Source organism: Lontra canadensis, unplaced genomic scaffold (assembly GCF_010015895.1).
Source record: "Lontra canadensis isolate GAN:19392208 unplaced genomic scaffold, GSC_riverotter_1.0 scaffold277, whole genome shotgun sequence".
Taxonomy (NCBI): Eukaryota; Metazoa; Chordata; class Mammalia; order Carnivora; family Mustelidae; genus Lontra; species Lontra canadensis.
In genome coordinates this window covers 1-225144 of record NW_022631271.1, presented here as the reverse complement: position 1 = coordinate 225144, position 225144 = coordinate 1, and the positions used below count along the sequence as shown (strand labels likewise).

At 42.7% G+C, this 225144-nt stretch overlaps 1 protein-coding gene and 1 pseudogene across 1 annotated transcript; one reads left to right on the top strand and one right to left on the bottom strand.

The window, feature by feature from the left end:
* Positions 1–12040: 12040 nt before the first annotated feature.
* LOC116862616 (cytosolic carboxypeptidase 4-like) lies at positions 12041–181181 on the bottom strand (the record flags this gene model as incomplete). The annotated part of the gene is made up of 6 exons (XM_032849973.1): positions 181175–181181; positions 176759–176845; positions 133241–133421; positions 37418–37547; positions 20424–20555; positions 12041–12217 (listed from the first exon to the last, which is right to left on the bottom strand). Coding segments are annotated over exons 1-6 (714 nt in total), but the record flags the coding sequence as incomplete, so codon positions are not given.
* Positions 59468–59597, top strand: LOC116862618 (annotated as a pseudogene).
* Positions 181182–225144: the final 43963 nt, after the last annotated feature.

Genomic DNA, 225144 nt, shown 5'->3' with positions numbered 1-225144 from the left:
GGTCCCTTTCAGCACATAGCTGTTAAGAGACAGATAGGATCCCATTATGTCTCTCCTTCAGTTATACCGATGAACATCGGTTATCCTTGAAAATAAACTCCATCCTCCTTAGGATGGCTCAAAAGGCACTTTTTACCCGATGACTGCATATTTCTACCACAATTCTCACAAGTCAAGCCCTGTTGCTGACAGAACACATTCTTCTCTGTGCAATTCCACAGAAGCAAAATAACAGCCTTTTCTTTCTAACCAATTCTGATGATTTTAATGTGGCCCAATAGTATATGCACAATTGTAATGTACTTCATGTTTAATCATATTACATTATCAGTAAGTAAAACCTCTAAATCCTTGTTTTTTATAAACTTTCTTGTACTTGAGTGATTTCTTTTTGTTTTAACCAAAGGTAGGACTTCTCAATTAACCGTATGAAGTTCCTCTTTTGATACGTCGCGTAAGATTCCACTTTGCCAAGATCTTTTTGGACCCGAATTCTGCCACATAACACCAGAACTGCTTGCTTGCCCCAGCCTTGGGTCATCCCAACATTTCGTTAACATGAGGGGACATGCTGTAACTGAGGAACATGGGATTTCGTGGTTCCATTTTAATTAGAATGGTTTAAATTCTAACCCCATCACGGACAAGTTGTCAAGCAGTAAGTAATGCCCCTTAAGGGGCCCTGGCTGACTCACTTGGTGGAATGCGTGCTCTTGATCTTGGGGTTGTGAGTCTGAGTCCCCCGTTGGGTGGAGAGATTGAGGGAGATGACCGTTAGTGTGACGATGTGGGGAAGATGACGATTAGCTAAGCATTTTGTGTTGGATGCTGTCCTGAGCGCTTTACCCACAAACATGCTGAGGAGGGTACGTACAGTCAGGAGCCCCATCTCTCTGATGACCACGCTAAAGGTTAAAAAGAATAAATAACATGCCCTGTACACGGTCAACAAATGATGGTGCCAGTAGACAGAAATGCTGAAGCCCACATGAGCGCACATATCTTGTGCGCGCGTCACCCACCGTTCAGACAAACAACTGTTTCACTGATCCTCGGCTGATGGGAATTAAGGTCGTTTCTCATTTTTCCCCATTAACAAGCAATGGCATGCCTGTTCATGTATCTTTGCACCTTTCTGAAGTTAAATTTCTAGAAGTGGAAATTTTAGGATAGATGGTTATGACTATTTTTGTTGAACATTGTCATTTTTGTGCTCTAACTTTTATGACTAAAAACATAAATTTTGGGGGGTAATTGGCAAGGACTGATATTAGTCCCTGGGTGGCGTCAATTCTGGACCCCCTGTGGTGAGCTTTGCCTCCGGTGCTACCAATCCTGCTTGGGCCCTCACGCTCCACACCCTGGGGCTGACCAGCTGTATCCTCAGGAGGACTTCCTTCATTGCTGCTCTTCTAGAACCAGGTCAACCAGCCTCCCATCCCGAGCTGCTGGCCCCTCCCACCATTTCTGGACCTAGATGAGCAGCTGCAGTAGGGGCCCAGTGATGGAACATGTCAGCTTTCCTCTCTGGGGACACACTTAGACTAACCGGAAGCAGGAGCGAGTGTAGCAGGCAGGTAAGTCCTCTTCCTTCTCAACACCTCCTCCAGGAAACGGTTCTGCAGACCGCCTTAACCCGACGCATGCCACATAGCCAAGCCAACCCACATAGGACCATTTCGACATGCCCAGGAATGCAACACCCTGTACCACTTTCCAGGTCATCCCAGGCTCGCTGTCCTTACCTCTCACTCCCATTGCCACTCGCACTCCGCCCATGCTGGTTTTCTGGCTCACCCGAGATACTGAAGTTTATGCAAGTGTTTTATGAGTTATAAAGCACAAAGCAAAGGGTATTTTATTACTGTGTTTTCTGTTACGTTCAGGAATGCTTGGGGGCATTCAGACAGACATTCCTTCATTAAGATAATCAAGATTACTGTTATTTAAATGTCATCACTCAGTGCAGGTCTAAGAAGGATTTTGCCACATTTCTGATGTTTGCAGTTCTGTGTTTGCCTTCCGGGCGCGGTGGTGAACTGTAAGAAGGTACCCTAGGAACACTGACATGGAAGGGACACCTTCCACCTGTCCCTAAGGAGAGCGTGCGGGAGGAAGGAGTAGAACACCCTAGCACGCTCTTGTGCCTTCAGATGTGGCATGTGCACCCCCGGTGTGGAGTTCCAAGGTGAGATTGAGAAATATAAAATGAGCCAGAAGTAGCACGAAAGCGAAGGAGGGTGAACGAGAAAATCAAGAACTCCTTGACCCTACCCGCTTTCAGACAAGGACCTTTCAGTTTTGCCAGGGGAGTTCCCTTTTCCAATCTCACACACACACACACACACACACACACACACACACACACACACACACAACTTGTGGATAATTCATATTCAACTCACCCCACAGTTAGCAAAGCCCTAAATTATCTCCTTCTGTGTGCTGTTACAGCACCCAGTTGTTTCCAGATTACTCTCTGCTGTTATTACCGACTTAATTAACTGCTTTCTGGCTGGACTATAAACCTGAGAGAGGAGGAAGCTGTCAATTCCACTCTGTCATGTTCTTGGCACCTAACATATTGTCTGGATTTTTTTTTTTTAATGTTTACGGAATGATGAATGAAAGAAAAAATGAAGATGAACTGACCATGTGTCTGGCCTTCACTAAATATTCTTAGTTTTCTGTAACTATCCCCAGTCGCAACCTTCAGCTTAAAGCAAAGTCGATACCTAATAAATGTGTGTTGATGAATCAATAAAACAGGTATAAGTTTATATAAAACTAGCTAATGGCTCAAAGTATTCTAAAATGTTCTCTTCTCATTTACATTCAAGGAATATAGGCCAAAGAGAATGACTGCTTAGTGTTAAAAAACAGAAATCTTTGGGGCACCTGGGTGGCTCAGTGGGTTAAAGCCTCTGCCTTTGGCTCAGGTCACAGTCTCAGGATCCTGGGATTGAGCCCCGCAACCACAGAAACGTATCTCAGGTTTGGCTGGTCCTTTTCCCCTATGATACATGCTACATAAAACCCTGGATTAAAGTAATTCTTTCTTTGGTTTAAATCCTTTCCTTTAGGGTATTTTGTTGATTGCACTTACATTGATCACAGGGGGAAAGTGAGATTTACAGAGATAAACCATCTTTTCTTCCTCTTGGTCCTTTGAAGCCAAATTATTTTTAAAGGATCAGAGGTCATTTGAGGCTCATGGGACTATCCCAAGGGCCAGATTCTGTCCTTATTTTTTTGATACAGTGAACCATTTTCTTCAATGGGCATTTAAAATTTACAGCTCCCAGGGCCTTAGTAATCCCAGGAAAGGCCCCTGCTGGCAATCTTATTAGCATCTCTGCCTCTTGATTTTTACTTAATTCCTTTTAATATTCTACCATAATGCTGTCATACATTATGGAATTGAGGGCTACAGAATGAGACAATTATTTCACTACATCATTAAGCCTGCAGTGAGTTAATAAATGGCTCAGAACGTGCTTTGAGATCATATACAAAGAGGTTTAAAAAAACAGAACGCCAAGGCAACACTTGTTGAATCACAGTTAATTAGAGAGAAAAGGGTATTGAGGTGAATGTTTGAGATAGTGGCTCACACTAAAATGACGGATTAGGTCTGTGTTTCCTATTTGTATTTACAAAGGATTGAGTGGTATTCAATTCTTGAGTTATGCTCATGATTAGAGGGCCAAACAGGCTTTGGGGAAATTGTCCTTCTCTTTTCAAAGCCCTAGAGCAGAGGAGGTCAGAGCAGAGAGATGAGAGATGTAGGGGGAATGGTAGAGGGAAAAAACAGAACACTCATCTAGCATTCAAGTGTTGGCAAAGATAACAGAATGTCTCTTACTGAGGGTCACTTGTAATTTTTAAATCCCATTCACACACAGCATCTCATTCTAGCTCACAAAAACTCTGGAAACAATGTCCTTGCCCCAGTAAAAAAAGGTAGAACTCCCTAACTTCCCTTTCCGGAGCCCTAACCCTGCCTTACCTCCCTGTGGACAATGGGTGCTCTAACTCAGTGCTTCTCAGCCTTTCCTAGGGACACGGGTCACCTGAGGATCTTGTTAAAATGTAGATCTCGAGGCAGTCTGTGCAGCCCAGGATTCTGCATCTCTCACAAGGCCCAGCAGAAGCTGAGGCTACGGCCGCTCAGAACTGGCACCTGTGAGCAGCATCATCCTAGAGAGACTGGTGTCCCGTGTAATCACACAAAATTCAGAAGTGTGCATTCAAAATGCACACTTAATGAGATGCATCATTGCTCTTGTGCTCCTTGATAAGTAGGAGACGTACGTAGTCAGTGAGTGACAGACTCTGTCTGACTCTCACAAAGCCAAGCCAAGCACTTCTAGAGCTGAATCAAAAGCAGAGATCAGGAAGCTGTGAAGGGCCTCCTGGAGATCTTGGGTTCAGGACACTACGGCATGAGGTCTTAATCATTTTGGGGTCGTCCACCCTTTCAAGTATGTCTGAAAAACTATGAATTCTCTCCCCCAGAGAAATGTACACATAGGCCAACAGACAAGTTTGTATGTAATTGTATCTGTTCCTACACCCTTTTGTTCCATAAGCAATTTAAGAAATCTTGACCTGGGGACGTCCCAGGAGCTAGAAAAACAAACAAACGAAAACATTTTTAAACTCTTATTGGGATATAAACAGTTTTTAAATGCAACTCTTGTGGGAGGGCTAAGCCAACAACCGAAAAGCACAGATGAAACACACACACACAAGGCGGGGTGGGGGGAACCAGAGAATTTGAGACTTTATGACTTTATGACAAAAGCCATGGAAAATTATCAATAGCCCAAAGGAGATCAGGGGCAAGCAAACAAAATGAGAAATTGCAAAAATTAGCAACTGACCCCATTTCTCAGCGAATGGTCCCTGGGTCACCAGAATCTGAAACTTCAAGGTTGCTCAATAAAATGCGGACTTCTGGGCCATACCCCAGATCACATGGAGACATGGTTCAGAAATTGGCATCGTATAAGACCCCTAGGTAATTCCTATGCACCTTAAAGTTTGAGAAATACTACGCCTCAGATTACATTAATGAAATTAAGCGATCCCCTACCCCCACTCCCATTCAGAGCTCAGAAAGAGTCAGATGCTGTATGAGGCAGCCCTTAGAACAAAGAAATGGATTCCAAGAGAACAGTGATCCAAAATACATTCTTGAGTTATGCTCATGATTAGAACAGGCTTTTAAATTCAGCAACCTTTGGAGGAATTCAAATCTGTTTCCTGTCCTGAGCTCCACTCTTTGTTCCTGCCTTCCTCTCTTCCCCCATACTCAGGCTCATAAATCCCCTTCCCTTTTCTAGGGCCTCACATATGAATTGGCTATAATGCGGGATAGATTATGTAGGAAGTTTGTAGAATAAAGAGTAGGCAGTAGAGGAAATGTCAAGGTAATACATAAAGAAATGGCTTTGATATAACTAAATCTATAAATATTGGTATATGGATATGAGTCTCTATAAAAGCCAAAATCTATGGTTCTCAACCGTGGCTTCCTACTAAATTGAATAAAATCACAGAGACCTAATCTCCAACCTCAATGGTTCTAATCAAGAAGGTATGAATAAGACAATTATGGCTAAGGGTTGGGGTTCTAATCATCTGTGTTTAAAATAAAAAAAAAAATCACCATTAAATATTCTCACATACAATCAATAATAAGACCAACAATAAAAGGTATTGAGTGTTTAATATGAAAAAAGCACTAAATGTTTTATAAGCAGTAGCTTATACAGTCTTTCTAACATTTCCATAAGTAGGAACTGTGAGGAATACCACTTTTACAACCAAAGTCCCAGAAGACAGATAACTGTCTCAAGGTCACGACTGCTAAATGCAGAGCCCTCCTTGGAACTCTGACACAAGTGCCCACACTAAGCAGTAAGTTATGCCCCCGTGAAGCCATCATTCAGAACCACTGGTATATATGTATGACCACGTACGTATGTGTGATATACACACACATGTGTGTGGTGGAGAGAGAAAGAATGTATGTGTATACCCTGGGAAAGAGGCAATTCTGGGGCTTAGGACACTTGGCGCAGAGAGGTGTCCTCAAATAAAAGCTGTGCCAGCCCAAGGAGCGGTTGAGAGTGATCATTTGCTCGTGGGCCAAGGAGAGAAGTCACCACGGAGTGAAGTGAGCACAGAAAGTAACTAGGAGGTTGACTAATGTAAACTTAAGTTGACATTTTGCTGAAGACTAGCTCTACTTCCCCCATCTTCCCTGCTGAGGGAAACCACACTACATATCGCATCCTTCCAATTCCTCTTCATTTACTCTGCTAAGGTTAAAAAGAAAAAAATTAAAAAAGGAGAGAGAGAAGAGAAGAAAGAAAAGAAGAGAGAAAAGGAAAGAAAAGAAAACACATGATAGGATAAAGGTAGGTGGAGGGATGTAAAAGAACAAAGTCTTCTGACAATTAGCTAATTTGTGCTAAAAGCACAATACTTTCTCCCTAGAAAAATGTACCCAGAATGTGCCACAGAAGATTCTTTGGGGTTTCAGAATTAAGCCTGGTCACCTGGTCTACGGGATCTATAACTCCTCAGATACCCAGCAAAGGCAACCTTGCCCAAGCATGATTTCAGCAGAGCCCCTGCCCATTTCTTCGTTCTAATTACGTTTTTCGATTATAACTAAGAAACATGTTGCTGCAGGTCTACTTAGTGACAGCCTAAAGCAGAAGCCAGGTCTCCTGCTTCCAAAGCCCAGGGTTAGTTTCACCAGTGACATCCTACTATGCAGAAAGCATAGGGCTAAGAGCCAAGATTCTAGGACCAATCCTCCTGGGTTCAAATCTTGGTTCTAAAACATCCCATGTGACATGGAGCACAGCCTGGCAATGGGAAGACAGAAATAAAAACTTTTTGGGGGGGTGCCTGGGTGGTTCAGTTGGTTGAGCGCCTGACTCTTGGTTTCGGCTCAGGTCATGATCTCAGGACCCTGGAATTGAAGTCCGTGTTGAGCCCCTTATTGGGCTCTGTGCTCTGCACTCAGCAGTGTCTGCTTGAAGACTGTTTCTGTGTCCATCTGCCCCTACGCCTCCAATCTCTTTCTCTCAAATGATTAATCTTTAAAAGACACACACACACACACACACACACACACACACACACACACACACCTTCTTTTTGGTTCTTGGATCTGTATATTCTGTACCTCCCTGCCTGACCCAGTGTACTAGGTGGAATGGTGTCCTCCCCCCCGCCAAAAAAATCCATGCCCTTCTCAGAACCGCTGGATGTGACCTGATCTGGAAACAGGGATGTTGCGGGTGTCATTAGTTAAGATGAGGCCACAGTGGGGTATGGTGGGCCCTGCACCCATGATGTCTGGTGTCTTTATAAGAAGAGGAAAGACCAATAATGTCTAGTTATTGAATCACTATAGTCCATACCTGAGACTAATGTAACATTATGTGTCGACGATACTTCAATAAAAAATAAAAGAAAAACAGTAATAACCTTCTTAAGTGGGGGAAAGACGTCACAAAGACAGTGGGATACACAGTGGAGAAGGCCATGCAAGGATGAAGACAGAGAAAGAGGTGATACATCTATGAGCCAAGAAACACCAGAAGCTAAGAGAAAGGCCCAGGACGGTCTCCCCTGGAACCTTCAGAAAGAACACAGTGTAGTCAGCACCGATTTCAGGCTCTGGCCTCCAGCGCTGTGAAAGAATGCACTTATGTAGGTGTAAGTCACCAAATTTATGGCGATTTGGGATGGCAGCCGAGGAACACTAATACACGCAGCCTGCCTTCTGGAGGGAGCAGGAGGCCTGGCTTCCCTAGCCAGCTAAGGATACAGAGTGTAAATAAAAGGACACTGGGAGCCCTGAAAGCCACGTGAGATGACTCAGTTCCCTACGTGAACGTCATCCCCACCAACCCATCTTCCCTAGCTGAGCACTGAGTCCCTGTGTCTGTTTCCTAATCCCGGCCATTCTGGAATACAGGTGTGAGCTGCCCCATGGAAGGGTTCTGGGGGCACGCTCATCAGAACAGCACCTGTCAGTGGGGCAAAAAAGCAGAGGTGGGGCGAGGAGGAAGCGGAAGCCCAGTACAACTGTGACAGAGGCCCTGGCAGTCCTGCAGGGAGTTTCTGGAGCTGCAATGGCCCTGTGGACTGTTCTCAGACTGGGCTAGGAGGCCCAGCCCTCCTTAGAACTACCCTTAGATGCACGAGGCTCACCCAGAAGAGCCACAGCTTTGGTCAAGGCTACTTCTGTCGGCGACAAACAGATTCCGGTGATGTATCCAGCTGTAAGCAGCTGGGAGTGCGCAGCTGGGTCCTGGGTCTGGCAGGTGCATTGAAGCATTCCCCCCGCCTTGTACAAGTGGCCTTCCTTTTGTTGAACCATCATTTGTTATGAGAAGGCGGCCAAGTGAGAGTCTACCTGACTAGAATCTCCTTACTCTGGGGAAGAATCCATGCCAGGTATCGCGTCTGAGGGGCTCTCACATCATGCAGACAGCGATGATCGGAGAGGTCTCTGCCTTGCATTCTTACACACTTCCCTCTCTCGCTCACACCTCTTCCGTGACGACCCACCACAGTGACTAAGAATCTCTACTTGAGAGTGGCTTCTAATCACATTTGGACCATGGCAGTTCCTCCTTTTTCTAGTGATCTCTGGACAGAGAGGATATTCCTCTGACTCTGCATGGAAATCGCCACCCACCTGTCCATTCGTTCATTCATTCATTCGTCAATCATCACACAGATTCAACACATCTTCTACGCTAAATAAGGTATTGAGCATTCACATGATGAATGAGATTGTAAAAGGCCTTACCTGTCAAAACAAGGAGTTAGAATTTCTCTAGACACCCTGAAGGATTATGGGCAATACTGTGACTTGAACAGGTCTGGGTTACTGAAAAGCCCCTCTGTCGGTGATGGAGCAGATGGGTTGCTGGAGGGCTCACGGGAGGCAATGTGCAGGTGGGGGCTTTATATATTAGCTGAGACCTTCAGACCTCCCTGAGTCTCCCAGCTTCTGTCCTTCTTCTCAGACCCACTCTGCCCACAAGTCAGCCGCATTGCCAATGAGCACACAGAGAGCCTGCTTGGGTGGGAATACTCACACTGTCCTCCTAGGCCACAAGCAGCCCATGGGGCCCAGTCACATGCCTTCATATGTGCCCCCACACCATGGATGTGACCCCAGGTCACAAACACTCAGTGGGAAGCACACGGCTATCTATGTAGACTGGGCACCTCTAAAAAAAAATGAGCCCCAAGGGGATGGATGATTCCCTTTTGGCTTTTCCCCTCAACAGCCTCAATAGCTTTGGGCCCATCTCTCAGTGGGTGGGACTTCCACATTAAACACAAATTATGGATCTAAGTGTATAACCTGGTAGTAGAGACCATATTCCAAAGAAACAAAAGGGAGTTGTTGGGTTTTTTTGTGTTTTGTTTTGTTTTGTTTTTTTAAGATTAGCCAACTATGGACTGGAAAATAGAAGAGAAAATATCATATTAATAATAATTATTCAAAGGCAATAGCTTATGTTCTTTAATGCAGTTCCAACAAAAATGTCACTGTAAGAAATGATATTTCATTTCAATACTAACAAATCAGGTACTTAGTGTGCTGGGGGAGAAATGATTGGAACTACTTTAAAGCTGTGTTAACCAGAGAAACTGCAAAAATATTTATATTCTTATGAAGGAAGGAAGGAATGCCCCTCATGGGTGTATTTAAGTGTCCTCCATCTTTTGGATAAATGGTAATGCTGAACAAAAAATGGAAAGATGACCTTAGAATAATAACCTCAGGACTCAATTGGGACTAAGCTTCTCAATGTACAAAAATCATTTGCAATATGTTCAGGATGGAAATTTCTATGCTGCTTTATAGCTCATAGACTTCAGTATATACCTCAAACAAAATCACCAAAACACCCAACTCTGGGCCGCCTTCCTTCCCCTGGGGTGCCCCCCCCATATGTAAAATTATTTACCATCCTCTTACTCACTGTCTGCGACTCTGCTCAGTGACTCAACAATGTTTTTAAGGATCGAGAAACAAAGGGAAAGAGAAAAACAATCCACTCGGAGAGGTGTTTCATATAGAGAACGGGACTGTTAAAGCAAAACCAGGTCTGGCACCATTAGCGCCTTTCTCTCCCAATTCGTTCTCTATCCTTTCTTACAAAGACTCATGCAAAAGCCACGTGGACAATTTCCCAGGGCAAGCTGGGCTGACAGGTGAAAGCCATCCCACTGGGCAAGCTTCTTCCATTCTTTGTCATTTCTGGCAGCCCCTGTGTTTGTTACATGGCAGATTTGGGGGGGGGGGGGGTGGTAGGGGCCTGAACCCAAGAGTCATTTAGTTTACAAACAACAACTCCAGAGGACTTTGAGTTTCTAGTTGACTTATGGTGAATGGCATTGATGCTTATCTGACCGGAAGCTCTTAGTCTGAATGGGGGCTTGGAGAAACAAGGTCAATGAAAGTCACCAATCCAATAGATCTGTTAATGATGCACGCATTTGTCCTTTAAACAAGTGACTGGCCCTTATCCATTTAGAGGCACACAGCTAGAGGGAAACAAGTCTATATCCATAATGCCTTCGAGTCACAATACCCCAAGCTTATTTTTCCCAATCCTACAGGTTTTGAATGCCAAGAGACTGAACCTATTAGTGATGATATAACCTCCAAGTGCATTCCTATCTGAATTTTCTTTCGGCCTTTACAAAACTCTTGTGCAGCAGGGAGGAAAGGAATCCTTAAGATTATCAATATCTGATATGTGATACACAGGTTCATAGCGGTATGTGGCTTGTGGCATTGCTGATAAATGGAAAAGTGAGGTCTGTTGGTGCCTGACCCCCATGCCCCTCCGATGCTCTCTTCTTATTCTGCATCGACATTCATGTGGGTAAAGTGGACTAATTCAATCTAATAATTTATTAATTCAATAACACAACATTTATTTTTAGCAACTGCTTAAACAAACAGGTTATTTAACAGAATTAATAGGTCAAAGCTGGTGGTTCAGTAGTCCTGTGTAACAGAAAAAAAAAAAAAAAAAAACCTTGGCCAGGTGGGAAGTTAGGTAATATTCCTCAACTGTCACTCCCTATACTCCCTTTGATAGCTAACAAGATTTTCACAAGCACAGGACCATGTAGATGCCAAGTGCTTTCTGGCTGTTCTAGGAGAATATCAAAGCCAACACAATGAGCCTTAATGCTCATAAGGTCCAGGTATCCTTGGGGTCGAATGGAAGGCTGTCAGCTCGCCTAACAAATTTAAAAGAATCTATTACCATGGCACTGTCACAGTGTCCCTTATTTACGATCCTCTAGTGGGGGAGTGGGAAGAACAGCTAAAACTGCCCACTACAGCAGCTCTCCAGCTGCTCATGCAGTTAATAGAGCCGTAGAAAGAATGTGATTTATAAGAGCCTTTCCCTTGACACCAGAGCCTGAGTCCCAGATCCACTCATGTTGGGGAGACGCATGTCAGGTAGTCACTTCTGTGCACTCTGATGACAGCAGGGTAATAGCGAGCTGCTGATTTAGATAAGCACGGAGGCTAGAGGCATAAAATACCTGGATGGAAAGCTCACTCTCTAGGCACCAAACCACGGCCTTGGTGATGCAAGGGGAGCTTGGCTGACTGGTGCAGGGGGTAACAAGGGAGCCCTGTGCATCAAACAGGGCCAGGCAGAGGTTGCAGGGAATCTGGGGACACATGTCTGAGGGAGGATCCCTGCAACTTGCTGGCAAGGGCAGATGATTGAGAAAGCAAATCAGCAGGCACAGACAAATTACTGGCAGGATCAACACAGACAGGGCTACCAGGGAAGGCAATCGTTGAGCTAGTTCTGCAAGATCAGGTCGCTGGGCCAGACTACCTGGAGACTTCTTCCACTCCCAGGTGAGAAGGAAGAAATGAGTGGTCTTTGACAGCCTCTCCCCGCCCTTACGGTATATTGCTGCCGGAAAGCATACGGATGCCAGTCTCACATACCTGATAGGGTCCCTGGTTGCAACCACAGTAGCTGCTCTCCATGGTGTAGCTTTTGGACACCCCCATCTCTCTCCACACCACCACCCGGGCCGTGGAGGCTCGGGATTTCTCCACGAGGAAGCTGCAGCTACTCATCGTGAATGCTGGGGCGAGCTTATCAAGGATTTTGGGAAGAGTCTACGATAAAAAAATAAAGCCATGATGAGTTGGGGAAGAGCATCATAAAAATTAGCATCTCAACATTTATTATTCATCTCAGTCTATCAATCACTTAATATATGCAGTTGCAACTCTTACATCATCCCGAAGAAAGAGACGCCAAGGGTTTGTCGCTTTTTGCTCTTAAATGAGGAAATTGAGACTTAGAAAAGCAACAAAGAAATAGCATGAATCCAACTACAAAGAGGCTGGCATGGGAGCCAAATGCCACACGGGCCAACCCCAAAGACCACAGTCTTTCAGGTCCGTGTTTCGGCATCCCCGTGGACCGATGTCCCACGGACACTCAGTCTCATGCATCACTGCTCTGAACTCAATGGAAAGCCACAGATGCCACAGGGACTGAGATTCAGAGTGACTCCACCCAATCTCACGGTTTCCCAGCTCTAAGTCAGACTAGGGACTGTTCATTTATCCCAGGTGTACAAGTCACCAATAACCACTGGGGGTCGCATATAAAGTTTCCTGAAAGAGTATGACTGCCAAAATGAGCTTTCTAGTCCCACCTTGTTTGTTAAAGATTTTATTCATGACACACACACACACACACACACACACAGAGAACAAGCAGAGGGAGGGGCAGAGGCAGAGGGAGAAGCAGGATCCCCACTGAGCAGGGAGACCTATGAGGCTCGATCCCAGGACCCTGGGATCATCACACCAGCCAAAGGAAGATGCTTACCTAAGCCACCCAGGCATCCCTCCAGTCTCATCTTATGATCCATAAATCTGAGGCTGGGCCAGTTACAAAAGTCTAAAAAGTATGCCTTTTCTGGGGGCATCTGGACTGCTCAGTTGTTAAGCATCTGCCTTCGGCCTAGATCATGGTCCCACCGTCCTGGGATCAAGTCCCACATTGGGCTTCCTGCTCCGCAGGGAGCCTGCTTTTCCCTCTCCTGCCTCCCCTGCTTGTATTCCCTCTCTCACTGTGTCTCTCTCTCTGTCAAATAAATAAATAAAATCATTAAAAATGTATGCCCTCTCTGGGTTCTAATGTATGCCCTCTCTGGGTTCATATATACATATATATATGTATATATGTGTATATATGATTTTATTTATTTATTTAAGAAAGTGAGAGCACACACAACAGAAAGCAGGGCGAGGAGCAGAGGGAGAGGCAGAGGGAGAAGAATTATCAGTCTGCTGATAATTTTCAGCAGACTCTGTGCTGAGTGCAGAACCCGTGATCAGGGCCTGATCACGACCTGAGCTGAAACCGAGAGCTGGATGCTTAACTGACTGAGCCACCCAGGCACCCCTCTTCTCTGGGTTCTTCTAGCCCACCATTTCCCAGAGTCGAAAAGTTTTATGTGAGACCACTTAATCTATTTTAGAAAGCATCTGTAGATCCTTGCCACTCACTGATTGACAGAGAGGGGGCTCCTAGTCACCAGATCTCCCCCATCCAAGGATGATGACTCAAGATATGATAGCACATCAGGTCCCTGGGTTAGTGGAAATACTGGACCTAGATAGTCCCAAATTTCTGTGATATTAGCAAGAAGGTTTCTCTACTTCACTATTCACAGAATATCCACACACAAGCATATAATATAAAATTATGTACATTTTGTAACAGTGAAACTTCAGGCTTCTGGACAAATTGTGGGGAGAAGGCAGAGCAGCAGGATGAGAATATGAATTAAGAAATGATTTTTAAAGAGATGCAATTTTGTGGGATGCCTGGGTGGTCTCTACCTGCCACTGCCCCTGCTTGTGCTTTCTCTTTCTCCCCCTCTCTCTCTCACAAATAAATTTTTTAAATCTTAAAAAAAAAGAAATGCAATTCTGTGAATTTCTAGGACATCGAGCAGATCTCTTAATATCCCTGGGTTCTTCCTGTCCCCATGTTTAATATAACTTAATTACATTAATATAACAATTAATACAAGTATTAATTATATTATAAATTACCTATGATATATGTGTAATGTAACACAGTTATTCATATAATTTAGTATGATCTTTATGTTCCCACACAGCTTACAGACCTGCAGCATCATCTGAGCAAGGAAACTGAGCTGCTAATGTCCTCAGTTGAGTTTCCACAATTGCCCCCATAACTGGTTTCATCTATCCAACCTTGTCCCCCTCTCCCTGTGATTCCTTCTCCCCGCTTTTCTCCTTCAAAGTGTTCACCACAATTACAGTAAAATTGATGTTCATGTAATTAGCTGTTTATTTTCTATCTTCTCTGCAGTCCAGAAGTTCCATAGGGCAGGTCTGTGTCTCCTTCACAGGAAAATCTCTACACACAGATGTGCAACCCTTGAGGGCACTCCGTAATTAGCTGCTGAAATAAATAGAATCTGCTCACCCAGACCCTTAGGGGACTGCTTAGACATAAATACAACATATACATACATACATACATACATACATACATATATATATATATATGAAACACAAACAGTGTGTGTGTGTATATATATCTCAACTAAAGTAATTTAAAAAACTTGAAAATAGTTTTAACTTATCAATGTTTTACCTTGCTGTAAAAATTCTAATTGGACATTATTTAAATGATCTCTCCTTTCTTTCTTAAGCGACCCTGATTTTCTTAATTCATATATCCCCTGTGCAAATGACCACACGTTCAATTTAACGGCGTGTCTCTCGGAAAGCTCTACAAGCTGCAGTTTACAAGGTGCAGTTGGCATACCCCTCCTATACACCCACTGCAATCCTTTATCCATTCATTAAATAATGGATTCCAAAACTACTACAGCATGGATAGTCAACTCCTGATTCTATATCTCTTGATTTCATACAAATTGATCTATGGCAGAGCGAGAAAGGAAGATAATGACAGCTCTAACAGCTGGAGATTGTCTTGCTCTGTTTTGTAAATGAACGAGGCGTAGATGAACTCTGTGTATGAACTGACCCACTGAGGCCTTGTTTCAGTTCTCCCAGGGATTTCCCATCTTGGGTGGGAAAAGACTCGGATGCTCAACTCTTTCCCTCCTGCTTGCTCTGTGCCCTTAAACTTAATCTGGGTTTCCAAAGCTTGAAAATTATAATAGATACCTTTTCACTGAACACTTACTATGTATTTTACATGCATTAGCTCTTTTAATCATCACAAGTCTTCAGAGTAAGTTCTGTTATTATCTCATAATATAGAGACCCGTCAAGTCTATTTTCAATGGTCACAGAGATAGTAAGGACAAATCCAGAATATCAACCCAGATGTTCCGACATAGATCACATGAGCTTAGTCAAACACTGCCAAGAACTACTTCTTCAGTAAGTATTATAATCCCATAGACGTGTAAAGGGATATAAGGAATGAATGACAGAATGGACACACAGGGCGTGGCCCAGGAGGTGGCCTTCAGTGTGGTCTCAACACAGACCCAGCAGGGATCAAAAGACTAGATATGAAGCAGCGCTGAGAGTCAGCTGCATCCCCATAGACACTGACTCCCATCTTTCCAGGAGCATCTGGGTCAACAGCAGCCTCGGGGGGGGGGGGGGGGGGGGGGGGGGAGGATCCTGATTCATTAATTCCGGTTTTGAGGCATACCGTAGAAGCCCGAGTTGCATTTCAATTCATCTGCTTTCTGCGAACTCTTCCAAGCCCTGTCTGGTTTCCCAAATTCACAGAAAATATAACTCTCAAAGATGTGCTGACTATGAACTCCCCAGACAGCTCCCAGCTCAGGGCTCATTTCCAGGGAGAGGCCATCTCTGAGGCTCCAGTTCCCTGAGGTCAACCCTACAGAACTCAAATGTCTTCTCTCTCCTCTGAATTAAGCATGGGGCAAGGACCTGGCTGGGACTAGGGGTCAAAAGGATGAAATCTGGGTTCACGCTCCACGGTTTGAGTTGGAGCAGTCGTTTAACTCTGCTAACCCTCATTTTTGTCATCATCGAAGGGGGAGGGGTAGGACTAGACCCAACCTTGAGCGAGGGGGCAAAGCCATGGGCACCTTCAGTAAACGTGCAGTGTTTATTGTGCTCTTAAGAGCGGACTTTGCTGATGGGTGAAGGTTTAGAAGAGAGGGGAGTCGCTCTGCTCAAAATGTCAAACTTCCAAGATGGAAAAAACAGCTCTGAAAACCTCTCTTTGCTTTGTAGATTTCCCTTCTCCTCAGATAATCTCCTGTTTACTAAGCACCCAAGGAGGATTCCTTCCCGTTTTGACCCCCTCTTTCATCCTGAACTACAGAGCAGCAGACTCTCAGTTTAGCTTCTGTCTCACTGAGCACATGCTCTAGAAGACCACTGAGGTCAGCACGGGAGGCGAGACCTGGTGTTGAGTCACCTGGGTCCCCATCCCAGCTCTTGCTACCTGTGGGACTGTTAGACATTTCAGCTCATCTCTGTACCTCCCCTCCCTCACGTGTCAAATGCAGTGCTATTCAAAGTCCCTACTCACTCCATAAACACTGCTTAAGCATACCCTATTCGAGAATACACAGTAGTTGGGAAGATTAAAAGAGTGCACGCGGGGTGCCCCAGTGGTCTCCTTGCAGATGTTCCCAACTGGAAGCTTAGGAGAAAGATCAATGCTGGGAAAGATCACGAACAAGAGACGCTTCCCAGGCAGAGGTGCTGAACAACTCCCCTCAATCCACTCTGATCCGCAACTAGCGGTTAAAATTTTTTAAGGCTCAATTTTAATTATCAAAAAATTCACGTCACTCCATTTCTTCAGATTTCTCTTAAAATCAAACTTAGTTAAAAATCATTCACAATTTTTTTTTTTTCAGGGAACGTCCTAACACCGCTCCTATCTGCCCCTCAGACATCTGTCCATTGGGATCATCTACTCAACTCTGCACCAATAGAGAGTTAATCAGTCTTCTCTGTATTACCTCCTAATATTTCCATTCTTGAACGTATTTTTCTGTCCTTTTAAGTTTCTGATATTCCACCTCTTTCCCCAACTGTTATTTCTTAGAAATCCTTGCTCTGCTCAGCTTCATTACATAAATACCTAGCACAGTGCCGGGCACACGGTACATAATCAATGAATGTTTACTTTTAGGCACGTGAACAATGCAATGATTTTTAGGAAATGTATAGAGTTTTGCAGCCATTATCAATAATCCAGTTTTCGAACACTTTTGTCACCATAAAAACTTGTCTTTTATGCTCACTCCAGTCAATCCTGCCCAAAGCAACCCCTGATCTGCTTCTTTACTCTGTAATTTTTGACTTTTTTGGAAATGCCACGTAAATCGAACCCTACATTTTTTTGTCTGCCTCTGACTTATTTTTAAGTTTATGTTTTTGTATATACCAGTAGTTTATCTCTCTTTATTGGGGGAGAGGCAGAGGGAGAGGGAGAGAGAGACTCCCCACTGAGCCAGGAGCCCGACATGGGACTCGATCCCAGGGGATCATGACCTGAGCCGAAAGCAGACACTTAACTATCTGAGCCACCAAGGTGCCCTAGATCTTTCCACCTTTCTAATAGAAGCATTCAAAGCTACAACTTTTCTCTAAGCACTATTTTAACTATACACCATACATTTTGATATATTGTATTTTTACTTTTATTCATTTTAGGACATCTTCTAATTTCCATCTGATTTCTTCTTTGGCCCAGGAGTTATTTTTGAGTACGCTGTTTAATTTCCAAATATTCAGACATCTCCCAGAATCTTACAAAAGTTGATCTATAATTTAATTCTGTCATGGCAAATGAACATACTTGTATGGTCTAGTATAAGGTCTACCTAGGATAATTCTGATGTGGACTCAAAGACAATGTATATTCTTCTGTTTTGAGAATTGTTACATATATATCAATCATATGTATCAATCAGGTCATGTCTTCTCTAGTTACTAATTTTCTGTTTGGTTGTTCTATTGCTTACTGAGAGGAGTATTAAAATAACCAACTACTATTACTGAATTTTTAAATTTCTTCCTTCAATTCTGCCAATTTCCGCTTATATATTTTGGGGTTATAAACATTCACTTACATTCATTATACCTTTCTGATTAATTATTCTATTCTGTATTACACTGGATGCTATCCTAGGTCTCTAAGGCTGTTGACTTTTTTTCAACATTTGTTTCTCTATTATTTAAGATTAGTAATTTTGGATTGACCTTCAAGTTTAATGACTGATTCTCCTGCCATTGTAGATCTGCTCATGATCCTATCTAGGGAAACTTTCACTTTGGTTGTGGTACTTTTCAGTGCAAGAATTCCTTGCTTGCAGGAAAGCAATTCCTTGCTTCCTTCCTACATCCCTCTCTCCCTCTCTCTTCCCTTCCTGTCTTCCTCCCTCTTTCCATCCTTCCTTCCTTTACTTCCTTCGTTGGTTTCCTTCCTTTCTTCCTTCCTTCTTCTCTTTCAGATTCTAATTCTGTATCAAAATCCCCATGACTGTGGTTGGGGCTTAGAGTAAACAGGACATTGAAGATAACTTGTTGGTTCTGCTCTAATTACCTCGAGGGACCCTCTACTGATCACCAGGAGTCCCGTTTCTGGAGGACATGAAGGAGAGAGTGAAGAAAGACTGAGGGAGCAGGGGAGGTATTTCTAGGTGAAATAGCAGTTTGGTGGATATTTATCTCTTTTATACTCATTAACCCAGGGAATTAAGCTATTGTATACCCAGTAAATTCATATACCCAGAATAATAAAGAACTTGGAAGATGTAGGTACCATGATAATTGTGATATTGGGATTTATAGTAGGAAATATGTATTTGTCCTTCATCCCTAGTCCCTGACATGGGGCTCCTAAAACCCTTGTAAATTCCTAAGTGATAAGAGCATTTGGAGCATCTTTTGTTAAAATGAGGTGATTCTGGGAGGGCTCCTGGATCAGACTATCCCCACTGGGGATGGTAGTGGGAAGAGGAGCCGGGAACAAGTTAATAACTGACCACAGCTCCATGAAGAAGCCTCCATAAAATCCCAATAAATGGCATTTGGAAAGCTTCTAAGTTGGTGAGCACATCCACATGCCCGGAGGATGATACCAACCCCTGACCCCACAGGACAGAAGCTCTTGTACTGGGACCCTGCCAGTCCCTGCCCTTATGTTTCTTATCTGGCTGCTCACCTGCATCCTTTATCATACCCGTTAATAAACAGGAAACAGTCAGTAAGTGCTTCCCTGAGCTCTGTGAGCCACTCCAGCAAATTACTGAATCCACGGCAGGAGTGGAGGTCATGGGACCCTCCAACTGAGAGCTAAGTCAGACAGAAGTCATGGGGAACCTGGGACCTGACTACTGGTGACAGGCACCTGAAGGAGGAGGCAGTCTTGTGGGACTGAATCCTTAAGCTGTGGGATCTGCTACTGTCTCTAGGTGGATAGCGTCAGGATTGAGTTACATTGTAGGACACCCAGCTGGTGTCTCAGAAGTCCCTGGTGGGGTAAAACCCCCACAGATCTGGTGGCAAGTGTCGGAAGTTCTGTGTGAAAGTAAAGGAGAAAGACGCAGGAGAACTGGAGGGTTTTCCAACTCAGTAATTTTTCTTCATTTTCTATATACATTTGAAATAAAGGCCAGCTTTTATTTTGTGTTTGGACAATGTTGCCTCATCAACGTCTCTTCCCTTTATCCTAACAGTAAGAAGTCCCTCCTTCTTTACCCCTCCTTATCTTCCCCATTGGTTCAGTGGGGGAATCATGGAGCTCTAACCACTGGGACCCAGAAAAAACAGAATTAGCTTCAGTGGATCACTGCTCTGCTTTTCAGAGCATGCTCACACAGAGGGGTGCAGAGGGTCTGATTTTCTTTCAACCCTTCCTAGTTATTTAAGATCCTTTCATATACAGTATCATTTTGTTGCTCTCATAAACATGAAACAGAAGCAGTATTTGTGCTCTCCTCATTTCACAGGGGACGAATGGTGGTTCAGAGAGGTGGCATTAGTAATGACTCCTAGATGCACAGTTAATAATTGTAAATCCAGGCATTAAACAGAGGCTCCCTGTCTCCAATTTTTATGCCCTTTGCACTACATCATATCATCTAGAAAACAAAACACAGCAACCAGGTAGGAAAGCTATTATTCATCAAAAATAGAGAGAGGTTGTACACGCCTCCAACCTGTTTGTATTATAATCCTACAGTCGAAATAATGAAAATGGTTATTTAGGGGGAAAAAATGGGTGGGGCATGTGTCTCAAAGGCAAGAATATGGACATAAAGTGTCTTTTGTCATTGTCCCCAGGGCTTACCCTGTAGCCGATGTCTTCCAAGAGATTCGATGTGCCCACACTAGACTCTGCTTGCCACAAGGTCTCCTTGATGCTACAGCCATAAAGGAATACATTCTTCTTTTGAGAGTGGCCATGGAAATCACAGAAGACCTACAATGGCCAAACAAAGGAGAAAACAAACAAAACCCAGGTCAGGTCTATTGGCTGCTGCTGCTGCTGCTGCTGCTGCTGCTTCTGCTTCTTCTTCTTCTTCTTCTTCTTCTTCTTCTTCTTCTTCTTCCTCTTCTTCTTCTTCTTTTTTTAAAGATTTTATTTATTTATTTGAGAGAGAGAGAGAAAGAAAGGAAGAGAGAAAGAACATAGGCAGGGAGGAGGGGAAGAGGGCAAGGGAGAAACAGGCTCCCCGCTGAGCAGGAAGCCGGATGCCGTATTCAATCCCAGGACCCTCAGATCAAGACCTGAGCCAAAGGCAGAAAGTTAACCAAGGAGCCACCCAGGCGCCCCAAGTCTATTGGTTTCTTAATAGTTTGAAGTGTCAACTTTCTCAGACAAATACTGCTTACTTAGCAGAACCGGTTGCATGAGGATCACTGGTGATCTTGGTAAGAGTTGGTTGTATTGGTACAGCCAGCCACTAGACCTGTGAATGAATCCATCTGGCTCAGACCCAAAGAACCACCCAGCTTACCTGGATGATTCTAACATAGTCTCACTGGAAATAATGTGTAGTTTCTGCTTAAGCCACTGAGTTTGGGGGTTGTTTGATATCCAGCAAAAACTAACTGCTACAATAAGCTGTGTTCTTAATCTAAATATTTACTTCCCTTCCTTCCTCATGTAAAATACACTCATCTCTTCCCCCAAGGAAGCCTCCCTGAACACCCATCCTGTCACAGTATCAGACCCTCAGTCCAAACTCCCATGATGGTTTCCAGACCCCATATGTGCCTCCTCCTGATCCATGAACTGAAAAGGCAGTCACCTGCCTTCCAACCACCTACACACAATGGTGGAATGAAGAAACATTATTCCCAATAAACACTTATGTTTCAAAGAGGAGGAGGAGGATGGACACAGCAGTCACTTGTCCATAATGATTCTGAAATAATAGTGGGCAGGCACAGGGAGGTTCCTATATATGGAGTATAATTTAATTAAATATTATGTTTCCTCCCTGAAATCAGAAAAAGAGCTGGTGCTACAAATGGCATTTGGTGATACAATTGAGAAAAGAGAAAAAATAAATGCAAGAGAAAAAATAAAAGACATAAGATTTGAAAGGTGTAAATAGCAATGTCTTTATTTTCTTAAAGACTGTAAAACGTAGAATATCAAAAATCTGTATGTACATATGAAATCACAGGTTAGAATGTCAATATCTAAAAGTCAAGTCCACTTATATATCCTATCAATGTACAAATAAAAGCCTAAATTTAAAAATGGGATTTAAAATAGCTGGAAAGTGGGATGGCTGGGTGGCTCAGTCACTTAAGCATCTGCCTTTGGCTCAGGTCATGATCCTGGGGTCCTGGAAATAAGCCCCACATCAGGCTCCCTGCCACATGGGGAGTCGTCTCCCTCTGTCTGCCGCTCCCCCTGCATGTGCACTCACTCTCCCTCTCTCTGACAGATAAGTAAAATCTTTTTAAAAATAGCAGAAAGCATTGATCTCATAACTTTAAAGATGTGTAAGACACATTATTGAGAAAAATGAAAATTTGCAATTCTTAGCAAATTTACCTACCTGGGTTCAATGCAATTTCAGTCAAAACCCACAGACGGTGTTTTGTCGTTTTTTTACCTTCTGGAAACTTACAAGCTGATTTCAAACCAAACTGAAAATGCAAGGAACCAAGAAGACCGAGCCAGTCTTGACAAAGAATGAGAAAACTGGACAAATTATGTAGAGATATCAAAACTTGTTTTGAGGTTACAGTATTTCATACACAGTATTATTGATAAAACAATACATAAATCAATCAATGGAGGAAAACAGATATTCCAGAAAGGGACTCTCATATATAGTCACTTGATTTATGACAAATTTGATACTCCTGATACATCGGGGAAAAGGTGGTCTTAGGAGACTTACGGTCCCATGTAAAAAAGGTAGAAAATAAAAATAAATGTGCATCTCTACTTCACAATATATTAAAAAAAATAAATTCCACATAGATGGTAAATCCTAATAGGAGAGATAAAGTAAAACAGCTACTTGGGGCTACTCTGTATGACCCTGGAGTTGGAATACAGTTTTTGGAGGAAACAAACAAGAAATACATATAAATGAAAAATACTTAAAAATGAGATATAGTCAGGGGTGCCAGGGTGGCTCCATTGGCTAAGCATCTGACTCTTGGTTTTGCCTCAGCCCATGATCTCAGGGTTGTGAGAACGAGACCCATGTTGGTCTCCAAGTTCAGCATGGAGTCTACTTCAGAGTCTGTCTCTCCCTCTCCCCTCTGATACTCTCTCTCTCTCAAATAAATAAAGAAATCTTTTAAAAACATTAGATATAGTCCAGAGGCAGTTGCTTGACTGACTGAGCTAGCCAGGTATCCTGCTTTTCTACTATTTTAAATCCAATTTTTTAACTTAGATTTTCATTTGTACATTGATAGGGTATCCAGGTGGACTTGACATTTAGATATTGACATTCTAACCTGTGATTTTGTATGTTACAAAGACATTACAAAAAATGTAAAAAGGCAAACCAAAGAGTGAAAAGACCCATTTATACTATATATATATATCCCACAAATAAATATATATATTTCTATACATCAATAAGGAAAAGAAAGACAACCCATTTTTTTTTAAATGGGAAATATCTTCCATTGACACTTCACAAAAGAGAATGTCCAAAGGGCTATTAATCATCAATATCAAGAAACTCTAATTTGCGTACCACAATGAGATGCCACTGTCTCTCAGGGGTTATAAGGATGTTAACATCATGAAGACAGACAACACCAAGTGGTGACCATAAGACAGAAGAAAACAAACCCTTGAATCCAATTTGTGGACAATAAATTGATGACACTCCTTTAGAAAATAATTAGGGATTGTCTTCTAAAGCTGAATATGCAGATATTCTAGAAACTTCCCCGCAGAAATGCATACACTGAGCACCAGAAGATATCAAGAATGTACACAGCAGCACTATTTTTATTAGCTTAAAACTGTAACCACTATAATGGATTAATTAATCGTGGTAAAATCATTTGACAGAACACAGAGAGGAAAAAAAGCAAGCTAGACATAAAAGAGTATATCCAAGGATTTCTTTTTTTTCTTTTTAAGATTTTATTTATTTATTTGAGAGGGGGTGGAGAGGGAGAAGGAGCAGGGGGAGGGGCTGAGCAGGGAGCCTGATGCAAGGCTCAGTCCCAGACCCCTGGGATTATGATCAAGGATTTCTTTTATATGATGCTCAGAAAGAGGCAAAATTAATATGGTGGTAGAAATTAGGGTTGTGTTTATTTTGGGGAACAGGGTATTATTGTCTGATGTGTCTGGATTGCTGGTCAAGTTCTTTTTCTTGATTTGGTGGTGATTACATGGTGAGTACATTTTGAGACAGTTTATCAAGCTGTGCAGTTGTAATCTGTGTTCTTAAAATTAACAGATGATCCCTATGCATGTGTTTTCCAAAAGAGACAGAAATCCTAATATTTTTTTTTTTTTTAAGATTTTTATTTATTTATTTGACAGAGATCACAAGTAGGCAGAGAGGCAGGCAGAGAGAGGAGGAAGCAGGCTCCCTGCTGAGCAGAGAGCCCGATGCAGGGCTCGATCCCAGGACCCTGGGATCATGACCCAAGCCGAAGGCAGAGGCTTTAACCCACTGAGCCACCCAGGAGCCCCAGAAATCCTAATACTTTAAAGAGTTATTTCCTGACGTTGGTTCCTTAGTCTCTAGAAATCCAGCCTTTGCATATTAAGTCAAGGACACAGAGTAGGTATCTGAAGGTGTTTGTCAAATTTAATAATGATGCAGAACTGAGGATAAGTAATAGCAGAGTAAACAAGTAAGAGTGGAAATTGTTAAGTGGCAAAAAGAACAGGATTAGCAAAAATAGAAATACTTAAAGTGGAATAAATGTAATGTCCTACAATTAGATTCAAACAAGGGCCCAAGTGAAGGATAGACACGTTTAGCTAAGAAGTAGATTTTGAATGAGAGATCCAGAGGTTTTTGATAGCAATTCGTTCAGAATAAATCAGAGGCCGCAGATGTCAAAAATTAATCTAATCACAAATTGCCTCTGGAGAAGTAAAAAGGCCATATATTAAGAGAACAATCAGTCCAATGTACCTCCTACTGGCCAATTTATGTCTAATAGAGTGTTTCTCATGCCTGAGGATGGCATTTTAGAAAACACCAGGACAGGGGCGCCTGGGTGGCTCAGTGGGTTAAGCCGCTGCCTTCGGCTCGGGTCGGGATCTCGGAGTCCTGGGATCGAGCCCCGCATCGGGCTCTCTGCTCAGCAGGGAGCCTGCTTCCTCCTCTCTCTCTGCCTGCCTCTCTGCCTGCTTGTGATCTCTCTATCAAATGAATAAATAAAATCTTTAAAAAAAAAAAAAAAGAAAAAAAAAAGAAAACACCAGGACACCTCAAGAAGGAGGAACCAGAAAGCGAGGAGAAATGGGAATGTTTGTAAACAAAGGACAACTAAAGATATGGGAGATGTTTATCCCAGAAGTAAAAAAGGCTCAAAGGGGTCTTGATAGGAGACCCACAGATTTCCGAATTCTCCCAGTGGGAACATGAATAAATGTACTTGCTATCATTTCAGAAAGCAGGGGAAGGCAAAAGGAAGGATCATGTGCACCCAGATTCCAGCTCTATATTAAATTCAAAAGTTGTTGAGTATCTATTGCTGGCAAGAAATAACTCTCCATGGTTATAGCTGTCTTGATATGCTGTGTCCCACTTTTAAAAACTTCCGTTCTCTGGAAATGTTTCAGCAGAAGCCAGATGAATGGTTATCAGTGATGTTGTTGGTGGAGAAGTTAGACTGGATGATGATTTTTTGGTGTGTGATTAAAGTCCTGAAGTTCATTGCATGAACAGGAATTTGTCGACAGTGGGAGGGCAGCCCAGGATGCCCGGGGTGCATGAATAAAGCCATAAACACACACACACGTCAAAGAACACTAAAGGGCCAAGTGAGTTAATGGTCTGCCCAGCCACGGCCGAAGAGGAAGACCAACTCTCTGATGGCAGCTTAGAACTGAGAAGCCGTGTTGCTCTGCTGGTGGGCCATGGGAGTAGGGAAGCATCAGAGATATCAGGACTGATTTTCTGGAAACAAGTTTGTTGAAGAACAAGGGGGGCTGAGTTGCTTGGGAGCCAGAAGGTGGGTTTTTGGACAGACCAAGTATGTATGAGATGAGGGTTTTAAGAACTAATGGACTCTAAGGACTCCTGTCCTTCTCTTTCTCCTAACTGTCAATAACAGACAGCTACTACTGCATTGGGGGGATCGTTAACTTACATTTAAATTTCCTGTTAGCAGAAAAGTATTTAAGTATTTTTTTCTCTCCAACAAAACAAGAAAATAATTTTATCTTTCTTAAGTGGGATCTTTTATTCTTGGTTTAGGTTGAAGTCTGATAAGAAAATAAATGTCCCCAGCTTCTAGAGATCACTGAGCTCTGGGTGCCAGAGCCGAAATGATCAGCAGATTTGGGAGGAGGGAGTCAGTCCAATGACAAGTCACACACCACACACGGGACACAAAACAAAAGCACAGAAACAGTGAATGAGCAGAGAAAGTCGTTCCCTAAAAAGTGGGGTAATCAAGCAAAGGCACAGAGAAAAGCAGAACACAGAAAACATGGGGGTCAAAAGAGAAACATGAGAGATGGGAAGAACGGTCCGGGCTCCTGGTGCTTTCCATTGCTCTAAGAATATAGGACTTCTTTCCTTCAAAACTCTCTATCTTACTACTTGGGTTACTTTGAGCAAGACTCTGTTACTTCCAACCAATAGATCCCCTAGGCCAGTGTTTCTCCATCCTGTCTCTGCACTAAAGTCTCCTGAGATTATAAAAATACCGATGCCTGGAGCCCACCTCCAGAAAGTTTTAGTTAACTGGTCTGCAGTGACACCAGAACTGTGGGATTTTTTTAAGTTTTCCAAGTGATTCTAATGCGCAGCTGGCGTTGAAAACCACTCTGGTCCCATCAAGAGTTGAGATCAGTGGATCTCACGTGTCATGAGTGTTAGAATCGCCTGGAAGAGTTTCCAAAGTACAGTCTGTAAACCACTCCCCAGCAATTCTGCGATTCAAGTAAGTCTGGGGTGGGCCCCGGGAGTTTGCATTTCTAGCAAGTCCTTGGTGATGCTGAGACCTTGGACCTAAGCCCATGTTTTGGAAGTCTCTAGGCTAACGGAACCAACAGAACTGTTGGAGCTTTAATCCTCTGCCGTCACAAATTTGCCACCAACCTTTGCACCTCAGTGTCTCTATGTGAATTAAACACCCACCATTCTTATGAAAAGTGTGCAAAAAAAAAAAAAAAGTCGAAGCTGTGTCTTAGCAACAGATTTCTCAATAAAGCCAGAAGCTTTGCCTTCCTGGTGACAGGGTGCCCCTTAAATGCTCAAGTCACCTGAAGAAAAGAGTTTTCTTTTTTTTTTTTTTTTTTTTTTTCCGATCCTGACAGACTCTGGAAGCTGAGGTAAATGATGGAATAGAGACCTAGTCACCTGTGGGACTGAGTCCTGCTTAGCCCTGGGACTTCTAGTGGCCTCTGGAGACTCAAAATAGAGGAGACGCTGACATTGTCCTGCTTTTGCTCAAATGACATCTCTAAAAATAAATGCTTGTTAATTATAAGAAACATGTATGCCTCTATACTATAGGCAGTAATTATAAGACAAATTATCAAGTTATTTCTGTTGAGGGAGCTTTTTCTTTCCAATGGAAGATGTAGTGCTTATTCTTCCTTTCAGTAAAATTCTGTGCCAGGTGGGTAGGAAGTGTGCCCAGTGGTGGCACTCGAACATTCATGGGCTAACCTATGGTCTTTTTTTTTTTTTAAGATTTTATTTATTTATTTGACAGTGAGAGATCACAAGTAGAGAGGCAGGCAGAGAAAGAGGGGAAAGCAGGCTCCCCGCTGAGCAGAGAGAACCTGATGCGGGGCTCGATCCCAGGACCCCGAGACCACGACCTGAGGCGAAGGCAGAGGCTTTAACCCACTGAGCCACCCAGGTGCCCCCTAACCTATGGTCTTATCTTGTTTATTTATCAATTGATTCAGCAAATATTTACCGGATGCTTGCTTTGTGGCAGGAGAAATTAAAATGTTAATATAATATAGCGCTATTCTTAACAGAACAATAGTTACTTTATTGAAGACTTATGATGCTCAGATAATGAGCTAAAAACTTAATACACGTTATCTCATGATGAAGCAGGTGCTACCATTATCCCCATTTTGTAGCCGAGAAAACTGAATTCAGATCAAATAAGTAATTTATCTTTTCCAGGCACACCCAAGTCTGCACTTCTCTTAAGTATGTGAATAAATATTTGAACCCCAGTATGTTCTAACCCAGAATCCATGCTTCAAAACACTTTTTTTTTTAAAGATTTTATTTATTTATTTATTTGATGGAGAGATCACAAGTAGGCAGAGAGGCAGGCAGAGAGAGAGGAGGAAGCAGGCTCCCCGCCAAACAGAGAGCCCGATGCGGGGCTCAATTCCAGGACCCTGAGATCATGACCTGAGCCAAAGGCAGAGGTTTAACCCACTGAGCCACCCAGGTGCCCCAATGCTTCAAAACACTTTTAAAATTTCTGTATTGCCCTTTCCAGGAACTGTTGTGTTCGGACGATCTCATGAGTAAAGAGAAATCATATTGCCGTGAGAGGAAGATGGAAGTAGAGGTAGGAACAGGTCTATGGGAACCCAGATAAGGGGGTATGTGCACGAGTCCAGGGGCATCACTCACACTGTGCTCCATAATAATGGTACCCATAAGGGTGTACGATGTAGGGGTCCTAGGAATCTCGAGGCAGAGGGGAGGGTGTTCCTAATTTGAGTCCCCTGGGTGAGAGCCATCCAAGCCAAGGGAATGAGGAAGAAGGCATCATGGATCTGAGGAGTTTCACCCATTGAGAATAAGACTGCAGAGTGAAAGGAAAGGAGAATGGACCTCAGGGCCTACAAGTGGGCAGTGGGCAGATCAGTGATACCCTTGCACACCACTCTGGGATGTCTGGACATTTCTCCGAAGGTGGTGAAGGAGCCATTAAAGTGTTTGTACAGGAGGAGCAGTATGGTCAGGTCACCAGGACAGGAGTTCGAAGAGTAGACTAGAGGGATGGACACCAGGCCCCAAGAGTTGACAAAGGCCTAACTAATGCAGCAGAAGTATGGCACTTAAGGAAGCTTAAGCATGGAGAGAAAGGAAGTTGAGTGAGAGGGGAAGGAAGTAAAATCTACAGGAGTTGGAGACAAAATGGATCTAGGGGCCAAGTGAGGAAGAGGTTAAGGATACTCCCTAGATTTCTGGCTTAAGTGAACAGGCAACATGATTGTGCTTTTCCCCAAGGCAAAGAATATAGGCAGGGATGATGATCTGGAGGTTTCATTTCATTAAGTTGAGTTTTGCTTGAGCTGGAGTGGTTAGTTTTGAACTTGCGTGCCCTGGGCTAAACGGACTCCCCTGCGTCTGGCTTTCTCCATCAGCAAACTATATGGTGTTGATTGGATTACGATTTTGAAATCCGGCTCTTCTGCATCTCCCCGGTACCTTTGCCAATGAATTCTTGTCTGAGCTAAATTGCAAGGTTAATTTAATTCATGCAAACGTGAGTTCCATCATTTCTTGCTCAACAAAGAGATCGTTCGGGGCCACATTGCTATGCTCCTCACACGCCTTCCCCACCTTTTGCCTCCATTCCTTGGTCCCATTCCTGTTCCTCTGTAAGCTAATTGGGCCCCTTATGCAAGAGGTTAACCCCCATCTCAAATGCACCCCCCCACCCAGGCATTCTCCTGCTCCCCACAGTATACCTATCCCTGATTGTGTTTACTGCTCTGCCAGCTTTAAGTTGCTGTGTTTTCCATTCCTGACATCTGGGTCTTATTCCCGCTTCCCAGCAGTGAAACCTCTGCATTATTTATGCCACTGCCACAGGAAAATGAAGGTGAGGCTGAACTGTGAGAAGGCACATTCTGGTGTATGTGATGGAAACCCAGAACAGCAATGCTTCCAATTAAGCCAAGCAAGGCTCACAAAAGCCCTGGAGACTCCAACGTGTGCACAATACTTTGCGGGCGGCATTCAGCCCAAGCTCCTGAGTGGAACATCTCTATGAGGGAAATGATATTGGTGGCATAGCCAACGGTCTTCCAAGAGCCCCATCTGCAAGACCAAATTTTCCAGACTTTCTACGGACAGTCATGCTCTCTCTTTAGTATTTCATCTGAGTGAGAGCAACATCCAGTCATGGCTGAGGCGAAACACATGGGGCCTGGGCAGAATTTATTCCCAAAACTACCTGAGAGGAGATTTTAGGCTCCATTCCCTTTCCTAAAAGGGGAGACTTTTACTAAAATTGGGCCACTATGGGCTAAGGTTCCAACATGGCCTTAGAAAAAGCAGCCTTTGCTTACAGATCACTTGGGCCCCCTCCAATGGCAAGCGTGGGGCAATTATTTCACATTGAACTCAGCAGAAGCTTCAATAACTAACCAGCAATGAGACTGCCCAGAGTGGGACCCTTTATTCCATGTTATAAAATGCTGGAGGACGTTTTCTGACATCCCATGGCTATGTATTACATTGTCCTTCTTTCCAAGATAATTTAATTACACTGAACATGCCCATGAAAATTAACATGAAACATACAATCTAACACGTGGCTCTGTCTCGGACATAAGTCTCTGGTAACTAATGTTAAGTTTAATATCTGCTATTTACTAGACTTCCTGATAGGTATCAGTCACACTGGTAAGATTTTACACACTTCTACACTCAGTATCGACATCCTGCAAGGACAGTATCATCCAAATTTTCAGATGAGGTTCCCACTTCTGCTAAAGTTAAAAGAGGTTAACCGCTTGCCCATGGCCACTCATTACAAAGCAATGTTTCACCTCAGACTTTGATCAGTCTGGCTTTAAAGGTTTTCCACAATAAAATATTTTAAATCATTGGACGTGCCAGTGATGAAGAGAAGTATAACAAGATTGTCAATTACCAATATTCAGATGGAACTACCGGGCTTACTCTGAGCTCCTACCTTGGTTCATTTCCACTCCCTGTCTCTGGCTGGCTGGACCTCTGTGAGCAGTGAGGGGGATACCCTGAGAGGGCATTCAGAAGGTTCCTCAGGAATTAGAACTGTTCCTTTTCCCCACTTTTAGAGGTGGGAGGGAGAGAAGCACCAGCCCGGGTGTCATGTTTGGACGTAGTCCCAATGATCTATCAGCCTGAGTGAGGCCACTGCCTTCTGTTTCACTCAGTTATAGGTACTGAGGCTCTCAATGTAGAAGCATTGATCTACCCATTTTGTGCACCACTCCCAATCAGGGTAGATGGGTTATTGGGACCCCTGTCTTCCCCAAGATGTGGGGCCTAGACTAATCTTTTTGACCCATTGCAGATGTCCACGTTGTCTGGATAAACCCAGAGAGTGGGATACAATGCTGACCCACTACCATGCTTACTTACTTCCTCCATGTAAGAAGGCTTACCTCAGTTTCCTGATTTGCATTCCTATCTTCAAGGGCTGTCAGTAGTCTTGGCCCCTGAGGCTGGGTTGGGCTTTATGGTTGGCAACTCCCACTTTCTGGGACTAGAACTTTGAGGTCTATGTCCAGTGCCATTTGCCGTGATCAATGCTGCCTTGCTCCACTCACCAACCAGTCCTCCTCGAACATGTGTACTGAACAGATGTAGCACAAGTCCCCTGTTTCTTCATCTGATGTCTGTTTTTACCTATAGCCCTCCCTCATAGACAGCAGTCTTATGGCAAAATTAGCCCATCTGGTCCTGTCTCCACACATTTCTTGCCTCCTCCGATTCCACAAGCTCTAGGCAGAGGCACCATCACATTAATTCAGGCAACTACCCTCCTACTTCCCCCTCCATTCAACCTCCTAGCTTTGCTCTGCCTCACAAAAAAATGACAAAGAGGGAACTGGCTCAAAGTTCTTTGAAAAATCTGACTGGCCCTCCCTGTGGCACATAGAAAACCCCAGATTTCCACCCCTGTGATACACACAAAAGATACATTAGAGATACCAGCAAGGGAGAAAGAAGAAAACTTCTCTGCTTGTCAACATAAATTTATTCAAGAAACTTTAGCAATTCACTTAAATGTGGAAGTACTGGTGTCTATAAAAATACCTACAGAACATGGTTTCTGGTATTTAGAGAAGCACTGTTTAATCTGTATTCTGATACAGTGGGAACAATTTTAAATAAAAGAATATGGAATCAAATTTAATTTTTTCTCAGCCAGGACCTCCAAGAACATTCTGCACCCCCCCCAACCATATCCTTACACATGAAAAGAGGGGAATTCTAGATGTAGTACCTTAGCATGAATCAACAAAAATGAGCAAAAATAACACCTGTCCTTCTGCCACTTCTGAGGTATAAAGTGAAAATAAATAGTGTGTATAGTGTATCTTGAGGCCTTGGGGAACTCAGGTTTCAGGAAGAAACATGCCATACATTTCTGTAGTCTCCTTTTGTGTCTCTTAGAAGAAGGCTGATTAAAAACATATGCCAGAGGGACAGAATAAGACCAGGAAAATCATTTAAGTAGCTAAAAATTCTGTTCCACTGGGCCCCAGAGAAAGATAAAACCAAAATATGCCCACCCTGTCCCTTGGCAGAAGGCGGCCTAGTTTGTATAAGTTGTAAATGGAAATCAATGAGCTCTTCAAAGAGCACTGAAATCCCTTTACCAGCACGCACTCCTATAGTGAGAGCCAGGAGGAAAGAATCGATACTGCTCCTAATTCCAAAGCCCAGTTTCTTCATAGGGACACAGGGGCCAGGCCAGCTGCAACACAGAAGCCTAGAAGAGGCTGTTGGCCTGCCTTCTTGGGAGCCTGAGGGAGACTCACAGCTTTCTTCCATTCCCCTTAGCCATGTCCACACCTCCTGGCCCTCGCGGGGACCTCCCCAAACAGGAACAGATTCAGTGCCTCCTACTAGCTGATAGTGGTGGAGTCTGTTCTTTGGGCTTCTCTGCTGGCATGCCTTGTCTTTGGCTGGACCTTTCTGACTCATAAACAGATCTTTCTCCCACAGCCTTTCCACTCTGCTGTGTGCATGCCTGCCTATTGGTCTGTCTCATTTTGGGCAGGTCCCTTTGTCTCCTAGCTGTGCCTCAAATCCCTGTGACTACGCTTTGATTTGTTTGTCTTTAATTTTCTGTATTTATGTAAATATGTACCTACAGTGACATGCAGAGACCTCGAATGACTTTTCAGTCAATGAGTTTGGGTCTAAGTGACGCTTTAATTGAGATATAGAACATTTCTACTAACCTCAAAAGTCCCCCTGGACTCCATTATTGGATCCCTTGCTAGAGGCAACCAACGTTCTGATTCCTCCATCTTGCACTTTACATAAGTAGAAACAGAGGAGTGTATACCCCCTAGTGTCTATCCTATGTCACTCAACATGCTTCTGAAGTCCATCTGTTATTGCGCGTACCAGCAGCTCATCACTGCTAGGTTCTGTCTTGTTTATTTCTTACTGAATAGTACTCCAATGTATGAGTGTACCATTATTCGCTATGCTTCTGAGTTTTGGATCCAACACCTGGAACAGATTTTTTGACACTCTCTCATAAATTAGAGACAGAAAATTAGGGCTCAACAAAATGGGAAAGAGACTATAATGTCAGTGTCATATCAAACGAATCTATGCCAGAAGGTAATAAGAAGCTTTCCTTCCTTTGCCCCTTGCAATCACCCCAACTATAGAAAACCTTCCAGAACACAAGTTTCACAAGGAAGACCATCTAAGAGATCACAGGCAGTCCTGTTGACCCTCTGGGAAAAGACCATTATTTTTCTCTACTTTACTATAATAAAAACAAACAAACAAACAAACAAACAAACAAAAACTCTTCTCTGGTTTTTCCATAACCTTGAGGGAAGATGACTCAACCCCTTATTTGTGTTCCTACAACAACTCACATGGACTTCTGTTGCAGATTTTACCATTTTGTACTTCTTGTTTCTTTGCAGACCTGACTCCACTTTCTAACAAAGTAAACTATAGAAACCACCCCCCCCATGTGTGCAAAAAAAGGACCATCTTTTTCCTTTGTGGTGATTATACACACTTGCTGTAGAAGAATGGACACATGGATGACTGCCCAGATGGATGGGTGGATGGATGGGTGAATGGGTGTATGGATGAGTGGATGAACGAATGAATGGATGGGTGGATGGATGGGTGGATGAGTAGATCAATGGCTGGATGGGTGGATGGATGGGTGAATGGGTATATGGATGGATAGATGGATGAGTGGATGAGTAAGTGGATGGGTGGATAGATGGGTAGATGGGTGGACTGATGGATGGATGGATGATGACTGGATGAGTAAATGCATGAATAGATGGATGGATAGATGGATGGGTAGATGGGCGGATGGATGGATAGATGAAACAATATGTAAATATTGCCATACTGTCTACAAACTCAATGATCTGTCTGGTCTTCAGCAACCCCTGGCAGTATCAGGATACTTCTTTCTCTCACTATCTCACATTCTCATTGGTTCTGGGAGTTCAAATTATTCTACTCACCAACAGGCAAATGTCCGACTACCACCTACAGGTTATATCTCCTAGCCACCAGAAGTAGCGTCCTGATACTTTAATTCCTATGAGCTAGAGGTTGGACAGAGTCAGTTAATCTATAACCACGCAGTCCAAGAGCCAATCTGGACACCATGGTTAAGTTTCTGTGTCCAGGACAGGTCTGGCTCTAGTAAGAGTGGCACTGCTTCTGCTGTCAGCAGGCGGCTGGTTAAATACAGCCTCACAGGAACTAAAAGGTGATGCTGAGCCCATTAGAGAGTTTTGTAACACTGTGAATAGCATTTAGTACTCAGCTGTTTCTCACCCACCTCTCAGATGCTCCCAGCAGGAAACAAGTCTGTAGCTGTCATGTTTACAGTTAATTAATGTTTATTTATATTTTTTAAACAAGGCATTCACCTGTCGCGCTTTAAAATAAATGTTCTGCTCTTCAATTAGAGGTTGTCAGAGTGGAGAAGAATCCTGTTTGTTATGGGTTGAATGCGTGTATATTTAAATGTGTATCAGGTAAGGACCTCTTTCCCTGTAATCTCTCTTCTCACAGAGGCTAAGTTTTCTTTTCTCAGAGAACACATCCTTCCCAGGCCTTGATTGTAAGATTGGTGTTCTGCTATACAGGCCATGACCTTGCTTCTAGAGGGTAGACAACATAGATTATAGTGTCTCCTTAGATGGGGTGGCGAGGATTAGCATGAAAATACTACACACTGCACAGTGTAGACCAAGGATTTTAAAGGAGAAAGGACATTGTTACATTGTTTGTTCTCTTTGCAGTCAAGTATTGCCTCAAACCTTGCACATTGCCAAGAAAGGTCTGGCTCCTGAGAGATCACTCGAACACTCTTAGAATAGTCTTCTAGACAAGACTGTCTTTCTTTACCAGGACCTTGGGTCATGCCGATGGTTGATGCTGACAGTATAATCTATGGTGAAGGTCTCGGGCCATAATGTGTCAGTTTGACCTCTACAGGGGCTGGAGACTGAGTAACTAAGATCAGCCATGTGGGGTTATTACTTTAACTGTGCCCCAGTAAAAACCCTGGACGTCAAAGCTCAGACAAACTTCCCTGGTTGGCAATACTCTCCATGTCACCACACATCACTGCTGAATTAAGCTCTGTCCATACAGCTCCACGGGGAGCAGATGCCTAGAAACCTACCCTTGTCTCTCCTGGATTCTGTCCTATGTACTCTTTACCTTTGCTGATTTTAATCTGTATCCCTTCACCATAATAAACTATAATTATAAGTACAACAGCTATTCTGAGTTCTGTTTGTTCTAGGGAATCAGCGAACCAGAGGACAGTTTGGGGACCACAATACCCTCTCTCAGAGAGTATGTGATAAAGACAGACTGGGTCCCAGGGTGGAAAACAGGTCAGAACTAAATGCCAACTCTGCCATATACCTCCTGAAGACCTCAGGAAAATCACTTGACCCCTTAGTCTTTTTGATACTGTAGTAAGATTCTATACTAGATATTCACCTAATATTTCAATAGATATTCACTGAACGTGCCACCATTTTAATCACATAATATACGTTCAAACAGTGGTTAATGGGAGAGGTGATTTTTTGGCCCATCAGTGGGCTTCCCCACACTATTTTATGTTCCTTGGTTAGACAAGCACTCTAAGTCTGGACAGATGTCCCCTCGATACTTTTGCAGAGAATACGTTCACAGTTTGTAGTCAATAAATTATTGTTCTTAGTTAACTTGGCTGCCATTGCTTCCTTCCTTATCCTAAGCTTAGGCCTCTGGTTCCAAATACAGACCTTCATCAATTGATGATGAAATTACAACCTGTTAAGTCCATCATCAATTGAAAATATCATACACTGAAAATGTATTTAATACACCTAACCTACCAAACACAGCTTAGCCTCCCCTACCCTCATGTGCTCAGGACCCTTACATTAGCGCGCAGTTGAGTGAAATCATCTAACACAAGGCCTATTTTATAATAAAGTGCTGCTTATCTCATCTATTTATTGAACACTAAACTGAAACTGAACAACAGAATGGCTGTATGGGTACCGAACTGTGGTACTGGTAGAGGTTGCTCATCCTCCTGATTGTGTGGCTGGCTGGGAGTTCTGGCTTGCTGCCACTGCCCAGCAGTGCAAGGGAGGATCGAACCACGTGTCTCTTGCCTGGGAAAAGACCAAAGGTCAAAATATGAAATATGGTTCCTACCAAACGTAAATCAGCTTCACTCGATGGTAAAGTAAAAAAAAAAAAAAAAAAGAAAGAAAAAGAAAATCCTAAGTAGGAACCATCAGTAAGTCAGGGGGTGGACTATCCGTCATGTTTTCTCTCAATTGTACAGTTGCTAAACCCGGCACATAAAAGTACCTAGGACAGTGCCAGAATCATCTCTGGAATGGAGTAAGTACTACTTGAACATGAATATGAACATCGAGAGCATTTCTTCCAAACACTACTTATTAGATACATATTCTTTGTTGACCAATAACTTAAAACCCAGAAAAATAAAGACATAGAAAATGGGATAAAATGCAATTTTTGTACACCTCTTACCAACGGTTGTTGAACCAATGTTTTCCACTATTGTGGATTAAACTGTGTCTCCCCCCTCCAAAAAATAAAAAGCATGTTGAAGCTCTATTCTTAGTTCCTGTGAATGGGACCTTATTTAGAGACAAGTCTTTGAAGAGGAAATCGAGTTCAGATGAGGCCGTACTCATTGTGGTGGGCCCTAATGAAGTCACACCAATCCAGTGACTGCTGTCCTTACAAGAAGAGGGAAGTCTGTACACAGACACGCAGATACGCAGACACACACACACACACACACAGGATGGCAGAGGGTCGAGACTGGCTGCCACAAGCCAAGGGATACTCGGGACTCCCAGCAATCAGCTGAAGCCAGGAATAGGCGATGGAGGGTTTTTCCTAGAGCCTTTGGAGATATCATGGCTGGCTGATGTCTTGATCTTAGATGTCTAGCTTCCAGAAAAGTGAGAGAATGTGTTTCCATTCTGCTTCAAGGTACTCAGTCTGTGGTGCTTTATTATGGCAGCCCTAGGAAATGAATACATCCCCCATTAAAGCCTGTCACACATAGGTCTTTGGCTTGTATCCGGGTTTCTTTCTTTGACAGAAAGTAAGCTTCCTCGTGAAAGATGGAAGGAACCAGCCCAGAGTGTGGAGGCAGAAGGAAGTGACTCACCCTGGGACTTCGGCCAACACTGCTCAGGTAGTACAGGAGCCCTTTGGCGTGGTAGATCGTTGGCTGGAGACGAGCGCTGGGAGAGAGCCACTGTCTGTTCAAATCCTCCCCTTTCAGTGAGCATCTGTGGCTGCAGGAACAAACAAGGAGCAAATAAATACTCATCGAGAAGAAAATAACTCGAGAAAATAGAGCTCGACAAGACAAACAAACTAATGAATCCTGCGTTTCTCTGACTTCTGCCCGATTGGCATCCATTGCAGATGTCCAGAAAGCTGTGGATCTGTCATTCAAGCTCCCGAATTGTTGGGATTATTCCCAGGCCCCAAAAAGAAATGGAAACCATATTTGACTTGCTATTGGGTTATCTCCGTTTCAGGACAAAGTTTGGGAAATGATAGTTCCCCGTTATATGCATCTACACAGAATGAATTTGATAAATTTTTCTGGGCTCTGGGACCTTCAATTCTACAAATAATTAAGTTGAGCTCAAACTGTCATGCCGGGTGCCTTATATACACTCTTTCCAGCTGGCCCAATAACTCTGCCAGGTGGATAGTTCTGCATCCCAGTGAAGAGACTGGAGCTTCAAAATGACTACATAAATGGCCCAAGATCACATAACTAAGAGCTAGGCTTCACATCCAGGGCTGTTTGCCTCTGAGAAAGCCTATGGCTCCTTCTCCCATCTTATCCATACAGGTGACACAGCACACTTGACATTTACCCAGAGAGCCCAAGTATCTTTTGCAAAGACATCATGACACATGAGCGGAATCATCCATCCCCTCATTTGGGAAACGGAGACGTTCACACTGGAAAGCATCAAGTTACTTCACAAAGTTGATGCAGCTGGTTAGGAGAGCGCGGCCTGCGATTCAGGGGGAAGCCAAGACGCTGAGCTGTCAGGTCAGGTCATCCGAAAAAAAGAGATGCTCTGAGATGACCAAGTGCAGCCAGCCCAAGCTCGGGGGAGGCCTCCAGCAGGCCTGCTACGATGCTATTTACTCAGGAGAGCTAACAGGAGAGAGGCCACGAATGGAGGGGAGGCAGCCCAGCATCCCCCTCCTCTTTCCCCCATGCCAGGCCACATCTCCTGCAGCCCTAGTCCTTCCACACATCAGGTCCTTCAGACAGGTCACAGATCCCTCAGAGCAACCCTGTCCGCTGTCCCCTTGCCAGGCCACCCTGTTCTGGTCCTGTTAGTTACACGAGCTGCCAGAGTTCCGCTTAATCAGAGATTCTCATAAACCACTTTGGGCGGGGTTTTACTGTTATTTAGTTATTTTTACCTCTCTTTCCTTGGACTGGGAGCCTCCTGGGGGCCGGAACAGTGCTTTGTTACCATCAAAACCCTAATATAGTAACTACCAGAATCAGTATTCAGTAAATAATTTCGAAGGAATAAATGTACTAGCATTTAAGTATAGAACCAGATACGTTTTCTGTTTTTTTTTTTTTTAATCACTATTTTCAATAAATCTTGGAGGTGGAAGGAAAAAGGTTCAGCCTCCTTCTTTCACCACTTTCTCATCTTCGTGTTTCTGAAATTATCTTTAAATATTAGTTTCTTGGTGCTTGTCAGCCTCCCCTTACAGATCGCTAGAAACTAAAAATCTTTAGATTAATCATTTATCCCGATCTCACCATTAAAATATTTTGACTTGAGAAATAGTAGGTTTTTTCACCTTCTTCTGTGATTTTTTTGTCCTTTTCTTGCTATTTTTTTCTCCCTTCCTCTTTTTAATAGCAATGACATCGAGAAATAGGGTTTATCTGTTCTGCCTGGCGACCAGGGATGGAGGTAAAACATAAAGGAGATCTTGAACAGTGATAGCAGCAGAAAGAAGCAGGCGTCCCAGACTTGGTCCTGAGCATATTTGCTGTGTTTAAATGGATTTCTTTTCTCAAATCAAGGTACTCACAGGCACAACATCCCTGAGCCCCAGGACACGAACCGCTCTGTGATTCTCCTTGCCTTGACCTGGTTTCTCATCAACACTGGGGATTTGTGTTTTTTCTTGGTAACATCAAAAGTGATGAAATCAGTAAGACCCTTTAAAAGCACTTCCATCTGTATAAATGAAAATGCAGGCAATGTATATATCCAGTAGCCATCAATTCCATGTCAACTCTCTCTTTCCATGTGCTCCTTGGAGAACAAGTGTGGGGACAATGTCTACATGAGAAAATGCTCATAGCAAAAGTAGAAAAAAGTAAAGCTTGTGTTGCAGTCAGAATAAGCCCTGGGTTGGCCTTAAGAAGACGACTCCCAACTCACAGTCCTATCGCTGGATATGGGATTTGGGATTCTCTTTGAGAGTCAACAGCCCCATAGGCAAAAAATATAGAAATAAATGTAACTCGCTTCCCCGAATTATGCTGAAGATCAAATGAAATGATATCTCCATGGGGAAATATCTACAGAACTCTATCTCTACCCGTGTCTCTCTTTAGGTCATATCCATACCTATATTCATGTGCACATCCCCATCTCTATCTAAATTTACATCTTCATCCCCATCTAGAAGGCTCAGGGATGCACAGCAGCACGTGGACAACGTTCATTGGTTCCACACCTCACCCTAATTTTTTTTTCATTATGAAGAATAATGAAGGAGCTCTATGTAGGTTGATTGAAAAGGATCCTCTTGGCTAGGAAACCAAAACAAGAGGCTGTGGTCCAATGACCAGCTCACTTGAGCAGACTTAGAGGTGGAAGCTATGAGACTAAAAAGAAAAGAATTCATCTAAGAAAAAAAACTCTGAGGGAGTAACAATGTAAATTTTCAATTGGACTTCAGGCTGTTAAATAGCGCAGAGGGGGCCGGTGGATGGCATCTGAGATTATCTAATTATGTGGATTTGGAGAAATGACCCATGTAAGACAGAGGAAAGCCATTAGCTTTGGGTAAATTTTGTTGTGCAGGGTATGGAGAGAGTGATGCATTCATTCCCTTTGTACCCATAGGTTGTGTGGACTTGGAAGCCCATATGTCTGTATTTGTACTCAGGGCTCTCTGCGTGGCTATGATTGGGAGAGTATCTCTGGGTCTGCCTATTGCTACAGCAGTCCCTGTATCTACGCAAGTGCAGATTATCACAATATGTACTACACGTAACTTGAGTGCTTTTCCTTTTAAAGCAAATCCATTTGCTTCCAATCTCCAAATCCATTTGGCATTTTGTGTTAATAATATCCGAGATTCATGCAGTCAGAGAAACTGCCGCTGTTCTTCCTAGAGATTTGTTTTAAGCATTTGAAGATGAAACGTAACCAATCTTATTATCTACTGTAGCATTTCTGAAATGACAGCTGCTCCCACTATGTGGAGAGAATTAGCAGATGGGCAGCTATGACTGGCTGGCAATAAATTCCGTGCCTCTAATTTCTGAAAAGGGGTCATCCCTCAAATAGAGTTTAAAGTCCTGCTTTGCTTATAAGAATAAAAGAGTGAGCATTGCTACTTTTTTTCTCCATTGAAAACTGCAAATTTACAGAGGAAAAAGAAAAAAAAGAAGAAGAAGAAACACTTCTTTCTGGTTTTAATAGGTGAAGCTAATTGATCCAACAAGTCTTCCCTATTTTTAAAGCTTTAGTTTAGCTACAGTCTAGTTTAAGACAATGCTCATATGCACTGAACATGCTAGAGCTTGGGTGAAAAACCATCTGGTTTGTCCAGGAATGTGGCAGTTTTAGCCCTGAAAATGCTACCTCCCAGAGAACCCCTCGGTTCCCGGAAAACTGGAGCAGTTGGTCCCCTCAAAGCCAGATCTCAAATTCTGAAAGGTGTTTCCAAGGTAGGCTGTGGGCCAAAATTTGCCCTGTTTCACGCTGACTTTGAATGTTTTAGGTGAGACATGTACCTTCCCACCAGCCTGCCTGTTTCTACCACTGACTGCTTTTATATACATGTTGGGCACCTGCTCTTCTCAGGCATTAACATCCTGTGTCCAGGAAGTCTTAAACCTGTGGTGATTGGTAGGACATACTTCTTCCTATGGGGGAAAAAAAAAATACAAGAAAGGCCTCCGATCTCCTGAAAATACGGTCAAACACCAGCATCTCAGCTGAAGCTATTCAACAGGGAATCAGGGCGCCTGGGTGGCTCAGTGGGTTAAAGCCTCTGCCTTTGGCTCAGGTCATGATCCCAGGGTCTGGGATCGAGCCCCACATCGGGCTCTCTGCTTGGCAGGGAGCCTGCTTCCCCGTCTCTCTCTGCCTGCCTCTCTGCCTCCTTGTGATCTCTGTCTGTCAAATAAATAAATAAAAGCTTTAAAAAGATAACTAAAAAAAACAAAAAACAAAAAACAAAAAAACAGGGAATCAGTGGCAGCAGTCCTAAGAGGTCACTGATTGGGAGCATGGTACCCCAGATAAAGGATGGTTTCAAAAGTCAAACAACCGAAAGGCAAATGATGTCACTAGAATTCATTCTTTTAACATTAATTACATATTTTCCTATCTGCTAAGAATAGGGATCACCCTGGCCAGAGACGGGGAAACAAGCTATATTTAGCTAAGGGTCTAGACAAGCAGATCCTGAACAACCAGGACCCCTAATACAAAGAAAGGACCACAAGTCAGAGAGAGAAGGAGGAAAAGCAATTCTCTTCTTAAATGAGAATCTATCAAACTTCGGTAAGACATAAAATGATTCAAAAATCCCTCAACCATCCGTGACTGATAAATGGAGAGACGGGGCCCATCAGACTGAATGAATGATCATCTCCGTGGCCCCCAGCAGAGCCAGCTCCGAAGTCTGAAGAGAAGCCGCGTGTTTGAGACTTAGCAAACATCTTCACCATTCACTGCACATCCGAGTAACGGGAGGCAGCATGGGTGCAAGAGGAGAATATTTATAAATGTAAAGAGACGCATGGAAGCTTCAGGAATAAGGCAGAACAGCATGGGGCACTATCAGCCAGACACTGCACCCAGAGCTTTCTAAATAAACGCTGCTTGGCTAGAGAAAAAGGGAAAACCAACGGCAGCTTCATCTGAAGAACATGGTTGCTGTAAAGCTGTAGACAATCAGAGTTGCCAAGGACATGTTAGCATAGGGTATTTTTTTTTGTCATGCGAAATGCTCAGAGTCAACAATCCAGAGAGCAGGGGAACAGAAGAGACTAAACCCAGGTGTGCCTCAACACCTCTGACACCCAGCAGTGCATCCCAAAGGTCTGACCATCCCAGAGCCAAGGCACAGGAGAACTTGAAGTCTCTAAAAGATGGGCCAGATGAACTGACTTGGGTTCAAACATCAACTTCTTCAAGAAGAAAGTTATATACAGTCGACCCTTGAACCTACATCAGTCCGAATCCAAACCAGTTGGGTCTTTATGTCCTTGTTTCTCCAAGTATGGTCACCAACCTGGGAGCTTGTTAGAGATGCAGAAATTCGGGTCTCACCCCAGAATCTGCATTTTTAACAAGAACCCCCCCCCCCCGCCAAGGAATCTGTATGCATACTTAGTGTGAGAAGCAGTGTTTTCCACCATACCTTGAGGAAAGAAAGAAAATTAACACTCATGAGGAACTCAGGTATGTTATAAAGGTCTACAATGCCCACAATTTCAGGAACCTGGAACACATGCTAGCATCTCACCAGGAGCAGCCCCGGCCCCAAAAGTCTGGATGCACCTCCCCCCACCACTCCATTTTCCCCAGTATTGTATTACTCTCACATGATTTCATTTGCAAACCAATACAGAATTAAAATGAAAATGTGTTTTCTCTAGCTTATTTTGACAAGTCTGGTTTCATAATACCATTCAAACACCCAATGGAACAATTTAAAAGATAACAAGGACAAGTTCAGCTGAAATCAGACCAGGGTAGGGGCACCTGTGTGGCTCAGCTGGTTAAGCTTCCAACTCTTGATTTCAGCTCAGGTCGTAATCTCCGCACAAAGCAGAGTCTGCTTGAGATTCTCTCTCCCTCTCTCCTTCTGCGCCTCCCCCCACTTACTGCATATGCAGGCATGCTCTCTAAATACATAGATAGATAGATAGATAGATAGATAGATAGATAGATAGATAATCTTTTTTAAAAATTTTAAAAAATATGAAATCATACCAAATTAAGGGGTGGACCAAACTAGCAAACAGTGAGCCCCATAATATCATTTGTCTAAGTCAAGAATAGATAACCAGTTAATTCACTTATCTACACAATATTTGATCCCATATATAAGTGATTCCATAACAATACATATCACTCCCACTGAAACAGTTAATACCAAGGTTGAGGTTTCTAAAGCTGTGTCTTGATATCAAGTATCTGGGAACGATTTGTCAAACACATGCCCATCAACAGCAAACCTTAGCCTCTGCCAATAGTTCTGAGACCAGCAGACCAACAATTCCCGGAATTCACCTGTTACAACTGGCTTGCCTTTTGGACCCCATCACATTACTTAACAGATGTGAGTAAGAAGGATTTCTTTAATTTCTGAGATTTAAAATCCATTAACAGTCTTTGCCAAAAGCTGTCAGAGGGGGAAATTATAAAAGAAAAAATTTTAAAAACCAAGAACTAATGATTATCTCCCTCATGTTAAAAAAGAAAAAAAAATCCTTTGAAAAAAAAAATTTAACACTCATTTCCTGACAAAGATAATCAAGAAAATAAGGATTGGGGTGCCTGGGTGGCTCAGTTGTTAAGCATCTGCCTTTGGCTCAGGTCATGTTTCCAGGCTCCTGGGATCGAGCCCCTCACCGGGCTCCCTGCTCAGCAGGAAGCCTGCTTCTCCCTCTCCCACTCCCTCTGCTTGTGTTTCCTCTCTCGCTGTGTTTCTCTGTCAAATAGATAAATAACACCTTTAAAAAAAATAAATTTAAAAAAAAAGAAGGATTGATGGACACTGCCTACTTGACAAGTTAGGATAAGGTATAAAGTTATATTCAAAAGAGAAAAGTATTGTATCAAAACATATTCATTAATTCATCAAATATTTATTATCACAACATCTTCTACATGTCAGGTACTGCTCTTCTGAGGAATACGGCAGTGAACATGCCCTACTAAGAATGTAGTCTAGGGGGACGCCTGGGTGGCTCAGTTGGTTGGACGACTGCCTTCGGCTCAGGTCATGATCCCGGAGTCCCGGGATCGAGTCCCACATCGGGCTCCCAGCTCCATGGGGAGTCTGCTTTTCCCTCTGACCTTCTCCTCGCTCATGCTCTCTCTCACTGTCCCTCTCTCAAATAAATAAATAAAATCTTTAAAAAAAAAAAAAAAGAATGTAGTCTAGGGGTTATCATCGAGGGGCAGCCCAAGGCAGACATCGGGTACATCTTGTTCTGTTAATGTCTTAGCCCCAACTCATCATGCCGATCAGCATGTGGTAGGGAACTCGTCACCATCATCTAAGGAATAAATGAAACCGAACTCTCCATTTTACTGCTGTTAGAATCTTTCTTCTCTGGGCAGCCAATATCTAAATTAAAACTGTGACTTTTTTTTTTCACTGTCAATTCAACAGATTTAATTATGGGATATTGATTTTTCCTATCATCTCTGTCTTGGCAGGGGCCTCTGTACTGCTGCTGTCTGCTTTGGATTAAAAGTCACTGTACTTTCCTTGTTCGGGAGAAACCTTTGATGAGAAAATTCCATGTAAAGCTCAAAACCATTACCACTGAGAAAAATAATTTTTTTTTAAATAAAATGGCTGTGGGAGTTCTATTCTCTTTTCCTAAATGCAAGAGTTGATGAAGAAGTTTATAGCTGAGACCTCCCAAGGAAGCTCAGAAATTAGGGTTCTTTAGTAGGCCAGGAGATTAAATAACACCCCATGTTTCTCTTCCTGTGTGGAAAGAATTCATAGCTCTTTACTTTTTCTCTTATTCTACGCCTCAGAGACTTATTTCATTTTAAGGTCATTTTTCCTTATGGACCAGAAAACAGACCATGCATTTACATCTCCCTGATGAGTTCATCAAGCCAAAAGTTATCTCCAGGGAATAACAACTCCTCCCTTCCCTGCTAGCTAGGAGAAGTTGCCAGAAAGGTGATTCTCTGTTTTCTCCAGAGGATGTCAGTGTGTTTAACTCTGGTGTATAATAAAATCCAGATGAGTCTCTTGAGGCAAGGAAAACAGATGTAAAAAAATTCTTTCTGCTGATTGGTCTTTATGGGTTCCTGGACCTAATTCTGACCTGGAGAGATGGGAGTGTTTCCTCCAGACAAAACACCAAGCAATTCTCAGAAGACCAGAAGGTATCTGAGAATTCACCTCAATTCTGACACTACCTAGAGATAGCATCAGATTCCACAGTCCTACAAGATACCCCCCACCCCCATGCCCCAGGCTTCCCTGTACTTCTGACCTACCAGCCACAGACTGGAGGTTCCAATGACTTCCTCCTTAGGCTTGATTAATTTGCTACAGGGGCTCACAGAACTCAGAGAAACACTTGCGTTTACCAGTTTATTAAGGATATGATAAAGGATACAAATAAGACCCAGATGAAGAGATGTAGAGGGTAAAGTGTGGAGAAAGGGCACGGAGTTTCCTGGCCTTCTCCAAGGCACCGCCCTCTCTAGTCTCCATGGGCTCACTAACCTGGAGGGTCAGCTAACAGTTCTGAGGCCAGTCGGCCAACAATCCCCGGAAGTCTCTACGGAAGCTTCAAGGCAGGGTCATAATTAACTAAGTCTTTGCCCATTGCCTGATTCAACCTTCAGCCCCTTTTCTCTTCACTGAGGTCTGGAGATAAAACTCTAAGTTACAATCCTCCAATCACATGATTGGTTCTCCTGGCAACCAGTCTCTGCCACTGAGTGGGGTCCAAAAGTCACGTCCATTAACATAACAAGATACGCTATAACAAGATATAGCCCATATCACAGGAAATTATCAGGGCTGTCGGAGCCAGGAACTCTGGACAAAAACCAAATACATATGAGAAACATATTTTAATCAACTGAATGACCAAACATGTATTTCTTATAAATCATGACTTCTTATAAGTCAGTTTCAGTAGCTGGGAAACATTAACTTTATCTCCTAAAAGCAACAGGATCACCAAGACCATCCTGGGTTAAAAGAAATGCAAGAGAACTATCTGGGAACACTGGAGTTCCTTTTCCTTGAAGTCCTGGCAAGAGAAAGTGGAGAAAGGAATGATAACACTTACAGTGCTGAAGAGAAAGTCAGAAAACAAATTTTATTTTAGTCTTGGCTTTGACACTTGTTACCATGCGATCTTAGGCAAGTTTCTTAATTTTGCTTGGCTCAGTCATGTTAAAAGAAAAAAAAAAAAGATCAGGACACATGATCTCTATCCAAGGTGATTTTCTCCTTTAAAAAACCCCTAATTCTAGAAAAAAACTTTCAAAAGAAAAGAGAAAGAAAGAGGGAGATACACAAGGGGGGAGGAGAAGAGGGAGGTGGGCTATACAGTTTTATTTTTTGAAACACAGATTCATAAAAGAGAAATTGTCCAAGATTTATCACCTCATACCTGAATTGCAGCCATGGCCTCCCCACTGGCTTTCTCCTCTCCTATCTCTCATCATCTTTCTCTCCCAATTTGACATAATTCCAAAATGATATCCAAATTCTTTCAATGGCTTCCCATTACCTCAAAGAGGATGTGTAAACCACTTTGGCTGGCATTCAAGATCTACAAACTGGTCTCAGCTCACTAATCCAACTTAACCTCTTATTACCGCCCAACCGAAATCCACGGTGACAGGCAAGCCAGATTTCCTGGTTGTTCCCACAACACTTTGTGCTCGCCAACCCATTAAATCCTCTCAACTGCTCACGGAACCATGTCTGAAATCTGATTATTTTTTTTCTCTTTTTCTTAGTCTAACCCTCTTTCACAGAACTTCCCAAGCCCTGCCTCTTCCATGAGTCTTAATTTGACTACTTCAATCCATAGCACTTACTCTAACTTCTGAAATCCCTTAGGAAAACAAAATGGTGAAAAGTTTATGGGTCTAGTCCCGGAAGTCGGACTGTTCATTCAAGTCTTGTTCTTACCCCTTACCATGTGAAGTTGGCCAAATAACTTACTTCACTAAATGTAAGACTCCTCAACGTCAGGTAAGAAATGACCCTGACTCTCAATCTTTACCTGAGGATAAAATTAGTAGATAACTCACAGGGTTTTATTTCCTTTTTTCCTCAGAATTAAGTGATGTGACACATGGAAGACGCTTAGCACAAAATGGTTAGTACACAGTTCCTGATCAATAAATATTTGGATTTTTAAGAGCAACTCTTCATAGCATTCATATTTGCATCACCATCAAATACTATCCTAAGCTTTCACTTAAGTCAAGTACGTATTTACATTATAAATCGCTGGAGGAAAAACCAATTTGTATGTTTATTGAATGTGCTGCAGTCCTTAACATCACGCCCTACGTTTAATGACTCTCTATAACTACTTGTTATATAAAAGCTTAGAGACAAATTAGACCATCAATAGACGACATTTTTTTCTTTTTTGAGACTTTCAGTGTAGCATACAAGGAAAATTAAAATAAAAGAGGACAAAAAAGCTGTATTTATCACTTCATCCTCAAAAAGCTTCCGTTTCATACCTGAAGAGACAGTGTAGGCGTACATATCTATCCCATGTCACATTATTACCAGCAAGAACTTGACCCCTGGTCTTTCACCAAATTGAACATAGGTGGTTTAGAAGTCTGGAAATTTCTTTACCCAAAACACAATCTTCTAATATCTTCTTTTTGTCTCATTTGCTATCTTCATTCTCTGTTGACATACTCTGTACCATTTTCGTTTACTTTTTCTTTCTTTCTTTTTTTTTTTTTAAGATTTATTTATTTATTTATTTGCCAGAAAGAGAGTGCGGGAGAGAAAGAGAGCAAAAGTACAAGCAGGAGGGAGCAGCAGGCAGAGGGAAAAGCAGGCTCCCCGCTGAGCAAGGAGTCTGATGTGGGGCTGGATCCCAGAACCCTGGGATCATGACCTGAAGGCAGACACAGATGCCTAACCAACTGAGCCACCCAGGAGTCCCTCCAAACCACTTCTTGCAGGAAAGGTCTTGTGTTGGCTTTAATCTTATCCATTCCTTGAAGCCCATTTGGATTCTTCAGCTGAACTTCTCTCTCTCTCTCTCCCTCTCTTTCTCTCTCTCTCTCACACACACACACACAGACACACACACACAATTCCTGGAAAATTCCAGGCTAAAAAAGAAAAAAAGCAAAGGAACTGCTTACTAGATTTCATAACCAAAGAAGGAGTAGGACTACCTTCTCTCTGTTCTAGAAACAAGCTCCCCCGTTCCTTTGGTTGCTCTGACCAAAACCAAATATCTTCTAGTGACCTTCCATATTCAGTGCCTCCTTATTTCAGACCCTAATCCCATTTGCCAGCCAACCTCACATGCTCTGGCTTCAAAATAGATACAGAAACCAAGTACAGCTCACCACCTTCACTGTCACTGCCCTGCCACAATCGTCTCTTACCTATACCACTACAAAAGCCCAACTATTTCTGGTTTTGATCATGCCACCCCCCTTCCTCATCATCTAGTCTGCATACAACCGCCTGAGACCCTTGTGATTTCTTTTTTATTTTTTTAAGGATTTTGTTTATTTATCTGACACACAGAGAGAGAGATCACAAGTAGGCAGAGAGAGAGGCAGAAGCAGGCTCCCTGCTGAGCAGAGAGCCTGATGCAGGGCTCGATCCCACGACTCTGGGATCATGACCTGAGCCGAAGACAGAGGCTTAACCCACTGAGCCACCCAGGTGCCCCCCTTGTGATTTCTCTGCTCTAAACCCTCCAGTGGCTTCCAAACTCATTCTGAAGGGCACCTGCCCCAGAAGGCCTACTCTCATTTTTCACTGTGTTTTCCCCTCCTGGGGCTCAGGGGCTCCCTTCCCTCAACCCACACTAGCTTCTCTGTGCTCAGGGCACACTTCACCCTCAGGGTGTTTGCATTTACTGTTCCATCTACCTGATAGTCTCTTTTCCCAGATATGCATGGCTTTTTCTCTCAGATTTGTACACAAATATCATGCTATCAGAGATCATCTTTCTCCCCCACCCCCACAATGCCCCTCCACCCTCTGTTCTCATTTACTTCATTTTCATCACTGCATTTACCACTCTCTGCCATTCTAGTCTGTAGCCCCCTCTAGTTGAGTTTGTGTTCAATCTTCCCACTGGAGGATAGGTTCGGTGATGACATGGAACTTATAACTACTGTATCCTCAGCACTAAGAACAATTGCTGGAACATGGCAGGCACATAATTGATAGTGAATGAATAAAAGAATGAGTGAATGAATGAATTAATGAATTAATTAAAAAAAGGAATGAATTCTCCTATCTCTAGTTCCTGGGAAGCATATATGTATGGTCAGAGCACATTTAACTTTCAGAAAGGGTATGACTGAGTATGGATATAGTATGAATGGCTCCTCCCTGACATGGTCAGATCCCTATCTTTTTATTGATGAAGAAGTAAGCTCAATCCTTTCCAATGGCCTAGCTCCCTCAGAAATACTGGGTGCTTTAGCTTATCTTCACTAAGACCCAGAATAAAATCAGACAGATTTATCATTAGCAGCTTGGTTCCATTATTTTATTCAGGGAATCATCTCATCAATATGGGAAATCAAAACATCCTTCTAGCTAGGTCTTACAGACCAGAAAAAAAAAATTATCTTTGATCTCCTGTGTATTTTCAACTAAAATATACACTTCAATCTAAACATATTTAATATAACTTTTACCATCTCTCTATCAAAGAGAGTAATGTCGAAGTTATAATAGTTCACAGGAAAATTCTCCTCTATAAGATAATATCTGCTTTCCTCTTCCTTGCTCCTCCTTTAAAGTAAGAAAATCATTCCCCCCCAAAAAAAATTAGGTAATGAAATGTACACATTTATTCATTCAGTGCCAATCCCTTTATCCTAAAGCCAGAAGCAATCCTTTAGACACCATTGCCCCCTTCCTTCCCCAAGATATAGATTGGGTATCCACAATTACAGGAAGGTGTTGTTTTCTCCTTTCACTCTGTCATCTGTTCTAAACTTGCATTTCACTGGTCTCTGACAAGGATAGTGCAGCAGATGGCAAATGAAATCTAATTAGTGGTATCTTACAAGTTGTGTCAAGACTCTTCGATAAGGTTGTTTTGTTGAGAAGCCACTGCATGAGTGTAAGCTCTGTCCCCTGATTATAAGCAAAAGGAATCAGAAGCACTGGTCTTTATTATACCTAGTTCAGAGCTTGCCAAGTGGAAAGAGCCTTTTTCCCAGGAGCATTTGTCAAAAACAATCAGAGGCAATTGTTGAACATCACAGATACCTGAGGCAGTGGAGAGCAGTTGGCAAACAATGAACTAACCACAAAAAATGAAACTGAAAGTTGGGAAAGAAAAGTTTGTAAGGGGATGTGAAATGCTCTCACCTATTCCTCCTGGGAGTATAAATGCACTGGATTACACACACACCTGGCCTATGTGCATGCCCATGCTCAAGAAGGACCTGAGAAGGCCCTGGGCGCTCACCTGTTTTTAAACGTGAAGCTCTGCACAAGCAGGAAGTGAAGACTAAGGCAGAATATATATAAACTGCCTGACTGAGTGTCAAAGGCATGCCCCCTACAGGCTCACGTGCTCCCCAGCAGAGGCTATGGGACTCATCAGTTCCAGGCAACCAAGAAAATCTCCACCTAATAATTAAATCGATCATGAAGCTAGCCAAGTAGAAACTTCAGTGGCTACACATGACAAATAATATAGACTTTAGAGACTTGGTTCAACAAAGTTACTAAACAAACAGCAAACTGGTAGAGGGGAAGGACCTAATTTATAGAATTGTTAACACTATGCAATTTAAAATGTCTACTTTTCAGCCAAAAATTACTAGACATGCCAAGGGTGGGGGGGGAAAGAAAAGCAAAAAAAAAGACCCATACCTAGGAAATAAAGCAGCAAACAGAAACTCCCCATGTAATCTCGGATATTGGACTTACTGACAAAGATTTAAATCTGCTACTGTAAAAATGTTCAAGGAACAAAAGAAAACAAGGTCTGAAAAACTAAAGGAAATTATGAAAATGATGTTTCTGTGCATAGTTATTATTATGAGATAAAAATTACATGAAAGAACCATGTAGAAATTCTGGGGTTGAAAAGTACAGTAACTGAAATGACAAATTCACTAGAGGTATTCAGCAGAAGTCCTGAGCAGGCAAAAGAAATAGCCAATGAACATGAAGATAATTCAGTTGGGATTATCCAGTCTCAGGAACAGAAAGGAAAAAAAACAAAAAAACAAAAAAACATTAACAGTCTCAGATACCGTTAAGGACATCACCAAGTATACCAACATGCACCTAACAGGAGTCACAGAAAGAGATGAAAGAGAGCGACAAAGAAACAAAGAATAGTTGAAGAAATAATGACCAAAAACTACCTGTATTTGATGGAAGCATTAATCTACAGGTCTAAGAAAGTCATCAAACCCCAGGACAGATAACTCAGGGTGCAGTTAGACACATCATAATCAAAATGTTAAAAGACCAAAAAAAAAAAAAAGAAGAAGAAGAAAGAAAGAAAGAAAAAACCAATAGATGGAGGCCTGGGTAGCTCAGCCAGTTAAGCATCTGCCCTTGGCTCGGGTCATGATCCCAGAGTCCTTGGACAGAGCCCTGCATTGAGCTCCCTGCTTGGTGGGGAGCCTGTTTCTCCCTCTCCCTCTGCCTGCCACTCCCCCTGTTTGTGCTCTCTCTCTATATCCATCAAATAAATAAATAAAATCTTAAAAAAAAAAAGAAAATCTCAATAGAGAAGTGACTAATCTTATACAAGAAATCGACAGTGAGATTAAAACTAATTTCTCATTAGAAACATTGGAGGCCTAATGATGTACTATATGTTGACTAATTGAACATAATAATAAAAAATTTTAAAAAAAAGAAGAAAAAAAAAGAAAGAAAGAAACATTGGAGGCCAGAAGGTCATAAAATAACATATTGGAAGTATTGAAAGAATAAGACTGCCAACCGAGAATCATGTCTAGGAAAACAATCCTTTAAAAAAAATGAAGGAGAGGGGTGCCTGGGTGGCTCAGTGGGTTAAGCCGCTGTCTTCGGCTCAGGTCATGATCTCAGGGTCCTGGGATCGAGTCCCGTGTCAGGCTCTCTGCTCAGCGGGGAGCGTGCTTCCCTCTCTCTCTCTCTCTACCTGCCTCTCCATCTACTTGTGATCTCTCTCTATCAAATAAATAAATAAAATCTTAAAAAAAAATGAAGGTGAAGCCTGATGATCACAGATCTTTACCCCTGGTGCAAATAATACATTATATGTTAATAAAAATAGTTTTTAAAAATGAAGGAGAAATTAAGAAGATTCCAGATAAACAAAAATAGAAAGTTCATTACTAACTGCTCGGTCTTACAAAAAATTCTAAAGGAAGACTTTCAGGCTGAAATGAAAAAACAAAAAAGAAATATAGGAAACAAATAACAAAATGGCAGCTATAAATCTTCCCTGATCAATAATTACATTAAATATAAATTAATTAAACCATTCAATCTAAAGATAGAGATGTACAGAATGGATTTTTTAAATAATTTTTTAAAGATTTTATTTATTTGACAGAGAGAGACACAGCGAGAGAGGAAACACAAGCAGGAAGAGTGGGAGAGGGAGAGGCAGGCTTCCTGCCTAGCAGAGAGCCCAATGGGGGGCTCAATCCCAGGACCCTGGGATCATGACGTGAACCGAAGGCAGACTCTTAATGACTGAGCCACCCACGTGCCCCAAGAATGGATTTTTAAAAAATAAGTGTTACAGCTGTAAGCTGTCAACAAGTATATTTTGTATTCAAAGATACAACGGATTAAAAGTAAAAGGATGGAAAAATATATACCATACAAACAGCAATTATAAGAGATTGAGGGCTATACTAGTATCAGAGAAAATAGACTTTAAGCCAAAAAGTTTTGCAAGAGGCAAAAAAGGTTATTATAAAACAGTAAAGAGTCAGTTCATTAAGGAGTTATAACAACCATCAACATATGTACCGGCAATGACAGCCATAATATATGAAGTCGAAACTGACAGAAACAAAGTGAGAAATAGACAATTCAAGCATAATAGTTGCAGACTTCAATTCCTCACTTTTGGTAATTAAAGGACAACTATGTAGAAGATAAACAAGAAAAGATAAGACTTGCCTAGCACTGTAAACCATTTAGACTAACACAACTACTGAACACTTAGTCCAAAAACAGAAAAATGTACATTCTTCTCTAGTGCACACGGAGTATACTCCAAGAAAATAACCATATCTGAACAATGGCTAGACCCTCAAGGTCCTGAAAACTTCACTTTCAGATTCCTTAGAGACTTACATTATCCCTAACCCCCACTAACTGAAAGGATATAATCAGTCACTCCTTAAAATCCCAGTGCCCAATCCTGTCCCTGTGCTGTATAGAAAAAACACTTTTTGCACCAGAAAAAAAAAAGTCTAAATAAATGTAAAAGATTTAAAATCACACAAGGTAATTTCTGTGATCCAAAGCAAATGAAATCAGAAATCAATAACAAAGAGAACCTTAAGAAATTCACAAATATGTTGAAAATAAACAGTGTATCACTAAATAATCAATGGGCCAAAGCAGAAATCACAAGGGAAATTAGGAAACTTTTTGAGAGCATTGCAAAGAAAACACAATGTATCAAAAGTATGGGACACAGCAAAAGCAGTGCTTAGAGGAAAATATATAGTTACAAGTACCTGTATTACAAAAGACCTCAAAGCAACAACCCAGCTTCCACCTTAAGAAACTAGGGGGAAGGGCCACCTGGGTGGCTCAGTGGGTTAAGCCTCTGCCTTCAGCTCACATCATGATCTCGGGGTCCTGGGATCGAGCCCCGCATCGGGCTCTCTGCTCAGCGGGGAGCCTGCTTCCCCCTCTCTCTCTCTCTGCCTGCCTCTGCCTACTTGCGATCTCTGTCTGTCAAATAAATAAATAAAATATTTTTAAAAAAAGAAAAGAAAAGAAAATACCACAAACAATTGTACAAGAACAAATTAGAAAATCTAAAGAAGTCAGGGCCCCTGGGTGGCTCAGTCAGTTAAGTGTCAGCTCATGATTTTGGCTCAGGTCATGATCTTGGGGTGGTGAGATCAAGCCCTGTGTGGTGCTCTGCCTTCAGCGCAAAGGCACCTTGGGATTCCCTCTGTGCCTACCTCTGCTCACTCGTCCTCTCTCTCTCTCTCGCTCTCTCAAATAAATAAATAAAAATCTTTAAAAAAAGAAAAGCTAAAGGAAGTAGATTATATAAAAAAGGCACAAACTACTACATTAGATTCACAGAGAAACAGGGAATTGGAACATAACTATAATAAAGAAACTGAATTAATAGTAAAAAATGTGGGTTTTTTTTTTAATGTTTCCACAAAAGAGAGCACAGGAACGTAAGACTTCATTGGTAAATGCTACTCAACTTTTAAGAATTAAAATCGATTTTTCACAAACTCTTCCAAAATATAAAAGGAGAAAAACACTTTTCAACTCATTCTGTAAGTCTAGTACTAACATTGGTACCAAAACCAAAGATATCACAGAAAAGAAAACCAAAGATCAATATTCTCTAGAAATGTAGATCTTCATATCCTCCACAACATAACTGTCAAACCAAATTCAACAATGTATGAAAATGATTATACATGTTGTTCACAAGCAAGTGGGATTTGTTCTAGAATTGGAAAGTCTGTTCAATGTGAAAATCAATGCATGCTGAAAATCAATCAATGTAATATACTGTATTAATAGAATAAAGGACAAAAACACACATTATCATCTCAGTACATCCAGGAAACCCTTTTACAAAGGGCAATACACTTTCATGGTAGAAAACATGAAAAAATAAACTATGAATAGAAGAGAAATTCTTCAACCTAACAAAAGGATATCTATGAAAAACCCATAGTTGTCACTAGATTTAATGGTGAAAGGTTGAAAGTTTTCCCTAAGACCTAGAATGAACCAAGAGTGACTTCTCTCACCACATGTCCTCAACATCATACTGGGTATGTTAGTCAGAAAAATCGGGTATGAAATGAAATAAGAAGCATCCAGAGTAGAAAGTAAGAAATAATCTATCCTTACTGGCAGATGAATAATGCTATATATAGAAAATTCTCAAGAACCTATAAAAAAAAAAACTAGAGCTGATAAATATATTCAGAAATAATACAGGATACAAGATCAAAGTGCAAACATGAACTATATTTCTGTATATTAAGCAATAAACCTGAAAATAAAATTTAAAAATAATTCAACTTATGGGGCACCTGGGTGGTTCAGTGGGTTAAAGCCTCTGTCTTTGGCTCAGGTCATGATCCCAGGGTCCTGGGATCGAGCCCCGCATCGGGCTCTCTGCTCAACAGGGAGCCTGCTTCCACCTCTCTCTCTGCCTGCCTCTCTGCCTACTTGTGATCTCTGCCTGTCAAATAAATAAATAAAATCTTTAAAAAAAAATAAAAATAATTCAACTTATAATAGCATCAAAAAGAATAAAATACTTTGGAATCAATTTAATCTAGGAAATACAAGAATTGTACACTAAAAACTACAAAAAATTATTGAAATTAAAGGACACCTAAATAATGGGAATATCTCCTGTATATAAATGTGAAGACTTAATAGAGTTAAAATGGCAATTCTTCCCACATTGACCCCAAAATTCAACACAATCTCTATCAAAACTTTAGGCAACTTCCCCCCCACCCCAGAACTCGATGACCTGAACTTAAAATTCTTATGGCCATACATGGGACACAGACTAGACAAACAATCTTGAAAAAGAAGAACAAAGTTGAAGAATTCCTATTTCCAAATTTTAAAGTCTACTACAAAGATAGTTATTAAGATAGCACGGAACTGGTATAAGGATAGACATATAGCTCAAGGGATATGGAACTGAGCATCCAGAAATAACCATCACATTTTTTGGTCAGTTGATTTACTACAAAGGTGCCAAGACAATTCAAGGAGGAATGAATAGTCTTTTCAATAAATGGTGCTAGGAAAACTTAATATCCACATGTAAAGGAATGAATTTGGATCCTCACCTCAAATCGTACATAATAATTAAGTCTGAATGGATCCTCAGCCTAAATATTAAGAGTAAAATTATTAAATTCCTAGAAAGAAACACAGAATCACATCTTTGTGACCTTGGATTAAGCAATGGTTTCTCAGATATGGCACCAAGAGCAAAAGTGACAAAAGAAAAAAAAAGCAGATAATTGGATTCCATCAAAATTAAAAACTCTTGGGCATCAAAGGACACCATTAAGAAAGTGAAAGACATCCCACAGAATGGAAGAATATATTTACAAATCACATACCTGATAAGACAACCCAATTAAAAACTAGGCAAATTATTTGAATAGACATTTCTCCAAAAAAGACATACAGATGAGCAATAAGCACATGAAAATATGGTCAACATCGTTAGGTAAACACAAATCAAAACCATAATAAGATACCACTTCACACCCACTAGAATGGCTAACACAAAACAGAAAATAATAAAGAATGTGGATAAATTGAAAATCTTGTACATTCTAGTGGAATACAAAATGTTCGGCTATTTTGGAGTAGTTTTGCAGTCCCTTAAAATGTCAAGGATAGAGTACCCCTATGACCCAGGAGCCTCTCCTAGAGACCCAAGAAAAGTGAAAAACATATGTTCGCATAAAGTCTTATACATGGATGTTCATGGCAGCATTACTCATAGCAACCAAAAAAGTAGGAACAAGCCAAATGACTATCAACTGATGAATAAACAAAAGTGGTATGCCCATTCAATGAATATTATTAAATCATTATTAAGTCAAACATGCAACTTGGATGAACTTTGAAAACACCACGCTAAGTGAAAGATTCCAGATATAAAGAACAATATATTATATACACTATTTTTATGAAATGTCCAGAACAGGCAAATTCATCAAGACAAAATACATTAGTGATTTCCAGGGACTGTGAGGATGGGAGAATTGAGAATGGCTACTAATAGGCATAGCACTTCCACTGCCGTAATGAAAATGTACTGAAATAAGATAGTGGTGATGATTTTATCACTTTGTGAATATATATATTTTTAAAATATTTTATTTATTTATTTATTTTATTTGAGAGACAGAGGAAGCGGAAGCACGGGGAGACGCAGAGGGAGAAGGAGAAGCAGGCTCCCTCCTGAGCCCAGAGCCTGACACAGGGCTCAATCCCAGGACCTGGAAGTGATGACCTGAGCTGTTGTCAGATGCTCAATGGACTGAGGCACCCACACTTGGTGAATATATTAAAAACCACTTAGTTACACACTTGAAATGGCTGAACTGCATAGTATGTGAATTATACCCCAATTTTTAAATGAATCCCTAAAACTTGTGGAAAAAAAAACGCATTACATATTACAGAGACTCCATCAATTAGCCCTCTAACTACTGAGGTTTTACTCTATCAGCATATATACTGATATATGATATATATATGTATATATATGTATATATGATATACATATATCAGTTTTACATACTGAAATGTGGAATAACCTGTCTTCAATTTTTTTTAAACCTCAACTTTCCTATTTATTAATCATCTATCTGGAAATGAAGTGTAGAACAGCCTTACAAATAATGTTAGAAATTCTGAAGCTACACAGCTTGCTTTCCAAAATCTTTCACATATACCAAATCACAGCAATGATACATTAACATACATCTAACCTACTAAATATACTAATGTTAGGAACTACATTAATTTTGTATATCTTGATATCACTTGTTTATTAAGGGTCTTGCTTAAATTTTATCAGGTGTTTTGACTTGCCCTCAACTTTTTTTTTAAGATTTTATTTATTTATTTGAGGGAGAGAGAGAAAGAGAAACAGAGACAGACCATGAGCATGGGGGAGGAGGCAGAAATAGAGGGACAAGCACACTTCTCTGGAGCAGGGAGGTTGGCACGGGGCTCGATTCCAGGACCCTGAGATCATGACCTGAGCCAAAGGCACGGCTTAACCCACTGAGCCACCTCGCACCCGTGTCCTCAACTTTCTTGCCCACAGCATGAATCTCCAGCTTTCATTTTGAGGTCAAGCATAAGATGTCAGTAAATTCTCTGCAAGGTAATGGACATCAGCAAGCCCCGAGACAGAGACAAAACCTCCTTCCACAAATGTGGCATGAAAGGCACTTCCATCAGCTGGCACCATAAAGCTCTGAAGTCCTACCTATAGGATGGATATTTGTCTGTTCTTCAAGAGAAGAAAACAGTAGTACTAGCTGTCCATTGTGTCTGACCAGTCAGCAATGGCTTCCCACGCTGCGGTTACTTGGCTTTCTCTCATAAAAATAGCTCAGAGTGAAAACTGACAAGCTCTTTAGATAACCAAGGGAGTCACACCTGAAAAGCTGCTAGGTATTAGCAGAGGACATCCTTGATGCTATAATACAATGTTAATTAATTTGATCTTTCTGAAGGGAAAGGAGTATTCCCCACCATTTACATAACAATTCAATGTTTCAGATGCAGACTTGAAACTTGGGTCTCCTGGCTGCTAACCAGGTCACTACTTTCACTGAACACCTTGTGGACAGTTTAAGATGGTAGAATGATTTATTTACCACTTTAGCTTCCTTTAATGCATTTAAAAAATGCACAACTACGTATGAGCTAAACCGAAGCTCGAAACCTCATTCCATGGGGTGCCTGGCTGGCTCAGTAGGTAGAGCATGGAACTCTTGATCTTGGGGTCATGAGTTCGAGCCCCACGTTGGCCACAGAGCTTACTTTAAAACACACACACACTTCATTCTATAAACCTAGTTGAGAACTAAACTGTTTAAGTACCAATTAGTGGAAGTTGGAGGTTGCATCCTTTGTTTATTCCACAATAAATAAACCTATTCAATGTGCATTCCTTCTTTTTAGTCTGAATTAGCACCCTTTAAAGCTCTTACGGGCAGACTTGCTCTGGGATCTTTCCCTGGATTTTGAAATATCCCTTTGTAGCCTTGCACAGTGGCAGTATCGTAGCCAATGAGGTTTATCCAAGGTGCAATTACTGCTAATTGAAAATACCCCTTTGTGTAATCAGAGCTTCATGCTTCTATTTCACTTGGTTCCAAGTGTCCAGTCACAGACTCTCACCTTTGCCAAACCCATACCACTCCTCTTTCCTGCCACAATCCCCAGGCCTCCTGGTTCTTTCAGGATAGAACAGACAATATTCAGAATTAACAATGGCGACTCTTTCTACTCTAGGCAGAAGTAGTCATTAATCCTTTTGCCGACTTTTGTTGTTAGTCAGCTGTTGTGTGGGTAAGAATATCTGGGTAGTTAAAATTGTGTCTAGCCATTTGTACTAAATAGAAACTTAATTTGTACATATAAAAAGAATAAACAGAGGTCTCTTTACCCTTTGCTTCTCCTAGTCTTACAGAAAATCACATTAAAGACAAAATACTCTTTTATTTTCCCAAATTGATGATAATTATCCCTACCAGTATCTTGTATTCTTTGAAAGAATACACAAAACCAAAATAAAATACACCCTGTAATTCTCTGATATTGAAGGGATATAGGAGGTTAAAAAAAATACGAGTACAGAAACATCTTAAGACAATAAAAGAATTATACAAACATAAAGTAATATTGTTAATGTAGCATTACTTGAGGTTTTTATCTCCTCATAATGCCAGTTGCCAAACCCAATGATCAATCAAATCATGTGGCAAGTCTGGGAGAAAAATCTGGGAACACAGTGAACATCTGGTTGAAATTTCTCGCCAATGGGTGAGAAACACTCTTGTCATAGCTGGAAGTTTCTGTGCTCATTCTGATTCTAAATTATTCAATTTTATTGAAGAAGCATTTACGAAGCATCCTCTGCACCAAGCGCTATGATCAAGACCGAAGATAGTCAAGTGTAGAAGTGCCTTGAACATAATCTCAACTAGTTCACACTCTAGTTATCGAGGCCTGCCAACCAGAAACTGTAAATATGTGAAAGAGATATAACAGGGATATGGAAGCAATTAATTCTGAATCGGGGGTCAATTATAAAGAGGGAAGCATAACAGCCATTTATAATTATAAGTTAATGTGCTATGTCTCCCTGGGATATTTCTAATTATGAAATGAAGGACTCTATCTTCTGTTAATAGAATTTCCAATGTCTGTAAAATCTTAATGGAAGGGATTTTTATTTAAATACTGAAGACTGAATATATGCACTCATCCATTATATCTCCAGGAACCCCCCTCCAAAATTACTGTAAAGGATTTTAATAATATTCATAAATCTCCAAACACACAGAAAATAGAAGTCATGACAACAGACAAGAAATATCTAAATATTGAGAGACTGAAAGCAGATGGTCTAGTGCTATGTGAATTAGCAGATCAGAGATCCCTCAAATTTATACACCAAAAGGAAGCAAGCCAATTTACAAGAGAAAGAGATCAGAAAATGGTGCAAATGATGTCTCTGACATGAAGAAATACAGAAAACTTCCAAACACAGTATTGGTTGAAAGTCTGTATAAAAGGCATTCAGACCCTCAGATCCCATCCCCCATGTTATATGACTAAGAAAACTTTCTTTCCCTTCCATGTCAGAATACTGAAGACTTATTCTCATAACCATACAGAACCCACACATGGGGTCATCAAGCACAGATGGGAGAAGGGTGAAATGCCACACTGAAAACAGGAGGACACACTACAGTGAAAACTGAAAGAAACGTTCTTAAAAGCTGTCAAACAGAAAAGACAAATTTCTTTCAAATACATGTCAATTAATTTGCATGTAGATTTAACATTATTAATGATAAACACCTGAAAACAACAGAGAAAAAACAATTCGAAGTGTTGACTTTCCAGTTTGACAATTCTTAATTGTCAGGATGAAAATTCATTCAAGTGAGATGAAATAAGATATTTTCAGACATGAAATGAGCTTAGAGTTTCCTTCCCATAAATCAGTACTGAAAGAACTACTAAAGGATGTACTTTAGGAAGAAGCAAAAACAGCACACAGAGAGGAAGTGAGAGGCAAGTGGGTAAACTTATGTAACTGCAGAATTTAAAATAATTTACTTTCTTTGCTTCAGGTAAGTGGAATTAAAGTAAAAACAACATTAAAGAAGGTGAGAAACAGTGTTTAATGACTAGTTAGGTTTGCTCAAGTCCTCATCTCAGGTGGGAAAGTACAGAGATACTGCATAACTTTAGCTAATTTATGGAACTTAATTAACTTTATTTCTTTTTCAATTCTCATGTAGTTTTGGCTCTTGGGGCAATGTCATCACTTCAATATGGAAAAAAAGCTAGCTCAACACAAAATAGAAATTTGAAGTATAGGATGAGACAAAATCAAGGGCGGGGAAAGGAAGGGAATAGCAAAAGGAAGGGATGAGATATTGCCAAAAGACGAAGGATCTCCTTGTTCCCTCTCTGAAGGAATGACTCAAATATTTAGGTGGCAGTACACAGCTTTCCATATATATACAGCAGGACTGGGTTTTGTTAAGAAAAGGTGGGGATGGGACATTCCAGGGGTTTTGGGACCAAGGCCAGTCTCTCTTCTCTCTCTTGGCCCCCTTCTCTGACCAGGAGAGAAGGAAGGAATCCAACATGTGAAGGAGGTAAAGTAGGAAGGGGACGGGTCCTACTTGACAGTGTGTGGCAGACCCCTTGCCTAGCAAGTGGCTCCACTGGGAGCCCTGCAGGCAGTCAGAGCCGTGTACCTCCTTCTGTACCACATTCAGGACCAAGTCAATCACCTTGACAGCTCTACAGAGCAGTCCTTGGCCTGCCCCAGACTTACCAAAAACCAGGTTGTCTGGTCTCCCTATCTGGCTAAAAGGACCTGAACGAACAGAGTCCATCACGCTGGGTTCTAGATCCACCAAGGCAGCAAGAGGACTGTATCTGTGGCTTCATCATGACATGACACACAGAGATGTGGTCCAGCTGCAGGTCATTACAGGCAGATTCCAGTGGGGTCAATCCCAGGCTCATCAGTGATCACCTCCCAGAAGTCTGCACTGATCTCCTTGCCCCACTGACCAGCCTGGAAGAACAAGATTTCTCTCACGGTTAAAATTTATTTTAATCTCTCTGTTCACCTCAAGGTGTATATAGGGCAAGAAAATGGTATGTGATTCTTTTTTTCTATGCTGCCAGCTGCAGGCTAGAAGGATGGGACATGTCCTAGAGGCTGAAGGTTTCAACAGAGGAGCAGGAAGTTTCTGAGAGTGGAATTTAATTAACTTTAAAGGTTTATTTTTAAAGTGCATTAATGCTTTGTGCTCCTGAAATATTAACAATGTTTTATTGCTTTTTTTAAGAGATTTATTTATTTATTTATTGCCGGGGGAGGGCAGAGGGAGAGAGAGAATATCAAGCATACTCCACTCTGAGGTCACAAACTCACCAGGGGCTTCACCTGGAGGACCCTGAGAACATGACCTGAGTTGAAATCAAGAGTCCAAAGCTTGGGGCATTTGGGTGGCTCAGTGGGTTGAGCCTTTGCCTTCAGCTCAGGTCACAATCGCAGGGTCCTGGGATCGAGCCCCGCATCGGGCTGTCTGCTCAGTGGGGAGCTTGCATCTCCCTTCTCTCTGCCTGCTGCTCTGCCTACTTGTGATCCCTCTCTCTCTCTCTCTCTCTGTCAAATAAATAAATAAATTAAATCTTTAAAAAAAAAAAAATACAGTCCAAAGCTTAATCGACTGAGCCACCCAGGAACCCCAACAACGTTTTATTTCTTGTATGTGAGTTACGTGGAAGCTCAATTAGTGTTAAATTCACTTTCGTTGTGTGCAATTTTCTGTACGTATATTATACTTCAATATTTATTTAGTTAAGGAAAAATTTTTAAAAATAATTTAAAAAATGAGTAACTTCCAATCTGGCAGAGGGGAGAAACAATGGAATTTTTAGAAATCTGTAAGCCAACTGAGGTAGAAATGGTAGGCATAAAAAAAGTAAGCAAAGAAAAAAATTGTTAAGTAAATAGCATAAAATACGATGAAAGAAATAAATCCAAATAGATCAGTGCTTCCAGTAAACATAAAATTAAGTAATCTTTTAAAAGATGCTACTATTCATTGGATTTTCTAAAAACAAACAAACATCTGGGCTACATAAAATTTAGAAGAACAATACTTAAATTACCAGAGAAAGGTCGAAAACACTGGATCCTGATCCCATGCCCAACTTGTTGATTGGGATCCGGTCGTGAGATTGTCTAGAGTTACTGTAGTGCCATAACCACCTGAGGGCAGACATCAACACTGCATGTTTGCTACCACAGTACCTCACTGTCCTCGTACATATGGAAAGAAGGGTGGTTCTAAATAAAAGTATTAACACACAGACATAATCTTTTATACACAATGTAGTTTTTATATATAAAATATGTAGTTCATAAAAGTATATATACACATATATAGTCTTTTACTTGGGAGCATCGATCTTTGAAAAATAAATTTCAATAATTCCCATTTCATAACAGGTATACCAGGGGCCATTATTATTCCTGTGTTTGTTTTGTTTATAAAATAATTTGCACATACTGTAATGCAGAGAATAATGTGAAGAATACACTTAAAACTAATGCTAATATGTGACAAATGGTGATGCTTTTACATATTTGCTTCAGGTTTATTTTTAAACAGAAAATATTGAAGATAAGGGCTGAAGCCTCCTTGTATCCATTCAATATCCAATTTCCATCCTTTCCTCTCCAAGATTACAAATATACTGAGCTGGTGTTAGTCATTCATATCTCTCCATCTATCCATCTCTCTGCTTCTGATTTTGAATGTTCTCTTTGCTTTTTTTGGTCAAATTTTCTATGCCTGTATATGACTAACTTACAATGTCTTTGTAGAAAATGTTAATTTAAGGGGCACCTAGGTGGCTCAGTTGTTAGGCGTCTGCCTTTGGCTTGGATCATGATCACAGGATGCTGGGATCCAGCCCCGAGTCAGGCTCCCTGCTCCACAGGGAGCTGCTTCCCCCTCTCCCACTCCCCCTGCTTGTGTTCCCTCTCTCACTGTGTCTCTCTCTGTGTCAGATAAATAAATACTATCTTAAAAAAAAAGAAAATGTTAGTTTAAGTTCTCCATTAATTAAAAGTAAACACACATACATACCACCACCATCACCACCCAGAAAAATACCCTAAAATTAACAACAACAAAAAATCCTCAAATGTAACTTTTGCCACGTTGATCTACCAGCTTTTGTGAGATATTTGTCCAAAAAAAAAGAAAGAAAGAAAGAAAAGAAAAGAAACAAAAAACTCCCACTATGATTATGATCTTGTCGATTTCTGCTTGTAATTATTTTTGCTTCTGTGTTATGAAGTGATGTTGCTAGGGATATACATATTCATGGTTTTTGAGAGTTTCTTAGTGCATTGTTCCTTTGGGGGTTATATTTTTCTCCCTTTGTTCTGATTAATAATTTTGCTTGAATATTTTTTCCATGTAATAGTAATTGTCAGAGGTTTGTTACTCCATTTTCTCTCTTATTTTGTGTTTGCTGATCATCTCTCTTTTCCTATTTTATTCTTTTTTTATTCTGTGTGTGTGTGTGTGTGTGTGTGTGTGTATTCCATTCACCTTCTTTCTTTGGATTTACTCCATTTTTTTTTCCTTTTTGATCCTTGATTTGAAGAAATTCATTTTATAATATTTATCACTTATAATATAAATTTGATAAGTATTATTTTCTTATATTGTTACCTAGTTTGTAATTTTCAACATTATTTCTTTAAATCTATGGATTGATTAAATTCTGTCTTAGGTATCTGATGGTGGTAGAGGTGGCTATTAATGTTAAAATAAGTGTTCTTATAAACTTTGAGGTAATGCTTGATTTCTAATTCAGCCCCATTGTGATCAGGGAACCTGGACTAAATGGGAATAGTTCTTCGATATGTATTGAATCTCCTTTATGACATATATAGTATCTAACAAATTTTTATGAATGCTTAATACATGGTATAAATATGGACATATTCTCTGTTGGGAGCAGAATTATTTAAGATCAAGCTTCGATTATAGTACTTACATTTTTATCTTACTTTTTCTTTTTTTTTTTTTTTAAGATTTTTATTTATTTATTTATTTGACAGAGATCACAAGCAGGCAGAGAGGCAGGCAGAGAGAGAGAAGGAGGAGGAGGCAGGCTCCCTGCTTGAGCAGAGAGCCTGATGCGGGGCTTGATCCCAGGACCCTGAGATCATGACCTGAGCCGAAGGCAGAGGCTTTAACCCACTGAGCCACACAGGCGCCCCTCTTTTCTTTTTTTTTTATTTATCAGTTTCTAAAGAAAGTTTATTTAAAAATCCCAGTATTATTTGTCCTTAGAACTATTTTATCTTGTCTCATGTTTTTGTCCTAAATTTAATTTCTCCCCAATACTAGTATAGCTAAGTCAGATAGAAAAATATCTAGTGAATCTTTTTTTCCCCCAAAGATGCATTTTTGACCTTTCTCTGGTAATTTAAGTATTCTTCTTCTAAATTCTATGTAGCCGAGATGTTTGTTTTTAGAAAATCCAATACACAGTATCATCTTTTAAAAGATTACTTAATTTTATGTTTACCTGAAGCACTGACCTATTTGGATTAATTATTTTCATCGTATTTTGTGCTAAGCAGGGTGAGCAGGGTGTGAGGACTGGACCCCACACTACCAGGACTGTTCCCGTTCATCAGGACAGGAAGCATAAACCCAGCGTGTATTGGATGAGTCAGTCCTCTTCATGCTCAATCCCAATGCTTCAGGAGAGGCTCGTTTCATATTCAGTTCCAGGGCTGAACACATGACCCAGATCTGGCCAATCAGAGTGCCACATTCCTTCACATCCACTCCATGGTTCTTGGATGTGCGGATAACGAACGTGTGCTGATAGAAGAAGCCTCCGCTAGGACTGCTGCTAAACTTGTCAAGGAAGAGGAACCCTATCTAGAAACCACGAGTGTTGAAAGGGTGTGAGTGGTTGAAACTTCTGGTATCATCTTTGCTATCATCTGGGGGGCCTAACCAGGAAAGAGAGAGGGGATGGGTTTAGAGGGAGGAATGAGGAAAGGAAAGGAAGCCCATTGTCCCCTTGATTTTTCTGATAAATGAGCACTGATTCTCTTTTTGACCTAAGCTAGTTTTCATGAGTTTTTGTCACAAGTAAAAGGGTCCTGGTCCATTTATCCTAGGCATAAAAGCCAGGCAAAAACCCTAGTGCTTGCTAAAGAAAGAGTTTCATAGCCAATGAATGTGTGGATGTAAGAGTAGGCTGACAGTCCCATGGTGGTGATCGATTTTTCCAGGTCATTCATACGCATTTAACTTTGTGATCAATGGCATAGACCTCTGAGGCAGCTAGCAGAATGAAGGTGCAGCCTGTAGCAATGGAACTGGGATTTTTTAATTGTGTGACTGCCTAGCCTGATGATTAGACGCACAGTCTCATCCTCTCCAGGGCAGCCCACCAGGACAAACTGAGGTCCTCTGCCCAAACCTGAGACAGGATCCTAAAGAACCTATCAAATCAACATGGAAACAGCCATTGAAAAGGGAAGATAATACACAACAATCACCTTTCTTTAAATATGAACCTTAGGAAAAGGACAGGATGACCCACAAAACTAGCGCTTCTAAGAAGCATCTCCAAAAAGGAGTAAAACCAGAGAGTAAACTTGATGTCCAGGAGACAAGTACTAACCCTGAACCTGAACTCCATCCTAAAGGAAAACCTTAATAAACAGAATAAAAGGTGATGCTTCCCCGATTCCTTCTGTCTCCAGGTCACAAGAGCCAGAATGCCAATGAAGACCAAATGTTCAGAGAACAAGGAGCAACCACTCTGCCTGAGAGTGGGGAGGTTTGGGAAGTGGTTTGTGGCTCCAGAGAAAGAGAGAAGAGGAGGAGAGAACAACAGAGTGTGAACAAAGGAGTGAAGAGGGGAGTCAAGTGTTCCTAGGAGGCCAAATGCAGGAGGGCACAAAGGCCAAGGGGGTTTTTGAGCACAGGCTTGTAAAGGAAATAATTTGGAAAGCTTTCTTTCCTGGTACCCATGGTGATCACCATCTGTCCACAAGACCTTGGATGGAGTCTGCAATGTTCAGGAAGGTTTCTCTGAGTGATCTGTAGCAACAAGTGAAGTGGACAGTTTCGCATGTGCATAAATATTGTGTAGAAACCCACAGCATTACAGAAGAAAGTGTATAGACTCAGGAGATCATGAGAACTTAAGCCTCATGAAATCTTGGAAATATCAGAAGGCTTTAAAACTTCCTCAAGTAAGGAAGGTGGGCTCAAGGGACTCTTTTCTGTTTCTCAAGGGGCCACAAGACTCCCCCTGATGAGAGATCACCGGGCTCTATAATTGATGCCATCGTCCTTTGGGCTTTTCAAGTCACCCCAGGTTTCTCACTCTCCCTCACCTCTCACACTCTGCCAGTCCAGCTTCTTCCATGCGTCCTCTAAACACCTCTCAGTGTCCTACCCCCAATCTCTTTCCTCCCCAAATACTCCTCTTCTTAGCTCGATGACACTAATCCAACCACATTTAGGCATCCTGTCTCAGAGGATGTTTCCCTGGGCACTCAGAGTGAGCAAACTATTCTTCTCCTATATCCCTATACAACCCAGATCATATTCCATCGGATTGAATCAAGTCATAATGAAACCATCTTTCTGTGTATCTGACTCCTCTGCACAGTGTAAGCTCTGAAGGAGGAAAAAAATTATATTTTTGTATAACCACAGTGCTAGACAAAGCGCCTAGAAAAAGTATATGCTCAAGAGAATTCTGTCAAAATGAAGAGAATGGAGTTGAGTTCAGTGAGGGTGGTGATCTTGTGATCATCCAGATCTCACAGAAGAGGAAACTGAGGCTCAGAGCAATTACAGGGCAAATCAGGCACAGTCCTGGAGCTTGTCGAGTCATGGAGATGTGGCTTGACCTGGGTTCTGATAAGATCCTCTTATCCCAAAGACTATGCTATTTTTAGCACAGCCGATGACTCCCTGAAACAAGGTATTTCAATATTCTTTTTACTTGCAGGATTTCAGTCTAATCTTGAAGTCACTTAGCTAGTTTGCAGTTCGTTTTTAATCTATAACCCACTGGTAAAACCAGTAAGGCTAAGTGACAGTCACCAAGATAAAGAGACAGGCTGCAAATCCTGGAATTCGACGTGTTCTAGGGATGCTGGTGTGGTCGTGCAGATAAATAAAAAGCATGAGCCTGTGGAAAGACCCACCCCAACTTGTCAAAGCCTCAAAGTCACCCGGATGTGACAATCTCCCCACAGCTAACCAGATATCTCTTGGTGTCTCCTGACTCCCTGTCTCTGAGAAAGGCAACATCTCTCAGAGGCTGCAAGAAAAAATAAATAAATAAAAGAAGAGGAAGCTGCTGGCATAACTGAGCAGAGGGTTACAAATGGATTCATCAGGGCGCCTGGGTGGCTCAGTGGGTTAAGCCGCTGCCTTCGGCTCAGGTCATGATCTCAGGGTCCTGGGATCGAGTCCCGCATCGGGCTCTCTGCTCAGCAGGGAGCCTGCTTCTCTCTCTCTCTCTGCCTGCCTCTCTGCCTACTTGTGATCTCTGTCTGTCAAATAAATAAATAAAATCTTTAAAAAAAAAAAAAAAAAAAACAAATGGATTCATCAGAGGAAATCGCTAAAATGCCTACAGGTGTGTGAGGTCCCATATGTTCACTCAACTCAGGAATCCTTTGGGGAAAAAAATTAAGTTCTCCGAGCGAAGGCAGTCTGCACCCACTCCGGGGATGATCAAAGGCCCCTGACCTAATTACTACATCTGGAGCGACTTCTCAAGTGCGAAGATAACAGCAAGTACGAGAGAAGGAGCAAGGCTACAGAATGTCACAGAGGCCCTGTGGAACCGAGGGCCCTCGGGACTGCCTCCCGCTGAGACTTTTGCGATCTCCCAACAAACTGGAGTAGAAAGCCCTGGGTGCTCTAGAGTACCTTCCCCCACGTGTCGATGGAAGGGGTTGTTATCCTGTTCTTTTTAAATTTATCTTACCCAGGCTTACTCCCTAGACTTTCTCTTTAAATGTATTCTGTACGTCATTGGTCAGAAAATGCCTATCAGGGCACCTGGGTGGCTCAGTTGGTTTAGCATTTGCTTTTGGCTCAGGTCATGATCTCAGGATCCTGGGATCCAGTCCAGCCTCAGGCTCCCTGCTCAGCGGGGAGCCTGCTTCTCCCTCTGCCCCTCCCTCCACCACTCATGCTTGAGTTCATGCATGAACTCAAGAGAGAGAGTGCATACTCTCTCTCTCTCATGAATGAATGAATGAATGAATGAATAAAATTTTTCTTAAAAAAGGAAAAGAAAACACACCCAACAATCAAGAAGTGCTCTAAACGCAGATAGGACTTCCCTACCTTCTTTGACATCCCAACACATGACACGTGCACCTGCTGTTAGCAAAATCTAGATCAGAGGTCAACACATCTTCTCTTTCAAGGACCAAGCAGTCAGTATCTTAGGCCTTGTGGGCCTGACCATCACTTACAACTATTCAACTCAGCCACTGTAGGGAGAAAACAGCCACAGACATTACGGAATGAAGGAGCATGGCTGGGTTCTGATAAAACTTTATTTATAAAAATGACCTGAGGGCCAGATTTGGCTCACAGGCTATTGATTTACTGACTCTGATCTAAGCCACAACAGGCCAGGTACGTGACAGACCTGTATTATAAATGCCACTGTTCCTCCCTGGTTCAATTCTCTGCTTCCGAGTACTTGCTTATTTTTATGCTTTCTGGCTCATTCATGAGAGAGTAGGAAAAAAAAAAGTGACAACTCACTAATAGTCACATCAAGTAAGATGATATATGTGGAAACACTTTGGAAAATCTTACAAATGTACGGCTATTATTATAAGCACAAACAGATCCAAACAGATTTGACTGGAGTTCATTCATTCACTCACTGTTCATTGGTAGCATCACTTTTAAGTGTATGTCAGATGTCAGGATCTGGGCTTAACCCTGAAAAAAGGCCCCTTACATTAAGGATTTTTGTTCTAGCACAAAAGAGTAAAAAACCAGGGCAGCGTAGTACTATAGGCCCAATGAAATGACCAGATAATGTTTTCCACTCTTGGTCTCCTTTGTCACACATTCTCCTTCCCTTGCCCTGCCAGTCCTTCTGCTATTAAGACTAGTTAGTCCAACAGGCTGAAGATCAGTACTCCGGGGAGGGAGAGAACAAAGAAAGTGCTCAGCTTTTTAAATCCACCGTGACATGACAATCTTGCAAGCCAAATTTCAAGCAGAAGAAAACGAACTACAAAAGTTTGGTTGTATCTTTCCCTCATAGATCAAGAACAAATGCTTGGAAGATTAACTGTATAAAGACAGAAGGATGAATATTCGATGTCAGGGAAATTCCTGCTACAGAAGAAGAAGAAGAAGACAAAGACGAAGACGAAGAAGAAGAAGAAGACGACGACGACGATGAAGAAGAAGAAGAAGAAGAAGAAGAAGACGACGAAGAAGAAGAAGAAGATGAAGAAGAAGAAGAAGAGAGCCCTCTCAACGCTTGGGAGAGACATTCAAGTAAGACGAATATCCGCCCGGGGTTGGAACAGGCCCAGCAGAGAAGGATGATGAGTTGTCTGGTTGGAAGGAGGGCATGCATCTAGAGATAAGAGAAACAGGGGGAAAGGGCATGCATCTAGAGATAAGAGAAACAGGGGGAAAGAGAAGAGAGAAAGGAGGGGAGGGAGGAGGAGGGTGGGAAGGTTGGAGAGAAGAAGAGGCCCTGCTCTGCATCTTGTGGAAGGTGTTGCAGGCGGTGCTGGATTGGGGGGCTGCCTTTGTGACCCCCACACATCTCACCTGAGGCCCGCCTCGGAGTCTCATTTCTGACATTACCTTATCATCATGTCCTCCTCCAGCTCCAGCTGATCCGTCTCCTTGGCTCAATCTTTGGCTGGATTTACAAGTCTGGAGCTGGGTCAGCTCCTTAGTAAGAAGTGAACATCATTTGCAGGCTGGAAATGGACTTTGCGTTTTGGCAGCGATCTTGGGGGTGGGGGAAAGGGAAGTGCTTTTCGGTCGGGGTGGAGCACATGATTGCTGGATTACAACACAGAATATATATCTTCTGGTGACTTCCCAGCTGCAGAATCCTGGCTGCAATTAGAAACCTATATGTCTAGTCATTTTATCATTTTTATACATTTAGGAGCTCAAGTGTTTGCTCTAGCAGGCTGCAGCTGGCTGGCTGTCAACCCCCAGCTGTTGTTTAGCTGAAAGACCACAACTAAACTTGTGGGCCAATATGACCGGAAACCAGATTGGGGAGTGAACAAAAAAACTCAGGATTAGTTAAAGATGTTTCGCGTTCTCATCCTTTGCTTCAACCAGGTGAAACCCACACTCGTGTGCAAGAAGGCAAAGGAGGGGACTGGAAACCTATCCAGACACTTTCTCGAGAACTCTTTCTGTGAAAGAGCCACGCCCCGCAGGCCACTGTTCTCTCAAGGACTACTCAGGTCCAACACACGCCATGCCATCAGGCTGGCTTCTGGCTTTCTCCACTTCCCAAGGGTCGCCAGGTCAGGGACTCGATTCCAAATAAGTAAGTTGGGCTGTTTAGAGAAGGAATGAACACAACATCCAGTGTCGGGGGCAGTGCTGCTGGATGAGTCCTTGGACAACTGCAGGAACAATATTAATCCTGCGGTTGGGACCTTTTAGCTGAGGTCGAGGGGCTGCCCAAACGTGTTAGCCTTGCTTAGCAGGTACGGTGTCTCCTTGCCAAATGAGCCTTCAGCTCCCCTTGGGTTGGTACAGTTTTAAAAACACCAGGGGCCTTTTCTTTACCAAGTTTGAGTTCATTTCGTCACTAAAGACACCTGGGTTTCTAAGAAGTGTCTTTAGGAGATGCAGATCCTGCACTGACCCAGCATGGTACAAAATGTTTGTGATGCGCCCAGAATGCCACATCACTGTTAATTACGATGTCCGCCGCCAGGCTGTTCCCTGGTACTGGAGTCAACCGCACTGTCAGCACCCAGGGCTGGGCATCACTTCAGCTGTCACAGGGCTGACAGGAGAACCTGCCTTTCGAGGAAGAAAACTTCTTTCTCACGCAAAGAGATGCAATAGGGAGGAAGAAGATTTCAGGCAGACTGAACTTGCGTCTGGAAAAATGTTGTACTGGGTAGCCAACCCCTAGTGATGGGACCTCTCCACTCTCTCGTTTCTGATTACAGAATGCCTTCTGGTGCCTGTTCTAGAAGGTCAGGGAAGACTGCAGATCAGAGCAAGGCAGAGCTAGCAGGCGCAAGGGCTAGCAGAGTGGTTGAAACCACAGAGCACTGACTACTGATCCCGGCCAATTCCATGAAAGAGGTGAGCAGTACCATTGGAGTCCTATGGCTTAACATGACATGAAGATAAACTTCTAGCAGGATACGCAAAGACAAGAATATGGAAAACTGTGCAGGGTGGACTGTGATTTAAGACTCTAGCTGGGAACTAGGCCACTAGGTAAAGATATTGCCAAAGATCACCAGGAACCAGCGTGCAGAGATCCGAGGTGAATAAAAGCATTGGCAGGACTAGGGGAAACAGAGACAGGTGTAGCTGGGATCCAGGTCTCTACAAGCAGGGGGGCACGAGGAGGGAGAAGGATACATGGATATTCACTGCACTGACCGATGTCTTACCGACAGGAATAACACTGAGAAAACACAGTTATGATAAAAGGCTCTCGATCACGTTAACGGTGTTCTCACAGCTCTTCTCAGGCTCCGCGCTCGTACCAAGTATACCTGCTACATACATCTCATTCATTCACACGCAAACAGCTGTCTTGTGACTTCCGTGCGAAATGGACCGTGCTGGGTGCTCGGGCTCTGGGCTGCACAGCCAGAGTCCGTGTCTGCAATATCTTGTCACCCTGCCAACGAGGCCAACTTACACAGGAGCATAATAAAATATGACAAGGATGACGACGTGATTAACAAAGCGTCAAGCAGGGAAGGATGACTCTCACCTCAGTGGGAGATGGAAGAAGTGGGGTGAGTTCGGGAAGATTTTACAAAAGGACTGACTTGAAGACATAGGAAGCGGGTCAGATTTAGCCCGAGGGCCACCATTTGCCAACTCTTGATACATATTAAACTGTATTTAATTTTCATTCCAGGTACAGATTTATCCCTTCAAAATTAATTCTTCTTCTGCATTTATAGTAGAGAACTCAATAACCACCCAAGGTAGTTTTACAAGAGCACCAAAGACGTGGGCAGAGGATTGCAGAGAGATGCCTTTACCCAGCATGCACGGATCAGTAAACCTCTCCCAAAAAAAGCCTGCATAGCTCAAAGCTGAGTTTTCCTCTGAGAATGACTTCTTTCAGCCCCCAAATCTGCCCTAGCCTTGGTCACATCCTTTCCTTGGGGATACCCTACAAGATCTTCTATGTGGGAACAGAAAGGTTTGGCCCCCTAGCCTCAGGGCTTTGAAGAGTGTCTCAGCTGCAGAACAATCTATGGATCTATGGAAACAAAAGAGGCCTCTGTTGCTACTGCCTTGCAGCCCATTCTGCCCTCTGCCCATTCCTTGGGTGTTGATCTTGAACACACTCGCCAGTAAACTTCCTGCCCACAGATATCTCTCTCTCTCTCTCTCTCTCTCTCTCTCTCTCTCTCAGAGGCTGCTACATACACCAGAGAACTCAACTTAAGGCACTTGTTTCTTGAGAGCCACTCTTGTCTTCTTGAGTCCTTCAAACATACCACATTCTCTTCCCACCACAGGACCTTTGAACATGCAGTTCTATTAGACTGGACTGCACCTGCACCATCACTGTCTCTATGTCATCAGTTTATGTGTCTCCTCCTGGGAGAGAAGTTTTTTCCAACAGAAATCATTACTCAGAAAACTTACTGTAGTTTGCATGGAAACTACATCTATCTTGCTCCCATTATATTCTTGATCCAAGTCCCTGGCATTCAGTAAACTTTTGCTGGATAACCAGACCTAACACCTCCCCTAACCACCAGATGAAAATCAATGTATTATGAAATGCTAAGCTGCAATGTCAGTTTTCTAGATCAACATTAGGCTCTTGCACTTGTCCTGAGCACGCTGTTGGCAGGTCCAGTCAAAAGTGTGACTGAATCATCAATGTGTCAGCCAACACCTTGCTCAGGATGCTTTGATCATAACTCTTGGCACAGTCCACTTTGCCCACTGCCTTGTACTTGGTCCCCCACGTGCTCTGTTCTTCTCTTTGCGAGGGGGTTGCAGAGATCACTGAGGTTCAAAGTTAGTTGCTTTACTGCCGCACAAGCCAATAGCAGGTGGAAACTCACAAAGACACACATCCTAAGTGAGGTGGGGGTCGTAGAGAAGGTCAGGCCAACTGGAAAAATCTAGGAGACTTTTCAGACTTTTTCCATCACCTTCAGTGTTCCTTACCTAGCTCCAGCCATAGCTTTGAAAATGTTCTCAGAGAAGCTTTAGAGCAACTACCCTGGGTGAGGAGCAGAGTCGTAGAAAGGAAACAGACCCCAAGAGAGGGGAGAACTTGGGAATTTCTTGAGAAGACACAGAATGAATGGCTAATAGACCGTCCTCTTGAAATGAATCATCTGCGCGCGGGCAGTAGCATTTCAGTGTGCCCAGGGGAGCGAGCCTGCATGGAAAGATTGAAGCGACAAACCAGTTTCTATCTTCGCCAGCCACGTGCCTCTGTAAGGATAAATCTGGGCTCAGGGCAGACTTAGTCACAGAATCAGAGCAACACCTCCCAGATGCATAAACGATCCCTTACATTTTCGGTTTGAGAAAACAGCAAGTTTTCTTGCTTGTGCTCTTTTTTTTGTTTTCTGTCTTGTTTCTTCCTTGTGTGTTTATTTGTTACTTTCGTTTAATTAAAAAGCGGCACTGGTGTCATCGGACACGTGTTACAAGAACCTCTCTTGCAGAAGCACAGATGAAATGGAATCGCTGTGTGATTCTTACACCCTTCAAAGTCCCACAAAGCCTACCTCCCCCTCCCCCATCCCGCTTCCTCGTCTCCTGTCTCAGCTTCTCCTGGTTTCTGCCTAGTCTGTGCATTCTTGCAATTACAGGTTCTCAATTACACACACTTGCTACTAGCTGGAGGGGACAGAAAGTGTGCTTCCTCTCTTAGCAGCTGCTCAGGCCAGATGTGACCACTGGCTGGCTGGGATTGGCTGGCAGAGAAAAGAGAACGGCTCTTCACGGACAGACAAGTGGAGGGTTGTAAACAAACCATTTCAGCCTGAATCAGCAGGTCCTCATTAACCTGATTGGAAATGTCCTTCAAACTTCACTGGAAAACAGGGAGGACATTGTCACAAGATCATTCAGCTGAATACCAGCGGCTCCCTCTCTGGCTAAAATAGCAAAAAGCTTCATTTGGAGACATCAACGCCGCATTCAGGATGAGCCGGGCTTCATTTGGGCTGCATCTGCACTGGCAAGCAATAATTGTAGAGATGTAGAAATTTGTTTATTTTAACAGCTAAATGTTTGTATCTCAAAAACCAATGAAACTTTTCTGTAATCACTTTTGAGATGTACTTGAACCATTCCATCTGCCCAAATCTTTCCATTGTGTTTCTCATCCGATGACAAAAGACCATGATTGGGGACAGAGTTAAACAACCACCAACTCCCCCCCTTGCCTCCTTGGGACAAGCGTGGAACAGAGGGAGCATGCTTTGGCGTGGCTCTTGAAGCTTCTGTTGGAATAGTTAAGAACACTTAAAACACAGTCATTGACAAAAATCCTGGTAGAGGTTGACTGTAGATAGACCTGGGATAGATGTTCTGGGTGGCAAGAACCAGCCAGTATCACACAAAGTAGGCAAAAGCCACAGATGAAGCAAAACCACTTCCCCGCTTGGTGGTCTTCTGATACTACATAAATTTGCGAATCTGTGAAGTTTCTTTGCAGGGCTAGCCAGTGTGAAACAGGAAGGGTCTGGGCAGGGATTTTTGTTGTTGTTTTTTTTTAAAGGTTTTACTTATTTATTTGACAGACAAGAGATCACAAGTAGACAGAGAGGCAGGCAGAGAGAGGAGGAAGCAGGCTCCCTGCTGAGCAGAGAGCCCGATGTGGGGCTCCATCCCAGGACCCCTGGATCACGACCTGAGCCGAAGGCAGAGGCATGAACCCACTGAGCCACCCAGGCGCCCCTGGGCAGGGTTTTAGAGGACTGCATTTTCATTAGAGATGCCCAGAATCACCAGATGGAACAGGAGGGGAACGGAACTGTTTATTCAGAATAGATTATGGGAAATTGTTACTTTTTTTTTTTAAACCAAAGTAGAGTTAATCCTTCTAAGGGATTAGGCATTTAAGGGCACTGGACTGGCACCTGGAGCTACACTCGTGGGGATAAAGAAGTGGCAGAGACCATCCATCCCCATGACTCTGAGCAGGAGTCGACAATAATAATAATTAATAGCTGTTTGTGTTCTCCAGGTCCCGTCAACCAGGATCTCAGAATATTTTACTAACACAAATTCATTAAGCCTCAAACCACACCTGGGCATTCAGCAAATGCTTGAAGGTTACCTCTGTTATTATTTTATATTTATATTGCATCTTTCCTCCAAGGACCTCAAAGGGATTATAAATATATTACCAAAGTAGGTTCACTCATCACAGTTATGGGTCAGGAATACATTTCTTTTCTCTCCTTAGCACAAGAGTGCCTAAGCTGTGAAAGATGGATAAGGCTGAAAACAACACAGCAGGCTCTTGGACTTACTTCTAGCACTATCTATACATCATGTTTTCTATTCAATGGTTAACCTCTCTAGAAGCAAACACGACTTGTTCTCTTTCATTCCACTCCTCGACTATATGAAGTAAGTCCTTCCAGTGTAATACAGTAAGGATTTGAAGCAGAAATTACCCATCTTAGCTGTGAATGAGGACTCGAGTACAGCAGATGCTGAACAAGATGACCACTGAAGTTCCCTCTAGTCTGGCAGAAACTCCAGAAAATAACGTGCCAGGCAGGTAGCTCTACTGGGCATTCATTGCATTTGTCAACCCAAGCCCACTATGCCCCCGGGCTCAGATGTGTGAGTTAATAACAAAAACAAAAAGTCCTGCTCATGAAACCTGTATGTCCAGTGTAGGACAATGTGGAAACATAATGGAAGCATTCTTGAAGCAACTGATATTAAGTTTTATTTCCTATAATTTACAAACTGTATGATCTTGAACAAGGTACACGAACTGACTAGTCTTTGGCTTCCTTATCCATAAAATGTAGTTTAACACCCGAATTGTTATGGATGTTCAGTAAAAGGTTAAAAAACCATCTAGCACATAATAGTTACTCAATGCATGGTGGTTATCATTATCGCCACAAAACCATCAAGAAGTCCTGTATGTTAGGGAGTCCTGGGTGACTCAGTCAGTTAAGCAACTACCTTCGGCTCAGGGCATGGTCTTGGGGTCCTGGGATGGAGCCTTGGGTCGGGCTCCCTGCTCAGCGGGGGGGTCTGCTTCTCCCTCTCCCTCGACACCTTCCCCCTCTTGTGCTTGTGCTCTCTCTCTCTCTCAAATAAAATCAGAAGAAAGGAGGAGGAGCAGGAGAAGGAGGAGAAGAAAGGAGAAGAAAGAAGGAGAAGCAGTCGTCCTGTCTTTCAAAAGACCAAGACAGGAGAATGACTTTTTCTCTGCTCTTTCTCTGTCCTTCATCTGTTATGTTTAATTTCCATTTCACTGAAAATATTTCACTCTTTTTTTTTCCCTTCCTCTCCTTGTATAATACTGCCTCCCTTTGGACTGATGAATCCTACCCATTGGAAATAGTCACCAGCATTTAATGGCAGAAACAAAAGAAAACACCACCAAAAGCACCCAAATAGTACTTTGCCATTAGAATAGGGTTCAAAATTCTTAGCACTTTGCTCAAAGCCTTTCACATTCTTTCTAGGTTTTAACTCGACTGCTCACCATTACGTAACTCTCTCTAGCCTTAGTACTTACTGTTCCTTATGGCCTTCAGGACAGACATTCTGAACATGGGCACTCACACACTTCAAGGAAAGGTTGCAAGTCAGGACAACCCTCCAAAGGCAATTTGGTACAACTTTTTAAAAGCAATAAAAATGTTAAGAGACTCAATCCTGCATTTCCATTATGGGAATTAATTCTGAGCTTATAATCATTGGTGTGGGCAAAGACTGACAACAACAGTGTTCACAGAAGTAACTAAAAGTCTAATGACAGCACAGCAGCAGATAAATTCTTTTCCATTCCTGTGACAAAATACTTATAATATGGGCATTAAAAATGGCATCTCAAGAGAGTTTTGATACGAGGAGAAAAATGGATTAATACAAAGTGGGTTACACGATCTTTTCTTTGAAATAAAAAAGGACGGGGCACCTGGGTGGCTCAGTGGGTTAAAGCCTCTGCCTTTGGCTCAGGTCATGATCCTGGGATTGAGCCCCACATCAGGCTCTTGGCTCGGTGGGGATCTGCTTCCCCCCTCTCTCTCTCTGCCTGCCTCTCTGCCTACTTGTGATCTCTGTCTGTCCAATAAATAAATTTTTTAAAAATCTTAAATAAAAAAGGAAAAAAATGGCAAGCAAAACTATACATATGCAAAATGATGAAAATGTATACAACAAAACATTAACCATGGTTATCTCACAGAAATTAAACTACAAGCAATTTTGGGTTTTGTGCTTTTCTTTAATTTTTTGAAAAATTATTTGATTTGAAAAATCAAAGCAGATGATGAAGAGACAGACAGAGACAGAGTGGAGGGTGAGGAGAGAAAGAAATCCTCCTAAGCACACTTGGAATGGTCTTGTGAACTGGACCTCACTGTCATCATCACAACCAATTTTTCCTTGATACCTCTTAAGCTGGGTCAGACACCCCTTCTTTGGGCTCCTAGAGCAAATGCCCAGAGCACAAATGAGTATTTGTGTACATAAGACATTTGGATGAAATCTAAATGCTATTCAATCAGAGAAGAGTTTTCTCTGCAAAGGACTTTGTAAAGCCACTGGAATGATATTTTAAAGTAGCATTTCACCTTACGGGGAGATACTTAACGTCATGTTAAAGTAGGACGGACTATTCAGAAGTACATAAAAGTACAGCAGTATATAAAATAAGAGGAAGGTGGTCTGCCTGGGTGGCTCCGTCAGTTAAGTGTCTGCCTTCCGCTCAGGTCATGATCCCAGAGTCCTGGGATCCAGCCCCATGTCAGACCCCCTGCTCAGTGGGGAGTCTGCTTCTCCCTCTGCCCCTCCCCCCACCTGTGCGTGCATGCTCCCTCTCCCTCTTTCTCTCACTCTCTGAAATAAATAAAATCTTTAAAGAGAATGGGTGGAAGGAAATCTGTCAAAATGTTTACTGTGATTAATCCCTTGGGGTTAGAATAATGGTCTATGTTCACTTTATTTTTGTCTGCCTGTATTTTCTAAGCGTTCTCCAATTAGTGTTTTCTCGACTAGAATATTTACAATCAGATATAAGAAAATTTAACAAACACTATGATAGCTGGTCTCTTTTCACTAGATGTAAAATTGTTTAATGTTACGAGACGCATCTACCTCCCACAATGTCTAGCACAGAAGCACAGAAATCATTATGTATTTACTGAATAAATTACTGGGTTCATGGTGAATTAATGAATGGACCGATGAGAGGACCAACCAAGCAGATATCAGAGAGAATATTTTTGCCTAAGGCTGTGTAAGCTATATACTGTGAGAAACTACACCTCAACTAAGGTTTTTATTCACCAAAATCCATGAACTTTGCCGCTTTGCCACCCTAAATATACACTAGTTAACTCTAGTTATCTGTATTCACTTCTGGAGCCACCAGAAAAAATCACCCCAAACCTGGTGACTTAAAACAATGGAAATTTATTCAGTCCCAGTTGTCGATGCCGCAAGTCCATGATCAAGGTATGGGCAGAGCGGTGTGCTCGAGGGGCGGCTCTCGGGGAGACTCCTTGCCTCTTCCTGCTTCTGGTGACTCCAGACATCGGCATGTGGCTCCTTCTTGCAATCTCTGCCCCCATTTCCTGCGGCCTTCATTTCTGTGTATCTTCTCTTATTGTCTCTTATAAAGACACCTTTTTACGGGGGGGGGGGTGACTCTTCATTATATCACCCTTGAAATGGTCCCCGATTTCCTCCATACTCCGCTCTTAGGCTCATTGCCCTTTGAAAATGGAAGTGAGGGGAGGCCTTGAAGAGGAAACCATCTGCAAGGAGAAGCCACCGCCACCGGAACCTTCTGTCCTCACCAATTACTGAAAACATGATCATAAAGTATCAATCACAACCTCCTCTGCCTTCTCCACTTCATTTAAGCCAAATGAGATTCACCGAGTGGAGATGGAAGAAAGTCTGTTCCCACTGAGTTTCAAGATTATCTGAAATAATAATCTCCTAAGTCCTCCATTCTCCTCCAATGCCCACGACGCACAACAGTCTTAACGCCATGATCACCTGCGTCATAGCTAAGGAGGTCACAAACCTTGCTCATTGTCCCTCGGTGAGGAAGGGAAGTGCCATAAACATGAACGCTGCAATTCGGAGGAAACAAGGAGAGAAATCTTACAAGCGACAGATTCAGTGCAACTAAGATCCCAACAGAACAGACGCTCTGCTCCTAACGGGCCAGCAAGAGCTGATGAGAAGATTGCTTGACTCTTGACCAGATGCACGAAATGATTCTCTCCCCAGAAGAGTAAGGACATGTAAGCCTATAGCGGAGCCCATCACGGAGGATTGCAAGCCCCTCTGTGGGGAACGTGGCCTGCCCCTAGAATTCACTGGAACCAAGGCACAACAGCCAAGTGTCTGAGGTGCAGATACTGGGAGGGGCGTCTGAGAAACTCCATGCTCAGCTGCTTAGCCTCTGGACACACCGAGTCATCTGAGCATAAGTGCACCACAACCTCGCAAAGAACGGAGCTGCCCTAGTTCCATTCTGAACACCAGACCTTGCAAAATGTATGCCAAGGTCTACTCGAAGACCAGTTAGAAAAGGGCCCTGAAGGCCTTATCTAGTGCTTTCTTCTGATCTAACCAGTGAGGAAACTCACAGGCAGTTTCCAGTCAAGGCTTCAGTGTGAATCACCCAAGTGTATGTAGGTAGCGAGCTCCCCGCCCGGCTCTGTACGTTCATGATATGCTCGTGTACCTGGCAGTGGGAGTACAAGGTTTCAGTCGCATCCCTTCCCTCTAGAATGTATAGCCTAGGGGACAGAGAAATGCTACCAGAAGAAATAAAGGAGCGTCTGTAAAGGGGGTATAAATAGTGGGAATGAGGCAACAGGGACACAAGTCATGGAATCTCCCTGTAGGAGTCAGAAAAGATCTTAAAAACAAGTAAAGGGGCTGAAAGCTGGAGGTTTGGCAGTGTCCATAAGAACATCACTATACTGATGGCTTACCAGACCGCACATGGATGCACTCCACTCAGCACATGACTCTCTCAGTCAATCCTCACAACACCCCAAGAGAACAGGCACAGAACGGTCATATACTTTAAAATGGTAGAATCTGAATCCAGATCTGTCTGACCCCTTAAGTGTATATTCCCAACGCCTACATGACTGGGCCTTGAAACAGAGGCTGGTGGGGTGCTTGGAGGGCTCAATTAAGCATCTGACTCTTGCCTTTGTCTCGGGTCATGATCTCAGAGTCATGAGATCAAGCCGTGCATTGGGTCCCATGCTCAGCACGGAGTCTGCTTAAGATTCCCACTCTCTCTCTCCCTCTGCCCTTTCCCTTACTCATGGTTGATAGATAGGAAGGAAGGAAGGAAGGAGGGAGGGAGGAAGGAAGGAGAAAAGAGGGAAGGGAGAAAGGAGGCAAGGAAGGAAGGAAGGAGAAAGGAAAGAAGGAGGGAGGGAGGGAGGGAGGAAGGAAGAAAGGAAGGAAATGAATCTTGGAATAAAATGAAATAGATGCTGGTAATTAGGGTGACCATTATTTATGGCTCAACGCATGGAGCAACTCAAAGTTCATGAGCAACTACCCAAAGGAAACCAATACCAGACAGCAAAGCTTTGTACGAACCCAGCAGGGTAGGAAGGATGATATGGAAGGATCTCAAGCAATGGACGCTCCCAGAGTCTGACTGCGGGGACAACTCCCAACCTGAGTGTAGGAGAAATCAGCCAATACAGTGAATGATCCACCTAAAAGTGTAGCCATGGGAATTCCAGCCATAAAGAATGATGAACGTTCCTGCAAAGGGAAAGAGAAAGAAAAAACAGGGCACTAAAGAGTAAAAGGCGGCTCTGGAAAGAACTACTGACAAATGCAGGCACAATTGGGGCATTTGTTTTATACATGTTATATAATTTTATATGTTTTCTATATACATGTACACACATATATACGTGAATGGTTATGGGATGTAAATATTAAGTTAGAAAATTGTGGCACTTATACATATTTTTAAAATAGTGTTTTCAACATTTATATATTGGTGTGATACTCCTGTGAAATCTTAAATAAAAAAATCTGTGAGGATTAATGAGATCTTTAAAAAATCTACATGGTATGTGCGCGCTCCAGGGAGATAAGCGCTATGTAAATACCAGATATTTTCACATGTTCTTCTCAGATAGGGGTTGGGGGAAAATAGTGGCTAGGCATAAAAGGGGTTCGCTGGAATTTCTTCTCTCCTCAAAAAGAGAGTTTGGGTAGCAATATGGTACCTTGGCCAAGCCCTTCAAAGATGGCTCAGTGGTTTCTATGGTTGAAGCTAAATTTGTTACAAATCTAGTTTTACTTCCCGATGGACAAGTTCAGTGGTTGAAGTACGTCCTAAAGCAGTGGGTCTAAGCCAGAGGGCACCTTAGAGGCACCTACGGCCTTTGATGACTGTGACACCCATGCCACACCCCACATCAGAATCATGGTGGGAACAGAACATGGGGAAAGATCCCCAGGAGAGCCCGTTCAAGGTTGAGGTCCATCAACCTAAAATATGCTTGCCTGGCATATTTATCTAGAACCAAACTAATGAGAGAAAAGGATCATTTCATTCTTTAACCTCTCGGGCTGGAAAAGGTTTAGGCACTAATCTGTCAGCTCTCACATGTGGGTCAAAATGACAAAAATAAACTCAGGGTTAACAGCAAAAATAGGAAGTGACTGTGACCCAAGAGGGAGGGTGGTGGAGACAGGCAAAAGCTCAAGAATATTCTGGGGGCCCCGCGAAAGCAGTGCTGAGCTGAAATGTCATTACAACTAGCATTAAAGGCTCAGGAAACCCAAAAGAAGTTCCAAGGAAAAGTTGCAGGAGAATTTCAATGAATTCTGCCAGACTACGTCTTCCTTCCCTTGGCAGAGTATCTCAAAATTCTCTGAGAGAGAGGGGAACCCTCCTACATTGTTGGTGGGAATGCAAGCTGGTGCAACCACTCTGGAAAACAGCATGGAGGTTCCTCAAAATGTTGAAAATAGAACTACCCTATGACCCAGCAATTGCACTGCTGGGTATTTACCCTAAAGATACAAACGTAGTGATCCGAAGGGGCACGTGCACCCGAATGTTTATAGCAGCAATGTCTACAATAGCCAAACTATGGAAAGAACCTAGATGTCCATCACCAGACGAATGGATAAAGAAGATGTGGTATATATATACAATGGAATACTATGCAGCCATCAAAAGAAATGAAATCTTGCCATTTGCGACAACATGGATGGAACTAGAGGGTATCATGCTTAGCGAAATAAGTCAATCGGAGAAAGACAACTATCATATGATCTCTCTGATATGAGGGAGAGGAGATGCAACATGGGGGGTTAATGTGGTAGGAGAAGAGTAAATGAAACAAGTTGGGATTGGGAGGGAGACAAACCATAAGTGACTCTTAATCTCACAAAACAAACTGAGGGTTGCTGGGCAGAGGGGGGTTGGGGGGGGTTATGGACATTGGGTAGGGTATGTGCTATGGTGAGTGCTGCGAAGTTTGTAAACGTGGAGATTCACAGACCTGTACCCCTGGGGGAAAATATATATATATATATATGTTTATAAAAAATAAAATTATTAAAAAAAAAATTCTCTGAGAATAAGATCTCCTAGGGTATTTGTTAAACAGGCTAAAAATGATATCCCAGACCCTCTAAATCCCAGTCTTCATGGGGATGACCCTGGGAAGCTCTACATTCAATAAACACCCATTTACAATTTTTAATATACGATTGGCCTCTTCATGTCTATGCAGCTGCAGTTAAGACCCAAGACCGGGAGACCAACTTGAACTGAGTGTCCAGAAAATACTCCTCTCTATCTGAGTCTCTCCAGCCTTGATTCAAAACTGGTCCAACTTTTGAGCTCTTTTCTCTACCTTCCCCAGGAGCAGTAAGCTTTTGTCATCAAACTATGCTCAAAGCTTGACTCAAAATTGTTTCCTCATTTTGAAATGCTCTAGGGTTTCACAGGTAGCAAGTCAATAGGCATTACAGCTATGCAAGCTGATTCTAATATAAGGGTTGTTTCCTAAGGAAGCAAGTAACATTATATAAAAGATTTAAGGCTTAAATTGGGCAAAATTTCATAGAATCTCAAATTTATATCCCCACATCCTTCTTCTTCCCTTAACTAGGTATGACAATGAGAACTGAAAATTTGTTTTTATTGTTTTATATAAAAATAGGGAATGAAGATTTCATTGCTACATATTTTTAGGCAAGCTAGACTATGGAGAATAGCTCTTGGGGACAAATGAACGTCTGCACTGACCTTACCTTCTATCTCCCTCGTGTATTTGAGTATGCGCTCCATGGTCAAAGTGAAATGAGCCCAGAGAACTCTCGGGAGACCAGGAGTAATGCGATTCTTACTCATCTTTCCAAACTGGCAGAAAGCTCAAAAATGTGAACCTTCTGTGAAAGTAACAATACATCTGTTCTCCTTGAGAATACGTCCTTGAGGTGGACACAGTTAGAGGGTGCCTATTATATAGAGAGGGTCCCATGATTATTGTACATTCAGAGGCTAAGAAGGCAAAAGCTATGTGCCAAAAGAAATGAATGCAATAGTTCCTGCCCTTATCCGCAGGGAATACATTCCAAGACCCCCACTGGATGCCTGAAACTATAGATAGTACCAAACCCTATTATACTATGTTTTCCCCTAGACATGCAGACCTATGATACGTAACTAGTAGGCAGGTAGTATACACAGTGCGGATATGTTGGACAAAGGGATGATTCACGTCCCAGGCAGGACAGGGGAGGACAGCCCAAGATTTCATCACACTACTCAGAATGGCACCAAACTTAAAACTTATGAACTGTTTATTTCTGGAACTTTCCATTTAATATTTTTGGAATGCAGTTGGCCATGGGTAATGGAAACCACGGGAAGCAAAACTGCAGATGGGCAGGGAGTGGGGGTGGTAGACTGCTGTACAAGCCAGAGAGAGAAGCAGAAAATCCCAATTTTCTCAGGTCAAATGATAATTTGTGAGCAACCATATTGAGGAGGAATAGTTCACTTGAAGATATCTGTGAAATTTTACTACGCTTTTAAGGCAAAAAAGGTGAGAAGAGTTATAAGTTCATGATTAACTAATTCTGTAAAATATAATTAATTCATAAAGCCCTCGTCTGAGCAGCACTCAGTGGGACCTTGCTATGTCTATTTGACTCTAGTACAAATCAGCTGCCATTTCCCATCTGTTTTCTTCCCAACTTCACCTTCCTCATAATACTGAACTGCAAGTGACAGCTTATGACAAATGTAAAAAATTCTCTAAACAACCCACAATCTAAGATAATCAAGCCACACCAGCCGTAGTGGTGGTGTACCCTTGGGTGAGAATGTAACCTCTCTCCGCCTCAACGTTCTCATCTCATAATTAGGACGATAAGACTATCGCTCACACACAATTATTGGGAGAAGCAGGAATTAGGAAACTGGTGCAAATGGAGAGTTCAGTGCCTGGCACATACATGCAAATCATTATAATACAGCATAGTATAAATTATGCTATATGGACTATATTAATTATAATATTATGTTTCATTGAATGACATTAATTATGATTATGATTTTGATTTTATAGTCCACTTCTCAAAGTCATCATTTTTTTAAAAGAAATCCATTCTCTGACTGTTGGGGAAAACTGGGTTGACTTTCACATTTCTTCAGATTGCTAACTAATCATGTTAGTTGGCCTCATCACATGTGGTCTTCTGAGCCTTGTTATTGGGTTTACGTCATTTATAAAAGCAGCAATACAAGGGGATAGTCCATTTGCCTTCCAACAAGGAAAGGAGGATGATCTTTTCTCCTCTTGCCACCATTTTTTTAAAAGATTTATTTATTTGAGAGTGTGTGTGTGTGTGAGAGAGAGAACACAAGCAGGGGGAGGAAAAGGGGGAGACAGAGAACCCTCAAGCAGAACTCCCTGCTGAGCACAGAGTCTGACTTGGGCTTGATCCCTCGACCATGAGATCATGACCCGAGTCAAAAATCCAGAGCTGACCACTCAACTGGCTAAACCACCCAGGTGCCCCTCATTCTTGCCACTTTTATTCAACAACAATTATAACAACACACTATAATAAAAGTAATGTGAATGGAGTCGCGCTCTCTCTCTCTCTCTCCCCCAAATATCTTACTGTTCTGTAATCGCCCTTCTTCTCGCGAGGACTGAGATGGTAAAATGCCTACGTGAAGAGATGGAGTGAGGTGAATGAAGTAGCTAAGGGATGGAGCATCAGGTTTCTACTGACGCTCTGAGGAGAGGTCAGGAGGATGATCTGCTTCCGGGCCACGGGTGGCTGCAGGTCACTGATACTGGAAGTAAAATCACAAATAAGAGAAGACTACTGTGATCCTGTGACTGAAAGCACTGATAGAGCAAAGAGGCAGAACCCCTCACTTGGAAGAATCTAGGGTCCTCCATCATCTCAGGCACAGAGAAATCTCAGAGGAATGAGGAGAACTGATGGCTGTAATATGGGTTTCTAACATCCTTTCTGCTACTGGCAGAAAGTAAACCTTTATTTTGAATTTTTCAAAAGTGGGTAATTTATATAATCCCCTGATGCTCTTTAAGCCAACAAACCTGTATAATCCTGCATAATATAACTATTAGGCAGACATATCCTACAAGTGTTCCCTGGAATGCTGCTAATCTTGTTTGGCTTCCAGATGGGTCTTAAATCTTCCTACAAGATATGAAGTTTGAAGCATATTAGGGATACCTGTCCTTGGACGTAAGATACTCTAATCATACTTTCCTAGATCTAGAATCCTCCTGAATGAGTTAAGATAAAATTTTATGATGACCCCCTTTGTGTTAAGTATTCCTTGGGTCTCTTGCCCCCTTCAGAAAGCAGAGGTTTCAGATGTTAGAATTGTCCCCAGTGGGATCATAAGAAAGCTGCCACAAACCTGTTGAGTAACCCTCCCCTTCATTTGATAGGGTCAAAAATTGTAATGTGTCACTGAAAGCCCAATTACAAATAAAAAACCCTCTGTGCATGCCCACAAAAGACCAAAGTACGTTGCATACCTAGCAGATCAAGTCATCATCCTAGTGTTCAGCCTTTAAGGACAGAGATACTTTCGTAAAGGAAAAAAATAATAATATTTAGTTATTTAGGTAAAAATAAATGTAAAAATAACAACAGAGCTAGGGAAAGAGTCATTTTATTCTGCTTCTTTGCACAGTTTTCCACGGGGAGAAAATGTAACTTTGGCTAGGCTCCATGATGAAAGGAATTTTTTTTTCCCATTTAGTTTACTATCTAGACAAAACATAGTGTATGCTCTCCCCCTCTCTGTATATATGTATTTTTAAGTGAATAGCTTAGAAATATATCCATCTGCAGAGTTCAGGCAGTCCTTTCTTGAGATGTTCAAATGTTGGCCATTCTTCCTCAATCGACACAACAGCAGAGGTAACAGAGACTGAACATGAAGGCATTAATAGAAATGCTGTTTTATAAAACCAATCAGGTAACACCGACATGCATAAAAAATGCAACTATTCTTTTCTTAGGCTGAAGCCCAAACTGTCATGAACTGGATTAAACTTTATCTCCTCTGGAGACATGCTTAATCCTGGATTCCTCACTAAAACATCCTAATCGAGCTGTGGCTTTGACCAGACCCCCTCCAAAAACTTATTCTCCTCTGGGATTCTTACCCCAAGTACGAGAGCCCACCTTCAGACATGGATGCCTATCTGAAGAATAAACTACTTGGGCCCTTTGAGGTCTACTTCTCTGAGGTCAGAGGTTCTTCTCATTTTCTCCGGAAAGCACCATCACCTGCTGTGCCCAGCACTGTATGGTCCTCAGGAAGAATGTTAATTAGCTGCTGTGCACAAACCCTTTAACCATTCAGCTGAAGAATCAAAATGTGGTCATTCCAGGATGGATCTGGCCAATACACAGATTTTCAATAGAAGGAGAAAAAAATCACCGTGGATGGAATAGGCAGCATTGCTTTCTGCAGGAATTAGCTCTTTGTGTTTCTTCCACTTAAGAAGGCATTGTCCAGATAAATGTGACATGAATTACTAATGTTAAATTTACCCTACCTGGGTTGGCAATAATAAAAGTCAAGCTGGGCCATCATTTTATTTGTTTGTTCATTCGTTTTTGTTGTTGTTGATCTAACCTAGAACAGCAGTTTCCATTCTGAATAGGAAAAAGGTCGAAATTTCAACAGACACACATAAACCTGCAAAACTTTCAGCCTGCTAATCTATACAGTCAACCGGCATGAGTGGCAATAATGTGACAGTATCACTGAATGAACATTGTTTGTCAGATGTGTAGAAAGGGAAAATCCTGAGAACTGTTACTCTAAAAATGGATGGATAGAGGGATGAATGGATGGGGGACAGGTGGATAGACTGAAGGATGGATGGGTAGATGGACAGATGGATAGACAGTTGGATGGATGGATGGATGGATGGATGGACAGACAGACTAATGGATGGATGGATGGATGGATGGATGGATGGGTAGACGGATGGATGGATGGATGGATAGATGGATGGATGGATGGAAGGACTGATGACAGATGGGTGGATGAATGGATGGACAGACAGACGGATGGATGGATGGATGGCCGAGTATACACTAATAATCATGACGTATCTGAACATAGACTATCTGGATTCAAATTCTGGCTCAGCCACTTATTGCTTCTCTGGCTGGAAAAACCTACGTGAACTGTGGTTTTCTCCCCTATAAAATAATGACGATGATGACACTTCATAGGAACTGAGTGGTTCCATCTGCTATACAGCCCTTGAAACCGTGTGTGCTATATTGTAAGCACTCCACAAACGTTAGTTAGCTCGTGACAGATTAAAAAGAAAGCCAAATTCTACATCTAACCATACTACTTATTTCTTGCATTTTAACAAAACTTTAGAGTTTACAAGGATTGTTCACATACTTTCAATTGTTTGACCATCAACACAGGAATATGACTTAGATATAATAACAATTTTACACAAAAACAATTTGGAAGTAGCATACCTTGTATTAAATCAAATTTTAATTTAATGGAAAACCAGATGCTAGAGGCCTGGCCTTGCATCTGGCTTTGCCAACTATTAGCTCAGAGATTTTAGAAAAGTTACTTAACCTCTCTGACCTCAGTTTCCTTATATAAAATGATAAAATGATGAGACACTTACAACACTGTTAGGAGGTCTGTCCTGTCATTCACTAAGTACTTATGGTGGGTCTGTTATGCACCAGGCACTACGCTAAGCACTTGATGCAATGAAGAGAAGCCCTACAAATGAGAGGCATTTCAAGCAATCCCTAACACCCATCATTTTCACTGCCTTTATCATTAGTTACTATTCCTGAGATCCCACAGGGAGAGGTCAGCAGAACCAGATCTGGAATTCAGAGCCTGCTTCTTTCTAGTAATTTAATGAAGTGTTCTAAGACTCTCCTGATGGGTAAATGGCCATCAGAGTTTTGAAGAGGCAGGAGTACCTTTTTGGACAAAGGGCTTGGCCGATGAAGAACTTGGATGAATTCTTCAACTTTAACCTACATTTATTTTGTTTTCATTTTGTTTGTTTTTATTTTAAACTAAGGCTGTTGGGAAGCCTGGGTGGCTCGGTCGTTAAGCGTCTGCCTTTGGCTCAAGTCATGATCCCGGGTCCTGGGATTGAGCCACCCCCATGGGGCTCCCTGCTCCATGGGAAGCCTGCTTCTCCCTCTCCCACTCCTCCTGTTTGTGTTCCCTCTCTCCCTCTGTCTCTCTCTCTCTGTCAAATAAATAAATAAAATCTTTTAAAAAATAAAAATAAATAATGTTTTGAGGATGGATGTACATACATGCGCTGATACGCAGCCATCTGTCGGGTAGGGTTGGGTGAGTTTTCCCAAGTGTATACATCCATGCAGTCACCACCACAATCAGATAGAGAGCACTTTCAATGCCTTAAAAAGTTTCCTCTTCTCTTTCCTATTCAATAGCCAGCCCCCTCCCCGCCGCCCCTGCCCCCAGGCAACCATCAGTCTACTTTCTATCACTTTCAATTAGCTTTGCCTTGTCAATAATTTCACAACATAGAATCACAGAGTAGCCCAGTGTGCCTGGCTTCCCTCACTTTTATTTTTTTATTTTTTTATTTTTATTTTTTTAGAGGGGCTCAGCCATGTACGTATCAACACGTTGTCCCCGAATACTAATTCACTGCCCACCTGTGCCTCAGTTGGTTATCCATTCATCTGCAGACAGACATCTGAGTTGTTTCTAGTTTGGGGTGATTATGAGTACAGTTGCTATCAATAATCACATGGACATGTGTTTTTATTTCTCCTGGGTAAATACCTAGAAGTGGAGATCACTGAATTATATAATAAGTGTATTTTTTAATTTAAAGAAACATCAAAATTGTCTCCCAAGCGGGCTGTACCTTGTTAAAACTCCCACCAGCAGCACTGGAGGGTTTCAATTGCTCTCCATTCTTGCCAGCGCTCGTGTGGCTAATTTAACGGGTAGAACTGTCAGTGACAAGGCTGAAACAATTCTCATGCAGACGACAAAGAACTCTCAGAAGCTTTAAGGATCTTCTAAATGAACCTGTAAGGGAACTTTCTAAGATGTTTCCCTCATAGACTTACAATCCCAACAAGCCTTTAGCACTGAGTAAAGAAAGCCAGCAAAACAAAATTTTAAAAAACACATAGATGGGTGAGAGAAACTGAGGAAAATAACAAAGAGTAAAACATAGACTATCCTAAAAAAGACAAGTCACATCCATCAGCTACCAACACAGAGCAGAGGGTAGAAAGATAAGCTCCACAAAAAGTATAGAATTATTTTAATTAACTGTTTCACCATTAATTTAACAATGTAAATAATTTTGTTTCATGAAACCAGTATGATGTTTTTAAAGATACTAGACAAAAATTCTTTTTCCAGGTTTCAGTTTCTGGTATTAGGTTTTGCTCAGATACCGAGAGCTGACAAGACCTTCATTAGCTTGCCACTAAGAATATAAACACTGAAATCAGTTATTTTAGGGTCAGGCACTGGAAAAGGCTCTAATAAAATAAATTGACCACCTTCCTATGGATGAGAAAACTCTAAAACTTGATGGCTTTCTGCTGGTAACTGCAGTAGTAAATTCAGGCAATCCTGGATAAATATTAGGACGGTTTCTGGGATAAAATGCCTCTATCGAACTACCAAAATATTATTAAGAAGGGTATGGGATTGTTGTAGGGAGAAGTGCTCAGGCCTTCTCCTCTCCATTCCCAATCTCCTTCACCCAGTGATGCCAGACATGCTGGCATTTTGTATGATTAATACCACTGTGCCTGTATTGGACTTGAAGATTCAGGAACATGCATCTATATTTAATGTAGGCGTCTATGGAAAGGGAGGTATGGACGGCTGAGGGCGGGGGTGGGGGGAACAGAACACCCAACACAGTCACTTTGTGTGCTATGCGTACTCTTACATCTCCCATTCCTTTAACATGTACTCATTCACTGAACAGAGAGTACCTGAGTATCTAGGCACCGTGCTGGGCACCATTCTAGAAGCTGGAGATGGGTCAGCAGACCAGACAATGTCCTTATCCTCATGGAACCCCCTGCCACAGAGAGAGGGAGAACCCACTGTACATACAGCAAGGAACGTCTGTGATGTTGGATGGTGCTGGGCACTGTGGGAACAATGAAGCAGAGAGAGTGTACTGTGTGGGGCAGTGCTGTGTGATATGAGGTGATTGGGAACACCTCGCTACGAAGGTGACATCTGAGCAGAGCAAGCCACGTAGATATCGGCGGGAAGAGTGTTCTGACGAGAGGGAACAGCCAGTGCAAAGGGGATGAGTCTGGGCCATACTTGATGAGTCCCCAAAAGAGAGCGAAGAGGCCAGCGGAGCGGAAGCAGAAAGGAAGTTCAGAGAAAGTTTGAGGAGATGAGGCCAGAAATGTATGAGGGGTCACCTCGTAGAGAATGTTCCTCTTTGGTCAGAGTAGTTACCCACAAATAGTCCAGGAAGGAGACAGAAGCACGTTTTAGTAAACAAGGCTGGCTGGGGGGGTTCTCGGGAGTCAGCGAAGAGAACCAAGTTCAAGTACAGCTTTGATCTCACTGGCTCACAGAGACCTCTTCTTCCTCTGACACCCTTGTACTTAGGGATTGTACATCTCTCTTGACACCTTTGTGTTGTCTTAAATCATTAGCTCTTTTTATTTTTTTTTATTTTTTTTTTATTTTTTTTTTAAAGATTTTATTTATTTGTCAGAGAGAGAGAGGGAGAGAGAGCGAGCACAGGCAGACAGAATGGCAGGCAGAGGCAGAGGGAGAAGCAGGCCCCCTGATGAGCAAGGAGCCCGATGTGGGACTCGATCCCAGGACGCTGGGATCATGACCTGAGCCGAAGGCAGCTGCTCAACCAACTGAGCCACCCAGGCGTCCCAATCATTAGCTCTTTTTAAAGGCACAGGTCCCTCTCTTCCCTCAGTCAACTCCTCGAAGATAAGAATTAGGGTTCACTGGGGTGCCTGGGTGGCTCAGTGGGTTAAGCTTCTACCTTCGGCTCAGGTCATGATCTCGGGGTCTTGGGATCGAGTCCCGAATCGGGCCATCTGCTTGGCAGGGAGCCTGCTTCCTCCTCTCTCTCTGCCTGCCTCCCTGCCTACTTGTGATCTCTGTCAAATAAATAAATAAAATCTTAAAAAAAAAAAAGAATTGGGGTTCACAATTCCTGATAAACCACACTATTCCTTAAACAGTGCTGGGCCCCAGCACGTACTCAATGGGTATTCCTAGAGTCAATTATGTAGTTGATGCTAATTTTGGATTCTCTACCTTTTAGAAGGAAAGTCAGAGCAGAGTCTCCTACCTTTGGCAATTTGTGTCAGGTAGAACTCTTTTGATTGTGAGTGATTGAAAACCCAACTCGTACTGGCTTAAACATTTTGGCTGATGCTACCGAAACATCTAGACATAGATTTCAGGCCAGATAAACCTGACCTAAGCCTCATTGGATTCATTAAGTTTCCTTCTCCCTCTCTCCACTGTGCTTCCCACAGTGGCAGCTTCCTCCTCGGGCTGCACACAGTGGCCCCCAGGAGCACAAGGTTTTCCCCGGCTACACCAAATTCCAAGACTTTCCCCATTGCAATTCCAAGGCTCACGTCTTCATCTGTCACCTTTAGAGGAGAGGAGTCTTTGGTAACAGCTCCAGGACTTGGGACTCAATCTTTCACACTGGCCTGAGCCAGGGTGGGTCTAGCTCACAATGCAACCATGCAGTGGAGAAACGGGCAGGCTAAAGACACAGAGGGAAATCTGGGTCCTCGTAGCAGGAGAAGGGAAACAATTGATGTTCAGGACACAACAAATACCTTCACTCTACTGATCATCAGAATCAACTGGATAAACCCTCCCACATCCCGATTTATGGGCTTCTCTCAAAAGTTCCAAATCAGAGTCTTGTTCCGCAGTCTGGGATCTGCATTTTGGAGAGAGTCCCCGGGTGATCCCAGATGAGGGCATCAAAGTGTCTTGCTACCTACTGCCTGTGCCTTTCTTGACATCTATAACACAGGAAAGTAATTCAGACATATATTAAAAAGATATAAAGTGATACTTAGAAAGAAATATGAGCCCCAAGGAAAGTGACTCTGTAAATATGAAAGTGTAATTATTTTCAATAAGATTCCTGCTTCTCATCTGAAATAAAAGCACAGAAGCTCCAGGGATGTCTGGTTCTCATCTACTGGACTCACTAATACAGATTTATTCTCTCCGATAACATGATGAGTGTTTGCATCTTCGAAGGGAGAAAGGAATCCATTTATCTTCCCAGGTGCCCCAGCCTCATCATGGAAAAGTTACATAAATAATTCCACAAAGGAAAAATCTAAAACAAATGCAAGTTTCCTCGGAGGCCACCCCAGTACCAGAAATTCTGCACCCAGCTAGGGAAGACAGTTAGAAAGGGAAAAGGCTAAGACATCCACAATGCAAGGTCCCTCCCAGCACAAAGCCCGCTGGGAACCCGGGCTTCAGAGCGTCACTCGGACGATTCTAATCTAGCTTGTCGCGCCCTTGAAGCTGAAGAATGCTTGACTGTCTGGCCCTGGAGAGATCCGGAGCAGCTCCAGAGTCGTGCGTCTGGAGAAGGAATGGACCAGTACAACGCTGCCGCCAGGCCCGAGCCCTCACTTGCTGGCGTGACCGTTTCATACAGTCAACCCTCGACCAGTTAAATTTTTTAATAAAGAGAAAGAGAGAGATGCAAGGATCAGGGAGAGTGGTGGTTCGCTGGAGGGACTTGCTCGGGCTAACTTGTCTTCTGCCATCACTTGGGCTCTCCAAGGGTCAGCAGGTTTTTCTCTCAGCTGTCTTGTCTCGCTTTCTCTTAATTTGCAACCCCCCCATCACTTCTTTCTGTCTCACTCCCTTCGTTCCAAGTTCCGAAGAAGGAGGCATGATGGATAACAGATGTTCTTTGACATACTGTGTCATTTATCACACGACAGCCCCAATCCTGCTAACAGGCCCTTCCCCATATGTCACTGTCGGCTTTTCCGCAGCCCCAATGCAACAAGAAGAAATGGTTTAATACAATGTGCTGTAATTCCTGAGTCACAGCTCAATGGAGGGCTTGGGGATGCTGAGTTCTCTTTCCTTTCCACCTTCTTGATTTGTTTCAGCGGACTCCTCCTCCCGAGAAGTGGATGCGCGAGCTTGCTGGAGCCAGCGCGGAGGGGAAGACGGAGCACAGAGCCGTGCTCCGGCACGGAAGAGAACAGAAAGCTGGGTCTACAAAGGGCTCGATAAACGCAGACTGCAATATATCACCACACTGGCCCCTGCTCGTTTCCCATGGAGTCCGGCATCCGCCGCACTTGAGGACAAGGAGAGCTCAATGGTGGAGATCTACAGATCCAAACTGATCTGGGAGTGCCCTGCTGTGTCCCCAAAGGAGGGAGTTCACCGCATCTGCCAGAAAGGAGGTTCCCCCGACCACCGAGCCTTCCCCAGCAGCTGCTCCTGCTTTGGCTAAAGCAGAAGGGTTCTAAGGTATTTCCTGTTACAACCCATTTGTCCCAGAACTATCACCATAGCAACAAGTCACATCTCTATAAACACCAAAGGCTATCACAAGTGCACACGCTCTGTGCTTCCTTTCTCTCCAGATCCCCGTGGAGAACTCGGCGACTGCTCTCAGCTTGCCAGGAGGTCCCATCTCCCCGGAGGGAGGGGCTTCGAGTCAGGCAGAGTAGCAGTTGTTCTGGACCTCCCAGGGCTTTGACTCACTGCACACTCACTCCGTGGGAAGCAGACAGGATGATACCCACAGCAGTAACGCCACCCAGGGAGCAGAGCCACCAGTGTGCTCCACTCCAGCTCAGACATGCGAAGGCCGTGTGGCTTCTTTCTTTTCTCCCAAGAAGACACCATTCCAGCCCACCACATAAGGAAAATCTTGTATTTGCAAATTGGGATATCTCAGTTATCTTCTGATTTAAATTGTCTTTTTAGGTTTAAAACTACTCTGCTGAGGGGTGGAGAGACAGCCAGTTCAGAATTTAATTCTCTATTAGAGCTCTCTCCATCTCCTTCCGTTTTTCCAAGATGTCTTGTTAGACCATGAAAGCACAGGGAGCAGGAGCCCTCTGGCCTTGATCTAGTCCTTGGACTAGAGAGGACTGGACTGACCCACAGATGTGGGCTGATGGCATCTATAAAGCATGGGGCACTGGTGCTGGCCTAGACACCCTTCTCTTTCCTAATGCTCGGCATGCCAGGTGGTCCTCCTGCCCTCTTTTTGCTGCAGACAATGTTCCCAAAGATCCTAATTGCCACTTTGGTTCTCAGTGCCTGGAGCTCCTATGCAGGCGCTGAGCCACATGGCCTGTCCCCAGGTAGACTTTTGCCCTAAGCTCACTGTATCCTTATTGTAATGAACTCTTCTGGCAAACTCCCCAGCTAGATATCCAAGAACTTTCCATTCCCTGAGAGTCATGTGGTAATTTCCAGATCTTTTCCCACCCTACCACACAGAAGCTCAGCAAGATCAGGGAAGGTTAATCCCAGTTCTCTCTCTCTCTCTCTCTCACTAACCACTGCTTATCTTTGCTAAGGTTTTCCAAAAAGCAGAGCCTGAAGCAAGGATTCTCAGCCAGCTAATTTATTGGGGTGGGGAATTCTCTGGAGAACAGGGGAGAGAGGGAAGCCTCAGAGAGCAAAATAAAGAACCAGCTAAAATGTGGTCTCATCGGGAGATTCAGACACACGTGACCACACAGCAGGGCTGGAGTCCACAGACCGTACCTGTGATGGTCATGAATCCCAGTTGGGGGCCTGCACACTCGTCCAGCCAGTCGTTAGCCAAGGGCCACAGAGGAAGAATGGAGAGAGGGAACTACTAAGCCTCCCTGGCTTGGTGACCTGCCTGCCCGACGCAACTTTCAGGAGAAAGAAACAACAGTTTCTTGGGGCGCCTGGGTGGCTCAGTGGGTTAAAGCCTCTGCTTTCGGCTCAGGTCATGATCCCAGGGTCTTGGGATCGAGCCCCACATTGGGGCTCCCTGCTCAGCAGGGAGCCTGCTTCCCCCTCTCTTTCTGCCTGCCTCTCTGCCTACTTGTGATCTCTCTCTGTCAAATAAATAAATAAATAAATCTTAAAAAAAAAAAAGAAACAACAGTTTCTTGTTAAAGCCAACACAGCATCTGGGGAGCAGTGCACAGTCTAGTCAAGGGGGTATCTGGAGAGGATGGCAATACACCCCTATACTAGCCCACCACTTTTATTTTGCTGCAGCCATCTTGCCCTGCTGGGGGACCCTCCTATCTCACCTTTCTGCTCTGTCTTCCAGATTGCTGAGCAGAGAAATCAATCTCTCCTGCTCCCTCTTTACTACTCTCTAACACCCCCCCACCGCCAAAATCATTAGCCCTGTGTGTGGAAGCCAGGATGCATATGACTAACCACCTGCCTCCTTGCCCCCTTTCTTTTCCTCCCCATAACCCACCAGAGCTATAAGAAATGGGCTCCTTACTTTGCTTCTTTTCTATCATTGGTTCGCTCCCTGTTATACCTTTTTCTTTCCCAAAGTGACATTCAGCAGGGCCCATTTTCTACTGTCATTAACAGTGAAGGAAAGAAGAGAAAGTGGTTTACCAACAAGGAAAGACCTAAAATGATCCTCTTCTCATTATTATTATTATTATTATTATTATTATTAATTGCAATATTAAAAACATACTTTCGGTCAGGGTCTGAGCTTGAAATACTCAATGAATTTTTTAGAAACCACCATGAAGTCAATAGGATTCTATTCCTTTTGCAAATGAGGAAGTGGGGGCTAGTCAGGCTACTAAGTTGATACAGGTGGCGAGAAATAAAACCAGCATATCGCAGCAGCTCTGTCTGATTCTGAAATTCAAGCTCATTCCATGACACTATACCCCAACAGCTCTTTACAGGACAATGTGGCCCTAGGTATACTTCAGGGTAGGGGGAAATATCATCTATTCTACTCTCACTTTGCTCCTACAGATTCAAAGAGACCGTGTGTTTTTTATGACCTGGCTATGCGCTTTTGAAATCCAGCTGGGCACTGCACACCACATGGCAGGCCCCCAGTGAAAACCTGGCACAGCCTTCTGGATCCATGCAAATGCATCTTAAATCAGGCTTTGCTCCTACCAGGTATTGTTTCCTTCTCAGTTCCTGAGGCTCCTGGGCTCCTGATATCCCAAACTTCATCGGTAGTCTCACCATATGATCTGCCCTGCTCCTATGGACTCTTCTCCTTTGGATGCCTTTTGATGTTCAAAGCTCTTCAGAGCATGACCTGAACCTTCTCCAAGAACTGATCCCACCCCAGTCCCTGAGTACTCAACTGGACACTGCGCTACTGGGCTGGTGTCCTGCCAGGCTCATCTCACCACGGGTTCATGCGGTCACCACAGGTGGAAGAGGCTGGCTTAGCTCCAGGTACCAATTCCACTGTGATTACATTCAACCCAGTGAACTGACCCTTTGGTTAGACAATTGCCACAGTTAGATCCTGGGGAAGGGAAGCTGCCTAACTTCTTCCAATGACACAGACACAAGGTCCCTGTAATATAAGGGTGAACACTGTCATTCAGTCATTTAGTCCCTTTATGGGTTATGGTGATATGACATGGGCCTGTTGGCACAGATACCTGGACAGTCTCCTAGAAACATAACTATAGTCCAGCCACACCCACTGTCATATCATCTTCTACAGTTCTCAAAGTCATGAATTAAACAGAACTGGCCATTAGAAGGGCACCTGGGTGGCTCAGGCGATGGCTCAGTTGGTATCTGCCTTCAGCTCAGGTCATGATCCCAGGGCAGAGCCCAGGTTGGGCTCCCTGCTCAGTGGAGAACCTTCTTCTCCCTCTCCCTTTGCCCTGGTACCTATTCTCGTGCACTCTCTCTCTCAAATAAATAAAATCTTTTAAATAAAGGAATTAGCCATTAGAAGCAATCCACTCTATGTGCTCATCTCTCCGCAAAGGCCATAAACCTTGTTTGAGCAGGAATCAGAGAGAGCTGCTGGATTTTTCTTTTCCTTTCCATAGCAGGAGATGAAGGTTTGAGCTCCAAAGCAAAATAATGGGTCAATATGAAATTTAAAAAGTCAGATTTAGACTTTACTAGTTTAAAGGATTCTTCTGTGATCAACGGCAATCCTATCCACCAATCCAATTTGCTGTATGAGCAGCCATCAGTCCTTGAACTATTTCATGCAGTCACATAGCACAATGACGACACAGATAGCCCTTTACAAAGCAGGTCTGTTCCAGTAAGCCTTCATCTGCTCCATCTAAGCAGAGTCCTTGTGGCCCGGTGGTTTCTGGCCTTGTTCATCAACTACATCTCTAACTGTGTACGTTAGGGCTCCACTCCATCCATTTCTGACCCCCACGCTGATGTGAAACTCTGTACCGCCCATGCTCACCACCACGTTTGGTCATGATGCTTCCCGACGTCGCTTCCCACACCTGACGCTGACTCTGACGCCTGTTCCACTTAACTCTTGGCATCTCTTGTCTTCAGGAAAGGTCCTTTACTTTGACTGTGCCCCTTGGTTCCACTCGTTTACAAGACTGTTCTACAGTGTGATTGCTGCTCCCTGGCTCTATTCCCATTGTGTCACATTCCCAGGTGGTCACACTACATGCACGGTCATGCATGCTTCATCTTGGGTGAGAGTGTCAGTGATGTCATTCATAGCTATGTGTGTCAGGGCAAAATACTGGCCCTGCTTCCTCATCCAGTAAGAAAACTGAACTTAGAAGTTGGTTGTCAGGAATAAGTGAGATACTTATTTATAAAATACTGTACGCAGTGACTGAAATAAAATAAGTGGTTAATTTTCATTCACTAGTAAGAGTCCTATTATTGTTAATATTATCTTCTCCAGTGTACAGCAGGGTGAAGCAATCACACATGTCAATATAGCACATGATGACAGATTCCCTTCTTTTAAGATTTATTTATTTGTGAGAGAGAGAGAGAGAGAGGAGGAGGAGGGGCAGAGGAAGGGGGGAGTAGGCTCCCTGCTGAATGTAGAGCCTGACATGGGGCTCCATCCCACAACCCTGAGGTCATGACCTGAGCTGAAATAACGAGCTGGACACTTAACTGAGCCACTCACGTGTCCCCCATGATGACAGATTCTTGATCAAACTTTCAACCTCTCCTTTCTTGGAGAACTAGAAGACTTTTACAAAGATGTCTACATTTGACTATAACCAAATAATAGATGAACCAATCATGAGTGGATTATGGGCTTTTTAGCATTTCCCCGGTTGGACAATTTCCCTTATGATTTTTTTGTAAATTACTCTATGCATACCCCATGAAAATGACATTAAATTTTCTCACCCAAAATGCCTCAGATCCCAGTGAATGATTTTCAAAGTATCTTTCGCTTTTTTATTTTCATTATTATGCAGCCTACGAACACAGTGTTTCCATTTCATAAAAATATAATATGGCTGCACAGGAATCACAGACAAATTATGGTGGAAAATTAGTCAATAAACTTTTATTATACCAGTCCTTAATGCTTCTATTAATATTGAGGAACTTAAAATTAATTTCTTTCCAGAGCAAGATTTACTGCTGAACTTCCACAGAGAAAGCTAGCTAGGACACCTGTTAGAGGGCCCTTCGGTGCCTCAGTAGTATTCTCACCTGGACTGTGTGCACTGACATTAGATCCTCCCCAAGTAAATTGGGCATGCTTCTGTTTATGTAACCTCTCTGCCATGGGCTGCTTGAGTGAATGAGGCCTGTGGAGTGCAGCTGTTGTAGAGAGGAGGCATTCACTCATTTCACAATGTCTGAAGAGAATGTAGATGACACAGGGCCACATCAGAATGGAATCAAGTTGTCCCTGCCCAGTTATAGTTTACAAGTAGATTTCTGTGCTTTGTTCAACATTGCCCTTTTCTTACTTTTATTCTTGGCTCTGTTGATCATCTTAGTTGAACCAGCTAAGCTAGAATTTATTTATTCATGTATGTATGTATGTATGTATGTATTCATTCATTCATTCATTCATTCATTCATCTTTTCAACCAGTAATGCATTAAACAGGAAGCCCTAGGGAATCAGAGATGAAGAGTGTTCCCCCTAGCTCGAAGTTGATAGTCTTCTTGGAAAACATCAAGATCTACCATCCAGGGCCATAAGAACTGGGCCATCAGAATGGAGCCACTCATGGAGGTCACCTGAAAGAGACAGCATCTCTAGTATGAGCTATCACAGAAAGTCTGCATGGGAAGAAAGAAATGTACCCAGCCAGAGTTTTGGCACTGGTGACCCATGAATACCTTTTTAAAGACTTCACTAGTTCTAACGTTTGAATGGTGGCAGACGGCACATTTATTTTTTTAAGTTTCCAAATACACTTGAAAATGAGCACTGTGAGTCCCACATCCATTCACACATAGAAACAACCAGCTGGAGGTGAGATGCTTCTGTGCTGTGTGCATTTCTGGGTTACAACAGCCTCCACAGCCTCCTTTTGAACCCTCTGCATCCCCTCCCTGGCCACTACAGACATAGGATTCTGCCACTCCCAAACAAGGCTTTTTGTAACACACAGGGTTTGGTAGGCAAAAGGGATAGAGGGAGGAAGTTGCCAGATAAAATACAGAGTCTCCTTCAAACTTGAATTTTAAATTTGGTAACTACGTAAAATTCGAGAAGAAGCATATCCCATAAATACTGCATTGGACATACTGATCCTAAAGAAACACTATCTATTGTTTATTTAAAATTCAACTTTAGGGTACCTGGGTGGGTAGCTCAGTCAGTTAAGTGTTGGACTCTTGATTTTGGCTCAGGTCATGATCAAGGGGTCATGAGATAGAGCCCCACATCAGGCTCCACACTCAGCAAAGGGTCTGCCTAAGATTCTTTCTCCCTCTCTTTCTGCACCTCCCCAACATGTGCGTGCTCACTCTCGTTCTCTCTCAAATAAATAAATAAAATAAATCTTTAAAAAATTAAAGTTAAAATTAAAAACTCAGATTTAGGGGTGCCTGGGTGGCTCAGTGGGTTAAAGCCTCTGCCTTCAGCTCAGGTCATGATCTCAGGGTCCTGGGATCGAGTCCCACATCGGGCTCTCTGCTCAGCAGGGAGCCTGCTTCCTCCTCTCTCTGCCTTCCTCTCTGCCTACTTCTGATCTGTCTCTGTCAAAGAAATAAATAAAATCTTAAAAAAAAAAAAACAAACCTCAGATTTAACTGGGTGCCCTGTATTTTTACTAGCTAAATCTGGTCACCCTGGATGATATGGGGAAAAAAGAGATAATGAGGAGGTCATTCTTAACAAAGTGAGTGGTACTGAAAAAGGAGAGAGAAAGACAAAGCAACTTCCTGGTTAGTGGGTATCAGGAGATAATGAGATAATTAAAAATAAGAACTTAGCCATTGCGATCACTTTGTTGAGACCCAGCTGGATCATGTCCAGTGAGACCTGTTGGTCATTGGAAGGCTGGATTTGACCTCCAATGGCTCAAGCTCATGCTCTTACCCTATACTCAGCATAGCTGCCCCTAACAAGAATGGGAAGAAAGGAAGAAGAGGAAGAAGTTGGGAGTTCTTAAGAGTAAAATTTGCCCTCTTTTCAACTTTCTCTCACCTGACCCCCAAATCTCCACCCAGAAGTGTTCAATCAGTATTAAATGGATTTGTAGATGATCTAGTAAGATGGGCAGTCCCATTAGTCACCTGCCAGGATTAGGATCATGGGAGGTGGTATGAGACAGGCAACAGGACCCAGCTGAGTTGGGACAGTACCATGAACGGTGGGAGGGAAAGAATTTGAAAGGACAAGATAACACGGTTCTAGGAAGGCAATGGACTGTGGAGAAAGGACGGCATCTCACTGTGTTTCTTGAAATTATGGTGCTCAATAAATATCTCATCATGATAACACAACGAAGGCCCAGAGCAGGAGCCAGCCTGGCTCTCTCTGATTTACAGCCCGCGCTCCAGTCTGCACTGGGGGAAAGGCGGGAGCACATTACTGTCCTGGTGCTCCACAAAAAGCCAACATTATTTTTATCAATATCAGGCCTCAAAGAGGAGAGTTTAGGTCAAAGCCTCAAGATCCTTAGAATTCTTTACTCGATAGCAGTATTTATTATGAATGTTTCTCATTGAACCTTTCTGAAAGAACATTAATACACAGTCTCAGTGTCCACCAATTGAGTTAATATATAAAATCATAAAAACAAGAATGTGTTGAGGGGCAATGTCTCTGGTGATAGTAACTAGGGGCAAGGCTGTCTTAAGATGGTTTCAGTGGAAAAACTGAGAAGTTCACACCCATGGGATGGATGCAAACATGTGAGAACCTTGCTCAGACCACATGCTAGATGCTATTTCCAGATTCTTCCAGGCAGATTTGTGTCACTCCGGTGGAGTCTTGAAAACATGAGCAGTGCTAACTTCGGTGCTTACTTATTCTTTATTCCCCGACACTTACATTCCAGAACCGTAAACAGGTCCTCGGGCTCTCTCTCTGAACACTGTTCATACATTCCTTCCTCAATCTTTCCTTAACTGAGTCTTTAAAAGCCATCAACTTTGGGTACCGACTCATTAACAGCTGCTGCCCTGTTCTGTTTACAAAATAGTAATTCTGAGATCGTGGTTGTCAACCAATATTATTACTAATACAATGCTTCCCATGCACCTCGTGTATCTGCCATTACAGCAAAGGCCGTGCCTCTGGGATCTGTTACTCTTAAACAATGCTTAGCATGGTGCTGGTCAGTCAGCAGGAACATGTCAACTCTCCACTGAATGGAGAGAAACTAGCTAGAGTTTTCTGGCCTCCGAACTCTCCTTGAACATGAAGCCCATCCTAGAAAAGGGCATCCTTCTCAACAACAAACTTGCTCCCACACACCCAACGGACACACTTGTCCCACTTAAGGTCTATTTTGTTTCTTCACTTAACGTTACTCCTCTCTATAGTCAGCCATTTTTAGCTACTTCGTTTGACTCTCCTCGGTTTATCGCCTGATGCAGACCTTGCCTTTCTCCTCCATCCCATCTGCCTCCAGTGATGCACAGCTCATAGCAGGATATGGACCTTCCACGACCTCAGTCTCAGTGGGATGCTACTAGACACCCCCCCATCACACACTTTTCCTACCACCACACGGACGGGTAAGTCAGCAAGTGTCTATATGCATGCAAGGCTCAGAATTAGGGAGTTCAGTAAGAGATGAAAAAGGAGAGAAGAAAAGCCCATAAGGATGCCTGGGTGGCTCAGTGGGTTAAGCCTCTGCCTTTGGCTCAGGTCATGATCTCAGGGTCCTGGGATTGAGCCCCATATCGGGCTCCCTGCTCAGCAGGGAGCCTGCTTCCCCCCTTTCTCTGCCTGCCTGTCTGCTTCTGATCTCTCTCTGTCAAATGAATAAATACAATCTTAAAAAAGAAGAAGAAGAAGAAGAAGGAGAAGAAAGGAGGAAGGAGGAAGGAGGAAGGAGGAGAAAAGCCCATAAGAAAAAGCTAAGAGGTCTTCACTGTAGTCAACCCAAGGAGGCCCTGAAAGAGGCCCTGAAAGTACTGAAGGGGAAGAAACTGAATTCAAATGTCTCTTGAGGGGCACCTGGGTGCCTCAGCCGGACCTCCTTTCATACAGCCAGGCCTCCCCAGCCCAGGCCTCCCCCAGCAACAAGAGGCCTCCCCACCACATTTAGTGCAAAACCTTCTCGCCCACAGTTTATTTTCCTCCTGCCTGGTCTCAGACTTCCCCGATTACCTTCAGCATATCCAGCACAACCTCAACTCAGAGCTGAAATGGGGCAGGGGGAGGGGGAGGGCGCGGAGGAGAAAACTCAAGACCAGGAGAAGGGATAAAAAATTTAATACGGACAAGTCTGTAATGCGGGACTCCTCTGTATTTATGGAGAGAATTATTTGGGTAGGTAAATGACTGCAAAATGCGTTTCCTGTCTTGTCTCTTCCCCTCCTCCTGGAAATTACGACAAGAACTGTCTGAGGTGGCCAGTCGGGTTTTCTCCCTGTCCTGCTTCCGTTTCAACTGAATGGATTTACAGTAGCTCAAGGATCTATCAGCATATATATTCAATCAAGAAAACTTACTATTGGCTGCACATCCTAATTTATAAGCTTCAGTAATTGCTGTGGCTGTGAGCAAAATGAATCCAAAACAATAGGACATAGAAGCCCCGAATGTTATGTGTTCGCTTGCTCTGGATCAATTACGGCCAGACTATAAGCCGCTCTGGGAAGGCGGTGGCGGCCGTTCAATGGAGCTGTGCCCACTACCTTGTAGGAGCCCAGAAACACAGCGGGTACCTGATGTCACCAGAGTAACAACACAGCTCCCCTGACCAATTCCTTCACTCTCTGGGGCCAGATCTTTTTGGGAGCAGGTAGGAAAGTGGTGGGGGACCAACTCCTGGATTCTATTTAAGGACATTTGATGAAAATGGTGACTGGCCCATGACCGATTTTATTCTTAGCGCTTAAATGTTAGTTAGTTAGTCAATTTGAATGTTAATTAGCCATAATAACAAGGAGTGTCTCTTTTTATGATCCTCTTAAAATGTGCCCAGGGGCTAATAAGCAATGGGCGCATCCCATAAATATAATAAGTAAATAAATTAGCATCAGTTAATTTAAATGTAAGCAAACTGCACAGTGAGGCCTTTCCATGGCTCCTGCTCACTCTGGTTATTTCCCTCCCAGCATCCCTTCTCCTCGCCTCATCAGTTTCACGATGTAAACAGTATATGCTACAGTCGAGGAGCAAGGTCAGGTATCACTGAGTTCAGTGTAAAGCAAGTGGGCCCTTTTCACTTTTTAGGCCCGTGTGGTCCGGTAATGGGCCAGGGAGAGTAAAGGTCAAAGAAAGTGAGACTCATAAAATCCTGCCTATGGGAACAACTGTTACACGGTGGTGATTACCCCAGGTGGTCGGAGCAGCCATCAGAAAGGTGGATTTGGTGGAGTAACTACCTGGATTCTGTTTTGTTGAAAAGCGGACGTGGCTGGGCAAGCGTGATCAAGTATTTCAGCCGGATTGGCGGGGTGCGTGAATGTCTGTCTCAAGAGGCCTAGCAATACCCCCGCGGTCCGGCTCAGCCAGAGCTCCTTGCACCTGCCCCACTCTGGATGGGAACACAGGCGGGAAAACCTTACAAACTGGGGCCCATAGTGAATGCTTTGGTAAACCATGGCTCCAAGGGGAAAAGGGCCGTAGGGATAAATTCTAGATGGCAGAGGAAGAAGGAAGAGAGCGGCTGAGAAAGATACCGTGTCTATCCCTACCTTCTTGACTCAACATTGATTTCTGGATTGTCCTAGTGCACACATTAAGGAATTCATTCTACAACAGAGAAAGGCTGATGTTTGGAGTCTGGGTGGGTGTTGTCACTGGCAGGTTCGGGCAAGGGGCGCCCTCCGGGGGGCTGCCAGTGAGCGCAGCCTAAGCCAGAGTTCTCCAGGACATGACCCCACCCAGCCACAGACGCAGATGCTCCAACAGTGCAACTTCTCTCCCCAGTCGCACTCAGAGCTGCTGATCTGTGTGTCAAGGGGAGGGTTTTGGAGGGAATGGTCTCGTTGGCTGGCTGCAGTCCACTTAATGTCTCTGAGACTCCCTCTCACTGTATACACGGACTAATTTCTATGGCACAGCCCTAAACAGGAGCTGTCAGCTTCCCCTTCCACAAGGAGTGAAGCAAGCCTGCTTAGAATGATGCCGTCCATCCCGACCTTGTTACAGGTCCTGCACCCGTCCATTATATATGTGGCCACTGGCCAAAAACAAAGTGAAAGGAGATTCATCTCTTACAAGGAATTCACTCACAATCCTCATCTCTCCAAGGCCAGCTGGATCACTCCTCCCCATCCCTACTAGGCTGCTGACCATCAGCTTCAGCTGGTGCCTGCAGCACTGCCCTCCAGCACGGTCCCCAGCAGCCCTCCGGTATGCAGCCTGTCCCCCATCCCAGCACCCAGGAGTACAGAGACAGAGATCACTGCCATCAGGGTGGCCTGTCCCTGGGCCGACACACCAGCTTACAATCACCTGCCTGGGGTCAGCTCCTCATTATTCTCAAAGAAAAACTCTGTCCATTTTTACTGCCCCTGGACCCAGAAAAAAATTAAACTGAAAACAGAATAGCCTCGGGCTTTTGATCTCCCAACACCTTCAGGCTTTCATCTAAAGCTCCTCTTTATCTCTGCCATCCTTTGTGGTTCCTGATGGTATTTAAGTGAAAAAGGCTGGTCAAAAAGAGTACAGTATAGAAATGGTAAGGACGGGAAGGGTGGGGTGGGGGCAGTAACCCTATAGTGAAGACATGTGACAAATCCAGCTCAGCCGGGTCCATGGCAAGAGTGACAGATCATGTTGATAGCATGTGCCTTTAGTACAGTGCGACAGAAATGGCCCTGGACCCTGTGGCCTTCTTCTCTAAAACCCATAACCCCAGTCTAATCACAAGAGAAACATCAGGCAAATCCCAACAAAAAGGCATTCTAAGAAAGAGACCAGTACTCGGCACAACCGTCAAGGTCACCCGAAACAAAGAAAGCCCAAGAAACTGAGAGCCCAGTGGAGCCTAGGGAGGCACGATAATGAAATATCATGTGGTATCAGGGATGGGATCCTAGGACCAAAAAAAAAAAAAGAAAAGAAAAGAAAAAAAAGCACTCGGTAAAAGCTAAGGGCATCTGAATAAAGTGTGGACTTCAGCTCATCATGTATGAACATCAGTTTACATTAACTGCGATCTGGCAAGTACACAGTCTTTTGTTGGGAGGTTGAATGCCTGGGAAAGCCCCTGAGTTGGGTCCTAGACAAATGAAATCCTGAGCCACGAAGTTAAAAAGCCCTGTTCTGGAAGCTGCAGGGGTCGGGGGGGTGGGGTGGGCAAGAAGCACTGAGGACCCCAACTTAGGAGAAGGAGGGGAGGATAAGAGGGGAGTCCCTGAGTCCCACACTGGCTGGCTGGAAAGGAGATTCAGGACTTTCACGGATCGGCCCTGGCACGTTCAGATCTGCTGGAGGGATGGGAAGCATTTTGAGGTTATTTAAAAATGTCTGGAGTCGGGGGCGCCTGGGTGACTCAGTCAGTTTAGCATCCGGCTCTTGATTTCGGCTCAGGTCACGATCTCAGGGATGTAAGATCAAGTTGGCATAGGGCTCTGCGCTAGGCAGGGACTCTGCTTGAAATTCTTCCCCTCCGCCCCCCACCACTTGCTCACTCTCTAAAATAAGTAACAAAAACAACAACAAAAAATACAACTGCCTGTCCCAAGTCAAGGCAACCAGGAGTCTCAGCTGAGGGGGGGTGTCATGGAAGGCAGATCCTAGGAAGACAAAGAGGGAGGTCACACTTGCCAGCCCCTGAGTAGGGCTCTAATATAATTACCCCTGTTCAGCCCCCACACCGATACAGTCTATTAGGTGAGCATTAACATTTTAAAATGCATGCAGAACCCTACGGCTTGGCAGACACTGCATAAACACCCAGAATTAGTAATAAAGTGATAGAGAATCATATTAACTAAGGCTAATTAGGATGAAGGTCAGTCTGGTTATGGAGAGGTCCCACATGCCGTTCTTCCCCTCTCTAGTACTGAGTGAGACCAGAGCGGACTCTGAGGACGGCTTTCCTGACAAGGTGGAAATCATGTGAGCTGCTGGAGTACAAATTACCTAGAAATTTATACGGTAACCACTGCCTCCCTGAGTCGCTCACTAGGTGCCAGGCACCATGCAAAGCCACCCAGTGAGCGTCCTTTCCTTTAACTTTCCTGAAGACTCTATCCTTACATTCATTTTACAGATGAGGAAACAGAGCCATCTGACTTTGCCAAGCTCGCTCTAGCAGTGAAAAGCCACTTTTCCAAGATTGCTCTAGTAAGGAAACAGTCACAGAAATGGAGAGTCCCATGTTCCGAGTTAGGCACTACGCTCCACTCGTGGAGCCTCAGTTCTGGAAAGCGGGTTCCTAGGGGCGGGTTCAAATACAGTGAGCTAATTAATAAGACCACTGTTTATAAGCAAAAAGGTGCTGTTCAAATACTGGTAATATAAGCGTGGTGAGTGAAAAATCCCATCACAGCAGAGCGGTCATTATGCGCTGGACTCTGCGGTCAAACAGACCAGGTTCAATTCCCAGCTCCACCATTCAAAAGCAGTGTGACCTTGAGTAAGTTACTTAACCTCTCTGAGTGTCCCTTTCCTCACCTGCACAAAGGGATTTCAATATTACCTCCCCATAGAACTGTCATGAGAATTAAATAGGCTCTTGTAATATTAAGTGCCTGACACTGTTCCTGTCACATTGTAAACACACGCACTAAGATTCTTTTTTTAGAAGATACGTAACACAGAGCTAAACTATAACCCAATCTCACTTCCTCATAAATCCTATAAAGTCCGTTTTCTTTGAAAGTCCAGCTTAAAACCCTAATTACCACCTATAAACAGGGGTACTTCTGGTGTGCCTCTGAAGCAAAATTAATTCTCTGTGTGCCTCTTTGCTTCCACAACTTGACTGACGCATCCATTAAAACATGTGGTGATTCCTCTTCTGGGTCTGCCTCTCCAGCTTGACTGTGTGCTTTTTAGGACAACATTATGTCTCTGCTTCCCTGAGACATAGAACAGTGTCTAGCACTTGGAAAACACACACACACGCACAAACACACACATCTCCAATCACTGAATTCTGCCTCTTGGGGTGCTAAGCAAACCCTATATCAAAAACATCCTATATATCCCAGCTAAAACCTATATACTGAAATAATGTCTTGCATTTTGTAAGTACTCTCCCAATATACAATAATAATACTATGCTTTAGTTTGCAGTGTCTTGGAAGCTCGAAGACTGGATAAGTCAAAGCTGACACACTATTTCCAAGTACAAAATGCTGGAATTGAAATAAGCTGGATTTCATTGCGAGGATCTCCCAGAAGAGCAACCCCAACCCTGACTATTGAAAGCTAAAGAGCTAACCAAACCACACGCCAGTATGTGGACAAGAGCAAAGATTCATCACAGTCAATATATTATTGCTGTTGGTTGCAACATGGGTTTTTCTTTCATTCCTTTTTATTTATGTCTCTGGCTATCTTGGCATTATAAGCAGCAAAGCTCAGAGGCCAGGATAAGAAGGATGCCTGATTGCACAAACAACATGTCCAGTGAGGAATTCATTTGCCTGAAATAAAATGAAAAATGTCGACACAGTTCAAGGTTGTAGTCACCCACATGGTGAGAACAGAGCCTGAAATTATAGGGCCATGAGTATCCAGGAGAGGAGACCTTTCATGCTGATTCCTCGGAGATGAATTGAAGTTATGATCCCAGTCAGCGTTTGTGCAACACTTGGCTGTTGCCCTATCTGTCAAATTTCCATCGTGAGTCTGCCGTGCCCACTATAATTTTAAGTTTGATAGTGTGGCTGATAGTCTGTTATGCTCAATGCATTTTTTTTTAAACTTTAACTTTCAAAGAAAAAGCCTTCTTCTTCTTTTCTATTCATCATATCTGTGTTGCAAACGTGGAGTTTTAGAGTTTGTTTGTTTGTTTGTTTTTTTCCCAATTTCAGTGGGGTAGAATGGACCCACACCATATAGCTTGGCCACAAGGCTGGCCCAGGAGGAAGGCATAGGTGAAGCTGCTACATTTGACATGTTTTAAGCTGCTCCTTGGAGATGGACCTGCCTGTCTGTTTTCCCAGGAAGACAGAAACTTCCCAACAGAGAGACCACACTGCTTTCTATTCCAGACCCAAGGTTCTCATGATCTAGTCACCCAGGGAATGGGTACTCTTTACAATGGTTTTGTGAAGCAGAAGAACACTGTTTCCAGAACCTTCTCTGAAGTCAGCAACCATACCTGCTCTCCTAGGTCCACTCTGTTTCTCGCTTCACCTCATTGCTCCCAAAAAGACTACCTCCTCTGGAACACATGGAACAATCAGGAACTCCTAGAAGATGAGCCTTCTCTTTTAAATAAAGATTTTTATTTATTTCTTTGACTGGGAGAGAGAGCGCACAAGCGGGGGGGGTGGCAGGCAGAGGGAGAAGCAGGATTCCCACTCAGCAAGGAGCCTGATGCAGGGCTCGATCCCAGGACTCTGGGATCATGACCTGAGCCGAAGGCAGATGCTTAACTGACTGAGCCACCCAGGCGCCCTAAAGATGAGCCTTTCAATGCGTTTTTTCCTTTCAGTAATAGCTGAGAGCATAAGCCCCCAAAAGGGCAGAGTTATTTAGTCACGAGGCAAGAAAGGGTTTCAGATAGCCCCCTGCCTCTATTGTGTATTACTTCTGTCTATAAGGTCAAGAATAAGAAAGGAAAATGGAGGAGGTCTACGTCTATATGCTTGGCCAACTAGTACTGTTATGTTCACCAGGTTTGAGTCCCAGGAAAAGTTCTGGAGCCGCAGTTTCAATTCTTGGAGAAGACACAGCTTCTCGAAGAGTAAATCCAACCAAGCAAAGAAACTGCGAATGCCACAGTTACATTCTCATAAGTTGGTGTCTCTGGTACTGCCTTTTAATATGGTCACATGACCTATCATCCACACTTTTGAGAATAAAAGGATATATACTGAACGATCACACTGGGAAACCAGATATAAACTGCTCCGTGAAAACTGGCATAAATTATCCAAACCATATGAAATGGTCACTCTCGCTAACTATGTATCAAATTGCACAGCTTTATGATAAATTATAGGTCTAAATGCTTACAATAGACTGAAAGAAAAAAATAAAACAACATAAAAGACACAGAATGGCAGCATAAAGTTAGAAATGTCATTTAGGACTCTGGAGATGTCCTAGTTTCAAACTCCTAGAAATATTGCCTAATTAATGGCATCCAGTATGTACTAAAATATCTTATGAAAGACACTAATATTCATCCCTATGCAATTTCTGTTTCTTGGTTATGGATGTTACAAAAAGGTCTAGCACATTTGTCATCTCCCTTACAAGATGAAGCTTTTATAATTTCATTCCATGAAATGTTCCTCTTCTTCCTTTTCCCCATGAAAAATATTTCTATGCAGTGTCTATCCCCATACTCGGTCAAAAACAAAGTAATGCGGTGACAAAGAAAACATGAATTAATTTCTTTCTTTAAATGATCACCGTTGGACCCAAACAAAATAAAATAAAGACAAAGTATACAACAAAACAGAGAACATAAAGACCTGCGAAGCCCCACGTGGGCCCTTAGTACAGGCTTCAGGGAGGATTTCAACTGGTATGTGCTTTTCTATTGCATTGTGTTCTCAAGAGCGGAGCCCCCCCTCCTTTGGGTGCATTCAGCAGACACAGAGCTCCTTTCCACTGGCCACTTTGCCCACCATCTTGGAGCCCTCAGTCGTCAGCTGGTTCTAGCTGGCTCAGGTGGGGAGCCCCTGAAGGAACCCTCTTAATCAGGACCAAAGCACTGTAGGCAATGCTGTGCGTATGTGAATGAACCCACATTGTGGGACCATGTGCAACTCACTTTTGAGTTCACCTCAGCAAATGGCTGATGCACAGGAGATATTTTACAGGACAACCATTTGCTTAAGTAGACACTTACAAACAATGATACAATTCTCCAGTTAGGATGAACTGCCATCCTGCTTTACAAAAGAACAGGTGAAAGCTGGCAGAGGAGATCTTCTTTGTCCTGGATCTGTTAGAACGCCTTCTTTGGTGAAACTGAAGTTGGTTCTAGGCGGTCCACTCACCTTTCTTGTACCTGATGCTGATTTGCCTGGCCTCTGCCTGGGGCAAAACAGATAGGCCCTCATATAAGGGCTCTGACATCAATCTCAGAGAATTCTGGGTCCTTCTATTTACAAAGCTTTAATGTTCAAGCTCTGAGTACAGAGTCTTTGCTGGTTTTATTTCTTTTTTGGTTCCTATTTTCTATCACATGTGTTCTGCTACAATGTTCTACGGCAGAACAGAGATGTGGTGGAACTCTCTATGGGATGCTTTAAAAAGGCATTTACTGCCTCTCCTCTGAAGGAGGCTCCTTCCAGTTTCTCTTGGTGAGTTCTCTTTGTGTGTACTTTTTTGTGTGTTTTTTCTCTCTCTCCCTCACAAGCATGTGCGTGCACACACACACTCCCCTGGCAGCAGCCTTTCTCCATAATCATCGGACAGCATCACAGTCAGAAAGATTCTACAGACAAGTAGCATACAACTGGCCTATTTTCAGAATTACCTAGTGTATTAAAAATATAAACTTGTGGGGCACCAGGGTGGCTCAGTTGGTTCAGCAACTGCCTTCAGCTCAGGTCATGATCCCAGAGTCCTAGGATCAAGTCCCACATCAGGCTCCCAGCTCCAGGGGGAGTCTGCTTTCTCTCTGACCTCCCCTCATATGCCCTCTCACTCTCTCTCTCTTTCTCTCTCAAATAAATAAATAAAATCTTAAAAACAAAAACAAAAACAAAAAACTTGTAGGCCCCCTATCTCCCTCCTGAATCAGAAATTCCACAGAGGTGACCCTGGATTCTAGCTTTTACCAAGCTCCTTGGGGCATTCTGATGATCAACTGTATTTGAAAATCAGCTATAAAATACCAGAATTTTCATTGAAGAAGTTAACACTTTTGTAGAAAAAGTCTCTCACACTATGCAGGAATCACTGACTTAAAGTCACTTCCCAAGTTACATTAATGGGAATTTTGCTATCTACTCTATCAAGCCTACCACATGTGGAAAACATTTTCGCATTAAAAAGTGCCTAAAATACACTGGACATATTTTTCGTAATGTGTCATACTATCAAAAAAAGAATCAGACAATCTTTATAATCTATGATCTAATCATATCCAGGAGGGAACTCTGTTGGTACAAAAGAGCATGAAGTCAACAGAAGTAAAATAAAGAAGTTTCTAGATTAAAACACCTGAAGCCACAATGATTCTGACCCATGAGTATCACATCAGTTCCGTGAGGTAAGGTCAACAGCACTGCAGTTCTCACGCCTCCAGACTAAATCATCCTGACAAGCATGACGAACGGTCTGTTCTGGGACAGGGAAGATGAAGAACTGTAAGCTCCCGAGTGGGAGAGGTGCCCCCAGGAAGCCTGAGTCACCCAAAATCAGGAGCTCAGGTCTCCTCCTCCCTTTGCTAAGACTCTGGCTGAGCCACCGTTAGCCTGAGGCAAGATCAGTGATCTACTGACAACTCCGAATAATCGGATTGGAGAATTTTTTGGCAGATACCCCTCCATTTTTGAAAACGAGAAAAGGCAAAGAAATCGTGAGCTTGACTCTGATCTGTAGTAAAATTCTTGTACATAGTGGGGTGGGGGGGTAGTTTGGGGTTGCCTTGAAAAGGAAGCGGAAATCATAGAAAGCAGCCCTGATCACCAAGAAGAACTTTGTGAATCCTTCCAGCTGTGCCAGCCCAGCCTCATTTCACACTTTGATAGGTTATTAGATAAGGAGACAGAGTTTAACACACCTTCAGCAGGAATTTGCAAGAATCTCCCAAAATATCCTTGCATGTTACATAAAGAAATATAGGTTCAATGGCAGTAGTAAAATAGATTGGAAAATGGTTGAATGATCATAACTAAATGCATCTATGTCTTTGATTATATGTACTCTAGGATATGGTCCTTGGTTCACTCAAGTTCAACAAATGTATCAATGACATGGTAAAAAGACTACAAAAATTCTTGTCAGCACTGAAGGCTGCATTACATAAGGAGGTAGCCAAGTGAGATGAATGGCAGAGTCAAGATCCAAAGTGGTCTCATAAGAATGAAATCCAACTGGATGAAATTGGGTAAGTGTAGTTCAAGCAGTTGGTCCTACTGGATCAGCCACGCAGCAAATCAGCAGGAAACATTCATTCTGATGGCAATTAGTATGAAAAGGAACTTGGGGACTTTGCTGGACACCAAATGGAAAATGAGTTAGCAATGTGATTAGGCCATCAAAAGAGCTTCATGCTTCATGCTACAAGCTTCATGAATAGCATTTGGGTTTTCAGAATGATAATGGCGGTCATCCGGGAATCCCATCTTCAAAGGGATGTGGATGCTAGTTTCTTCTATAGAAAGCTCTCATACTGCTTACCTCTACCAACTCACATATGCTTTGCTCCTGGCTAACTCTTCCTTCAGCTCTCAATGCAGATGGCACAGGAAGTTGTTCCTGACCCCAGGGTTAAGTGAGGCACCCTTTCTCTGGGCATCTGTGGAGTTAACAGCCATCAAATCACTTCTGACACTATCTTGTTCTGTTTTTAAACTATTTCTGCCTCTACTCTGTGAACAGCTTGCAGTGTTCATCATTATATCCACAGGTTCACAAACGTCTCTTACCAGATGTTCCATAAACTTTTATTGAATGAATGAGTAAGATACTTCAGAGAGTAATCAGGGCAGTAGAAGAACCCAAAAACATATCACAAACGAAGTGGAAGAAACTAGATGCTTACCTGGGAGAAAGGAAGACACATGGGAGGAACATGGAGACAGTCTTCAATTATGCATAGGTCCAAATGGGAGTGCCTCAACTTATTCTTTATGGCATCAAGGGTGGAAGTTCCACGGAGAGCTATTTTACCATAGTTCAGGAAAGGACTTCCCAATGGGACTACTATTAATGGTGTAAGTCCCCAAGACAGAAAACAAGTTCACAAGCTATTGGCACACGGTGGCACAGACTGTCTGGATACATGGCAGAAATGCCATAAAGGGATTCAAGCACAGGATGGGAGTTGGAACTAAATGCTAAGATTCCCTAGGATCCCATGGTTCTATGATCAAGTCACAGAAATACATTCATCAATAACTCAGACTGTCTTCTTCTGTGGAATCATCCATTAGGGGTAAAAAGTCCATCCAAAAGAAATTGCATTCTTGGAAATATCAGTAAATTGGAAATTCAATTGTCTTTTGCCTTGATGTCATCTATGCTAGGAAACTGGGTAAACTTTTATAAGGAACATCAAAACTCCAAGCCTATTTCTTTCTCTGTGCAATAAAATACTAGGCTGAATCAAATGATTCTGAATACTATTCTAGATATATAATGTATTTTATACCGTGCAATACCTTTAATGACCTACCCTAGGAGAAGAAGCTGTTTTTCAGAGGATATCCATTGCACTACATGCATTATAAACTAACTCTCTCAGTGGCCAAATCCACTGCATTAGAACATTCGGTAATTCTGTGTCAAGATGACTAGATTAATAGCTAGATGTTGAATTAGATTAAAAAAAAAATTCTTCCCCACATTAGATCAGATGGACTTCTATGGCCTTGATTACCGTTGAAGGGAGTCCTGCTGTCTAAATTTCTAGAATTACTACTACAAATGATGGGCATTAACGTCCTGCAGTCTCCTTCTGGAGAGAGGCCCAGCCCAATCAGGACTCATAAACACTGGAATTCTTTGCCTTGACATTGGAAAGTACAGACCAGGCTTTGGATGTTTTCACTTAACACTGCACTTAGGAAAAAGATCTCAGCTCATCTCTAGCGTCAAATCTTCTGACTTCAATTGTAGGAGGGGCCATCTCGTCCATGGACACAGTTCCTTTCAGATCAGGGCAACATCACAATCAACTTTGTCAGCACTGATCAATATTTAGCAATCTCTACTCAATTCACATCTTGGCCTGGATTGAATTTTTTTTTTTTTTAACCAAACATATGGGGTGTCTGAGGAAGTGCCTTCTGATGGCCTGGTCTGCTCTCATCAGATAATTACAATATTAGGGAGAGAACACAGCAGAAGACACAGTAGAGGCCTCTCCATCACAGCCTATGGAAGCTATGAAAGGGCCCACTGGTGTGAGTCTGTGGTTGCATACAGGCACTAAAATAGTTTTTAACTCACTGCAAGTAAAAAATGTATTATCTTTGTTCTTCCAGTTTTCACTGGCTCAACTATAATCGCGAACTCCAGGGTAAACAGTTCGCATCTATCTTAGGTATTTATCTGATTTTTGATCTTTTTGGAACACATATGGCATGAGTAAGTATCAGGCACATTGGGTAAGAACTCATTTCATTCACAATGACCTTATTAAGATACTATTGCCGTTCCCATTTCACAGACGAGGAAAGGAAAGCAAAGTGGATGCTGCGCTGTGTCCCTCCGAGCACCCCTTTAGGACCAAATAACTCATTCCGCAGATGCTAAGGCTCACAGCTGAGTACCTCCCTGAAGAACTGTCCTCAGGGGCGCCTGGCTAGCTCAGTTGGTTAACTGTCTGCCTTTGACTCAGGTGACAAGCCCCGGGTCCTGAGATGGAGCCCCACTTTGGGCTCCCCGTGCAACAGGGGGTCTGTCTCCCACTCCCTCAGCTCCTTCCTCCCTCCTTGTGCTCATTCTCTCTCTCTCTCTCTCTCAAACAAATAAATAAAATCTTAAAAAGAAAAAGAGTTGTCCTCAGGACTTTCTTGTGTAAGTCGGTGCCCCTTCTCTAGAGGCAGTACACATTCAGTGACTGTGCAACTGGTGGGACGTACAGAAGACAGACTGAGTCTACTTGACTTAATCCAGGACACTGAAAGGCCTTCCCAGCTGCAGAGTTCCTCACTGGCCAGCTGCGACCTCTGTGATAACTGTGTCACATTCAACTCTACCCTGTGCCTGATTCAGCTTCCCCCATCCCCAAGGACATGCTACAGTAAACATCCTACAGCAAACTCTCATTTCAGAGATAACGCAACCCATGCCAGGTGCTTGTCCAAGGTCACGCAGCTAATCAGTGGTAAACCCAGGCAATCGGGCTTCAGAATCCATGTCCTTAGCCACAAAGCTAATGCACTTCTTTATAAGGAGGCTTCATTTAATGTCTGCATCTCACTTAACAGCCTGGAGCAGTACTTCCCAAGTTGAAGGATCACTAATAATCCTCCAGCTATTCTAGATATGCATCAACAAATGTGACCCTGTTCAAGTAAATTCAGTAAATGTCACAAATTCCATCCCCGATGAGATAGTCTCCAGGCATGTTAATATTTCAACACAACTTGTAAGTTATGCAATAAAGAAATCTATTTATATGAAATTTGAAATGTGGTTTCCAACCCAAGCACTTTTTTTTTTCTTTTTTGTGAAACATCTATTAGTATCAATCTGCTAGTGTCCCTCAAAACCGGTTTGGGAAATGCTAGCCTGGAGAAACCTTCACCGTGCTTCCAAGGCCTTCTCCCTCCCCTTTTAAAACTCTTTGATGTCTGACTGCTTCTGAGAAGCCATCTCAGACAGACTGGACTGAAGTGTTTCTAACAACTTTATCCTTTTCTGTGCAGAACTTCCCATTCTGTCTTAAGAAAGCCCTTTACTTTACATGCATAAGATTATGAGTAACATCTGCACAGTTTGCAAATATGTTATCCTTCTACTCAGTGGCCATTCAGTGGGAGAGGGCTGGCTTCTCAATTCAGCTCTAACACTGTGAGAATTTAAAAACCTAACTGAAGCTTACTGGGCATCTTTTTGGTCTCTTCTCTGGAGAGGGGACAGGTCTAGATTTCTGAAATGCAGGAGCCCTTCCAATGTTAATTTTATAGGATTCCACTACCTTCTGATTTCCTGCATACTGTAGTGGTTAAGTCAGTGGGTTCTAAAATCATACACACACACATACACACACACACACACACACACACACAGATTCATTACCCTCCTCACCTGATCTCTGTCTGTGTTCTATATGCCCTTATGATGTGGGAAACAAAGGCAGAAGAGAAATTATTACATTTCCTTACTACCTACAGCCTATTAACAAGTCTTTGAAATAGGCAGAATGACATACCTCTAGGGACTCAACTGCCTCAATGTTGACACTTTGCTAAGGGCAAAAGGCAATCCTAGTCCTAGCTTGACAGCCCCACCCTCCCCACCCCAGGATCCTGTAAACCTACTCTAACATAAAAAAATTCCTTTGGAAATTTCCTTTATCTCTAAACCCTCAAGATAAGTATTGTCCATCATCCCCCAAGCATATGGCCCACTGATATACATCTGAAGGGTCTCATGACTAAGATTTTATTAGATGGTAATAAAAGACCTTTTCCCCAACAATAGCTAGTCCCCTCCATGTCCCTTGTTTCCAAAATTCCTTAGAGACTTAGGACCTCCCTAACTGCTCCCAACTTGAAAGTATATAATGGGCCACTCCTCATGACCCCAGTGCAGCTCTTTCTGTCCAGGGGTCCCATCCCTGTGCTTTAGTAAAACCACATTTTTGCACCAAAGACATCTTAAGAATTCTTTCTTGGCCATTGGCTTTGAACGCTAATGTCTTTCCTACATCACTGAGACATTTATTTGGCCCTGAAAATATTAGTTTCCTCCTGAGTGAAGTCACATTAGTACGTACCACAAAGTTGTCGTGAGGACTAACAGAGGCGGTGGGTGTGAAATGTTACACATTTTCAAGCACATGTTACACACTCAGCAATACCGGCCATTTTCTTGTCATTGATCCTGATTGTGATCATGGACATGGGACATGGTGGTGATGGTGATGGTCAGGAGAGGAGGTGGCATGACATAAAAAAATACATAAGAATAAGTACACTGTGCATTTGTCCCAGATTTCAGGTGTGTGGATGACTAAGACCAATCAGCCAAAGTAAGCGAGGAGAGCACAGCTGCCCATAATGCATTAGTAAGTGTGCCTGGGCTTGGGAGGATGCTGACATGTTGCCCAGAAGCCTGGCTAGGCTGTCCTACCCCTGCCCAGTCTGCCTTCCACACTCAAGCCTGACTTGAAAACCACACAGGGACAATTACATTATTGTTAAAAAAATGCCACGTGTTGAGATTAACTGCGAACCATACATGCTTCAGGTTAAAGAGGAGAAGTGAAACTCAAATAAGGAGCTTTTCAAAAGGACTCAGAAAGATGGCTCTCATAAATAGAATGATAGTCAGACTTAATGAAGAAAAATAACCGTTCCCATTTCTACTGCAGACCATGCAAGAACAAATGGACAGAAATCACTTGCAGATAAAATTAGATGGACTACACGGAGAAGCATTTGAGCTCTAAGAACTGGTCAGCACCAGCCTGTTTGACAAAGGGATTCACAGCGACCTCTACTCGGATTCACAAATGTCAGGGGGGATACCCATCTGTTTGGATGGTTAAGGGGAAGATTATCTACAGTCACGGGGAAGCAAGCCAAGCAATTCTTTGCAATCCCAAGCTTTGATGATAATACAACCATAACATGCTAAATGGTGCTGTTCCCAGCATGGGGCTGCTGACAAGGGAATTTCTCAAGGGATTCCTCGGGCCAGAATTTGCCTTTAAAGGCCCAAGTATAAGTCAACCAGGGGTGGGTATGTATTCAAAGAGCAATAACAACCCTCTCTAATTAGACACAATCTCCTAAGGGAGTCATCCACAGAGCAGTGAGACTGGCACTAGTAAATTAAATTTTTAAAATCCTGTCGCAATCACTCCCCTGACATGCCCCTTCCTTAGGCCTCACTCTCAGTTATTTTTTATTTATTGTAATTACTTTAGTAATAAGATTTGTTTTCTTGTTATTATATATATTACCGTGCAGAGTAAGAAAAAAAAACAATAGCCAAAAAGAGTTATGTTTCTTATTTATCTCCTTGGCCGTTATTGGGCCAGGGGGAGGGGTGGGGAGCAGGGAGAAGCTGTAAATAGAAAAGAAAGTGTTTCCTACGGAGTGAAGATGTATAGGAGCATATTTGCAAGAAGGAAGCAGGGCAATGAAGGAAGAAGGCTAATAATTCAGAAGGGCTAGGTGGCTCAGAGAGATAAATAACTGAGGAAAAGACACCATGGAAGTCGGGCCAGGGAGGGTGGTTCCACATTGCCAAGGCTAATGCGATGCCTTCGACTTTCCTGTTTATAAACAAGAGCCTGCAGGCAGAGGACCCAGAACCAGAGAGCCTGTGGCCCCCAGACAGTTCCCCAGGGCAGCCTGACAGGTGCAATTCCTTCTGGTTCCTGATGGGGCACACTTTCCTAGGAACCAGGGCTCCCAGGGATAGATGGGGGCGGGGGGGCCATAAGGCTGTGATGCCCAGGCTGGGTACACCCGGGAGACTGTCTGCAGGCTGAGAAGACCGGTTCCACCAACCAAAAACACTGCTCGTGACACATACCCTGAAACACTATGTGAGATGTCCTGAAGCTGACTGTAGACTGGCTTCGAAAAGGCAAGAAGCCAGGCTTTCATCCATTCCAAGCGGACAACTAGATCTGTTTAAAGGGCAAGCATGAGGAGGGGTGCCTGGGTGGCTCAGCAGCTTAGGCAGCCTACTCTTGGTTTCAGATCAGGTCATGATCTCATGGGTAGTGAGTCTGAGCCCCCCACCGAGGCACACAGGATTCTGAGATCATCTGGGGAGTCTGTTTGAGGATTCACCCCCTCTGCCCTTCCCCTGACTCATACCCACTCTTTCTCTCTCTGGAATAAATATATAAATCTTAAAAAAAGAGTAAGCATGAGGAGGGAAAAAAGGCACTGGCTGAATTCTTCCAATTCCAAGCTTTCTCTACCTCTATATATTTTATAAAATTTATTCAGTCCTACACCTTCTCCATAATTTTAAAATCACAATCACAAGGACAAGCAAAGCTTTAGTAAAATATTATATATTTAAAATATATATATTATATTAAGATAAATATTATATATACTACATAGTTCAATAAATTATATATATTATGTATAAAATAAAGAAGTCTTTTTCAACTTTTTCATCTTTGACCTTGTCCCTCCCTCTGCAGAATTTCTATCCCACTGCCATACCTTATCTTGGATCTTTTTGAGAAACTGAGAAATGGAAGTAGGAAATCATTAAATCTGTTTGTCTTGACTACTGAGAAGAGCTTTGCATGGCTCACACTGAAATTCAAGCATCAGAATACAACCGGAGGGACTTTTACTTTTGTACTTTCAGACAGTTTCAAGTACTATGTATTTGATCATGACACTAATCAAGGGAGGTGCCATGGTTAGGGCTTACTAACCTCTTAGTAAGTTGAAGAAATAAGAGTGCAGAGGTTAAGTGATTTTTCGAAAGCCACATGGGTGGAAAGAAGCTAACCCTGACCAAAGCCTGGGCCTTCCGATTGCCCAGGAGGAATTCCTTATACTGAATCATGATCACAATCATCCCAGATGAAGCAAAATAAAAGAAAGAGTCAGCAAAACCAGGAAAAACACAAATTGTTTCCTTTGAGAAAGGCAGGGAGATCTTATTATGACTCTGATAACAAGGGGACTGGATCTCCTCTTGCTTCCCCAAAGGAGAGCACCCCAAGAGTAAATGGCAGAAGGAACAGTACCCACAGTATTAGAGGCGGGGGGTGGGGTAGGGCTGGTCAGAGCTGTGCCTCCTATTCTCCAGATAGAGACTCTCATGTGTTCAGGGAGCATGGAACATACATCACTAAGTACACAGTAGATGTGATGGGAATTGAGAAATAATACATCTGTATTATACCCAAAGGATTGCTTTATAAATAAGACTTCTAAGTGTATGTTGAAAGAAAGTGTTAGGCAAGGGACACTGGGAAGAGAGAAGTCTGAAGGGGAAATCGAGAAGGAAGAATGGATGTTTGTCTACCTCCCTCCCTGCCTGCATCCTGGTCCCATTTCTTCCTCCGGGGAAGGAATACAGAAACACCAGAGGGCAGACAGAGATCCGAAGCTGCCCAGCCAATGAGGGAGCACAGCATTTAACAAACAAGCACATTCCCCCAAGAGCCTCAGCCCCAACTTGATCAATGATTCTGCAACATTGAATCATTTTTAATTTAATGCTTCTGGGAAGTGAGGGGGGTGGAAACCCATCAACTACAGGCACAGTTGGCAAGGGCTGGGTATTAGCATTTGGTAACATTTATTATTGCTGTTTATGATGGCATAAATTAGGTTTATGCTGATATAATTAATAACCCTAAGTTTAGGAATAATAAATAGTAATATTTGTTCAGAACCGCAGTGTCTGAGAAAGGCAAATGGAGCACTCAAGCTCCTGACTCCCCTCTGTATGTAGGAATGGGTATGGGCAAGGAAGCCCTTGGGAAAGCTCTCCCACAACGCCCTGGCCCTAGGGCCATGCATCATTGAACACTATGCAAATGACTTAGCAGCAGGACCTTAAGCGTTCCCAGAGCAAATAATTTTCCTGTTGATCTCTATGAACAAGTTCATCTGCAAGATTTTGGATGCCACATTTCCCTCTAGAGCCAGGACCCTCAGCGATCTCTAGGCCCGCACTGCTCTGTGCTGTATGTCCAGAGCTCTGGACAACTGTGCCAAATGCCATGCTCTTCGTGGATCCCTCTACCCCCTTCCACATCCTAGAAGGAAAATCTTGGATGTCGCACAAAATCCCAGTAGACCATGATTTCAGAATTACTGACAGATTTGCAAAGGAAGAATTCAAGGCAAAAAGTCACTTCTGCAACTTCAAAACAAAAAACAAAAAAAACTTAAATGTGTAACTTCATTTTATAAAGTTGTAAAAAATATTGGTGAGATTAAAATAGTCCTATAAATGTTCCTTCCTTTCTGTATCTAGGAGAATATCTTTTTTTATTTTTTTAACGATTTTATTTATTTATTTGACAGAGATAGTGAGAAAGGGAACGTAAGCCGGGGGAGTGAGAGAGGGAGAAGCAGGCTTCCTGCTGAGCAGGGAGCCCGATGCAGGGCTAGATCCCAGGACCCCGGGTGTCATGATCTGAGCTGAAGAGAGTTAATCACTGAACCACCCAGGTGCCCCTCCAGGAGAATATCTTAGCATCCAAAATGGACTGAGACCTCCCTGTTTCTAGTGAAGTCAGGAAGTAAACGGAAAAAATTATAGTTCCTCAGACCAAATAATCCCCTCCAGATCAAAATAACATTTTCCCCTGTTTTCAAATATAAGGAAAGTAAAGCAAAGAGAAAGAGATTAAATGCCCTTTGCCCATCTCTCCCCAGAGATCCTTTACACAGAGACACACAAACCTGCTAGAACCAGACCCACACTGATATTTCCATCCCAACTGCCAACCGTGTCCAGAACATTTTAATTTTCCTAAACACAAATAGAGCCAAAATAGCCAACCACTGATAATTCTGCTCTGTTACAAGCAGCACAAACTGGCAAAACGGTCTAAATTTGAAAAGTACACGACTGCAAGTTTTCGTTCCTCTGTCAGCTCCCAGGAAGGGCCGTGGGGCTCCACAGTAAGACAGTAGATGACTAGCAAAGGCTAAGTAAGCTTTACTTGCTCAGAAATATGATCTCTGGCTAGCAAACATTCCACAGGGAGATTCCACGGCAGAAACTTCACATTCCCCTGGCCTAGCTGGAGGGAGAATTTGGAGCTGAAACTCTGGAATCAGAGTTTTAAGGAGAGTAATACGCTCACATCCCCTTCTGGCATGTCATCATGACCACCAGCATCATTTGGACAGACCACGGGACTCCGTCACTCAGCTTCCCAGACGCCACACAGCATGGAGAACTTTGTCCTGACACCCTCTTTAGCTTGTGGCCATGCAAGCCCTCAGAGAAGGGGACACACTGCCGTGCTGAGGAAGAGAGACAGTCAGACCTACTGGGAGGGTGCCCATGGGACAGCTAGTGTCCGTCTGCCTTTACTGGTCCCCCCTGCTTTTCTCCACCCTTACTTTTCTCCTGGACCAAGGATCCCTGCTCTACTGCCCTCGCTTTGCAGGAAACATTGCAGAACTCAGCCACAGGCACATGGAAAAATCAATGTTTTGGAAGCCAAATATGAACAGTGAGTCCATAAAGGAATGAGTCACTCCCCCCTAAGGGTATAAGCCCTCCCAGCTTGGGAGGGTCCAGAGGCCCCATATTTATTAAATTCTAGCCTTTTGGAGACTGCCTGGACAATCAACCAAGCTCCCCAATGTGTGCTCAGTTGTTGTTCAAGACATGGAATGATGATTAAGACAAAGAAAAGAAAAGAAGACCAAGTAATTTTGGCACCCACAGCTTCAACAGGAACCACCCCTCAAAGGGGTAGGATACAAATCCCCCCTTGAAATCTAGCCTATAATAAAACATTATGGGCAGTACACCAGTACTTCAGTACTAATATCTAACTAAATATATATCCAACAGTTCATTTCTCACAGAAGTGGCTCAAAACTTTTTAGAGCCCTTGCTCTGGTCTACAATGAGCTATGTGAAGTCCATACCTTAAAACACTTTAGCAAGGCGAGGTGCTCCCCAGGTTAGATTTAACAAACATCTCTGAGGCACTTACTACCTCCCAGACTCTATGCTAAAAACACTCAAGAGGTAAATTGCCCAGATGACTGCCTGGAACCGTGGACGTGAGCGGAGCTCACACCAAGTGGGAAGAACACAAACTTTGCAACCAGGCCAACCTGAATTTAATCCTGGACTCTGAAACATCAGATACATTGTTGACCTTGTGTATGTCATCTCATCTTTTGCCTCAGTGTTCTTCTCTTCACCTGCAAAGTGGGAATGATTTTTTTCATAAGTATAAAAATTAAAATCATTTTTTAATCTTATCAGATTGACCCCCCCCCAAAATTAAAAGGATTGATACAATGCAGTATTGACAAAGGTATGGGGACCAGGCACTTTCACCCATTGGTGGTAGGAATCTATATCTACACATTTTTCTAAATAATCTGGTAATACTGTCTCAGATATAAAATATGCATAGCATCAACTCAACAGACTTCTTTGAGAATTTATCTTAAGAAAACAGCCAGAGGAATTCACCAAGAGAATAACAAGAATATTCCCCTGTCTCCTGTTTATAATGGAGAATTGTTTAAATTAATTATGTCAATACTATGACATTGCCATTTTAAAAACTAATAATGCTATTTGTATTCTTTGCCACAGGAAGATGTTGTTCGTTTATAAACTCTACTAGAAAATATATGATCTTACTTAAGACAAATAGAAATATATTTAAAGAAATAGCTGATATTCCCGGAGTTGTCAGCTTACAAAAAAGTGGCTAATGAATGTTCTCCAACTTGACAATAACATTTACGTCTGGACAGCCTGATTCGGGAAGGACCTCCATGTTACCAAACCCTAGAAGCGCTATGTAATTACCATAGATTATAATGTGAACAATGTTCGTTGGAGTCATGCAATGCAGCAGCCATGAGTTTGGGTGCTTTTTAATTTCTTTCCTCAGCTTCTTCTCTAGGCTGGAATTTTCTACCGTAATGATGCCTTTTTTTTCCCCCCATTAGAAACCATAAATGAAACCATTTTACTTTTTGAAAACAAAGAAGTCCCATGTAGACAGTAGTCAGCCCGAGGCTAGGGCATGTCGGGAGCTCAGCTAATGGGTGCTTTGTGCTCGCTTCTCACCAACCACCTCTGAGCTCTCTGGCCTGTCACAGGGCAGCTAAAACTGCAAATTACACTGCTCAGACTCCCTTGCCAGTCGGCCTCCTGGTAGGTTCTGCCAACAGCAGGCACTTGAGGGAGGGAAGAAGGCAGAGGAAGAAAGCAAAGGACACCGTCGCTGCTTTCCAGTTCCAGTTAATGAGACCGGAACAGCAGTGGGCATCTGGTTCAAGCCCTGACTCTTAGACTGTGAGACACCCTCACAGGTGACAGCAGGGGGCAGATACGTCCCCTTGGCATTCAGACACAGGTCACTCCACACTCTTCCACCCTCTCTTCTGTGTCCCCTGGGCCACCGAGGCCCTGGCCAGGTCAGACCCCTTTCTCAGCGTCTGAAATACCAAACTCTACACAGCGTCCCCCTGGCCCCTGGGTTCCTGTCTCTCCATCACTTCCCCCTCCTTCCCTCACCCTGATAGGTGGGACCTGCCTCTGTAATTATCAGTCTCTTGGCTTCTTTGGCATCCCTTTTTGAACTTTTAGACATCTGCCACCAGTGTGAACCAAATCTCATCTTCAGAAGTATTTACCCTCTTGCTGTATCGTGGATCATTCTTATAATTAGAAAAAAAATAAAGCTATTTTTTTATGTCCTAATTTTTCTGAGCATAACTCTGAAAACATAAATACTGCATTTCTTCTTCACTGTTCCCTTAGGAATTTCTTCTCTAAGCATGATGGCCACTTATCCCCACCCCCAGGCTTGGGCATAGGTACTTTCTTTCAGTCTCCGTAGTGCAGCTGAAACAAGATGGAAAGGCTGATTAACACTTTACTAAATCATGGAACAGAAGAGGACTACTCACAGGAAATTTGGAACTGATTATTGGTGTAGCTGTTTTCATTCTCAAGTAGCCACTTAAGGGACTGATTGCTGCTTCTGGCTTCCTCCAAATGGTACATGCCATCTTTCCTCTATGACCTTCGGTTGAGACCAGAGTTTCTCCAATTGCAAACCCAGGGGAATTATCTATTTTTCTTAAAGACCCATTTTTCAGGCATCTTTCCTTGCTCCAGGACCTGCTTCTTTTGGGGATGCTTGACAACAGGGAAAAGCAAGGCAGTCAATGACGATACTGCTCCCTCTGACAGGGATGTTCACAGACACACTAGCACAATGTATCACAGCACAAAGAGCAAGGCTGCCTTGAACACCGTGATCTGAAGACCTGGCGCACAAACCTCGAGGCCACTCGTGTGATCACCTGCAGATGGGGAGGTAACCCAAGCAACATCCCATGTGGGATTTCTCACCAGTCTGTTATCAGGGAGCTCAGAGCATGTCTTCCATTCTTACTTGTGCAAATTGAAAAAGATAATAATAATAAAATTCCGTACTTCCTATGGCCCATGTGTTTTTTCCAAATGTAACTGCTCCATAAGATCCAAAAGTCTGAGAAGCAACCGCTGCTCTATGCTATTATATTGAAGAGATGTGAAATACATTAAAAAGTGAGAGTTGAGGTCATATCAGAGGGAAGCCCTAAGCATATCAGAACAGGAGGGAACGGACATGACCCTGCCCAAGCTGAAGTCCCCCTAAGAAGGATAGTCATCAGCCCTTTGGGATCCTGAAGACTCAGCTGAATTAAAATATACTACGGAGTGGGCAGGGGAATGCAAGTTCCATGACCAAAAAAAAAAAAAAAAACAAAAACAAAAACAAAACACCTCAAAATTAGCTGAGTGTTGCCTATAGCCAAAAACTGGCAGCAACAGGAAAGGGCATATTCTCCAAAGGAGAAGGCTGGCAGGACAAGACAGCATCAAGGCCAAAGCCAAGCTGGAAATTCAGATCCCATGAAGGAAAACTGAGAATGAACCGATTCATTCATCCCAGGCCCAAATTACAGAGCTGTGTGTTGGTTTGTCCCAGGCACGCTGGATACAAAGGTCCAAGCCTACAAGACTAATTTCAGAGACCACCTGATGGTGGCCGTGAGCAGCGCTGAGGCTCTATTTGCATCTCCAGCCAAGGGTGGGAAGGGCTGGTAGACCAAAATGCACATGGGCTTTGGAGCTAGACAGAGTGGGTTCAAATCCTAGCTCTGTCACAAGCCAGCCACATAACGTTGGGCACAGGTGTGTTTATGTGCATGTAGTTCAATTATCCAGACAATTTCTCATGCCATTTCTGCTTCGAACTAACTTTCTAATCCGGGTAACTCATTTTTACCTCTCTGATTTCAGTTTCCTTAACATTTGAAGGACTGGGACTAAATGATACACATGAACCCTCCTAGCTAGAACATTTTTTTTTAAATTCTAATGCCCTTAAATCCTTACAGAAAAGTGGTATAGCACAGACAGAAGTTCTGGTCTGCCTCTGTAACACGAGCTTTTTAAACTGGACCCAAGATTTCACCCCTGTGTCCTCAAGATTTTGGATCTAGGTATTAGATAGAAGACCTGCATTTGGGGGCCATAGGTACAATTACATAAGAAAATCTATGTAAAAACAAACTAACAAACAGGTTCTTTCTTGGCCCATAAAAGGTGCTGAATGTTTTTTTGTTTTTTGGGGGTTTTTTTAGATAAAGTCTGTGAGTTCTCTTATTGTAGTAAAATAAAGCCTTTACAACCCACAGTGGAGTAAAGGAATATTGGCACTAACTTTAAATGGTCCCAGATAGCTTAAATTGTCAAGATTTTTTATCTGATTTTTATAGTTTCATTTGTTTCCCCTAGAGCATTCAGCTATTACTTCTTAATACCTTGGTGTGTTTAGTCAGAGTATGCCCTCTGCTCTTTATTGTTGCTTCGCTCCACGATGGCCTTGGAAGAAGAAAATCAAGTTTGTAGAGTCGTATGTATCCTAAGAATCAATATACCCCGATTCTCCTGTGAATAAAACGTTGGGCTGTGTGTTGACTTCATAAAAATTATTTTGTCACTACATTCTACCCAACAACAAAAGTCCAAAACCTGGAAACCATGCTAGATCTCTTCAACCCCTTCCCTTACATGCCATGCCAACCTTTCGCATGTTCTGCAATCACCTGCCTTCTCCCCACTTCACACCCTGAACAAGCCACCATTGTCACTTCCACCCTGACCCAGTTTGTTGACCCCTTGGTTTTTATCCCAGGCAGCAAAGAATGACAAGAGTCAATGATCCTCCTGGATTCCTTAGAACTCAGCCCAATGCCCTATAAACGACCAGGCCAGCAACATGGTAGACTGTTTCTTTGGGAAGCCATCTTTATAGTTTGTTTTCCTGTTATAGACATGTGTTGCTAAGAGATCTTTGGCTTGGCAAGACCCACTAAATATTTGCTAGAAAATCCTGGCTTTGTTTCTCTGACCACTATTATCAAAACCTCTCAGCCATCCTCAGAGGCTCTATTACCATCACCACAAAAGGAAACTATTCTACTTTTACACATTCTTGCAAACCCCACGGGGGCCCGTGAAGTATTCTGAAAGAAGAGTACAGTCTAGCAAGTTAAGTACCATGCTTGGGTTTAGGCTCTCCAGTCTTTATGCAAAGTTTGCTTCTCTGCCATTCAGACCACACACAAGGCAGTTCAGTTACCTTTAAGAAGCCTAGTTGTAAAAATGCATCCAAAGAAAATCAGCGAACTGATCTTCATCAGAAACAATATCACATAAGCAACATTTAGGTAAACTACATTAAACTCAGAGTGGATTTCCTGTGGGGAAGTTAAGGCATGTAAAAGGGGGATTCGATTTTCTCTGTGGGGCACCCCAAGGTAAGACTGCATAAAATGTTTGAAGTTCACAGGGCAAAGATCAGAGCACAGAGAAAAACAAATCCATCCAGTTACGTACAACGGAATGGTCATGCCCTGAAATGGAATGTCAATCACAGAGAAAGTTCAAGTACAAGTTAGATGAGCCACACGTCTGGTAGGCTCTAAGAAGGGTTCATGAGCTGAGACTTTTAAGGCTTTAACTGTGATCTGCTGTGCGTCCATTGTAGTCTTGTGTCTTTTGAAATTGGTGTGCTGTGACCTGTGGATTTCTGATCAGTACAATAACACTATGGTTTCCAAGTCCCTTTCAGCCAAAATTGTTTGAGTGATCCAAATAATCTATGATGTGCCTTGAGCTCTATGATGAAAGATGCAATATAAAAAAAAGGGTAATTTTAGTCATAATAAATAATGGTAATAATGATGAATGGCAGTGTCACGGAGAAGGAGCTGGCCTGCCATTAGGGAGTCCAAAACAACCAGCTGTGAGCTGAAAATGACTGTGTCCAGGCCAGGAGGATGCTCCGTGACTGAGACCACATTAACCTTTCAACCAAAGACCCGGACCAAGCCCCTGATATCTAGGTGTGACCAGTTGTAATGGAAAAAACTACAATATTTATCCTTGAGCCTGAATTTGCCATGGGCTTAAGAGACATTTTCCTAGACAGGTCAATAGGGAGCATGTTCCCTTACTCTTCCAACAGAAGAGAAAACTGAGTTGGTCGGGGGAAGAGCCAGATTACACACAGGAATTATGACTCTAAACCTAGTATGCTTTCCATTCTCTACCAGTCCCCGGACAATTCAATGGAAAGTGAGACTTCAGGAAAGAGCCAACTTGGATGAGAACATGCTGAAACGGGATCCTGTCCCTCAAGATGGTTGCAGAGCTGTTTTCCATCCATTTAGGCTGACAGAGCTTGCTAGTGAAATCCTGGGCACCTCAAGCAGGCAGGAGTCACTCGTTAATGTCCTAGACCTGATCTCCAGAGCCAACAGCACACGGCGGGGGCCCACCGAGTTCCACTGGACCAGGAGGGGAGGGAACACCGCTCTAGAGCCTTGTCCAACTGGACGTCTCAGAGGGCTAATATGCTGCCAGAGGCTTAATTAATGCTCCTGACTGAGGGGCCTGGCCTCCTACTCCTCCCATGTGCTTGAAGACCAACCAGTGGCCACTGGCAAAGACAAAGGACCCTACTCTCTGCCCATCAAGAACCTCTACCAAAAACGAGGAGACTTGCTAGAACACACGAATCCTTTACTTCTTTGCCTTTTTTATTCTTTTGCTGTATATACTGAAATTTTATTTTTAAAGTCTATAGCTTTGACTTGCTTGCGTGTTGGCATAGTTTAGCATATTTTATCATTTGGAATGTACCCGGCTCCTCTTTTTCTATTTTATCATGATACTTTACATTTCTAAATTTTTTTACTGATCAGGATTCTTTTTTGTGCTTATCCTTTGAAGCTAGTCTATTCTCAGCTGTTTGACGTGTATTTCGTTTTTTTCCTTAAAGAAATTAATTACTATTTTATCTTTCTTAAAAGGGTCTCTTGTTCAGTTGAAGCCATTTTAAATTTTATCTCTTTGAAATTTTTGTTTTATTTTTAATATTTTTTAAATTCTTTCCCATGAATAGCCTCTGAAATTATTTTTCTTTCATTTTTTAATGCATCTTACGTTCTATTTTGATACCACGTCTATTCCCCTAGTGAGAAGACTCCTCGAGGACCACAGGAAGAGGCTCGAGTCTCTTTCCACAGGGTTTGAGAATTTGTGAAAGTTAATCCTACCAGCTCCATCCACCAGCCACGTCACCTCAGGGACCTGCTCTGGTTCTGCGCTTCAGCTCACAGCATCTAAAAATGCTGACTTCTTCCAACAGACCTCCTCAGACACTGGACTTCCTCGTTCCCTTCCTGTGTTCTGAAGGTGTGTGGGAACGCAGTGGGGAGAAGCACCACCCCCCGCTTCCATCTCTCCCTCAACCAGCCCTGACCATCCAGCCATTCCATGCCAGCCATCCCATTTGGATACGGTGACACCCTTCTTGGCACTGTATCCAGAACCCAATAAAATACAACTCAGAATAAAGAAGTCCCTGCAGTAAATATTAGTAAGGAAATAAAAGCACTGGTCTTAACTGTAAAGAAATCAGAATTTGAGCTCTGACTTTGTCACTAACCCACCATATGACCTGGGCAAATACTTGATTACCATGGACACTGATATTCTCCTCTAAAAAAAGAAAAAGACTATTACACCAGATTATTTCTAAGGACCCCTCTGGAGTTAAATGGCCTATGAATTTATGCCCTTGAATTCAAAGCAAAACAAAACAAAACAAAGCAATACAGAAACAAAAACCTGACATGACCTCAGGGTGTTTGGAGAGCACGTTGTTATTTGTACCCGTTAACAGAAGCCCGAAAGAATTTATTCCTGCCACAGTACCAAGGTCTCTTCAGCCACACCCACTGAGCGACACAATGCATGCCAATGGTGACATAAATGAGGACCCAGTTGAGCTGGGCACCTGACATACTTGCCATTGATGACACCGTCTGGATTGAGCATGGGAATGATCTTGAAAATGAAGTTTTCCCTTAGGAGTCTAGCCACAGGGTCACTGCTGACCAGGAACTCCAGGGCCCCCTTCATCACCCAGCTGGCATTGCTCTCTCCCGGGTGCACTCGGGCAGTGATCACCTGGTATGGACGCTGCCCTGCGGAGAGAGGAACGGGAGAAACTTAAACCTAAGTTCACTTTCCATTTCCAACAAGATCATCTCCCAGGAGCCAGAATGACTCCTGACCGGCATGAAGTCCAAAATAGGCTGACCATTTCCCATACATATCTGATCTACACCGATCCATTTTCCATTTGCCTCTATAGTCTGCAAGACTATAGAAAGTATAAAGTGAAAGCTCAAGACTTTATCAAAAACATAAGTACTTAGCAGCATGAAAAGAAGCCAAGAAGCCAATTTTATCAAGACTACCAAAGGAACAATTAACTCTCCAGAATCCAATAGCATGATGCTGCATGTCACAGATCTGAAATTGAATCTTATCTTCATACTTAGCAGCTGTAAGATCTTAAGTGAGTAATTTGATTTCTGCAAGGTTAGTATCTCATCTATAAAATAGGGACAATGATACTGATCTTGTGTGGGTGTTATAGAAACAAAAAGATGTCAATAAGGCACTCGGCAAATTGCTTGGCATTCACTACAGGTTAGTTTCTCCCATCTCAATTATGAGGTCTGTGGGTAAAATGGCCCTTCTCATTCCCCAGTAGAAATGGGATTCAAGGGCAGAACTTGTGCTGGGAACTTTATGTCTGTAGGACACTGAACTCAAACATTGAAAAAGATTTGACAACAGTGAAGCACCTGGCATCTCAAATCATGCAAAAAGAATCAGGAAAACACTCTTTGCCCAATCACAGCGAGCATACCAATCTGAAGAGACCTTATGGAGACAGCATAGACAAAAAGCCCAAAGATGGGCTTGTCTTTCTTTCTTGTTGATAGAAAACATCTGGACCATTGTAATGTTGAGATGTATTCTAAGACCACATCCTGGCTCAGGTGAAAAGTGTGTTTTGATTGATTAATAGTGTCTGTCCCCCATACACTTGGGGAAGGAGGGGGGGATGATGTGGCATCATACCAGAAGTTAACCACATCTGCTCTAACTCCTTGTCTGATTGTGTGTGTGTGTGTGTGTGTGTGTTTTCTGACTCTCTTTTCCTTTTGTATTCTCTCACCCAATATCTTACGGCTCCTAAACCCATCTGACGGACAAGAACTAAGCATTTGCCAAATATAAATACGCCAGCCATCAAGCAGCCTGAAAGTTAAACTAGTCATTTCTTGGGGCACCTGGGTGGCTCAGTGGGTTACAACCTCTGCCTTTGGCTCAGGTCATGATCCCAGGGTCCTGGGATTGAGCCCTGAATTGGGCTCTCTGCTTGACAGGGAACCTGCTTCTCCCCCGCTCTCTCTCTGCCTGTCTCTCTGCCTACTTGTGATTTCTGTCAAATAAATAAATAAAATCTTTTTTAAAAATAATTAAATAAAATAAACTAGTCATTTCTTTCCACTCACTCAAATCACTGTGAGCTAAATATGTCTTTTCTTCCCTTAAACAGTAGCCTTTTTGAGGAAATAAACTGTGTCTCTAATTCCGTGCAAAAAAAAAAAAAAATTGAACAACTTTCAATAACAGAGCTAAAGAACAGGTAACAGTGAATTACTATTATCATCCATTTAGGCAAAAAAACACTATCTGTCGACAACCTCTGAGATCTCAGTTTGAGGAGCAGAGATGGGTACATTTTTACTGACTATGGTGGGAGCAGGTCACGTCAGCCCCTTATAGATCATTTATATATTGGAGACAATATTTGGTTGTTTTTCCCTAAGCAGGTGTCTTGAGCATGTTACAGGAACTACAGAAGCCTTGGGATATAAAAGCTGAATAAATTATAGTCCTTGTTCTGTAAGAGGCCATATAGTGACAAACACACAAGCAAATCACCACAAGTGAGTTAACGGAAGTGTATACAAAGTACCAAAGTCTGACTTACATAAGATCACGTTTGAAGTCATCCTGATAACATTGTTACTTTGGGGTTTTGGTGGTTTTAAGATGTTACTTATTTATGTAAGAGAGAGCACAAGCCTGGGAAGAGATAGAGGGACAAGGAGACTCCTCATTGAGCAGAGAGCCTGATGCGAGGCTTGATCCCAGGACCCTGAGATCATGACCTGACCCAAATTCAGATGCTTAACTGACTGAGCCACCCAAGTGCTCCTAATAATGTTACTTTGAACGGCATCCAGTCTCGTGTGCTTTCTGGATTTGGGAGGAAAAAGTGAGAGCCTTCATGAGAATATTTGATATGCATGTCCCAGCAAGGAAGAGAGTTCAGAGCCACTAGTTTAAGTAGAGAGTCCAGGAGCACCTAGGTGGCTCAGTTGGTTAAGTGTCCAACTCTTCGTTTCAATTCAGGTCATGATCTCAGGACATGAGATCAAGCCGAGATGGTCTCGGCACGGAGTCTACCTGAGATCCTCTCTCTTCCTCAGCCCCTCCCCCAACTCACAGGTGTGTGCTCGCTCGCTCTCTTTGTCTCTCTCAAATAAATAGATAAATAAAATCTTTAAAAGAAAATAAAAAGAAGGTTGGGTGCCTGGGTGGCTCAGTGGGTCAAAGCCTCTGCCTTCAGCTCAGGTCATGATCTCAGGGTCCTGGGATCGAGCCCCACATAGGGCTCTCTGCTCAGCAGGAAGCCTGCTTCCTCCTCTCTCTCTGTCTACTTGCAATCTCTTTCTGTCAAATAAATAAATAAAATCTTAAAAAAAAAAAAAAAGAAGAAGGAGAGAGTTCATGATGGTTTTTCAGCAGGAGAAAGACATGTGAAAGGCTACGTTTCATAAAATCATTTTGACATTATTGCAGGTCATGAATTTGCTGAATCAGAGACAGTATGGCCTGTTGAGTAAAGAATGACTTTTGGAGCCATAATTCCAGAGGTCACATTCCAGCCCCACCATTTTCTACAGAACGAGTCACGGAAGTTTCTGATGAAATCGAGTATTAGATTGGTCATCCTGCAGGTAAGACTAATGATTTGCTAACTGAAACTTACTAAATAAGAATATTGAGGAGGAAGAGAGATATACAGTTAGCTAGCTGAGCAGAGCAGAACCTAACTGAAGGCCAACGTGCCCCCTCCATCATTTGCTCACAATCACATCTCACTCTCTCCAAAGCAAGTCATATTGGCACTCCGATAAAAAAGCTTGTTGAGAAAGAGGCTTGATGAATTCATACCCAATCAGCAGACTATTTTCAGTTCTATAATTCCATACCACTCTCTTTGTGGTCTTTGAACCAAGTTCATTTACAGCATATGGAACAACAATGGTAAGTACTCCCAGCCCAGCAAGAAGAAATAAAAAATAGCTTAAGCTCTTGTAAATTTCTAATACCAACTGAACACCCTCATTGTCTGGGCCACTTGGCTCCCACTGCCTGTTACCCAGTACAATTCAATGCATCAGTCCATAAAGTGAATGCAGCCCTTGCAAAGAGATGCCCACAGTGTGCCTTTCCTTCCAAGAATCAGGTTAATAACGTGCTGTATTGTAATATACCACAAGACCTAGCAGACTGCTCTGAGCATCATAATGAAGCAAACGGGGAAAACTGTGGGTTCTCATGAAGACATAAGCAGCATGTTAGCCATTTCCAGTTGATTTTCCTCTCTTTCTTCTGTGATTTAAGACAACTTTACAGTTGTACTGGTGAGTTAAACTTATGAGACCATTCAGTTGCGGCAGCAAATGGGTGTTCTAGAGAAGATACAACAGCTGCAAATAGTATGCGACACACATACATGTGTTTTTTTCTTGTTATTGACAATTTCAGGTTTAAAAACTCATTTCTGCTTAGGGTAGGGCAAAGAGGATCAGGTATCTGCATTTTTTTTTTCTCTGCAATTTATAAAATCTATTCCAGAGGTCACCAAAATGTATGGGGGAGTCATGGTTTGGCAATATGCTAATTCTTAAAGCTCAGTATTGAATTTATGTCAGTGGTAATAACATCTGTAAAAAGAGGTTAGAAACAAGGAGGGAATTATATAATGCCTAAGAGATAGCAGGCTCACGGCCAGTGAAAAACTGAGTCAGAATTGAAGACATATGTGATGATACACGTGTGTACCCAACTCCATAAACATCCATCCAGTTTTTCCTTTTTTCTTTCAACAATAAATATTAAATTCCTACTGGCACTCTGGAAGATTGTGGAGATTGGAGGGGAAATAGCGGTTTCTGCCCTCAGGGAACTAATAATAGTCTGGTGGGAAAGACAGGAACACAGATAATTATGATCCAGTGGGATCAGGGATATTTGTCAAGACATTTTCAAAGCATCGTGGATTGCTCATTACAACATTATTTATAAAGAAGTGAGCAACTGGAAATGACTTAAATGTGCACCCGTAAAAACTAGCTAAGGGAAGGATTCATAAACAGAGTGTGAGGCAAGTGTTAAAATGGCACCTGGATATTTCTGTTGACACTAGAAGATATCTGTGACACTATGATGAGTGACAAAATACAGGCAAGAGTGCTACATCATAGTGGATCCCATTTTTATGTAGCTGTCACATTCTCTTAAAGGTATCTAACTATACATAGGACACATTGTGGGTGGAGGTCATTTAAGTAATTTTTATGTCCTCTATATCCCTATCTAGAATGTTCTCCTCTTCAGAAAATAATAAGCAAATGTCAATTTTCCCAAAGGCAAAATATTTTCAAATAGTAAACCGCAGAGGAGAAAGAGGAAAGAAATGGATTTTCACAGAAGAGGTAACATTGGATCTGGTTTGTCCAGATTGAGTGGGAGTTTTCCAGATGAAGTAAAGAAAGGAAGAAGGTGACCAAAAAAGGCTAAGTAGATGCATTTGCAAAATAACAACATCATAGAGCATCTAACGCCTGAAGAAGAGCAAAGTGATTTGATGTGGCTGCAGTCCTAAGCTATACGGAAGGTAAAATGGGAGTAAAGCCACGAAGTGGTTTGCACCTGTGTCTGCAGACCTTTGGAACCAATGCTAAGGAGACTGGAAACCATCTTACAAGTTGTGAAGGCCCCACGGAAAATCCTCATGCAGGGGTATGACCAAACAGCAAGTCTCACTGGAGCTAAAGACTCAGACACTGGAGGTAAGTGGTGGGAAAAATGGCCAAAAGAGGAGACTGATTTTCAAAGTTAAGGAAGACTACCTTTGCCTTCACTTTGGGAGAGTGGATAAAAACATCTTGATTGGGGTGCCGGCGTGACTAGGTCAGTTAGGTGTCTGACTTTGGCTCAGGTCATGATCTCAGTGTCCTGGAATGGAGCCCTGAGTGGGTCCACGCTTGGAGGCAGGGGGAGTCCTGCTTCTCTCTCTTTCCCTCTGCCTCTGCCCTTCCCCATGCTCATGCTCACTTGTACTCTCTCTCTCTCTCTCTCTCTCTCTCTCTCAAATAAATAAGTAAAATCCTTAAGAAAAATTTATTTAAGGCCAAGGGAGTAAGGAAGGAGCAAGGAAACAGATATGGGAAAAACTGTCAATAAAAGAAGATTCTGAAAAAAGAAAATCTGAAAATAGGTGTGGAGAAAAATATTTACACATTATAGAATATACTAATGTTTCCCACCAAAGGTGGCCTACTATGTACATTTTCTGCACCATGTGTTCCATCTCTTTTAAATTAGCGTTATTTATAGTGTAATTTATATTCAATAAATTTCACCAATTTTAATTTTACAATTCAGTGAATTTTGACAAATGGATCCAGTGCTGTAAAACCACTACGAACATAATATAGAGCATTATTACCATCACAAAAATCCCCCTCATTCTGTTTTGCTGGCAACTCCCTCCCCATCCTTAGCCTACAGCAACCAGTGATCTGCTTTTCGTCTCAATAGCGTTGTCTTCTCTGGAATTTCATAAGAATTGATTCATACAGCGTATAAGCTTCCTGTCTGGCTTCTTTCACTTAGCATAATGTTTGTTAGAATCAACCACGTTGTTGTATGAATGTATCAATAATCTGTTCCTTTTGGCCACTGACTCATATTCCCGTGAGCCACAAAGCAATAGATATGCCTCCACTGGTTTATCAGCTCAATATAATCAATCAAACATTGGTTTAATATTTGAGTTATTTCCAGTTTAAGGCTATTATGAACAAAGCTGTTATAATTTGCACACACATCTTTCTTTGGAGTGAATTCCTGACTATAGAATTTGTGCATCTTACAGTAAGGATAATAGGAGAGTAGGTTATTACAAGGGGCTGCCAAACTGTTTCGCAAAGAACGCAGACCATTCTGCATGCCCGCCAGCAATGTCTGAGAGTTCCAGTTGATCCTCAGGTCGATCAACCCTGAACATTGTCAGGCTTTTTAATTTAGCCATTCTCATGGGGAGACAGTAGTGTTTAATTGTTGTTTCAATTTGCATTTCCCTGATGACTAATGATGTTAGAACTTTGTGCTGTTTTTGGTCACTTCCACACCTTCTTAAGTTAAGTACCTGTTCAGATCTTTTGCCCATTTTAAAATCAGGTTGTCTTATTATTGAGTGGGACAGGTTCTTGAGATCTTCTAAATGTAATCCTCTGGCAGATATATGTTCAGTCAACACTTCTCCAAGTCTTTGGCTTATCTTTTTTGTTTTCTAGATTATGTATTTTGAGACACAAAAGTTCCTTATTTGATAAATCCAATGTATGCACTCTTTTTCTTTTGTAATTTGGATATTTTGTGTTTCACGAAGGAATCTTTGCCGAACGCAACGTAACAATAATTTTCTTCTGCAAGAGTTAGTCTAAGTTTAACATTCAGATCAATTTACATAAGGTGTTTCAAGTTAATTTTGGATTACGATATGATGTAAAGGTTGAGATTCACATTTTCCCTCCCATAAGATCCTTTAGCATTTCCTACATATTCAAGCTTATCTTCTGCAAAAAAACAACAGTTTCATTTTTCCTCTCCAAACCTTAAGGCATTTTTTTTCAACTGGGTGGTGTTATCAACCTGACATTCCTGAAATATAATCAATTTGATTATATTATCCTTTAATGTGATTCTGGCTTATTTCCTTAGAATTTTTGCATCTATGTCCCATGAGAGAGATGACCTGTGAGGACTTTCTTTTCTTGTAATGTCCTTGTCAGGCTTAGTTATCAAGCTTATGATGAGTTGGAAAGCATTGCCTCTTTTTCTTTTCTGTGTAAGATTTTTAAAGATTGGAAATACTACTTCTTTAAATTTTATGGTAAAATTTCTTAGGGAAGTTAGCTAAGCCTAGAATTTTCTTTCTCATAAGATTTTAATAACGACCCGATTTGTATAATCACAAATCCAACTTATTTTATTTTGTTTTTAAAGATTTATTTACTTATTTTAGAGAGACAGAGCTCACACATGAAGGGAGGGGTGGAAGGAGAGAAACAGACTCCTAGTCAGCTTAGAGCCAGACTCGAGGCTCAATCTCAGGACCCTGAACTCACAACCTGAGCCAAAATCAAGAATCAGATGCTCAACCGACTGAGTCACCCAGACCTCTAAATTATTTTATTTTATTTTATTTGACAGATAGAGATCACAAGTAGGCAGAGAGGCAGGCAGAGAGAGAGAGAGAGGGAGGAAGCAGGCTCCCCGCTGAACAGAGAGTTCGATGCGGGGCTCGATCTCAGGACCCCAGGATCATGACCTGAGCCAAAGGCAGAGGCTTTAACCCACTGAGCCACCCAGGCGCCCCCTCCAAATTATTTTAAAACATATTCAAATTGTGTAATAAAAATCCAACTGTTCAGATTTTCTATTTCTTCTTATGCCCATTTGGTAATTATACTTTTCTGTAATTTTGCATGGAAAACTCTATTTTCAAATTTGTCAACATAAAGTTGTTTTTTAAATACCTCTTCTTATATATAAGAATCTCTAGTGATGGTCTCTTATCTTTATTTCTGATACAGAGGGGTTTTTTTTTTCCTTAATCATTCTCATGAAGGGCATAACATTTTAGTTTTTTCCCAAAAACTATTTTACAATCAATCATTTTCTCTTTAATTAATTTTGCCCTCTAATTTTTATTTATCCTTCCTTCCACTTTCTTTGCTTTCATATTTTTGTTCATTTATAAAGAACTTGAAATGATATCTAGATCATTAGCTCAGCATATGATACAGTTTTATAAATATCTTTATGTTTAAAAGAATGTTGAGTGCCATGTTCCATATACCCCAATTATATCAAGTTTGTTAGTAGTATTAGTTCCTATTTCCTTTATTCTTGCTTGATACTATGTCTCCTAATTCTATGAGGTCCTGAAAGAGGTATGTAACAAGTCTCCAAAGATACTTCAAATTATCCATTTTTCCTTGGAATGTTGTTAATTATTTTTTTCAAAGATTTATCTATTTATTTGACAGGCAGAGATCACAAGCAGGCAGAGAGGCAGCCAGAGTTGGGGGGGGAGCAGGCTCCCCGCTGAGCAGAGAGCCGGATGTGGGGCTCCATCCTAGGACCTTGGGATCATGACCTGAGCAGAAGGCAGAAGCTTTAACCCGTTGAGCCAACCAGGTGCCCCAAATGTTGTTAATTATTTTAAAGGTATGCTATTAACTGAACCTAGATTTAGAGTTGCTTTGTTGCCCTAACTGGATTATTTTCATTGTTATAAGGTGTCCTTTTATTTCTGTTAAAACATTTTGCCTTAGCTTCGTATTTGTCAAAGTATTCATACAGACTAGACTTCTTCTGGCTAGTATGTACAATGTGCATCTTTTCTCATCCCTTTACCTTCAGACTTCCTGTAATTTTTCATTAGGTGTTTATTTCTTGGAAGTACGGTATAGTTGGATATTTGTATTTTATTCACTGTAACATTATTTTATTTTTAAGTGGAGTATTTACTCTTTTTACACTTGATGAAATGAATGATATATGTGGGTTTAACACTATCATTTTATTATTTCTTCTCCATTCACCTTAACTATCGTATTATCTATTTTCTGTCCTATCTTGTCTTCAGTTGGATTAACTGCATAGTTTTTTCACATTGGTCCTTTTTTCTTCACTATTAGTGTGGTACTTACATGTCTTTTATTCTTTAATTAGTTACCTTAGAGATTATAATATGCATCTTTGCTTTATCACAATACAATATAATCTACTTTAATTTCCATTATAAGTCTTAGGAGTCAGAAAACATGTACATGGTGTTAATTTCAATCAAATGATATATTTGCCCTTTTTAATTACTCTTCACTCTTTCTGACATCGAGGTTTCATTCTTCTTCTGCTTGAAAAATCATCTGTTAGTGTTGCTTCTAAGAAGTTTGAGTCTGCTGGAATTGAGTATTCCCTTGCCTGAAAACGAATCCACCTCATCTTCAGTTCTGAAAAGTATTTTTGCTGAGTGTAGGAATGTGACACTCCTGATGCTGAACTCTGTTTTCTATTGCTTTCCATGTTCCTTCCACCAACATCCTGCAGTCCTGCAAGTACTGAGAAGTTTGTCTCCTCGTTTTGCAGAAGTAGGAATGCCTGTTTTTGTTTTCTGCCACATACACTCTCTTTACATGGTTTACAAAAGAAAGGAGAATGTTTTCATTGGAATTTTCAGGTTCTTGAACTGTGTTATATTCTTTTTTTTTGGGGGGGGGGGTTGGCACATTTCGGTTGATCGTGCGGAAACTAGCAGATGGCCTATCCTAACCTCTGCAAGTAATGAAAACTTTCCTTCTCGCCAAAGGTTGTATCACTTATTCCTCATACATTTCTAATTTCTTTGAATTTCTTCAACAATATGAACCAGAAGAACCTTTTCATTTCGTTCGATGTTACCATAACTTCTGGCTCTCTGACAGATTAATAAACAATTGGGGCTTTTTAAAAGTGTGAGATTATAGAGAAACACACAGATGGCATTGCTATAGAACCCTGCAGTTGGGAAGCTACTTTCCCCTCCATTATTTCTTCGGTCCTCACAGTAAATCTGGGAAGCAAAGACAGGTATTATTCTCTTCTTGTTTATAAAGCCAAGAAGGAGAGAAAGCCAAACAAACAAACAAACAAACAAACCACTACAACAAACAAACCTGGGGTGCTTTGAATCAAGATCCAATGTTCTTTTCATTTGACCATGTATTATTCCGTGTGTGTACTCCAGAGGAAGGCTGAAATGAATCCTATTGAGACAATGCGTGATGATACACTGAGGGGCAATCAAGTATCACACAAATTATGACAACCAGCTTCTGGCTCGGACTGATTAAATGGATTTGGGAAAATTAAACCCTTTTGAAATCACAGTTCCTGACCTATAAAGCAAGGCTTTCTTAGGTCTTCGCAGCACTGAATTCAGTGATTATCAATGGCAACTGAAATATGGTAGATAAAAATAAAATGTTTTAGCCAAGGGTTTCAATCCCCTTTGGTTCTATTATGTTCTCCTGTATCATGTTAATAGAGCTCGTAACAAGAAACAAAATTACATGAAGCTTCATCTCTTTTCTCACTTTTTCCAATATTCAGATGCAAGCGCTGATAAGTGGCGAGGTGGTCAGAAGTCAGACGGCAGCACAAGAAAAGAGGGAAGGTAATCACTGCTAACAATCCACTTCAGAACGGCCAAGTTGGGCTGGATCTCTCTTGCTGCCCCCAAGCACGGGGCACGATCCTTCCCAGAGGAGCGGGGTCTGCCTGCTCATGAGGCCTCCTGTACAAACTCTCCAGCTGCGGTCTTCCGGCCCACAGGCCATCAGACCAGACTGCAGTTTCCTCTAGTGGCAAGAAGTGGCCTCAAGATCTTGCCCCTTCTCTTGCCTTCAAAGCCTGAGGTGTGACCTTCATACCCCCAAATGCCTGACACAGAGCCCTAAAAGCTCTGGCTTCTGTTTGGATATTTCTTCATTATCACCAAGGAGACATGGGGCGCGTGCACTGACCAGGGTCGGGGAGCATGCCCCATGGAGGAGTCTCAGGGAAGTAAAGGAAGCCATGGACCATAGGCTCTTCACACTGATGAGCTACAGAAACTGACCGGAAGGTCGCCATCTTGCCACTGGCAGCCCATGAATCTTTTCCTGGACTTTCTTAAACTTCTTCACAAATTCTAAGAACGACATACAGCAGAGCTGGGAAGTGTTAAGGACAAGGAGTACCCCCCTCATGCCGGGACCTCTGAGGCCTCACCCTCTCTCATTCCTCCTCTCTCCATCGTCCGTCCCTCTCACTTCTTCGCCACAAACAGGCCACCTCCCCCTCAGCAACCGCTCTAGCCCCACAGAAGCCCCAGTGATCTACAAACACAGAAAACCCAAATCTGACTGCATCACCTCCCATATAATAAACGGTGCTAGAGTTTACGCTCCTCCCAGAGCCCTCAGTGAAAGCCCCCAGCCGCTGGCCTCAGCCGGACTGTCTGGTCTTGCTTCCCGTCACTCCTGAATCAAACAGTCCTCCCTCTGCTGTGTGCTATTTCCTGAACCAGCATGTCTTGTCCCTCCCACGGCCCTGCATTGCTGCCCGAGCTCTTCCCTCTAGTTCCTGAGCCTCGTTTCTCTCTTCCTAAAGCTGTGTACATTGGGGCTTTCCAGAAGACATTTGCTGACTAGATGGGAGTAATTCACTGTAATTATCTCCTATAATTAACCCTTCTGTGCCCAACTGTGCCACAACATATTAATTCACTGGGTTCCCCCCCAAATTCATTCCTTCATTCATTCAACAAGGATTTATTGAGCTCTTAAGAGTACCTCAGGAGGCACTGTAATGGGGACTGGCGCCGCACCAGGGAGAGTCGAAGTCCTAGCTGTCAGCAGCTTGCCTTCCTGTGGGGAAGGCAAACAATAACGCCATGTTGAGTTCCATGGAAAAAATAAAGAAACAGCAGAGGGGAAGCAACAGAGGATCCAGAAGAGGGGCGGAGTCATCATTTTAGAAAGGATGATCCAGGGAAGGCTCTCTGAGGGGCTGACACCCAAGAACGGTCCCCCCGGAAGGAGAAAACTCAGCCAGTTCCCAACACAGCCTTAAGCAGGGCTGGAAAAGAGAATGCGAAGTGGAAGAGAACCCCACAATGCGTGTCTTACAGAGAAAGGCTGTGCTTGTCACGGGAAATCATAGAGGCTTCGAGGAGGGCAGTACCAGGATCCAATCTGTATTTTTGCTCCCCTGAAGACACCTGCCCACACCACAGTCAGAATGACATCTGTGAAGAACAGACAGGGAGGCCGGCTGGGTTCCTCACATGTAACAATCACACACTGTTCTGCGTTTCACACACCACAACGATGCTGTAAGAGCACAGATCACTGTAAATGACTAGCCCTCAGTAGGGATCACCATCTGCTTCTTTCACTTCCTGCGACTACTATGAAAGTTTCCACCCATCAAGTAATAGGCAGGATGATGCACCCATTCTTTTATTCAACATTTATTGAGTATCTTTTGTTTATCAAACACTGGGGATGCGAAGGGGTTCTAGACCAAGTACCTCTCTTCAAGGAACTACCACCTATCCCAAAGGGAAATAATTATTTATTGGGAGTGAAAGACTTCTGGCCTTTTGGAAACTTCTCTCCACTAGGGCAGTGTTTCTCCAACTGGATTGTGCACGTAAATCCTCCAGAAATCTTGCTAAAAAGAAAATTCTGTTTCAGTGACTATGGAGGGGGCCTGAGATCCTGCATTTCTACCAGGCTCCTGGGAGGGTGCCAACATGGTTGGTCCAAAGATCACACTCAGTGCAGCAAAGCTCTCCCCATCCAACAGAAACATAATGCAAGCCACAGAAACATTGTGCAAAATTCTGTGTTTTCTAATAGCTACAGTTTTCTAAAATACAAAAAAATATGAAGGGGCACCTGGGTGGCTCAGTCAGTTAAGCCTCTGCCTTTGGCTCAGTTCATGATCCCGGGTCTTGGGATCGAGCCCCGCATCGGGCTCCCTGCTCAGCGGGGAGCCTGCTTCTACCTCTCCCACTCCCCCTGTTTGTGCTCCTTCTCCCTCTACCCATCTCAAGTAAGTAAATAAAATCTTTTTAAAAATACTAAATTAATTTTCATAAATTGTATTTAACCCAACAGATCAAAAATATTACCATTTCAATGTGTAATTAATATGAAAATGATTAATGGGATCTTTTACATTCTAGGGTCCTGAGTCATTGAAAGTCTGGTGTGTATTTTACAATTTCAGCACACCTCAACTCAGACTAATCACACGTAACTTCTCAATAGCCTCAGGAGGCTCATGACTGCTAACCCTAACCATAGCCCTCGATCCTCGATCAACTGTCTTAATTGAACCCCTTCACCACACTTAATGGTAGAAGTTTACTACACTCCAATGGAATATAGCTAAGGCACCAAGGAAATGAATAAAAGAATAAGGCTTTTCCTCCTCAAACAAAACATTCTGTTCCACTGTCTTCTTTCTTGTGAAACAATCCAATTTTGAAATATTACAAACTCATATTTCTTTGCAAAGGGCAATCTTGCCATCTTACTTTGTACCATTCTGTCTCTGAAATATATATATATATATATATATATATATATATATATATATATAAACTGGGCTTGGATAATGGGTACAAATGAAGAGAAAATCAGGAAATCTATTCCTGAGCAATTTTCAGATAACCAAGAGGAAGTGGCATAATCGAGGCTGAGATAATAATTTTCAACTCTGCACAAACGTGAGAAAATTCATCTGCATTCCCTCATCTGCGTCAAACTCTACAGATTTTTCAGGAGATTTTGTTATATTATAATATGCTGGAAGTAAAAAATAATACATCTGTGCTATAATGATACATAATATATCCAGTACGATAATAGAGTATTTGGATTGGATTTGAGGAATTTACTACACACAGAAACAACAGTCACTCGGGAGAAGTGTGTAATCGCATCAGGAAAATTGCAGACAGATGCTGCTGCACTCCCCACCCCACCCCCGCCGCCCCCAATCCATCAGCTGATCTCAGTTAGGGATGTTTGTAATTCTGCCTTGGGATCTGCAGGCTCTGCCCCCGAGCTCCCCAGTAGAATGAACGCTGCCCAGAGGAGAGCATTGACTAACTCCCTCAAGCTCCAGGAGGTCCCAGGAGGACTCTGTCACCTACACACCACTCAGAGTGGGGCCAAATCAGTACCGACTGTTTCTGAATGGAGGCCTTGTGAAGACACAGCCAAGGCTCATGCAGTCTCTGGCCAGAACCCGTGGCCTGACCACTATCTCAACAGAACTGTGCATCACAGTATCTTCCAGAAATACCAATAACGGAAACAAGAGGGAAGGAGACCTTTTCATGCTCCACGAAGACTCATCCCACACACCCCACCGGGTTATGCTAGCTACATTACGTCTCACTAGGTTTGGGTGTAATAGAAGGCTCCAAAAGCTATGAAACTCCAAGAAAGAAATTAAAGAGCTGTAGGCTTTGCTCAGAAAACTTTGAAATATTCTAATGAATCGTTCTGCTCCCAGGTCACATACAACGGGTCTCTTGCTTTGTTCTTTCCCACAGTATTTGCCTGAACATATCTGGACGGGAGTAGAATCCAAAGTGCCTAAGGGAGCAGATTCGAGGTTCCAGAGACAGACGGAGTTTCTTCCAGAAGCAGAGTCTCTGCCCCTGCGGGGTTACAGCGGGCTGCTGGGGCCACCTTACTGCGGGAGGCTAACACGCGCCCGTGAGGGAGGGAAGGAGAGGATGAACCAAGCGAGGGGCAAAAACGTGCTCTCGTGTGTGATGGACGTCTTTAAACAGCCGAACAGCACGGTTCTCTTTTGGTTAGAAATGACAAACCGAGAGCATGCCCTCGTCAGTGTTCCGTCCTTCAGAAATCTCAGGTTCCCCCAAACTCTTTCCAGACCCGGCGATTTAAGACAGCAGAAAAGCCACCACGCAAAAACTGCATGACAAATAAATTATGGGCCCGAGTCATAAGGACCAATAAGGAAGGAGGAGAAAATTTAAGAGTTTTAAGCCCCAAACATACGTCACCACCTGACAGTGGAACAGAGCATTTTAGAACTGAAACCGTGCCAGGAAATTTCAATAGTTGCGTTACTCGCTTTGCACCGTGCAAATTTTTACTCTTGCCATTGAGTAAAGGCGTGGTATAGGTTGTGGGGTTGGGGAGGGAAGCTGGAGGTGTTTAAGGAAGCAGGGTGGTGTGGGGGGGACGCTGGCATAGGCAGGTAACCTCGATGCCTAGTTACTCCACAGACAGAACAGAGAGCTGTTGTGGGTACATGGAACGGAATGGAGTTATGACATTTTGAAATGAATTTTAAAATTCAGGCTGAGCTGCCGGTTTGCAGTAAGAGACGAATGGAGGAAGCGAGGGAAGAAGTAAGAGAAAAAGAAAGGGAAAGAGGGTCATCATCGCTGCTGTTCCAATCCAAATGCCTAGAGTGGTGACCCGCCGGGTCTTCACTTACGTAACCCGACAAGCCTATTCCAGACTCACAGTTGCTCGGCAACGTGCCTTTTATGTTTAAGCCATTTAAATGTATTCACCTTCTGAATTAGGTATATTCACAGATGACTGGGCAAGAAGAAAGAGCCCCTGGCAGGCCAAGAGCTCTTAGGATGTGTGGAATCAACAGAGTGTGTGCAAAGTTGGTCTGGTCAGAGAGCCTGACAGAGGATATTAGTGACACATTTAGGCCTGAAAATGAGAAATTGAGATCAGCATACAAAGTCTTTCGCTGCTTCCAAACCAGGCTTCTGTCAGCATCAAAGATGTATTTCTGCCCCTCCGCCACATCAGTGTTTCCTTCTGCCTTTCCGAAACCCTCCCACAGGTCCTGGTGGCGGGAGCAGCAGCTGGCACATGGCCCCTGCATGTGGCCTTGAACCCAGCTGTCTCTGGGTCTCATCGCCGCCCTGTGTGGCCCGACGTGGTGACAGTGAGCCATCACCGTCCTTCTGGACAACTCCACTGGAAATGGGAAGGTCTCACCAGATTCCACCTGCAAAGAATGACCCAGCCTCTCATTTCTGCCTCCAAAGTAACTTTCAGATATTTTCCATCTTCTGCATCCCTGTTGATTCAAAATACTCAGTGACACCTCTCCCACTGCCCTCAGGATCAAATTAAGGGCACAATTCTTACTGGGGCACAAGGCCCTTCATGATCTGCCTTCCCAAGGCAAGGAGCCTCAACCCTGGCCACCCCTGCCTCAGCAACCCCCCTGCACACACAGAGCACAGCCAGCACCCTCCTGTTTCCCTGTGCCCTACTCTGCCCTTTGTACAGGCTCTTCTTTCTATGTAATGCCCGCCTTCCTGTGCCCTCTCTGCTGGACAGCTCCATTGGACTTTAAGTTCAGTTCAAATGTCACTCATTTCTGGGTAATTTCCCTCTTACTGCCTTCAGAGTCTGAATTAAATACTCCTGAGCCTGTCCCTTCAGCCATCTGGCACACACCTACCATAGCATGAGTCCTTTGAGCCCACTATGCCTTGTGCTTTGCACTTTACTTACCTGCCTCTCTCTGGAGCATAACTCAAGGTGGGCTACAGCGCTCAGAGCAAGCCTGCTTTGCAAAGTTCAGTAAAGTATCTGAGATCTGAAAAAGCATGTATACTGGCCCTCAAAAATAAGAAGAAACTATGAAATCGAAACCAGTGTTTGATTGTCCAAACAGAATATGATGTCAACTGCATTGATTATTAAATTCAGTATTCATACAAATGTTATTATCTTTGAAAATAACTTGTAGGGTTAGATTTTTGTACCTTGCAGGAATTACTGATTACAGACCTTGATGGCTAAGGAATCATAGCCAACTATAAATGATCAGCCATAGCCAAATAATTGTGAAAGCATACGAAATTGTTTCAACTTCAGTAAAAAAAAAAAAAATACTTGATGTGGGATGTGAGCACATTTTATTATGTTCATTGTGACACAGGATGGGGCCTCCACCTCTTAAAAGTGCCTTGGGCCTAAAAAGATCTTAAAAATGGCCCTGAGGATGTATATTTAATTCAATTTTATTTTCCCAGGAACTAAGAATTAGCTTGGTGACTGGTACACACCTGTCACCTGCACACTCACGTGCGCACACACACACACGTGCATACTTATATACACAAATTTCATTAAAACGTGGATTAGAGAAGCAAAGACGAGTGAGAGGAACGTCACCCTATCTGAGACTCAGGCAGGCACTGAAAGCAAGACTTTGTAAAGTTGGACTGTGCAGCCTCCGAGCCGTGGACGGGGAAGTGGATCCCTATGGGAACGGCTAGCCTTAAAAGAGCACAGCTGGAAAGACGGAGCTTGATCAAAAAAGGTTTCTGAACCATGCATCTATATGGATGGCCTTATACATTAAGAGGAATGAAAGAAGCAAGTAATGCTTCTTTTCTTCTCTCTGGGCTTAGAGAGAGAGAACAACAAATGCTTAGAGAAACAGAGAGAAAGACACAGACAGATGGATGAGAAGGCGGGGACTGTGGGCCTGAAGTGTAACGATTCTATCAGACGAGATCTTTGGTCATCAGTTCTTCCTGCACAGTATATAGATTTAAAGGTCCCCAGAAAGCCATTTAATACAAGCCAAATGACATCCCACTAGTGCCTTGGTTTAAAATAATCCCCCAGACCATGCCATGGGATTGCATCAGAGGTGGGCCTTGCGGATTGCATGTCAATGGATATTTTAAATATCAAGTCATCATTTAAACTTAGCCAGCTCTCAATTTTGACTCTTTTCAGAAAGTTAGAATTCTTGCATTTATATTTTGAAGTGAGACACAAGGTCACAAAAAGACTCAAACACAGCCCTAAAGCTCTGCACAGTGAGCAGGTAAGCCGTGTTCCCGTATGCCCTGAGCTGGCCAGCAATCCGGCCTTGGACTTGGCTTAGAAGCCCGGCTCAACATGCTCTTCGTGTCCAGTCACTTAAGATCTCTGAGCGTCAGTGCCTCATTTGCAAAACTGGGGGAAAAGACTGTACCATGCAATGGATGTGTTCACTGACCTTAACATGGTGATCATTTCACAACATGTGTGTGTAACAAATCGCAACACTGTACATCTTAAATTTCACACCACATTAGATATCATTCGTATCCCAATAAAGTTGGAAAAAAATAGTACCCATCTCACAGCATTGTTGTCCAAATTCAATGATAGCGCATTTTGCAAAGTATAAGGTATATGCTAATTACTCAATAATGTAATTAAGTAATTTGTATATTGATCAATTAAGGAGATTTATATTATTATTCAGGCTATAGTAAATTGAATGAATGAATCAATGAGTGAGTGAATTATTAGAGTGACAACATCTACTTTAAAAGAGAATCATTCAAATTTGACTTTAAAACTTTTGTTTACAACCCAATATAGACAGATGGGAATAGAAGTGAGTATTGCCATATGAATTCATGATGTTATGATGTCATATTCCACTCTGTGATGGTGAGACTGTGTCCATAATGGCTAAGATCAAGGGCTTCCAGCCAATCAAATGGACTGTGATCTAAACCCAGGTGACCAACTCTCCTAATTGCCCAGGACTGTCCCAGTTCCATCACTGAAAGGCCCATGTCCAGTGGAACCCCCACCTCAGCCCTGGGCAAAACAGGACAACTAGTCACCCCATCCCCTGGTCCCTCCATGTCACAGTAACTTGAACCCATGTAAGCTACTCATAGTCAGCCTCAATTTTTCTGGTTGTCAAAGGAACATAATAATAATAACCTCACCTCATTATGTTATTGTGACAATTAAAGCTGGAAGCTTAAGCTGCTCAGAGCTTACACAAACCCCAGCATGGGTCAACGGAGTGGGCAGGGTGGCTGCCTTTCCCTCTGTTCTGAGATGCAAAGAGATCCTAGGAGACTGCTCTCTGGGGACAGACCCCCGAAAGCACAAGGTAAGAGGGGGAGACTGATGGGTAGGGAGAGAATTTCCACTGACACAGAAATATCTTCCATGGTAATCAGCATTGACGGGAAAAGGAAATAAGGGGAATTTATGTGACAGTTTAATAGGGTTTTGTGAAATATGATATTATTTTAAAGTTTGCCTGAGTGAGGCAGACAGCACATTAAGGTGACTCTGGCTCTAGAAAGATGACAACGCTGTATTTTAAACTATGAAATTTGCCCCACTGTTTCCTTGCTGTATTATGTAGAGCGTTTTGGATTTATATTGTACATACATATGTACACCCTCTGGTGGGAACCCCATTGAGAAGCAAAGTCTGCCCACAGGCAAAGTGAAGCATAAATCCTAGGTATGTAATGCCGGGATGCTGCATGAGAACTTAAAATGCCCATCCAGAAACGACCGTCTATTTTTGTCCCACCATTATTTTTTTCATGGCCTCTAGTCTCCCGTGGGGAAACAGTTTTGAGGAGATCCATCTCCTGAGCCTGACTATTTCCCCCGGGCAATTATACGAAGAACTCACTTGCTGGGTCCCTACGGAGGAGGAGAACAGAGGGTTCAAAGTTGGTCTCCAAATGATCACCACCATGTCCTGGAATCTGCAGGGAGTCTAGCTCCCCAAAACGCGCGAGCACGGTGGCCCCTGCCAGATGAAAGCAGTATTAACCCACTCCACGTGGTGATTTAGAGCTGGCTCATCAGTGAGATTAACATGCCGGGAACCCGTTAGTCTGAAATGTCACTTCTATAAAATAAGCTTGTAAATTGTAATATAAAATAAGGTAATGAGAGAAGCCTTTGGGACCTGATAAGAAATAATGAAAACGGACAGCTGGAAAATCAGGACTTGTCAGCACTGACCAGGAGAAACCGTGCTCTCATTTTAGGAGTCTGGTACAGTTGTTTAGACCAAAAATGCTGCTACACGGGAGAAGTCCAGCCTATCAGACTGTGGAAGCCACTATCTCTGATACCCAGTTCGCTTTGGTCGGATTCTGTGCTGACCAAGCAGCCTGCTGGGGAATTCCGATGTCCTGAGTGGATGAACCATTGGCATGGGGGCCCCTGGTTCTTAGTAAAGGCACGCACACGTATGTGAGTGTGTGTACTTCGTTACAAATTAATACACAGGACTATGATTTTTTAAAACCTGTTTCTTGTGACTTCGGTCCACGGAGCTCAATCCACCTGGATCAACAGATACAGTCAGGTTTCTCGAAAGCAAAGCAAAGGTTACAGCTCGACTCATGGTGGGCTCTCCCCGTTGGGCTCAGCCAACATAGCTCTTACTCATAAAGACCTAACCACCCCGTCTGTCTTTTCCATGGAGAGAAGGTCACAAGTGAATATGATCTAGGTGTGTCGTTCTTATAATCTGCTTCTCCTCTTGCATCACCAGACACAGATTAATTTCAGAGAAGGACAACCCAACACTTAGTAACTAGAAGAATTAACTGTACCCAAAGCAAAGTCCAGCCTTTTCCCTGGGCTACCTGGAGGTGAGCCTGAGGCTCCAGGAATGTCCTTCCTGATGGGAGTGCCTTTGTTCGCCTGGGGACTTTGCTGACCTGACAGGTTAGCAGGGTGATTTCTGATGGGGCTCTGGACCAGGCGGTATCACTTCTGACCCTCAGGGGAACTGGAAATTACAGGTCACCCACAAGGGCAGAATGTGACCAAGCCCCATTAAAACTCAGGACGCCAAAGGCACTGGGAAGCTTCCCCAGGTGGCAATACTTCGTTGGCACAGTCATACACCATGGTGGGCGGGAAATACTGTCCATGACTCCACAGGGAGAAGATAAGCAGAGTCTCTGCATTTGGCCTTCTCCTGGACTCTGCTCCCTGTGCCTCTCTTCCTTTGGCCGATTCCATCTTGTATCCTTTCCCTGTAATAAAGTATAACTAAAGGCAGAGTTTCAGTGAGTTCTTTGAGTCCTCCAACAAACTATCCAAACTGGGGGTGGTGTCGGAAAGCCCCCAAAGTAGCAGTTGGTGTCAGAAGTGAGGACAGATTTGTGGGGCCTGTTCCCTCAGACTTGAAAGCTTCATCAAACCTGCGTAGTAACTTTCACCTAGTACTGACCCACTTCTCATCCTGCTTATAATCCTCCCTGATTCTGACACCAGCCCTCCTTCTCCTTTGTCTCACTGAGTTCCTTGCTTACCACTCATGCTTAAAACACATCCATTATCCCTGGCTAAGACACACTGGTATCTGTCTGGCAAAGTTTTGTTCTCTATCTGCACACACAGCCCCAGGCCTCCTTCAATAAACATCTCCTCAGATTCAGCCTAGGCAGGGCCTACCACCTTGTCCCAAACAGTGTGACCACCTGCCTTCCTCAGACTCTGAGAAGAGGAATGAGACGGGACTTCACTCTTCTGTTTCCAATATGTGCCTCACCTTGACATTGACCTGGGTCCAAATTGGCACATTTCCTTGTTGACTACAATGTTCTTCCACTTCTCCCTTACCCATGGCCCACCTACTTAGGTCTGCTACCCTTTCCTGTCACATGGTAAACTATAAAGTAGGAAAGTAACACACAGAAGAAACCAGAATGGTACGTACACTGTCATAGGACCAACTCAAGGGTACATAAGAGACTGTAGTTCTTCCCTAAATAATGACACATATGTACTCACTCGTGTGGTCAGCACATAGTTTACTGAGTGCCCTCTCTGCATCGGGCACTGTGCAAGGCACTACAGATGTATCTGTAAGAAGGCCAACGGGGCCTAAGGGCCTAAGTCCAGGGAGCTCAAGATCGTGCTATAAATCATCATCAAAAGTCCTGCAGCTCTAAAGGAAGATCCATGCCCAGCTCTGATCTTGACACGACTTAGACAGGCTGCCTTGGACTCAGCCCAAAGGCAAGATCAAGAGTTGAATTCCAAATGGTGGAGTAGGGTATGGGGGGATGGCAGATTCCGTGAAGAGAAACGAAGAATCAGTAGCTTTAGGACCAGATAATAATAACAAGTTAAAGAGAATTCACTATGTGTCCATCCCTAAGCACTTTGTTTGAACACATGGTAGTCCTCAAAACACCTCATGACAAGGGTGCTATTATACTCACCATTTCACAGATTAGAAAACTGAGGCTCAGAATTGTTACATGACTAGCTCAAGGTCATACAGAAAGCAAGTGATAGAGGCTGGATTCCAACTAAGGCAGTCTTGCTCCTGAGCCTATATCCTTAACTATACTCTGCTACATTATTAGGTATAAGTCAGCTTCAAATGGATAGTCTCGTGGGAGGTATACCCCATGTTGAGGGAGGTAATCAACAGGATATGACCATCAGTTAATCCTTGAGCTGAACCCAAACAAACAGAAGCTCCTTACCCCCAACCCCTGTCCTTGGAATATATGTTCTGCCCGCCATTCCCACATCTTTCAAGGATAAATTGAGAGAAAGGTATTGTTAAGACCGTCAACATGGCGAATGTGACTGAACCCCATTACAGCCTCTATGGCAAAGACTTAAGATTCTGGAAGGCAAGTATGGAGATCTACTCATCTTCCAGATGCCCAAGACAAACCGCATAAATAAGTTCTCTTGCTTATTAAAATTACCACCTACTCATCCAGAGTGGTCTGCTTCTTCCTTCTGTCTCTCCCTGCCCACTGGGTAAGGGAGGTGGTTTGCAAACCAATACAATTGCCAGTATACTGACAGAGGAGCTAGGCAGTGACTGGAGGGAAATGCAAGGACTCTGAGCGTCTCCTCTGACCAGACAGATGAGTGAAGCAAGGCTGTGAATGGAGATCCCAGCTTACAGGTTAAAGACAGACAGACTGGCTCACTCCATTCCATAGTCAGCTCATGGCTGTCCTTGCCATAGGGACCAGGATGGAAAACGGCTACAGAAGAGCAATCTATCACCACCAGTGTGTAAGCAAGATGAGTTGCCTGCCCTGAAGAAGACCACATCGTCTTCTCATATGTTCTTACTATTACTTTTACGATATTTAGATAAATGCAAGCATTAAAGTCAAACATGCAGACCCCTAGGGCAGCCATAAAAACATATGCATGAAACACAAAATTATACTTATCTTCATAGGCTCTGTAATAAATCACCAGAAGTCTCCTCACCAAGATACAAATCTTATTTCACCCCAAATTCCAACTGAAATCAGTAAGTATTTACAGGCTTAATTGGAGATGCCTGTGGGTTAGAATTGAGAAAAATCTCAGCAATATTTCTGGCTTTGCTTCTAACAACCGCTAGGACCTTCACCAAGCTGAGTGGCCACCCTGGGCTCTAGTTCCCATCCAAACCTGAAAGCAAGTCAGGCTCGGGTAGGAGACCCGTAGGAGCTCCCATGTAAAGCTCTGATGGTGAGTCAAATTCCATTCTTGAAGCTCAGGCCAGAGCATCTTGCCCAGGGCAGGAGGGAGGTAACTAACAGTTATTCAGAGTTTCTATGTGGCAAGCCCATTACTAAGCACTTTGCACACCAAATTCCACTTAATTCTCACCATAACAAAATGAAGGGAGTTTACTGGCTCTACTTGAAGAAAGATAAATGCCTTACAGATGTTAATTATGCTCGTGGACAGACTTCTAGTAAACAGGGCAAGAAGAACTTAAGCCTAGACCTGCATATGAGACCTAGCAGCTTCTGGTCTTCCCATGTCATGCTGTGCCTGGCCGATGGTTTCTCCTCCATTAACCAACATCATTGACAAAAGGCTCCTGACCTCGTGATATGCAGAATCTCCACGTGGGTCTTGAGTTTCTGTGTCTGTTCTTCTGGCCCGAACTGTCCGGTTCTGTGGATTACAATCCCCGGGCTACTGTCCACCTGTCCGTCTGCAGCCCCACTCCTTCTGCTGTGGGTCCTAGATCTCATCTCTGACATAGAGAACTTCCTGACACCATCCATACAGCCAAACCACTGGTCCCAGCCTTCCAGAACAAGCCCACTACCATCCCCCTCCCCACCCCCACCCCATTCTGGGCCATTCCTGATCTGTCATTGCTCACACGCCAGCATGTCAAGGTTATTTTCTTTACCCGTGGGAGCAGAACTCCCAAATGTTGGAAGGGTGCCAAGGCCTACTTGGGGGAACTAATTAATCACATTTTAAGAGGCACACACTGTTAAAGCACATTGCATACAAAAATTCAACCGGGAAAATTTCAAGCAGAGTAACACCGAAGTTTCCCCCGGGATGCAAGGACTAAACCACAGTGAGTTAATCCAGTGAGAACTGAGGAGGTATATTTATAAAGGTAATGGTCCTTTAGGCTGCAGACCATTTGAAAGGGATGTGGGACCAGTTTCAAAATTTCATGTTGGTTGGATTATTTCATTACATGTATGAAACTTTGAACAACAAAAAATAAGAATAATGAAAGAAGGAAAGGAGGGATTAGAATGATTGGATCCGTTACACCAGTGCTTTGACCAAAATCTATCCTGTGAGATCTAAGTCCCTCTCTCATCACCCAACAGTGGGATCTAAGTCCCTCTCTCATCACCCAACAGCAGCTGGATGCTGGGGTCTGTGGGGGCAGCAGTGACAGGAGGGAATTCTCTCTCACCATGACTAGTTTGCTACCTTCTGATCAGAACCCTGTGGGCTTCGAGTCCTTGGGTTTGTAATTTCTCCAGAGAAGGCTTCCCAGACTCTAGAACCCAGCGAGCCTGGCTGGGGGGTGGGCCCCAGAGAGCAGCCGCCCCTGTGGAGATGGGTTCTCAGAGATGGTCCCCACTGGCATGCAGAGGCACCCCGGGACATTACTGTTAGGAGAGAAAGAGCCAGAAGTCTGCACTTCCAAACTGGAATGAACTATATACGTGCATATTTGCATTTGTGTAAACATGTGTGTCTGTGTGGACGGGGAGAAATGAATAGAACATGAAGGAAAGACAGGAAGAGGTGGGAAAACAGATGGAAAGAGGGGCGGATACTCAAAGGAAGAGAAGACACAGAGAAAGAGACACACGGAGAGAGTGAAGGAGGGTGAGAGAAAGGGAGGGAGAGAAGAAAGAAAATCTACATTTGACCTTAGCTTATGTTATATTTGAGGCCAAGAAGCAGGGAGACGGAGAGCAGGTCCCACTCTTAGCTGAATCAACTGAGACCTTGTCATTTCAAACTCTGGGAAAGCACAACCTGGAGCGTGCCCAGAACCCACGTTCACTAATGCCCAGCTGAGAGCTAAAGACAAGGACGTGTCGCACCCGCCAGGCCCACCCTGACCCCAAGCGCATCAGATCAAGATGAAAAGCCCAGTGAGTTGAAAAATCCCTATATAGCGCTGTAAGATCAGCATCTCCTGATCTTACAGAGCTATACTTTCCTGGGAGATGTTGGGGGGTGGGTGGCAGAAGAGTGTAAGTAATGTCTGAAGGATGCTTGGGACCCTTCCCCCAGATGGAAGGAGCCACAGCCATGTGTGTTGACAGGAGCCACTCTTGACAAAGAGTCTCTGTGCCCCTATCTTCTTACCAAGCCCCCAGACATGCAGGCCCAAACCGCCTCATCATCACACAGGGTGTCCAATGCCAGCTTAATGGGCAAAAAATTATTCTCATTATCACTTTAGCTCTACCCCACACATTTTGACATATAGTACTTTCACTATTCTTCAGTTCAAGACATTTTCAAATTCCAGGGTCATCTTCTTGAAGAATGAAGTTTCTAAATATTTTTATGATTGATAGGGAATTAAATCGCCTTCTGCTCATAAAACCTGGTCTGTTTGTTCTAGGTTTGTTGCAACTGCCTGAGAATTCTATTTTTGTGACCTAGAATATGGTTAGATTTGTAAATCTACTTGTTGGGGGTGGAATTAAATGTATACCAATGAGACATGTTTGTTGAAATTATCCACTGCCTAGATTGGTGTGTCTTTTTGTAAAGCTGTCGGGTTGTGCTCTGTTGGTAGGAACACAGTATATCAGTATAAAAATATGAAGTTATATTTTTATATAGTAGCCCCCTGTATCCCTATTCTTATTTTTTTCCCTAAATTCTCTCCGAACTGATATTGATGTTATTCTGCAAGCTTGCTTTTGGTTTATAGTTTCAAACTTCCTGAGTTTCTTGTTAACAGGATGGAAAGAAATTCCATTTTTATCAATCTGATAACTGCAATCAAAAATAGCTAACTTTCATCCAATTATACTTATTGGTATGACTGATACACATATACATTCATTTCAACCAACTTATTTTGTATTTGCATCTTTTTTTTTTTTTCCTTTTCTGCTTTTTCCCTCTCCTTTCCAGGTGAGGTTTAGGTTAATGGATTTTAATTATTCTGCTCTCTTTTCTTTCTCTAATAGTTTCAAAATTATGGATTTTTAGGTCTGTGGTTTTAGTGATTATCTTTATACTAGGTTATACTATAAATCTTCTAGGCAAAATTTAAAGTGATTCACAATATAATCCCTCCCCCACTAAATGACAGGAATTTTAACATATCTTAAGTACCCATTAAATACTGTCTTCCATCTCATTATTACTGTCTAGAGTTTACATATTAAACAATAAATTAGTTTTTGAAGCCAATCCTTACTGTAGTTTTCTTCTAAAATGTATCAATGTCACCATTATCTCTCAGGTACCACATCTTCTGTTTCTTGTTCACTATTCTTTCTAAAGTACATTTGTTAACTGCCCTCTGACTGAAGGTCCTCTGCTAAACTCTCTTCATCTTTTATGATTTAAAATATTTGTATTTACTTCATTCTCTTTTATGTTTTTGTTTTTTGTTTTCTTGTGTTTTTTTTTTTTAATTTAAATTGTGTTAGTGAACATACAGTATAATATTGGTTTTAGGAGGAGAATTCAGTGACTCATCACTTACATGTAATAATACCCAGTGCTCATCACAACAGGTGTCCTCCTCAACATCCATCCCCCATCTAGCCCATCCCCCACCCACCTCCCTCCAGCAACCCTCAGTTTGTTCTCTATCACTTACAGCCACTTATGGCTTGTTTCCCTCTCTCTTTTTTTTTTTTCTTTTCCCCCTTCCATATGTTCATCTGTTTTCTTTCTTAAATTCCACATATGAGTGCGATCATATGGTATTTGTCTTTCACTTCATTCTCTTTTAAAACATTGCATCTTGTTGCCAATCAGTTTCTTTCAATCTACTTGTTTTTTGAAAGCCATCTGTCTTTTTTTCCTTGGATAGTTTTAAAAAATTTTTTCTTATCCTGGTGTTCTGTTTAAACACGATGTTTCTGGTGTGGGTTTATCTTTATTTCTTCAGTTTGGTATGGAGAACGTGCTTTTGAAAGACTTGGGTCCTTCTATTCTATACTAACCAAAGTTACTATTTCTTCAAATATTATTTCACCATCACTCTCTCATTACATTCCTGAAGTCCTATTAGATGTATGTGGGGGCCCCTCAATACATCCTCCATGTCTCTGTTCTTTACAAGGCATACTTTAGCTCCTTCTCTCTTTGTGCTACTATCTGAGTAAATTTCTTCCAATTCATTAACTCTCTCTTCATCTGTGTCCAGAATTAACTGATCCTATTAACTTTTTTTAATGAGCTATATATAATTTTTTTTTTATTTATAAGATTTCTAACTGGTTGTTTCTTACACCTGCCTGTTCTTGTTTAATTTCTGCCTGTTCCTGTTTCATGTATTCCATCCTTCTTAACTAGTCTGATTCCTCTGTTTATCACTTTATACAACCTAAATGCAGTACCTTTAAAATCAATATGAAATTTTCATATATTTGAAATAACCTGGATTGAATTTGTAGTCTTATTATTGATTTTTTTTCTTTCTTTGCTATCTTTTTTTCACATATTTTCAGATTTTGACTCAGAGGTTCATTTTTAGAGTGTTTTGTTGTCCTTGTTTGTTTTTTTTCTCTTTCCCCTTCCTTCTGTGCTCACTAGATACCTATCTAGTGGTTCTGTGTTTCTTTCCCCTCCCCTGAGATCTCCAGCATTTGGGGATTCTTCAACCAATGTGATATTAGAACTATCACATCCCAGTGCTATTTCTGCTTGCATATTGATCCTGGCTCCCTAGACCAGCAGAATCCTAAAAATCCAAATCCCCAAACACTGGGTCAGCAGGAATTTTCTTCTCAGTGTAGTTTCCTTTGTAGGAGGTGGGCAGAGCCCAGCTCCAGCCTCTGACTTCAAATATGAGCCTTACTCTGGGTCCCTAGCTCACATGGAGCAATTTTAGCAGAAACAGCCTACTGTCTCCTTCCCTCCTCAGAGTCCAGTGGCCAACTAACTGTTTGGTATTTTGAATTTCTGATCCAATTCTGGTCCATGCTTCTTATTTTTGAGCTTATATTCTTTTCTTTTTCATTTTTATATTTTAATCAATCTATGCTGAATATTTAGAGCATGAGAAAAGTATCATAAGTGCCTTTTTCTTAGATGTGGCTTGTGAATGTGGAAGGAAGGGGCCTGACATCACAACCTCTGGATGATTCACTTTGGTTTTGCCTGCCCCTCCCCATCCATCTTCTTTCTTCTGCTAATAGAATAGAAACTCAATTTTCCTGGGTGAATTATTGCTTCTCTACTTTCAATCCACACAATTCAGGTGAGTATGACTTCTCCCCTGGGTTGCAGGCATGGAAACTTGCACATGTTCTACCATCACTGTGCATCTGGATAAAAACTGGCATCGAAATCAGTCCGCCAAGAAGTGGTTCCAGGACTTGTGCTTGACCAAGAGGGAAAGATGTTTTCTTCTGACTTTGGACTGGCTAATTAATAACATGCAAATCCGGGGCTGAAAGAAGTTGACTAAGCAGAAACAGCCTACCTAAAATGAATCCCATAGAGAGAGGAGTATGGCTGAAGGACTAAGGCAACAGACCAAGTCCTGATGACATTGTTTAGTCCTTGGATAAAATCATACCTAAAGATTTCCATTCCCTGAACTTCTGAATTACATGGGCCCATATATTTTCTCTCTTGCTAAGGCCAGTTTGAATTGAGTTTTGTCCTTTGGTTCCAAAAGCATTCATAACTAATGCTCAGATTTTCATAGAATGAGGTGAAATTTAAAAGGCACATATTCATACATATATACACATTAAATGAATATAATTTCAAGGCACTCAAAGATGAATGAACCCATCCATGACCCACACTGGTCTATAATTTCTAGCACAAGGACACTTAGATCTATGAGAATATGACATAATAATCAGAAATAAGAAGCCCTTAGACTTAAGAACACATTTTCTCTTAATAGATCCACTCAAGATGATAAAACCTATAAATGCATGATTAATCTGGGTGGAAATCCTTGGAAAATGCCCCTGGAGGCACAGCCTCAGCTATAGGCCTGTATGGTTACCACACAACAAGCACTATGCCAACCAAGTACCTCATTTAAGGCCATGCTTCATATCAGGCATTTTGTCCAAAACAGGGAATTAAAAACCAACTTATTAATGGCTTCCCTCAAAGGACTTCTGTGCCTCCCACTAATTTAGTCTCAGATGATTGCATAAGGCCTTCATCTCTTTGTTCTCATGGAATATTTTTATCCCATATACCTTGACATCATAAAAGAGTCTGTCAAAAGGGCAAAAAGAATACCCTAATATGCTACAGAACTAAGACAGTCAAAGTACTAGCAGGTTCTACAAAGCAGACTTGGGGGGAGGGTGCTTAATCTGACTCCAGCCGCCTGGGAACATAGATGCTGCATCTGAGGTAAATTTCTAAGCATAGTCCACACAGCCTAGGTGTCCCAAAGAATACACAGACAAGTGTGGGAACCTAACACCTTCCTGCGAGAAGAGACATAATCTCTTAGCCCAGCCTCACCACACTTCACAGATGAACACAACAGCGGAATAGCTGTTTTCCCCAAAACCATAGAGCTACTTCCTGAGAGAGCTGAGATTGCATCTCTCAGGCAGAAGTCATTCTAGGATTTGGGAATCTGAACATATCCTAATGCTTCTAGAATAACTAGTTTGGATGATGTGAAGGAATGTGGTTTGCAACATGCTTCTACTGGAGTCCAGAGACTCAACAAAGAGGAGCCAGAAAGGCATCTGGGAGAAGCAGATGATACCAGCATAGAGGCAAAGCAAGCGGGACAACAGAATGTGGAGGGAGCACTGTCACATGCTTCAGAGCACGGATCCTGGCACCCTGCTGCATTTGAACCCTGGCTTCATCACCTGATGGCAACTTTACTCATGTTAATTAACCTTCCTGTGCCTCAATTTCCTCTTCTGCAAAATGACTATAAAAATGAGATGGACGGGGCACCTGGGTGGCAGTCACTTAAGCAACCGACTCTTGGTTTTGGCTCAGGCCATGATCTCAAGGTTTGGGGATCCAGCCCCACATTGGGCTCCATGCTCAGCAGGGCGTTGGCTGGAGAGTCTCTCTCTCTCTCTCTCCCTCCCTCTCCCTCTGTCCCCCTGACTCATGCCATCCACCCCCCTCTAAAATGAATAAATTTTTTTTTAAATGGGATGGACACCATAGGATTATTATAATCTTTAAATGGGTTTATATTTGAAGAGCCCTGGGAACGCCATCTGACTCAGGCAGGTGAGTATTTGATAAATAAGCACCGACTGGTCGCACTCCATCCTTAGCCAAGTTCTAATGAGTAAACAGAAAAGGCCAGTTCTGAGACATAATCTTGGACTCCCCAAGTCCTCCCTAATTTATGAAATGGGGCTGGATGGAGAGAGCAGGGGAGGCTGTGTCTCTGCCATGGCTAGATAAATTTCTGGAGGAGAACCAGAGATAAAACCGGAAAGCAACACATTAAATCAAGAACCTGAGCAACTTTATGAAAATACTTGCCACTGGGCTGGAGGACACAAAGGGCTGAAGGAATATAAGGTGACTTCCTTCACAATGTGCACAGAATCTGCTCTGCTTTGATTTGAACTTCTCTGGGGGAAGAGAAAGGTGTTTCTCTTTTTTTTTTTTTTTTTTAATTATGAAAAGGCACTGCAATCAGAGGCTTCCATTATCACAGGGATAAAATATCAATTTTTGTCAGGATAAAACGAAGCACAGATTAGCCGTGATAGGGAAAATTAAATTTCTAGCCTCCACTTGATTTGATATTTATCACTGCTTTACTTCAGAAATGTACTGTCACAAGACATTAAAAAAAAAAAAAAACTTATTCATCACACACCAAACAAACTTAAAGTCTCTTAGAAAGCAGAACTGACAAATAACAGGTGTGATTGAGAGAAAATCAAAGGGATGAGTGAGAAAAAGGAATAAAGAAAAAAATCAGAAATATGAATAATTTCAGGCAGCTCGGCGAAGAGGGAAAGGGGTGTAGAGAGAGATTGCAAGCATGAGCTGTACATGAGAGGCAAAATTCCATTATCCGTTCTTGGAAACAGGCTGCTGAGTGGTCAGTTTCAATTCATTCTTGCAGACGGTTGCTGAGACCACCACATGCTTCCACCCTGGGCACCTGGGACACGGATCTACAGCACGGAGCCAAGTGCTGATCACATCCACGTTGCTCACCTTTCAATACTCATACCTCTGGGATCAGAAGGAGTCAGAGAACTCAAAATTAGTTTTTCAAAAGGAGCTCCTCTAGGGGCGCCTGGGTGGCTCAGTGGTTAAGCATCTGCCTTCGGCTCAGGTCATGATCCCAGGGTTCTGGGATCAAGCCCCATGTCGGACTCCCTGCTTGGCGGGAAGCCTGCTTCTCCCTCTCCCACTTCCCCTGTTTGTGTTCCCTCTCTCGCTGTGTCTTTTCCGTGAAAATAAATAAAAATCTTAAAAAAAAGAAAGGAGTTCCTAATCTATCAAAAAGTTCAGACTATTCATGTCAACTTGAATAGTTATGATGAATCTCTAGCTTCAATGTCTGCTATAGGAGACCCAAGTAAGGTTATAATTAACCCATTTTTTTCAAATGTTGCCATCCATTTGGACATTGGTATTACCCTTGTTCCAGGTATTATCATTTGTCCATTACAGAAATGGGACTTTTCTTTCCCTCACTTGGAAGGGCAGTTCTTGAAGTGAAAAAATATATATACACATATATATAATTATGATTATATATGTAAACATATGATATGTATACAAATACTATTGTATATGTAAAGAAATCACACACACACAAACACACACACGTGACATAAATTAATGAGCCTACTCCAGGTTGTCTAAACACTAGTGCTAGAGGTAATAATCATAAGTGCATGAAAGGGGGGCACTGTACTAAATTAGGACAAGATTTGATCTGTTATCTATTTAATGCACCCTGTCAATTCAATTTAAATGAAGATTCTACTATGTCCTAGGGAAGGTCCTCTATTAAAGTAACAAAGAATCAAAAAATGGTGAATGACACAATCCATGCCTTTACAGAGATGATAAATATCATTGTTAAGAAGCTAAGAAATCTTACCATTTACAACGATTTGGATGGAACTGGAGGGTATCATGCTAAATGAAATAAGTCAACTAGTGAAAGACAACTACATGTTTTCACTCATATGTAGAAATTAAGAAACAAAACAGATCACAGGGGAAGGGAGGGGAAAATAAAATAAGACATAATAGAAAGGGAAACAAACCATAAGAGACTTCTAACTCTAGAAAACAAATTGAGGTTGCTGGAGGGGCGGTGGGTGAGGGGAGGGGGTAACTGGCTGATGGGCATTAGGAGGGCCCGTGACGTAATGAGCACTGTGTGTTGTACGCAACTGATAAATATCTAAACTCTACGGAAACTAATGATAAACTACACATTAACTAATTGAATTTAAATAAGTTTTTAAAAAAGAAGCTAAAGGATACACATTACTATTAAAAAAAAAAAAACACACAAAGTAAACATGGAATTTCCAATGGGGGCAAGAATCAGTGAGGAGTCCTTAGGTTAGAAAATACCTAACACAAAATCCATAGAAGAGTACTCCAATCAGAGGGAGGTGGGGCAGAGTTAATGGCAGATGCGGTAAAATTTCAGATTAAAGCTGCATGTGGTAGAAGTAGGGAATAAGCCAAAGGACACCAGAACGGCTGAAGGTTCTGGAATCCCTTCACCTGGGATCAAATGACTGCTCTGTGACCAATGGCAAGTTCCTTAAATTATATTGATAGTACCTAATAGGCTTATTGCAATTACTCAACACAATGCTTAGCCCAGAGCAGGCACCCATATATGTCAGCTATTATAAGCAGCTGTTAGTAGCAGTGGTGGAGATATATGGAGCGGGGCCCTATACTGTGGATGTCCAATGTTGGAATTTCAGAGAGCAGTGCATTTTGCCAGTGAGAAGAAACCAATGCTTGTGTCTGAAGAGGGGCATGCTCATTCTAGAGGATGTAGGTCATGCCTGGAGAGGACAGAGACTGAAGGTGTGCAGATTATGGGTGAAGATACTGCAGAGGTTGGGTGACAGAGAGATAACCAGATCCACACTAAAGCAGACGGGGTGGGAATACAAAAGGACGATAGTCACTTGAAAGGAATCATAGGTAAGACAGGAAGGTCTGGGCATGGGTCATGGGGTGAGAAGAAGGAAGAATCAAGTCTGATTGCTGCCTCTGGGGGCTGATCACTTGAATATTGGTGGTTTCATAGACAGCACTTAAAGAATGAGCATCGGGAGCCAGTTAAGGGGGCGGAGGAAGGGGTATAAATTTGGTTTTGCCATGCCGGTTCTGAGATTCTTACGGGAACCAGGGAGAACACTCTAGCAGGCATTTAGAAATACGCGTCAGTAATTTGGAAGAGAGGTTGGGGCTTAAGTTAATGAATTTGAGAGCCATTTGCATAGAAGTCTGTGGCCGAACCTGAGTTAACACATCACATAGCTGAGGGGTAAAACACAGAGAGGGAGAGAGAGAATGGGTGAACACTGTTGTCTGGGAAGTCTGCAATTAGCAAATGGGAAGGGGGAATAGAAAAGGAATCAGCATCACTGCCACAGACATCAAGGGCAGAGAGGGCTTCCAGAAGGTGAAAGAATGCATCACTTGTACCAAAGGATCATGAAGTTTAGTAAGAGGACAAAGATAGAGAAGATATTGCTGGATCTGACAATTAGAACATCCTAAAGAAACTTTTATTATTTTGATAAATTAAAAAAAAAAAAAACAAATATTGAATAAGAACATTGGAGGGGCTCCTGGGTGGCTCAGTGGGTTGAAGCCTCTGCCTTCAGCTCAGGTCATGATCTCAGCGTCCTGGGATTGAGCCCCGCATGGGTCTCTCTGCTCCGCAGGGAGCCTGCTTCCCCCTCTCTCTCTGCCTGACTCTCTGCCTACTTGTGATCTCTGTCTGTTAAATAAATAAATAAAATCTTAAAAAAAAAAAAAAGAATATTGGAACAAATACCTATGTACCCAGTGCTGAGCAGAATGACTAGGTAAGAGGCATATAACAAGAGTTTGAGGAGTAAGCATGAGTCGGGAAGTGTATTAAATAAGTGTAATGTGTAATAATGTAAACAAATTATTGTTTCATGAAAAGGTTCAGAATGGAAATATGAGAGGTGCCAGAATTACTACAGGAATATCGTTTTAGGGTAAAGAAGCCATGGGATGTTAGTGTAAAGAATGTGTCACTGGAGAAGAATATAGAAAATTGAAGGAGACATTTACATAAATCAATGAGCACATCAAAAAGGAAGTGGGAAAATAGAGAACTAAGCCCAGAAAGGGAAGATGAACTTCACTATCCAAAAGGTCCTTTTTTTTTTTAATCTTATGTAGGAACAAAAGCTTAGATGGAGAACAGATATCAAAAGTAAATTTGAAAAAAAAAGGAGGGGGAGGGAAGGACGTTTGGGTGGAAGAGTTTTAATTTTGAGGGAAGCAATGAATGAATTTCAAGATCTGAGTTACCAAGCACAAGCGCACTTCACTCTCATGCCAGTTCTAGAATTCTCTACAGCATCCCTGGCAAACAAACAGTCAATCTTGACTTACTTTAGGAGAGAGGAGCTCACTATCACATAAATTAGTGAATTTCATTTCTAGACTTTTCAGGTCGGAAGAAAGTTCTTATCTTTATCCTGAACTGTAATCTACTTTCCTGTAACTATTACACCTCAATCGTGTATCTGCCTACTGAGACCACAAGAATTTCCGTAAATCTCTCTTTTATATGACTCCCTAACAAATATTTCCAGATAACAATCATGTCCCAGCTGAGTTGCCTGGTTCTGGCTAAAATAGTTCTTGAGTCCTCACACCTGCATCCCAGTGTTTATAGCAGCATTATCAACAATAGCCAAGAACCTAAATGGAAAGAACCTAAATGTCCACTGACAGATGAACAGATAAAGAAAATGCAGTACACACACACACACACACACAGAATATTACTCAGCTATCAAAAAGAATGAAATCTTGCCATTTGCAACAAGGTGGATGGAGCTAGAGTGGATTATGCTGAGCAAAATAGAGAAAGACAAGTATCAAATGATTTCACTTATTTGTGGAATTTAAGAAACAAAACAGATGAACATAGGAGAAGAAAGGAAAAAAGAAAGGGAGGTAAAGCATAAGACTCTTAACTATACAGAAGAGGGTTGCTCAAGGGAGGGGGGTTGGGAAGATGGGCTAAATGGGTAATGGGTATTAAGGAGGGCACTTGTGATGAGCGCTGGGTATTAGATGGAAGTGATGAATCACTAAATTCCACTACTCTGAAACCATTATCACACAATATGTTAACTAGCTAGAATTTAAATAAAAACTTGAAACAAAAAATAAAATAAAATAAAATAAAAAATAAAGTTTTGATGTTGAGAAAAAGAAAAGAGAAGATTCCCTGAGTCTTCAATGTCCTCTTATCCATGGAAAAGCTCACTGAGGCTCTCAATGTTTGGTCACAGAAAAATAGGAAACAAGGTCCTCTTTAGGAGATACAAGCATAGCATTAGGTTTTAGGACTCAAACAAATGTAGTGTTTGGATCAGTTGGCGTGATGCTGCTGCATGAGGCTGGACATTCACGGCACTCATCTGGGACTTGGTGGCCTCAAATGTAAAGTGAGAATCTCTCGCACCTTACTTCTCCATCATGCTCTACAAAAGAGGCTACGAGACAAAATGCCAGAGATGCCGCCCGAAGGAACACCTCATTTGCTTTGGGTAAAACCCTAACTCTTGCTCCAAACAAAAGCCTGGGTCATGGGAACTGTAGCCCTTGGTTCTCATATGCTTCCCTTGCAACTCTCAGGGTGGAAATCCTCTGCATATCATCAAAATAGGAGACACCGCCAAGGACCTGTGCTGAGTCATCTGGTTTACCCTAAGGGATAACTTGGGATAGCTTCTAATTCTAACTAGATTCTAAACTGGACCCAGCATGCTGGCTTATTATTATCCCTCATCTTCAGAAAAACAAGGGCTACACCAAGATTTAGACATGAATGGATCTTCCAGAGAGGTGTTTGACTCCCTGAACACCTATTCCCACCCCCGTTCACCATTTCTCTATTATCGAAGAGAAACATGTATTTTCTGTTTTCCTACATGTAAATCTACATGTTTTTCCCCCCAAGTTTTTTCTACCCAGACTCTCTCTGGGTTAACTCCAAAAAATTCTATTTTAACCTCTCTGGTTTGATTCCCAATTAGTGTATTTCTCACTTCCATTCTCTTTCTCCCCTTCCCAGACTCACCAAACAACCTCTCCCTCTGCTGTTGTGCTTCCTGTCAATCTAGCTCGTGCTTATCATAAATTAGCATTTTTCAGTATCCACCCTGAGATTTGTAACACAAAGACAGCTCTGTTGATGACAGAAGCAGCACACACAAGCTGCCCTGCAGCCTAGGGGGGCTGTCCATCCCTGCTGGTACTGAAAACGAAACAGGCAAACACCGGGGTGGCTCCCAGGACCATTTCATTAAACTCTTAGGATCAGAATGTTTGAGAAGAAAGAAGCAGAAGCTGCTTCTCTGCATAAACTCATGAGTGAGCTTTCAAAACACAGAAAATCATGCATAAGGAAAACCTGCAAGAGATGTCACCATGGGAAAAGAACAGGCTCGGTGGTGATAGAAACCAAATCCTCATACCCTCTTTTCACCCGCTATGCCCCAATCCACAGGAAGTCAAGATCTCAGTGTTTCCAAAGGGCTAATTTCCAGTTCTATATTTAACACATTAGAAAACCCTTTTGGAAAGAAGAGTTCTGTACCTGCATACATTTACACTACACACACATAAATACTGGCTGGAAGGTTTATCAAATTTCACAAACGTATAGATGAAGGCTGAAGCTGGGTTTGAATTTCTGAAAATTTTTGTGAGCCATCAGCTCTCAAAAGCAGACAGTATGATAATCTCACAGATGGAGCCTCTTTCCTTAATTAATCACTGAAGACCTTTAAAAAGGTCAGAGTGCATCATGCTCCCAGTCCAAGCTCCACAGAGAGGACCAGAAGCACCTGACAGCAAGACTGTATACACGCATGCACTCTATTTATCCCAGCTTGTTAATGGAGTGTGTGGCACTTTTCCTGAGATACTGTGTGCACACACATTTTTAAAAAATGATGCATTTGTCTATATAAACAGAGATGAGAATGAATTCTCTGTTGCTAAAGTTACCACAAACTTAGAGGCCTAAAACAAAAGCAGTATCTCTCACACGGTTCCATAGGCTTGAAACCCAACAAAGTCATCACCAGGCAGAACTCAAGGTGTTACCTGTCCAGAGCTCTTACTGGAGGCTCTGGTTCCGGCTCATACAAGTTGCTTGCAGAATTCCGTACCTTGCTGTTTTAGGGCTCAGGGCCTCATCTCCTTGCTGGCCATCATCGTGGAGCCCCTCTTAGCTTCCTTCCTCCATCTTCGGAGTCAGCAACAGAATATCAAATTTCCTTCCATGATTCCAGTCTTTCCAGCTTCCCCTTCTACCATGTGGCTTCTGAACCCTTCTCCATTGCGTCTGACTGCAGCCACAGCAAGTTCTCGGTTTTCAAGGGCTGATGCGAATAGATTGGGCCCATTTTATAATCCAGGATAATCTCCCCGTGTTAAGGTCCATAACTTTAATTATATCTTCAGGACTCTTTTGACACTTAAAGTAACCTATTGGCAGGATCAAGGGATTAAGGCAAGGACATCTAAGAGGGTCCATTATCTGGCTTACCACACTGAATGTATCATCTGAGTTCCTTTTTATACTAAACTTCCAACAGACATTTCAGGAATATTAGCTGATGATCCAGAACCATGCACATCACTTCAAGATGTCCCTCCTCTTTGTTATCACACATTTTTATAAATCCATTCAAGCTTATCTAGCCTTGATTATCCCACTGATAACTCCCCCTCCAGCCCCCTTCAGTTCCTGAAACGTTCCATACAGGGCGAAGACCAAAGGCCCATGCTGCAACTGAGTCAACAAGAGTGCGCCGTGACCACTGGTCCATCTCACACAGAGGCTAAAAACTTGTCCTTGCATTTGGTCTACTATCACGGATCCGATCATGAACCATATAATGCCTCAGCATCCTCATATCGCTGCTCAGATGAATGTATCAGCCCTCCCTGGGCTCTCCTGATATTTTTCCAAAGCACCAAATGAACCCCTTTCTTACTTCCGCCTACCTGACCCATATCTTCAAGTAATTTTACATTAACTTTCCATCTACTTTGTGGTCTCTCAGGGACCAGCTTCTGGAGTAAGAAGCAAATTCTGTTGTTCCATATGCCAGGTCTGGGCACACCCCCTGCTCGAGCCTATGGAAGGCACAGCAGCCATGTCGAGTCTGCCTTCTTAGGGAGGTTAAGTGCAGACCACATGGCTCATCAATGTCCCCCACAGAGCCACACTCTCTGGAATTAAAGTGACTAGATCATCCTGTGTATAGTCAGTATACTCTGTCTTGACACATGCATGAGAGAAAAAAGCAGCTGCTTTGTCTGGGGTAGCTCAGATCAATTTTGTCGTGAACAACCACCGCTACGGTAGACTTCTCATTGCTCAACACAACTCCATGGCCTGCCTGTGAGTCTCATCTGTCAGGTGTTTGTTGGGGCATCTGGTCCCTTTTCTCTAATTTTACTTCCATGGTGCCCTAAAAATCTGGACTCGGTTATTGGATATTTTTGCTATGAAATCTCTCCTCTGTGGCCATTTATGCATTCTCCCTCCCACTCAAAAACTGAATTCCAGTGGCTTGCATCCAAAGGATATGTCCTGTAGTTTCTAAAATAAACCTCTCTTATACCTGCGTTTCCCTGGCACATTCATTACTTTCCTTTATCCTTCAAATTATTTTATCATAAAATCAGATGCATTGCAAAATTTTTGGCAAGGCTTTCTAAATGTGAAGAAAGACGAATGACATTTATTTTGTTCTCCTAGCAAGGCAGGGCCTTCCACTTTGTAATCATGATGGGTTTCATTAATGTTCTCCCCAGTCCACTATTCTTTCATTAGTAAATGAAGCTTGACCTGGAGCTGGCCTCAGTGGCAGCCCATTAGCTACGGCCTCACAGTGAACAACATCACTTTGTATTGATGGCCTTTGTTTACAGGCACGCAACCAGACTGGAGCTGCAAGACTGTCCTGATCCTGGCCAATTTAATTTCACAAAAAGAGTTCCATAAAACTCTTGTCTGAACTCTTTTTCCTGGCAACAGCCTAAATATTTTCAAATAGCCCGCTACCAAACCAACGGACATCCCTCCCCCAAAGCTCTTCTGCAAAAGCATGGAGGAAAAACTACAATAGAAAACAGACCGTTAGTTCGGCATAATTAAAAATCTCATCTGACCCTTTGTGGGCAACTCTCTGTCCACCTTCCTGAATTTCTTTCAACGGGCATCCACTGAAAACAGATGCTTCATAAAAAGAATGACATATTCCCTAAGAGAAGATTGTTAACATCTCTTTTTTATAATTAAAACAACGGCTTGGCATGCTTTCTACCATATTTATAGAACTCAGAGCAATGCATGATCTCTTAGGACTACTAGGCCATTTTCTTTCTAACTGAAGAGGTTTGTCTTATCCTGAGATCTAGAAAATAGACTGGTAGGGAAGAATTAGTGAGCTTAACACAAGAGAAGATATGAAACAATGAGACTAAGGCTCTGTGAAAATATCCATGCCCTGGTGGGTCATGTCCTGATGGAAAGAAATAAGTGGATGCATGGGCAACTTTTCAGCAGAACATTTCCTAGAAAAAATAAATTAAGTGCATTTAAGTGATATTCCAGTGGACAATTTTTGTATATGAGAACAGAATTAAGGCAAGGGAAAATCATTCTTATATTCACATAACTGACTTAAGTCTAATCTGCATAGTTACACCAGATCTGCTACCCTGAACTTTACGTTGGAAGCCCGTGTGCAGAGAAGCACGGTCTTCCCTGACCCTGGATTGGGTACCAGTAGTACCCATGGTGCCACTGAACGGTCAAGGTCACTCCTAACATATGTGATGCTCTAGACCTTGCCTTTGGAAGGCCCCAGCTTTTATCACTCGGTTCATGTGACATCTGTCAATCTGATCATGTGTGAATACTGAGGTTTACCCTTGCATGCTTTTTTTAAAGGGCTGGTGAGGGATGGGCCTCTCTTATAGTGATCATCATCAAAGATTTTTGAAGGTTGATTTCCTTTCGGCGTGCCTGGGTGGCTCAGTCAGTTAAGCATCTGAGCAGGTTCAGCTCAGGTCATGAACTCCAGGTTGGGTGATCTAGCCCTAAGTCAGGCTCCATGCTCAGCAGGGAGTCTACTTCCCCTCTCCCTCTCCCTTTGCCTCTCTCTGTACTCACGTGCTCTCTCTCTCTCTCTCTCACACACACACAGCGTGCACTCTCTCTCTCTCAAATAAATGAATAAATCTTTTGAAAAAAAGTAATTTCCTTTCACAAAGTTTCTACAAGAGCAGACATTTGATCCCTAGAGGAAAAAGGTCAACTTACTACTACTATCCTGTATTCAAACGCATTTGCCATTGATATCTTACACTAAAACTTTCACATTTCTGGATTTTTATAAGTTTATATCCAAAAGGGTCAGATGCGAAACATGTATTTCTACATGCATCTCCACTGGGGACAGACAGCTTTGGGATTCACCACTCCTTTGTTCCATCTTCTGCTTTCTCCCTGAGCTGAAATTACTTATTTCTGTATGAATGACTTTTACACTTTCATTCTTTGGCTCATCTAGTTTTGATGAAACACACATGAAAGGTGTTCTTTGAGTCTTTCACTCACGTTAGAAGTAAATTCCATGGTATCAGACACATGGCTTATGGATCTCCTCAGTCATCCCCCTCTTCCTGTGGGAGGCACCAACCACCTCCTGAACAACATGGCAGCTGCAGGGCGCGGACCAGTCACTTGCTCTAGAAGTCCCTCCCTGTCAGATGGCCTCTGAGCAGCTGGGCTAACCAGCAACAAACCTAGGTTTCTGGTTCTTCCAGGCATTTCTGGACTGGGATGAAGCCCCACAATGGAGTGGGATGTGGCATCTCAGAGCCACGAGAGCAACCGAGATATGGAGAAGCATGTCATACCCTATGAAGTGAACTCTCACAGACTGGAAAAAGGAGGCAGAAGGGAGATGGTGCGACAAATTATCTCCCATTCCTATCTTTTACTGTCTATTTGGACATGCAGTTTCTTATTGCAGCTTGTCTGTAGACAACCCACACACTGAGAGACACGTTCCATCTATTCATGGAGGGCTGGAAGTCAATGTCATTGCTATCAACTAAATTTCCCCCCACCCCCCGTCATTCATATCTGGAAGTCCTAACCACCAGTGTGACTGTATTTGGAGACAGGACCTTTAGGGAGATAATTCACATTAAATGAGGTCACTAGGACAGGGCACTTATCCAATAGGACTGCTGTCCTTCGAAGAGGAGGAGACAGCCTGAGCATGAGGAAAGGCCATGTGTGGACACAGGAGTGGGGGGTGGGCATCCTACAAGCCAGGAAAAACGCTCTCACCAAAGAGTGAATTTGTGTGGGCACCTTGATCAGGGACTTCTGGCCTCCAGAACAGTGATAAAATAAATATCTGTTGTTTAAGCCACTTGACAGTGCAAGTTGACTAATACAATATACAAAAATTATTCACTTAGGTATCACTTAAATGCACTTATTTTTTTTTTTTCTACGAAATGTTCTGCTAAAAACTTGCCCATGGATCCACATATTTTTTTTTTTTCTATCAGGACATGGCCCACCGAGACATGGACATTTTCACAGAGAAGTTGCCAGGGTATAAATCCCTAATATGAGCATAACTAGATGGTTTAGGAATCTTCTTCTGGATTGCCTCTTAATACCCTGTATCTTTTCCCCAGACCTTGCCCTTGTCATGCCTTCACTCTGAGAGCTATTTTTCCATGACCACCAACCCAATACAGTGCCTCTGGAACTCCTGAGATCAAGGTCCGTCATCGTCTCTATCCCACGGCCATAGACGACGCTCTTACCCTTCACCTAACATACTGCTGTTGTGTGCTGGAGACCAAACAGTGGTCAGCACCGACTTCTACTCTTAGGGAAAAAAGGGCCCAGATATACGGTCTGGCAAGAAAAGGCTAGGAATGTTGTCTTCCTAAAGAGAAAACACCTCACAAGCACAGGCTCACGTGATGCTATTTCCATATGCTATCTTCTGTTTCCGCACTCTCTGGGCCCATCGCTTTCCCTTGACTTAACAAACAACCACTCAGAACCTCTCACAGAAGCTTGGCAGGCAGTAGGCACAGCTGAAATATCACGGGTCGAAAATTCAAACCTGAGTCTGTCACTGTTTTGCGATCTTCGTTCCCTTGTTTCAAAGTGAGAATAGCAAATGCTACCTCATTGTTTTGTCCTAACAATTAAATGAGAAAATGGAGAAAGTGCCTGGCACACAGGAAGTACTCGACACTATGTATTACTTCCTCTTCCGCGTTTCCTTCTCCCCAGGCAAAACTCAACAGCCTCACCATGCACGTATTTACACCCCCTGGGGCTCATCCCAGTTTTTCCACAGATAAAAAATATTTCCTTAGTACCTTTGTCGCACTTCTTATGTTGTAGCCTGTTTGACCGTAACAACACTACATATGAGGTATCATTCTTCTCATTTGCAGATGGGAAAATTTAAGCTCAGAAAGAATACGAGATTCCCAAAGAGTCCACTCCAGAGCTCTCCCCATGAGACCACACCCTACGTCTCGTCCACATCAAGCCTTGCTGGGTCAGCAGGTTCCACCGGGATTGTCAGACTTAAGGGACGTTGATCACAACTTGGGAAAGTACAGCCTCAGTCCTCACAATGTGTTCTACGGACATAAATGGGCACAGGTGCCACCGTAAGTGGATCATGTGCTGACAGTCATCATTCATTCGTCCAAGAAGCATTTATTAAGCTCCTACTAAATGCATATCAATTAGCTGTAAAGGAATCAAAGAACCAAATGCATGCCCCCTACCATCTAAGAGTTCACAACTTAGGTGTTGTGTAGACACACAAAGGCACAAAAAGTTAACACACAGGAATCAGACAAATTTGCAAGCACAGAGACTGGCTCAAAACATATGTAATAAAGTGTTAAGTTTTATAACCTACATCCTAAGCTCTCCAGTGGTTTCTCAGTCTTGACGCCATCAACAGTGGGGCCACAGAATTCACTGCCGCGGTGGGATGGCTTGTACACTGTGGGGTATTCAGAAACATCCCTAGAGCTACTATCATCACAGAATGCGACAGACTACGTGGCTTAGAGCAATAGGAATGGATTCTCTCACAGATTTCAGTGCCGGAAGTCTGAAATCAAGATATCAGGAGGCCATGCTACCTGCAAAGTTTCTAGTACAGAATTCTTCCTAGTGTCTTCCAGCTTCTGGTGGTTCCCAGCAATCTGCCCTCACCGGGCTTGTGGCAGCCTTTTCTTCAGTCTGTGCCTCTGACTTCACATGGCTCTCTTTTCTCTGTGTCTGTCTCTACATCCCTAATTCCCTCTTCTTATAAGGATACCAGCTACCAAATCAGGGCCCGCTCTAATCCAGCATGAGCTCATCTTAAGTCAATTACATCTGGAAACCTACGTTATTTCCTGTAAGATCACATTCACAGGTTCCAGATGGACATGGATTTTTGCAAACACGATTAACCCAACACACCTGTTTTCTACCACTATAACACCCACCCCACCATATGTATGCATATATATATATATATATATGCGCACGCACACAGGTGCACGCGCGCGCACACACACACACACACACACACAAAATTTGGCAATCAAAAATATCTCCAGGCATTGCCAAATGTCCTCAGGTGGAAGAAAGCATCACCAGTTGTTAAGGACCACTGCTCTACAGAGATCAGAAAAGGGAAAAACAAAAGCAAGCTGAGCAGTCGGTCAAGGCTTTGACGCAGCAGATGGGGGTCAAGGGAGCCTGGCTTCTCTGGCTTCTCCCAGTTGCTCCCCCTCTTGATTTCTCTTCCACCTTCATTGCTATTTCTTTCCTCTAAATGTTTTTTTTTTCTCCTCTTATTTTATCTTCTCTGTGTTTCTTTGTCTCTATTTCCCTCCCCTTCTCCTACCTCCTGCCAGTACCTTTCATTCTCCTTCCTTCCGGGTACTCTGAGGGCTAGCCTCAGTCGGGCAGGTGCCACGGAACATGGCCAATGTCGGCTGGCAGGTGACAGGCAGGCAGGGATGGCTGGGAAAGGAGGGGGTACACAATGGGCTCGCTTTCCTGTCACCTCGTGAAGAATGGCTCTCACCCAGTCTTTTCTTTCAAGAGTTTGTGAAATTCATTCAATAGAAAAAAAAAATGTGAAAGGAATTATGAAGTCTTGAGGAAAATCACTTTTTTTAAAGTTAAGTCGCATGACAATGGCAGCTGATAGAGTGAATTAAATTCTAACTGCACCAGCGATTTGATAGGTATCATTTTGCTAAGCATTACCGAGAAAATGCCTTCTAGGGGATGTGAAGTTCAAATTCAGAATGAACACGTGACATCTGTGACATCTGATTCAATTAGGTGAAATTCATTAATATAAAAAAGGAAAAGGGTCAAATGGAAATTCGAAATTTGTAAAACAGATTCAGAGCACTTTTCTAGAAAACCTACCTACAACATCTTTCGTAAAGCCCACGCTGATTTAATTTAGGGTCTAAAAGGAAGGAAAACATTTCACTGACACATCAGTGGTGTCACAGGTGCTTGAAATAGTTCTTTTTTTTGTGACATTTGGGAAATATTTGTAAACTATGTTTTGTCTCCATGAACCCAGTACGAAGCTTGCCAGTCACTCAACTGTCCCAGGAAAACATTCTCAGTCATTTGGACATGGCTCTGTTGCCATGGACGGCAGGATAAAGCCAGTAAGGTCTGCAACTACTGTGGGGCAATCCTAAACTCAAGACTTTGGAACACCAAAGGCAACTGCCAACTAAGACTTTCTAAAAAAAAAAAAAGAAAGAAAGAAAAAAAAAATTAGTCAAATGGGTGCTGTAAAATATTCTCCATGAAATATTTCCCACCCATTTAGCAGATCACGTCCTCTAAGGCATTCACGTAGGGCTGGCTAAAAGAGTTTCAAAATCTTACTTTGCCTGGATGTAAGGAAGTCTGCCTCATTAGTGATCAATTACCAGCCAGATCTGCCCTAGGAAGTCATTAATATATACCTTGTACTGTCAAGCCCTGTAATTGGGCACCACATGGCCAATAAGCCATCAGATGCTATTATTAATACCTCCCTCAAAGCTCCACCAGGATCCATATTGTATAAACGAGGTACCAAATGGGGTGATTTTTCATTGCCTTCCAACTTGGCCTACAATAAGTAGATCAACACAAACCAGCCGGTGCTTGGACCCAAAGGCAGAGTCTCACTATATGGCCCATCACTGACATTGATTTTCAAAGCTTCCAATAGTGCTGTCGTGTACAAAAGCTTTTTCCTATGGGCTGGTGATCCAGGACTAACTTCAAGAAGCCCATTTTTTCAGAAGTTCCTGCTTCCTCCTCTTCCACATACAAGAATGAATGGAGATGCTGCTAAAGAATGAGATCACAGGGTGCCTGGGTGGCTCAGTCGTTGAGTGTGTGCCTTCGGCTCAGGTCGGGATCCCAGCGTCCTGGGATCAAGCCCCACACTGGCCTCCCTCCTTGGCGGGAAGCCTGCTTCTCCCTCTCCTGCTTCCCCTGTTTGTGCTCCCTTTCTCACTGTCTCTCTCTGTCAAATAAATAAATAAAATCCCAAAAAAATAAAATAAATCTTAAAAAAAAAAAAAAGAATGAGATCCCATACTGTGGCAGGTGAGTGCCCTGTGCAAGGAGGAGGTATTCATGTCCAGCAACAAGGGGAGGAAGCACTGGAGAGAGATATTACAGAAGCCAAAAAGCAGCAAGAAGAGGACCATGGAGTAAAGATACTGAGTAACTTCCCCCCCTCAACATACTGAGATCCCAATTATCCTAATCCAAGAATCTTCTAGGGTTTTCTCTACTCGAGGATTTTATTCACTCATGCATTCATTCATTCAATGATTCATCCATCCATTCATTCTGTCGTCTGACAAATAATTACTGAGCCAACCAATCATCAGGATCCATGCCAGACCCTTGAATGGGAAAGGACTGCTTTGAAAAAACAGCCATGCATCTTTATTCTTTTAGGAATGGTTAGAAATCTCAGAAGCTTCCCTCCCTCTATCTGCCCTTCACCTGCTACTCCCAGGCATCCTTCAAGTGTCAGGTTACAAGATCACTTCCTCAGGAAAGCCTCCCCTGACTGTTCCTTCCTAGTGTAAGCGCCGTGGCATTCTGTACTTCTTGGCACATTCCCTATTACTAAAGAAGCTGCTTTCAAACCCTCTTCGATGTCTGTGTGCATTGCTAAACTACATTTCTGATGTGTTCACCACAGGACTCCCTGTGCCTAGCACATTGCCTGGCACATAGTAGGTATGCAATTAATTGGTGCTGATCGACTGACTGCTGGTGGCACAGACTGCAAGAGGCCACTGCTGACGGGACTGCTTTCGGACAGCAGTCTCTCCAGGGAGCAATCAAAGGCCTTGACTGACAGTTCTAGCTTTACTACCCGTAAGAAATCTTCAGTAAGTGTTCCTGTCCCCCTCCCTTCATTTCTCTCTCCCTCCCACCTCATCTACTCCCTCCCTGTTCCCCTTCCCCCTTCCCTCCTTCTCTTTCTCTCTCTCCCTCTCTCCCTCTTAATCAGTGGGCTCGCTGCAGGCAGAATGAGAGCAGGGACCGGGAAGACAGTGAAGAAATACATCACTCAAGCAAGAAGTAGGGACTGTAAAGAGCTTCGGATGTGATGAGTTGATTCTCTTCTCTGTTCACTGCTGCTTTCCAGAACCTGAGAGGGTACTGAGAAGGAGGAGGTGCTCGATTAAGACTTTGAAGAAATGAATAAACGGGTTGATTAAGTTATTAATTGTAGAAAAGATCTGCTTCTCTGTGCTCACCGATGACATCTCACGACTGAGGGAGGAAAAGGATTCAGGCATGGACTAAGGACTCAGAGCAGGGTTCCTTTCTGTGCTCTCCCATTAATCATTGTCATTTCTGGCCATTTTGGGGTCGGGGATCCCAGGAAGGGCCTACATTTTCAATAATAAGAGCAGTAATAGCTAACAGTCTGGGATTGCTTATAGTGCTGAGCAAAGAGCCTCTCTTACATTATCTGATTTCATCAAGACCACGCACGGAGGTGTTGTTAACACTATTCTTAAAGTGAAGACCCTGGGGTTCAGAAAAATGTAAAAGACATGCTCCGGATCGCACAGCTACCAAGTACAAGATCTGGTTTCCATCCACGTCTGTTGGGCCTCAGAGCTCTCACTCTTGGCCACTGGACTACGCTGCCCCTTCTAGACCCACAGGGTTACAGACGCAGGCCCACCCTCCAACAGACACACAGCCCAGCCGCTGTACCACACCAGGGAGCTCCCTTCCCATGGAGGATGATGGGAAAGGCGCCCTCTGGCTTTACGCGACATGGCGGCAAAGCTCACGCTAGAGGTGATAGGGTCACGTGACACCGAGCTATCAGCTCGATCCTTGGCTCCTTGGCGGAAGTACAATACTCCCCTCCCCAGGGAAGCTTTGGAAAAAGTCTTCCTTCCACTGCCTCATCATGCCACTCCAGCGATTATTCAGCATGGCCACAACAGTGACTCCAAGGCCCCCGGTACAATTCTGCTTTTTTGCCCAAATCACGCTGCCTCACAAGCCAGGCCCCCCGCCCCATTGCTCTGCCCATCAATACACATTTACAACAGATTTCATTCAACTCCACTGGCCCTCTGGTTAATTTACACAGTGCCAAACTGACCTTTCCAAATGTGTCCCACGGCATGGGGAGAGTGAGGAAAATTTACTGCCAAGAACCAAAAATATGCTACCTTGTGAAATATGGGTTTTTTCATGGCTTGATTTGAACTTCGTATCAGAAACTGTGGAGCGGTTCAATGATTATTCACCATTTGAGGAAGGGAAAAGGCAGTTCAGAGGCCTTCAGGGCCCATATTTCACAGCCCTATCAGACGCTCACACAGGTGATTAAAAGCTCCACAAGCAGCAGCAACTGCAGGGCCTCCTGGTCACATTCTAGAGAAAGAGATGTATTTCTCTGAACGAGAAGAAGCTTGAGAACCCACCGGCACTGAAAAAGTTGGCACGAATTTCCCTGGGGAATGCAGAGGGAAAAAAAAAGTTCTCCAACTTTCCCTTCCCCTTCTCATCTTCCATTCATCCATGAAAATCCACCAAGGCCCCTTTAATCCGTGCTTTTCTTAGCTCAGTGAGGGCCTGAATGATGTTTGGATTAATCCACCATGAGGCAGCTATCCTGTGAGGAGATGCAGAAGCGAGAATAATTTCTACGAGGACCAGGACTTCACTTAGAGCACTGGGAGGAAAGAACACAAGCAAGGAAGAGTACAGGATCTTGGAGACAGCTGTGACCAGCCGCAGGCTGGGACATGCAAGGGAAGGAGCCGTTACTGGTAGCTAGAAAGGGCAGTGGTCTGGACAGGGGAGTCCGGCAAGAGTTGCTCCCTTCAGAGGAGGCATGCAGCCAAGAAGGAAGCTGGGAGAATGAATATTTTGCTCTCACTCTCTTCCCTTCTCCATTCTCTTGGACTGTATTCCATTGGCCCAGTCAAACCACAGCCATTCCAGCTAAGGACCCCATTGGTATGAACCCTAAAGCTCACTGCCAATTCATAAAGTCACTCTCCAGGGCTGGAAACGAGATCTGGGATGCTGGAGGGGGTAACTTAAAAATGTCCAGCACACCAAGAAAACTCTTAAAGCCCACCTTTTATGCTTGACCCCCCAATTCCCCTTCCAATTTCATGAAGACCATTTTCCTGTGTACCCCCAGACTGGGGTACAGCAGTGCACTAAGTCTAAGCTACACAGCCCGTTGCCGGTTTGAAGTGAGCGTTCTCCTCTGAATTCACAAAATGTGGCTCATGGGGTAAATTCTAAAAATGTTCTAATTACTTTGAACAGAAGGATATTTTCTTCTCTACCATAATAAAAACTCCTTCAAGGCAGGCAGCATGATTTGTTAGTACCTACATAAATTGAGTACCTCCTTATGCCGGTATCCATACATCTGTTATATGTCATTGGCTCATCATAATGAACATAGAGATGAAGAAATCAAAGCTCAGCTAAACTAAATTTCACAAAGTGACACGGCCAGAGTAGAACAGGTCAGAGATCTAAACTCAACTCTTCCTGACTCTCAAGTTCAAGCTTCTAACCACCATGTCACTCTGTCTCTTAATCACTTTCGAAATCTCTACAATGCTTAGTAAGCAGCCTAACACACGGCAGACCTCCTTCTGTTCCCTGGGTGGATAAATGGACACATTCTAATGGAAAGAAACCATCATTCTCAGTCTTCATTACTATCCCCTAGGCCAGATTCTCTTCATGTCCTTCATTAACTCATTACACAATCAATTATTGGGACTGTACTTTTTTTTTAATCATCCCCAAAGTCAGAAAAGAAACAGAAAGCATAGTCCTGGGTCTAAAAGCAATGTTTCCAAGTCAAGGAGCATAACTGAATTCCTAATCAAACACTAAGTATGGTGCATAAAGGATGACTGGAATTCAGCTATTTCCCAAATGTTCATCCTAGGAAAGCTTAAATCATGCTCAAGAGAAGAGTAGGAACTCGGATGACAGAAAAGTGGCAATAAAGCAAGGATATTAGATAACAAGGAGAGAACAAAACTAGGAAAGGAGAGATCTTATGGTAGCAGCCTTTCTTGGTAGAAGAAAAGCATGGAGAAGGAGGGCCCAGGCCCACTGCCTTTCACAAACCAGGATTTCAATAAGTAACTGTTGATTTTAAAATCTGTATTCATGAAAACATTCATGTAAGCTGAAAAGCATTTTATTCACACTGAAAGGACTAGTTTTTTTGAAAAATTCTATGGTTCAGAAAATTCTAAAATGAAGGCTCTCTTTTAAAGAAAGAAAAGTGAATTACTATCCATTTTCCTTACTCCTTAAAGCAATGACTCAAGTGGCTAATTCACAAGTAAAGGCAAATGACAAAGGAAATTTCTGACCAAAATTGCATTAACGTTCATGGCCCTTTTAAATCTGGGAGACTTGATTAGTCTATGGGCTCATAATTAAAGGGCGACCTAACAGGATTCCCTAGATCTCTGTAGGGCCGGAGGATGATACTCACCAAGAAAGGGCTGAGAATATAAATTTTACAACCTAGCAAGAGTAAAGGTACGAGGAATCTTAAAAAGGCACCAAAAGACTTTGAGGAATATACAGTAGATTTATCTTTGCCCATTCCTCACACGAAGTGCAACTAAAATCTCTGGTCGCAATAGATGAAACAATCAGAAGGCGATGATGACAAAGGGAGACAAGAAAGTATACTATCTAGGGACCGCAGGACCCAAAGAATGACATAGGAGGAAAGTCCCTGGGTTTTGTTTTGCTTTCTGCTTCCCCAATTTGGAGCCCAGCAAGTCAGCAACCCAGAGTCCCAATGGGCATGAACAAAAAGGCCCAACAAAAGCCTTATCTCGTCACGGGATCAGGAAAAGGACAGCCTCGCAGATCAGAAAATTTAAGTAGTAACCACTGTACTCCAGCCAAACACCACAGAAAAACTGAGGCTCCATCCACACCAGTAAATCCCCTGGATAGACTTTAAGGACACACCCCAACCCTCTGCCCCTTCTTCCTGCAGTGGCGTGGGAGAGAAGGCCAGAAGCCATAGATGAGAGAACACGTGGTGCTGGGGAGATCACACTGGACCTCTACTCCTACCCCCGCAGCAATGAGGCACCAGCCTCTGCCAGGATGGTGTCAGAGGACACTTGATAGACATAGGACTCCTGCCACTGCCCAGTAATGAGGCCACCTTCGGCGTGCTATCAGAAGAGATCGCACGGGGAGTAGTCATGAGGGACCCTGGACCCTCCCTGCCAGATGAAATCAGTGGAAGCTTAGTATACAACCCCCACCCCCAATCTGTAATAATATGAAAGATTTATGCCCTTGGGGGCCAACAAAGGCTAAGCAGAGATCCAGGATGCCTACACTCATCTGGCAGTTACACAGGGGCACCCACACCTTCCCCCGCCAGAGCAGTGCCAGAGGAAGGCATTCTACCTTGTTTCCTAGAACAACCATAGAAAATTGCCACAAATGTGATGGCTTTAAAAAAACAAACAAAAACAAAACAAAACAAAACAACAAACAAACAGGAATTTAGGGCACCTGAGTGGCACAGTTGGCTAAGCGTCTGACTCTTGGTTTCAGCTGAGGTCATGATCTCAGGGTCATGAGATCAAGCCCCATGTCTGGCTTCTCTCCCTACCCCTCTTGCTTGTGTGCTTTCTCTCTCATCTAAAATAAATAACGGGCACCTGGGTGGCTCAGTGGGTTAATCAGGTCATGATCCCAGGGTCCTGGGATCGAGGCCCGCATCGGGCTCTCTGCTCAGCAGGGAGCCTGCTTCTACCTCTCTCTCTGCCTGCCTCTCTGCCTACTTGTGATCTCTGCCTGTCAAATAAATAAATAAAATCCTTTAAGGAAAAAATAAAATAAATCTTAAATTAAAAATAAAAAAAAAACAGGGATTTATTCTCTCCCACTTCTAGGACCAGAAATGTGAAACCATGGAATATCACTCAGCCATAAAAAAAAGAATGAAATCTTGCCATTTGCAGGACCATGGATGGATCCAGAGAGTATAACGCTAAGCAAAACAAGTTAGAGGAAGACAATACCATATGATCTCTCTCCTACGTGGAATTTAAGAAACAAAACAAGTGAGCCAAGAAAAGAAAAAGAGAGAGACAATCAAGAAAAAGACTCTATAATTCACAGATGATTACTGGCAGGGAGGTAGGTGGGAGATGGGGAAACAGGTGATGGCACTAAGGAATACATTTGTTGTGATGAGCACTGGTGACGTGTGGAAGTGTCGAGTCACTATATTGTATACCTGAAAATATTATAAAACTGTTAACTACACTGGAGTTACAATTTTAAGAAATAGAACTTACTTATATATAACATAAGTTATATGTAACTTACATTACATATAACACCAGTGCCCCCTGCGCTCACTCTCTCTCTAAAATAAATAAATAAATCGTTAAAAAATTATTTAAATAATTTTAAAATTGGGGGAGAGATCTGTAGGAGAGGCTTTGCACCCCACCACTTATTAATTGCAGCCCCCAAAAGGAAGAGACTTACCTTGATTCCCAACAGGAAGTAGGCTATTCTACTCCTCCAGGAGGAAGAATCTCTCCTTGCCCAACAACAAGCTCAGCCAATAAGAAAATACCACAACTCAGCCAATAAGGAACTGTCATCACCCTAAACTCTCCATTTCCTCCAATAGCCTTTCATACAAAGCAGCCCCTCCCAACTTCCTCCTTTTCTCCATAAAGTAACATTCCTCCCCTGACTTGCCTATGCTTTTCCATTGCTTGAATATCCCTAACAGCAATTCCTCTACTATTCCTAAATAAACCTATTTTGCTGGTAAAACAAAACAAAACAAAACAAAAAGAGAATATAATACCCCAAAATGCCCAGGTTTCACTCAGCAGGGGGCACCTGGGTGGCGCAATCGGTTAAGCCTCTGCCTTCTGCTCAGGTCATGATCCCAATCAAGTCCCGCATCAGGCTCCCTGCTCAGAGAGGAGCCTACTTCTCCCACTCCCTCTGCTGCTCTGCCCACTTGTGATCTCTGTCAAATAAATAAATTAAAATTTTTTTTTTAAATCACTCACCATACAAAAATAAAATAAAATTGAAAGACTGTCTGGAAAGAAGTCAAGCAATAGAATGTAATACCAAAGAAACAGAGATATGAGAACTTTTTAAAAAAAGATGTTAGAGCAGCCACCACCATGTTTAGTGAGCAATTATGAACACACTTGAAGAAAAAAAAAAAAGTTTCAGCAAACAAAAAGACATAAAGAAGAACCAAATAGAAATTTTAGAACTGAAAAATACAATTATCTGAAACTACAAAAAAAAAAAGAAAAGAAAAATACCATTAGCAAATTAAAAATAATTAATAGATGGGCTAAACAGCAGAATGGGGCGGGGGAGACATGAGAAAGAATGCGTGAACTGGGTCAAAGAATGACAGAAATTGCCAAATTTGGGGCACCTGGGTGGCTTAGTTGGTTAAGGATCTGCCTTCGGCTCAGGTCATGATCTCAGGGTCCTGGAATCAAGCCCCACATCAGGTTCCCTGCTCAGTGGGGAGCCTGCTAGTCTCTCTCCCTCTGTCCCACCCCCTGCTCAAGCTCTCTCTTCCTTTCAAATAAATAAATAAAATCTTCAAAGAAAAAAATTGTCCAAATTTGATCAGCACAGAGAAAATAGACTGAAAAAAGAAAAGAACAGATCTTCAAAGACCTTGGGACAATAATAAAAGATCTAACAATCCTATAATTGGAGTTGCAGAGTTAGAGGAAAGAGAATACAGAGCAGAAAGAAATAACAGAAGCATTATAATAACGGCTGAAAACTTCTTGACTTCGACCATAAACTATGACCTACAGATTCCAGCTAACTCCAAACATGACAAACCCAAGAAAATCTTCAGCAAAACACTTTATAGCCAAACTTCTGAAAACTGTAGGGAAAAAAAAAATCTTAAAAATAAACCTACAAAGGAGAGGCTTCCTTCTCCTTTCTTTCTGTCCTTCAACAAACATACAAATGTCTCCTGGGAGTGCAAGGCAGCGCTAGATTCTTACAAAACATGAGTGAATAGGTCCATCTGTTCTCTGCAAACATCCAGGCATGCACACAAAACACCACATGAGAGGCAGACAGCAACCCAGCTTATGAAAGTTTCACTAGTGTAAATCTGTGCAAGTTACTATAGAAACGAGCAGAGAAAAGGACCAGAGAGGCCTCGGGAACACAAGAGCTCCCAGGATTTCTAAATTAATTATTTCACATGTCCATCAAATGCTTCACTATTGAGAGTAATGCTAATAATGATAATTCTTGGCCTCGTTCTCTGACAGCCAGTCCTTGAGAGTGCCTCCCAACATCCTAGACACAGAAGACATGCCCCCGAACGCAGATAATTCCTCGGCACTCCAAGACTATTCCTACTGGAGTGGTGGATGACAGGTAATTCTTGCTTAGGCTTTCAAAGATTACGTGTTCAAAACAGGAGCCTGCCTTGGGCCTCTTTCATCTGTCTCTCTCTTGGGGCAGTAGCCTGTCTGTTGTTCGCTTTCAGAACCCCAAGAAACACCCAATAAGTCTGTGCCCCTAGAGGGGCTGTAAGGGGACAGGTCTTCATCCACCCACAAGGGCCCTGTTAATGGGCAAAGTCTTGCCTGCAGTCGCCATCTTGGTATAAATCAGAACTGGAGGGCGTCCAGCCCACCCAGCAAGTCTGCACTAACTACACTCCCCTTGCTTCTCTTCGGGCCGAAGCCAGACCACGGGGTGTCGACAGCACCATCGAATGCCCGCTTGCACGCCATGGTTGGTATTCCTGACAGGCGCCTTCCTCCAGCCAGCCCAAGAAGTGGGGAAGATTATTCATTTAGCTCCAAATGCAATTTATTTTCTGAACTTGTTTCAGTTTGATTCTCTCATGTTTTATGCTCCATAGTAAGTTTATATTCTGTTCTACCGAGCCGGCGAAATCTCAGGGGCATCTCTTGCAGTTACTGAGACTAACGATCAGCAGCTCGAAACGGAAGCACGGCCCAGACTTCCAGAGATAGAGCCCATCTTCGACGGGGCAAAATGCAGCTCTTGAGCAAAGAGCCTGGGGCAGATGGAGCAAGAGTCTTTGGTTTGGGGAGATCACGTGGGCCCTTCCACTCTGTGCAAGGCTCTCAAAGCTCCAGTAGGGCCCGAACAGCTGGGGTGCTCTGAAGCAGCAGGTGGAGGCTGGTTCCGGCCTCCTCCTAGATTCTCCTGGAGCCTCCTGGATTTCCCCACCACTTGGCAGGCTGAGCACACACTTCCCACCTCTGTGTCAACGTCACAACTCGAGCACACTCAGCTCTGCGGGGGAAAAGAACCAGCACTGTGTGCTAGGAGTTGACAGCTTAGGCTTGAGGCTTGCTGAGAAAAAGACAAAACAGAAAATATCCTGCGCACTTGCTTTGTTTTGTTTTAGAGGGGGGAAAGGGGTTGGAGTGGGACAGACAGAGAGAGAGAGAGAGAGAATCGAATCTGGGCTCCATCTCATGACCCTGAGATCATAATCAAGAGTCCATGAGTTAACTGACTCAGGTACCCAGGCGCCCCTTCTGCCCATGTTCACAATCAGACAAGTAACTTAGTTAAATTCCCACGGTGACAGAGCCAGGGCTGCCAACTCCCAGATCTGAGTTCTGTGACTCTCCCTCTTTTCAGGACCCTTACAACTGTTCTTTTACTTTTTTTTTTTTTTAAGATTTTATTTATTTATTTGAGAGCAGTGGGAAGAGCAGAGGGAGAGGGACAAGCAGACTCTGTGCCAAGCACAGAGCCCGAAGTGGGGCTCGATCCCATGACCCCAGTATCATGACCAAAGCCAAAATCAAGAGCCTGTCACTCAACGGACTGGGCCACCCTGGTGCACTTTCTTTTATTTCTTACATTTGCCTCTCAATGTCTCTCTCTTTTTTTTTCTTGCCCTTTTCCTCTACAGTTTTCTCTAAATTTCTCATAACAACACATCATCTTACTTTTCAATTTTGAAAAACATGTATCAAGTGCTGTATCATTTCAGGTATTTTCCCCTTTGGTTGCTTTTAAGAATTTCCCTTGGTATTTAATGCCCTGACATTTCATCTCAGTGTGTCCAAGTGCAAAATTATTCTTTATCCTTGGCATAAGGATTTCTCTCTTCCATCCTTCTGGAAGATTATCCACCAATATTTATAGAACATTGCCTCTTCCTACCCTCCATTCTTTTTCTGCATCGACTTAGACCCTCACCCACCATCGTTCATGGGTCTCAGCCTCTTTCTTGGTGTCTGCCTCCCTCTAGATCCCAGGTTATGACCTCAAATTGTGTTTTCAGTTTTCTTAACTTCTTTCACTGTGTGTAAACTGCTACTTCATTTGTCTATGGTGGTTTTAATTTCGATATAATTTCTTTATTTCTAAAAGGTATAGGGTGCCTGGGTGGCTCAGTGGGTTAAAGCCTCTGCCTTCGGCTCAGATCATGATCTCAGGGTCCTGGGATCAAGCCCCGCATCGGGCTCTCTGCTCAGCAGGGAGCCTGCTTCCCTTCCTCTCTCTCTGCCTGCCTCTCTGCCTACTGGTGATCTCTGTCTGTCAAATGAATAAAAAAAAAACTTTAAAAGGTCTACTTGTTTTATTTTCTTATATATGCCTACATTGTAACTTCCTGTTCTACCTTTATGATCACGGTTCCTTCTTCCACCTTGTTGATCATTTTAAATGTGAATAATTTGAAGCCTCTTTCAGATTATTCTATCTTCTCAAATTCTTTAGGGGCTAATATTCCGATTACTGTGATTTTTGGTTTTCCTCCATGGTGCATCATTTCGTGGCGTGGGGTGGGGTATACTCTTTTATCATCAGCGAGCCTTCAGCAATAGAAGTCAGGTGCGCCTGGCTATAAAAGTTTCCTCAAGAGTGGTTCTGCATACCTTTTCCTGGGCACAAAATCAGTTCCAGCAGGGCCTTTCTTCGATTTACCCATTCCCTTCCTGCCAAGTTGGTGTTATGCATCTGTGGCAGAAATCTGGGCTTTGTTGTCTCTCAGAAGACATTTCTTCTTCCCAATCTAAGCTCCGGGCAGGGAGAATCTTCCTCTTTGCTTCTCTAGGCTGGGAGGAGAGGTCGTTTCACTTGAGCCATCAATGGGGGGACATTACCTACCAGCCTCACATCCTGTGTATACAGGGGCACATCGCCTGTTTTCATGAGTCTCCATGTGGAACATGGTTCTGGGCTCACATCCATACATCTCCTCCAGCCTCACCAGACAGGCTGACTATTTCTTCTTCACCTCCGGCACCAAGGCATTTTTTCCTTCTTTCAGGCTTAGATGTGCTTTGTTTTCAAATTGTGATTTTTTTTTTTAAGTTTTACTTTGAAATAATGTCAGATTTACAGAAGAGCTGGAAAACATAGTTCAAAGCATTCTTCCGGACTTCACTTAGGTTCCCCAAAACCTTAACATGTTACCACACTTGCTTTATCCTTCCCTCTTGTTCCATATAGTTATAATGGTTACATTGTGATTTTTTTATCTATTTGTCAGAGAAAGCACAAGCAAGAGGAACAGCAGGCAGATGAAGAAGCAGACTGAGCAAGGAGCCGGAAGCAGGGCTCAATTCCAGGCCCCCGGGATTAAGACCTGAGCTGACGACAGATGTTTAACTGATTGAGCCACCCAGGTGCCCCTAAATTGTGATATTACGATCCCATACTTTTTGTTCTTATGGGGAAAGAACCACAATAAGCATCAACTTGATCTCCCATATTTAGGCACCAGAAGTTACTACAGGTGGGAGTCAAAAAGGAGGAAATGAGGATTATAGGTCTCATTTTTAAATAAGAGAAAAACTAAGGCTTCAGAACAAAGACTAGCTCAAGTTCATGTCAATATGAAGTCCACGTCACTTTAAGGCCAGGATTCTAAGTCATAGCTCTCCTTCCTTTAAAACACACTGCCTGAAGCTACTCAGAGAGAGAGACCACAACAGACCCCCTCCGACAGTTGCTGCAACTCCTCCTATCACGACTGGAGTGTAAATAAATTAGAATAGGTGTGCTTTTTCTATCAGCAAGTAATTAGGCAAGTCACACCTGCCTCAGGTTCATTTGTAGATACATTCTGGCTGCTTTCTTAACTGTCTCCTTGGGCAATTAACAGACTCAGCTGAGTTTTTTCTATGACTCACCTCAAAATGCCATATGCTCACAGAAGTACATGTGCAGAAAAAGCAGCTGATGCCTAAAGGAAAAACATAACCAAACACTAAGTACACAAACACTTCTGCTGGCATATATGCCTACAATTTATCTTCTCCTAGGTGGCTTCCATCATTCCTCGAAATAAATAAGCAAAACTAAACTAATTTCCGGTGGCATTTGCATCAGGACCAGAATGTCTGCATCCAAAAAAATAAAATTTATTGTCAGAGAGTGAGTCAGAGGTGTTACGACCTTCAGCTTCCTCGGTAAAGGACAACATGTCTAGCTCTCACACGTTCAGAGAAAAACTGTTATCTGGGGTATGAAACATCACAAATATATCAGATAAGAACTTAGTTGACTCTAACTCTATTCAACAGAAGTTTATGAACTAAGTCTGCTTTTAATCCCCAGTCTTTCCACTTCCTTGTCCTACACACCTTCAACATTGGGTCAGTCCACCCCTTGACTTTCTCACTTCCAACAGCCCTGCTGGGCACTGCTGGGGAAAAGCCCCCATCCACATAGACTGGAACCAACCCATGATCTCCCTTATCATTGGTCCTTAAGCTCCTCTCCATCACCCATCTCTGTCACTGGTCACTTATTTCTCCTATTCCCTTTGATGACACTTTCTACTTTGACCATCCTCAAATTATTCTCCCACCCAACCCACCATCAGTGGATGACCTCATATTATTCCAGGAAGAAAGTTGAGGCTGACGGGAGTGACCTCCTTCTACTTGCTGATTCCCATATCCACAAACGTGTCTCTGTTTTTGTCTAAAACCTACTTTCTTCTTTCCAGTCTCAAGGCAGAGGTTCCTATTCAATTGTTCATGAATTTTTCATGATTAACCTAATCTAATTTCCTTCTAGCTTCTTTGGAACATTTCATCATCAGTCATTCCCAGTTTGGGCTGTGTATTCAATCTCTTTTATTTCTAAACTGGCTTCCATTCTGGCCAAAAGTTTTTAGAAGCTTTCCCAAATGTTTCCATCTTTAAATAAAACAAGCAAAAATACCCAAAAAGGCAAAAACCAGTATATATCTCTCTCAATCCTAAAACTTCTCTAATTATTGCCCTAATGTTCTTTTCCTCTTTACAATCAAATTTCTCAAAAGAAGACTATATCTACTGTCTTCTTTCCCACCAGCCAACCTTCCCAAGTATGGAAACAAAATTCTTCTGCATGCTCAAGTTATGTGGTCTCACTGTAGTATTTGACAACTCTATTTACGTTGAAAAATAAACCAAAAACCATTCTCTATATCCCTCTCCTTTCTACTTGAAAGAAAACATATAAATAAAAAAGAATTCAATGGAACTAGTTTTGACCCAGCCCAGATAGCTAAGAAAGAGGTACCCACAGCTACTGTAGCCTGACAATTCTGCATTTCCTGTTACACAAGGAGAGAGGAAAATATCTTCTTTTTAAGGGAAGGAATATCCATTGCTCATATGAGATTGATCTATGCTGCTTTGATAGAAGAAAAGAAAAGTGCTCACCTTGATAAAGTGTGTTAGCTTCTCCAGTAATGGTGAGGAAATCAACTATAGCACTTGTTGAAAGAGAGAACTAGTCAACAATCAAAGCATCCCTCCATTTTCACTAAAGGAAAGCTCTTTAGCACCTATCTGAAGCTGTATGTGATCACATTTGGAAGGCTCAAGAGAATGAGAGGGAACTGAACTTCCTGTTCATGCGGGAACAGCTAGAATTTTCTCCGGGAGAAAGTGGGGTACTGCCTTTGGGGGCCTGACTGTAGGAGATCCAACAGAAAATTGAAAAGTAATTGAGAAGTAATATTTGAAGTAAGGATCAGTCCTATGAGACACCACCTTTTCAATGTCTATCAGATGTTTCCACCTGGATGCAAGAGAGCATCTAAACCAGATAAAACACTAACATCCCCACGCCCTCCATCCCTCACAATGCCCCACTCTGTGAGTTCTATAAGATAATTGAAAAAAAAAAAAAAAAACAGCCTCCATTTCCATTTTGTCCAGTGTTTCACCTGACAAAACAAACCAGGAAGCACTAAGAAAAGAGACATTAACTGATCTATACTCATCTCGCCCAGGGGGTTGAGAAATGGCTGTGCAGGCTGAGACGGGGCAAGGGGACCGAAAGACTCGATAGCACAATCACGCCGGGCTGGCGGCAGAGGCGACCGCTCCTCAGGTGGGGTCTGATTCCCCACTAGGTAAGTGAGCAAGTCACAGGGAAGAGGGGCCCTGCCAAACCTGTGTTCATCCCTAATTCAACCCCTCACTGCTCTCCTAAGTTCCAAATAGATCTGCATGTGGATGGAATGCTAGTCTCCTCCCTTTCGCTCCCAGGACTTCAGACGTTATCCATCTGAGAGTAATTCACCTGCCCTCCCCTAAAAACTAGCTCCTCCTGCTGAATTTAGAGATTTGAAAAATGGTACCACCACCTATCCATGGATGTCATCTGCAATCCCTCCTCTTTCTGAATGCAAACATTTCTCACATGTTTCTTCCTCTCTACCTCCCACTCATACTAGTTATTTCCTATTTATGTGCTTACAAAAATCACTCCTTGCCTCTCTCACTGGTCTAGCCTTTCCATTTATCCTGCCTACTAATGGCAGGGTAATGTTCCTAAGATTCTAGTTGTCAATAACTTTCTTTTTTTAATCCAAACTCTTTAAAGGCCCCAGACTGACTGCAGGATAAAATCAAAACTACTGCTTAACCTGGTCTACTGTGCCTCCAAGGCCTGTCACCTGCCTGCTCGCCAATGTCATGGACAGCCACCTTCCCCCTTGGCCGCTGGGCTCCATTCACCCTGGCTTCCTTTTCATTCCTGGAACACACTAAATTCACTCCTGCTACGTGGCTTCTCACAGGCTGGCCCCATTTGCCTGTAACCTCTAACCCTCTTCCCAACACTCCATCCTAGCTCACTCCCCTTCTCATATAGCACATCTTTATCATCTTTATCGTTGGGAGGTTGGCCTAAATGTCTCTTCAAAGAGGCACTGTTGTCTAATGGAATCACTGGTACCACCCCACCTTTTTATCACTTCAATCTCTTTATTTTCTTTAGGACTATTACTATATCCTGTGACTATTTACTTATTTGATTACTGGTTTATGACTGCTCCCCCTTAGTCTGGCACCTAACAGACACCCAGTATAAATTGGTTGAATGAATGGTGAATGAATGAATGAATGAATGCAGGCTGTGAGATGTACATGGCTGCTTCACACCAGTGGACTTTTGCTCATTATTGTCCTTTAGCTTTGAGACGGCCCTCTGTCTAGTCCACTCTACTGGGGAATGGCTATGCTGATTCCACACCTTAATGCTAGCATCAATACCTCTTCCAAATGTCCCCTGATTTCTTTCCTTACCTCCCATGTGCCATTCTCAACTCCTCCCAATGTACAATGCCTCTAATTTGCATAAGCTTCTATCATAATGCCTGCAATACTGAAACATACTATTTATGTGTTCTCTCTTAAGGAAACATTATTGCTGAAAGAAAGGACTATGTCCTCATCATCGCTGTATCCATAATACCTAGCCCAGTGCTGGAAACTAAATAAGCCCTCTTCTAATGATTTCTGAATTAGCAAACGAATGACTGAACGAAACATGCTGTGACTCTATTTTTTTTTTTTTAATAACACATGAAACATCTCACTGTAGAAGTTATCACAAAATCTTCTCTACCCACACTGCCACCCATTCCTTGGGGTGCTAAGATGTACAACAATGCAAAATAGAAGTTAATACCTAGTAAATTATATCCGTTCCAAAAGCAAGACATGTCAGATTGAAAAGACAAAAGGAGAAACACCATGAAGAGAGGCCAGTAGTAAGTCCATTAAGTTTGCAAAATACTACGTAAAACTGAGCACCCATGGTCCGTGACCTCAGTCAAGCAAAAGGAATAGATTCAGAGGTCACTCTGCCAGTGTGGAACATAGAGGCTGCCACGCAAGGTGGAGGCAGAGCACTGACCTTTTGGAGATTAATTTTTTACACCTGGATGAGAGGTATCACTATTAAACCCAGTCATCCTAACACATTTAGCACAAAGGTCTGAGCAGGGCTTTGCACTCACAGTTACTTCACTTCTAAATGCCCTTGTCTCTAGTCAGAGTATCCTTAGCATCATCTGCCAAAAAAACTGATCTCCTTTCCTAAAAATGGATGGAGCTTTATCGGATGACTTTTCAACATAATGATGGACAATATCAAGGCTCATACCGTCAGTTTACAATACAGTGAATCGATCTGATTTTTTTTTTCCCCAAGCATGGAGCCTGCTTGACATGTTATACATCAATTACTGATGTTATTCAGGTGTCTGTGTCACTATGGAAAAGCCAAATACTTGATTGCTTCTAAAGCTATTTGGCACACATTACTTTATTGATTCCCACAACCACTCTGATAAGAAGACATGACCAATATTTGTGAGGCTTCCATTTCTGGCAATGCGGTAGATAAGACAGTTTCATTCAACCTCCCCACAGAAGCAGTGAAATGGTGGATAAAATGCAAAGCATTGCCACGCTGGACTGAGAAAGGAAATGTGCTCTACTCCAGAGTGAAATGAAACCGGAAAACCTTGGGAATAAGTGAATGTTGAGGCCATCTCTGACCCAGAGAGTTTCCTGCCAACCCCTAAAAAAACCTGAATTTCTTCTCTGACAACACACATGGCCCAAGAGACAGAAGCCAATGTCTGGCCCATGTGTGGAATTCAGGACACCACCACAAAAAGCTGGTACTTCGAAGAGCTACTCATATCATACAGAAGTGAACCAAAAGCAAAACCCTTTCTCAAAGGGGAGAACGAGAAACATTACTTGACTCTGGGGCTACTCTGAAAAACTACCTGAAAGAATATCCATGTATTAGGATTTTTTCAGTCCCAAACCATATCTACGTGGTTTGAAAGCCCTCAAGGAAAGAATTTAACTTAGGGTGTTTCCGTGGTGAGAGGGCTGCCACGGGTGACTGGCAGATGCTCTCAGGAGGAACCTCAACTCAAACTACGTGTCCCTCAGATGCAGTTCCAAGTAAATGGGCATCTTACAATCAATGTAAGTACCCCCAATGTACTACTATGGGGTACTACTATGAAAACCAGCAGAAGCAACTGACAAAAAATTAGCTCTCAGATACATATACTATTGAAAATAGATAAACCAATCCAATACAAACCTGAAAAAGATGTAAAGTTATTAATATCGGACAAAATTATTTTATTTTTAATTTATTTATTTGACAGAGAGAGAGAGAGTGCACAAGCAAGGGGAGCAGAAGGCAGAGAAAGAAGCAGGCTTCCCGCTGAGCAAGGAGCCCAATGTGGGGCTCAATACCAGGACCCTGGGATCATGACCTGAGCCGAAGGCAGATATTTAACCAACTGAGCCACCCAGGCGTCCACAGACAAAATTCTTTTTGAGGCACTCAAGATAAATAAGATTAACATAATGACTAATGTTTCAGTTAATTAGGAAAATACAATACAATTATAAATTTATATGCAACTAACAACATAGCCTCAAAAATAGGTAAAGACTATGGACTCTGAAAAACAATCTGAGGGTTTTGAAGGGGAGGAGGGTGGGAGGTTGGGGGAACCAGGTGGTGGGTATTGGGGAAGGCACGGATTACATGGAGCACTGGGTGTGGTGCAAAAACAATGAATACTGTTACACTGAAAAGAAATTTTAAAAAAAAGAAAGAAAGAAAAAAATAGGTAAAGCAAAATTTGTTAACTAAACAAGGGAAGATTAACAACTCAGTCACTGTAACGGGAAATCTTAGCACACTTCTCTTAAATATTATAGATCAATCAATCAAAAAAGAAGTTATTCAAGATATAGGAGATTCAAATACATAAATATATGTTTGAAATATATATATGTATTATATATAATGTATAGTATGTGTTTATATATATACATATATTATGTATATATAAAAAATATATGTATATATATAAAATGGTGTTTCTAATAGTTGAAATATACATATTACTTTCATGTAGATATTTACAAAACTCACCCAATATACCAAACCATAAAGACAGTCCCAACAATCCTTAAATGTTGAGTGCGGGCAGATGACATTCTATATTCATAATAAAGTTAATTTAATATTAGTATCAAATAAATAACTAGACAAACACTATCTATATGAAAATTTACAACAAACTACTAAGCAACCCATGAGTAAGAAAATGAATAATAACGGATATTAGAAATAGTTTAGTACTAACAGGAAACGAAAATACCACATAGAAATGCCAGTAGTATAGAGCTTAAGTGGTCCTTAAAAGGAAATGGATTGCTTTAAATGCTTGTAAAAGCATCTGGTATTTGAAAAAGCATAAAAGACAATGATATAAACAATGTTAACAATGAAAATAAAGTCATAACTAGACAAACTGAAACTTTTACACAGATTAAACAAAAGGACATATAATCACAGTTATGCCAGCAATTTAAAAAATTTTAGATTAAATAGGTACATTACAGGGAAACAAAAGATAACTTCCCCAACTTGTATCAAAAAGAAATAGGGAAGCCAAAACAAATTATTGAATCATTAAAAAAACTGAATCAGTAAGTTACAAACTCCTAACAAGAAAGCACCATAATCTAGGGGAAATCCAGAGAAAAAAAATCTCCCCAAACGTATAGGAAAGATATCATTCTAATGTTATATGGACTCTTCCAGAGAACAGAAAAAAACAAGTAAACAAAAAAGAATATGCCCTCATCTCACTTTAAGGGACAAACACAGCCTTGATAACAAAAACAAGCAAAAGAGAGGAAAATTACAAGCCTCTTGCAACCATGGACATATACGGAAATCCTAAATAAAATAAGAGCAAATTTAATCAAGCAATGTATAAGAAAGATAATACGTCATGACAAATGGGTTTATCCCAGGATTGCAAGTTTAGTTTAATATTAGAAAATCAATTAATGCGATTTATCTCAATAACAGATTAAAAGGGAAAAACAATCTGATAATTACAATAGATGTGGAATAAAGCATCAAGTACAATTCAACATCTATTCATATTAAAAATCCTTTAGCAAATGAGGAACAAAAAGGCAATTTCTTAACTTCATAAATGAAACACACACACTCTTCAGTAAATGTCATACTTAATGATGAAATGTTGAAAGCATTTCTTTTAAAGATCAAGAACAATAAAAAAATGCTCACCATCGCCATTTCTACTAAACATTGTTCTGAAAGTCCAAGTCAGTGTATTAAAGACATGAGATAATAAAAGCTAAAACACAGAAATGAATAAATTGTGACTTCACCAAGAAAAAAATGAAACAAAGAAGGAAACCACAACTTGCAGAAGGCACCCTCACTCACAAGAGAGATAAGCTGTGGGCAACTGAGCCACAATGCGCATCATAGATCATACTAGCTCAAACTCTTTTTCATACCATTTTATCTGGATCTATATACTCCAAGATAAAACCACATACAAAATGATCTAACAGAATCTCTGCATGAACTCAGTATGCTCTAAAGCTCCAATCTCTGACTATTCCAGCAACGTGGCTTACCAATTCTGACCAATCCCATCCAAGATAATCTATGACCAAAGCCAGCCTCCAAACCCTAAAAATACCTTCCTACTACTTCCCTTTCAAACTGATTCTCCATTCTCTCCTGCTACAGCAAGTTTCTCCATCTAGCACTGGGTGACTACAGGTCTGGCCCCAGTGGTCTTTGGGCCCCAGGTTTTATCAAGAACTACACATATCTACATGGATGAAAGTCCAAACACTTAAGTAAAAGATTAATGTCCAAGAAGAGCACTCCAATAATTAAAACATCAAAGAGGCAAAATGAAGCTATATATTTTTAATGAAATATATGCAGTTAAACTATAAATAAGGCAAAGAAATAATTAACACTAGATTCTGAGGGAAGAGAAGGATAAGACTTGGGAAAGACACACAGAGGACTTCATATTCTTTTAACACAGGTGGTGGGCAAATGGGTGATTATTTTATTAATACTCAACATACACATATTATAGATTGGATTGTATATATAATATGGCTCATGATTTTTAAAAAATTATATTTCCAAATGAGAAAACCGAGGTAATGTTGGTTCAATGGTTTGCCCAAGCTAGCACAGCTAATGATAACATGAAACCTTTGATGATAGAGATGTGCACACTGCTGGATTCCAAATGCCCAGAACAGAATAGTTCATGCAGCAGACCCACAACAAATGTTTGTCTGACTACATGGAGAAGCTAGAACCCCTCTATTCACTCATGATACCATAATGCCTAAACCAGAAAGTCCCAGGAGGAAGTCTGCTGTCAACACTTCCATCAAGGATCTTTCCATTCAAATGTGTTTATATTCTATAACCTATTTCAAGAACTTCCTGGCACAAATCCAGTCCACCTCCAATTTTATAAAGTTTTATTGGACACAACTATGGCCATTTGTGTATGTATTCGCTATAGCTGCTTTTGTTTCCCAAAGTCAAAGTTGAGTAGTTGAGGCAGAGACCATCTGGCCCACAAAGCCTATAAAATTTACTATCTGACCCTTTATGGAAAAAGTGTGTCTGTCCTGCCCTATTTCACTGTGAATACTAACTCAACCTTTCTCTCAAAGCTAGCCCTTGTTGTGCTCTACGGGCCTGGCAAGTTCCTCAACCAGTAGGGGTTTAATTTCCTCATCTTATTCATAGTTCATCACCCTGAGAGAGTTGCTCAGATTCGTCACTAATAATGCCCGGAAGGAAACAAATATTGCTCACAAGGATTGCTGATTTCCACCCCTAATTTCTCTGATGTGGTCTGGAAATGATTCTTCTTTTTCACTGCTTCTTTGTTTATCTCTTCCCCTTGTTCTTTATTACCCAGGAAGTCTGTGTGGAAAGGATATTGTTTTCCTTTTCTTTTCTTTTTTTTTTTTTTTCCCCAAAAGCCCACCTCCCTTGCTACTTAATTCCCACCTCAGGTCAGCACTTCTGTTTGTGACATCATGACCAGCTGCTATGGAAACACGTGAGCTAGAGATTAGGTTGATTTAAGGTTTTTGTGGAGACTTCCTTTAACAAAAGTACTGAGAGCCTGAATTCATGCGCATCTCCTCGGATAGAAAGACCTGAGAGGAAGGGGAAGTGGGAAACAGGTGAGAGGCAGGAGGCACCAAAGTGCATGTTTCTATGTGTTGTGACTGAATATGGCAACAGGGAAGTTTGCAGATTGGCGGCTGGGGAGGCCGACGTCGTCTGTCTGTCCACAGGACAGCTTGCAGCCCTGAAAGTCCCACTGTAAGCGTCCACCACCGTTGTACCTGAGAAACCTTCGTCTCTCAAGGTTGCATTGTTCTGGCAAGGATCTTCATCCCTTGGAGGGTAGAAAAGGAAGCCAGAGATCAGGACTCATACCCAACTAAGATGGAGGAGAAGGACACACAGTGACTTGACCAAATTTTGAGATTCACAAAGTAGAGCTCGGACTGGTGCTAGCAACACGGTAAAGGAAGATACGAATCAGGATGAGACAGAAAATGTGATGGTGCCAGCACTACATCCTCCAACCCGTTACCTCCTTTCCAGGAACATGCTCTCTATTTACAGATACAATCCAGTCAGACAGAATAGCGTATCAGCCTGCAGAAAGTCAAGGACCCACCAATTGCCAAATCTTTCAAAGCAGGATCACTTCCTCTAAGGCAAATGCTCCAATCACAAAATGGCTGACCTGGTATGAGAACCAGGGCAGTCAGGCTTCAGAGCCCACTCTCTTCATTCCTGTGTTTACTGTGTGTGCCTTTCACTCGCACCATGGATGCATGTACTTACTTGGCATAACTGTGAGAGAGAGAATCCTAGCAAAAATGAACCAAGCACAACTCAGAAAAATCAAAGTTCTAGGGAACTATGTGAGGTCTCTGGAGGATCTCCTCACACCAAAGATGAACTGAGATTCTCTTCTGTCAGGAAAGTGCAGTTGACTCTACTGAGAGACTGCTTTCACACGGTCAGTGTTATCAGGACATATCTCCCTGCAGTTCTGTCTCAACTCTCTCCGCTGCCATAAAGGGACCCTCTCAGGCACTCACTATGGGTACACCCATGGTAGACAAGCTAGGTATAAGGAAAGGGGTAAGGGATACAAGGAAATCCATCATTTATGCTAAGATAAGATACATTTGGGTTCATTTGGACAACAAGAATAAGAGAAAATTCTTCAGTCTCTGCCCAAAGGTGTTTCTTAACTAGGTGTACGGAAGAGAAACTCCCCCTCACCTTGGGGAGCTTCAGGCTGTTCGAGATAGTTGTATAATTCTTGCTACTTCCTGCCCACAGGTACTGTTCTGAGCTTACAAACAGGAAATGTTGTGTTCTCCTCTTTAACCAATGCCATTTTGGAGATAAATACTAGCTGTAGTACACCCATACAAGATGAGTAAGGGGGGGGGTTGAGTACTAATTTTTACTGAGCACCTACTACGTATCTGGCATAGTGCTTTATATGCATGGACTATTTTAAGCTTCGCCACAGTCACAAGAAAAAATATTCCTGATGTCACGTCACAGATGAAGAAACTGAGGCTGGTTCAGACCAGAGATTGCCCAGTGACCAGTGTTTTCACAGCAGCCGACCCAGCTACTGTGAGGGGAAGTCCAAATCTGCATGCCAGTCAAAATGACTCAAACACCTGTGCTTGAGCTGTGGCTCTTGGCATTACCCTCAGACAACTTATCTCCACTTGCATCTCACCCTGTACCCCTCAATTCAGAAGTCTGTGGGTTAAGTGGGGTGTGAAAATGCCACCAAAAATGGACGATTACACCAGCTTCCAATAGACAAGGAGGACAGAAGGAGAGAATGTTTATGTGAGCCATTTAACAAGGACCTTCTCTCTGACACCCTGTTCAGAAAATTGACCTTACCGTGCTAATCCTCAGCACAATGTTATGAGGATGATAATACCCCCATTTTACAGAAGAGGAAGCGGAAGCTCAGAGAAAGTGTAAGTCACTTTCCAAAATCCACGAAGAGAGTCCAAGATCCTAACCCAAGACTGATGACAAACCTAGGCTTTATCTCTAACTCTGTCAAAATGTCTTCTCTCCTGGAGATACACACTTGACAACGTGCAGTTTTTATGGAATTCACACACACACACACACACACACACAGATTAGACCTCATTTCTCACTCTGCTGGTCTCCAGGCCAGGTGCTGGAGATCAAAGAGGGGTCCTAATGCGGAAGCAGTCTCTCGGGGAGCCAGTCACTCTTCTAGTGGGAGCCCCCGTTCATCCTGGAGTGAAAAGCTCCCACCGTGTGAAGAACCAGAGTGGTGATAATGACACATCCCAGGGAGTCTCCAACCAAATCCAGTCCGGTCCTTCCACAAAGGCTTTGGAAAGAGACTCACAATGTAGGAAGGGACAATGGGACTTCTCCAAACTGGCCCCAGATTTCACCTTCCTCTTGGGCACAAAACGTGAATCCACTGCGCTACCATCACCAGGTTGGCCTTGGGATCCCTGTGCCTGACCCCAAGTATGGACTGATTCCCAGCTACTCCCGTTTTGACCTCTGTGGTGCAGCTGACACCAGGCAGGGTCTCTGAAGCAAGATTTTACTAACCAGCAAAAATAACCAAATGAAGCTAGAATGGGAAGTAACACACGAAAACTAACCTGGTTTAGGTGGGATAATTCCTCTTTCTCAAACCAAGGCCCCTCTAAAGGACATTTTCCTGAATAGTCCCCATGCTTCCCGTCCCTAACCAACAGCAGTCCAATGATTCCACCAGAATCCTCAAATACCTTTGGGCATATCCAAACCTCAAAGACAGATGCACTAAACTCCAGAGGGACAGGAATGATATCTACATATCCACTGTCTGACCCAGTTAGTGGCACAAAATAGGTGTCCTTAGACTAACTTTTTGGCATGATCTCAGTGAAACGAGAAGGTCTTCTCCAAAGTCAATCCCAGTGGTTGGTGACTGGTACATTTCCTTGATGTCAGAAGTTCCAAAGAGTTGTTCCTCCCCCAAGGCAGAAGGCTCATCCTGCACGTTGCCTCTTTTATTTCCCTCTCTGAGGACCTACCTTCCCCTAGGCAAGTGACAATGGGAGCATGCCTCTCTTTCAGGGCCTACCCCATTCCCTACTGGTCTGGCACCATCCCGCTCAGTAAGCAGAATCCCCCCACTTACGGCTGTGACATCACCTACCTCATTAGAAAAGCTTAACATCCAACTCTGGCATGGGACCCTCCAGCTCTGCCTTTTAATTCTTACAGCCCTGGCTCTTAAAAAGTCAAATGCCTGTCCCCTTTTATTAAATAATATAGGGTTGAGAAAGCCTAGCTCATTCTGACCAGCTCTGAACTAAAGATCATCTTACTTCATTAAAAACCCCATCAGCTTTATCTCAAAAGTTATTCCAAGAAAAGTGCTGGAGCATTTCATAATTGACATGTGGCAGCAGGTGCTGTGAACAAAGCAGACACAATTATAATAACTTGAAGTCAATAATTCATAAACGATAATGTATTATTAATCAATTATTGGGGCCTGAACAACATTTAATGAGATTAAGATGATTGTCAGGCTGAACTCTTGGATACATATTGATTCAATCAGAGTGCTTAATTAAACTATGTAATTTGCCCACCAAATCATTACATCACAGCTTCCTTCAAAGAAGGGCAGTTTCTATTCTACTTTCCTTCCTTGTGAATTAGGAATTGTTATGGACCAAAAAGAAATTAAGATAAGGACTCTTGGTTTTCATAACAACTTTAGAATAACAACCGTATAATCAGGCTGTATTTCTTTCTGATTATAAAAATAAATGCTGTTTGCACAAGTGTACTCGGAGTACAATTCCGCATATGTGAATCCTTGAGAGAACTCAGATTCTTTTTTTTTTTTAAAGATTTTATTTATTTATTTGACAGAGATCACAAGTAGGCAGAGAGGCAGGCAGAGAGAGAGGGGGAAGCAGGCTCCCTGCTGAGCAGAGAGCCCGATGCGGGGCTCGATCCCAGGACCCTGAGATCATGACCTGAGCCAAAGGCAGCAGCTTAACCCACTGAGCCACCCAGGCGCCCCGAGAACTCAAATTCTTAATAAACAGGGTTGCACTTCATACCTAAGCATAGGTGGTTGTCCACAATGCTCCATTTTAAAAAACCAAATCACTGAGCTTCCAAAAAATGAAAAGCCCCTGCAAAAATATTGAAATGAATTGTGATTTGAGTTCCCATGCCCTTCAATCCCTTTCCTACACCTCAAATTAATCTTCAGTCAGCTGAAAACCAAGGGGCCTAGCCATTCAACAGGACGAGTCTCCACGAGCAACTTCCAGAAGCTGAGAGCTGCTTCCCCAGCAGCTGGAAGTTCTCAGCATCACTCATCACGAACACCATGCCTACGTCCTTGTCTTGTCAATGTGCGGGTCCTCCTCTCACTCGTCACACTGCTAATGATGACAGTTCTTTATGCTGGACATTGGACAAAATGTTTTTTGCTCCGTGTTCCACTCCAGTGATCCTGCCCGAGGGGAGACGGTGACAGCTCTGTCGGAGCATCCTGGGGTGCAGGGAGCCCTGCTGGTCTTTCTAATTAGGGTTTTACCCTGTCAGTTTCGTGAATAGCCTCCACCAACCCAGATGTGCATCGCTACGTGCTGAGGACGGCCTTGCCCTGTAAAAATCTGGGATGTCAGAATCCACAGCTGCCACCTGGACTCAACGTTCAATGAGCCACAGAAAATCAGCTGCAGGGAAGGTACACAGAGAACACTGGGGCACTGCTGATTGCCTCTGAGTTGTGGTGTGCGAGCTCCTAATGCTCTCATCTGTTGCTGGGGAAAGGCAACACTGCACACACCAGCTTGAGGCGAGAACTCCATCGCAAGATCATTACCAAGGTGGCTATGGGCGTACGTTTTAATTATCACATTTTGGGCAGTTATACCCAGTGACTCAGCCATGCTCCTGGATGTCTCCAGTGACTGGAAACGGTTGAGTGATCTCTCAGCTCTGACCTCAAGACGCTCGTACTTATACAAGCCTGTCTGGCCAAACTACTTCCTTTTTTTACAGCTTTGTTTGGGAGGATAGAGATATAGAAAACCACAGCCAACAAACTGGAAAATGTACCAACAGCATTGGCTTGCCTCCACCTTAATCCAGCCCCTCCCTACTTCTAAGAAAGAGTCTTCTAATAGTGTCAGCATTCTGTAAGTCAGCCTTGCGGTGTGACTCTGCATGTTTTGTTTTGGAGCGAGAGGGAGTTCCTGCTATCAGCAAACTCACCACTAACCTCTGCCCAAGTGGAATCAAGGGTCCCAGTAGGTTCTTGAACATTAAGTACAGAAGAACAGCTAAGATCCATCTCCAGGCTCTACCCCCTCTCTGTCCTGGCTTTGAGAGCATGAGGAACACTGACCAGCTATGCTGAGAATCATTCACTCTCACAGTCACACTAAATACACCTGCCCTACAAGTTACAATTTAGACACTTCACTGTGGGGACCAGAAGAATCTCTACCAGCTAGAATGGAACAAAGAGCTCCTCCCACAGCTGGACTTCCCTCAAGCAAGCCTCCCAGGGCAGAACAACAGGGAGAGATTAAATAACATTATCTTTCTGAGGTTTCTGGTGTTGACGTTGGATGTGGATGGTTGAAATCAGACCCAGGAGGTGCCTCTGAGCAAATCAGTCATCTTAAAGGCAACAAAACAAACACTCTTCTGATGATAGTCATGATGTCAAAGAAAAGAAAGAAAAGAAAAAGCAATGGAGAAAACCCAGTCCCTTCATTGTATTCTAAATTCAGAAATTCCAAAATACTTCATTAAAATTCTTACTTTCTGCTAGGAAAAAAAAAAAAAAAGTATTCCAAGAGTCGGAAAAGAAAGAACATTCTTTCAGCAGGAGTAATGTCAATTCTAAATATAGGAGAGCAGACATGTTATTTCAGATTCACAAACGGACGTTCAAATTCATCTTATCCATTATAGTAAACAAAAAAACCAGACTTTCATTTTCCTTTGTAATAGAAAGAAGTAGCACATAAAGTGAAAAGTTCAAGGAGTGAGAACCTCCATTTCCAGCCGAATAATAGACTAAATATTCTGAACAATCCTCTGAACAAAACCACCAAATGCTAAAATAAAATATTTGTTTCAAAAGTCATTTTTAACGCATTGCTGAACCTCTCTGAAAAGGAGAAATCCATAGCTGCCAAAAACAGAGTAAGACAAAGAAAAAAAAAAAAAAACTTTGTAACATAAGCAAACATCAAAGCAAACCTTATCCCAGAGGGTTTCTACCAAGCCTTGGGGACCTTGAGCTTCTGCTTTGAAGCCTGCAGGAGACCGGGGGGAAGTGAAGCATAGGTCTGCCCCACGGCAGGGCATCCAATAGGAAACTCTTGGATAAAGCTGAGACTCCAAAGGTCTTCAGTCTCAATTCACATAAAAAGAGAGCATGAACAATGTGTTATCTCAAGTCTTCCCCATGGATACACACCTATAAGCAAATTTTCCCATACATTTGAATTCATAATCTATATCCATATGTGGGCCCCAAATCTGAGGCAAGTAATGCAGTCATCTCAATTTGCTGGTATCCTCACCTGACTAGCAAAAGTCAATACGAATGCTTTCTTAAATTAAGCAACATCAATTCAAGCCTTGAAGATTTTCCACCGATAAAATTCCAAGTATCGTGAGTGACTTACTGTCAAAAATCACAGGACAAACTAGGAAACAAAGCCCCATGAGTGAGAGGCAACAGAAAGGAGACTGAGAATAAGGGAGACTTGAGATACTAAACTTACGGAAACCACATAAAATAACTACCCAGAACATCAAGAAATAAAATAAATTTGAGATATGAGCAAAGAATAAAGCTATAAAAGCAGAAACACAGATGTAGAAATAAATTTCTAGAAGTGAAAAGTCTAATAATTGAAACTAAAAAGTCAATAGAGAGAAAGATGTTCAGAGCAGAGCCCAAGGGTGAGGAGACCCACCAGTAGAAAAATAATAAATTACTTTAAAAACCTTCTCAAGAAAACATGCAGAAAGCCACTGGAGAATACTGCTCCCATCCTACCCTTAACAAAAAGCTAAATAATCCATTCATTGTAACTTTCCTTGAACCTATCAGAGGTTAAAATGAGAAAGCAGACAAATGAACTGAACTCCATAGTGGTAAGTCCCTATAAGGACAGACACACAAACTTTTTCCCCTTTCTTGGAGTACAGAAGGAAAGAGGGGGCTGCTTCATTAGAAAGTAAAATTTTATGAGATTCCTGAAAGCCATGTGTGGAATAGTGTGTGAACTAGAATCCATGGAACTCTAGGGGAGCTCCTGCTAACTTGTGTCCTCTTCTGTTTGGATCCGTTGTAGGGCAGGAGAGTGAGAAGAGCTCCCCCTACAGGCACACGCAGTGGCACAGGCAGGTGGAAGGTCAGTTGCTGCGGATGGACAAGAAAAATACCGCCAGCTTCTTAGGACTCTCACCTACAAAGCAAAACCTCCCACTGCTGTAGGAGAAGCAGCCCCTCTCTCCCTCTGAACCCTGGATAGTACCTGTGCTTCTGAGATAGGGGTAGATGCAAAAATTGTCTATCCCTGGGGAGGGAAACAGTGTGAGGAGCCTTAGGTCCTCTTGTAAGGCAGACATGCTGGAGAGGGCTCCGGGTGGAGGGGCGGGAACACTGAGCTCCCCTCACCTCCCCCCACCCCCCCCCACCCCCACCAGTCCTTCCTAGTAGACTCTCAGCCACCTGTATGACAATAGCAACCACCACTGGAGGAAATGGAAGCCTGCTGCATGCTTACAGTAATGAGGAGATCAAAACCCTCTCCTGACCGGATCCACTGCACTCCACATGGACAGAAAAGAGGCAGATCCATTTCTGAATGTACATAGTGTTGGTCTCATTCTCTGCTGTTCTCCCACACCTGCTGAATACCATTCAATTAAAAACAAACAAAACACTACCAAGATATAAAGCAGAAACAAACTCAGAGAAGAGTTCAATGCTAAAATTATTAAATAGAGACTTGGGAAGAAATATGATTACTATGTTAAGGATCACATGCAAAAGAAGGAAAATGTAAATGACCAGATTGGGAATTTTAACAAGGAGAAGTCAACTATAAAAAGAGAGTCAAGGGGCACCTGGGTGGTTCACCTCTTGGTTTCACCTCAGGTCATGAGCTCAGGGTCCTAAGTTCAAGGCCCATGTCAGGCTCTGTGATCAGTGGGGAATCTGTTTGAAGATTCTCTTTCTCTCCCTCCTTCCGTCTTCCCTTCTCCCCCATTTACATGCACGCTCTGTCTCTCTAAAATAAATTTTTTAAAAAATATTTTTTAAAAAATAGCCAAGTGGAAATTCTATAAATTTTTAAAAATTTTGTCAGATATGAATGTTCTGGGCGGGCATGTTGGGAAACTGGGTAGACAATGAAATTATCAGTGAATTTAAAGGAAGGCCAATAAAATTCTAAAAAACCAAACAAGCGGGGGAGGGGGAAACGATGAAGGAAAAAAACAGAACAAAGTATTCAAGAACTGTGGGATAATACAAAAGGGTCTAACACATACATAATCAGGGTCCCAGCACAGAAAGACAGAATGAGGCAGAATACATATTCAGAAGAGAGAGTGGCTGGGATTTTTCAAAAATTAATGAAAAATGAGTCACTGGTATAAGTAGCTCAGAGACTTTGAAGCGATACAGAAATGACAGATACATACACATAATTACATCATACCTACATAGATCATAGTCAAACTGATAAAAACTGAGGACAACCAGAGAAAAAGTAAAATAATGAAGAGGGAGAAGCAAAGATAAGAATTATAGCATAGTTCTTACCAGCAATTACGCAGCCAGAAGACATTATATTTAACATACTAAAAGGAAAAAAAAGACTGCCAACCTAGAATTCCAAACTCAGGGGATTAAAATAACAAACAAACAAAAACAAACAAAACAACAAAACAAAAAATGCTTCCAAAATAAAAGGAAATAGAAAAACTTTTTTTTCATAAAAATAAAAACTCAAAAAGTTATTGCTTATGGATCTGCCAAAATACAAGAAATATTAAAGATCTTCAGAAAGAAGGAAAATTTTCAGGTGAAAAATTGGATCTAAAATAAAGAAACAATATAGGGTAAGAATATAAGAGATAATATGCATTAATTCCTTACGACTGCTATACCAAATTACCACAAATTAGGTGGCTTAAAACAACCACACAAGTTAATTCTTTTATGTAGTTCTGAAGTTCAAGAAGTATGAAACCAGTTTCACTGAGCCAAAACCAACGGGTTGCCAGGATGATGCCCCTACAGTAGGCTCTAGGAAAGAATCCATTTCCTGGCCTTTTCTAGCATCTAGAGCTCCATTCCTTTCATTCCTGACACCGTGACCCTTTCCTGTGTCTTCAAAGACACTAATGCAGCATCTTCTCTTTGTGCCTCTGCTTCTGCCCCTCGACCTCTCTCTTTGCAATCTCCACCTCCCCCTCACTTACAAACCTGTTTATGATGATACTGAGGCCCCACCCAGATAATCCAGTACAGTCTCCTCATCTAGAGACCCCTAACCTTATCAATCATATCTACAAAGTCTTTGCCATATAAAGTATTGTTCACAAGTTCCAGGACACGAATATGGATTAGGATTCATTAGGATATGAATGTCTTGGGAAGAGGAAGGGCCTTAGCCAGACTACCACGATATAAAAACACTTCCCAGTTCATTTTCTGAAGCTAGCATTACGCTGATACCAAAACCATATAAAGATATTACAAGAAGGGGCGCCTGGATGGTGCCGTGGCTTAATGGTCTGACTCTTGGTTTCAGCTCAGGTCATGATCTCAAGAGTAGTAAGATGGAGCCCTGCATCAGGCACCGTACCCAGTTCAGGGTCTGCTTAAGTTTCTCTCTCGTGCTACGTCTGTTCCTCTTTCTCAAATAAACCTTTAAAAATAGATATATTGCAAAAAAAAGAAACCACAAATCGATATTCTTCATAAACATGGTGCAAATATATTCCAACTAAATGGAGTTTTTCCTCAGAAGAGTCCACTCATTTTTTTAAGATTTTATTTACTTATTTGACAGAGATCACAAGTAGGCAGAGAGGCAGGCAGAGAGAGAAGGGGAAGCAGCGTCCCTGCTGAGCAGAGAGCCAATGTGGGGCTTGATTCCAGGACCTCGGGATCATGACCTGAGCTGAAGGCAAAGGCTTAACCCATTGAGCCACCCAGGCGCCCCGAGTCCACTCATCTTGATGAGCACTGAGTAATACCCGGAACTGCAGAATCACTACGCTATACCTTTGAAGCTAATATAACACTGTATGTTAACCATACTGAAATTAAAATTAAAAATAAAATAAAAAACAAGGTGGGGACAACAAGTGAAAATCAAACAATATAATGCACCAAATGAACAGGTTAAAAAGGAAAAAAAATCATAGATTTATATAAATTCTCAGCAAACTAAAAATACAACTCAACTTTTTCAAGGGTATCTATGAAAGAGCTACTAATAATACCATTAATGGTAAATGACTAATTTCCCTCTCAAATCAATAACAAGAAATAGTATCTCCTCTCACTACCTTATTAAATATTATATTGGAGTTTGTAGGCAGCATTATAAGGCAAGAAAAAAATTTAAAAATAGAAAATGAACAAAAAGAAAATTCTTTGTTCACAGTCAACATGCACATGTTGTATGCTAAAAATTAAAAAAGAAAAAAAAAACTACCTGAAAAAGTACTGGAAGAAAAATGATAGCAAAGTCACATGAATCAAAGATGATACACAAAAACCAATTGCAGTTTCATATACTACCAATAAAAAATGAAAATGTTTGCCACTTACCATAGCATCAAAGGTGAAATACATTTAAATACCTCTAAAAAAATATATGTAAGAAGTTTATACTAAACACTACATTAACATTAAAGAAAGAAATTAAAGAAGGCCTAAGTAAATGGAAGATATGCGATGTTCATGAGTAGGAAAAAAACAATATTGTTAAGATTTCAATTCCTCTCAAATTTCAAAATCTCAGGAGGCTTTCTTAAAGAGGAAAAAAAAAAGAGAAGAACCTCAGTTCTTCATCCATGTCTCATAGTATAAACTAAAATCACCTTGATATACTTAAATGCAAAACTTAAGACTATTTTAAAACTTTAGAACGGGGACGCCTGGGGGCCTCAGTCCGTTAAGCGTCTGCCTTCAGCTCAAGTCATGGTCCCAGGGTCCTGGCGTCAAGCCCCGCATCAGGTTCCCTGCTCAGTGGGGAGTCTGCTTCTCCCTCTCCCCCTCACCCCATTCTCATGTTCTCTCTCATTTTCTCGCAAATAAACAAAATCTTTAAAAAAATAAAGTAAAACTTTAGAATAAAAATTCTGTGACCTTGGTGTAGGCACAGGTTTCTTTGACTCGGCACTATTAACACTTCGGGGTGGGTTGTGGGGGACTGTCCTGTGTATTATAGGACACTTAGTAGCATCTCTGGACTCTTCACTCTAGAGGACAGTAACCTCTCCAGTGCAACAATCAGAAATGTCTACAGACATGGCCAATTTTCTCCTGAAGGGTAAAAATATCCTGTCAAGAACCACTGGGTCAAGTAAGTATTTCTTATCTACAATACAGAAAGCACTAACCCTAAACTTTAAAAAAAAATGACAAATGGCCATAGAATGTCATCATTTTAAAATTTCCACTTCTTAGGAGACTCTTAAGAAAAAAAAAATCAACTCACAGATTAGGAAAAGGTATTTGCAAAACACTTATCTGATGAAGAATCTGTATCCGGAATAAAGAAATCTTCTGACTCAATCATAAGGCAAACAACCCTATTAAGAAAATGGGCAAAAAATTTTAACAGATACTCCAGTAAATCATTAATTGCTAAGGAAATACAAAGTCAAGAACAGTGAAATAACTATTTCACACCTACTAGAAACGGTAAAATTTTAAAAATAAAAATATAGGGGCACCTGGGTGGCTCAGTGGGTTAAAGCCTCTGCTTTCAACTCAGGTCATGATCCCAGCATCCTGGGATCAAGCCCTGCATCGGGCTCTCTGCTCAGGAGGGAGCCTGCTTCCCCCTCTCCCTCTGCCTGCCTCTCTGCCTACTTGTGATCTCTATCTGATAAATAAAACCTTTAAAAAAAATACAAATACAAATACAAATATAAAGTACTAAGCAAGGATATTAACCAACTGGGACTCTCATATAACGCTGACAGGAATGAAACACTTTGGAAGAACCACCAGTTTGCAAAATTGGGCAGTTTCTTAGAAATTTAAACATACACCACACTTCTTTACCCAATATAAGTGAAAAAAAAAAAATGTCCACTGAAAGACTTGTATGTGTTAATAGCAGCTTTATCTGTAATAACCAGACTGGAAACAACTCACATGTCTACCTACTGGTGAACGGAAAGCAAACCATGGCACATCCACTCAACAAAATAATACTCAGCAGTAAAAAGGAATGAGTGACTGACACACGCAAACGACAGGACTAGATCTCATGAGCACTAGGTTAAGTGAAAGAAGATGGCCAAAACACCACATACTCCACCTGTATGGCATTCTGATAAAAGCAAAATTGTACGAACAAAAATCAGTGGTTGCCAGGGCTAGGGAGAGAAGAGGGAAGGACTGACCAAACGGGGTACAAAGAAAATTTCTGAGATGAAGAAAATACTAGGGCTCTTTATCATGATGGTGGTCACATGACTGCATACATGTTTTTTTAAGTAGGCTCCATGCCCAATGTGGAGCAGATCACAGGGCTTGAACTCACTGCCGTGACCAAGACCTGAGCTGCAATCAAGAGTCAGACGCTTAACTGAGCGACCCAGAGTCCCTGCACATGCTTTTAATATTCACCAAATGGTACACCTAAGAAAGGTCTACTTTCCTGCTGTGAATTACACCACAATAAAGCCAATCCTGAAATAATGGCAACACAAATTATCAATAATCTCATCAAGACAATAGCAAAGATTAAGTAGATTAGACATATATATGTATTTATACTATACTGAATTTATAAATGCAACTACCCAGGGGAAACGGGTCATTTCACAGAACTGAGATAAACTAGATATTTAAGGAAAGAAAATATAAATGGCCCCTAAATATATAAAAAAAGATGCTTAATGTCATTAGGCATGAGGGAAAACCTTATTAAAATCACAGTGGGATACTGCTGAACATGACTGATTAGACTGGCAAAAATTAAAATGAGATGATACCAAGTTCTGGGGAAGGTGTGACACTATAGGCATGTTCATACACTGTGGGAGTACAAACTGGTACAACCATTCTAGAGAACTCCGGCCTTACCAAGCTGAATAAAAGGATACCCTATGATTCTGTCACTGTAATTATCTATACCATAGAAAACTCTTACCCATGCATTAGGAGCCACGCCCATGGTAATATACTCTTGGCTCTGTAACAGAAAAACACAACCTGGGAACATTCCAATTAGCCACCAACAGTAAAATGGATAAACTGACCTAAATTCTGACGCAGGAATAGTATACAGCTACGAGAAATGAATGACTCAGGTACGAACTCAAACATATCAGTACGGTTCAATCTCCAACGTGCTTAACGAAATAAGCCAGTTGCAATACAGGTTGTACAGGTAGAGCCCTAAACAGGAAAACTCAGTAAGAGGCTGTTTAGAGAGATGTAAAAATGTGATTTAAAAATATAAGGAGAAACAAGAGACCATTTAATCCACAGTTCAGGGTAATAGTTACTCTGAGGCAGAAACAGTGGGGAGTCATTGCAGAAGGGGTTACAGGAGAGATAAAATATGCACCATATTATGTTTCTTAAATTGGGTGTTCAATACTGTACCTTATCATTATTCTCTAATCTAGACCTGTATGTTACATAAATTCTTTTCTAAGTATTACATTAAAAATAAAGCACTTTGCCTAATTATAGAAGACCTAGATTCCAGTTTCTGGCTCTGCACTGGAGAGCTACACAGCCACGCACACGTCACTTCACCCCACTGGGTCTTACTTCTACCATCTTTAAAATGGGAAATTTCGCCCAAACACATTACTGTCACAAGTATAAAGGAAAATACTGTTAGAGAAGACTCCATGAAAATTAGGCAAAAAAGCAAATTTTTAAAAAGTGACGGACAAAAAGAACATACCTGCCAAACACCCTATCCTCAGTGCTTAGAGCAACATCAATATACTCAGTAAATATCTGCAAAATGAATGAATTACTGTTTAACAAAAAAAGAATACACCTAATATGCAAACAGTTCCAAATAAATCATTTAGAAAAAGACCATCTAATAACATATCAGAAAAAAACTTGTCAAATCAGTATGATGTACACCTAAAACTAATGTAACATCATGTGCCAATTATGTTAATTAAAAAACATTAAGAAGAAATATAAATGACAAATGGTTTTTTAAAAGTATGGACCACCTGAGTTACACTCAAAGAAATTCAAACTAAAATAACATTGAAATGGTGTATGGGAAAAAAAAAATGAAATGGTGTATGAGAGAGGGATTTCTGTTGTCATTTTTGCTAATAGGTAGGAAAATGTAGAAGATTGATACATCCATTGTTAATGGAGCCATAGAGGAGGAAACCTATTTTTTTTAAGATTTTATTTATTTATTAGACAGAGATCACAAGTAGGCAGAGAAGCAGGCAGAGAGAGAGGGGGAAGCAGGCTCCCCACTGAGCAGAGAGCCAGATGCAGGGCTTGATCCCAGGACCCTGAGATCATGACCTGAGCTGAAGGCAGAGGCTTAACCCACTGAGCCACCAAGGTGTCCCTCTTTGGAGGGAGTTTAAACCGATGGCATAGAACCTGGTGAGGCTGTCAATTCTCAGAATTCCTGGGGAAGCGATTCAGGCCTCCACAGGACAGAACTGTCAGGAGGCTAATGAAGGTAAGTCCATTTTATCTAAATTTCAAGACTTAGTATTTACGAGTTTCTGTGTCTGTGTGTGAGTGTGTACGTGTGTGCGCGCGTGTGTTGTGAAAAATAAACACGAGACTGTTAGCAGCCGTTGCTTCGGGAGAAGTAACAGGAGAAATACGAGGCTATTTTCACATTTTACTCTAATTTACCAAACTTCTTCAACAAGGATGACATGTTGGCACTTTCTCATTTAACTTTTAAATTTTAAAAAGGAAATGTAAATATAGTTGGAGACACTACGAAAATTATATGACAGACATCCAGGTACCTACCCAAACAGATAGAAAAGTTGACAGTTTGGCAGATTTTCCTTACAACTCTTTTCTTTTGAGAAATACAAATTTCCGGGGCACCTGAGTAGCTCCGTTGGTTATGCGACTGACTCTGTTTCTGCTCAGGCCATGATCTCAGGGTGATGAGATTGAGCCCCACATCGGGTTCCACGCTCAACACAGTCTGCCTCAGAGTCTCTCGCTCTCCCTCCTCCTCTGCCCCCTCCCTGGTCACACACTCTCTCTCTAAAATAAATAGAATCTTTAGAAAAATAAAAAATAAAAATAAAACAAATAAATCTTAAAAAAAAAAAAACTACAAACTACCCCCCACAAGAAAAATACAAACTTCCAAACAGATTTAAGAGACATTTCTCTTTCTCCTTCTGCTCTCTCTATCCTCAGACAGTGTTGCTGTCTTGAACCCGGATCTTTTTTCACCATGGTTCTATACTTTTTCTACATACGTAAATATCCATAAAAATAAATTGCACTGTTTTTGTTATATTAAAAACCATGCATTTTAATGCGAAATGTAATAACACTTTCATGGTCATGTTGTGAGACTTTCCTGAAACATATGTGTCAAAGTATCATCCGGTAAACACAGTCTGACAGTGTGGGTTTGACTGTTTTGGAAGCTGGTGGGTTGGTGATGAGCCTCCTTTCAGAGCATGTGTTGAAAGACACGAAAACCTTTGCATGGAGGTCTGGAGGACAAAGAAGTTTGGATTAGTGTTTGTTCCTTAGGCACAAGGACCCTGAGAGAGAAAAGTACCCAGATAACGGGCCATTGCTGCCATCTGGTCCCTGCTTAGCCAGTGAAGAAGGAGCTATTGTCAAAGGAAACTCAGGGAGACTTTGTGATAGTGATGTCAAGGTGTGGCACAGATGTCTGGATCCAGCTCTCTGGAAACCCAGCCATGACACTGTGGGGGTCCATTCACAACAGCAAGGACAGCAGGCAACCAAGGCCAACCATGAGGGAGAACAGAGTGGCCCATAAGTGTCGACTATAGCCCATGGCTGCTTTAGGAGCCAATCTGAGGCTCCCCTTGGGTACCCCAAGAAACAGTTAGGAAAGAAGTAACTTCTCAAGGGAGGTTAGAGGCCCTACACTGTGGGTGCTAACAAGAACAGACACCTGGATTTCATGTATTTGTTTAGTAAACACTGAGTGTGCACCTGTTGTGTTCAGGGTCTCTAAGGCCCTAGAGAAACAGTGGTGACAAACTATGGCACACAGTCTGTGTTCTCGTGGACGCGACAGGGCCATGAGCGAAACAGAGCAGGGTCCTGTGATCAGGGGCTCTGGAAGGACGAGTCACTTTCAATATGATGATCCAGCAAGGCAGAGAGTCCATCACAAGAAGAAAGCAACCATGTCAAGCTATGGAGAAAAAGGGTTGTAGTCAGAGGAAACAGCAAATGCAGAGGCCCAGGGGACGCAGCTAGGATGCTGTGTTCAACGAACAAAAAGATTAGTGTGGGTGAAGGTTCTGAGTGACAAATGGTAAGTGAAGGTTAGAAAGGCGTGCAGACCCTTGCAGAGGAGATAAAACTGAGATTGTAGGACTATCACAAGGGTTATTAATGTTCACATGACCATGTATGCACTCATAGATCTGGAGAAATCTAACACACGTGACTTGCAGTATGAACAACTCTTCCCTACGTAGAAGGAATTGCATCTTGAAGGCAGAGATTATTGGACTGCTGAAACAGGTGCCAGAACACGGGACTTATGCTCCAGATGGTTTTGGGAGCAACTAGAGCTCTGGCCCTTCCTCCTCATATGACTTTCCAGGGCCTCAATTTCTGCCACCGAAAAACGAAGCTAATAAATACAATTCTTTTTTTTTTTCTTTACCTCGCAGAGCAGTTATGTGAACAATGAATCATGTGTACATACTGTGTAAGGAGTTAATTCCCTTAAAAGGTATTAATTCTAGCTCACGAGCATCCTTACACAAAAGAAAGTTCTGTGACTGATGTCAAAGGAACAGAGTACATGTTCCTGCCACAGTAACCACATAGAGTCAACTTTTATTTTTTTTTTTGTTTAAAGATTTTATTTATTTATTTGACAGAGAGAGATCACACGCAGGCAGAGAGGCAGGCAGAGAGAGAGGAGGAAGCAGGCTCCCTGCTGAGCAGAGAGCCCAATGCGGGGCTCGATCCCAGGACCCTGAGATCATGACCTGAGCCGAAGGCAGCGGCTTAACCCACTGAGCCACCCAGGCGCTCCTAGAGTCAACTTTTAGTACCCCAGCTAATTGAGAAAATTGTTCAGGTAATACAAATTTTGTTTTATTTCCCTCTGAAATAGAGACTATTTTATAGCATACTGACTTTATAATTATGTTTAGCCTGACTTCTTATGTTATTTGCAGGCCTCTGAAAATGAACATTTCCAAAACTGAATTCCTTCAGCCCCCACGGAAGCCCCGGTTCTCGCGTAGGCTTTGGTTGGCATTACACTGTGCACCCATACCCAGAGTCAAAATACTTCCACTCTGTGCCCACTCTGTGCCCCTTATCCCCACTCCCGACCAATCACCGAGACCTCTCACTTCTAACTGAGACATCTCTTGTACATCTGGACCCTTACCTCCCATTCTGTAGACGTATCCTCCCTGGAGACCTCCTTGCCCGTCTGGATGACCAAACACTTCTGTTACTTCTGGGGCACTCACTGTGGGCCAGGCCCTGCTCCAAGCCCTTTACAATCTTCAGATTGCCCCAGGAAGAAGGTACTAGTTATTATTCATAGTTTATAAGCAGGGAAACCAAGGCACAGAGTGTCTGAGCACCCTTTTCAAGACCACCAAGCCGATAAATGGCAGAGCCAAGATTAGGGAACCCCTCCCCCACACCCAGTGAGTCTTAATCTAGGGTCTAAATGCATAAAAACTCCTCTGTGCCAGGGCCTATGTCACCTGACTTCCCCCTCACTCTGGACTTCCCTCCACATTACTGCCTTACAGAATTTTCCTCCAAAATGAATCTGATCTTAATAACATCCTATTGGCCCATCATTGCCTACAGGAGGCACTTCCTAACAGGAAAAATAACTGCCTTTACCCCTCAGCCCTAATGACCTTTCTCATCTATCATCTGATTCCATAATCTATCCACGATCCTACTCCCAACCAGCCTTGGTGCCCTGAGATTTTCACAGCATCGTGTCCAGACTTCCCTGCCTCTGCAAATGCTATTTTTCCTACTTGAAAAGACACTCCCCAGGGGCACCTGGGTGGTGCAGTTGGTTAAGTTCTGACTCTTGGTTTCGCTCACATCTTGATCTCAGGGTCATGAGATCTGTGCTCAGCGTGGAATCTGCTTAACATTGTCTGCCTTCCCCCCTGTACGCACACCCTCTCTCAAATAAATAAATGAATAAATAAGACACTCCCCCATTTCTCCGCATGTGGCAGTCTGACTTCTAGATACAGATGAAATGACACCGAGCCTCGGTTTTATCATTATACAACGGGCATCATAATTATTCTCTTCCTCAGCTCACAAGGGAACTCTGAGGGCCAAATGGTATTATGTAAAAACTTTGTGAGACCCAAATACATTCACGGTGGGGAATAAGCAAAGCTCTTCAACTGAAAGGTTTTACAATCTTCCCCACTCCCTGCAACCAGCCTTGGAAGGAGAAAGGATTCGTAGCCTTCTTTTTCTTGGACTGGTGAGATGAAAATGGGAAGCAGAAAGGAGACAGTCGACCAGTCAAAACGTCATAGGTTAGAGGGTTTGTACTGAAAAAAGGAGGGGGTTACTATGACCCACTACTTAAGTATGTACAGACCCATAACAGGAAGAAAGACGAGGACAAATTTCAGATGGTTTGGATGTGTTCTATGCATTCCCCCTGTCATGTCTTCTCAAGAGAGATACAAATAGGTCTTCAATGGTTCTGAGTGTTTCTGACAAGGGTTTCTTTAACAGCTGTATCAGTAGAAGACTACCACACACACACAGGATTTATACAGCTCACCCTTATGGGTATAAGCTCCCCACAGAATCACATTCTACCATGCAGGTAAATGCTGTCTTCTGTCTGCTTGCAATGACCTGTGTTTATCCCCCAGGTCTGCGCTAACCTGCATATCACAATGTCCTGTTAGCAAGACTTACACACACACACACCCCTTCTCTACCTTACACATAGGTCCTGAGTGCCCAATGATAAGGATTAAATGGTATTTACCTTCATATTCCTAATACCTTCCATGGGTCCTAGCCCTGGTTGCCTGAAGAGACAGAAATCCCCTGACAAGGAAAGGGCACAGTTCAGTGTCTCCCTTCTAACTCCTTTTATTCTAAAGATGTCCACAGAGAGAAGTCTTTATGTTCTTAGAGCTCATTTGTTAGTTCTAACATTTGTCACACACAGTGCTTTACAGAGAAGGAAAAGAGGATCCCACCAGGAGACGAGAGATCCAAGGCCTTGGGCCACCTCTGCCATCAGCTAGCAAGGTGCCCTACACAGGTCAGGCCAAGCCCTGGCTTCAGTCCCTCCCCTGGGAAGTAAGAAATCTGAACTCGGTGGTCTTTACAGATTTCTAAGCTCTAAGATTTAGTGATCCCTTAATAACCCTTGGCCCTACATGTCTGGTGGGGGCTAGGAGGGTGAGGGGACAAAAAAAAAAAAAAAAAAAGCTCTCTGAGGAAGAGGTTTTCACTTCACTCCAGTTTCTATTTTCCTTGGACTACTCTGTCCCTTCTCACCCTCCCCAGCAGAAAGCTCTGTTCTTCATACCTGATCAGGTGTCCTGAAAAGAAATAAAGGCCAGAGAGGATGCAAAATGATTTGCAAAGAAGCCAAGAGGGGAACTCTGTAACTGTGTATTTTTCCACTCCATTCTAATTTAAAACCACTTACAAGTGACAACTCCCAACCCGAGGCAGGTGCCGTGTGGTAGCTCATTATACCCTCAGGACCCCGTGTAAATCTTTTTTCTGAGAACAGCTATTGTCTTCCAAGGAAAAGCTTTTAGCATAATGGCAGGTTGAATAGAACATTGCTTTTTGTGAGAATATTTTTAAGAAAAGAAAAGAAAGGTGTTCTTGAACGACCACAAATGCAGCTTCTTGCCTCCCCCACCTCAGGCCCCCTGGAAAGAACAGCGCGTGCCCACAGGAGACCCTGGTGGTGCAGTGACACCATCTCACCTCCGGAGACACAAAAAGGTTATGCTCTGCTCTTCTCGGTGACGACTGCAGGCTGGAGGTGTCTGCGGTGGCAAAAAATAGCAGGTCCGCCCCCTCCCATCTACCTTTGCTGTTTCCTGGCTCCTCGGGAATCACTGAGTCAGTGACAAGTCACTTCAAGATGAGAGTTTCTAATAAGAGAGTGTTGTCTTCCCTTGGAAAATTCCCCCAGATTCGTCCCTCCACTCTGGTTAACTCATGAGACCAGTGAAGACAACACTGTTTTTTTGTTTTGTTTTACTTTGTTTTAGAGAGAGAGAGAGAGAGAGAGCATGAGGGAGGTAGGGGCAAGGGACAGAGATTTAAGAGAGAGAGAGAGAAAGCACAAGAGGGGGGTGGAGAGAACCTCAAGCAGCTCCCGGCTTAATGTGGGGCCCAGCGCAGGGCTCGATCTCACAGCCCTGAGATCATGACCTGAGCGGTCATGGACCTGACGCTGAGCCCCCAGGCACCCAAGACAATATTTCTGAAGCGTCTGAATGCATCGTTGTCCAAAGGGGGGAAATTTGGCAATAAAGCTCCTGAAAAAAAGGAAGCATCCATCGCAGAAACCTAGCTCCCCAAACTAAAAAGGGACCCAACCTCCTCTGGGTTGAAATGGTAATTTAGAATATGAGTTTGTGGAGGAAATGGAAAAGTCAACAAAATGACGGAAGTTGCTCCTAAGCAGTGCGTCCTCCTCGTGCACCTTTCCCAGGACTCTCCCAGTGAGGCAGATCCTTAAGGAGGGGTCCGCCCTGGAACTGAGGGTTAGAGGCCTGGGGTCTCTACCCTGAGCCCCCACCTGCCACCCTGGTGGCCTCCAGCTGCTTTTTCACCAAAGTGAGCCTTAACTTTGCCACCTGCAAAATACAGATAACTAACAGCAAGCGGAGGAAGGTCTGTGACCTCGGAGACAGCCCTTCTGCAGGCCCAGCTGGGGGACAGCCCAGCCTCGGAGACACAGGACCATTCTCCTCTCTGGGTTTCTCACTCACTTTCACTAGGGTTTTAGTAAACAGTGACCTTCAGTACAAATCCAAAAGCACACACCACACACACACACACACACACACACACCGTCTGTGAAAAGTACATAAACTTAAGAAAATATGACTTCTCAACTCTCTACTTCTACGCTGCATATTCAAATCATCTGCTCATGGAAGTACTTACTGTACTTTAGTTTATGAAGGATCTGACCATGCTAAGGGTAAATATGCCAGATCACCGCTAGTCGAGGGAACCTAGTCTCCGAAAACACTAGCAGCAGCTTCCGGGATCGGTCTCATCTGCCACACCTGTCCCCAGACCTGCTCCAACCCGGCAGGGCCTCTGCCCCTTTCTTTTGGATGCTGTTCACTCCGCACTCACACTCTGCTCTACAAATCCCAAAGGCCCAGGGTTCCTCCAACATCTGGAACCCTCCCAGGCAGCAAGGGCCTGGACCTGCTAATTTCCCCCTGCCTCATCCACTGAGAGCCCGAAGCTAGGATGAACTGTTTGTCCTTTTGTAACGGTACCTTTCATCCTGAATTTCTCAAGCCTGTCTCCTCCGTAATGATTACAGGGGCAATTTCTCAGACAACTTCACTGTTCGCTGTCGCACTGAAAAGGTCAGAGAGTGACTTTGCTCTTGGAGCTCTGCCAGCATTTTGGCTCTGAGGTGTGAAGTGAGTTTCCTCTCTTGGGAGCACCGAGAGGAGGCACCGGCCCCCTCAATTCTCCAGACAGCGAGAAAAGTTGCACCAGGGAAGCTGGCCTACCACTGAGCTGAAAATATATTTATCAAGAAAATAAGGCGAAATGTTTCCAGGAAAATATCTTAAAAAAAAAAAATTTCTTTTGAAAAATAAATCAAGCCAAATTAATCCTTCAAGGAGACTCCCTGGAGTCCAGACCCCAGGAAGGAGTAAAAGTAATCAATAAATTGTTCTGATCATCTCTAAGCCAGGACTTTAGCCCGACCATCAGGGGATACAGCCTCAAGTAAGGAGCCTTTCTCTCTGGGCCCCAGAGCCACACTTTTATTTCTTGGGTTTCTAAAATAAGCCTGGGGATGCCTGGGTGGCAGTTAGCCATCTGCCTTCCATCTGCCTTCGGTTCGGGGCATGGCCCCGGGGTCCTGGGATCGAGTCCCGCATCGGGCTCCCTGCTCAGCAGGCGCCCGCTTCTCTCTCTGCCTGCTGCTCCACCTGCTTGTGTGTTCTCTCTCTCTTTGTCAAATAAATAACATCTTAAGATAAAATAAAATACTGAAGCGATAATCCTCCACAGTGGAAAGAAAGTCTTTCAGTGCATGAACACCTCTGGTGAGTGGCAGCCACTGCACCAGAAACTAGCCAAACCACAGCTAAATACTCCTGTGATCTGAAAGCGGCCTAGTCTCTGGGAGGGGGAAAGCTGGTGAGATAACGGGGGCTCTCCTGGAGGGAGGCTTGAGGTGCTGGCTCATTTGCTAAGTAAGTTTCCTGCCCTAAAGCAAGGCATCCCATTTTTGGTTCAAAGGGAGTTAAGTAGTTTTATTACTGATTTACAGGCATGGTTAATTGCAATTTGGAGGGTAGGTGGTGTTTATATCGCTGGATTTTTTTCTCTCTCAGAAACACAGCAGTGGCATATATTCATATGACATACATAAACACACACACACACACACACACACACACACACATATTACCCTGCCAAGGAAGCAGTTTATTCTGTAGCCCAGGATCTGTAGCCGATGGTCCGAGACTCTGTTCCCAGCAAGACGGCCCAGCCACGCCACCACAGCTCTGCACCAGGACCTGTGGGCTCTGAATCCTCTCTCCGCCCTGCCTTCCCGCCAGAGTATGTGAAACGCCCACCACACAAAGGTTTCCACTGGGTTAGGAAGGGAAAATAAAATTCACTGTGAGCAGGAAGAGGGTAATACGCTTATTTGTGCTCAACCTAGTGTGAGTTACTTTAACAGCTACGCTAGCATCTCATGTGAGGACACGATACTGGCAGGAGGGAAAGTTCTGGTTCAGAGTGGAACTGGAGCACCTCTTCAAATGGCTGTGTTAGGACATCCGTTGGGTGTATGGACTCTGGAATCAGAATAATAAAATCGGACACTAACGGGGCACCACCATCGAACCTCCCTGAGTCTCCACTTACCTCATCTGTAGAATGGATGACTTCAACCATCATAACAAAAGATACCAAGCCGCTGCACAGTGCATACAAAGACGACTTTCAGTGTACTAGCAAGGTAGGCTGCCACTCATCTTCCATGACTTGGCAGTAAAGGATAAGGATGGTAGCACAGGCAGAGCACTAGGCTTTGTCACATTTTAGCTGTGTGACCTCAACTTAGTCCCAGGATTGGCTACACAATTTGCAGGACCCACTGCAACATGGAAACGCAGGGCCCCTTGTGGAAAACCTTTTTAAGAACTGAAGCAAGGTGCCCAGCCCTTCTTCTAAGCATGGGAACGGGGCCACTGTGCATTTGGCACACCTAAGAAGAATGGTTCTCATCCGTCCTCTCTTGTGGAGCAGAGCCCTGGTTTCAGCTTGATGACCACCATTTGCAAGTCTATTGTGCCCCAAGAAGAATGAACAGCATTCATGGCACCATCATCTGGGCCCTCCCCACTCCTATGTGGGATATTCCCTTTTTTTATAAAAGAAGAGAACACAAGCAGGGAGAGGGAGAAGCAGACTCCCTGCTGAGCGGAAAGCCAGGCACAGGACTCGATCCCAAGACCCTGAGATCACGACCTGAGCCGAAGGCAGATGCTTCACCACTGAGCCACCCAGGCGCCCTCAGATACCTCTGAAGATGAACAACAGCTGGACCTACCAGCACTTTTTTTTAAAGACTTATCTATCCATTTGAGAGAGAGAGAAGCAGGGGGTAGGGAAGAGGGAGAGAGAGAATCCCCACTCGGACCCCCCGCTGAGCAGAGCCCAATGCAGGACTCGATCCCACGACCCTGAGATCA